This window comes from Salvelinus namaycush, chromosome 10 (assembly GCF_016432855.1).
Source record: "Salvelinus namaycush isolate Seneca chromosome 10, SaNama_1.0, whole genome shotgun sequence".
Taxonomy (NCBI): domain Eukaryota; kingdom Metazoa; phylum Chordata; class Actinopteri; order Salmoniformes; family Salmonidae; genus Salvelinus; species Salvelinus namaycush.
The window spans coordinates 10108348-10365707 of record NC_052316.1 but is presented as its reverse complement, the minus strand read 5'-3'; the positions used below and the strand labels follow the sequence as shown (position 1 = coordinate 10365707).

General features: G+C 43.0%; 2 protein-coding genes across 6 annotated transcripts; both read left to right on the top strand.

The window, feature by feature from the left end:
• The first annotated feature begins 66610 nt into the window (after positions 1 to 66610).
• Positions 66611 to 206754, top strand: LOC120055156 (ephrin-A2-like). The gene is made up of 4 exons (XM_039003079.1): positions 66611 to 66729; positions 196605 to 196897; positions 201537 to 201602; positions 206627 to 206754. Exons 1-4 carry the CDS (start codon positions 66617 to 66619, stop codon positions 206752 to 206754), a joined length of 600 nt encoding a protein of 199 aa, XP_038859007.1. The 5' UTR covers positions 66611 to 66616.
• Positions 158904 to 167000, top strand: si:dkey-38n4.2. 5 transcript variants are annotated; one of them, XM_039002163.1, is made up of 10 exons: positions 158904 to 161257; positions 162188 to 162241; positions 162639 to 162737; positions 162841 to 162984; positions 163202 to 165272; positions 165397 to 165501; positions 165590 to 165661; positions 165802 to 165891; positions 165980 to 166051; positions 166575 to 167000. In XM_039002163.1, the coding sequence occupies exons 2-10, from the start codon at positions 162200 to 162202 to the stop codon at positions 166781 to 166783; spliced, it is 2904 nt and encodes a 967-aa protein (XP_038858091.1). In that variant the 5' UTR covers positions 158904 to 161257; positions 162188 to 162199; the 3' UTR covers positions 166784 to 167000. The 5 variants fall into 5 exon arrangements, 4 of the variants coding, with proteins under 4 accessions (XP_038858091.1, XP_038858089.1, XP_038858090.1 ...); XM_039002161.1 differs by having other exon boundaries at positions 162188 to 162737; XM_039002162.1 differs by lacking the exon at positions 158904 to 161257 and having other exon boundaries at positions 162021 to 162241.
• Positions 206755 to 257360: the final 50606 nt, after the last annotated feature.

Below are 257360 nucleotides of genomic sequence, written 5' to 3'. Positions count from 1 at the left end.
GGCGTAGCAGCTTTTTTCAGTATTCTTTTCTGTTCTAGATGCTTTAGATTCATCCAGATTCTGTTGAAGCGATTGAATAACATTTCTGAGTTGTAAGAACTTAAAGAAATCGGCTTTGGAAAATCCCAATCTTTCTTGGAATTGATTGAATGACAGTTGAGATCCATCGTAGTACACAAGTTAAAAATTCATGATGCCACCAGGACTTAAAGGTGTTGTCATTAAACATTGGAAATAAGGTGGGGTTATTCCAAATAGGGTGTGCCTGGCAATATTGGTTCATTCCACCTCATGAATTTATGTACATTTAGCCAAATACGAATGGAATTGAGAATCATTGGAATGTCTGTCTTTTTTCTTCAACTCCTTGGACCCGGGGTAGTGAATATGTTTGAGATCTTAAGGTATTACATTGATTGCTTCGATACTCCTCCATGCACAAGGATAGTCAGCTGTCCGTTGTTTAAGTGAACGCAGTTGTGCAGCCCAGTAATACATCTTCATATGAGGTAGCCTAGTTTAAGACCTCCAGCTTTATAGCGTAGTGTAAAACAGACAATTATAGTGTTGACGTCTTTCCATTCCAAATAAAGAGAGCAGGCCATTTTATTTTATTTAAAAAAGTTGGATGGAATTTCAACTGTCAGGGCCTGGAATAAATACATCAACCTTGGTAATATACTAATTTTGATTATGTTGACCCTACCTAACATAGAAATAGGGAGAGATCTCCATCTCTGAACATCAGATTCATTCTTATCTATTAAATAAAAATCATTGACTTCATATGCCTCCTCCAGATTGCATGGTATCAGTACACCCAGGTATTTCATATGTGTCTGTCCATTTCCACTTAGATGTACTTTCTAAGCCTGATAAGTGCTGATTAGAAATGAGAATTCTCCCAATTCACTTTGAATCCTGATACAGCACCATATGTGTACAACAGTATTAAAATAAATAACAGAATGTTCTATTTCAGATCAAGTCAAATATAATCTGCATACAATGATATCACATGTTGATCTCCACCAATCTCTATGCTTCGGAATGAGTCATGAGTTCTAATTATTGATGCAAGGGGTCCTGTTGCTAATGAAAATAAATAACTAAACAAAGAGCATCCCTGTCTTGTCCCTCTTGATTCAGAGATCTGTCCATTTGTTCGTATAGATGCTTTTGGGGATTTGTACAATAGCTTAATCCAGGAAATAAATACCGTACCAAAACCAAACTTTTTTAAGACTGCCACCAAAAATGAACATTCCATCCTATCGAATGCTTTTTCAGAATCTATTGATACTGCCACTTGTGGCGCGGTCAAGTTCTTGGTATGATGGATAATATTGAAAAAACGGCAGAGATTGTCTGAAGATATCCTGTTCTGAGTGAATCAACTTTTGTATTACTGTTTCTATGCGAAAAGCCAATACCTTAGCAATGATTTTGTATTCCACATACAAGAGTGATACTGGGTGGAAAGATCCGCATGACAATGGATCCTTATCTTTCTTTTTAAGTAGGGTGAAAGGCTTTGGTAATTTGGATGAAAGTGTCTATAAAATTACACAGGGATTCCAAGATGTCCACTATCATCCCAGTGCAAAAGAAAGGGAAAGTAACTGAACTGAATGACTACCGACCTGTGGCACTCCAATCATCATGAAGTGCTTCGAGAGGCTAGTCAAAGACCACATCACCTCATCCCTCCCCGACATACTCAATCCTCTCCAATTTGCCTACCGCCCTGACGGATCCATGGACAAGGCAATCGCCATTGCACTGCACACTGCCCTCACCCACCTGGACAAAAGGAATGCATATGTGAGTATGCTGTTCATTGACTACAGCTCAGCCTTCAATACCACATTGCCCTCCAAGCTCACCAAAAAGGTTACGGCCTTGGGACTGAACTCCTCCCTATGCCACTGGGTCCTGGACTTCCTAACAGGCCGTGCCCAGGTGGTGAAGGTAGGCAACATTACCTCCTCCACACTGATCCTCAACACGGGGCCCCACAAGAATGTGTCCCCCTGTATACCAACGACTGCGTGGCCTCACAATTCGATCTCCGTCATCAAGTTAGCTGACGACATGACAGTAGTAGGCCTGATTACCAACAACAACGAGAAAGCCTACAGAGAGGAGGTAGGCACTCTTGACGGCATGGGGCCAGGAAACAACCTCGCCCTCAACGTCGGCAAAACAAAGGAGCTGATTGTGGACTTCAGGAGGAACCAGTCTGGGCACGCCCCCATCCTCATCAACAGGGCTGGTGTAAAGACTTCCTCGGCGTATCCCATTTCGGAGAAGCTGAAATGGTCAAACCACACGGACACCGTGGTGAAGAAGGCACGACAGTGAACCTCAGGAGGCTGAAGAAATTCGGCCTGTCCCCGAGGGCCCTCAGTGTTCTACAGGTGCACCATCGAGAGAATAATGTCGGGCTGCATCACAGCCTGATACGGCAACTCCACCGACACTAACTGCAAGGCTATACAGAAGGTGATACGCTCAGCCAAAATTGGTTGCACACTGCCTGCCCTCCAGGACACCTACAAGAAGATCATCAAGGACCTCAGCCACCCGAGCCACGGCCTGTTCTCCCGCTTCCATCACTCAGACGCAGGCAGTATAGGGGCATTATGGAAAAAAACTGTCAAGACTGGCCAATAGCTTCTAGCCCCAGACCATCAGGCTGCTGAATAGCCACCACCAGGCAGCTACCTACACCCCCCCATAAAAATGTAACAGTGTTACATTCACTTCTCTTTTTGACCTGCACTGTTGGAGCTCAGAGCTTAAGAATTTCACTGTACCTTGCAATTACATCTTCAAGACCCTGTGCATGTGACTAATAAACGAATCTAATCTAATCATTACCAAGAGATGGTTCACTTTAGGGATGGGCATTAGACATTTTTGGACTGTTTGAGTACTCAGTGTTTTTTTGGTGTTGCCACCAGCTATTTTTAGAACACAAGGCCCACACTGGAAGACAAAAAGACAAAGAATGTGCTCATTATCTATATGGTAACAGTGTGCATCGATGCATAATTTATCATAACCATTACAGATAACAAATCCTAATTGATAAATTGCCCGATATATATTCAGTCAATAGAAAAACAAGTTCCATTTTAACATTAATTTATTGAAAGCGTAATATCAACTGGATATATTATATCGTGGAGCACAATCTTTAAAAAGGCAGTAACCTCAGCAGTGGCGCTTGCTTGTAGAAGCCTATGGCTCTGCAGTGGCACAGCCTTGTTTTGTTCATTTAGCAGACCAGACACCTTTATTTTCCTAGCCCTTATTACAGTCAAGACACACCTGTTTTAGAAAAAGAAAAAAGAAAAACATGATGTACTATAACAGAATAAAATAGACAATCTGTCTTTTTGATATACAGATGTTTGATTTAGTTTACTCTTCCTGTTCTTTGGAATTTTCTAATTGGATGAAGAATTTCACATTGAACACAGCATGGGGATGAATTACGGCCACGACATCTGTTTGGTGAGTAAGCCTAGGCATGAAAATATGCTCTTTGTCTTTATCAAACTAATGTTTTTGCATATACCCTAGGCTAACCAATTCTAAATGGCCCTAGCAGTTTGCAAATTACCCTAAGCGAAGAATAGACAGGACACAGTTATTCCAAAACCGCAGTGCTCATTGTTGGAACACAAATGTACTTACTTCAGTCAACCTGTCCATTTTGAATTTGTGATGAAACTGTTGTCATTTGGCAAGGAATGTAGCTTGTGTGTCCCATCAGTTAGATACGTTTTTGTAGGCATTTATTTCTGTAGGCCTTAAGGGAGATTGTGTGTGCAATCAGCGTATAGATGGAGCGATCAGAACGCAATTGAGTGAGTGAGACATGGATGAGAAAGGGAATTTAGGGAGAACTGTGTGATGTTTGGCTTGGTTTATTTTTTGTTGTGCCCCTCAAATGCACATATACAAATGGAATACTAGAGTCAAAGCAAATTAACGTTGTCTTCAAGACAAAATTACTATCTCTGGTTAAAGATCGAGTTTTTTTCCATCCCTAGTTCACTATATCCTCCTTTGAACATTTGTGTTTTCTTTCTGTCGTGGATTGTCTGTTCTAGTATTTCTAATTATTTATGGGTCTTCTTTTATTATGTGATGAGTACGACAATAATACAACCTCTCATATATGCTTTAAGAGCTTCCCAGACAACAGTTGGGCATACTTCCTCTACATTTATTTCCAAAAACATGTCTATCTGTGTGTTAAGATATGAGGTTGACTCCTGGGCCCAGTTGCATAAAACATCTGAAGTGTTTCCCTTAAGAGTTTACCTTAAGGAATAATTTCCCCTTACCTAAGGGAATTGTTTAAGGGCGTTGCATAGAGCCCCTCAAATATTTCCTCAGGTAATAGCATACATAAGGGGTTTTACAGTAGTTTGAAGGCATATATGTTAGAAAGAGTATCTGGTTACCATGGAGACAGGCTGATTCACTGACTAAAGGTCTCCTCAAAGAGATCGCTTTCATTTTGTGAGAAAATAGGACAGGATAACCAAATTGCTTCAGAAGATAATACATCACGTTCCTTGTAGTTAATTTTTTCCTCAACTTGTTTATATCAATTTCTAGTAAGTCAAGCTAGCTAACAGAGTACCTATAGCTACTAGCCAGCTAGCTTTGTAGCTATGGATTGTGCACCTTCCATTTTTTAGCTAAGTAACGTAAACTCACTCACTTTTGTACATCGCCTTGGTCCGTACAATTGACCTTATTTTAGCGCCCCAAAAACATAATACTTCCAGATCAACTGTAATGTCAATACCATCGTAAAGCACAATTTCTCCCCTTTCCAACAGAATCAATTACATGACCACCACGCTGCCCGTTTCTGCATGATTCAAGAAGGCAATGAGCCCCGTCGGGTCTTTAAAAAAAATGTCGGGTGGGGAAGCGAAACTAATGCGTGATAGTTAGAAGGAGAGATGTTGTGTGGGAAAATTGCTTTTTTTCACTCGATCTGTCCAACTTATCACCTTATCGCCTCTAAAATGTAAATAAAACACTATAAAGAGTTAATATAATGTGTCATTACATACCTATTTGAAGGTTTGTGTCGAATTTGAATCGGGTTTTTAGGGCGGTGCTAAAGTGATCTTCAGAAGTAAACAGCGGCTTTGAGAATGATGATCACATGCAGTGATGATGCAAAAAATGACTAGGTATCCCCCTTACCCCCGTCACTGTCCATTTCTTGTTTTTAAAGGATGAGAGAAGTGCTACACCTGGTGGAGAGAGATTGTAAGACAGAAATAGTTGCTTTATGCGTGCTGTACGTTACGGCATGATACGTCACGATGTAACGGAGGGTCAGTTTTTTCAACTTTTCTCCAATACTATAGAGCCATTACCATGTCGATCAACGCTTGAATAGAAACGTAGTTCACACCCCAGATTTTGAAGTCAACACAGTTGCTACAGTCCCATTCGTTTTCTTTGTAGCCTTGTTTGAATGTTGCGGTTGCGCACATTTGTACGGAATGGGGTGAGTTTACGTTAGCTAGCTAGCTGGTTGATGTTTTCCTTTTGTAACCCTAGCAGATGAAAGCAACATTTACCTCCACAAATGCTGTTTACATTAATATCCATACTGAATGATGCTGTTAAGGGACCTCACCCTTACCTGTTTCACTTAATTTAAGGGGGAAATTCACCTTAAAAGGTTTTGTGCAACTGACTTAAAGTTAAGGAAACATTAAGAGAAAAGATAAGGGGGAAATTAACTTAAGGTGTTTTATGCAACCGGGCCTTGAGCTTTAACATGAATGACAATAGGCTATGGTCCGTAATTATTATAGGAAGGTATTGACATTCAGAAACACAGTCAATTAATGAAAGGTTTACTATAAAAAAGTCCATTGTTGAATAAGAGTTGTGGAGGTGAGAGTAATAGGAGTATTATCTTTCAGTTCGATGTTGATCTCCACAGTTCACATAGACCCATCTCTTTGATGTTGTAGTTTGTAGGGTCGAGTGGTATCCAGATGTTCATACCGTCATACCATTTCTGTACCATACCTGGGTATACAGTTTTACCACTATTTAAAAAATCATAATAATTTATATATATATATTCTTTTTTGGGGGGGGCGCACAAAACAATTTAGGCAACAGTTATAAGCAGTGGCGTAGCACGCACCCCCCGCTGTATTCCGAAATGCCCCGGTATACAGTATAAATGGTATATCACCCAAGCCTAGTGGTTTAATACCTTACACATGTTAGGAAGAGGATATAGTTTAGTTGATGACTTGTCTAGAGTTGCATCCCGCACACAATTAAAATCCCCCCCATATAACATTCTCAAATGGAACACTCAAAATTAACTTATATATAAAATACATATATATATATAATATATATATATTATATATATATATATATATATATAGTCTTGGCCAGACTTAAATGTGCTCTAGTCAACCATAAATGTCTAATTTGAAGTAAGGCGCATTATGAAGGAGAAAATAAATAAAACATATTTATACTGTGTGATTATATGTATATATATTATATACATGTATTATATATTATATATTAGTTATTTTCCAGTGTTCCATTTGAGAATGTTATATGGGGGGGATTTTAATTGTGTGCAGGATGCATCTCTAGACAAGTCATCAACTAAACTATATCCTCTTCCTAACATGTCTAAGGTTTCAAACCACTAGGCTTGGGTGGTATACCATTTATACTGTATACCGGAGTATACAGTATAAATATATATAATACGACTGATGATTCCATTGGTAAATCCAATATACGTTTGTATATATAGTGTATATGGACACCCCTTCAAATGAGTGGATTCGGCTATTTCAGCCACACCTGTTGCTGACAGGTGTATAAAATCGAGTACACAGCCATGCAATCTCCATAGACAAACATTGGCAGTAGAATGGGCCATACTGAAGAGCTCAGTGACTTTCAATGTGGCACCGTCATAGGATGCCACCTTTCCAGCAAATCTCCACGTGTCATTACAAAAAGAAACTGGAAGCGGTTTGATATTCAAGGTTTTTTACATTATGTATCTAGCATTGAATGGAATAGAATGGAATTAATCCCTGATGTTGAACTAGCCTTTTCTTACTTCCACAACATGTTCCAGGATGTATGCTTTAAAACATCTTCGAAATAGGAGTGTGGCTATGATCCGAAAATTCAAAGCAGACCACTACCTGAAATCTACTTCGGATCATTTAAATAATCCCTACAAATTTTGGTAATTAGTGAAAGGATTGGAGTGCAAAAAAGATACACAGCTTCCAAAACAATTGTTGGTCGACACACAGATTGTAACTGAGAGAACCTCCATTCTGAAAGCCTTAAATCAGCATTTTCTAGATGCAGGAACTTTATTTGAAAAGGTCAAAGGTATAATTGAGCCCCTTATGAATTTACCTGACACCCCACTCCTTCACCAGGTTCTCCTTTTAATCCTTCTCTGTTTCAGAAGTGTGTAAAGCCCTGAAAGATATTGATAGAAAAAATCCCCTGGCCCTGCTGATCTAGACCCCCGCTTCCTACACCTAGCCGCAGACATCATTGCTCCCCCTTAACATGTATTTTTAACCTTACGCTTGACGTTAAGGAAATCCCCAAGTTATGGAAATCTGCTTTTGTACTGCCTCTCCTGAAAGGTGGAGATCCTTCGCTACTTGACAACTATCGACCCATATCAAAATTGTCTGTACTGTCAAAGGTACTGGAGTCCTTAGTAGGCAGCTGAAGGCCTACCTCCAAGAAAACAACATCTTAAATGGAATACAATCAGGCTTAGGTCTGGCCACAGCACTGATTCAGCAACATTGAAGGTTTTAAATGACATCCACTGTGCTCTTGACAAGAAGTTACATTGTGTGTCTGTCTTTATTAATTTGTCAAAGGAATTTGACACTGTGGACCATGCTGTGTTAGTGCAAAAATTAAAATGTTGTGGAATTACTGGTCATGGTCTAGATTGGTTTATAAACTACCTATCAAATTGTACACAATGTCTAATGGTGGATGGTTGAAAATCTGAGTCCATGGAGTTCAGGTGTTCCGCAAGGTTCTATTTTTGGCCCACTGTTGTATATCAACAACATTGGGGATCATATTGAAACAGCGGATGTTACTTTTTATGCAGATGATACTGTTCTTTATTCAAGTGGTAGTATTTTATCTTTATCTTTTGAAAATGCCCAAAGAGCATTTAACATCATACAACAGAATCTGTATGATTTGAAGCTGGTTCTGAATTTGGGTAAAACAAAATACATGGTATTTTCAAATGCCAGGCATGTTACTAATCATGTCATTGCTACATTGGCTGGACATACTATAGAGCAAGTCAAAGTGTACAAATATTTGGGTGTGTGGGTTGATGACAAGCTGAGCTTCACTGTTCATGTGGAGAACTTGATAAGGAAGCTCAAGCTGAGAATAGGTTTTTATTACCGGCATAAGGGTTGTTTTTCTCTGGAGGCCAGGAAGGAGCTGCTACTATGTACATTACTGGCGGTTTTAGATTTTAGTGATGTTATATATATATATATATATATATATATATATATATATATATATATATACATATATATATATATATATGCAGGCCTCAACCACCACCCTGAGAGCACTTGATTCAGTGTATCATGCGTCCCTCAGGTTCATTACCATTCAAAACGTCTAATGCATTATTGTGATCTCTACTGCGCTGTTACCTGTCCGAATGCATAGTGCCAATTATAAAGTTTGGTGGAGGAGGAATAATGGTCTGGGGCTGTTTTTCTTGGTTCGGGGTAGGCCCCTTAGTTCCAGTGAAGGGAAATCTTAACGCTACAGAATACAATGACATTCTAGATGATTCTGTGCTTCCAACTTTGTGGCTACAGTTTGGGGAAGGCCCTTTCCTGTGCACAAAGCGAGGTCCATACATAAATGGTTTGTTGAGATTGGTGTGAAAAAAAACTTGACTGGCCTGCACAGAGCCCTGACCCCATCGAACACTTTTGGGATGAATTGGAACACCGACTACGAGCCAGGCCTAATCGCCCCAACATCAGTACCCGACCTCACTAATGCTCTTGTGGCTGAATGGAAGCAAGTCCTCGCAACAATGTTCCAACATCGAGTGGAAAGCCTTCCCAGAAGAGTGGAAGCTGTTATAGCAGCAAAGGGGGTACCAACTCCATACTAATTCCCATGATTTTGGAATGAGATGTTCGAAGAGCAGGTGTCCACATACTTCTGGTCATGTAGTGTATATTGCCCAAGTAGGACTAAATGAAACACTTATTATTTTTGAATTAGTCTTTTTTAATGATTTTATTATTTATACCAAAAAAATAAAATATATATATATATATATATTTGAGTTAGTATGTGTAATCTCCGACAGTGGAGGGGTCTGGGTCGCTGCGTGTTCAGCATCCGTACCCATTCCCAACCACTGTGGAGTGAGTGTCAGTACTATGTGTCCATCCTATGTGTAGTCAACTAGTATAATTTGTGTTTGAAGTAAATATAGTGATTATAATTAAGGAGTCCTGTCTAGGGCTGGTTCTACCTTCTGAGATAGATGAGACCCTTCTGAAGTATACATTCATTATTTGTCCTGGCCAGCGTGATAGGCCTACTTCTTTTTTGTTTTTTTTTAAGCCAAAGGAAATGAATAGTTTAGCTCTCTCGGGGTCATAACAAGAGGGGAAAAAATGAAAAAGTACTTGCCATCCCAGTGTTAATTGAGAATAAAATGAATCAGACTATTTAGCCAATAGGCATCATTATAGTATATTAAGGAGAGCAATTAATTCAACTATCCATATAATTGTCCAATGAAATAAATGCAAACATTTGTAGGCCTATAACTACTGGAGTAGCCTACGGTTCTGTTGTACTGCATGCAACCACACGTGGGGCGCACTGGTCTTGACCCACCGGGGAACAGAGCTGGCAGATCACTAAGAGCTGATGGTATAATGACTCTACTCTGGTCTGATTTTTCAGAGTTTCAGAGTGCCCACATTGAACACATTTTTCAATTCATATATAAATGTCCCTGTTGTAATGCCTTAATTTTGGCAAAAGTAAATTACATTATAAAAGAGGAAGGAAGGGAAAGAGAGCAACGGAAATAAAAGTACTGTGTGCTTACAATTTCAGGGTCTTAGGCAGTATGACATGAAGTGTTTGATCTCGCCCAGTTTTTTTTTGTTTTACATATGGGCCATTTAAATTATTTCCACCCACTCAGGCCTTTGTCAGCTTGGGAGCATCCAAACATAATTATCCAGATTATAGCGATCAACATGTTGTCTTGTTGACTCGTCAGTTTATTTCTTAAACAAATAGATCATGCCTATAGCCTACCAATTAATGGGTTGTCATTTAGGCTGCATAGCCAATAGTCATTAAAGCGTTATTAATTTGGACAGATCGCCTGGATGGTGCTGGGATTGTCTTTTCAATAGGTGTGTGAGTGAAGGCGTTAACAACACATACCTTTCTTGTTTGTGTCTTTTGATGTGGTGGGGTGTAATAGTCCAGTGCCTCATCTGTCGTACATCGTCTGTTGAGATGCTGTCCTGGTCTATACAGTTCATTCATTGCCATTTCCATCATGTCCAGGTTATCCAGGAATCGGGTGGCATATTTTGCTGATTTTAGTGTGATGTCTCTTTCCTTCCGTTTGACCGGTAGTTGGGCAGGGTACACCAAAGACAACGGGATTCATTTTCCCCATAGCTTTTTCTTTATTCGGTCAAATTGTCTGCCTTTCATGAAGAGGTCTCTGCTCATGTCGTCGGCCCTCACACATCAAAGGTCCAACTCCTGACTTTTTGGCTTTGATGACCAGTCGTGGGAACTTTATCTTTGTCCCTATATTTAAGGAACTTTGCGGTGATGCCCCTTAGTTTGCTGCTTGTGTCCCCTCTCGCCTGTTCGATGTGCTCGTTCAATTGTGGGAGCCCGTGTGATGCTCTCCTGGCCCAGTAGTTGTGGTATTACCCCCTCCAGGAATTCCTCCATTCCAGTTTATCCACAGCTCTCGGGGAAATTCATGAAACAAAGACTTGAATGGCGACTGAAGTCCTCCATCTCGTCTAATCTTTAATTAACCCCCTTAATGATGTCTTTTTGTTCATCCACGGTTTTCTGGAGCTTTTCTCATACGATTTTCTCCAGGGTTAACCCGGTTTCGGCCTCCACACATTTACTCGGTCATATCAGTTTAGACTGTTTTGACAAAATCCATTTCTCATTGCCACTGAATTTCTATTAGAAGTGTCTCTAAACTCGATGGAGATACACTGTCTATGGGTTTGACTGATAAAACCACAGAGGCTAAATGTCAAAAGGTATAGAGTTGGTCGGTATCCAGATTTTCATATCCTCATACCGTCCTTCGTTCATCCTGGAATTTACGGTATTACCGGCTTAGTACACAAGGGGGCACCAAAAACGTGTTTTGTACCAGAATGCTAACAATGTTAGGACAAGTAATAGTGCATTTCCATGGAGGCTGATAGCTAAATATGCAAACGAAAATAAACAAATTGCACAGACAGGCAATCTAGCTCATAAAGTTGTACATATATAGATGGGTGGAAGCTACTGAGTGTCATTTTTTGTGATTTTGACATTGATAAGTGAATGTGAAAGAGAGACATTGTGCAAATGAACAAAGGAAGAACAGTACTGGCTCTCCAGCAGCATGTGTACATGCTGTGTCTGTGTGGAGTCTGGAATGCTAGGGCAATGGGCCTGCCTGCTCTGCTCAGAGAAGATGGGAGAAGAGCAGACGGGCGAGAACAGAGAGGAGAAAAAAATGCAAGGAAATTAAAAGATAGCAGTTGCAGCTGTACAGATAAATAATCCAAAGGGCATTGACTTCTCAAACACGGCAGAAAGCTAACACAGTATGACGCCCCGTCACCTTATAAATTTCAGCCACTTACTTAGATAACTAGCAAGTTAAACTTAGAGGTCACTTTATCAAAGAATTATTTGTTTTTCACACAGGAAAAATAAATAAAACACAAGCAATATCTTGCTGCATTTTGTAAATACGGATCTAAAATGCTTATTATTGTAATTTCTGCACTTCTCCAATCGGATGAGAATTCGTGAATGGGCATTCTATCAGCAGACAGCCTATGACTGATGTGTAGTTTTCTCTGGTACTTTTCTCGCTTTTGCCAACCTACTTTTCTCCATTAAAATGCAAGATTAACTTTTTAGGGGTTCCCAAACTCTTTTGGCCCAAGACATTTTGATATTTGAAAATGTATGCGAGCCCAACCATGTGAAAATAATTATGTAATTAACAGCCAATGTTTATTTTTTTTATTTAGGGCTATGGCAGTCCATTGAAAAACATTCTAACAGTATTTCTGATTGTCTTCTCAACTCGCCATCACATACTATTAATGTGGGGCTATGACAGTCAATTGCAAATTAGTCTAATTTTATCTTGCCACTGCTGATGAGATGGGTGTGCTTGATACATGAGTTGATACATGCGTCAGAGCTTCTCAAAGTCAGGGGGCGTGGTCGACAGTGCTCACCTCATCTCTGCTGTCACATCCAACCTGGATCGATATTTGGTTTTGCAGATGAGAGCACTGAATCTAGCTTCAGACAGATATGTGCTGGCGAAGGGTACCATGATTTTTTTTATGGTGGTTTCAAGACAACTGGAAAAATACGAGGTCAAATCAGGATGTCAGTGATCTTCAGGTCGGAAAGTCGGAGCTCTAGTAAGAGGTCCGAGTTCCTGAGTTGGAATTCCGAGTTGGATGACCGTTCAAAACGATTTTTCCCAGTCGGAGCTCGTTTTTTCCCGAGTTCCCAGTTGTCTTGAATACAATGAAGTCGGAGATTTCCAGGTTCCCAGTTCAGAGTTCCCAGTTGTTTTGAATGCGGCATTAATGCTCAGAGGGAGACGGCAGGGCCCTTTTGAGTCAGGAACCATAACTCCTCCGTAGTGACCCGTGAATGTCACAAGACAGCTCGATCAGCTGTTCGATTTCACTTACCGGCATGTAAACTGAGCCAGGATCATAGTCAAACGGTTAGGGAGGTATGTCCTAAAGTGCTCTTCCAAGCGCTGGAGCAGTCATCACTCGTGTGGGACACTTACTGATGCTGTTTTCTGTTAGGAACAGGGGGCATGGTTCCCTTTTGAAAGACTCTCTCCAATAAGAATTCTTTCCTCTGAATCCACTGATTTGGTCACTCATCTGTAGAATGATTTTGTATTTCCCCTGCATGCTTGCGTTCAGTTCGTTCAGTTTCCCAAATATGTCTGTTACATAGGCAAGGAGACACATTTTCTTTTCATTACACAGTAAGTCAACCAAGACTTAAAAAAAAAATGTTTTACATCCATTGTGAATGACAACAGTTCCTCTCTCAATGTGAAAAATCTTTCCAGCACTCCCCCTCGATAACCACCAGGCCTCGCTGTGAAAGAGAACATTGTCGTGCTCTGATCCCATATCTCCACATAGTTTTGCGAACAGGCGTGCGCGCAGGGGATGTGGTTGGATGTAGTTTACAATGGAAGTTACCTGCTGCAGTATATCTCCGAGTTCTGTGCTCTCTTTTGCTGCCACTTTCCTTCTTTGTATCATACAATGAGTCCATATGGCAGAGGGAGACACTTTCATAACTAGAGTGCAGAGGTCTGCCCGCTGTCCCGCCATAGATGGAGCCCCATCTGTGCAAAAGCCCACCACGGAGTCTGTTTTTCATCAATTTAGCCATGCAGCAAACTGAACATCCCCTGTACCGTTTCATGCTCGGGAATCGTGAGACAGAACCATTTGTTCTCGTGAATAGCAAGCCCCGATATCTATAGCGGACAAAAGTAATGCAGGGCCATCTCGGGCCTCACAGCTAACGTCCATTTGGAGGGCATAAGGTGGGGAGTTTTTGAGTCGTTCAGTCAGTTTCCTCTTGATTGCTAGCAATAGCATTAATTATTCGTTTAACAGTGTTATCTGACAAAGGTATTGATGTGAGTTTCTGTCCCTCTGCCTCCACACACATTGTTTTCACCCCATTTTCATATCAGGTGACCCACATTGGGTCGTGAGCCCTATTTTGTGAACCGCTTCATTAGGAAATGTAGCTGGCTATATTCTTTCTATGATAAACATTCGAAATATGATAGCCATGCATCGTTTTTGCACTCCCGCTTTCTCCCGTTGTGCTATTTACAAACAAACACGTGACTGGCTCAACTGTTCTGGGAAACTACGGTAAGTTTCATAATGTAAAATAATGTGACAGGTGAACTGAAGAACGTGATCTGTTTGATCTCGGCCCAGCGTCGTCCGGGTTTGACCGGTGTAGGCCGTCATTGTAAATAAGAATTTGTTCTTAACTGACTTGCCTAGTTAAATAAAGGTTACATATTGACGGTATTGAAAAACCATCCCGTGGTTATTTCCAAATACCCCGGTATACGGTATACCACCCTAGCCTACCTTGTTCCCCCACACAGTACTGCCCCCTTAACTTACCATGTGCAGGAGGCCAGACTTGATTCTTGGAGGATATGGAAGTCAACCCAAATGAACAGGAGTCGTGTTCCCAAAGCTTCACATGACTGTATGGGAATCCCACTACACTGAGTCCCTGACTGTATGCTACTGCAACGGTTCAATAACTATTTTAGTCTATGGATGGCACAGTGGAATTGACACAGTCAAATAGTTCTTTATTGACTGACACAGGGCGTTCATGCACAGTTGTTAACCATCTCCACTGCTGTGGCAGTTGTCATTATACAAAATAATTGCAAATATTTTAGGTGGAAAAGTACATATTTCCTGACTCAAAACCTTTAATACTTTTGACAAAAATAACTAATTTGACCGTGCTCTTTCAATAAAACAATGAATTTGTCCAGTTTGCGGATTTGTGAATCATGCATTTACTGACAACGGAGCAGAGCGAGGCCTGCATCCAGCAACGTCACAAGTTACGTGAACCGTTTTTGCAGCTGTTTCAGCTCTGCTCTCCTTGGAGAGAGGAGGAGAAGGAAACACTGAACTAGTTTCAATGTATGGGAGTTTCTGGATTTCAGGTAAACTTCTCCTTTAAAACCACTTTCATGGAAGATTCTCCATCAAGCATGCTTTTTAGTCCAGGAGTAGACTTAATCAAGGTCTGGAAAACTGGTCCTCAAGGCGTAAATAATATGCTGGTGATAATGGAACGTTGGCGTGAAAAGTCAGGTAGCGCATGTGTATCTCAAGTCCGGATTTGGTCGTCAGCCTCTCCACTGAAACCCCAGAGCCTGAACCCTGAGAAAACCTCAAAGCCCTCTAATCTAAACGAGTGACACTGTGAGGAGGGAAGGCGCTGGTCTTTAGAGAAGAGGACTGTAGAAGTTCATCATAGGCAAGGCCGACTAGATCAAAGACTACCGCCATGTACTCCTGCCCTTCAACTACAATGAGAATAATAAGAATCAAAGAAACAAGAAAGACAGGGCGGATAATAAAAAGAAGTGATGCATCTTGCCTTGAATTCAATCCCATGTAAATGAGATGGAGAGAATGGCGAGCCTTGTTGGATGGAGGAGAAGGGTCCATATCCGCTCCCCTCTATCATCCCCCCTTTCCTCCTCACAGTGATCAGTGGCTCGTCTCTCTCTCCCTCTCTCCCCACGGCGGGCCCGGTGACACGCCAGCGAACAAAGAGGGATTGTGGGAAAAGCGCCGGCATGCCAGCTTGGTCTCACATGGTAGTCAAGCACGGAACGTTCCACTTGAGTCATTTTTGGACATATTTTTTTTGCCTAATCCCCCCCCTCCCCCCAAACACACACACACACACACACACACACACACACACACACACACACACACACACACACACACACACACACACACACACATACACAGATACGCACACACACACACACCCTTCAAGCGTCCTATTCCTCCACTCCGACCCTCCCTCCCCATCTAACAGTCCCGCCTGTCACCCCTCAGTGGCTCCCCCAAATTCCATGGTAAGGCTGACGGACAGTTCAGAGGAGAGGGGAGACACAGCCTCACTCAATAGTCCCTTTCAAGATGGTGATTAAAGATTTCTCCTTTTAGTAGCTCTTAGACGCTGCCATTTTCTTCCCTTGTTGCGAGGGGAACAAAAGCCTGTAGCCAGTATTTTTGGGGGGTTTTGGGCGCAGCCTACCTCCTCAGGACTCGAGATGAGATTGCAGGGGCTTCAGGGTGTGTTCTGCTAATACTCCTGACCTTTTTGTCTTCAGTCTCCGAAAAATGTGGGTCTGAATTCCCCCCCGACCCAAGCCTCATTCTGTAAGTCTGACCCGACTCAAAGGGAGTTAAACTCATTGTTTATTCACCCAGTGGACCTTTCACCTCCCCAACACGCCAGCATTAATCTATTTTAGAGGAATTCATAAGAGCTCCGCCATCTGGTTGACGCATGTGACAGGCTTTTGTCCGACCTTGGCTATTGAGCGTTTCTTTAGAGAGACACTTCTCATGAGAAACCCGCCTTTTGAGAATACAGTTGCAGTTTGACTGAGGGAACTTGGGCAGAGGTGAAATGTCAGCCGTGGTACTACATAGGATGACATGGATGTGAAATGTAGGCCTACCACTCGCCTTCACAACTGTAGAGATACGACTGGAACGAGAGCGCTGCTAAATATTTGTCTCTGAAGTTTAAAAAGAAATCAACGTTTTGAACTCCTAACAACAGAACAACCACATTATCATTTTAAAGTAATGAAGAAAGGAGGGCTAGCGGCGAAATTGAAATAGAAAAGCGATATGAAAACGTTGACAAAATAATGGCCTTTGAGAGAGAGAAAAAAAACGGACAAATATTGCTAGTTCTGAGCTGTGTAGATTGCTTTTTCAGACGCCAAATGATCTACGAGGTCCTTCATTTTGAGGTGGTGCATTGCACAGCCAGCCGTACATCCCCAAAACAGCAAACTAAGCTGCACCATTAGAGGAACTGAGAGAAGTAGTATTAAGTAGTGAGAGTATAGGCCTTTGGTAAGTAATGACTACAAGGGACTCATTTACCCATGCATTTACCAATAAGTCGATTTTTCTCCGGATTAGATTTGATCCTGTTGTGATTGCTACTCATTTGTCTGAGACCGCACAATGCTTGGGAATGGAGGCGAGGGGAGGGAGAAAAGGGGGTTTCTCTAAATACCATTGCATTTCATAGTCTTGGTATGAGGAGGGGGAGGCAAAAGTGGGAGAGAATGAGATTTCAGAGGTTACTCAGAGGTTTCGGTCGCTGAGATGAGTGGAAGGAGAGAAAAAAGAACAATTAGATTTTTTCCCCATTTCCGTTTAATGAGGTGTATATTGCTTCTTGGGAGAGTAATGAATTAAAAAATGTAATTCTTTTCAAAATAAATCAGTGTGTTCCCCCACCGGTTCATTTTGTATTTTTTTTCCTCCTCCCCTAGTCTTTGTATTGTATCATTTTATAATCAGTGTGTCAAGTGGCAAGACATAATAACATATAATTTCCTATTAAGCTTCATGAAAAAGCCATTTGTGTAGCGAGAGGGAATGTTAGATCAGCCACGGTTCTTTTTGTGATCCTTTCAGAGTGTCATACCAGGTATAAATAGGCCATTCAGTCTCCCTCGCCAATTTTCCACAGGCCATTGTACCAAGCAGACTTTCAATATCAGAGTGAAAATGTACACTCCCTTTAATAGTTAACAGTTTTGGGGAAAAAGTTTACTTTGAAGTGTCAGGAGTTGTCAGGGGACCCAGGTTTAATCTCTGCAGTGTCTCGAGGACTTTTCTGGTCTTGTGATTTCAGTTCAGTGTAAGTTCCTCAAAGAGTGGGTCAACCAGGCCATGGTATTCATGTTGAAAGGACCACACAATTAGTATTTCAAAATCTGTAAACCTTGAGTTGACCCGCGCTATGGATATCTTGAATCAAATCAAATGTATTTACAAAGCCCTTCTTACATCAGCTGATATCTCAAAGTGCTGTACAGAAACCCAGTCTAAAACCCCAAACAGCAAGCAATGCAGGTGTAGAAGCACGGTGGCTAGGAAAAACTCCCTAGAAAGGCCAGAACCTAGGAAGAAACCTAGAGAGGAACCAGGCTATGAGGGGTGACCAGTCCTCTTCTGGCTGTGCCGGGTGGAGATTATAACAGAACATGGCCAAGATGTTCAAATGTTCGTTAGATGACCAGCAGGGTCAAATAATAATAATCACAGTGGTTGTCGAGGGTGCAACAGGTCAGCACCTCAGGAGTAAATGTCAGTTGGCTTTTCATAGCCGATCATTCAGAGTATCTCTACCGCTCCTGCTGTCTCTAGAGAGTTGAAAACAGCAGGTCTGGGACAGGTAGCACGTCCTGTGAACAGGTCAGGGTTCCATAGCCGCAGGCAGAACATTTGAAACTGGAGCAGCAGCATAGCCAGGTGGACTGGGGACAGCAAGGAGTCATCAGGCCAGGTAGTCCTGAGGCATGGTCCTAGGGCTCAGGTCCTCCGAGAGAAAGAAAGAATGAAAGAAAGATAGAAAGAAAGAGAGAATTAGAGAGAGCATACTTAAAAGCTTGCTTCAGAGCTCGGGTATTTTCTGTATACCAGGGAGCTGGTTTCTTATGACAAATGTTTTTTGTTTTTAGGGGTGCGACTGCATCTAGGGTATTGCGCAAGGTTAAATTGAGTTCCTCAGTTAGGTGGTTAACTGATTTTTGTACTCTGACGTCCTTGGGTAGGCGGAGGGAGTCTGGAAGGGCATCTAGGAATCTTTGGTTTGTCCGAGAATTTATAGCACGACTTTTGATGATCCTTGGTTGGGGTCTGAGCAGATTATTTGTTGCGATTGCAAATGTAATAAAATGGTGGTCCGATAGTCCAGGATTATGAGGAAAAACATTAAGATCCACAGCATTTATTCCACGGGACAAAACTAGGTCCAGAGTATGACTGTGGCAGTGAGCAGGTCCGGAGATGATGGCTCCGAAAGCCTTTTGGAGTGTGTCTGTGGACTTTTCCATGTGAATATTAAAGTCAGCAAAAAATTGGAATATTATCCTACAAGGTCCGATAGGAATTCAGGGAACTCGGTGAGGAATGCTGTATATGGCCCAGGAGGCATGTAAACAGTAGCTATAAAAAGTGATTGAGTAGGCTGCATAGATTTCATGACTAGAAGCTGAAAAGACGAAAATGTCGGGGGGGTTTTTGTAAATTGAAATTTGCTATCATAAATGTTAGCAACACCTCCGCCTTTGCGGGATGCGCGGGGGATATGGTCACTAGTGTAACCAGGAGGTGAGGCCTCATTTAACACAGTAAATTCATCAGGCTTAAGCCATGTTTCAGTCAGGCCAATCACATCAAGATTATGATCAGTGATTCGTTCATTGACTGTAACTGCCTTGGAAGTGAGGGATCTAACATTAAGTAGCCCAATTTTGAGATGTGAGGTATCACAATCTCTTTCAATAATGGCAGGAATGGAGGAGGTCTTTATTCCAGTGAGATTGCTAAGGCGAACACCGCCATGTTTAGTTTTGCCCAACCTAGGTCGAGGCACAGACACGGTCTCAATGGGGATAGCTGAGCTGACTACACTGACTGTGCTAGTGGCAGACTCCACTAAGCTGGCAGGCTGGCTAACAGCCTGCTGCCTGGCCTGCACCCTATTTAATTGTGGAGCTAGGGGAGTTATAACCCTATCTATGTTCGTAGATAAGATGAGAGCACCCCTCCAGCTAGGATGGAGTCCGTCACTCCTCAACAGGCCAGGCTTGGTCCTGTTTGTGGGTGAGTCCCAGAAAGAGGGACAATTATCTACAAATTCTATCTTTTGGGAGGGGCAGAAAACAGTTTTCAACCAGTGATTGAGTTGTGATACTGCTGTAGAGCTCATCACTCCCCCTAACTGGGAGGGGGCCAGAGACAATTACTCGATGCCGACACATCTTTCTAGCTGATTTACACGCTGAAGCTATGTTGCGCTTGGTGACCTCTGACTGTTTCATCCTAACATCGTTGGTGCCGACGTGGATAACAATATCCCTATACTCTCTACACTCGCCAGTTTTAGCTTTAGCCAGCACCATCTTCAGATTAGCTTTAACGTCGGTAGAACTGCCCCCTGGTAAACAGTGTATGATCGCTGGATGATTCGTTTTAAGTCTAATACTGCGGGTAATGGAGTAGCCAATGACTAGTTTTTTTTTCAATTTGTCAGAGCTAATGGTGGGAGGCTTCGGCGTCTCAGACCCCGTAACGGGAGGAGTAGAGACCAGAGAAGGCTCGGCCTCTGACTCTGACTCACTGCTTAATGGGGAGAACCGGTCGAAAGTTTATGTCGGCTCAATGAGCGACACCGGTTGAGCATTCATACAGCATTTCCCTCCAGAAGCCATGAGAAAGTTGTCCGGCTGCGGGGACCGTGCGAGGGGATTTATACTACTATCTGTATTTACTGGTGGCACAGACGCTGTTTCATCCTTTCCTACACTGAAATTACCCTTGCCTAACGATTGCGTCTGAAGCTGGGATGCAGCACAGCTATCCTCGCCGTAAGGCGATCGTTCTCCTGTATATTATGAGTACAGCGACTGCAATTAGAAGGCATCATGTTAATGTTACTACTTAGCTTCGGCTGGTGGAGGTCCTGACGAACCACGTCCAGATAAAGCGTCCGGAGGGAAAAAGTTGAATGAAAAAAAGTAGAGCGAGGGAATAACTAAAAATATAAACGGTAATTAAAAAGTAAAACCGTAAAGTTGTCAGGTAGCAAAGTAAGGTTAGCAACAAAACGCACAGCAGAACGTAAACAAGTCTGCCTTGAATATGTCTACGAATGCATTCAGACTTTCCTATAACAAGCTTGTGCTATCCCTTCACTGGTACTAATCTGTAGACGTCTACAGTTGTAGTGAGATAAATATCTTCATCCCTTCTTTTCACTCTCGTTCCTTCACCCTCCTTTTACTGATAGCACTTAGTTGTTTGGCAGGACCTTTCATAACTGCTATTATGTCACTGCTATGACAGTGTTATGCCAGGTACAGTTGAAGTCGGAAGATTACATACACTTAGGTTGGAGTCATTAAAACTCGTTTTTCAACCACTCCACAAATTTCTTGTTAACAAACTATAGTTTTGGCAAGTTGGTTAGGACATCTACTTTGTGCATGACACAAGTAATTTTTCCAACAATTGTTTACAGACAGATTATTTCACTTATAATTCACTGTTTCACAATTCCAGTGGGTCAGAACTTTACATACACTAAGTTGACTGTGCCTTTAAACAGCTTGGAAAATTCCAGAAAATTATGTCATGGCTTTAGAAGAATTGGAGGTGTACCTGTGGATGTATTTCAAGGCCTACCTTAAAACTCAGTGCCTCTTTGCTTGACATCATGGGAAAATCAAAAGAAATCAGACAAGTCCTCAGAAAAAATTGTAGACCTGCACAAGTCTGGTTCATCCTTGGGAGCAATTTCCAAACGCACGAAGGTACCACGTTCATCTGTACAAACAACAGTAAGCAAGTATAAACACCATGGGACCACGCAGCCGCCATACCGCTCAGGAAGGAGACACGTTCTGTCTCGTAGAGATGAACGTACTTTGGTGCGAAAAGTGCAAATCAATCCCAGAACAACAGCAAAGGACCTTGTGAAGATGCTGGAGGAAACAGGTGCAAAATGATCTACATCCACAGTAAAACGAGTCCTATATCGACATAACCTGAAAGGACCTCAGCAAGGAAGAAGCCACTGCTCAAAAACCACCATAAAAAAGCCAGACTACGGTTTGCAACTGCACATAGGGACAAAGATCGTACTTTTTGGAGAAATGTCCTCTGGTCTGATGATACAAAAATAGAACTGTTTGGCCATAATGACCATTGTTATGGTTGGAGGAAAAAGGGGGAGGCTTGCAAGCCGAAGAACACCATCCCAACCGTGAAGCACGGGGGTGGCAGCATCATGTTGTGGGGGTGCTTTGCTGCAGGAGGGACTGGTGCACTTCACAAAATTGATGGCATCATGACGGAGGAAAATTATGTGGATATATTGAAGCAACATCTCAAGACATCAGTCAGGAAGTTAAAGCTTGGTCGCAAATTAGTCTTCCAAATGGACAATGACCCCAAGCATACTTCCAAAGTTGTGGCAAAATGGCTTAAGGACAACCAAGTCAAGGTATTGGAGTGGCCATCACAAAGCCCTGACCTCAATCCTATAGAAAATTTGTGGGTAGAACTGAAAAAGCGTGTGCGAGCAAGGAGGCCTACTAACCTGACTCAGTTACACCAGCTCTGTCAGGAGGAATGGGCCAAAATTCACCCAACTTATTGTGGGAAGCTTGTGGAAGGCTACCCGAAATGTTTGACCCAAGTTAAATAATTTAAAGGCTATGCTAACAAATACTAATTGAGTGTATGTAACTTATGACCCACTGGGAATGTGATGAAAGAAATAAAAGCTGAACTAAATCATTCTCTCTACTATTATGCTGACATTTCACATTCTTAAAATAAAGTGGTGATCCTAACTGACCTAAGACAGGGAATTTTTACTAAGGATTAAATGTCAGGAATTGTGAAAAACTGAGTTTAAATGTATTTGGCTAAAGTGTATGTAAACTTCCGACTTCAACTGTAGATGACAGCAATCTGTTGTAAGTCGTCGAATCATCTTCTCAAAGCAGAAACACGAATTAAGCCCTTTTAGGCAAAAACATCAAGCTCTTCCTGTTACGTTGAGGCCAAGATTGGGGTCAACTCCGAAGCGGGGTACTCCTAATCGAAAGAGAAATCTGTATTTTCCCTGCTGAAGGATTGCAGTGCACTGCAGTTCCTCTGATAAGCTGTGAGAAAAATCTCAGGAAAGAAACAGAAACAGCATTGATGTGTTCACTTCTTCAGACAGGCAATTGACACTCACATGGATGCGTGGTGGCAGGCCATTCTAGCTCACTGAATTCAGGTCGTGTGCAGAGCTAGATGCGGCCTCTCTGCAGCCAATCCTATCACACCTCTTTATACTGGTGAAACCAGAAAAAAACCTGGGCTGCGTCACAAATATCACCTTATTCCCTATATGGATAATTTTATAGAAGTGGTGCAAATTGGGGGTTTATTTTTTTTAAAATAAATTGTATTTCCTACTGGTGATTTTAGCATGTACATCTTGGTGGGGCAAAACAATTGGGGGGATCCATGCCAGCAAAGCCACTACACAACACAACAATAAACAATATGTTAATTTCACGGTGACAAACGGTACCCACAAACTGTTAGGGCCTACATAAAGCTGTCTCAACAACAGTCCCAACACCTTACCACTGCAAACTATGGCAGAAGGGGACGACAAGCGGATAAGAGACAATCCGTAATTTCTTTTAAGACATTAATGAGCGCGCTAGGACGGACGTAGTCAATATACCTATTTGTCCAGCACTTTTGAAATGTACAGCGACAGAATTCAGAACATTGTCTGCTCTTACAGTGTTCTCCCTGTACACCAAGTCAGAACCGTAGGATAAATAAAGGGGGCAAATAAGCAGACAAAGAAAGCTCTTGCAATATTTGATGATTAAATTTCTCTAAAACAGGTTAAAGGCTACATGTGCACCACCAAGTCAGAACAGTAGGTGAAATTAAGTGGAGAAAATAGACCAAATTATTAGGGTGAGGCACATGGGCTACTAACAGCTTACTACACAACATACACTTAGTATTACTTTCATATCTACAGTATACATATCTCCCTGGCATTTTACATCATTTATGCAGCAACATACAATACATTTTTAGACTCACCTTGTTGTGCTGTGCTCACTTGAACAGGAAGGTGTTGTGGCGGTCCTTCGTCGGCAGATTTTGTCATCAAACTTTATCATCAAAGTCTGGCATTCTCTAGATTTATGGTGCGTTCAAGTCAACTGGGAACTCTGAAACAAGGTCGAATGATGACGTCAGTGATCTTTAGGTCGTAGCTCTAGAAAGAAGCCTGAGTTCCCAACCTACAATTTCGAGTTCGATGACCGTTCAAAATGTATTTCCCCAGTCAGAGCTCTTTTTTTTCCTGAGTTCCCAGTTGTCTTGAACTGAAGTCAGATTTCCCAGTTATGAGTTAACAGTTGTTTTGAGTGCGGCAGAAATCATGCTGGAATGACAGCATGGCCAATGTTGAATGTTTATAATTTTAAGTTTGTAAAAGAGACCCTTAAACCGAGAATTGGGACCACACACCCACTCCACTGAATAGCAGGCTAGTGGTTGCTTTCCAATGCTTGCAGTTAGCCCTTGTTGTGTAATGTTTATGTCCAATGGCCGGTGAGCACCGATACGTTTTATCTATAATTTCTCTTAATTATTTATCTTCATATGACAGGATTAAAAAGGATTTGCCATTAGATTGTTGATTTGATTCATGATGATGACTGCTGGCTAAGATTTTGAAAGTATGATGTTGACATGATCAGTCCTATCAAAGCTACTGTAGATATAGCGTGATTTTACGTAATTTTATCTCTGGCCAATGACCTTGAGCCTTCTTGGATGGGCACTTCTAATATAACTATATGGCAGAACCCAAGGGGCTTGAATTTTCTATCTCTACCCTTAGATTTGGCAGTGACGTAGTGTCCCCATGAGTGACAGAACACTGAGCCAATCCCGGTGCAACTAGAGAACATTACCAACCCCAATGCTCCATATTTTCCGCTTGCTGCCCCACCACCACCACAGACAGCACTGAGCTAGGCCGAAACACCTGCATTTTGGAGCTGCCTTACTCAAGAAAGCAAAAAGAGACCATGTTTGTATGGAAGCTTTATTAACTCAATGATTTAGATTTTATTTTTTTTACATTGTTTGCAAAGTGATATGTGACACATATTAATGGCAAGATAACATGCAAAACAGGCCACCTGCCCTGAATGACGGGTCGCCATTGCACATATCTTACAACATACAGTTCCAGTCAAAAGTTTGGACACACCTACTCATTCCAGGGTTTTTCTTTATTTTTACTATTTTCTACATTGTAGAATAATAGTGAAGACATCAAAACTATGAAATAACACATATGGAAGTGTAAAACAAATCAAAATATATTTTATATTTGAGATTCTTCAAAGTAGCCATCCTTTGCCTTGATGACAGCTTTGCACACTCTTGGCATTCTCTCAACCAGATTCATGAGGTAGTCACCTGGAATGCATTTCAATTAACATGATTTTAACCTAAAACATGATTTTAACCTATTTTCCTGTTAACGAACAATTACGAAACTTTATAATTTATTTTAATAAATGTTCTTTGATTCATGAAATGTTCAGAGTACATTGAGGGGAGTTTTTGCTTTCAATAAATGTAAAACAAATTAAAGTGAGCAAAATGGAGTTATGAGGTTTTCATCAGACATTGACGATTTATTTCCCTTTCCTTTTTCTTATATTCCTTGATATTGTACAGGTCTGTTTTTTATCCTCTCTCTGTATTCTCTGTCTGATGTACTTTTTGACATGTTGGCACCTTATGGATGTCCCTGTCCTTCAACAACTCTACAAATAATCCTAAACATGAATAATGTATCTGTGTGTTTAATGTAGATTCTTTTTTCAAATTGTTAAAAAAAAATTTTTTTAAGAAATATAGTGGACTAACAATCAAGTGTCAATCATAGGGATAGAGGACTCTTGATGGATATAACCGGTTTTAGTATGGACATTGCGATTGAGGGCTTCCACCATTTTAAAGTAGTCAAATTGATGGGGATTCCTTTGAGTTAATGATTATAGTTAAGTACAGACAGTCAAGTTGAGTAGAGAATATTTCATTACATTACAGTAAAGTACAGTAGAGCACAGTAATGTACAGCAGAGTAGGCATTACCTTTGTTGGATGACATGAAAATAGAGCTCTTTGGCCACGCACACCAGTGGTGGGTTTGGCGTCTAAATGAGAATGCATAAGTAGAAAATAACCACATACCTACTGTAAAATATGGAGGTGGCTCTTTGACGTTATGGGGCCATTTAGCTCCCACTGGTCCTGGGGCCCTTGTTAAGGTCAACGGCATCATGTACATTACCCAGCACCAGGACATTTTAGCCAAAAACCTGGTTGCCTCTTACAGGAGGCTGAACTACATTTCTGTGACTACATTTCTTAAGAGAAAGATGTTTAAAATTAAACAAAACTACTAATTAGATCATCTTTCAATGTAATAGTAGAACAACTCAAAATATTATATTGAAATAGTGTTAAAAAAAAAATCTAAAATCATGAATTGCTTTATTATTTAGTTTAGGAGTCAGAGTGTGGCCACTTCAATAGAAATAGGTGTGTAAACAATGACTTTGTACTATATAAATGGAACAATATGTTTGTTATTGCCTTGGAATGACTTGGAATACAGTATATCATGATGTAAATACATTTCCTAAATTTGGAGACTTGCGGGGCATACTTTCATTATTCCCTCTTGTTCTCAATATATCATGCTCATTTAAACCCATTCCATCATCCTCTGATTTCTTATCGCTCAAGTTATTAGATCCTAGTATAGGCAATGTCTTTCTATATCACAAGGCAGGCTTTGAGGTAGACCCTTCTCACCCTCCTAATGAAGACGACATACTGTTTTACTGTGTTTGTACATCTTATTGGCTTGTTCAGGGAAACAGGAGCCTCAGATTAGGCTACCTGCATTACCGGTCGAACTCTGTGATAAAAATACATTTCCTAAATTTGGAGACTTGGTGGGACAGCAATTTACACCACTTCTGTAGAATCACCCAAACTTACTTTTGAGCCGAGCCCTATGTCCCCTGTTTAAAAGTAGTGCATTACATAAGGAATAGTGTGCCATTTGGAGCGCAAACCCCGGTGGGGTGAACCTCAAGGACCTCTCAGCCCTGGGAGGTAATTACCTGGCTGTCACTAAGGTGTCACTGAGGCCCCCAGGTCACATCACGATTGTAATTTCACCTCGAGCTCTTCGCCTTCGAAAACTGACGTCATGGCTACTTCACTCTGGTCCCTAGGCTGTGTTCTCTCTCCCTGTCAGTCATGTGTACGAGCACGTACACACTCTCTAAATCTCCTTGTAATTTGGTCTAACCTGCTCTGCTCAAGAGTAACTCATGTATACAGTGATATCTGTATGTCTCTTTTTCTCTATCTCTCTCACTCACTCAACTCACTCAACTCACTCAACTCACTCAACTCACTCAACTCACTCACTCACTCACTCACTCACTCACTCACTCACTCACTCACTCACTCACTCACTCACTCACTCACTCACTCACTCACTCACTCACTCACTCACTCACTCACTCACTCACTCACTCACTCACTCACTCTCTCACACACACACACACACACACACACACACACACACACACACACACACACACACACACACACACACACACACACACACACACACACACACACACACACACACACACACACACACACACCCTCTTTCTCTTGGTCTCTCTGGGCTTTTATTCCTAATTCTGGGCACGCAGCCTAAGCCTCTCTAGCAGCCGCTGAGCCCGTCTGGCAGTGGCACCCTGAGAGCAGGCTTTCGTGTGTGTGTCTTTCTATCCACTCCTACTCTCATCCATTGACTCCTACTACAGCCCACCTAATGCAGACCTCCCTGTCAACACAGATCATATACAATCGAGAGATGGATTATTTGATTGACTGATTGACATCAATAGGGAGAGTGAGAGGGGGAGATCGTGGGAGAGATCCATGGGGAGAAAGTATACGGGGCATACTTTCATTATTCCCTCTTGTTCTCAATATACCATGCTCATTTAAACCCATTCCATCATCCTCTGATTTCTTATCGCTCAAGTTATTAGATCCTAGTATAGGCAATGTCTTTCTATATCACGAGGCAGGCTTCGAGGTAGACCCTTCTCACCCTCCTAATGAAGACGACATACTGTTTTACTGTGTTTGTACATCTTATTGGCTTGTTCAGGGAAACAGGAGCCTCAGATTAGGCTACCTGCATTACCGGTCGAACTCTGTGATAAGGATAGGGAAGAGTGGGGTAAATTGAGTCAAAGGGGTAAGTTGAGCCACCCTTGTTTTTAGGAAACCATACACAAAATTAATCATTTGACCTAATATTTAGGAAGAGGTCATAATTGCATGGCGTTTGAAAGAAGAAACCACATGGAAAAAGTGGTAAGCAAGTTTGATCCAAAAAACGTATTTTCACCAAGTCAAATTAATTTATTGTGTTAGAGGTTTCATGACATTTGTGTCTTATCTCTTAACCAAAGTAGATCATTTTAAGATTGTTCTATACATTAGTTGGGGTCTCTATAAGCTTCAATTCGAGGTCCTAAACCTTGCATGAAAGTGCATCTTAGTAGCTGTGTCGGCTAATATAGTGAAAATGTTTGCCTTGGGGTAAGTTGAGCAAATGTAAGTGTTTTCTTCCCAGGTGTGATCTGGCCTATGTTAAAAGTATTTTTTTTTTAAATCACAAAGTATTTGTTAGGTGTTATGCCTGTGTTAAAAGATGCTTCAAATGATGAAAAGACACAAAAGCGATTGTGATTGTGTTGAATTGTGTTTGGGAAATAAAGATAGACATTGGTTTTAAAAAAGTAGTGGTAATATTTCATTCACTACAGAAATGTGTAGGCGGCTTAACTTACCATGTCCCGCGGCTCAACTCACAGTATTCCAAGGCTAGATCACCTTTTTTTTGTTGGACAAGCTATACTTTCAAAACTGTTTACCTGAATTCTGATTATGTCCAGGTATACACAACATCCTGACATATATGTAGATCTTTGTTGGAGAGAATACTGTATTTGTCTTGATGGAGTGATGTTGAATATAAAACATTTCTCAACTTACCCCACTCTTCCCTACGTCTGTTCTGCGTGTGTTACCTGACAGCAGTGACATCGGGATATCATGGTTGTAATTAGGAATCAACCCAGGGCACCTCTCTGCGCAGATCCTGATTGAGGATGATGGCCTCCTGAGTGCTGACAGCTAGGTGGCTCGTTTGAATACTTAATTATCCCTTTTGGCGATGGTGGAGCACCGGTGGTGTAAAGAAAGATGGAGCTGCAGTGTCTCTCATTCTCAATCTCACAATCCTTTACTCCTTATTCTATGCACACACTCACGTACACACACACGTACACACACACACACGTACACACACACACACACACACACACACACACACACACACACACACACACACACACACACACACACACACACACACACACACACACACACACACACACACACACACACACACACACACACACACACACACACACATACACGCATACACATACATGCATACATACATACATACATACTCATACAGGCAGAGCACACACATACACATTCTATACACACACACACACACACACACGATAACCATGAAACAGAAAGTGATGGGCGCTGAGATAAACATGCTGCTTAGGAACACATTTCCATGGTCTTCTGTGTCTCACTGTGACGCCAAACTGAGCCAATTCTGCCTGTTCCCCAGTACACCCCAGTACACGACAGGCAATGTTTCCCTAATGTCGCCTTTCAAACAGTGGCGTGTGGGCGCATGCAGAGATCCTCTGACTCGGACGCCGGCCCTTAAAAGCCATCGCGATTACGGCAGGAACCCACACGGAGAGGCAAGGAGGCGCGGAAGTCACCTCTACTGACATTCACTCTCCTTCACCACGGGTAGTTTGATTATGTTATCATACTGGATCGCTGTAATCCTGGGAAATTGAAAGCTTGTTTGCTGTGCGTGAGTTCACATATGTATGTGTGCATCCATATAGAGGGGGGGATGTGTGTGTGTGCCAGGTTGTATGTGTGTTCATTTTGGCTTGTGAGCGCTTTCTGTGTATGAAATTGTGTGTGTACCTATCTATGCATGTGTGCATCTGTGTGTGAAGCAACCCTTTCATTTGGCCCCTCTCCCTTCTAATTGATTTGTACACAGGCGTGATGCTTATGAAAGCAGCCTGTCCTGCTGACTTTCCATATGGCGGTGTTTTCCTGCCCACGACTTTGTCAATATCAGACACCTCTGCTCACTGCGGGCGCTCACTCTGGAAGCATCCCCATTGTCTGGGGGAAAGGCTATCCCACTGTCAGCCTGTATCTATCTGAACATACCTTACATTCTTCTCCTAAGACGCTTATGTTACACTTTACCCAAGCCGCCACAGGAAGTATACTCTCAGTTCTACCTCGCGACGGGGTGAGAAGGATGGATGTGTGTGGGTGTGCGTCCGTCCGTGGATGAGGTATTCCCTGGGTAGGCCGACACAAAGCCTTCAAGACAAAATTGTAGACTACTGTGCTCAGCAAGCCATCTCTGAAAGACCTAGTTCCATACAGGAGGAGTGGCAGTCTTTGGATCACAGGGTGGTTTGACATTTTCTTTGCATCAGGGTCACATGACGCAAACAAAGAAGTGTGGCAGTAACATGTCCCGGTGACAGATAATATGACAGTACGGTATTTGACGTGTCGCATCTCTTCATGGCTTGATCTTTTCTTACCAAAGACACCCGAGTTATGGTAGATACGTTGTCAGGCTAGCAGGTCAGTTTCTGAGTCACACAGCTGGTTGATGCTGTAAGGCGGCTGAATGATCAGTTTAAATTGGTTTGTCATCATGGTAGCTAGAAAAGTACTTCTATTGTTCTCAATGGGGAAGTTACTCCAATCCCTTTCTCCCTTCAACCGATGTCATGGCATATAACTCGCCTCCTCTTCCTCTGACCCGTGGCTGTCTGGCTGTTGACATCAGACGACTCAGGCTGAAAACGATTTAGACAAATGGCCGGTAGCAATGGTGGAGGGCACTGAATGGATTACTGCAGTCAGTAACTCCCTGACACGCCAACGTGTCCATTGACTGATGCCTCTCACAGAACTCGGAATGCGTCAGGCCTCGACGGTCCGTCTATCTATCCATCTTCCTCTACTGCTCTCCCTCAGCACCTGTCAGTTGGGGAGAGCTGAGGGCGTATTGGCCAGTGTTGCTGCTCTGACATCCTTAAGAAAGATTGGCTTGTCTGAGTTGACCGAGCTGAACGCACTGACGGGGGGAGGGGGGGGGGGGTGCTTCATCAACCAGAGCAATGTAGGAAGAAGGGGAAGCTCTGCGGCGTTCTGTGGAAAACGGTCTCCGTATCCGGGTGTCTATTATTTATTTATCTCCTCACTTTTAATGTATATACCCGGCAGATTGGTCGTGAGTTGACAGGTGATGAGGGAGAGTGAAGGCACCATCACTCAACTGCCGTGAGTGGATCTGTGAGAAAGAGTGAGACAGCACTGGCGTCTGCCTGAGGCTTCCGTATCACTGATTTGACCTCCGGTGAAATGAATGTACCCATGTATCTCAAAATAACAATATGCCTGCCATTATTGTGGCAAGTCGCTGCTATTTCGAAAACATTGAAATCATCCGTATTAGGGTGTTATTGTCTTAACAGACATATAAAGGTACTAGACATAATAGCACAAGACCCACTTGACAGGTAAACTGCTCTTGTTCAAACAAGTGGGCTCTCCAGGTGAGACAACTTATCTAAGAACTGTCTCATTGAACACTCAGCCGTACGGCATTCATATTAGGAAGTCCCTCAGTTGTCAGACAAAACTTGTCCAGTTACTGGGTCTTCCTAATATTTGCATTTTGTGGACGATCGTATCCAGAGCGACTTACAGTAGTGAGCACATACATTTTCGTACTGGAATCAAACCCACAACCCTGGCGTTGCAAGCACCATTTTCTACCAACTGAGCCACACGGGATTGGATACCATACTTCCGCCCGTCCTTGCTCTGCTCTTGTTCAGGGTTTGTTGTGTCATGTAATTAACACGGAGACATGATGAAGGAATCAGCATGACCAATTAAGAATGAACACAGCAGGCTGCACTGGGGCCAGATGAGAGAAATACAAACACTGAGCTGAGTTAGACTGTGTGGACTAGACTCAGATTGGAGTTTTTCTTATTCTATCATTGGGCTCATGAGTGGTGCGGCGGTCTAAGACACTGCATCTCAGTGCAAGAGGTGTCACTGAAGTTCCTGGTTTGAATCCAGGCGGTATCACATCCGGCTGTGGTTGGGAGTCCAATAGGGCAGTGTACAATTGGCCTTGCGTAGGCTGTCATTGTAAATAAGAATGAGTTCTTAACTGACTTGCCTAGTTAAATAAAGGTTACATATTGACGGTATTGAAAAACCATCCCCGTGGCTATTTCCAAATACCCCGGTATCAAATCAAATGTATTTATAAAGCCCTTCGTACATCAGCTGATATCTCAAAGTGCTGTACAGAAACCCAGCCTAAAACCCCAAACAGCAAGCAATGCAGGTGTAGAAGCACGGTGGCTAGGAAAAACTCCCTAGAAAGACCAAAACCTAGGAAGAAACCTAGAGAGGTATGTGGTATACCACTCTAGCCTACCTTGTTCCCCCACACAGTACTGCCACCTTAACTTACCATGTACAGGAGGCCAGACTTGATTCTTGGAGGATATGGAAGTCAACCCAAATGAAAAGGAGTCGTGTTCCCAAAGCTTCACATGACTGTATGGGAATCCCACTACACTGAGTCCCTGACTGTATGCTACTGCAACGGTTCAATAACTATAACAAAAAAAACAAAAAAATCACGAGTCAGCTCTGCTTCAAGGGTAGAAATTGATGTGATTAGTTAAGTTTGGCCAAGAAATGTGATTGGTTAAGTTTAGGAAACTAATTCAAATTTGGTTAAGGTTTGGGAAATCGAAACTCCACTGAGAAGACCTAGACAGAGTTAGTTTTTCAACCGTTTTCAATTTTGAATAGAAAGTCATCTGGCCCCATCTAATACCATGGCAAGGATGAAAATAACTACATTAACATCTGGAAAGTTAACTTGATCAATGAGCTTCTAAATGGTTAATATACACTCACAGGACATTTTTATAGGTACACCACCACGTTCACGAAAATGGATCGCTCCTACAGACAGAGTCACGTGGCCATGGCATGCTATATAAAGAAGGCAGCCAGCATCCAATTACTGTTCGTTTGAACATTATAATGGACAAAACGAGTGACCTCAGCGACTTCGAAGGTGCTATAATCGTCGGTGCCAGGCACACTGGATCCACTACCTCAGAAATGGCCGCCCTCCTGGGCTTTTCATGCACGACAGTATTTAGGGTTTACGGAGAATGGTGCGACAAACATATGTGTCCATATGTGTCCATGGACCCATCCTGCCTGGTACAGGCTGGTGGTGGAGGTGCACTGGTGTGGGGAATGTTTTCCTGGCACACGTTAGGTCCCTTGATACCAATTGAGCAACGAACGTTTCCAACACATGCCCCGAAGAATTCCTCGTGTTTTGGAGGCAAATGGGGGTTCCGACCCGGTATTAGATGGATGTACCTAATAAACTGTCCAGTAAATGTACATCGACTTGGATGTCTCTTGGCATCCATCAAACCTTTATGTGAAAAGTACCCTAAAGTATGACAGTTTTGGCCATAGAATTAGGAATTAGAATACGCAACTTAATAGGATCTCTATGGTTTTAGCACTCAAACCCATGCCTCTTTTAGTATGGTCCTGGATCTGTTTGTGCTGTCCTGTTCTAGTTCTGCTGTCTCGGTCATTGTCATGCCATTGGGACTAGGGTAGGCTTCTCTCAGTAGTAGATAGCATTCAACAAAGATCATTGGTCTTCAGAGGGCAGTGCCAGAGATAGACCAACCATAAAATTGGAAAGGTTACATTCCACAGAGCTACTCACTTTATATTTTTATTTATTTTTATTTCACCTTTATTTAACCAGGTAGGCCAGTTGAGATCAAGTTCTCATTTACAACTGCGACCTGGCCAAGATAAAGCAAAGCAGGGTGACAAAAACAACAACACAGAGTTACACATGGGATAAACAAACGTAGTCAATAACACAAGAGAAAAATCTATATACAGTGTGTGCAAATGAGGTAAGATTAAGGAGGTAAGGCAATAAATAGGCCATAGTGGCGAAATAATTACAATTTAGCATTAACACTGGAGTGATAGATGTGCAGATGATGATGTCCAAGTGGGGTGCAAAAGAGCAAAAAAATTACAATATGGGGAGGAGGTAGTTGGGTGGGCTATTTACAGGTGGGCTGTGTACAGGTACAGTGATCGGTAAGCTGCTCTGACAGCTGATGCTTATAGTTAGTGAGGGAGATACGGATATGTAGCGAGGGCCAGCCAACAAGAGTATACAGGTCGCAGTGGTGGGTAGTATATGGGGATTTAGTGACAAAACGGATGGCACTGTGATAGACTACATCCAATAAGCTAAGTAGAGTGTTGGAGGCTATTGTAGGCTTTTGTAAATTACATCGCCGAAGTCAAGGATCGGTAGGATAGTCAGTTTTACAAGGGTATGTTTGTCAGCATAAGTGAAGGAGGCTTTGTTGCGAAATAGGAAGCCGATATATTTCATTTTGGATTGGAGATGCTTAATGTGAGTCTGGAAGGAGAGTTTACAGTCTAACCAGACACTTAAGTATTTGAGGTTGTCCACGTATTCGAAGTCAGAACCATTTAGAGTAGTGATGCTAGTCGGGCGGGCGGGTGAGGGCAGCGATCGGTTGAAGAGCATGCATTTAGTTTTACAAGGATTTAAGAGCAGTTGGAGGCCACGGAAGGAGTGTGGTATGGCATTGAAGCTCGTTTGGAGGTTTGTTAACACAGTGGCCAAAGAAGGGCCAGATGTATACAGAATGGTGTCGTCTGCGTAGAGGTGGATCAGAGAATCACCAGCAGCAAGAGCGACTTCATTGATATATACAGAGAAAAGAGTCGGCCCGAGAATTGAACCCTGTTGCACCCCCATAGAGACTGCCAGAGGTCCGGACAACAGGCCCTCCGATTTCACACACTGAACTCTATCTGAGAAGTAGTTGGTGAACCAGGCGAGGCAGTCATTTGAGAAACCAAGGCTATTGAGTCTGCCGATAACAATGCAGTGATTGACAGAGTCAAAATCCTTGGCCAGGTCGATGAAGACGGCTGCACAGTACTGTCTTTTATCGATGGCATTTATGATATCGTTTAGGACCTTGAGCGTGGCAGAGGTGCACCCATGACCAGCTCGGAAACCAGATTGCATAGCGGAGAAGGTACGTTGGGATTCGAAATGGTCTGTAACAGTTTGGGTCTAGTGTGTCCCCCCCTTTGAAGAGGGGGATGACCGCGGCAGCGTTCCAATCTTTAGGGCTCTCAGATGATACGAAAGAGAGGTTGAATAGGCTAGTAATAGGGGTTGCAACAATTGAGGTGGATAATTTTAGAAAGAGAGGGTCCAGATTGTCTAGCCCAGCTGATTTGTAGGGGTCCAGATATTGCAGCTCTTTCAGAACATCAGCTATCTGGATTTGGGGGAAGGAGAAGCGGGGGGAAAGCATGGCCGGCCGTAGAAAAATGCTTATTGAAATTCTCGATTATCGTAGATTTATCGGTGGTGACAGTGTTTCCTAGCCTCAGTGCAGTGGGCAGCTGGGAGGAGGTGCTCTTATTCTCCATGGACTTTACATTGTCCCAGATCTTTTTGGGGTTTGTGCTACAGGATGCAAATTTCTGTTTGAAAAAGCTAGCCTTTGCTTTCCTAACTGACTGTATATATTGGTTCCTGATTTCCCTGAAACGTTGCATATCGCGGGGGCTATTCGATGCCAATGCAGTATGCCACAGGATGTTTTTGTGCTGGTCAAGGGCAGTCAAGTCAGGAGTGAACCGGGGCTATATCTGTTCTTAGTTCTACATTTTTTGAATGGGGCATGCTTATTTAAGATGGTGAGGAAAGCACTTTTAAAGAACAACCAGGCATCCTCTACTGACAGGATGAGGTCAATATCCTTCCAGGATACCCGGACCAGGTCGATTAGAAAGGCCTGCTCGCTGAGGTATTTTAGGAAGTGTTTGACAGTGATAAGGGTTGGTTGTTTGACTGCAAACCCATTACGGATGCAGGCAATGAGGCAGTGATCACTGAGATCCTGGTTGAAGACAGCAGAGGTGTATTTAGAGGGCAAGTTGGTCAAGATGATATTTATGAGGGTGCCCATGTTTACGGATTTCGGGTTGTACCTGGTAGGTTCCTTGATAATTTGTGTGAGATTGAGGGCATCTAGCTTAGATTGTTGGACGGCCGGGGTTTTAAGCATATCCCAGTTTAGGTCACCCAACATTACGAACTCTGAGGATAGGTGGGGAGCAATCAATTCACACATGGTGTCCAGGGCACAGCTGGGGCCGAGGGGGGTCTATAACAATTGGCAACAGTGAGAGACTTATTTCTGGAAAGGTGGATTTTAAAAAGTAGAAGCTCGAACTGTTTGGGCACAGACTTGGATAGTAAGACAGAACTCTGCAGGCTATCTCTGCAGTAGATTGTTGTAGTTGGGGATGGAGATTTCAGAATTTTTGGTGGCCTTCCTAAGCCTATTCAGACAAGGCTAGGACATCAGGGTTGGTGGAGTGTGCTAAAGCAGTAAATAAAATAATCTTAGGGAGGAGGCTTCTGATGTTAACATGCATGCAACCAAAGCTGCTACGGTTACAGAAGTCAACAAATGAGAGCGCCTGGGCAATAGGTGTAGAACTGGGGGCTACAGGGCCTGGTTAATCCTCTACATCACCAGAGGAACAGAGGAGGAGTAGGATAAGGGTACGGCTAAAGGCTATAAGAACTGGTCGTCTAGTGCGTTGGAAACAGAGAATAAAAGGAGCAGATTTCTGGACGTGGTAGAATAGATTCAGGGCGTAATGTACAGACAAGGGTATGGTATGATGTGAGTACAGTGGAGTAAAACCTAGGCATTGAGTGACGATGAGAGAGGTTGCGTCTCTGGAGGCACCAGTTAAGCCAGGTGAGGTCTCCGCATGCGTGGGGGGTGGGACAAAAGAGCTATCTATGGCATGTTGAGCAGGACTGGGAGCTCTACAGTGAAATAAAACAATAATAACTAACCGAAACAGCAGTAGACAAGGCATATTGACATTAGAGATAGTCATAAAGCAATCACGGGTGTTGGTCGGGAGAGCTAAGACAACATTAGGTAAATGGCGATGAATGGGCAGAGAGGGTCAGTTAGGTACACACAGAATCTGAGTTCGAGGCTGGCTCTCCCTGTAAGACAGATAAACAACATTAGGTACAGTGTTAATGAACAGACCAGCAGGCATCAGCTGTGTAGCCGAGTGATCATAGGGTCCGGTAGTCACTACTACGCTAGGCGAGCGGGAGACACGGCGTTCAGAAAGCTAGCGGGCCGGGGCTAGCAGATGGGTCTTCGGCGACATCGCAACGGAAAAGCCTGTTGAAACCACATCGGACGATTACTACATCGGACGATTACGTCGGCAGACCGGTCGTGATGGATTGGCGGGGCTCCGTGTCGACAATAAATGGTCCAGGCCAATTGGCAAAAGAGGTATTGTAGCCCAAGAATTAGCTGGTATACTCCGTCGGCTGGCCGGGAGATGGGCCTAGCTCGAGGCTAGCTCAAGGCTAACTGGTGCTTGCTTCGGGACAGAGGCGTTAGCCAACAGTAGCCACTCGGTTGCAGCTAGCTAGTTGCGATGATCCGGTGTAATGGTCCAGAGCTTGCGGCAGGAATCCGGTGAGGTGGTGGAGAAAAACAGTCCGATATGCTCTGGGTTGATATCGCACTGTGCAGACTGGCAGGTAATTGTCCGAGCTAAAGCTGGCTAGTGTCCGAGCTAAAGGTGAAGACCGCTAGCAGTGGCAAACAATGACTAGTAGCTAGTTTGCTGGCTAGCTTCTGATGGAGGTTCCAGTTATAAGGTATAAAAAAATAGCAGATCCGTACCACATTGGGTGAGGTGGGTTGCAGGAAAGTATGTTTAGTGCTCTACAACTTTACTTAAGCTACATTCATAAACACATCAGTTGTTTGCAATGGAAGTAAATAACTGTACTCAATGCTTTCCCTGTACATGCACACATATTTCATAACTGCAAGGATATACCAGTATGTTTCTTAATTTGTTGTTGCATTTCTAATTCGGGTGTGCTTTGCACCTCAGGGCCATAGTGAAGTGTAAACATATCCACAGTCCATTCATTCATCAATACTGCCCTGTTATTCCTAAACGAATGCATAAACTACCCAACTAGCATGATTAGATCCCAGTGACGTTGAATATGGCTCTCCCTGTAAGTCTCAAGGGGAACTACTGGAGACCTCAGCGAGGAATCTGCTCTCTCTTCATCTTCCATCTCTCTGCCTGTGGTAGGCATTGTTCTTATTCTCCACAGCTGGGCTCAGCACAGCTCCAGGCCCCATCACATCAATTACGCACTGCAATATTGAGCCTTTAGATTAAACTCAAAGGGGAAATATGTATACACGGAGAGGAATACCACGAGCGCGCAAACCAGCTCCGGCATAACGAGATGGAGGGTAGGCGAGGGGGTAAAAACATGTATTGGCATACGTTGAGGTGTTTATTTATTTTGGATTGATTGGAGCAACTAAGTGTATACACTTTAGGGAGAAGGGCTTGGAAGCTGTTGTTTCTTGTGGAAAGAGAGAGAGAAAAGAGAAAGAGAGAGCGGACCCACCTGTGGAGTTGGCATCAGCCCAGTCATGCTCCTTGTGCACAGTTGGCACTTCTGGGTTGACCACAATCTGCGCCCTTTATGGCCAGACTCAGCCTGTGACTGGGATGGAGCTGTGACTGGGATAGATAGAGCATTGTGAATTTTAAGCATGGCAATATCTACAAACCACATCTGCATATACAGATACAGTATCTACTGTATACAATTTGGAAATAGTTTCTTGAAAAGTGGCTCCCAGATTGTTGTATCATTAAAATTCAACAACTGATTCTATGCATCAGCTCAATGAACTTGAGTTACATCTACAGAGGTGTGGTCAGTGAAGGTTGTTCAAACGTTAGAAACACGGAAATTAAGATTTAACAATGTGAGCGAAATCTAGGCCCTTTTATCCAATGCTCCAATAACAGCAACACTGTTACACTCCTCTGCAAATAGCTTTAAAGGGTCCTCTATTCTACTATTAAAGTACGGCAACTCATCACCTAGTTGACCTGTTGAGTTTTCTTTACCATGTCACAGCGGCTCCTTTCTCTCAGGTCTGCTTCAAGTGATGATTTAAAGAGAATGTTAATAAATGACTATGGCTAGTAGTGGTATCTTGTGAAAAAAAACTTACATGAGTCCTTGTGTCAATTGGGAACTGTTGTCTAAATCAGTGGTTCTCAATTCTCTCCTTGGGGACCCCCAGCTGTTCTAGAGCTAGCACAATTGATTCAACTTGTCAGTTAGCACAATAATAACACCTATGGAATTTTAACAATATAATATGGCTAATCAAAATAAGTGTATGGTTCTTCAGAAAGATTGTGGAAGGTTCTTTATAGAGCGATAATTATTCCATAAAGGTTCCGTTAAGAACCATTAAAAAAGTGTCCTATATAGCACCAAAAAGTGTTTTAACGATACCGAAACCCCTTTTTGTGCTATATAGAACCTTTCTTTAATGGTTCTTTATAGAACCTTTGGAAAAGGTTCTTTATAGCACCATAAAGGTTCGATTTAGAACCTTATGAGCATGGTTCTTTATAGAACCCTTCAAAAAAGGGTTCTATATAGCACCAAAAAAATAACCCTTCTTTGGCACTATATAGAACCATTTGTTTTTAGTGTGTACCTCAGTACCCTGGAAAATGTTCCCTCCGCATCACACGCAAACCGGGTTTCAGGACATCTTTTGAGAAGTTGGAGTGATTTTTGGGGAATTGTAAAACGTCAGCAGGGAACATGTTGGCTGAGGGCACAATGTAAGGTAATGCCTGGTGGACTTTATATGCAAATGTATTTTCTTGTAACCCCCCAACCCCAAAAATATCAGCCCCTCAACCGTGCCAAGTACTTATGAACCAGTCTCTTCCCTCACATTTTGCAAAACACTAACAGTGTCTCACGTCACTCCACTCATTGTAGTGTAACTGCAGACACAAGATGGCTGTCAAAACAGCTAATACAAATTGCTGTTGTCTATCGTAAAAGAGTAGGGGAAGGGGTCGGAAATTAATATTGTTTTGATGCGTTTGTCTTGTAGGCAACAATGAGTGGATGAGCAGTCACGCTGCTTTGACAAGTGGAGAAAAGTGTTTTACTCCAAACACAGCTAATTGTGCAGGCTTATGTTGACAGATGCATAGGTCCGGGCATTTGCGTTCAACTGACAGTTCAGTGCTTTTGTCCTAAAAGGAATATTATGCAAAGGTATGGTTCAACGCTTCCCATCACAAGTGCCTTTTCCTGATGGTCAAATTCCTGACTTTCCCTCTCCACCTGCCAGTTTGCGTCCATCCTGTTGTTTATTTTACCAGAACCCCTCCTGTGTTGCGCTGATGGGTAATTGCGTTGGCATGTGAGACGTGAATAATTGCCAATTTTCCCCCGTTTTTTTCCCACCACTAACGGCTTCTCACCGCCACCTGCATTCTCCCTCATACTATGAATTAGACACGTCTTGTTTTCAATTACCCTAATTGATTACACTTGTAAGTTTTACAGTGAGTAGAAAGAGAGGTGCATTTCCATGTCCTAACCGGCGTTCTCCAAAAGTAGCAAAGATTGGTATTGCCACGATCATTTCTATCACAGAGTCCTCTACTCAAAGTTGAAGGGCTTTAGAACTACTTAAAATGGACGCCAGATCTGCTTCCACCCATCCCAGCACAATAGTGAACAGCCCAATTAAAGCTAGATAGATCCTCGAGTGACCACTCCATTAAATCCAAGATGGTGTTCTGTTTGATTCCCCCAAGGAATCAAAAATATTAACAACATTCAAAAGCAGACCTCCTAAGCCCCTTCGTTCCCTGCCCCCCTTGTCGCCTTCTCCTTTTGTAAGAGACGAAGGAGAAAAAGTCTCTATCGACTCAAGGGCTCCCTGGGCTGTAACCAATTTTTGCCCGATTCTAGTCAGTTGAAAAGGCAGATGAACTTGTGTTTCTCATGCTTGAGTTGCAGGGTTTGCGCAATTGGTGAAGCTACAGGTAGAGAAGTGTATGGGCGGATGCATGAGGGATGTCTGCCTGGGTCTGCCTGTAAATCCCAGATGAGCGGATCAGTAGCCGGCCACACAACCCAGGCATCCCAGCTCAGTGTCTCTCCATCAATACTCCTCCAGGTAACAGCATCACTGTCAACAACAGCAGTAGTAACAAGACAGACTGAACAAATATACACTCTTCCTGCTCTCGTCTCATACCATAAGGCCTTAATCTGAAGGCTTGATAGATGGGATTGATTTGGAGCAGAACGTAAGGGAAGAACATGTATACAGCCCAAAGCAGGCTGACTGGTCTCATATGGGTTCAGGCCCTGCATTGTTTCGGCACTGACAGCAAGGCAGGCCTGCAATCTTAACACCAATCTTTGGGGCCCTGACAGACTAGGCTTCTGGTTTCCTTCCCAGGTCACGGAACTGGAGCCACTTCTCACCACTGTCGACAACATTAGCCGGCTCTTTAACACAGACCAAGAGCACGAGGACTGTTTGGACCACAACTCCTTCTAGAACCAGATGTTTTGATCTGGTTTCTGAAACTGGGAAATACAGATGAGCGTATGTAGCATGGTGCTGAAGTGACGCTCTTTGTCATCGACATCAATATCTTTTATCATCTAATTTGTGGCAAAATGTTAACCAACAAGTGTTGCTACATTGGGATAGATACTCGAATGGAGGATAGGTACTTGAATGTGCGCAAGAAAGCAAAGGTAACTGAAAGAAATGACTATCGCCACCTAGCACTCACTTCTGTCATCTTGAAGTGCTTTGAGAGGCTAGTTAAGGATCATATCACCTCTACCTTACCTTACCTGCTAGACCCACTTCACCTGACACCCTAGACACACAGAATGGCACTGACAGAGATGTTTTTATATGTATTATGTCTTACATTGTTAGCCCAGAAAATCTCAAGTGTTATATATACAGCCGGGAAAAACTACTGGATATAAAAGTGACGTCAACTTACCAACATTACGACCCGGAATACGACTTTCCTGAAGTGGGTCCTTTGTTTCGGACCTCCACCTTGGACATGGGATCTTATCCCAGAGGCCAACCCAAAACAAGGCGGTCACCGCAGGAGAGGCAAACGGAGCGGCCTACTGGTCAGACTTAGAAGGCGAGCACACCATCCACCGCTTACGAGCATATTACTCGCCAGTGTCCAATCTCTATACAACAATATGGATGAAATTAGGGCACGAGTTGCCTTCCAGAGAGACATCAGAGATTGTAACATCAGAGATTGTCAGAGTTGATACAGCCACCCGGTTTCTTCACGCATCGCCCTGACAGAAACAAACAACTCTCTGGTAAGAAGAAGGGCGGAGGTGTATGCCTTATGATTAACAACTCATGGCGTAATCATAACAACATACAGGAACTCAAGTCCTTTTGTTCACCTGACCTAGAATTTCTGCTGACCGCATTATCTGCCAAGAGAATTCTCTTTGATTATAGTCACAGCCGTGTATATCCCCCCCAAGCAGATACCTCGATGGCACTGAAAGAACTTCACTGGACTCTATGTAAACTGGAAACCATATATCCTGAGGCTGCATTTATTGTAGCTAATCTGACAACAAGGCTTCCTAAATTCTATCAGCATATTAAATGTGCGACACGAGCTGGTAGCATTCTAGACCATTGCTACTCTAACTTCCACGATGCATACAAAGCCCTCCCCCACCATCCCTTCGGCAAATCTGAACATGACTCCATTTTGTTTCTCCCAGCCTATAGACAGAAACTTAAACAGGAAACGCCCGTGTTCAGGTCTATCCAAAGCTGGTCTGACCAATCGGATTCCACGCTTCAAGATTGCTTCAATCACGTGGACTGGGATATGTTCCGGGTAGCCTCAGACAACAACATTGGCGTATACGCTGACTCGGCGAGCGAGTTTATTAGCAAGTGCATCGGTGATGTTGTACCCACTGTGACTATTAAAACCTTCCCTAACCAGAAAACGTGGATTGATGGCAGCATTTGCGCAAAACTGAAAGCGCGAAACACCGTTTTTTAATCATGGCAAGGCGACTGGAAAATGACCGAGTACAAACAGTGTAGCTATTCCCTCCGCAAAGCAATCAAACAAGCAAAGCGTCATTATAGAGAAAAAGTAGAGTCGCAATTCAACGGCTCAAACACGAGATGTATGTGGCAGGGTCTACAGTCAATCACGGATTACAGAAAGGAAACCAGCCCCGTCGCGGACATCGTCTTGCTCTCAGACAAATTAAACAACTCCTTTGCTCTCTTTGAGGACAATACAGTGCCACTGACACGGCCCGCTACCAAAACCTGTGGGCTCTCCTTCACTGTGGCCAACGTGAGTAAAACATTTAAACGTGTTAACCCTCGCAAGGCTGCCGGCCCAGATGTCTTCCCTAGCCGCGTCCTCAGAGCATGCGCAGATTCAATCAATCCCTATCCCATACTGCTGTGCCCACATGCTTCAAGATGTCCACCATTGTTCCTGTTCCCAAGAAAGCTAAGCTAAAATAGGTCCACAGACAACGCAATCACCATCACACTGCACTACCCCATCTGGACAAGAGGATTACCTATGTAAGAATGCTGTTCATTGACTACAGCTCAGCATTTAACACCATAGTACCCTCCAAGCATGTCATTAAGCTCGAGACCCTGGGGCTCGACCCCACTCTGTGCAACTGGGTCCTGGAATTTCTGACAGGCCGCCCCCAGGTGGTGAGGGTAGGAAACAACATCTCCACCACGCTGATCCTCAACACTGGGGCCCCACATGGGTGCGTTCTCAGCCCTCTCCTGTTCTCCCTGTTCACCCATGACTGCGTGGCCATGCACGCCTCCAACTCAATCATCAAGTTTGCAGGCGACACTACAGTGGTAGGCTTGATTACCAACAACGACGAGACGGCCTACAGGGAGGAGGTGAGGGCCCTCAGAGTGTGGTGTCAGGAAAATAAGCTCTCACTCAATGTCAACAAAACAAAGGAGATGATTGTGGACTTCAGAAAACAGCAGAGGGAGCATTCCCCCATCCACATTGACGGGACAGAGTGGAGAAGGTGGAAAGTTTTAAGTTCCTCGGCATACACATCACGGACAAACTGAAATAGTCCACCCACACAGACAGCGTGGTGAAGAATGCGCAACAGCGCCTCTTCAACCTCAGGAGGCTGAAGAAATTTGGCTTCTCACCTAAAACACACAAACTTTTACAGATGCACAATCGAGGGTGTCTTGTTGGGCTGTATCACCGCCTGGTACGGCAACTGCTCTGCCCACAACTGCAAGGATCTCCAGAGGGTGGTGCGGTCTGCTTAACGCACCACCAGGGCAAACTACCTGCCCTCCAGGACACCTACAGCACCCGATGTCACAGGAAGGCCAAGAATATCATCAAGGACATCAACCACCCGAGCCACAACATGTTCACTCCTCTACCATCCAGAAGGCAAGGTCAGTACAGGGGCATCAAAGCTGGGACCGAGAGACTGAAAAATAACTTCTATCTCAAGGCTATCAGACTGCTAAATAGTACCATCCGGTTACTCAACCAAGCACCTTAGAGGCTGCTACCCTATATACATAGACATGGAATCACTGGCCACTTTAATAATGGAACACCAGTCACTTTAATAATGTTTACATACTGCTTTACTCATCTCATATGTATATACTGTATTCTATTCTACTGTATTTAGTCAATACCACTCCGAAATTGCTCGTCCTAATATTGATATATTTCTTAATTCCATTCTTTTACATTTAGATGTGTGTATTGTTGTGAATTGTTTGATACTACTGTACTGTCGGAGCTAGGAACACAAGCATTTCGCTACACCCGCAATAACATCTGCTAAATATGTGGATTTGACCAATACAATTTGATTTGATTTAAATGGGTTTATAAGAAGCAATTAGCTCAGGGAAACTGAAGTATGATCATGTAATGAATGGTTTCCTAATTGCAAACTCAAGACAGTTAACCTCAATATGGGATGTGCATTCTCGTGTATCTGGCTGTGTCAAATCATGGTTGGCTAGGCTGGCTTGGCTAATAGCTAATGTTAGCTGGCTGGCTAGCTTGTTGGCTAAGATAACTGCATGTACAGTGCATTCGGAAAGTATTCAGACCCCTTCCCCTTTTCCACATTTTGTTTTGTTACAGCCTTATGCTAAAATGAATTAAATAAATGTTATCCTCATCAATCTACACACAATACCCCATAATGACGAAGCAAAAAGTGTTTTTGAAATTTGAGCAAATTTACTACAAATAAAAAACGGAAATACTTTATTTTCAAAAGTATTCAGAGTCTTTGCTATGAGACTCGAAATTAGGCTCAGGTGCATCCTACTGTCACGTGTGCTCCCTCTCCGACCTCTAGGTCACCAGGCTGCTCGTTATGGCACACACCTGTCGCCATCGTTACGCGCATCAGCGCATAATGACACTCACCTGGACTCCATCACCTCCTTGATTACCTCAATCAATCAATCAAATGTATTTATAAAGCCCTTCTTACATCAGCTGATGTCACAAAGTGCTGTACAGAAACCCAGAGAGAGAGAGAGAGAGAGAGAGAGAGAGAGAGAGAGAGAGAGAGAGAGAGAGAGAGAGAGAGAGAGAGAGAGAGAGAGAGAGAGAGAGAGAGAGAGAGAGAGAGAGAGAGAGAGAGAGAGAGAGAGAGAGAGAGAGAGAGAGAGAGAGAGAGAGAGAGAGAGAGAGAGAGAGAGAGAGAGAGAGAGAGAGAGAGAGAGAGAGAGAGAGACAGGACACAGGACACAGGACACAGGATAAGACAGGAGAAATACTCCAGATATAAGAGACTGACCCTAGCCCCCCGACACATATACTACTGCAGCATAAATACTGGAGGCTGAGACAGGAGGGGTCGGGAGACTTGCCCTATTTATGTCACTCCCTTTGGTTCCTTCCCCAGGCGTTATTGTTTCCTGTCTGTGTGCTGTTCCTGTTTTGTATTATGCCTTGTTCATTTATTAAATTATTAACTCCCTGAACTTGCTTCCCGATTGATTGGACATGATTTGGAAAGGCACACACCAGTCTATATAAGGTCCCACAGTTGTTAGTGCATGTCAGAGCAAAAACCAAGCCATGAGGTCAAAGGAATTGTCCGCGGAGCTCCGAGACAGGATTGTGTCAAGGCACAGATCTGGGGAAGGGTACCAAAAAATGTCTGCAGCATTGAAGGTTCCCAAGAACACAGTGGCCTCCATCATTCTTAAATGGAAGAAGTTTTGAACCACCAAGACTCTTCCTAGAGCTGGCTGCCCGGCCAAACTGAACAATCGGGTGAGAAGGGCCTTGGTCATTGAGGTGACCAAGAACCCGATGGTCACTCTGACAGAGCTCCAGAGTTACTTTGTGGAGATGGGAAGACCTTCCAGAAGGACAACCGTCTCTGCAGCACACCACCAATCAGGCCTTTATGGTAGAGTGGCCAGACAGTAGCCACTCCTCAGTAAAAGGCACCTAAAGGACTCTCATACCATGAAAATCTAAATTCTCTGATCTGATAAAACCAAGATTGAACTCTTTGGCCTGACTGCAAAGTGTCACGTTTGGAGGAAACCTGGCACCATCCCTTTAGTGAAGCATGGGGGTGGCAGCATCATGCTGTGGGATGTTTTTCAGCGGCAGGAACTTGGAGACTAGTTAGGATCGAGGGAAAGATGAATGGAGCAAAGTACAGATAGATCCTTGATGAAAACCTGCTCCAGAGTGCTCAGGACATCAGACTGGGGCGAAGGTTCACCTTCTAAAAGGACAATAACCCTAAGCACACAGCCAAGACAATGCAGGAGAGGCTTTGGGACAAGTCTCTGAATGTCTTTGAGTACCCCAGCCAGGCTGTACAAAATGTAACTTAATTAACAAAATGTGGAAAAAGTCAAGGGGTCTGAATACTTTCCAAATGCCCTGTAGCTAACATTCTTTGATTATTTGGTAAGATGGCTTTATGTATTTCCAAAACTTTGGGTAACTTTAATGTAGCTGTAATCTAGGTGTTGATAGCAACTGGCTGACTCATTCAGTGCTAATGTAACGTTAGCAGGCAAGTAGGGCTAACGTTAGCAGGAAAGTAGGGCTAACGTTAGCAGGCTAGTAGGGCTAACGTTAGCATGCTAGTAGGGCTAACGTTAGCAGGCAAGTAGGGCTAACGTTAGCAGGATTGTTGGCTGATTTGTTGATTTGTAACAATAAATGTATAAAGTATTTTCTTGTAAATTGTAAAATTAAAATGAAACCAGTAGTCATGAGTGCAAATCAAAACGATTTGGTTTAATTTGAAGTTATTTTTGTTGGAGTTTACATTATAGGGAATAGGCTGGCTTGCCAGGTCCTCCATATTACATCACACGCCCCCAAAAAAGAATATCCGACATTCAAGCATTCTTCGGAATTCTGATGGGTTTAATGTAATAACTCCAAAAATAGAAAAGTGAGGTGTAACTTTGCATTGGGACTTTTGATGCGTATACTAATGCAAAGCCATATGTTACATGTGGTTACCTTTATGCTACCTACCCGTTAAAGCTGCAAAGAAGTCAGTCCATTAGTTTGTCTATCTTCCACAACATAAAATCTATCTTTGTGAATGCATGAAATATGTATCAGAACTCACAGAGAGCAGTTTCTGCGTCCTCCCTTTCTCTACCCCTTGTTTTCTCTTTGCTCTGACACTGATGATCAAAAACCAGGCAGAATCCCTCTGCTTTGTAAATGGGATTTTTTCCTCCAATGAGCACATTTTATTCAGTTTGTTTTGGAGCTGGGTGTGTGTTTGTGTTTATGATGGCTGTCATTACACGACAGGGGAAGAGAGATGCTGAGCACAAAGAAACTTGACATTAAAAACCAGCACACTCAGCATGGGGACAAAACCCAGGTAGCACTTTGAATCGGAATAGAGACCCCACAATTAGAGTTGCTGTCAATTGCACAGTTTTTCCCCCCACTGCCGTTAGCCCTTGAACCTCGACCGCGGAATGTAATGACATCAATGCAGAACACAGCTTTAAACAATGTTCAGAAGCAGCCCCTGGGCCAGCAGGCCAGAGAATTGGGAACCTGAACCGTTTCACAATGTTAGTCAATGGCTTCCTTGCTCTTATTCTTTCTGTTGTTACCAGTTATAGGCACAGAGACTAGATATTGCTTTCAACTAGAACGTCATTCTAGTTTCAGAACTGCATCCGAATAGCTTCCTTTCCTCATCATCTCCCTTTCATAATCACTGCATGACAGACAGTTAGCAGAGAATCTTTATCTCAGTGGGGCCATTTGCTTTGCAGCAGGCTGTCAGATACACACAGACAATATTCAGACATGAATAGAGTACAAAGAATACAAGTAGATGAGGAAGTTGTAGTTGACGTGGAGTTAATGAGGAAAGGAATGGAGCCATTTGAGACGAAGCTCTGAGGAAGGGGTTAATAATAGAGAGGTATCTGAGGAGGCAGATCTCTGCTGCTCTGTGTGTCCTAAATAGCACCTGATTCCCTAGATAGTGCACTATACTAAAGTAGTGCACTACGTTGGGAATAGGGTGCCATTTGGGACATATCCTCTGTCTCTGCCTCCTATTTGCTCCGTCTGACTCGGCAGACCATATCCTGCTTTAAGTTGAATGTGGCACCACTGAGACCAAAAGGCAGAAGATCATTTCTTTAATGGGATACTCTGACAATGGGCAATTAGGAGAATAATCCAATATGAAAGAGGGCTAGAAGAGGGAGGAGCTCATGTGAAAACCATTTGAAATGGAAGTGCTTAGTTGTAGAGGAAAGTATAAACGCTATGCGTGGATAGTGTGTGAATATGACACAAGCGCACAAGTATTTTCACACGCGGCACTCTTCCTCACACAGCACTCTCTCGCACACGTGCATACGCATGCATGCACACACAGACGCGCACGCACACACACACGCACAGACACACTAACCATGAGTTCCCTGTCATCCATTAATGACAACGCTACACATTCATCTCATCATTATTGCTACAGTGCCTGTTCTATCCTCTGATTTACATCAATAACTAGAGTGCAGATTAAATGAGAGTAACCTAATAGCCACTCGTTCATTTTCACCTAATTATATCTTATGTGCTTGCTTAGCTACTCATGCTTCATCAAAACATCATGTCCACAGGAGGAAGATTGAGGTTAATTAAGTAAAAACGTAGAGCTTTGCGGTACATTTTAGATGTGCATTGTTAGCTTTTTACAACAGCCGCCCTCCTAATTAACGTAATGAATCTTTACCATAAGCTAATTGCTAACCAGGCTATTTCATTAGCTTGCCGGTTTAACAACAGTAGTGTCATAGAGTTGTTAGCCTAGCATGATGCTAGTACAGCAACAGGGTGGAGTGGTGAAAAACGCCAGCAAGGTAAACGCTAACGCAAACAATGCTAATTGAGCTTAATAGGTGCCCAAATGTTACTCGTAAAATATAAAAAACAATTCTGTAAATGGTGTTTACATCTGTTTACACTCCAATACATTCCTGGTAAGTAACCTTTTCAGTCAGGTTGTATACTGTTGAATTTGAAGTGCAGATGCTGACGACCAGGTTTCGATACCAGTCATTTAAAGTTGATAAAACAATAAAAGGCAACATCTGAGGTAATACTGACAATGGCCATCTCCTAAAACTACAGGCAGCACTACAAACTGTTCCAGACCTTGAATTTAGTATCATTCATTCCATATGCTCCTTTTACAACGCTAGGGTTTTTGGCTTAACCTATCGCTGTACCTGAAAGAAGAGGATGAATTCTGCCCGTAAAAGACCAGTTCTCATGATGGTAAATGCTACGAAGAGGGTTTGTGTTCTATATTTCGAGGTAATTCAAGCTTTGAAAGTTGACCTGTCGCAATATCGTTGCCAAAAAGCACTCAAGATAAAGTTTACAACATCCAAGTGTAAAAATATTGATTACAGCCAGTGAAAGGAGGATCTGAGGAATACACAGTGGGAAGCCCATGAAACTCCCGATGAACTGGAGTGTTAGCAGCGACCGAATGGAAACACTCGGGAAGCAAAGTGTCCATAAAGAGGAAACGCAGACACACCTGGAGCCCAGATATGCACTGGTGCCACCATCAATAAACCATGTACCTTATTCTCTCTTTCCCTGTGCTCTTTTCTCCATCCTCTGCTCTCTGTCTTCCCCAAATCATTTACGTCATTCATATTCTTTTCTTTCTCTCCCTCTCTATCTCTATTCTCTATCTCTCTTTCTGTTGCTGTCGTCTCCTTCATGTTGATGAAACGATCCCACCTTCTGGTAAATCTCCGGATCATATTGGTGCCTAGATGGTTTCAGGAGGGCAGATATCCAGGCTGATAACTGCTATTTGCCACCGGCTCCGCCTGCAACACTGGAAAATGGAGCAAATAAGAGGCCAAAATGGGCCAAGTACTGAACTTCCCGAGCAATCACAAAACAGTCGGTGAGGTTGTCAAAGGGGGGGGGGGTGCATAGTGACGGAGAAGAACAGAGAACAGCTCAATCAATGGCGCTACAGTTTGCGCTATGCCTTTTTGCATTTGCTTGAGTGTGTAATGTGAGTGTTCCCACCACCTTTAACTTACTGTTCTACCCTGCAAGTCGATCTCATGGTCATGCCTCATATTTTGATTTGTTTATTATCCAGTGAAATGGCGTTGACGATGTGTAATTCTCACCATTGTGTTCTCAGGGATGGTGAAAGCACTCCCACTCTCTCTCTCTCTCTCTCTTCTCTCTCACTCCCTGAGCCCTCCCTCTCTTTTGTGATAGTGATCTAATGAAAACAGGTTTCCTACCATTAAAAAAATGAGAATAGCTGTGAATTATGTGTCACAAACAATCATACGAAGCACTCTGCTCTAAACCCATTATACAGTAAAGTGGCCTGATATCCATGGACATACAACTGAATCACATATGAAATGCTCCGAGTGCCAAGGTGAAGCAAGTAGCAGCAGCCTGAGGTGTTTACATTTTTTTTATGTCACCTTTATTTAACCATTTAGGCCAGTTGAGAACAAGTTCTCATTTACAACTGCGACCTGGCCAAGATAAAGCAAAGCAGTGCGACAAAAACAACAACACAGAGTTACACATGGGATAAACAAACGTACAGTCAATAACACAATAGAAAAATATATGTACAGTGTGTGCAAATGTAGTAAGGTTAGGGAGGTAAGGCAATAAATAGGCCATAGTGGTGAAAAAATTACAATTGAGCAATAACACTGGAGTGATAGATGTGCAGATGATGATGTGCAAGTAGAGATACTGGGGTGCAAAAGAGCAAAAAAATAAATAACAGTATTGGGATAAGGTAGTTGGGTGTGCTATTTACAGATGGGCTGTGTACAGGTACAGTGATCGGTAAGCTGCTCTGACAGCTGATGCTTATAGTTAGTGAGGGAGATATACTGTAAGTCTCCAGCTTCAATGACTTGCAATTCGTTCCAGTCATTGGCAGCAGAGAACTGGAAGGAAAGGCGGCCAAAGAGGTGTTGGCTTTGGGGATGACCAGTGAAATATACCTACTGGAGCGCGTGCTACGGATGGATATTGCTATGGTGACCAGTGAGCTGAGATAAGGCAGGGCTTTACCTAGCAAAGACTTATAGATGGCCTGGAGCCAGTGGGTTTGGCGACGGATATGTAGCGAGGGCCAGCCAACGAGAGCATACAGGTCGCAGTGGTGGGTAGTATATGGGGCTTTGGTGACAAAACGGATGGCACTGTGATAGACTACATCCAATTTGCTGAGTAGAGTGTTGGAGGCTATTTTGTAAATGACATCGCCAAGTCAAGGATCAGTAGGATAGTCAGTTTTACGAGGGTATGTTTGGCAGCATGGGTGAAGGAGACTTATTGCGAAATAGGAAGCCGATTATAGATTTAATTTTGGATTGGAGATGCTTAATGTGAGTCTGGAAGAAGAGTTTACAGTCTAACCAGACACCTAGGTATTTGTAGTTGTCCACATATTCTAAGTCAGAACTGTCCAGAGTAGTGATGCTAGGCGGGCGGGCGGGTGCGGGCAGCAATCGGTTGAAGAGCATGCATTTAGTTTCACTAGCATTTAAGAGCAGTTGGAGGCCACGGAAGGAGTGTTGTATGGCGTTGAAGCTCGTCTCGAGGTTTGTTAACACAGTGTCCAAGGAAGGGCCAGATGTATACATAATGGTGTGGTCTGCGTAGAAGTGGATCAGAGAATCACCAGCAGCAAGAGCAACATCATTGATATATACAGAGAAAAGAGTCGGCCCGAGAATTGAACCCTGTGGCACCCCCATAGAGACTGCCAGGTCCAGACAACAGGCCCTCCGATTTGACACACTGAATTCTATCTGAGAAGTAGTTGGTGAACCAGGCGAGGCAGTCATTTGAGAAAACAAGGCTATTGAGTCTGTCGATAAGAATGCGGTGATTGACAGAGTCGAAAGCCTTGGCCAGGTCGAGGTCTGTGAGCAGAGTTGAGAAGTTGGAAATCCTGCTCATCCCGCTCACCCGCTCTGGCGCTCCATGTCCGGTCTGCTATGTGCTCACGGGAAAAAAACTGCCTCCCAAATTCGCTTCATTCATTAAAATCACCATTTAAACCAACCCCCATCTATTTTTGTGACTACCTGGACCTACCATTTGGTTTTGACGTTTTGAAACCAAACCATATGGATTTGAATGAAAAGTATTTGAATAAACATGAGAAGGTAAGAAGCACACGTAATTTCATATTAAACAGCATATAAACATTCTAAATAGGTCAGGAGCCAGACAGGGAGCCTAAGAAGGAACTAAAATGTATTCTTTAGGCTAAATTATTTCAATTATTTCAAGGCTATAGCCTACAATGAAATACATTGTGAAACATTTGCGAGTGCGACCCAATAGGCTGGTAGGGAAATAAAGAGCTCAGCATTTAAACATTTCGAAGTATTAAATAATTTGTGCATATAGGCTGTGACTTATTTTTAGAATGAAATACAAATTAAACGAAAAATAACTTATTTGTACCTTCGAATTCGTTTTTAGAATTCATTTTTAGAAACACGAGGCTTCTGGCTTCAGGCTCATTTGATGGTGCCTGGAGAGCAGACCAACAGGTGAGAATATCCTCTCCACACAAACACCTTCTGGCCACTCTTGCCAGGCTGGGCAGAGATGCATTTTTTAAATGTATATATATATTTTTTTATATAGGTTAGGGTTAGGGTTAGGCAAAATAACCCAATCAAAACGGAAAACTCCTTGAACGTGGGAATATGCTAGGCCTATTGGGCCAAAATCGAGTATGGCCTATTGTATAGACAATAGAACAAAAATGAATGAAAAGTTTAAGAGATTTTTGTTTATAAATACTTTGCTACAATGATACACTTAGTTATCTACCCACCTCGGTCCTTTCTTTTAGGATGTGCACATAGTAAGTACAGCATCCTGCTTTTGTGATACGTGTCTTTTCCAATTCCACAATGATTCTTTGGTTGTGGACATCACATCACACAACTCCCTCTTGCTCTTGGTCCTCATCTTTATAAGTCACCTTGATTAAGCACCTGTGTGTTTTATCAGTTTCTTTTTGAAAATATTTAGGGAACTCCAGAAGCTAAAGCAAACGGCTATAGCAGCACACAAGTAGACTCCAAATGCATGCCCTGAGCTTGTGAAGTGAGCGCTGCCGTAGCGAAATTGGAGTGGGCGAGAAGGCCGAAGCTCCAGCCTTTGGTAATCTCGCTCTGACGGAGACACATCTTTTACTGGGGAGTCTACTGTGTAGTACCATCGCTCTGTAGATCTCTGGTTTTTATTTTTGAGGAGAACAGCACTGCTCCATCTACTTCATCTATTTCTGTACCAATGTGTTTAACACCATTATTGTTTTCTCTTAGGAGGCATTGGAAACATTGCATCTTGTACCCGGCTCATGTTACAGGGATGGAAAACCATTGGTTTACATTAATGGCCCTGCTTTTCCGCCCATAAGAGCTTTCTCCGTCCATTTCATCCATCAGCTTGTGTTGCTTGCTCCCATAATTCCCTGTGCTGGAAACGAGAGAGCCTACTGCCTTCCATTTGGGCTCTTTGTTGTTTTTTTCCTTGCCTGCTACGGAGTGCAGCGTTTGTTTGTTTGTTTGTTTTTTATTTTTTATTTTTATTTTTTATTTGTTTGTTTGCCTGTTCAATTCTGGCAAGTGAACCGTACGGTCACCCAATCAAACTCTCCAGCAGACCAGACCCTACGAATTGTGCAAACGTCCCTCGTGGGTGTCCTCTCGGTATCCTGGCCACCGCTGCGGACAGGGTGGTTTTTACAAACAAACCATTCCAATCACACAGAGGGAAAAAGTTTGCAGTTCGGCAGAGTCTGCTTTGCAGCACTCCTTGGCTTCGACTTCAGTCCCAGGATAATCAAGACCAGAGAGGAGGAGGATGAAGGTGGAAAGTGAATCAAGCTCCACCAGCCATCATTATTTAGGGCAGTCAATGTCAATTCGGGAAAAAACAGATTGAGGCATAATTGGCAGGCCAATTTTCCATTCAACTCCAAATGAACCCCTTCTTTTACGGCGCCTCGCTTCTTACAGTTACACTCTTTTCTCAAACAACTTTCTAATTTCCCTTGTTGTTTTGCAGCAGAGCGAGAGCAATAAAGGGCGGGCGGCACAACTGGATTACAGGAAACAACCCCGAAAAGCACCGCGGACGACTTTCATCATCTGACAAACCTTGAAACATCACAGAAAACACTACCAAAAGAAAAACGTGTTTTGCGTCTTTCCCCACTACAGCATTCTTAAATAGGAAGAGAAACAAAGCAGACGAAACGCGATAAACAAAACAAACAAAGAAGAGCGTCAACATGTGATTGGGTTGACTGAAGACACCACTCGTTCCTCAGTGAAGTGAAACCTCTAGCTAGCTATTGTCCATCTGCTATAGTGACCGAGTGAGCACACAGCTCAGGCCTGTGATTCAGAGAGACCTAATCTAATTATGTCACTATAGTGGCATTGGATGGAGCCCCCACTCCTATGAGGGGGATAATGCAATATGGGAGGAGAGCCCCTGGAATGAGGCCGTAATTACATTGGCCTGTCCATGATGCACACAGACACACGACCCACTCCCTGGAACTCAACTGTGCTGGAATGGGCAGAGTTAACCCTTCCCTGGCCCTACTGCTGGCCCCAAGTTGTGTCCGATTGGTATGCTTTTCTATGGCTGTATGGATACAGTTTAGTTTTTTGTACTGTTATGTTCCCCAGCCAGCAAGAAAACCAAATAATGTCACTCAAACAGAAGGGGGAACTAACAAATAAATAGTCACTGACAACCAAAACGAAACAGGTGGGTTTTAGGAGGGGTTCTGAAAGACACTCATGGGGGTGTTTACTGAAAGTTGACTAGCCACAACAGCTGGAACCTAAACGACACCCAACATGAGCGCCCACTAAATTTGCCCAAGAAGAGGCAAACAAAAGAAAATCCCACACCAAACTTAAAGACAGGAAAGTAAACTGAAAAGGTAGAGCAAAATGAAATCAGACAAAGGAATGTTTTTCTAGAAATCAAATAGGGCACACCAACTAAAGCTGTTGAGCCTCCACATCTCTCAAGACAACTGGGACACTGGGCCAGCTACTCTTAAATAGCACCTGGGCCAGGTGAAACACCTTCCCACTAACAAAGATGGCAACCAGCACAGGTGTAACACATACTGACTATCGAGGTGACACCAATTGGTGCACCCTACGTGCTAACAAGCTATACGTGCTAAAGTCCAACCTCAAAACATAAATGGAAAAACCAAAGCCTGTAACAGTACTCTCACACACACACACACACACATTATGTATATTCAATAATATACGGGACACTAATCCGGACGCTTATAAGAAATCCCGATTATGCTCTCAGACGAACCATCAAACATGCAAAGCGTCAATACAGGACTAAGATTGAATCCTACTACTCCGGCTCTGACACTCGTCTGATGTGGCAGGGCTTGCAAACTATTATGGACTACAAAGGGAAACCCAGCCGCAAGCTGCCCAGTGACCCGAACCTACCAGACGAGCTAAATGCTTTGAGGCAAGCAGCACTAAAGCATGCATGAGAGCACAAGCTGTTCCGAACAACTGTGTGATCACGCTCTCCGTAGCCGATGTGAGCAAGACCTTTAAACAGGTCAACATTCACAATGCCGCGGGGCCAGACAGATTACCAGGACGTGTACTGCGAGCATGCAAAGACAAACTGGCAAGTGTCTTCACTGACATTTTCAACCTCTCCCTGACCGAGTCTGTAATACCTACATATTTCAAGCAGACCACCATGGTCCCTGTGCTCAAGAAAGCAAAGGTAACCTGCCTAAATGACTACCGCCCCGTAGCACTCACGTCGGTAGCCATGAAGTGCTTTAAAAGGCATGACTCACATCAACACCATCATCCCGGAAACCCTAGACCCACTCCAATTCGCATACCGCACCAACAGATCCACAGATGATGCAATCTCAATCGCACTCCACATTGTCCTTTCCCACCTGGAATAAAGGAACACCTATTTGAGAATGCTGTTCATTGACTACGGCTCAGCGTTCAACACCATAGTGCCCAGAATGCTCATCACTAAACTAAGGACCCTGGGACTCAACACCTCCCTCTGCAACTGGATCCTGGACTTCCTGACGGGCCGCCCCCAGGTGGTAAGGGTTGGGAACAACACATCTGCCATGCTGAGGCACTGGGGCCCCTCACGGTGCGTGCTTAGTCCCCTCCTGTACTCCCTGTTCACCCACGACTGTGTGGCCAAGCACGACTCCAACACCATCATTAAGTTTGCTGACGACACAACAGTGGTAGGCCTTATCACCGACAACGATGAGACACCCTATATGGAGGAGGTCAGAGACCTGCCAGTGTTGTGCCGGAACAACAACCTCTCTCTCAATGTGAGCAAGACAAATGAGCTGATTATGGACTACAGGAAAAGGACGGCGGAACAGGCCCTCATTAACATTGACAGGACTGTAGTGGAGCGGGTTGAGAGTTTCAAGATCCTTGGTGTCCACATCACCAACAAACTATCATGGTCCAAACACACCAAGACAGTTGTGTGTTCAGGAGACTGAAAAGATTTGGCATGGGTCCCTAGATCCTCAAAGTTCTCTAGCTGAACCAGAACATCGTGACTGTTTGCATCACTGCCTGGTATGGCAACTGCTTGGCACGTAAAGTATCAGTCAAAAGTTTGGACACACCTACTCATTCAAGGGTTTTTCTTTATTTTTACTATTTTCTACATTGTATATAATGTTGTATATTTTCTAAATAATGTTTACTATTTTCTACATTGTATATAATTTTCTACATTGTATATAATAGTGAAGACATCAAAACTATGAAATAACACATATGGAGTCATGTAGTAACCAAAAGAGTGTTAAACAATCAAAATATATTTTATATTTTATATTCTTCAAAGTAGCCATCAGTTGTCTTGATGACAGCTTTGCACACTCTTGGCATTCTCTCAACCAGCTTCATGTGGAATGCTTTTCCCAACAGTCTTGAAGGAGTTGCCACATATGCTGAGCACTTGTTGGCTGCTTTTCCTTAACCTTGCAGTCCAATTCATCCCAAACCATCTCAATTGGGTTGAGGTTGGGTGATTGTGGAGTCCAGGTAATCTGATGCACCACTCCATTACTCTCCTTCTTGGTAAAATAGCTCTTACACAGCCTGAAGGTGTGTTGGGTCATTGTTTTGTTGAAAAACAAATGACAGTCCCACTAAGCACAAACGAGACCGGATGCCGTATCGCTGCAGAATGCTGTGGTAGCCATTCTAGTTAACCTGTTTGGGCTGCAGGGGCAGTATTGAGTAGCCAGATAAAAGGTGCCCATTTCAAACGGCCTCGTACTCAATTCTTGCTCGTACAATATGCATATTATTATTACTATTGGATAGAAAACACTCTCTAGTTTCTAAAACCGTTTGAATTATATCTGTGAGTAAAACAGAACTCATTTGGCACAAACTTCCTGACCAGGAAGTGGAAAGTCTGAAAACTATGCTCTCTTCTAGGTCCTGCCTATAAATGGGCATGATACGTATTAGTACACATGCACGTCATACACCTTCCCCTGGATGTCAAGAGGCGGTGAGAGAAGAAATGGGGTGTTTATCTTGGTCTGAAGTGGAATAAAAGCTCTTGGAATGACGTGTCACCCATTTCCTGTTTTCAGGAAGGCGCGAGGAGGGACCTGGATTTGCCTTATGAAAAGCTTTCGTTATAGGCGACTACTATCTCCGGCTTTGATTTTATTTGATACATGTGACCATATCATCGTAAAGTATGTTTTTTCAATATAGTTTAATCAGATTATTGAAATATTTTCGGGAGTTTTGCCGTGTTCCGTTCTCTTCCGTTTGTTGACATGGAGAGATTCGTGCCACTTGGCTAGTGTGCTTGCTAAATCGAGAGGGAAAGAGGCCGTTCTAAATCCAAACAACGATTGTTCTTGACAAAGGACCCCTTGTACAACATTCTGATGGAAGATCAGCAAAAGTAGGAAAAATTTTATGATGCTATTTCATATATCTGTCGTACATGTGAACTAGTCGTCGGCGCCCAGCTTTTGGGTACTCTCTAGCTATACCGAAGCTGTATGTCGTAATGAAGTTATTTTTAGAATTCTAACACGGCGATTTCATTAAGAACTAATGGATCTATCATTTCCTATACAACATGTATTTTTTTAGTTATGTTTATGAATAGCTATTTGGTCAGAATATGTGTGTCAGAAAAAGTGTCAGAAAAATATCCGGACGTTGTGGGAAAAAGTAGCTACGTTAGCACAATGTATAACCACTGATTTCAGGTCTAAATATGCACATTTTCGAACAAAACATAAGTGTATGTATAACCTGATGTTATAGGACTGTCATCTGATGAAGCATATCAAGGTTAGTCAAAAATTATATATCTTTTGCTTGTTTGTTACGATCGCTAACTTTTGCTACTGGGAAATGGCTTGTGTTTCTGGCTATTGTGGTAAGCTAATATAACGCTATATTGTGTTTTCGCTGTAAAACACTTAATAAATCGGAAATATTGGCTGGAATCACAAGATGCCTGTCTTTCATTTGCTGTACACTATGTATTTTTCAGAAATGTTTTATGATGAGTAATTAGGTATTTGACGTTGGTGTCTGTAATTATTATGGCTGCTTTCGGTGCAATTTCTGATTGTAGCTGCAATGTAAACTATGATTTATACCTGAAATATGCAAATTTTTCGAACAAAACATAGATTTATTGAATAACATGTTATAAGACTGTCATCTGATGAAGTTGTTTGTTGGTTAGTTTGGTTGGTTCTTGGTTAGTTTGGTTGGTTTTGTGCATGCTACCTGTGCTGTGAAAAATGTCTGTCCTTTTTTGTATTTGGTGGTGAGCTAACATAAATATACGTGCTGTTTTCGCTGTAAAACATTTTAAAAATCGGACATGTTGGCTGGATTCACAAGATGTGTACCTTTCATTTGCTGTATTGGACTTGTTAATGTGTGAAAGTTAAATATTTCTAAAAAATATATTTTGAATTTCGCGCCCTGCACTTGAAGTGGCTGTTGTCATATTGATCCCGACTTAGGGCTTGCAGCCAGAAGAAGTTTTAAGTTTGCCTTGAATTGTAACTAAATCACTGACAGTGTCACCAGCAAAGCACCCCCACACCATCACACCTCCTCCATGCTTCACGGTGGGAACCACACATGCAGAGATCATCCTTTCACCTACTCTGCGTCTCACAAAGACACGGCGGTAAGAACCAAAAATCTCAAATTTGGACTCATCAGACCAAAGGACAGATTTCCACAGGTTTACTGTCAATTGCTCATGTTTCTTGGCCCAAGTCTCTTGTTCTTATTGGTGTCCTTTAGTAGTGGTTTCTTTGCAGCAATTCAACCATGAAGGCCTGATTCATGCATTCTCCTCTGAACAGTTGAAGTTGAGATCTGTCTGTTACTTGAACTCTGTGAAGCATTTATTTGGGCTGCAATCTGAGGTGCAGTTAACTCTAATGAACATATCCTCTGCAGCAGAGGTAACTCTGGGGCTTCCTTTCGGCGGTCCTCATGAGAGCCAGTTTCATCATAGTGCTTGATGGTTTTTGTGACTGCACTTGAAGAAATATTCAAAGTTCTTGACTTTTTCCGGATTGACTGACCTTCATGTCTTAAAGTAATGATGGACTGTTGTTTCTCTTTGCTTATTTGAGCTGTTCTTGCCATAAAAAGGACTTGGTCTTTTACCAAATAGGGGTATCTTCTGTATACCACCCCTACCTTGTCACAACACAATGGATTGGCTCAAATGCATTAAGAAGGAAATAAATTCCACAAATTCACTTTTAACAAGGCACACCTGTTAATTGAAATGCATTCCAGGTGACTACCTCATGAAGCTGACTGAGAGAATGCCAAGAGTGTGCAAAGCTGTCATCAAGGCAAAGTGTGGCTACTTTGAAGAATCTCAAATCTAAAATATATTTTGATTTCTTTAACACTTTTTTGGTTACTACATGATTCCATATGTGTTATTTCATAGGTTTGATGTCTTCACTATTATTCTACAATGTAGAAAATAGTAAAAATAAAATAAAAACCCTTGACAGTTGGTGTGTCCAAACTTTTGACTAGTACTGTATATTTTTTGTTGTTGCTGATTTTGTTTTGAAATACGGATGTATTGAGTGACGGCACGTAGTTGTGTCTCACTTATGTGTATATGGTTTTCTTTATGTTTTGAGATACACAGAGGAGGAACAAATCTCAATCAACCCATTTGAAACGGGCCTAAATTATGTTTGGATATATGCTGAGTTATTTATTTTACATGATTTTCTATGAAAGTATGGATGGAAAAAAATATACTGTCAAATGAAAATGGTACATCCCTTATGTCAGATTCAATACAATCTGGAATAAATCAAAAGAGAAACATTGTGGTTCGCTGACATAAGAAAAATATATTAAAACAGTCGAATCTTAAAATTTCTGAGAGCTTCTCATAAATTCTTTACAATCTAATCAGCATGCAGAGCCTTTGTGGTAGTTTGATTATGCCTCCGTAACACCTATGATTTTATTTCTAAAACTGTTTTAAGATCTTACCATTTCTGAGAACATTTCAGAAAATTCCACAGTATAATCTGCAAACAGAGCATCTGAGTGTAATATCCATGATGCTCAGCAGGGGGCGAACAACATCAGAAAGACATTGGGGAACAGACGAGGGGGACCAGCAGGTAAACTAACCGCACAGTATAATGGAGTAATTCTTCACCATCTGCAAGCTGTAGACATCAGTGAAAGCCAACACTGCGAGAACTGAAGATGCTTTATGAGTTGATGAAATAATTACAAGCCCAGTATTCCATATTTAAACTGCCGTAAATGCTTTAATTAGGTGAAGTGAACGTTAAATGAACGTTCAACAGATGGAATTGATTAGTACGACTTGTCGTATGTGACCTGTGTAAGGAATAAAATACATAAGTACACTGTGAGACTGTTCTCTAGCTCAAAGTCGAGCATGTTGATGAGTAAAAGCACTGTAATTATTGACTCAACTGTGATTTGGAGCTAATCCATTGGGCCGGTTACTCTGTCTCAGACAGAGTGACACTTGTGCGTGCTTGCTAGGACACATTAGGCCTATATAAAAATGTAAGGGCTTTGGCCTGTGCAATATGATATTATCCTTTTTAAGTCACGGTCTTCGTTGTCAGCGCCATTTTTCTCCAATTGAATTTTCAGCAGTTTCAGCGACTTAATACATTTGAACGTTTCACACGTACTTCTGCGCATAAAAAAATAGGTTAGGGGGATGAAAGTTAGAAAATATCATTGATTTAAAGAGGTCATTATCGCTCATAGCATAAGCTCAGTCTGGCTCCAGTGGAATGTTTTTCCAATGTTGCGGTGCCAACATGCATGTGAGATTTATATCGGGGCTTTTGCCCCTGACTTCACGACCTTAACACATAGCAACAGGGAGAGAGCTTAGCTTGCATTGTGTTGGAATGTTCGGACGCAGGAGGCATGGTCTGTGTCACTGACACTCACTAGAACCAGGATCGGTGCCCCACAGTTTCTTTGGATACACACACAGTGAGCTTTACAATAGCACTATGGAGGACCCAGCACCACAAAACAAGCAGGCCTCTCTGCTGTTGGACTCTTTACATGTCAGAGTCAAAGCCGATGCCTTGCCGTGAGACAAAGTCCAGGTGTCTTGATGATATCACGGTTTCGCCTTTCATCAGAGAATTGCTCTGAAATAATGTAGAGACCAACAATACCGCTGGGTATACTGCCCTGCAAACAAACTCTCACCAACTTTGACAAGTCTCGTGTTCCTCACGTAGCCCTTTGCAACTTGCTTCGGTTCTCAAAACAGATTGTATGTCAGTATAATGCTCTCTCTCTCTCTCTCTCTCTCTGTCTCTCTCTCTCTCTCTCTCTCTCTCTCTCTCTCTCTCTCTCTCTCTCTCTCTCTCTCTCTCTGTCTCTCTCTCTCTCTCTCTCTGTCTCTCTCTCTCTCTCTCTCTCTCTCTCTCTCTCTCTCTCTCTCTCTCTCTCTCTCTCTCTCTCTCTCTCTGTGTCTCAGTTGAAACTAAGTGCTCTACCATATGCTGACCAATTCAACAATGACTTTGTTACAGGCTTTATTAAAAATATATGTTCACTTGTATCCCTCCAGTATTGTTTTACACACTCAGCGGTTGCTGGCGTGTGCTGCTGATCGTTTAGAAAATGTAAAAAAACAGATGTGGCCTCTTGTCTCTTTCTCCTACCCACATCTCTCTTTAGGGCAATATACATTTCAAACTGACTGCTTTTGTGAAGGAGGCCTATTAAGCTCAAAGCTTTCTCTTTCCTTTTGTCTTAATATGTCAAATGGATACTTAGACACACGGAACGGGACAATATATTTGATGAACACAGCCATGATGATATGGTGCGGTAGTGTCATCAGTGCTCGAAACATTCACACGATGAGACTTTCAGTTGTATGAATTTACATGCTCACTGAGCTAAGATGGACAAAAACAGCAAGGCCCAGTGATTGTTCAGACAGGCAGACTGATTTCCCAAAGTGGGCCACAGAGACCTCTACTGGTTAGAAGGAGTGGAGATTTGGGGAGACACTTCCTCTAAATTCGCTAATGTGGTCAGCAACCTACTTCTACGTTTGTTGATATGTGTAACCCAACACACAATTTGGCCTTTGCTTGAAACCCTTGGCAGAACCTTCCGGTTCAGAACCTTCCGGTTCTGCTAGACTAGTCTAGCGCTACCTGCCTCTCCCGATAAGTGGCATTATGGGACCCGTGGTTCTTGATTTGTCCACTCTGAGCTTGTGCAGTTCGCCGTTTTCACAAATAGGCCCCGGGCCAATGGAGGGTGAAGGTCTCCGACAATAATTTACCCAGCCGCAGGCCTTTGCATCTCCTGTAACCCCAGAAGTGATGTAATTAGTGTCGTAAAGCCTTCAGGGGGGCAGGGCCGTGGAGAAATATGACTTCTAGCCCAGACGCCTGCCTTCCCCCTGCTTCTGTTGTAATCTGTCTGTGGCGAGTGGTATACTTGCCTGTTCTGTCGGTGTGTCACAATAAAAATGCTCCCCCTTTAAAACCATACAGCTGTAGTCATCATTCCATTATTGATTCATTCTAAACACATAGTCTATCGAGGTGGAGGAAAACAACTCCCATCAAAGTAAAACATGTTCAGGGAGACTGATGTGCACCATATCTATGGGTGCATCTCAAAAGTCTATAGTGGCTTCCTCTCCTCAGCTCGTCTTATTTATATGCACTTGTTTAAGGACAGGAGACAGTGTCCCTGTGTGCCCTTTAAAACGGAGTACATTTTCATCAGTGTATTTGGAAGCACTTTATTTTACGGTTCAGAAATTACAAGGTAATTACCAAGGAATTGCATGATCACATTTTAATTACACAGTAACAACCTATGAATTAGAAAAGGTTTCCTGAAGAAAACCTAGTCATCAGTGCTCCACACTCCAAAGTCAACCATACAGTAAAGCAGGACCCAGAAGCTGGCTTCCAGTCTGGGGATGCACTACCTCCATTATATATCCGCAGTGGTTTACTCAGGGAATCGTCCTTCCTTTAGATAGCACATGATTCCTGTGAACATGCTAATGTGCTTTTGGTGCTGTGTAACAGCCTGACACTTCCCTTTGCTCTCTGTGGCAAAACGACCTGCCCGAACTACAATTATTTCACATAGCCTCTGCCACAAGTTGTTGAGCACCCAGCGGCCTATGCATTTATGCATGGGAACCTCTGAAACTTTAACACCGGTGTGCCATTAATCTATGTGACATTTTTAAAAGGAGGAATTAAAGTTTCATTTGTATTTTTCTTCCCTCCTCCCTCTCTTTCTCCCTGGTTATAACCCTGTCCACCAGCCGCCTACCCAGTCGGTGAAATATTTATCAGGGCTGAATCACACACGTTGGGCGGAACGCTCGCTCTCCTCTTTGCCCTCGGCATATCGGAGCAACGCTCACTGATTCCACGAGAGGAACAGAGGCCCAGAGAGAGAGAGAGGGGGGGGGGGGGGGGGGGGGGGGAGCTTGAGATTCATAGGAATCACAAACAGTGACAAGTGAGACACCCCTAATCCACTGCAGAGCACAGCTGTGATATGTATGTGCACGCACTCACACACACACATTAATGATGAACTTAACATTTTGCTAATGACTAATCAACATTACCATAACAAGTGGATGACTAACTCCTATAAAAAGCTTTCATTAGCCTAAGAGACACTTATGCAGGATGAACAAATGTATACAAATAGTTGGACCATACAATAAAAATTAGACCTTGGACATCATTTCATATTTTTGTAGGCTATAGTTATAAGCTACTGTATGTATAACAGGATAACAGTATCCAAAACTGTTCTGAAGCTTTCTGAAATTGTAAGGGCCCCAGAAGTTTTGGGGCTCCTAGCTGGCCGGTCTCCCAGCCCCGCCCCGCTGTGTGGGGGAGAAGTGAATTGAGAGAGCGCGGCTTTGCCAGAGGGAGCGAGCCATGTGCTGAAGGAGGAAGAGAGAGAGAACCACCGTGACTCAAAAAAGGGGAAAAATCGATCATGTCAGCTCCACTGATCTGTACACCACACGTAGGAACGAGGGAAGAGCGACAAGAGAATTTGGCCTTTTCACAACAGCAACCCCAAACAACGCAGGAATAGCAGCAGCAACTTTGCAACTGACGCGGTGTCTCCGTGTCTGCACTTCATGCTTTGGTAGTGGCGTTGCGAGGATGACGCGATAAGCACGCATCAAGAAAGCAACTTCTCCTATTGATAACTTTTGCCAGTGAAGGAAGCTGAGGACAGTAGCCAACGACGACATTTGATAATTGCTTTTGTTCCAGCCTCAGATTGTGACTGACCGATGAGCAGAGCAGGACACATCTTGTGAGCCAATGGTTTTTCACGGGCTTGGATTTCTATCGCGCTGCTGCAACATTGTGATATTTTGAGTTTCTTCTGAAGGAACAAGAAGTGGTTGCTTGACTGAAACATTGTTTCTCACAAAACCTGAAACGTTGAGTTGAATGGACATCGTTATGCGCGCAAATGTGGAATAAAAAGCATCTTGATTTGGATGACCGTAAATTGAAGGACGGTAGCAGAATGGATGGGTGAGAGTTATATTTACGACGACTAAAGTTTTAGAAAGTATGCCATGCCGGAAAGGGATGGATTTAAAGGACAAACGACTGTAGGCCTATACTTGGCGTCAATGAATATTCAACAATATATGACGAGTGTCGCGCAATGTGTTCAAATAAGGCATTTATCAATTACAGTCATTGAAGAAAATGGATTTTAATAGTTATTGGAAGAGCTTGCCGTGCAAAAGGAGAGCAACGAGCTGAGTCAAACTGTGAATTAACAGAATTGATGAACCTTCATGGAACATAATCTAATTTAACTTCATAGACACCGCTGCATCTGCTTGGACTTCTCACTAATGTTCTCACGAATGGGAATGTATACATTGTACATCTTCAACTGAAGGCGAACAACTGCAGCTGAGAGCACCTGGAATTTGAATGTGGACTGGAACCAACCTCGTGCAAGTTGAAGAGCACCATGTCCATTTAAACAGCAACCAGAAACACATGATTGTACTTGTATCAGTATAAATTACAGACAACAACGCGACGAATTATATAGACTCTGCCCATAATGGACAAGAACTATTTAGCTTTTCAAATGGAGTTGACATTTATGGTTGTTGCCCTCTTATCTTGGGTCGCGGTATGGGCTGACGATAGCAAGATTATATCAGACAGATATGCAGTCTACTGGAACAGCACGAACCCCAGGTAAGGAATTGTAGGAGTCGTCTTTCAGTGATGCCAACTTACATTGTTGGATAGATAATGTGTGAACCCCAATAAAATACCTGGACATTTAGACTAAGCTAAAGGAAAATGCTTCACAAATAGCCCAGCGCATTCAAAAGCCCATCAACCATGCTCACCTTTAAGAAGTTTTCCCCTCAACTTCAATTCTTTGAATAGATGACGTTAAAGTTCCTTCTTTAACTACAAAGAATTTGAGTTAGGGAGATGTACTTGACCAGCACGTTCTAGTTATGTATCCCATGTTTTGCTTCCATTGTAAGACCTACTTATTACATCACTTATAACTTATTTTTGTTTTTACCCCATTATCACATCTCTCCCAGCTGAGTGTAAAGCAAGTCCCTTAAACCAGGATTTCACTTGATTATGACATCTTGCCAAGGCTTTCAGATTTCATGTTCACAAACTTATCACATTGAATTCAAAGTGCGTTGTGTCTGTAGTTTTTCATTGTGAAGTTGCATTTGAAAGTGTGATAAAATACTGTAGGCCAAAGCAAAATGTGATTTTCCCATCCCCTTTAAAATAAGATTGAGTAAAAATCTCCACTAAGACACGCAAAACTCGGTTTAGAGGCTGACTACATGGTTATACACAAAACTACAAAAAATGTCAAGTCATTTTATTGACATGCAGCAAGGTTTTGGTCTCCCATATAGAATATTCCGTACTTGTTTCATTTGAGCCCCTCAGTTCACTCCAGTTCACTATTGATATTTTGGCCTGGAGCTGTTGGAATGATTTTGAACATGAACTAGTTCTTTCCAGTTCGTTAATTACTGAAGGAAGGTAAAGATAAATAATACAATGAAGACATTAAGTAAGACATTCCATCAGTATTGAACTCTTGAGAAATTATTTGTGCTTGACCCTTGCAATATTCTAAGCATTGGAATTGTGCCAGCACACCCTCGAAAGATTGAATCAAACTTAATTTCTTGTCAAGTTCAGAGAGCAATTTGCTGTAAAAAAAAAAAACAACAACGAGGTTTTGTGGTAAGTTTCCCCACAATTTATAAAGATTATGTTTGTGTAACATAAGCAAATTTCTCAAATCTCTGTAGAAACCAATGTGTTTTGTTTATGGCAGGGCACAGATATAAAAAGGAAAGAAAATGAAATATGCTTATGTATTTGGTGCATATTGAATTCATTAGTTATTCTTCTTCCTAGAGTGATGAGAAAAATAATATTCTATACATAATGGATTACAATGCAACACAAACCATGGCTGCTTCAATACTTATTTGTTGTACTGGAAATAACTGGTCTTGGCTATGCACAAATTACATCATGAGTGTTTTGAAGCCCAAGTGGAGCCTTTTGGATATCAGTGAATTTGCTACCTAGTCACATGACAGTGATATTTGATGCTTCCTTTCTACACAAAATCATGTGAGAACTATATGAGTCTCACACTGTATGTCTCTATAAAGGAGTTTAAAGCATTGATAGGAGTGACTTTGGCACTAGGCATAATAGGGCTTGGATCTTGAGTAGGTTGTATAATGTAGTTTAGTTTTTTAAAGTCAGTTGTTAAGTGGTGTCTTTTCCAATAGCAATCATAGAATGCAGTAAGCTTATAAAAACTTTCCTCGTTCGTCTAAACATTTAAAATAAAAAATGTGATTGCAAAGGCATTATGCATGTCATATGAATGTAATATGCTTTCTTTTATGACTTTGGCAAACATTTTGTTGGTTGAAAACAAAATAACCAATTAGAAAAATTGTTTACGCCGACATTTTGGATACTTTTGAATTAGCCTATACCGTCCTTCAATTGGTTGTTAAAACAGTTTGTATGTAATATCCTTTAAGTGTTGGTCTTGTTGGTGTTTCCAACAATCAGTGATGTGGTTTATACTGTGGGATATTAGTGAGGCTAGAAAACCGGATGCATAGTAAGGATTAAAAGGAGAAATGGCTAGTGAGGCTTTGTTGGTTACGAGTGAGGGGCCTTAGTGAGGGAGCAGAAACACTGGCCTACTTTGCTCTACATCTCTAAACAATTGTTAGCCAAAGATATATACAATTTGCATCACTAATTCAATACAAATAGCATAATGAAGCATTAGGTGTATTAATTGGTGTTTCGGTGGTTCTATTACTTTGAAATTATTTGATATTGACCTAAGTAAGAAATGTCAAAGTATAATATGATCTATACAAAAGTGTAACATGCATTCAACAAAAATGATCCGGACCACTGTTGATGCATATTGCAGTGTCCATTACAGAATTGCTAGTTTGAATAGTCAAGTCTTACCTAAAGCACGGATTTATAAGGAGGTCGCTATATGTAACGCCTATTGATCAGTCCTTAAACCTTTAAAATCGCTTTAGTTTTTTTGTATCGGGGTGACTTGTCTGGTGTTCATTATTGGTGTATTTTAAGCTCCATTGGAAAAGCATTTTCAGTTCTTTCAACATCCTTTTTATTGCCCGAGTTTCATATGCAAAACTCTTGAATTTTGGTAGATGCTCAATAAAAATTTTATAAAAATGGTGCACAAAAAGTGGATCAAATGCGCCCCAAGACAATGTGGGATTATGAAAGGAATTTAGGTTTGTCATCAGTTGAATGGCCATTCCACTGCTAATGACATCACCTTGTGTTTTCGTATGTGTTTTACGTATCTGGTTTTCGGCATGTTGCTATGTAACTTACGAGCAAATTGAATGGCTATTATCTATGCCACACGGAAAGCTATTAGAACGATTTACTCTAAGAAATACTATGATTTGATACTGTGGTCTTCCATTTTGACTACTAATTTTAACGCCATGCTTTGCCATTCCATGATATCTGCTTTCCTCATAACGTCCCCTCCGTTCTGACCTAGTTTCGCTGAGGTTATTGGGGAGTATTGTGGGGAAATAATAGTGGTAGCTGGTCTGTGAGGACACTAGATTATATTGTACTCAATGATTATATTTTTTAGGAAGCTTTGAAGTCAACGATGAAGGGAATACTTTTCAAATCATGAAAATAAGCTTCAGAGGGTATAACCTTGGAGTTTTTGGATAGTAAAACATTTCTGTGCAATGGTGTCTTGGGGTTCCTGTAGGTGGCGTTACATCGTTTTTGCTCTGCTCAGCAACGTGGTCCGCCATTTTCTCATTCATGGTAGGAAGACCTTCATTTTTGGTGTGTCGAGAGCCAAGACAAAGAAATGACATGGACGATGATTAAAGATGGTAACCAACAGTTTAAATGGGTCAAATGGTTTTTATGCGGAATTGAATCTGGTTTGAACTACAGTCAAAGATCGATTGGTGTTGACAGATAGAACTATCTTGAAAATGTAATTTAATAAGGAAATTAGGAACTTTAACCGCTTTTTACAACAGTACATATGAGTAATAATGAGTTCCGAGCTTTAACCTCATACTTTTGAAAGTGGAGAAGCATCACTTGGCTCCATGCCAAAACTAATGTAGAAGTGGAGAGTAACGGGAAATAATCGCATGTTTTCTTTCCCAATGATCTGCTCGCATTCACAAATGGCCCGTTCTGGAAAAAAAGTCCTTTAAATTCAAGACTAGAACCACTGCATTGAAAGACCAAGTCAGTCCCTCCAGGTTTCCCACGTATTATGGGAAGGCTTGCAAATTTGACCAATCACCACACTAATTAAACACTAAAATCATCGCAATATTATCAGATAATATTAACCCATCACCACAGTACAAAAAGAGCGCTCGCAATTTCAAACATTCACTGCACATTTACAGCATAATATGGTTCAATCAAGCCACACAAACTTTTTCCCTCGTCAGCGCATTTTCGCGACAAATTGGACAGAATCATTGCGTATTGCCATGCAAAATGTCAGAATTGCCGCAGCAAAATAAAGCATTTTCCCCTCAAATATCACAAACAAATCTCAGCGAAATCGTGGAGGAACTGCCATGTATCTTATCTTAGAGCAGTTTACAGAAATGTTAATATGTACATTTGTATTTATTATTGCTGTAGAATTTATGTTTTCGCTGTTTAGAAAGGTGAAGTTGCGAAAATACATGTTTCTCATGGTTCACACAGTTTGGATATAGTAGGGGTTGGCTGTCCTCAAAGTGTTTCTTTAGAACTCCCAGTTATCCCGTGTTTGTACTGTTTGTACATATACTGCAATAGGTTGTGCATTACTACTCAGGTGTAGCCGATTTTTCCTATTTGTTCCTGTAGATGTGAAATTCTTGCTTACTGTTTTAAGGCCTTCAGATATAAGGATATGGCATTGAATTTCAAAGTGCAGTGTATTTTGTTTCTCTAATGGGGTGCTGTATTGAAGCCGGACTGTCCTCCCTCACGCAGGGAGCAGAAAACTGTCGTAAATCTTTTGCTAGTTTACCTATCTACTCATTTGGCATTAATTAAGTTTTTCAATTTAAATTGGACAGGCCTTTATGGGCCACTTTCCCTGTGTGTGTACAATTCAGCGTCACCCATATTTGCCCCGTAATTAATTCAAGGTGTCACGAGAGTGGCGACTTGCAATGCCATCTCCACTTGAATTCTAACTTTTCTGGGATCACATAATGCACTAATTACTGTACTGCTCAAACTCATATCCCACTTTAATGGGAGATCTGTTTCCTGAAGGTAAAAAATAGAAGCCTCTTACTCACAAGCACTTGATGAGATGAGCATGGACGGGAAATTGAACAGGCTTGAGTTCTCGAGACAAGCTTGAGACTATGGTCTACCCCATTGGGATAGTTGTTGTGGAAACACTGAAGTTTTCTCTCAGTAATATAATGCAATTAAAAAATCTGTCATGGAGAGGATATGGTAAAAGTATATACGTAAACGGTTTGTCTTGATAAAATTAGCCTTTTCTTTTCCGGACTGGGAAATCGGCATTTTCCATGGCTGAGCACAAGGCTCAGCATATTTGTTAGTTAGGGAATTCAATTTAAATTTAAAGATTGCCTGCTATGTTCACTTGTACAAAACACAGCCTCCTTTTAGCCAGCCCTAATGTGGAGCCATGTGGACTGCCGTCTCATTTATACAAGATGGAAGGCCAACTCTATTCCTAACTATTCCATTGAAGTTCCCTTGTTTTCATCATAGGTCATGAACTAGTTTGGCTCTCAATTTTCAAATTCCTCCTCTAAGGCATTTTCGGAGCAGACTAGTGAAAGAACATCTGAAAAAAAAGTTGACTGAAGAAAATCTACTTTTTTTCGTAAGAAAATATGAGACTATATTCCAATCTTAATGAAAATGCAACAAAAAAAAGTTTCACTTCCAAATCAGCGAATTGGCCTGGAATGGAATAATTATTTTAACACGGAATTGGCCATTAATGGCCTGACACAATTGAACATTAAATGGCTCTAACATCTCATTAAAGATTAAAGTTGGTGCATAATATCTACAAAAGCAATTGGTATGAAAGATGAATTTGCTAATCAGTAATCTAAGTTCAAAGCTTCATGAAATAAAATGACCCGGAGAGTGTGTAAGCCCAAAGCCTGCTTCATTTGGTAGGACACTGCATTTCATTTCCAATGATAATCAAGATTATGCTAATGTTGGTTATGATGAATCGCCTGCTTTAAAACATCCCCATTCTTCAGTTGTTGTATATGACAAGCAGTGATAGTTTTGAAAAATCTATAAACAATCTTCTGACCTAAGTGTAGTGCTTTGGACTTTGGCTATTTATATTTTCTTCCCGAAATTGCATTAGATGTGTCAGCGATTACCCATTTTGACTCTAGACAAGAGTGTATTGCTTTTCGCTTCTATTCTCTCTCTGAGATATGGTGAACAAATGTAGAGTTTCGGGTGACTCGGGTGTCCCGTTTGTTCAATCAGTCTGTCACCAACCTCCCTTCCATTGTACCCCCACCTGTATAGAGACACTGAGAATGGCTGTACTGGTCACATCTGTGGCAGACAGTGAACTAGGTGGCGAGTTTGTCGGCCTTGTTCCGCATGGCTCACGGCAGCCCGTCTTGCCGCCGGGATCTCAAATATTGATGAATGACGAGTAATGGCTGCCGTCTCATTTATTAACCATAGCTTATTTTATTTGGAATCAAAAGGTAAATAAAGACCCTTTTGCCGTTGTTTATTGGATGTTTCTTGTTCTTCCCGACAGTGCTTATCAGCACTTCATCAAGCCTTATGTACTCCCCATGCATTTTAATGCCTGACCCACATTCTCTTTCCACATAGGCAGTCTCGTGTATCAAGAGAGCTAGAAACTTTGAACTTCGCTAGGTGTTCTCAAAACTAACTGTATCCTCCACGAGAATGTTCCAAAAGGAGGGCAACAGTGAAAATCTTTGTGTTACTGTTAATCAGGGCTGTGAATAAAGCCCCCCTAACCACATACTGCATTGGTTACACTTGAAATGTGCCGACTGGTGAGGCGTTCCCTCCACCTCTCTCAGCCCAGGATAGGCCTATGGCCTTTAGCGTTCCACATCTTTGTTGCCATAACAAATCAGTTGTCGGTTTTATTTCTTTTAGCAGATTTAAAGGCATATTGGTGTTACCCTTCGAAAGCCTCCCGGGATGAAAGAGTCCAGCACCTCGCCTATTCTCCTGTCCTTGCTTGTGTACTGGGCCTTATGAAACTGATCCTGCATTATTTTGAATGTTGTTGGTATATTGCTATCATGTCTTCTAATGCTCTCCTCCCATTTATATGTAGACCTTTTAATGTGATTTACGCGTGAGGGATATAAATGTAATTCTGTTCTTGTATTACTTTACCGCCAAACACAATAAAGCCGGACAGCAGTTAATTGCTTAAACATCCTAATCGCTTCTTGCTTGTAAAAACATTGCCCAACGTTTGATGAATGTAATATCGTGTTGTCGAATTCGGACGGCCCGCTCGTAAAAGTAACGCTGGTGTTTTCCTAATTGATCCGCGGTAATAGTTTACGTTTATTGATGCACATTGGGCGTAAAGCTCTGCCTCTCTCTTCATTACCCCTTCATCAGGTTGTGATTTGGCTTTTATCCTCTGCAGAACATTATTTGAGTTAATATAATGGAGAGTGGAGTTGCTCCTTCAGAACTGTGAAAGGCATTTTCGATCGTTTTCGGTAAATGTCCTTCTCTCGCCCATTTGTGTAGTGTTATGAAGTGGTGGATTACTTGTGGTGGATGGAGCACCCTTTCAAAATAGGAAGCCACTTTTGTGTCCTCTTGGTTCCTGCACAGCACCATATTCAATCACGAAAAACCATGTTACGTTAATGGCAAACTTTCACGGTTGAATGTGTAGGAAAGCGGCTCTCAGTAATAAGAGGGCAGGGGAGCACATTAAAATGCAGGCGGTCAAGGAGACAGGAAGACTCCAGCAGTACCAGCATATTGCTTGTAAATCTTTTACGACTTCCCTCAAAGAGCTTTTTCTTCACCATCCATTTCTTTGACTGGACAAATTTAATATATTGGTCATGGAATTGGAAAGGATGTTGCTACATCTGTAGGGCCATATATATACAAGTAAATAATCAAACACTCGACTGAATCAGTGAAGTCATAGGGATTACCTCTACTGTTTTGCTAAAGCAGAATACTAGCCTCATTGTCCTTTCCTCGGACAAAGATTAACTGGCTTCAACCCATGAGTCTTTTACTATGCTACCTACATTGCACACTTGGATGTGTTTTGATACGCGGGCGTGTTTTGATTAAACTAACATGCCACAATGGAAACAAATCAACATTCCTTCCGAGTGAAAAAAATAGTGCACTTCTGACTGTAGAAAAAATTAAGAAGGATTTAACCTGTCTCAGAGAAAGGATTTGTTGTTGTTCTGGTATGTTACTCTTATTTCTGTGAAAAGGTACGCAGGAATTTATTAGCACAGATGTGTGCTTTGAATTGAAGTGCTAGTTCTGATTGATGCATAGATTAGAACACTCTAATCATGTTTATATCACCACATAGAAGGATATGCTTTACTAATTAAACAACATTTTCTGTGTATAATTGTCCAATCCTCTCCCCCCAAAGGTAGTCTTGTAAACTTGACCCAAATGGCGGCCAGAAAGTAAAAGAATGAAGTTAGGCTTATGTATATTTAGGCTTCAGATATTTGCATAGTTTGTACATGGGTAATAGTTCCATATCATTTTATTGATTGGTTGGAAATTGGTCAAAAATATTTGTATATATTTGATATTCTTAGCAATGGATGATATTGAACTAGCATTTTTTTCTGATAAAATTATGATAATATCTTAACGCTGTCTTTGTTGTAAATCTTTTTGAAAACGCTTTGAATTATTATTGAAAATTTTACTATTCCATTTCTATATTGATCTCCATTATATAAATGCTCGATTTCTGGGTAACATACAGAGGATAATGTAGTTAATAATATAGAGCTTATTTTGATTTATATTGAAATTTACAAACAATATTTATTTCACTGTTTTGATATTGATTATTGAGTTCAGAATGCCTTCCCACCATAATGTTTTGACAAGGAGTATCCTACATGTTGCGTTAATTGTCATGATTTGAAATATATGTAGCATGTATCGGCAAAAAAATGTATCGTATCTGCTTTTTTCGTACATAAGAAAACAAAACAACATACCTCAATTTTATACTATACGCCTTACACTTCATACATTAGTACCACGACATAATCATATGCATACATGGCCTACAATAAATAGTCAGCACCATGAGGACAACTTGCCGTTAGCATTGGTGGCTATCCCACAGAATTCACTGGCGGTAAGTCATGAAGTAGTGAGTGAACAGGAAATGGGTCATGCAGTTCTTCAGTTGATTCTGAAATAATGAATTAGCGAGTTGTTTATGAATGTATACAGTAGTTTATTTTGCACTTTATAATGTAAGCGAAAATTCTTAGGAGACAATGTTCTTTTTTCTTGGGCATTATCCTTACCGTCAACAAAAAAAATATATTTAACAGTTAATTCCATTTGAGAAAAATGTTATTGAGAAAAAATAAATGTTGACCGCAACACCCCAAAAGATTTATTAAATATATGGGTCCACCCATCATTAACACGACATCATTAACATAATTAACACTACAATCTTAAAAGTAAAGTTTTACATCTTGACCATTCTACAACTAGGTGTAATCATATTTCTGAACTTTATATTTAACTAGTTAATGGGAAAACCCATACCAGGAGATCTGAAAACCATTTACCTCAGGATAGAGTTAGTTGCCTGATGTGTGAATTGTGGAAATTCAACTCCAGACACAATGAGGTTGAATACAAGAGCCTCGTCTCCTCTCATTCAGTGAATGTCATTTAGATCAGGTTTCTTAAAATGTTATGATGGCGATATTATGCACGTTTTGTTAAAGTAAACTCTAAAAGAATTGTAGGTTTTGAAATTGAATACGTACTGTAAATGAACATGAATATGTAAGCTTACAACCACAGCAATACTTTGGCTACAGCAAAACAAATGTTTTTTGTTTTTGTTTTGGATGCTTGGATGATGTTTTAGCCTAGATTTAACAGACATGTGCGGTGTGACCTGACGGTCTTGGTAAGTCTCTGCAGAACGGCCATTGTGCCTTGTAGGCCCTCACCTGTTTCTTCTTAGCGTGGCGTGACTGTGTGACGGAGTAAACGAGCGATGGCTTTGGCACACATGGTTCTGTCTTCAAGTGAGAGGGCGGGGATTTGCTATACCACAGTGCACAGTAAGCTTTGACCTTCAAACAACTGGAGATTTGGAGAGAGAGAAAGGAGAAAGAAAAGCTTGTGAAAAAGTGGAGCATTGCTCCCATGTCATCTGGGAGATTTCTTTCCTGAACATGTCAAGCCTGTCATTCACATGGACCGAAAAAAGGGCTTTTATCTGGGGTCTTGGGGTTCGGTGGGTAGGTGGGGGGGAGGAGTTATGTACAGACAGTACAAACAGAAGTAGCCAACACTTAACCTGCTTAGGTGTACTGCACATTGTCGCCAATATTGAATAGAGTGTTCTCAGATGCTGTATAGTGTATAGTCTATTTCCATGAGTTCATAAACTACTAATGGTGTATGAGGCCTTATGATGATAATATGTAATTCTCTTAGACCATTTTTAAAATTAATGACAAGTAAAAATGAATGAAAAGCCTTCCATTTTGCTCTACAATCTCGTGATTAGTAGCCTCATGAAGGAACTGGTCATATATAATGTTTTGGCTTCATATTATGGATGCCACAATGCCAGAACAGCATAGATGTTCCAAGACGTACCTTCTGAGATAGAGTGCCTTCAGAAAGTATTCCAAAATTGGTTGTTGATCATTGCTAGACACACATTTTCAGGTCTTGCCATAGATTTTCAAGTAGATTTAAGTCTAAACTGTAACTCGGCCATGCAGGAACATCCACTGTCTCCTTGGTAAGCAACTCCAGTGTAGATTTGGCCTTGTGTTTTAGGTTATTGTCCTGCTGAAAGGTGAATTAATCTCCCTGTGTCCGGTGGAAAGCAGACTGAACTAGGGTTTCCTCTAGGATTTTGCCTGTGCTTAGCTCCATTCCGTTTCTTTTTTATCCTGAAAAACTTCCACACACCTTAACGATTGCAAGCATACCCATAACATGATGCAGCCACCACTATGCTCGAAAGTATGGTGAATGGTACTCAGTAATGAATTATATTGGATTTGCCCCAAACATTGAATTGCATTGCCACATTTTTTGCAGTATTACTGTAGTGCCTTGTTGCAAACAGGATGCATGTTTTGGAATATATACCCGTATATGTAATATACCTGTTTTTTTGTAGTGACTGGGTGTATTGATACACCATTCAAAGTGTAATTAGTTACTTCACCATTCTCAAAGGGATATTCAATTTCTGTTTTTTTTGGACCCATCAACCAATAGGTGCCCTTCTATGTGAGTCATCGGAAAACCCTCCCAGGTATTTGTGGTTGAATCTGTGTTTGAATTTCACTGCTCGACTGAGGGACCTTACAGATAATGTGTGGGGGTACAGAGATGAGGTAGTCCTTAAAAAATCATGCTAAACTCTATTATTGCACACAGAGTGAATCCATGCAACTTATTATGTGGCTAGTTAAGGACATTTTTAATCCTGAACATATTTAGGCTCGCCATAACAAAAGGGTTAAATACTTATTGACTCAAGACATTTCAGCTTTTCATTTGTAATTAATTTGTAAAAATTTTGAAAAACATAATTCCATTTTGACATGATTGCTTTTTTTGTGTAGGTCAGTGACAAAAAACTAAATGTAATCCATTTCAAATTCAGGCTGTAACACAGCAAAATGTGGAATAAGTCGAGGGGTATGAGTACTTTCTGAAGGCACTGTATATTGTTGTCAGAGAAACCCTCTGCTGTACCAGTGTCTTGTTAACTTTTGGATATCTCATTCCCTCGTCATAAATTGGGATTTGACAACATTTCAAAATAATTTCTTGCATCGCAAACTTTTTAACAATCTCTCTCAATCTCTACAAAATGTGAAATGGAATTACACTCCCAAGTTTCCAATATTTTTTTGTTAGGACACTAACGTTTTATGAATAAGTACATCATCCAGTGAGGATGCTTGTGATCCGGAGGAGTGAGAAATGAGAGACGAGAGCTTAAAGCTGCACAAAAGGATAGTTTTTCACCCGGCTTGGTATTATGGCCTTTTACAATGCTATTGGGACAGTGATGTGCTCCGAATGTGAACTGACGTCAGCTATGGCACAGAACTTTTATATCAACCGAGGTGATTTGATTTCAACAACTGCACGTGACGTACTGGAGCTTTTTGTGTGAGCTCTTTTTACCCTTCCAGTCGCAATGGTAGGAATGGGCTGGCATGGATCCTTTAATATTACCTGCACAAAGGCAATCACATAGCAGGTTGCAAAAAACTTGAAATGTTCAGAGTTTCTTGTGACACTGAAGTCCTGAATCACAGAGAAACTAATGGAGGTGACCTCCTGACTGAGCTGTGTTGGCAGGCATGCCTCTTCAGAGATAGAGAAAGAAAGAGCGAGAGAGAGAGAAGGGGGGATGGAAGACTGTTTGAAGACGGGGACAGTGGCAGTAACAGGAGAGGGAACATGACTGGTGTGACAATGGAAACCCGAGCCAGGGCCACCACCGCTCATGTTCCTAAATCTCTCTATGACTAGGGGCAAGGAGCTCCAAAAGTGGGTTACCAAAAGCGGCGAGGGAATCGGTGCACTTTTAAGGTTTAGACATGCTTGTTTGGGTTTCAGTTTCTCAATTCAGGAATAGTCGAGCTTGAAAATGAACCAATTGTTTAGAAATGTGCACAAATAAAAGACGTGAACACAAAGTGTAGTAACATAGACATTATTAGGAACACTAAAATGCTGGAGCACTGCTGCTTATGACTGCATACGACTACAATTGCCTTCTATTGTTTCTTCTTGGTTAAATGATTCAGCACAATTGACAGTTTCAGCATTACGCATGGCATTGTACTGTGTATGCGATACTAGTTCTGAGCACATTGAGAAAGATTTAAAAACCCGTTCTGAAAACCTCATACGCACAAAGATGACTAGAATTGAATGAAACTCCCTTCCCAATTAATCTCCTATTTGCCCTTTTGGCCTACACTCCACGAAAACACCTCACTTTAACATGTCTAAGCATCTGGCACATCTCTAGTCCCTCAGAAACATATAGAACACTCCAGTATCTTCTCTGTATGCCTGTACAGTAGGGAAACATGAATACCTGACAATACCGGGGTGAGATTCTAGGTGGTGTGTGAAACGCAGCCGGCGGTAATCCAGGTGGCGGCGGGATCTCTTGACGCTCGGCCCTCGCTCCCGTGCGATGCTAAAGTGCAGTCTCACCTCGGGGCGGCGGCGAAGCCAGCTGAACATCAGGATATGGGGAGATTACAGAGCCTGTGGAGTGAGTTTAAACAGGATTAGCCATTCCAGCTCAGGTGCTACGCTAATAGGATTAGGGAGTCCCTTTTCTTGTTCATCCCAGCGTTAAGACGAATTACGGGCCCCCAAAACAAAGGTGTTTATTCGGACGGCGCAAGGACGCACAAGGGATAGACAACGCTCTTATGGGGGGGGGGGGGCCCTCTTTTTTTGAATGGATCCCCCACACATGTTCTGAAGGGAGTGACCCCCATATTGACTGTCACCCAACACTTTGGGGGTCCCCTTAGTTGGCGATGGAACTTTAATTAGTCAATGCATTTTTCAGGGCATAGAAGCCACTTTGCTGGAGGAAGTGTTTTGAGCGATGATTGTATTGTTGCTGTCGGCTCCGATAGCCCTTTAAAGATTAGTGCTGCTTAAAAGACAAGCCCACTTACAGGATGGAGGAACACAGTTGTTTAATGGAAATGCAAGCATCTATTCTAAAGGATGGCCTTCAGAACTACGAATCAGATTTTCTTATTTATTGGAGAATAGAAGCACAAAGCCTTTTCATTTAGATGTATTATCCTTTGATTTCAATGACAGTCTAGTTTATTATATAATTTAGTTTCAGCTGTCATAATAGTCTATTTAGCCAATCTGTCTTTACATTTGGTTAAACGACCTTGTAGATATGGAGTGTATAGCATTGAGACTTACAATGCTCCCTTAGAGCTTAGTGGTCACCATGACTTCAAGTAGTCTGTATCTCTACACATTTGAGTTTCTCCAATCATGATAACTGTTATCGGTCCAATTCCACCGGAGTGATCCCGTATCAATTTCCCCATCACTTTAGATATAATCTTGCTAGGGGGCGGTTCTTGTGATGGGCTGTGAAAAGAGGAGCTGATATCTCCTTTGTGCCAATTTTGTGGGGGCCAACAGGAGAAATCGTAAAGGATCTCCACCTAATCCTGGGGTTTAGCCTTCAAAAGACACTCTTTTCTGGAAGGCTTTGAGGTTCTTCACACAACTCTCTGCTCCGCAGCCCTTTCTAATAGGAGGGGTTAAAGTTTGCCGAAGTGGGGAGGGCTTGTTCGTTTAGGGCGGGAAGAGAGGCACTTCTGGGCTGGCGTAGCTGGTTATCTTCTTGAAGATCCTGAGGGGGAATGCCGTTGGAGGATAGCAGGTGAAGCGGCTCTGAGTTTTCAGAGGCCTGCTTTTCACCAGTTAGACAGGACTCCCAGGGTCCCCCTGCTAGCTGGAGGGAGATCCGTGTGATGAAGCTAGGCCTACATCTGTCCCTCAAAGCCTGGCTCTCCTGCTTCTCTCTCCTCCTGTAGAGATTCGGACAGCCATGTGTTCAAGGAAGAATGCACTGTTCATTTAAAGCACTTAGCACCTACGCTCAATGAGGAACCATTAGGTCTGCTCTTCAATACCCGCCTTCCATTTCGCTCCGCCTCATTGGCAGCCTACACAGTGTGATTTTGTTCAGGAATTGATGTAAACTCAGAAGGCTGAGTTGCCCACGACCACCTTAATCTCACCGCATACGGAGCGTACATCATGGTTCTCCAACGAAGATTGCTACATAAGGAGGTTGATTACCCCAAAACCCTCAAAAGAAATACGCAACCGTATGCAAGTAGTCCTCTGTCTCAAGACTGCTTTGACAATTCGCACCCTAAAAGCAGCAGTGTCTTGGCTTAGGTCTCAGGGAGGGCCATGACGACAAGCCTCGACCCTGAAATACTACCTCGGCACCACCTTTCAAGACTGATGGTCCATGTGTTTTAGCTTTGGGCTTCCTAGACAAGCTTTATCACTCCCTGCTTCTTAGCTTAAGGGGGTTAAGGTTCCCTGTCAGTCCAACAGTCAACACAAAGCAGAACCCCCATCTGATAGCAATCTGTCAGGGCACAGAGATGAATTCTCTAGGGTTGGGCTTTTACTTTATTGTCTGATTAGAAAGTGCATTGATAAGTAGTATGCCATCAAATAACTTCAATTTAGTATCATTTGTATATTAGGCAATCATGCAGCTGAAAGCAGGGTAGGTTATTGATTATTATGAAAGCAAGGCCCCGGCCGTGCTGATGCTCCGTTCAGACCACAGCTGTCAATAGAAGCTCAGAGATGCTCATTCAGCAAACCTGTCAATGGCATATGCGACGGTAATATTGACGATCATGGCCTTGAGTAGTCTGTCTGGTGGAATTGTTCAGTGAGTGTCATTTGTGGCAAATGTGGGCTTTTTTCTCAGTTAACAATCAATCTGCAGGCTGCAGTACATTCTGGCCTTAGCTATTCAGCCTGTCGACATCTGTGGCAGCATATTTAAAAAATTTAAAGCAGAGGAGGAGTCTTGATTTTTTTATTTGGTTTTGAAATGTATGTTTGGAAACACTTTCTAAGAGCTTCCATTTAAAACATTTTGATAAATACTTAGTTACGTTTATAAATGTTGGAATACAAAATATATTAATGAAGCATAAACTACTTATAAAAAGTATATTAATGGCATAGTTATGGAAGGTTTTAGAAAGCGTTACCACATTTCTTGCCCCTCCTAAAGTGAGGAACCAACATTAAAAGAAACGTGGTGTGGTGCACCCAAGCTTGGTTCCTTAACCTCAACCAATTGACGGGTCACCCTTTAAGTTGATTGTGACTCTTTTGAACCGAGGAACCCGCCTCATGGGCTGTGACCCGCTCTCATTGCGCTCTCCCCAGATACTTCATTATGACAGAGATCCTTCAGAAATATTCAAGGCATCTGATGGGGGTCAGGACGTGGCACCCTTTCTTCCCCGTGTCGTCCAGATGCTTGGGGTTCATTGAGGATGCCAGCGACCAAGAGGGCACTTCCTCATTACCTCCAGAGCCGGCCTCATTAACCCTCCATGCAGCTGGAAGCACCACAAGCAGCGCCAAACTCCAACCCCCTTCGCCTGAATCGCCCTCCAATTATCCAGATAGATTTTACCCTCGCAGGTAGTGCAGAAATGACGACCTATACTGTGTCGTGCTGTATCGGCACTGTAACACCGACCCCATGCATAGATTTATATCGGACGATGGCTGTTTCTTATACACATGTAATATAAGACGCAAGGCTGGTTCTCACCACCTGTTGCCATTTCAAACTGACTAATTCTTTTTTAGACAAATTTTGTCAGATATACATACAAACTCTGAAATGGCCATGCAGTGTTGGATTGATATTAATCTTAAATCTACGTAGGCTTGATTTGAGGGTTTTATTTGGTAAAAGTATTTTTTCCCCCTTCATTTTTATGAGCTGTTGATTGACGTCAATGTTTTTCTTGCTAAGACCTGTGATTGAAACATACAAACTGTATATAGTCCCTTCAGATTACACTTCTTGACCCTGCAGTCTCTACATTTTGTCCTTCAGGGCCTATTTGTATCTGTCTGAATACTCCATGTATCGTAAATCACCATTAAATCCTGCAGTTGCTTATTAAGTCTGTCATTCAGACAAATGTTTGACCTTATATTTCTCATGTCATGAGGGGGGGAGAAAAAAGCGATGTTTAGTCTCGACAAGCGGAAACGGTTACTTAAAACTACTTGGATGCTTTCCAGATGGTGAATCCTGCCGTCTGAAACTCAGAACGTCAACATATAGTCCTTTGTCTCCATTTGGTGGATCAAGACAATGCATTTCCTTTGCCTCCCCAAAATGATTTTAATTCTCTAACAAGTCACGGTATTGTGCACAAAAAGGCTCAAACCCCCTTACACACAAACATCCGCCATCTTACACACCAACACACTAGTAAATATGTATATTTTTGTACACTACAGTATGTAACTTTGTAAAACAAAACGGTTAAGTCAATGAAATTGTTTTACTCATGCAACGACGAACTCCACTAGATATCTGTGGACAGATGTATACACATTACCGAGTGTAGTATAGAACATGTACTAATTCGATATCATTAAAACAAGCAGAATCTTTTCGGAGCTTTGCATTGTTGTGGAGCCTAACGCTTTTTAGCATTGTGTCCTTAACCTCTGTCTCAGAAAGGAAAACCATTTAGAAAAATAAAGCCGGGAGATATTCTATGATCCTAGTTTGTTCACTCATTTCCCTCTCAATCCATCGCTGTCCCAGAATAACCCCTTGTATAAATCTATTCCTGTTTTTGTGCCAGTCATTCAAACTGCCTTGTTACCATGACATTGTGACAATCACTCCTCCGGCAATAGAGGATCTGAAGGGCTTATATGCTACACTACACTCTGCTACTGTAACTGCCTTCTCTGCCGGCAGCTGTGGTCACATCGTTAGAAAAAGCACTCGCCATTTCGCCTGTGTGCACCTTTTTAAAATAGTCTTCATGACTCTTTTTTCCCCCCAAAAGATAATCTGTGGTCTCAATAACTGCTTGCTCAAGCGTAGTCCAAATAACTTGTGTTTTTGAATTGCCACTCGGTGTAGGCCGTGAGCATTAGTAGTGCCTGGGAGAGAAGGCATTTCATGGGTCATTACCGCTGTTCATAACCACACCTAGTGAAAAGGACTTTGCAAGATGTGGCCTTCACGGGACCCTGTGACATACTGTCTGATGGCCTGGGCCAGTTGGAGCCCTCCAGGGGGGGCAATGCACTGGTCTTAAAAACAAAATGCTTACGTGGCGGAATATGGGAAGCTTATGGCGGAACTTCCGACGCCAGAGTAGTACGTGACGATCGGGGGTTGTCAGGGAGTGTGTGTGTGTGTGTGTATGGGGGGGTATTGTGTGTGCATTCTTTTGTGTGTGTGTGCGTGTGTGTGTGTGTGTGCGTGTATCAGCATGTGTGTGTGTGTGTGTGTGTGTGTGCGTGTAAGAGTAACAGACTAACAGTGTGGTTAATGATGCAAGGGGGAAGTCTAAGCCCCTTTCCCCCAAGTCTCTTTCTCACTTCTGAGATCCAAGGTAAATAAGCACGAGGAGGGCTGGATCAGCGTGAAGAAGGGGGCTAAAGCTCTTCCTGACTGGGTCCCTCCATCCTTCACTGCTCACAGAGTGCAGTCTGAGGTTCATGACTCCCTCCCAGACTCACAGGGTCTACTGTAGGGCCTGTGTGAACGAGTGTGTGAAGACCTCCAGGGAGCTCGGGACCTATCCCAGCTTTCCCTCTGAAGACCGGCCGGAAAGGGGAAAGAGAGAGAGAGAGAGAAAGAGCGGCAGTATTCCGAAATTTTAGAGGACTGTTTTAATCTGTCGGTGGAACGGGACAATTAGGGTATCCTCGGAAGCACTGGGCCAGTGAACCCTTTATGGCAGAGGCTGCTCCGTACACACTGGGATTAAACCGGCCGAGAGGGACTTCGCTGGAAGGGTCTTTTCTGCCACATTAGCTTTAACAAAGAGGATTACTGTGGTCTAGGAAAACCTCCTGGTCCCCAAACACACACACACACACACACACACACACACACACACACACACACACACACACACACACACACACACACACACACACACACACACACACACACACACCCACCCCAACCCTATCTTCTCCTCCGTCCCTTGCCTGCGTTCGGCGGTTGCAATTAACTGGAGTTTCCTATTGAAAGTTAAAGGAAATGGTCAGACTCTATGAGAAAGCCCCTGTCCCATCACTACTGTAATTTGCGAGAGAAGGACTTTGGTGTGTGTGTGTGTGTGTGTGTGTGTGTGTGTGTGTGTGTGTGTGTGTGTGTGTGTGTGTGTGTGTGTGTGTGTGTGTGTGTGTGTGTGTGTGTGTGTGTGTGTGGTGGGAGGGTTAAAGGTCCAATGCAGCCATTTTAATCTCAATATCAAATAATTTCTGGGTAACAATAAAGTACCTTACTGTGATTGTTTTTCAATTTCAATTTAAAAAAATTACTTCTTAGCAAAGAGCTATTTCTCAAGCAAGAATTTTGCTAGGACTGTCTGCCCAGCAATCCGGGAACATTCCCAGAACGTTAGCTAAGATTCCCATTAAGTTCTTGTTAGGGGTTTTAAGAGAATGTTTTTGACCACAAAATATTTTTCCACAAAATGTTTTAAATTAAATATCGTTGGAATGTTCTCCTAAATGTTGTGCACAACATTTGTAACAACAACCATAGAATATTCCCCAAAAGTTCTCATTAGGTTTCCAGGTAATGTAATAACACAATGTACTAGCTGGTTCTGTGAAAGTTCCCAAAACATTCGTTAGGTTGCGGGAAATGTTCGCATTACACAAAAACTGTCCAGTCGTGGTGATGATTGTGGAATGTTTGTATTAAAAATTCACCTGACGTTGCAAGAATGTTCCAGGAACACATTTAATCTGTTCTTTAAAGGTTCCCCAGAATGTTTCATTAGGTTATGCGAACAGTCTTCTGGGAACATTGTGGGGACATGACAAAAGATATGTTCCCAAAACACAAAAACTGTCCAGTTGTGCAGATGATCCAGCAATGTTTCTTTTAGGGAGCAAAAAACATTCAGCTGATGTTACAAGAACATTCCCAGAACATTTGGTCTGTTCTTTATAGGTTCCCAGAATGTTTCATTAGCTTGTGATAACATCGTGGGGACATGACAAGAGATATGTTCCCAGAACATAAAAACTGTCAAGTTGTGCTGACATTCAGATAATGTTTGTATCAGGGTGCACAAAACATTCCTTTGATGTTACAAGAATGTTGATACAACAGCCTTTCGGAGTTCTTGAAATGTTCCCAGAACATGTAATAAGGTTGTGGGAACAGTGCAGGTACATTACAAGAGATAGGTTCCCAAAACACAAAATATGCTCAGTTGTGATGACATTCATACAATGTTTAAGTTAGGTTGCACAGGATATTCCCTTAATGTTGTAAGAATGAAATAAGTCAGTTTTTATGACGTTCATAGCATACTTGTTTTAGGTTTAACTTAATATTCCATTGGTGTTCACGCAATACACATTTTATATTCTCTTAGAGGTCCTTAGAACATGTTATATTTAAGTTGTAGCTAATATTACCACAACATTACATTGTCTTATTTAACTAGGCAAGTCAGTTAAGAACAAATTCTTATTTTCAATGACAGCCTAGGGACAGTGTGTTAACTGTCATGTTCAGAACGACAGATTTTTACCTCGTCAGCTCAGGGATTCGATCTTGCAACCTTTCGGTTACAAATCCAACGTTCTAACCGCTAGGCTACCTGCCACCCCAATGAATAATAATGCATAATAACTCAGGTTAGTAAACATCCCTATTATGTTTCCAGATTTAATGGCAATTCTCATTTGAGGACTGTATTGTACGTGATATAGCGACACATGGCATTTTCATTTAATTCATAGGACATTTGAACAGCATTTAATCATACAAACACAACCATATTTACAACCGCATTTCTGACTGGATTTATAAATGTGGATAAAATAAAGACATCTTTTACTGGAGTACATCTGAGCCTCAATTTCCTTCCCCCCCAAAACAAACATGGTTAAAGATTATGTGGGATTGAACCTGCGGTCTTCAGCAAGATCATTAACCCTCTGCGCCACCAGAGAATGACACAGAACACAATTTTAGAGTTATTAAAATGTTATATAAAACGGTATTTTATGATTTTCTTTCTTCATCACGAGTTAAAAATCTTTTTAGTTGGACAGAGCTTCGTTTAAATAACTTGTGTTCTTGTGTAATTGTGTAAAACAATTTGACCCTTTTTTCAATTTCAAAATCACATTTCATAAGACTTTCAACACATGATGAAGAAAGAAAATCATAAAATTCAGTGATACAAGTACTCAGCATATGTGTCCTGATTGACCATATTTGACTGAAAACCCACAGGGTTGCAGCTATCTGGGCTGCAGGTAGCCTAGTGGTTAGTGTTGGGCCAGTAACCAAAAGGTAGCTAGATCGAATCCCCGAGCTGACAAGGTAAAAATCTGTCGTTCTGCTCCTGAACAAGACAGTTAACCCATTGTTCCTAAACTGTCATTGTAAATATGAATTTGTTATTTTAAAAATAATCCCTTGGTGCAGATGCGTATTGATCTTTCTGAAGATTGCAGGTTCAATCCCACATATTATTTAACCATGTTTCTTTAAAAAAAATATACTCTGCTAAAAGAGAGGATGTATTTATTTCATCCAGATGTATAAATCCTGTCAGAAATGCAGAATTTAGACAACCTGTACATTTATTTTTTATTTTTTATATATTTTGTACAAATTGACTGTTTAACTTTAAAAAACACCCACTATAATTCCTACTCTGAGATGCTTGATATGGTCCCTCCCGTCTTATTTTTCATGATCTGAAAAGCAAAAGTGATTGTAGATCAACATTCATAGTCTTGGATATGGGCCCAGACGCAGCATATAAAGAGGATGGGGGAAGTGATGGTGAATAACCCAGTTACCAGCGTTTCCCTGGGTTAGTTATGTCTAAGCATGGAATTCTCGATTGACCATACTGCCATGGCTATATACCAAAAAGTGCTTCCCTGGTGGCGCAAAGGATAAAAGTCTTTCCTTTGTAACCAAACATTGTGGGTTCAATCTCTGTATGTGCAGATTGTCAACATATGAAGTGTAAAATATATGGCTCTGTCTGTATGATAAAAGGCTGTTCAAATGTCCTGTGAATGAAATTAAAATACTGTGTGTCTTTATCACCTACAATACAGTCTTCAAATGCAAATTGGCATTAATTCTTGAGAGAAACATAATGGGGATGTATTCCAATATGCTTTAAGGAGCTACAAATTTGCATGCTGAGAATGTTGTGGTAATATTAGGTCAAACTTACAAATACCATTTTTGAAATGTTTTGAGGACCTCCAAGACAAGGTAAAATATATAACGCGTAAACATCAATGGAATATTTTGTTAAACCTAAAACAAATATGCTACCGGCGTCATAAATACATACTTATTTCATTCTAACAACAAGGGAATGTCCTGTGCAACCTAACTTAAGCATTGTATGAATGTCATATATATGAGCATATTTTGTGTTTTGGGAACCTATCTCGGGTAATGTACCCGCACTGTTCCCACAACCTAATTACACGTTCTGGGAACCTTTAAAGAACTGAGAAAGGCTGTTGTATCAACATTCTTGCAACATCAAAGATATGTTTTGTGCACCCTGATACAAACATTATCTGAATGTCAGCACAACTGGACAGTTTTAGTTTAGTTTTGAGAACCTATCTCTTGTCATATGCCCACAATGTTCCCACAACCTAAATACATGTTTTTGTAACTTAAAAAATAAATAAAACATGTGTTCAGATCAGGCAAATGGTTTTTGCAAACTAATAGAAACATTGTAATAATAAACACAACTGGACAGTTTTTGTGTTTTGGGAACATATCTTTTGTCATGCCCTCACAATGTTCCCACCAGATTGTTCTCCCACAAGCTAATAACACATTTGTGGAACCTTTAAAGAACAGATTAAATGTGTTCTAGGAATGTTCTTGCAAAATTAGGCGAAAAACGACGGGATAGTTTTTGTGAACATTTCCCACGACCTAACAAATGTTCTGGAAACGTTCACAAAGCAATTTTGGTTTGCTGGGTGTAACATCTGCTGTTATTGGCAGAGAGGTTTGAAACTCTCTTTCTTATTGGTCTATTAACTTATTTACCACCTGGTGATGTCGCCAGGCAGGCAAAAATTCCATCCCACCAAAACAGGCTAAAATTTCAGACAGTTTTTTCAAACAGCTCTTACAGTAAAAGGGCATTATCATCATTTTCACAATTTTACAATATTATTCCAACCTCATAGTGTGGAAATATATATAAAACACAGGAAATCATATTTTTGACTGCACTGAGCCTTTAAGTGCAGGTATTTTTTTCTTGAGGAAACTGAGGCTTAAGGCTTGTCAGTTGAACCAGGTCGCTTGGCTGGTCAGCTTGAACATAATTTGGAGTTAGGTAGTGGGTTGGAGTAGGATGGAGGGTTCAGGGCGGTGATGGCGGTGGGGTGGGTGTAGGCTCTCCAGTGAAGCTCTCCATATGAAACACCCCCTCTCCGATAGTATCTTCTACTAGATTTCCTTTGAATGACTCTGTTGTTTCATATCTGACTCTGAAACTATCTAGAGATACTGCTTAGGTCTATCAAAATTGGATGGACAATAAACATCGACCAAAAAAACAGCATGCAGGTTTTTTTTGCGGTACAGCCATGGGCTGTGTTTGAGTTTGACGACAGTTTATTTGAGGTCCTTGAAAAGTCGTTCCTCTGTGCTCTCACTCCTCTCCGTCTGTGAAAGAAGGGGGCCATGTTGGATCGCCCCTCTGGAGTGTGGGAGGGGAGGGTAACAGCGGCACAGAGCAGATACTGCGCTTAATCTCTGAGCCTCTGGAGGACCCCCCCGCCCTTCTCCATGCCCGCTGATAGGGCACAGGCCCACCCCCGTCCTCTTAGTGTTTGTTTGTGCATGTGTGTTTGGAGGATGGGGTACTACATTTATAGCCCCCTCACACACAAACAGTCAGAGGGCAGGAGAGAGGCCGATGGGATTACCCCCCAACAGGCCTGCGTCCTAGCCCAAGGTCAGGGCCCATTCGGGGCCACGACACAGCTGGCCGGCCCCCTCTCGTCTTGTCGTTCCTCTCGCTTGGGCGAGCACAGCCCCAACAACAGTCGTCTTAAGTTAGGAGTGAGGAGGCCATGCTTCAGCCACAGCTTCCCCTAGCCACACAGACTGTCATTACTTGTCAGTGTCATCGGTGAAGGGAACTGACTACGGTGGATGTATGTGTGGATGGACAAATAGATGGATGGATGCATGTTCTAGGCTTGCCCGCGTCACGCTTTTGACCGCTGTGTGCACTTGGCAAACAAAAAAGTCATGTTTTAATGATGGGGTTATTAAGATGAAGTAGAGTATCTGGGAAACGGGTGACCTCCTGCAGCTCCTGGCTGCTTTCATATATGGGGCTAAAGTAAGAGATTTTCCCTTGTAATGAAAAACAAACAAAATTATGATTTTTTTTATTGCTTTTCCTAGGCCCTGGTTATTTGATATGCATTTATTTGATTCTACTGAGTACTGTGTGTAGTAGTGTGCTTAAGAAAAGGAAAACATTTAATGTTTTGCACCATTCATTATTGATGAGCTGAAATTAGTGTGTTCCTTTTCATAAATCATTGAAAAAACGTAAGAATAACAGTGGTTCATAACTTGCCTTATCCATAGGGGAGCGAGGCCTACGTGTCGGTATGTGCTACTCTCTGGACATCATTGGAATAAATGAGCAAATGAGACCCCTGTAGTATTTTCCCAGTAGATCCTTAAAGGCTCGTTAGGTCATCAGAACGAGCTTAAAGTGTAATCTTTCCTTTGTGGCGCCCCCTCTCTCCAACCTCCCCACATTAAGTCAATTACTCCCTGCACCTTAGCCACATTTGCGTGATTGATGAGTATCGATTGCCGCAAACACATGTGCACCGTACAGTATATCATCCGAACAGTAGGACATTCATCACGCGCTGTGGGGGTGGGGGAGTTGATGGGGAAGGGAAAAAAGTGTAACGCGATATCAACGCCTTGAGCACCACCAACCAACCTCCAACATTGCTCGCAGGCAGCCCAAGCCAGAAATCAGTCGGGAGTCGGCCTGTGTGCGAATTCTCCATCTTGATAACCCGAAGCGGGGACAGAATTCCTCGACATTAGTCAGGTAACAGCAGCGACGCTCAGTCGGTGCTGCAGCCCGCTCTTGTTGTTTCTTGTGTTTCTGCCCAGCGATCGGTGGCTCCCATGGGGAGTCTTTATTAGGAACATTTTCACAGAATAAAACCTTAACAGATTGCTTATTGATCTCTAGTGGAGCCGAGCGGGGGGAAAAAAAGGAAAGGCTGAGGCCTTTCTCCATCCCCTCTGCTGCAAGAACCAGGCTGCTCACGCCACATTCCATCTCCGACAGCCCTGCAACATCCCCAGCCTGATACCCCTTCATCCCATAGCGCGTAGCCACTGAAGTGGCACTCATATATCACTGCCCCAACTGGGGGGGATTTCTCCAAAGGTGTGTCTGTGTGTATGTGTGTGTGTGTGTGTGTGTGTGTGCGCGTGCATGCGTGGTATTGGATATTCTAGCCATGTTATCTAGTCTCACTCGTGTTAGTTAACACGTAACCATTGGTGGTCCCCAAGCAGAAAATATGATTAAATTCTTATCGTTTAATGTCTGACGACTCCTCACATAATGGTCGAATAAAAACCTCAATGATTCTATCTATCCTGGTATTTTGTGAACAAGTTGGCATTTAAAACATTGGGCTTCAGCTCTTACCAGATGCCAGTTCAGAGTCAATCATTTGCACATCACATTGAACGAATATTTCCAGAAAAATGTAACATTGAATTTCAAATATTGTGGATGAAGAATGTTATAGAGGTTGGCGTAGGGCTGTGGTCGGTCACTAAATTTCGTCAGCCAGTGATTGTCAAGCAAATAACTGTCGGTCTCACGGTAATTGACCGTTAATTAACAAACACATTTAGCATCTCTTGGCTTCTACACATAAATCCATGTAATATAGCCTACACCTTCACAATAAATCCATTATTTATTTTAGACAGGTCTAAAGAAGCATGGTATGAAGAAAATGTAGTCTATTTCAGAAGAAAAGAATAGCATACTCTGAGTTGTCCTTATGTTAGGTCCTGATCTGACTTTGCCATATGGCTGTGAGCTACACTAGTTAATTTAAGCAGACAATATTTGCTTATAATTCCATGGCATTATTTGATATTATTTTACAGTATGAAGAATTCAATTGAATAAAGCTGAATAAAATATTAATATTTTCTCAAAATGATTTTAGGGAGTGTGCACTATTCTGTGTTGAGCGGTTAACACAGAAACAGGTACTCCTATATGCTTAATTTAGAGTTATTAATGTAACTTTAGTTGTTCTACAAACGTTGAGCTATATGTTTTGATTTTTAATACATTGTAAGGCTTTACAGGCTGTACACACTCCAATAGTCTCTCATTCACAATTTGACAAGCACTTGACAATGCCTTGTATTTCATGGTGGCATCCCCTTTGTGGCCGTAATTCACCCTAAAAAAAAATCCATGTCCCTTCTCCCTAAGTGTCCTGCGCAATCCGAAGCGCCTCTCACTCACATGGCTCTCTGTCACGTGACCGGGTCTTTCTCACAGGCTACAAGTGAAGACAGACACATCGGGGATGCAACTGCGGGCGTCCTTATCCAATTCTGAGGCGCATATTGAAGATATTGGAAGAACTGTCTACATTTACTTTCCGTCAGCCGACAAGATGAGTAGGCCTAATGAACAGCAAAAGCACTAGCCTTTATATAGCAATATACTATCCCCCATAGTACAAATTCAACCTATTCTATTCTGTGCGAGAAATAAATATTCCAAACATAGTCTGGGACAGTTGTGGGATGAGAGATCCCAAATTAATACAACCACTAGCATCAAAAAAAACTTTTTTGATGCAATGTGGCTGACGCAACAGATCAGAACGTTTAGTTTAAAATGTTGATAAACTATTAGGCTATTTCTTCACATTATAAGAGCAGCAATGCACACATGGTAGTAGGCTATAAGCGCAAATGTTCCATTAGCGGAAACCACCATTTATCAAAAGTGACCTCAAATGCAATTATCCACGTAATGCTTTTATTATAAAGGTGCATCTTTATGGTGAAAATGATCTTCCCCAAACTTGAAACTTGCTCGTGGCTTATATGTGCCAGTTAGGCTCTACACCCCTTGTAAAGCGAATTAATGTGCTTCATTTTAAGAAGTTATTTGGCCACTTTAGTTGTGATACAAACCTTATCAAAACATATAGGCCTATGGGCTCGGCTACATGAGGTGTGTGACTACGTTTAGAAAAAGTCGCAAAAAAAAGCATCGTTTCTTATGCTGGGCATCATTCACAAGTGATATATAATTCACAAGTGATAGGCTAATATTGTCACCCATCAGGCTATTCTTGATTTAATCTTGTCTTTACATATACTAAATAATATATTTTGGACATTTGATTTAGAATGGACCATTATCACGCACCTGTATTGAAACAGGGGCAGCGGGAAAAAATACATGTCATCTATGCACTTAAATAGCAAATGGAGGATGCTTTGCCCGTGGTTCATTTTCATGCCAGCCAGGTAGGCTATACTCCTGTTGTAAATATAAGCAATGTGCTTAATATTAGGAAAGTTGAGAACTAAATATAGTAGGCCTAGCATATAGAAAGATTATGGGATCCTCCTCTTAGCAGCCATCACTCTGTTTTCTCCCACAATTGCATAGCCTATAGAAATGTTGCGCAACATGAGCTTATGGGCTCACATGAAGTGTTTGATTAGATTTTCGAATACATTTGCATTGATGTCAGAGTGATTAGAGGGACAATAGGGTGCTGAGTACCAGGCAGTTAGCAAGTTTGGTAGGCTACTAATGACCAGCAGCAGCATCAGAGCTCGGAGAAGCCTAATTACCGTGACTAAACGGTCACGTGGAATTTGACTGCCTTCATGACTCGTGCGCGCCGGTGTGGCGGTAATACGGTCACCGCAACAGCCCCAGGTTCGCGCACCGTAATCTGACTTGTTCAATCAGGAAAATGTTGACCAACTAAACTCTGCAGTCCTAAGATTTAATATTAAAAAAATGACTAGTACATTTTGCCCCTGGCATCCAGTTGACCTCATTAAATGCACATTTGGTTCCGAATACAGTGTTTTGAAATTCTTAAAAATGGTTCCCTCAAAATATCTAATTCTCTGTTCTCCAACTAAACACAATATCTAGTTGATATAATCTGTTTCTGGTTCATTTTACCATCAGTTTCTCACTTTATACACACAGCATTTTCCTAGGCTCAGATACTCTTTTGTCGAGCTACATGCAACCTCTGACTAGGGTTCTGTTTCTAGCACTGAGCTTTGTAGATGAATTACTTTGATAACATCATTATTTACTTGAGTTGCATCCTGAGGCAATATTCTATTTTTTTATTCGGTTTGACAGGAGACAATAACTCATACAGGAGCTGTTGTTTATTCCAGGTTTTGTTTCGTCTTTTTTTCTGTAGGAGTTTATTGGGCTGTTGTATTTCTCTCAATCTTACATTTGGTGGCAGTGGTAGGATCTCTCTCTCTCTCTCTTTGCTGATGCACCTTGTTAATAAGATTCCTCTCTAGTGGAACGGTTAATTCATTACTCTTTTCCTTAGGGATGGGAGATTTATTTACCGCCCAGAGAAATCTATTGTTTATTGATAGTTTGATATGTGATGGATTGTTTCATTTCCTCTCTATGTTATTGATAAGAGACCAGTGCTGTGTGTTTATTCTACACATAGGTACCATTTGCATCAGCAACGCAAAGCTTTTGTGTTTGTAGGATCACAGTACTGTGAGGTCCTCCCTACCCACGTCTCATTTGAACTGGGGGATTATTTGACATGGAATAGTGCGTTGTGTGAATGTGGGACAGTGCATGGAAATCCCAAAAGAATTCCAGAAACCAGTTTTAAGTGTTGTATATAGAAATGAAGGGCATTAAAGTCTCGAGGAAAACACATTATAGCCTATAGAGGTTACATGGTTTTATTTTCTCAGGTTTTCATCTAAAAAACGTCAGAAATTATGTTTTTTTTTTGGAAGGACCAATGCATGATTTGATCATTTACGACATCTGTACTACGGGTATGTTTGGATTTGCACACTGAGTTGAAATTTGACCTACTTTTTTGTCATCACGAGGCATGAATCATTTCTTAGTCAGGAAATTCACACATAGTAAAGGGACTTCTCTTATGCCAGAAAAGCACTAAATACAATAAACAGATTTGCACAATGACAATTCCCACAGAAATAATGACTTCAGATGGAACAGGAGGATTCCATATGAATTCCCACTGGTGGCCAACAAATGGCAAGGAAAAACCATCTCCCGTATTACTCATCTAGGTGGTAAATGCCCAACTTGCATCCCTCTATTTAGAAAATAATTTCACACAAAGGAAATTCGTTTCCGGTCTCCACACTGTATCAATTTATTTTACCTTTGCTTCCGTTCCTACCTAGTTCCTCTTTTCTTGTCTTTTCCATGAGTGTGGGGAGCAGAGGATTGTAGTAAAGGCAGCGCAATAACTGGAGAGTTAATGGGATTATGCAAATGAAGGCGCTCTTAAAGGGCCCATTTGAAGTGGTTAATGGAGATTATGGAAATGGTCCTCTGGCTAAGACGCTCGGCAGTGGAAATGAAAGGCAATGGGAGAGTGTGGGCTAGGAGAATGAAAATATATAAATAAGTAAATAACAAAAAAAAAATATATGGATATGATGGACCGGCTCGACTGCAGTGGGGACTGCAATGGGAGATGGGATGGGGGCCATGATCCTGTCAGGTGGGAGGGAAAAGCTGCAGAGAGGACTGTGTGGGGAAGGGGGATGGGGGAGGAGTTTTCTGTGGGTGGGGGAGTTTAGGGAGGGACTTTGCTGTCTTCGTGTGCTGCTCCCTGTCCATCTTTTCTCCTCTTGGCTTCTCCCTCAAGCTCTTTTGATTAGCGTCATATTGTGTTGGGTTCTCTGTAACTGGTATTGTTTAAGGTTCATGTAGGCCAAACCGATCTATGACATGCTGGTGGATAGCTCGTGTGTAATGCCTGTGGTTTGGGATTAGAAAATGCTTTGGTGACTGTACCGGAGAAAATGTTGGATGGTACATCTGTTGCTGCCCTTGAAAACATACTTAAGTGAGTCATATAATGATGTACAGGACGAACAAACGGAAAATTTCAACACAGTGTTTAAATTGGTCCTACCAAAATAATGTTGAGGGTGATCTACAGTGCCTTTCGAAGTATCCATACCCCTTTACTTTTCCCACATGTTGTTACAGCCTGAATGTAAAATGGATTCAATTTAGATTTTGGGTCACTGATCTACACACAATAACCCATAATGTCAAAGTGGAATTTTGTTTGTAGAACATTTTAGAAATTCTTAACAAATGAAAAGCTGAAATGTCTTGATTCAATAAGTATTCATCCTGTTGTTATGGCAAGCCTAAATAAGTTGCATGGACTCATTCCGTGTTCAATAAAAGGGGTTAACATGATTTTTTAATAACTACCCCATCTCTGTACCCAACACGTACAATTATCTGTAAGGACCCTCAGTCGAGCAGTGAATTTTAAACACAGATTCAACCACAAAGACCAGGGAGTTTTTCCAATGCCTCGTAAAGAAGGGCACCGATTGGTAGATGTGTAAAAAAATAAAAATAAATAAAAAAAGAAGCAGAAGCTGAATATCCCTGTGAGCATGGTGAAATTATTAATTAGGCTTTGGATGGTGTATTAATACACCCAGTCACTACAAAGATACAGGCATCCTTCCTAACTCAGTTGCCAGAGAGAAAGGAAACTGCTCAGGGATTTCACCATGAAGCCAATGGTGATTTTAAAACAGTTAGAGTTTAATGGTTGTCATATGAGGACTGAGGATGGATCAACAACATTGAATTTACTCCACACTACTAACCTAAATGACAGAGTGAAAATAAAGAAAGCAGAATAGAATGTTCCAAAACATGTTTCCTGTTTGCAAAGCTCTTAGAGACTTACCCAAAAAGACTCGCAGCTGTAATCACTACCAAAGGTCCTTCTATTGACTTAGGGTTGTGAGAATACTTCTGTATTTCGTTTTCAGTAAATTTGCAAGCATTTCTAAAAACATGTTTTCACTTTGTCAATATGGGGTATTGTGTGTAGATGGGTGAGAAAAGAAAACTATTGAATCCATTTTGAATTCAGGCTGTAACACAACAACATGTGCAATAAGTCAAGGTGTGTGAATAGTTTCTGAAGGCACTGTATGTCTATTTAATTGCCTTCATTTGGGCCATACTTCAACTGGTCAAAATAGAAATCTCACAAGCAAGTTTTGCAAATATTTACCTATTGGCTTGAAGGAGCCAGCTATTGTGTGGTCCTGGTGGAACATTCAGTAACAAGGCAAAAGCTGCCATCCTTTATCTTATACTCTTGGCTGCGTTGGGCTTAATCACGAAACATGTAACCACTTAATAACGATTTGATGATATTCAACCTTTCCAAAAGTGTTAGGTGGTGGAAAGCAATCCTACGAACGTGCTAAAAGTAGAAGCAATCGTTTGCTATTCAGTCAGTTACACACAACTCTGAGTGATTTGAAATAACATCCGACTGGTCTTAGGCGCTGATTGCCCGTACTACATTTCCAAAGTAAGCACGCCGTCTAATGAGGTTTACATTTGGGAAAGTTAACATTGCAGAGCCAGCGCTGGCCCGTCCTAGTTTGCCACAAACATTGTGTCATAAGTTCAGGACGAGACGGAGAGTTCATTGTGAATGGGAGCCCAGCCTTACCTTTATGGGCTGGTTGATTGCCTTTTGGACTGAGCGAGCACAAACCATTTAACATGCTGCGGCCGTAGTATAAAAAAAAGAAGCCTTGGCACGTTTAATTACAGAGACTAAGCAGGGCCTCAGCCACATGACCTGGCAGTGGTAGAAAGACGAGATCTTTGGACAAACACGAACTGGAAAGTATCATTTTTGATGAGAGGACCCCTTTAGTTGAAATCCGCTAGCTAAGATTTCATTTTTCCGTCAACAGCCTGATCTTTCCATTGATCCTATGAAGGGTTCAGTGGAAGCGAACGACAGGGATCTGGCTATGGTAGAATTATACACCTTGATGAAATGTGAAAGGCATTGTGTTGACCTGCTAATGCAAGGGTCATTTACGGGAGTACTTAAACCTCACAGGGAACTACATTCTTAAACAGACGGCTTGCTGGTCCTAAGAATATTCTAGGACTTGTACAGGAATATGTAACTTCAGAAAATGTCATCACGTTGAGTGTAGATGTAGTGACATTATTTGATAGTTGTTTTTGGTGGCGTGTTTTTTTAACCCCCCTCCCAGATAAAGTGGGTACAGTTGGGATGGGACAGTTGTTCAGATATTTATTCCTATCATTTCTCATTCTGAGATCTTACTTACCCAATGCCTTCTAGAAATAAATTGAGTGTGTCTAGAAGTCCATCCAAGAGGTAGGCCAGGTGTCATTCTAAGTACATGTATGCAGTCCACAACTTAAAATGCAGACATAAACACAGATGAAACTGTCTGGTTCGGCGGCGGCAGATACGTAAATGCTAATGACGGATGATCTTACACATACTTTATGGCCGCGGTATAAGCTATAATATTGTCGGAGAGGGAACGTAAACATTCCCCGACCTTGCTTTACTGCCACCCGCTTGTCCTTTCCTGAGAGGCCGGTGCTGAGGGGAAAATGATTTTATGTTGGGTGCTAACAAAAGGTCAACGCTTCAGCGTGAAGGAGATTGGTCAGTGAGAGGGGTTACATGAAACATTACACTGTTTAATGCTCTACTGGCCAAAGACAGAGACGTAATGAATGCCATCATGGCCCTACAACTGCGGGTTGGAATCGATATGAAATCCGATCGGAGGGCGGAGAAAACCTTATAGCTTCACAATCATTTGTTTAATAAGCCTCCTGTGATTTGTATCATTTACAATGTAACATTAAACCAGGAAATATTAAACTGTAGTCCGCCCCCCCCGCCCCCGCCCGCCCGGATTTGTAACAATGTTATAAAGCAGGAGAGAAACTCATTATAAACTATTATCTGTGTTTACTATGATGTCGGTTGAAACAGATTCATTATTCAGACGGATACATTATTAAAGCACATGCTGGTGTTGTACTGCTGTGATGGAGTATGTGGGTTGATATGCAGTCAACGGGACTTTTGTACACACTGAGCAATGGCAAGTGTAACCCGTTCAGTTAGGTACAAGAAAGTAAAAAAAAAATGTTTTGCAATTTCAAATAGCATCAAAGCATTCTCTTGAAAATCTTGATATAGCTGTAATTTCTAACACAATGGGAAGATCCCCTCAATAGTTACTCAGGGGTATCTTAGACTAAGGTCCAGTGTCTTGCCGTTTGTATTGAAGTTGTTAGTTGTTGAATTAAGAGCAGAGCCTTCAGTTGGTCTACTGGCAACCACAATCCCAGCCGTGCGAGCTGTCCTGACAACCAGTAATAATTCATGATGACTTAGCTGCAGCACCGGTAGGCCCCGTCATCCTGCTTTGGATCGGCCTGCATTTTAAAGTGTGCGTGCGCCCGTGTGTGTGCGTGCTTACTTTATATTAATATGTGTACGATGTGTGTATGTGTGTGTGCAGAACGTCTTCACTGTATGTGAGCTTGTCTTTTTGGCAACGGCCCTCTTTTACTTTCACCCACTCTTTGTCACTCCAGCCCTTCTGCCTGCTAAGTGAACACTAATCTGTTTGAAGGGAGTATCAACTGGTCGGCCAGAAGAATAGGGCTGCTCAAGACTCTGAGGGCTGTGTTGGAAATTTAAAACAGCCACAGACACCTTGTTCTGTCAGCTTCACTTCAAAGTCAACGCCTGTGTAAACACACACACACACACACACACACACACACACACACACACACACACACACACACACACACACACACACACACACACACACACACACACACACACACACACACACACACACACACACACACACACACACACACACACACACACACACAGAGAGAGCATGAGGGAGACTGCAGAGGTGAATACAATTGACTTGGTGGATTTTCGAACAGCGGCTCTGCAAATAAAATTCACTTTTCTCGCCTCAAGTCTCAAACCAGGCTGTGGACCTGAACGACAGAACAGAATAGAGCTGCCTACACTTGCGTGTGTGTGTTTTTCAACACCTGTAGCTCTGAAAGATTGGCAGCGAAGAGGATTTTTTCCTTCTGAATAGCGAAGCATCCGTCCAATGGTAACTGCCTCTCCTGCCAATCCTGTGACTGACTGGTGATTGTGGTTTTTAAATAAATAAAAGACTCTGGCGAATACCTCCTCGGTTCCACTGAGTTTTCTCTCTCTGGCCAAGCAAATAGAAGCAGCCAGCAGGGCTGTCAGAGTTATAGCTTCTATGGCTCTTTTCTCTTTGGGTAGGAGACTTCTCTGTTCATCCCAGTTCCCTAGTGGATAGCAAGGGAGAAGTGCCCAAACCCAAAGTGACCTTCAAAATACCCCAGCTCACTTCACCTTGGTTTGAATGGAATGGGCAATGGGAAGTGGAGAATGTTGTAGGGGTTAGGGGTCGATTTGGGATGTTCAGTGTTCATTTGTTTTATTTCTATACTGTATGATGTGTGCTTAACACACTTTGTCCCAATGCATGTACTATATATGCATCGGGACAAAGTTTTCAATGTCAAATGAAGGCATGTAAATATTCGCGGAAGATTTTGTGTTGTGCGTTCTATGATGGCAGGTTCAATTAATTTGAAATACGTGTCCGAAAAATGTCAACATAACTCCCAACGCTCGATCACTCTTTCAGCCGTAAATGAAACAGGTTGTCTGAGCTCCAAGATTAACCAGAGGAGGTATAGACAGTTCGACGTATATATTTTCGACAGTTCTCCAAGATGGCGGCTTTGTTTTCCCAACCTCTCCTTGCACCCAGAGTCCCTGTGCGTCTGGGCCTTTGACCTGGGCTTTCCTGGAGAGACAGGCTTCATGAGAAAAGCAGGCGAGCCGATGACAGAGATGAACTTTTCCCTCAGATTGATGGGGGCCTCTTCTTTCTTGCCTCTCTTCTCTTCATCCTGCCTCTCCCTTTCTGTTCCCCCCCCCTCCCCCCAATCTGCTGAGATACAGACTGAAAAGCGCTCCGTTTAGAAACCCCCCCCAACCCCTCCTCTCCGTCTTCGTGTTAACAAGTGCTCCCAGGTGGGTGTTGCCATAGTGATTTCCCCCTGGCTGCCGTGGCGATGGGCTTAGGGGCGGAACGGGGAGCAGGTTTTGCTGAAGACAACTGATGCCCCTTCCTTGCCCTACGGTTTCGTCCCTTTCTCTTCGCTTTCTCCCCCCCCCCCCCTTTCCTTCTGTCTAATTAGTCTGCTTACAGTAGCAGAACACACCGTTTCGTATCCAAGTGGCTTGACTTGTAAATGATGAGGTCTGTGACATGCTGATCAATGGGCCTTGCTTTAATTTGGCATTTACCTGCAGTACCTTCCTCCGGGCATTCTGGTGTCTGTTGTTATTGTCGTTACGTTGTGATCAGTGACTCCAATACCCAGCTTTCTACCTGGCAGCACAGTTTTATTGTCATGACAAATATATGTGTCGGCTGGTTTGTTCACTAACAACATTATGGAAAATGATCGAAACCAGTGCAACTTTTTTCAAGCTGAATTTGTTTTTGGTTCAAGTGGCTAACAGCATATACACAAATTGAAACCACAGTCAGAAATTGGCTAGATACCTTATCGATGAAAAACAACTCTGAATATTTTGGTACCCGTGTGTGTGTATTTCAGTCTCTGGTGCTTAGACAGTAGCTCAGCTAAATCAAAGTCATCCCCATGCGTGCTAGTGCTCTGTGGTTAGATAATCGGCTAACACCAATCTGCTGTGAAAGTGGTTCTTCCTGTGGTCTCTGAACCAAAGCTACTCTCTCTCTCTCTCTCTCTCTCTCTCTCTCTCTCTCTCTCTCTCTCTCTCTCTCTCTCTCTCTCTCTCTCTCTCTCTCTCTCTCTCTCTCTCTCTCTCTCTCTCTCTCTCTCTCTCTCTCTCTCGCTCTCTCTCTCTCTCGCTCTCTCTCTTCTTAGCCAATTCAGAGGTGGTGAGAGAAAGGGGATAGAGATTGAGAGGTATTATCACTGTATCATTTTGTATGAAGGTATCATGTGTACAATGCAGAAGAATGCACATGCCACAAATGTTGATTCAAGGTTTCACATTGAAACACGTTTGGCATGTTTTGCTTTGGGAGCTGGCAGGTCTGTACTTTTCCTCCTGCAGTGGAGCAGAGGAGATGACCGACGCTCACGCGGCTGCTCGCAAAGTGCTTTCCGGTGCATTGTGGGTAGTTGGCGTCATGGGCGTCCCCGCTGTACCCTCTCTGTCGCTAAAAGTTGAAATGACGTTCTCCCGATGAGGGTTTAATGGCCCTGTGTGTTTTCCTCGCCCAGCGCCCTCCCAGTCCTCCCTGCGACCCCTCTGTCATCCCTCCTCCGTCATCCCAGGCTTCCAGACTGGAATGGAGAAGTGGAGGGGCGGTGTCGGTGGGCCTGCTGGCCAAGGGAAATAGCTTTTTATTCAATGCATAGATAAGCAGGCCCCCCGTCTGTCCCTCCCCACCTAGCCCTCTGTTAGCATACTCTGCCCCTCCCAACCCAAACCCTGCACACGACTACAAGAAGATCTACACACACACACACACACACACACACACACACACACACACACACACACACACACACACACACACACACACACACACACACACACACACACACACACACACACACCGTATCCCATGTTTGGACTGAGCATTGTCCTTGTCCTCCCAGGATGCTTTGAGTTGCGTCTGTATCTACCTCCCTGCGCATCAACGAATCATACGACTCATTTTTATTCATCTGTTCTCTTCCTTTGCTTGAAAAGGAGAAACTGAGCAGAAAAAAAAGTTGAAATCTTATTCCCCCACACACCCTACCCAAATGTCTCATCTCCCTGTTTCATGTTCGTTATTTTTCTCTGTCCCGACACTGATGAAAGTCTATTCCTTTTACGGGGGAGGGGTTTGCAGTTCTAAGTTGTGGATTGTTGTTGTTGATTCGAGTTCGGCTTCAATCGAATCTTCCTGACATTCCTTTCACACTCTTTAAATGATTTCCCTTTGAATCAGGTAGGGTCACACATAGGCTAATTTAAAAATGTGGGCTTAAGTTACCATATGCCCAATTTTAATTATGTAGCCTATTAGCGGCATCTAAACTGCTCACTCTGCTAGGAAGCATGGAACATCTGCTGAAGTATCCAGGTGCATGATAATTAAAACAATGTACAGTTCTTGGGCTTTTAACTCTGCCGTGCACAGTCATGGAAATGTACATTGGGAGTGTGTACACATACACCTAGAAATACTATATTTGCCAAGCTAATTGGCAATCTCAACAGAAATGAACTGTAGTGTCACATTAATCTAAACCACTCACATCAGAGGTGGAAGACTCAGTTACAGTACCTTAAAGGTTGACTCCTCAACATGACATCATCCTAGACAGCGGGGTGACTTCCTGCTTATTGACGTCAACAACAACATAATTTAACATTTAAAAACAAATTTAAATACCACATATACTTTTTCATATTTGACATCACCCCATTCATGTAACACCTCTCTCCTTCCCAAACTATCTCTCTCATCTCTCTCTCTTTCTCCCCCCACCCTCTCTCCCCCTCTAGCTCCACCTCTAGGCTGTCCTCCCCACCCCTTCTCTCTGTGTTTACGTGGTACAATGTGAGCCTCTCAGCCTGCACGCTTTAATTCAGAGAGACAGGGCTCCATGAATAATGCATGGTCTCCTTGGCCGGCCTGCATTCTGCATATGCTTCCAGGGTTAGTAACGGTCCGGAGAGAGGAGAAGAGAGGAGAGGAGAGGAGAGGAGAGGAGAGGAGAGGAGAGGAGAGGAGAGGAGAGGAGAGGAGAGGGGGATTGGTAGCCAGGCTACAAAGGCGAAAGCTAACCAAAAAGATGGGGTGGAGGGAGCAAAGCTGGCTATTTAGCATTGTAAATAAACATCTCTGGATAGTTGTTCTCTCTCTCTCTCGCTTTCTCTCACTTTCTACAGTACAGTGGCAAGAAAAAGTATGTAAACCTTTTGGAATTACCTGGATTTCTGCATAAATTGGTCAGGAAATTTGATCTGATCTTCATCTAAGTCACAACAACAGACAAACACAGTCTGCTTAAACTAATAATACACAAAGTATTGTATTTTTCTTGTCTATATTGAATACATAATTTAAACATTCACAGTGTAGGTTGGAAAAAGTATGTGAACCCCTAGGCTAATGACTTCTCCAAAAGCTTATTGGAGTCAGGAGTCAGCTAACCTGGAGTACAATCATTGAGACGAGATCGGAGATGTTGGTTAGAGCTGCCTTGCACTATAAAAAACACTCACAAAATTTGAGTTTGCTATTCACAATAGCATTGCCTGATGTGAACCATGCCTCGAACAAAAGAGATCTCAGAAGACCTAAGATTAAGAATTGTTGACTTGCATAAAGCTGGAAAGGGTTACAAAAGTATCTCTAAAAGCCTTGATGTTCATCAGTCCACGGTAAGACAAATTGTCTATACATTGAGAAAGTTCAGCACTGTTGCTACTCTCCCTAGGAGTGGCCGTCCTGCAAAGATGACTGGAAGAGCAGTGCAGAATGCTCAATGAGGTTAAGAAGAATCCTAGAGTGTCAGCTGAAGACTTACAGAAATCTCTGGAACATGCTAACATCTCTGTTGATGAGTCTACGATACTTAAAACACTAAACAAGAATGGTGTTCATGGGAGGACACCACGGAAGAAGCCACTGCTGTCCAAAAAAAACATTGCTGCACATCTCAAGTTCGCAAAAGAGCACCTGGATTTCCCCAGCGCTACTGGCAAAATATTCTGTGGACAGATTAAACTAAAGTTGTGTTGTTTGGAAGGAACACTATGTGTGGAAAAAAAAGGCACAGCACAAAACCTCATCCCAACTGTAAATTATGGTGGAGGGAGCATCATGGTTTGGGGCTGCTTTGCTGCCTCAGGGCCTGGACAGCTTGCTATCTTCGACGGAAAAATTAATTCCCAAGTTTATCAAGACATTTTGCTGGAGAATGTAAGGCTATCTGTCCACCAATTGAAGCTCAACAGAAGTTGGGTGATGCAACAGGACAACGACCCAAAACACAGAAGTAAATCAACAACAGAATGGCTTCAACAGAAGAAAATACACCTTCTGGAGTGGCCCAGTCAGAGTCCTGACCTCAACCCGATTGAGATGCTGTGGCATAACCTCAAGAGCAGTTCACACCAGACATCCCAAGAATATTGCTGAACAGAAACAGTTTTGTAAAGAGGAATGGTCCAAAATTCCTACTGACCATTGTGCAGGTCTGATCCGCAACTACAGAAAACATTTGGTTGAGGTTATTGCTGCCAAAAGAGGGCCAACCAGTTATTAAATCCAAGGTTTCACATACTTTTCCACCCTGCTCTGTGAATGTTTACACGGTGTGTTTCATAAAGAAACGTATAATTGTTTGTGCGTTATTTGTTGAAGCAGACTGTGTTTGTCTGTTGTTGTGACTGAGATGAAGATCAGATCAAATTTTATGGCCAATTTATGCAGAAGTCCAGGGAATTCCAAAGGGTTCACATACGTTCTCTTGCCACTGTAGAGCTTTCTGCTCTCTGTCTTACTCGTTCTATCTTCACTCTGTTTCAAGATGACTGGATTGAGTTAGCAGACAAATTAGCCTCAGATTATCCTGAACTTGATTTTGTGCATCCACAAAACCCGCGTGGTCTATTTCCGATTTGATGTTTGATTTGATATTATTCACGACGTCTATGCCTCAGAATGTTGATAAACTCTCTTTTTAGATGTTGGATACGTAGGAATCGAGCTGATATGGAAGCTATGTAGGGTTCAACTGAACAGCAGCATCCGTTCATCATGTGCAAGTCTAGATTTTCAGATATTAAGTCTAGGATTTCTGATATTAAGTCTGGATTTTCTGATATTACATTGCATATCATCAATATGGTGCTTTCCTTGCAATTCAGAGGTCTAACAATTATGCATGCTTATTCTCAGGTGACCCAAAGCAGGAACTAAATGTGAAGATGCATTTATTTAAGGGACCTATAGATATACAGTACTTATAAGCAAGATGTTGAGATTGTCCTGTAGATGATTACTTTCTAAGTCTTTAGAGCATTCTCCCTACCTACTAAAATCAAGTTGAACAAGTTTTAGATGCAGGAAACATTTGTAAACAAAGGAAATTGTGACCTGGTTTCTAAGGTAATTGTTTGAGAAAATGTTGGCTAGCACTTTAAGTGAGCAATTGGAATGCCAAGAAATCTCTGTTGTTCTTTTTCTAAACACGAAATTGGTTTCTGAAGCATTGAGGTAATTGTATTTAACGCTGATACCTCATACTAACACACAAAGGGAACTTTCCATAGTATTGTAGTTATAGTTTCTGTACGTTATCATAGCTATCATTGTGTTGACAGCATGTAGCAATTGAATGAGGTCTTCATTGAACAGAACAATTATTCAGCTCACGACTCGTGACCAATGTTTCACTCGAGAACAGTCGGGGCATTTTCAGACTACAGCCATTGTTTTGGATCTTGCGCGTACGGTTTCATTTCAAGAGACGTGTGAATACTGTAGTTAATTTGATAAATGGAAACAGAGCAAACCCAGAGAGAATGCGTGCCCTTGGGGAACTCCTGAATTTCAAAGCAGAGCAGACTTTTCATTGGTGTTTGAATGTAACATGTTCAAATCGCAATGCTTTTTGTTGTTGGCGAAAGCAGATCATTGAAATGAGTCCAAAATAGAGGTTGGGACTGCATTGATTTGGTCTCACTCTTCTATTAGATAAAAGGTCATTACTTATCCGAATTACCGGATGGCATTTTCCTTGAAATCACACTGGGCTGGTTGGAGAGGAGAGGAGAGGCAGTGATTTGTTGTCTAAAAATAGACAAGGGGATTGTTGAGTTCACCTAGCCTGAGAGCTGAGCTGAAACCGCTGTAGATTTGGTAGGGGAGTATATCCTACAAGATAGAAACTGTACTCCCCACAGAATGAATAATAGACAATTCAGTGACGTTGTTTCATTAAAGAACATAGCCTAAGCTCCCTTTTCTATAGTTGGTGCAGGACTAGTATAAGCATCGTGTTAGCTTACACTACATGTGTATTTGGCTAACGCTGTTATCACCGGGTATATCGTTGGGAGCACCGTGATGTCCGTCCTTGTCAAGACTCACGAGGCCTTCTTTTTATCAGTGGAACCTAGAATAGCTCTGTAGTTTATCGTAGGAAGGATTTGATTAAAACATTTGTTTGTGTTTTACTCCGGTTATTTTGTTGTTGTTCTGTGTGGGATCATCAGAGTTTTCAACAATACAGAATTCTTCCAACCAAAAAAAAGAAGACATTTTGTAAAAAAAAAAAATGTACTTGGCACCAGTGGCACAACCAATGAATCCTTAAAGTTCAGTACATTCAACACTTCAATCGTTCCGGATCATGTGCTGGGTAGTTGTGGTCAATGACCTTAGGGCCCTGTGGCTACAGTACTAGTTTAACCCAGATAACCCCCTCTCACTACTAGACCAGTGACCCTCTGTGATTAGCAGTACATTACCTCCCTCCCTGGAGGAGCATTTAAATACCAAAGCTCTAATTGTGCCCATTTGCAAACCATGCCCTCCAGTAAAAAAATACAGAACCGTTGTTTTGGAATACAGACCCAACTTCCTGCAATTACAATTACAGTGTCTGGGCTGATAGTGCCAAGAAAATGGAGGAAAAATTTTGCCAAATGTGATGTAGCTTTTTTCTTCTTCTTCTTCATCAATGTTTTAAAAATGACTCACTGCAATGACTTCAAGGGCACTGCAAATAGAGTCCCCGGGTGGCTCGATTCTGCTCCCCTCCCCGCCTCGCTGTTTCATTTCCTGACCTGACCGCAGCTGGGCGGGTTAGCTCGTGGCATGGCCAGGACCGCGGGAGCGTAGGAGAGAGCATAACGTGAAGGTGTGTGTCTGTGTGTGTGTGTGTGTGTGTGTCCCTCAGTGCCCCGGTGCCTGGTGCTCAGGTGGTGGCCCCACGGAGCCAGTATGGTGACAGTAATTGCCCAGTCAAACACACTCTCAGAGGCGCAGCTTTTACCTCCGTGTCCCTGTAGCCCTAGGACGCTACTTTTTCCTTTATGACGGACACTCAAAACCACGGACGAGCATGCAGGCTAGCCACACAAACTGTACTCATTAACTACCCTCCTAACACCCCTCCCTCCCCCTCATCTCCAAGGGAATCCTCCCTCGCGAGGTTGTGCCTACTGCTTCGTTAATTAGCTCCATATTCATCCGTGTGCCTCCTCCCCTTTCCTTTTCCCTTGATTAAACAGAGTGTTTAAGTAATGGTTTTGATGACCGCTTGATTACCATTGGGTCAACACAACCACCCGGTACATGTGTCTAATTTGTGTTCTCCTGCGGTGCTGTTTTCACCAGCTGGCACTACATTTGTTCCCATGACAAACAAGTCGTTACGGTACTGTTGTATCCCCGCCAATGGGAACTTGCAGCATACACTGAGTGTACAAAACATTAAGGACACCGGCTCTTTCCATGACTTAGACTGACCAGGTGAATCCAGGTGAACGCTACGATCCCTTATTGATGCCACTTGTTAAATCCACTTCAATCAGTGTAGTTGAAAGGGAAGAGACGGGTTAAAGAAGGATTTTTAAGCATTGAGTCAAATGAGACATGGATTGTGTATGTGTGCCATTCAGAGGGTGAATGGGCAAGACAAAAGATTTAAGTGCCTTTGAACGGGGTATTGGTAGTAGGTGCGCCAGTTTGTGTAGGCGCGCCAGTTTGTGTCAAGAACTGCAATGCTGCTGGGTTTTTCACGCTCAACAGTTTCCCGTGTGTATCAAGAATGGTCCACCAACCAAAGGACATCCAGCCAACTTGACACAACTGTTGGAAGCACTGGAGTCAACATGGGCCAGCATCCCCGTGGAACGCTTTCGACACCTTGTAGAGTCCATGCCCGATGAATTGAGGCTGTTCTGAGAGAAAAAGGGGAAGGTGTTCCTCATGTTTGCCTGCTTTTCTCTTATCATAGTCGTAAACGTAAGCATTATCTCAGCACAGTGCCTCAATATACCGAAATGTAGAGGTGGCAGACAATTGTTGATTATTTGGCAATTAGCTGTTGTGCTTGTATACAGATATTGCCATGAGTCAATAATTACAGGGCTACAAAGATTTCTCTCGCCACTGTTGCTTGAAAAGGTTTGAACAATATCACTGAGCAAATGTGCCAGTTGGTGTATTTTGCACTGATGCTACTTGTTGAGGGTCATGAACCCTGAATTCTATGAATCCAAGTGGTCGGGTTGAGGCAGGTCCATGTTTTAGTGATGAGGTCATGGCAACTATTGAAGGCTATTATTTATAGAGCCGTCCATTGATTCCTCCATCAGGTTTTCTTCAAGGGGTTTCTGCCGCACTGAATGGCTGGCTGCAGACACACTGTAAGCGCCGGAGGCCTTGCCTAACAAGACGTCAATGGACAAACCCAATCTGTCAGGGCCCCAGCCTGTGGTTCTAACAAAACAAAATCAATCGTCCGCCATCGTCACACCCATCAGCGCTGAAAAGATGTATCGACAGCCCAGCTCCAAGCCGAGGAAAGTGCTCAGGTCAGCATGTTGAAAAGTACCAAAATGTGGTCTTGAGGGTGTGTGTGTGTGTGTGTGTGCGTGTGTGTGCGTGCGTGTGTTAACACCGGTGGACCAGGAGTTATTTATTTCCAGGCGCTGAGCGCTTGTCGGGGGAGGGGGGGGGGGGGGTTCGGCGCAGATGGGATAACAAGAGGCTATCTGAGGAAAAACACTCTTGATGAATGTCCTGCCTCGGTCTGACTTTAGTAAGCGCCCCATTGGTACATCAGGTACAGCCATGTGCGTGCCATACATCATAGGTGACTTGTCTCTCCATACTTTATGTGGAGTGTCGAACCACAGTCCCTCTTCCTACTCACCCTTCCAGGCAGATTTACAGGAGCCCTAACAAAAGTAATAAGGAGTGCCATGTCAAAACCAATGCTGCCGGCAGAAAAAACACCCTCTAATCCTCTAGAAAAAGCCTAAATATGAGGATGTGTGTGAGGTCTATAGGGATTACTAGGCTTTAATTTCCTCCCATAATCCCTTAAAGTGAATTCACTGATGACATTAGGAACCTTGCCTCACAATGGGAAGTGAGTGAAAGGAGGAAGGACATTGGTCAGAGCACAGACTAGTATCTACAGTCATGGAGGTAGGTGTGTTACCGAGTGTGTCCAAGAAGAACACAGGGGGATTTATGAAGTAGGTACGGGCACTGTTTAGGAGGGAAGGTGGGGAACGGCGAAAAAAAATAAAAAGTATATTGATTTCAGAATCTCAATTACCGAGCTGTGCCATTACTTCGCTCGCTCTCTCTCTCTCGGTGCTTTTGATAGCACATCATCCTAAGGGCTCTTCATTACCAATGGACACGTGTTAGGAGGGTGGGCTCTTATTAATTCACAAGCACGTGTCTCAGGCATCAGCACAGGGACCCCAACCCCCACCCCCCTCTCTCTCTGCTTATTGCTTTCCCTCATTGGGCCTGCTGTGTTAAGTTGCATGATTTATACAACAGAGTCTCCTGCAAACAGTCTTCCTTTCGGCCCTGCCGGCCATGACAGTGGGGGATTGGGTGTGTGCGATAATGAACTCGTGGCGATTAGAGACCACAAACTGTCTTCATCAAGACGTCCTCAGCAAGTTCGGGGCTTTGAACTGCAACTTTCATAGACTCGACCACTACCCTGTCGGTTCTTCTTCCCTGTCCCCTTGTAAATGTGCCTTGGACGTTGTTTAGCGTTGTTTAGCATTAGCGTCACGGCTTAATGCTAATGCTAATGCCACAACCAAACAAAGAAAGATAATGTAATTTCCCAGTTCTGCTTAACATAGACTATGGGGGCCAAGTCTGGCCAAGACAATCCAGTTTGTCCCTCACACATGGCACGGGGGCTGTGGTACCTGTCTGTTTTCGAGAGCTGTGTTCCCTTTCAGCGGCTGAGAGCCACTGAGGTTGCTATGCTAACGCTAAACCTGAGGAGTTGTTCTTGGATTCTGTGAGAGTGCTGCGGATGTCTCTTTAGATTAAGTCAGCCTGCTGTTGGTTTTTTTTTCCTCAGGAAGAGAATGGCAAGAAAAATTGCCGCCTTTAACCCCCGAGCCGATTTTCCAGCCCTGCTAAAGTGCTCTAATAAAAGGGGCCTCCTCTGTCTCGCACACAGCTCTCCACACTCTTTATGGCTCCTAGCAGATATAGATGACTAGCTGCAAGTGGCCCTGTTCTAACCGCACTTCCCAGCTCTATTTCACCTCGTCCCAAAAATATCTTTACCAGCTTTTCTCACTATTTTGCACGGCAATAAACTTCTGGTGCTCTTATTTTGTTTTCAGATTCGGCTGTATGAGCGCAAAATATGTTTTTTCCCCGCTGTGTCCATTCATGTTTTTGCACAATGACAGTAAGCAGGAAGAGTAGTGTGCGTTTGCGGGTGTGTGGGTAGTGGGTACATTTAATAGCCTGCTGACGCATTAAAAAAATTGTACAAATGAGAGATTCACGTGTCCCTGGGTGCTTGTTCAGGCTCCCTCATGTTTCCCTCTCCGCTCGATCTCATCAAAGACTAAATCCTGCTCCCATTTCTTGTGGACTTCCCTCCCACACACACACGGCCTCTATTACACTGGTGTTGTTATTTTCCCCAGCAACTCGCTTTTTCATCTGGGCCTGATAGTATCCTAGTAAATCATAACATGAGGAAAAGTCCAGTCATCTGATAGGGCCTGACACACTCCCTTGTCTTTTTGTAATGTATGCACCGGTTCAACTCCCTCATCCTATGGCACGGTACTACCAGCTATGACATACGACTTGACTTGGGTCCCTCCACAGTTCCTGTTGGAATGCACCGGTTGTAAATGCGTCGGTACTCTGCACATTTTCCAAAACGCATTTGAAAACTCCAAATGGCCGAAAAGAAGTTGACCGGTTCCATTTGATACCCACCTCAAAGCGTGTTTGAGATGCTTCCAATGTGCCACTGTAGTGGATGTAAAAAATGATCAAGGAGATGCTCATTTAGATTTTTGTTTGTGGAATCTACCGCTGTGACAAAGACAGGGATTTCTCAGACGTTGAAAGTGTCTTAAAAAATTTACCCCACCGAGAGGGTCAAGAGTGTGTAAGCTGTTTTGACTGTTGGTTATAATGACTATATGAGGAAAAAAATCCCTTCCATCTGCCACTTTTTAATCCCTTGCTTGATAGATCTCATTGCTTTAGCAGGCAAAGTAGAGCGGGCTAGATAGCTAGATAGCCTGTGTGGAACAAATTACGCCTGGGCCTGTTACAGGCTGCTGATTCGCCGGGATCCGACAGTGAAAAGCAGCCTAATGAGGTTCTCCAATCAATAAGACCCCCTAACGACGATGAGAAACCCGTGATGAGCCTGAATTGTGGCAACTCCTTCAGCGTTTCCCCTTCCTGTCTCCCACTCACCTGCTTCAACACCCACTCTCCACACAGGAGGCTGGGGCATGCCTGCACATGGCAGGAGGCACATTTCCACACGTTGGAATCAATAGGCTCCACTAAAGAGTTTATTTGCAAGTATTGACAAGCGAGTTGATGAAGCCGGGATTGGGATGTCTAAGGCTGTTATTGTGTGGGTGTAGTAGAAAAGCCTTGTTTGAACTTTTCTCGGCATTTTACTCGGAGAGACTGTGGTTCTCTTCTTGTTTCCGCCACCCCAAAGATACTGACCTAGAGACTAGAGAAGACATTGAGGATGTACACAAAGGCAAAAGGAAATATTCACGTGTGAGGAATGAAGAAGGATGCGTGCGGATTTCTCTGGTAAAGTGCAATCAAAATGTCCCTTCTTTCTCCCCGATGAAGCTCGACGTTAATCTGAAATGCAAATGCTTTTCAGCCTCTGTGTTGGACTGTGAAGGGTAAATTGTCCCGGGCCGAAGACAGAGCGGGAATCTCGAAATTGGACCTCTAATAAAGTACGCCACTACTCAGCTCCCAGCGAAATGCTGACGTTGACCTTTTAGTTGTTCATATCATATTTATTAACACACGGTCATCTCCATCGGTTAAGGTCCCCCAACGTGATTCGTTGTTTTTAAAGCTTCCAGTGATTGATAGAGTTTTAAGATGATGCAATATTGTAGCTTTCTCTAGCAATGGGAAAATGGGCCTCCAAAAAAACCCCACTATGTGTGTTATGTGGACATAATATATCCTATGTCATGTGCAATGTTCCCTCAATTGTTTTGGGCCACTGAGCAAATTTCAGGTCTGCTGAGTGCAAACTTGAATGTTGTGAAAATTCTGTGCAATTTCCAGCGCGCGTTTACTGCGAAAACTGACGATCTACTCGAACACTGAACATTGATGCTCTAAGTTACAGTTTTAACAGTGACCAAGTAGGCTACTGTGGGTATTTGATCATAGTGTAGTACTACCAGAGGGGCATAGCATCAAAAACAATGGAGAAAAATGCATCCCCATAACATTTTAACACGGAAATAGCTGTTCTATCATTCAGCCTACAGTAGCAGAAAATGTGTGGTGTTCAATGTAGGCATTCAATGAGACTTTAGAAGAATAAAATGCAGGGCTTGACATTAACCTGTTTATCCAGACAAAGAGGTGACTGAAAATGTTGTCCACTACAAAATAAAATGCATTATTATTCCCATACCACTATTACAGAGAATCAGACAAATGATGATACCCTCTGCCTATTGGCTACTTAGCTTATTCAAGACCTCTCAAAATACAACACTGCCCCTTTAAGACAGAGAAAAAGCTCTTTACCTGACTCGCGTTGGTCATGAGCAAGACATTTTCTTTTTCGCTTCTCAATGAAGGACTGTGTTTCTTGGAACTTTAAGTAGTAGAGTGGGAGAACGTATGAATGAATCTCGCAGACATTCTGCCGCTGACTGAGTACACTCTGGGGCCAGAGAAAACAGCACGGGGCGCAACAGGCAAGGCAACGTTATGTTTCACAGGTGTGGAGTAAGGCCATGGATGAACACCAAGATAAGCACATTTCTACCGAGGGGCTATAAAGTAAGTGCAGTCATGTGGAAATCAAACACCACAGAGATACATCGCTTGGCGAGAGCTAAAGTACTGACCGCCCCCAATAAATACTAAATACCTAGACTTTAATGGGTCACCTGTTATAACACAGTGGTTGACAACGAAAGGAAAATTGAGCAACTGCAAGAAATACAGTCATATTTCCACCTTTTTAATGTCAGTCGTAAATTAGCCATTCAATGAGCCTTCTTTCTCCAATGGACACGTGCAAAGGGCCAGGGAAGGAACCAGAATGCATTGCAGTGGGCCGCACTGTTGGGGTGGCATCCTCAGGGTCCCATGGAGGGGACTGTGGGGCATGTTCCTGTCAATGGGGAGGTCAACCCCTCACACAGCCAACTGCCACTCAGGAGCGGGCCAAGGTTGCCCAGAGCGACGGGACAAAGCCGGCAGTGATGAGGTCATTGGAGGTTGGAGGGAGAGCAGCAAGGCCTCAGTGGCGTTTTTTTCTCCCCATTTTATATGAAAGGCTGAAAGAGGGACGCGAGGGGGGTCAGGATTATGGGGAGCTCGTCCTTTGGAAACCTTTTCATCCCCCCCCCCCAATCTGATTAGCCTTTAAGCTGCGTATGGAAAGAAAGGATGAGGAGAGAGAGAGAGTGGATGGAGGAGGTTTATACCCTAGTCCGTTCGCTTTTGTACCCAGCTGAGTAGAGACCTCAATATATCACGGCAAATTAGGCTTTTACATGTATTTTTACGGCGGAGAGGGCTGCAACGATGAGAATGTCCATGTTTCTGTTTACCCGTATTGACCCACATCTCAGCTCTTCAAAAGGACAGGAGTCCTTAGAGAGAGGAAGAGGGAGAAAGGGAGAGGGGGAGAGAGGGGGGAGGAGAAAAGAATGAGGAAAGGAAGAAGAAAACTGAGTCTGGGCATAGAACCCGCCGTCCCCCCCATGTCTGAGCCTCTCTCACCCTCCCTCTTTCTCACTCCTTGCCAGCTCGCACTCTCACAATCAAGGACTGGTCTAGCAGCAGATTAGTAGTAGTCCTAGCCTAACCTCAGCTGCAGTGAGAACATGTCACCGCCTCTCCCTTTCGACTGTGGGTAAATTGGGCACCGGTCCTGGACTACATGAATTCATGATATGGCCATTTGGTCTCCAATCTGCTCCCACTGTGGAAAATCGGGGTCTAGGAGGCTCGGGGTCCTTTTGTCCCTCTCCCTTTCCCCTCGCAGCCTGCAATAGGGAATGCATTTCAATCACATGGCACTCGATACTGCTGATGCCCATGCAGGAAAAAAGAAAATCAGGGCGCTAGCAAGAGAGAAAATAAAATGACGTGTGAAATTTTGCACCCATGACAGACAAATGTTGCTTGACAGCTGTGACTCAAGCCCTTTGCAGATTGATATTTTACAGGAGTATCCATGAAAGGCGTGGCCCCGTAAGTGATTCCATATAGCTGGGTTACACGAGATGACACTCAACTGGTGGAGATCCCTGCTGTTTCTAGTAATAATATCTCATCTGCAATGCACATACCAGAGAGGCTCTCTCTCCCTCCCTTTGGATAGATCATTCTAGCATACAGCGTGGAGGACAACATGTAAACCTTGAGTTATGCAAGTTGTGCAGGCATGGTCAGTTCCTGTATCCCGCTTGCTTTCACATGTTTGATATGCGCCCTTGATTTACCATCCTCATCAAACATCATGTTATATGGATTTATTTATTGTTATTAACCAGTACATCTTGGCTGGCTAGATGTAACGCTAATTTAATCACCCTGATTTATTGAGAAAGCTGTTCGTGCAATACTTCCTGGAAAAGCTGAGGGGATTGTAGTCAGCGAGTGTGCTTATAGTTTCCATGATAATCCACATGGAAAATAGGCTCAATTTGGGCTGAACCAGACGTGTTTATAGCTCCGGCCTGTCACTCATTCCCAGACTGGAAGCAACAAGGAATCATCTGCGTTCAATAAGTTCCCCGCTCTGCACCCAAAGTGTGGAAACGGCACTGTCACATCAGGCACATTTTCAAGTCATCTCTAAACTGTTGATCTGCTTGGAGGAGTACTCGGCAGATGTAGGTTATGCTGTTTTTCTTTGCCACTTTTTGGTTAAGATGGTCCTCCTGAGTTGTAGGTGAATGTTTGGGGAACTGAAAAACCTCTGTCTCTCAGCTGGCTGATCAGTCTTACCGTTTCAGGAGGACTTGGTAAACATCCCCAGAGCTTTGTCGTTGTTAACCTAGAACCCACATTCCTGTTCTCTTTGGTCCTCTTTCATTCTTCAATGAAGAGCAAAAACAAACTCCCGCTTTTTCCCCCCCTCCTCTTCTTTTTGGTGAGCAACCTCTCCCGCTCGGAGAGAGCCGTACTTCAAGCGCTCAGGCTTCTCCTGGAGAACAATGTGGGACTCTGAAAACTGGAGAGGTTCTGTCTGGGGAGATCCTTCCCCTTTGTTTCGCTGGAGACGAGCTCTGTGACCAATTAGTGTTTCATTGGCCAGAAGAAAGACTGAGTAGGACTCTCTCGCTCTCCCTCGGTCATACGTGGCCTTTTTAAGGACTTTCACGACATGTAACATTCCACCCTCTCCCTCATTGAACTTACTCACTACGAAAAGAAAAAAGGTTTTCTCCAGAAAACTCATTACACAGGGAATAGCCTGCGTTGTAGGGTACCGGAAAGGCCTTCTAAAAATGTAAGGTTCGGTGGCCGGCCGGACGAGGTGACTACTTTACTTAGCACCTCCTAGTTGGACATTATAGTAAAGATATGTAAAATCTCGAACAGAGAGCATCATCAACAAGATAAAGGTTGTAAAATGCAGTTCTGGCTATGTTCAAACATTGATTTCAATTCCAAACCATTTATTGTTCTTTACCATAAACACAGACAAAGAAGCCTTTAGGGAAGTATCACGTAAAAGTGCCCTCCAATATCCCTGTCACTCTTACACACACACACTTTGTTAGATCTTTGCTCAGCTAATTGGAGAGATGCTATTTGATCCACTGCAGCACTCTGAACGAGTTCCCCGTGTAGCCACTTAGGATGGTCCCCAATCTCGATGATTGACATGTCCTTATGTCCGGGAGCACAGCGAGACCTCTCAGAAACACTTACACTCGTCCAATTATCGATCAGTTCAAAGTAAACAGGGGAGTGATTGAGGAGGAATAGAGGGAGCGGCGGAGAAGGAAGACAAAAAGGACTGGCAGGGACTATATGGGTCAAATCAACCGCTGTGAAAAAGTGAGGGGGAGGAAACTTCCAATTGTCAATTATTGAGAATTCAAACTATTTGGACAAAGTTTAGAGCTTTATCAAGTTTTGATTGCCTGATAATAGACCGACAACTTTTTGAAAGCTTAAATGTATTTTCTAAAAGTAACCTTTGCTGAGGTAATTGCCTTGAAATGTCGGTGTTTGTTACTGTATGTCGACTTGGTGTTAATTCCTTTTATTTTCTCTTTCTTTTTCCGGTCCATCTCCCCCAAACCTGCGTTAAAAAGGTGAGTGATTTTTCTGATATTTCCTTTGTGATTTCTTTTGTCCAACATTTCTCTCAGAAGTACTTAAGGTTTATTGAAACACAATTCCCGAATTGGTATACCCATTCCACGATGTATCAAATGTCTTCCTATTTCATATTTTAGCTGAGTCGTTGAAATAGCACCAGACTTGGGGGGGGGAAACATTGACTCGTGTTGATAACATATTTGAATGTCCGTCTTCTCAACTCAAGTCTACCGTGTTCGGACAGGAATGGGTTGTTCAATTGTTGAAATAAAGGCCTGACTCTTACCCTAGTTTGAGGCATGATGGGTAAATCTTAGGTGGCTTCCATTTCCAACCCCCCCACCCCCCATGACTTTAGCCTCGGCAGCACTCGAACAGCGTGCGGTGGGCAGGCCGAGAGTAACGGATTGGACAGCAGCAACTATAGTGTGACAGTAAAGAGAGGAGTGGACTTGAAGGGGTTTAGGCTGGCTTTGATACAATGGAGAGAAGAGGGCAGCCATATACTCCCCCACATAATCCATCCCAACCGCAAACAGTATCGTTTACTTAAACAGACTCCGCTGCACATTCAGACTCATTACTAGTCAACGTCTTTCTTTGAAGAACAGCTGTGGAATGCCACTGGCGCAAAGCAACCTCACTTCTAACCCATGTGATTGTAATTTTGATGTTGCAGTGTGGATAGGCATGTGTTTATGCATTGGCATGAATGTGAAAATGTGTGTTTTTGTTAGTTTACATATCTATTTTTTTTTTTTAAATCATCCTACAGTTTGCATTGGCCTGACATCTGACAATCAGAACGTCAGCATTTGATTATTCCACTTCCTCGTGACAAGTGTGCGTGCTGCGTGCTGCGCGTGCGTGTGTATGTATGTGTGTGTTGGATAAATAATACTTGAATTTATAGTGTTTGGCTCAAAGGCAGAATCGAACCCTGTAAACAATTGGGTTTGATATCCTCACAAGAGAAATATCCACAACAACCGACGACTCTGCCCATGCCAATGCTGGATGGAGATGTCTTTATTTATAATATTATGTAGATAAATGAGTCAACCACAGTATTTTCCCTGTCTTCATCTCTGAGTATCTATGAGGTTCCAGCGTTTAATGATACCTTAGAAAACAGTCAACGTTTTTTTAAACTGGGGGGGAAAAACAACATATAAAAACAAGGTTTCGATGGATAAATATGGCGGCCTAAAATAATCTCCATCCAAATGCTCTTTGCTCAGAATAGTCCTGGTAAAATACACAATTCATCTCTATTGGGGGTAACTAGTGTCAGAATTAAATTGACTTCAATAAAGTCCCCTATCAGCAACGCATGAATAGAAAGCTCTCCCGTGATAACATAATGGAATGAGAGTCAGGTGTAGAATAGCTTAAAGCTGTGCGGTAGGCTTCATTCTTTATTCACTGTGTCATTTGTGTTAGATAATTGCCATTTCCCAATGGCATGAGAACAGGCCCTTATATTAATGCCAACCCTGGAAAAAGACTAGTCTCCAAAGTAGAACCCAATGATTCAATTAATGTTGATTCAGTCAAAAGGTCTGACTGGGAATTGGTGCCTGCTACCTCATAAATCTTATTTCACCCTAAAAAAATCTGAAGTAGCTCTGTTCTCTCTGCGATACGGAGCGTATCCATAATGTACAAAGTCCTACGATATCTCGCTGATGCCCCTTTTTTAATTCTTCAATGAGGCCCCTCCACACATTGAATTATCTTCGAGAAATCTGTTCCCGGGGAGTAACTGCGATGATGTGTCCCCCATTTTTTTGTTGTAAGATGTGACGCAAATGCCATATGAGGTGTAAGAGTTCAGGTTAGCACGTCACTCACCAGGTCCGTTGGGCTTGGCACCCCAGTTCATTACCCATCTACAGTAACAATGGGGAGGGGGGCTACCTCAGAGATATGGTGAAGCTCTTCGTCTTTCACAAGGCCTGTTGAATGGAGGAGGGGGATCCGGTGTGTTCTCAGAGAGTTCAGGACAGGGACATGGTGAGAATGAAGAGGGCTGGAGTCAATAGGTGGTCTGCTTTACCAAAGAGACCCCACCTTTAACCGAGCCCCACTGCCTCTCAACAGGTAATTACCCTTGTCGGGTTTCTCTCATCTTCCTGGGGCGTTGGCCCCCCATTACTGATTACTGAAGCCCCCCCATTGGCTCACTCGTCATTCTGACACATGTCTAAGGCTCTGGAGAGGCCACCCCGCAGCTAAAGCCCTGCTTCAAACTGATCAGAAGTCAGTCATGACCTTTTGACCAATTTGCCACCTCCCTGACCCCACCACCCCAACCCCAACACCGGTTCCAGGGGCTCTGGGTCGGCGTCTCGTCAAGGATCAGCAGGCAACTTTGCCCCGATTGTCCGGTGTGGAGCGGGGGGGTCATCTCTGGAAGGGCCTGAGGTCCAGTTGCCAAGGAGCCTGGCTACTCATCTGGAACGGCCAGAGCCCCTTCAACAGATGCCTCGTCCCATTCCCACGTCTCCGGAGTTAAGAGCCCCCCCTCCACCCGGCGTATTATCTGGCCATTGTTAACCTATCATTATGAATTCCCAGCTGTTTGGGAATATTCTCTCCTTCCTCCTTCCCTCCTCTATCTCTCAGTCCCCTCTTCTGTTCTACCAAGTGAACCCTTTCTTCCTCCCTCACCATCATCCGACTAACAGCGGAATCACAGGGGCGCCAAGGGACCCATTAAGTTGGGGCTGGTTGCAAATGCACTCTGAGCAGGCATCTTGATGACCACTAAGCAGAGGGCAAGTGGATACCTGAGACACTACTTCAGTGGCAAGGCCCCATGTGTGGCTGGGTGAGGAAGCCTCATTACGGGGCCTGAGAGCTTCGCTGTTGTTTTTGCTGCTCCATGTCATTATGGCTAAGAGCTTTCGCATTGATTGATTGGTCAACAGAGAATGAAACTCCCGCAGGTAGGGAGCGATGGTCACAGTCTCAAGTCTAGTTGATGCTGCATCTGTCGTAGTGGCATGTTGACATTGATGTTCAGTCGGTGGGAGAGGGGGTTTGTGATAATCGTATGATTAAGAAATATATTATAATAATCATTTTTCAATCGCATTCAGTCAAAAAGGTTAAAGAATGAAAATAATAATTTTATCGCTCAAGGAATTGACAATATTGAGGCCTTAGTTACAGTGCAGTATGCCTATTGTTCTGGAAGTTGTTAAAAAAGCAACATCCCGAAAACCCCCCAAAACTCAAATTGCTCATATCACATCCCAATTCACATCGTTGAACTGTGCTTTGGCTTGTTTTGATGTACATTACAGGAACATCTGTTCAGTCTGTTTTGCGAGTCTCTCTTGACACTGCTCTGTCCCAGTCGCACAGTACAGTGCATTAGAAAAGAATGGATCATTTGGTCCATAAAGGCTTAGGTAAAGACATGTCTGTGGGCCAAAGAGCAGGTTGTTAACAAGACACACTGGAGCTAAGCTACCCGAATGGGAAGGGATTGTCAGGAAGCAGTGAGCTGCCTCACTGCCCCGGGAAGAGGCTAGAGAGAATGCAGCGGCAGTGGCTAAGGTCCAACAGAGGAGCATCTTCTACAGAGACTGAGGTTCCATCGTCCCAATCTTTTTACACGGTCTCTCGGCGGGATTTGCATGAAATATTAATGAGCGATTGGATTAGCGTGACTCCCAGTGGGCTGTGGCGTGTAATCCTGGTCGTGTCGGGGCGCTGATAAGGGCTCGGTCCCTGATCCGTCGTGGCCACTGAGACCAGGGGAGCGTGCGACTTGTTGAAGGCAGGCTGGGACGTCTGCTGAGGACCCTCCTCTTCGCTCCATGGCCAGGTCTCGTCTGGGCTTGCCCTGTCTGAACCAGCAGAAAGGCCAGGGGGACTGGACTGGTGCTGCTGAGACTGTATTGCAGGAATGAATAAATTCGCCCTAAAGTAAACAAACAATTATTTTCCATCTATATGAGACTTTCTCCCTGGCTGAAAATCAAAACAGTTCCATGATGTTCTTCTCGGCTAATGACTCCATTTTCATGAGAAAATTACAAACGGAGAGTTAAAACAGTCGATTAGCTTGGCGTTCACTGCTAGCCATCTGAAGGTTTTAGTGGCAAATTCACTCTTTGCAAACCAACACAAAACGCCCCCGTTATCAACTCTGTTCCTGCAATATTTCCCTAAAAAGGAACACGTTCAGAAAATTTCCGCTCCTCTGACAAATGAGATTTGACCGTATTCCATTCGATCGAGTCAAATGACTGTATTTCTTCTTGGCTTGCCTGTCTAGGCTATAGCTGTCGGGTTTTCTTCATTTGCACATGGTGTAGTGCAAAGAAAAGGGCACTGAGAACTGTGTTTGACTCCCCAGGGCCTGGCACCATCATTCTCGTACAGTATGCAAATGCTCCTTGGGAAAATCCTTGGCTTGCTCACAGGGAAGTGTTATTGTTGTCCAACCTCTTTGATTTGCCTTCCATATCCATCGTTGACAGGCCGCCACCTCAGGGGTTACGTGAACAAAGCAGGGGTGTGACCAAGCGGAAAAAATCCCCAACGCCTGCTGCTTCCCGTTTTTTTGACCCTTTTTTTCTTTGAAATCATTGTAGTTAAGTTTGAGGGCACTGGTCACTACACACTCACACACACACACACACACACACACTCACACAAAATAAATAATAACCAAAGCAAACTGCAAATTGCTCTTTTTGAATGTAGTGAATGTAGTAAATTGAAACCTTTTCCACTATTTATTCTCGTGTAGGTTAAGCTATTTATGGAGAAATATAGAACCTGTTGGGAGTGTCGTACCATGCCAAAAAATCTTTTACTGTAAAATGTTTTGAATTATGTGGCTTAATTTGATTATATTTTGGCGGCTTCAAGTGTTTAGGTACTCTCACTAATGCATGGTTTCATATAAGGTCATAAGAACAAGGCAACCTGGTAACACAAAAAACGGAAAGCATTGCAACGTGAGTGGGATTCCTCAATGCTGTTAAACACTTCCATACCACAAGATTGAAATGTAATAAAGTTCACGGCATGTGTTCAACCATATGGAACAGTGTATTTCACCCTCTTGAGTTACCATCTTTGAAATCCCAACCGGGTTGAATAACTTACATTACGTGTGGGTGGGTGGGTGGGTGGTTGGACTGTTGGATGGATGCCTGTCTATATGGGTGCCTGTCTGTCTGTCTGTCTGTCTGTCTGTCTGTCTGTCTGTCTGTCTGTCTGTCTGTCTGTCTGTCTGTCTGTCTGTCTGTCTGTCTGTCTGTCTGTCTGTCTGTCTGATAGGTATCCTGTGATGAGACCACAGTGTGTGTAGATAGAACGGAGTTAAAGCTTTAGGAAGGCCCTGAGAAGTGGGCCCACTTGGAATGAATTTCGACAACCCGTATTTACGTCTGATAAGATCTCCCCAGACAGGAAAGTGCAGGCAATATAACTATTTTGAATCAATGAAGATAGCATTTGATTTAGCAAGTAGTAAAAGAAAGTGTGGAATAACACAAGCTCATAAAATGAAAACATTGGCTCATATAGGAGGACGCAGGAGGCAGATCGTACAACAATATAACATACCGTTCACATTAAAAAAAGATCGTCTCTGACCTGAAGTTAAAAAATGCCTAATATACCTCCTCGCGTGAGAATGGGAATTTAAGAACATGATCTACACTGGGTCAGCTGAGTGCCATCCATGGTTAGCGTAGCCATGCATTCCAACACAGTGATTGGCTGAGGGAAAAAGTTAATAGCATCACATGCTTTGAAATGGAGTTCTCCTAAGACGGTGGACAATCTTCAAGACCAGCAGTAAAACTATCCAGGCCGATTATCAGATTACCCAGTATTGCTAAGGAAACGTTGGTGAAACCTAAGCACCTCATAAATGTTGGTTTATGGTTGGGGTCTACCTTTCTATCCTGGTTTCTCATTTGCAAAAAGAATCTCGCAAAATAAAGTAGAAAAAGGTTTGAGTGGGGCTCGGTAGCTCGCACTCGCTTTCCTTTACAAGTTTAGATATGCCAAAATAAGAAACACCCTTCGACAGTTTGCGTACCTTGTATGTCATACGCTGTGGAGGTGTTACGCGCATTGAGTTTCAGTCTCTGAAGTGCTACAAATCAATGCCATTGACCCATGACTTTTACTACCCACTGGGCTGAAAGCATACAAGGCCTTTGAGCGAGTGCCGCTCTCTGAGCACGCACCTGAGAATTGGTGAGAAACCTCACACTTTTGTGCCAGGTTCATTGTCTACAGTTTGGGTTTTATTACTTTGACTGCGATTAAAGGGTGGATTCTATTTTGTTTCCAGTCAGCGCTTTAGTTACTCCGCAAAACCAAAACCAAGTGTTCTTATGTACGATTAGGTTAAAATAGTCATGGCTCAAGCCTTATTATCTCCGAGCTTCCTCTCTGGCCCTTGTACTTGAGACTTTCCTCAACTAATGGGTTAGATGGGGGAAACTTCTGAGGTCTCCAGTTCTCTCCACTCTTCTCAGCATGACGGGTGGTGAAAGTGTCTGGCCCACGGGCTGTGTCTTTGACTTCATCTATCCAGACCAGCTGAGAGAGAGAGAGAGCCGCAAAGAGGGGCCATGTGGAACCTTTTTAAGTAATTAAATGTCATGACCAATAATGGAAGCGGGATTCAACTGCCCCCTTTTTATGGCCAAGTTCCTCAGACTTTTTTAGTTTTCTACTGAAACACTTGTCTTTGTCACACATGTAGCGGTGTGGCGGTGAGGAATGCACGTCCGCCCGCAGTCCGGACAGAATGAAGCTAATGTTAATGTGTTCTTTTCATACGAGGATTGATTCTCGGACTCTTTTGAAATGACATATGCCGCTTGGCTGTGAAATGTGGCATTGGGGGTAAGCTAGCTTGCGTTGAGGGCCTCTTACTCTCTCCGCCATCAGTTTATATTCCCGGCCTTTACAAGGGTGGAGTGGAGGGATCTTAAAGGATTTATGGCCGGTCCTCTCTTTTCATACCTCCTGGCTTATTCACTACCGAAGATGAAAAATAGGACCGAGTGTGAAGTGGATAGTTCCACTTGTTGGCCGGTCATTTATTTACGCAAACATGTGGTGGGGTGGGGTGGGGGGGGTGGGGGGGTGTTGTCCTTTGGGTGAATAGAACCCACAAGTGAACCCTGGGAAAAAGCCCTTAAGATGCTGCAGAGAGGGGGGGGGGGTCTCAGTTCAGTGACTGGTTGGCTGGGTCTCCCCTCACCACCACCACCACGCTCCACACTGGTAGCCTGAAAGGCGTTTGTCCTCCGGATAAACTTTGCAGCCCTCCTTTCCTTCTCTCTGACCCTCCCTCTGTGGGAGAGAGGGCCCTAACCAGTCGCACTCGGGCTGCCGGGCTCGCCAATCGATTGGTCATGGGCGCGCCACGGGTTAAACAGCACTGCCAGGCTCCTTCTGTGCCCACCCTCCATGGCAGATGTCTGGGAATCAGGAACTCAGGCAGAAATGGGGCACAGGGAGTAGTCACGGGCAATTATCTAAGAGTGTTTTCCACAAAGCAAGGGTATTTATCTGCATTAGTTAGCGGAAGGGGCAAAGGGTCATGGGCTGAGAGTGATGAAGAGGGAAGAAGAGGACTGTGACACCTGACTGTCAGTATGCGACCCAAGAGACAAGAGGAAGTGTTGGTTTCCCATTGGCTGACAGTAGGAGTTCCCCAGTGACCTCATCAGATGTCTCTTAGTTTTACTTCACCCGGTGTCTGGGTGTAATCCAGACAGCGCAACTTTACGGCTGTGGTTTGGATTGCACAACACAAAACTCTGTCTGTGAATAACATTTCCAATAGATTATTTTGGGAACAGAAACAGAATGGTGGTGGTGAAGGCTCTTAAAGTTGCATGCCCCAGGAGTGTGTAAACGCACCGCCTGACTCCGTCTGCACCCAGAGTAGGAGGTGAGGTGAAGTCACGGGGGGACAGAGGACACGAATGGTGACCTAGTAAATCTCCTCCATTTTAAATGAGAACATTGCCTCGTTCTATTTGCGGGTCTTTCAGACAGTCGTTCAGTGCGAAACGTCCGTACGAAACCGCCGACAGGCTTGGCTCACTACCTCCTGTCGTGTACACAGGTTTCATGTTCCACGCTCATCATGAGAGAGAGAGGGAGAACATGAGCTCAGATTTGTTCTGCTTAATGCTGTATGTGTTCATTGCCACTCGGACAATGGGAATCAAGCTGTCAAGGTTTCAGGCAGTTTTCAGGCAGTTTTGCAGCTGTTCCCACAAGTGAACCTCTGAGTAAAAAAACAATTATTATTGAGAAAAAACGACATGTATATAATTCCACCATGCTCACAGACATATGCATCTTTCATAGGCCGGTTAATTAGGAGCTGATTGGATCCGACAGGGGAAAGTGTACATCAGTCGGTATGCTCACACTTTGTTACCATACAACAGTGGCTTTGACTGAAACCAGTAATTGGGAAAACCTGGCTGCGGTTACCATGTTGAAACTCCAACGACCCCTGCTCTCCTACTTCTACCCCCACCGTCAGCCCACAACCCACAACCCATACACCGTTACACTCCCCCAGACTTCCAATCCGGGGTCCGTGTAATTTCCATCAATTTAGCGTCCGGTTTCACAGGACTTATGAAACCTGATCTGGGGTGAAATAGTATCTTGACAAGAGGTACAGCTGAGAGGTGGTTAGGGTATAAATCACACACACATACACACACACACTCACACCTGGGCCTGTGTTACCCACCACAGTTAGCACCACGCCAACACATTTGTCAACTGTTGAAGAATTTACGGTGTATTCAATGGGTTATTGAAATACTTACAGCTCCAGATATTCTATGGTAATGAATCTAACCCCAGAATGGAATTGATCCCCGGGGGGGGGGGGGGGGGAGTTTCTCACGGCTTCCGTGCAGCCTTTGACATGCGCCATCAGTCAGGCTGAAGGAGGACCAAAACAACCCAAGCTGTAGCTAACCCTGCCTGGCTGCTGTAGAAGGGGTGATGACAGCACATTAATTTCTGGATTTTTCCGGCCTCCGGAGCGGTTGCCATGACACCTGTTTGGGCATCTACAGTGACGGTGACCTCTGGTTTCACCCCTCCACCACCCTCTCAGCCCCCTTCTAAGCCAATGGGGCCACCCCTTCCCCTCTCCTCCCAGCAGGTGAGAGTTCATCATTAGCAGGGGGATAATTAATTGTCAGGCACAACAAAAGGCAGGCCCTGGCCCCTCTCAGGACCCCTTTCGGACGCCTCGTCCTCTGGAACCTTGTAAATCACCAACACTAGCAGGGTCAGGCCGGCGGTACATTTTTCCTGTAGCGTGATTCATGCGGACTGAAGCGTGATTCATGCTACCCAAAGGGATCTTTCAGCAGCCCTTAATACGTGTTCGAAATTCTCCCAGGCTGCAAGTCCATGTCGCCGGGAGTCCACCATGATCTGATAAGATGTGATTGTTTTGGATATGAAAGGCCTGTGTGTCACAGCAGCCATGGACGCATCGCCTGACATTGGATGCAGAGAATGTAAAGGATAGGGTCTGAGGGATCACACGGAAATGAGCCTGCTTTCTAACCAAGCCGGCCCTGCTTCTCTAGTCCTGTACACAGCAAGGAATCTCTGTGAAGTCGACTGTCCTGCAGTGAGTGTGGTCCGGGCAAGACACAATCCTATAGATGTAAGAGCTACCCTCGTGTTACAGTAACAGTATCTGTCTGTCAGAGCTCTCTTTCTCCTTGACTCTCTCGTGATCCTCTGTCACTATCTTTCTACGCCTCGTCCTCTCTCCCTCAAACACACACACACACACACACACACACACACACACACACACACACACACACACACACACACACACACACACACACACACACACACACACACACACACACACACACACACACACACACACACACCTGGGCCTGTGTTATCCACTAACGTTAGCACCACGCTAACACATTTGTAGGCCAGGGGTCTTCAACCTTTTCTTGTTAAGGGAACCCCCTCTCAGGCAAACAGGTGACCCAGGGAGCCCCATCATACGTTAGCAAAAAGAGATTTCTTCACATCTCGGAAGAGGAAATGTAAACTCTAACGTAGTGTACTAGCTAGAAAAGTAACTGCGAACACATCGCTAAGAGCAGCTGTTTAGCTGGTTAAACAAAGGTTAGCCATTAGCTAGGGTGTGCAACATCCTACATTGTCCAAAAATACAAAAATAGTGGTAGAAAATTGCATTATATTTTAAGACAGTACACATATTTGTCCTGATTTATTTTTATTTTTATTTTTTTGCTTCTCGCCATTAAAGCTAGTTAAGGAGGAAAATGATGCCTTTGCAGCCTAAATGGACGAGGCTTTATTTACGAGCCGGTCCACGGGGGACACGAGCATATTACCGGGAATGCACATCAATCCTAGACGATAGTGCAGATCTAGCGCCCACTAGGCTAATTAGCCAAAAAGTATGTCCAAGTCAAGAAAGCTTACCAGCAGCAATAGCCTATTCCTATTCAAAACTGCCTGAAAACGGAGCTTTTTCAAAGCCTACAGTTGAAGTTGGAAGTTTACGTACACTTAGGTTGGAGTCATTAAAACCAATTTTTCAACCACTCCATACATTTTTTGTTCACAAACTATAGTTTTGGCAAGTCATTTAGGACATCTACTTTGTGCATTACACAAGTAATTTTTCCAACAATTGTTTACAGACAGATTATTTCAATTATAATTCACTGTATCACAATTCCAGTGGGTCAGAAGTTTACATATACTAAGTTGACTGTGCCTTTAAACAAGTTGGAAAATTCCAGAAAATTATGTCATGGCTTTAGAAGCTTCTGATAGGCTAATTGACATAATTTGAGTCAACCTCCCGGGTGGCGCAGTGGTCTAGGGTACTGCATCGCAGTGCTAGCTGCGCCACCAGAGTCTCTGGGTTCGCGCCCAGGCTGGGCTGGGTTCGCGCCCAGGCTCTGTCGCAGCCGGCCGCAACCGGGAGGTCCGTGGGGCGACGCACAATTGGCATAGCGTCGTCCGGGTTAGGGAGGGTTTGGCCGGTAGGGATATCCTTGTCTCAGTATGTAAAATGTAATAAAAATGTATGCACTCTACTGTAAGTCGCTCTGGATAAGAGCGTCTGCTAAATGACTAAAATGTAAAATGTAAATTGGAGGTGTACCTGTGGATGTATTTCAAGGCCTACCTTCAAACTTAGTGCCTCTTTGCTTGACATCGTGGGAAAATCAAAAGAAATCAGCCAAGACTGTAAGATTGTAGACCTCCACAAGTCTGGTTCATCCTTGGGAGCAATTTCCAAACGCTTGAAGGTACCACATTCATCTGTACAAACAACAGTATGCAAGTATAAACACCAGGGGACCAGGCAGCTGTCATACCGCTCAGGAAGGAGACGCGTTCTGTCTCCTAGAGATGAACATACTTTGGTGTGAAAAGTGCAAATCAATCCCAAAACAACAGCAAAGGACCTTGTGAAGATGCTGGAGGAAACGGGTACAAAAGTATCTATATCCACAGTAAAACGAATCCTATATCGACATAACCTGAAAGGCCGCTTTGCAAGGAAGAAGCCACTGCTTCAAAACCGCCATAAAAAAGCCAGACTATGGTTTGCAACTGCGCATGGGAACAAAGATTGTACTTTTTGGAGAAATGTCCTCTGGTCTGATGAAACAAAAATAGAACTGTTTGGCCATAATGACCATCGTTATGTTTGGAGGAAAAAGGGGATGCTTGCAAGCCAAAGAACACCATCCCAACCGTGAAGCACGGGGGTGGCAGCATCATGTTGTGGGGGTGCTTTGCTGCAGGAGGGACTGATGCACTTCACAAAATAGATGGCATCATGAGGAAGGAAAAGGATGTGGATATATTGAAGCAACATCTCAAGACATCAGTCAGGAAGTTAAAGCTTGGTCGCAAATGGGTCTTCCAAATGGACAATGACCCCAAGCATTCTTCCAAAGTTGTGGCAAAATGGCTTATGGACAACAAAGTCAAGGTATTGGAGTGGCCATCACAAAGCCCTGACCTCAATCCTATAGAAAATTTGTTGGCAGAACTGAAAAGCGTGTGCGAGCAAGGAGGCCTACTAACCTGACTCAGTTACACCAGCTCTGTCAGGAGGAATGGGCCAAAATTCACCCAACTTATTGTGGGAAGCTTTTTGAAGGCTACCAGAAATGTTTGACACAAGTTAAACAATTTAAAGGCAATGCTACCAAATACTAATTGAGTGTATGTAAACTTCTGACCCACTGGGAATGTGATGAAAGAAATAAAAGCTGAAATAAATCATTCTCTCTACTATTATTCTGACATTTCACATTCTTAAAATAAAATGGTGATCCTAACGGACATAAGACAGGGAAGTTTTTTACTCTGATTTAATGTCAAGAATTGTGAAAAACTGAGTTTAAATGTATTTGGCTAAGGTGTATGTAAACTTCCGACTTCAACTGTACGTCAGATACTCCAGTAATTGGATCCAATGAGAGTAACTTGCTTAATATTAGGAATTGAGAAATAAAATTGACATCGTTAGGAAGAAAATATTATCCTATTTTCTACTGTAGGTATGTAATTCAACATTTATTTATTCTATTGTTGCTAATGATATTCATAAAAACATTGAACGAAGCAAAATACATATTCCTATTTTCACGCACCCTCTGCAGTGGACCCCTGGTTGAATACTCCTGCATTAGACAACGTCGGGCAGGGCAGATGGCAGCAAGCAGTGTGTCACCAGGCACTCGAGAAGCCGCTGTTGACAAGAGCCCAGGGAGTGAGGAGCCCTCCACGGGCAGATGGGCTTTTTTCCCCCTGTCTGTCCGAGTGTGTGACTGTGTGTGTGTGTGTGTGTGTTAGACACCAGCCTGGGCTTCTATATGGAGAGAGAGGTAGTTTCATGGAAAGGAAAGGCCCTTCTTGCCAGGCCTCCACAGGCCTTCACTGGTCTGGAATTAATGGGAGGAAATGTGGGGGAGCCCGTGACAGAAGGGTGGGCAGGCAGCAGCACCATACCACCCACAGGCTTATTAACTAGCCTCATTACCTTTACCAGTACCCACCAGATATGCACACACACACATCTGAACACATGTGGAGCTACCATGAGAGCTGAACTTCAATCCGACTGTCTCGAAACGATCCCCATACCTACATAATATAATATACATTCCATTTGCCATACATTACTCGCCTCTGGAGAGTGTTACTTGAATCAGTACAATTACACTTCTCCTGCATTAACAGATGGCTGGTTTGATCCCTCTGAAACATGTTGGAGTGTCTTATATAAAGAGCCAAACTAATTAACCAACAACACAAACTCATTGGAAACATATCAGCCGTATTTGATGTTCCCTGCTGTTACCGTCTCATCAGTCCTTAGAGTGAATTACAGTTTATTTGGTACACCTATCTAGTACCCCCCTTTGCCTCCAGAACATCCTGAATTCTCTGTGGCATGAAAACATTTTGCAGTTGGTATCAAGGGACCTAAAGTGTGCCAGGCAAACATTCCCAACACCATTATACCACCGTCACCAGCCTGTACCGTTGACACCAGACAGGATGGGGCAATACGGCAAATCCTGACTCATCAGCATGATGCAACAGGAACCGGAATTCGACGGACCAGGCAATGTTTTTTCCATCGTCAATTGTACAGTGTTGGTGATTGCATGCCCACTGGAGCAGCTTCTTCTTGTTTTTAGCTGATAGGAGTGAAACCCGGTGCAATAGCCCATCCATGACAAGGGCAGGCGAGTTGTGTGTTCCGAGATGCCGTTCTGCACACCCCTGTTGTACTGCGCCGTTATTTGCCTGTTTGTGGCCCACCTGTTAGCTCTATATACATGTATACATATGAATGGACAAAGCTATCCATCACACTCACATGCCGACAACATACAGTACACATACTGGAGTGTACAGTGAAAACACACACAGACATCTATAGTATCATGCAAATACAGACACAAAACACAGATATGAACAAATATGCATTACCACACACACACACACACACACACACAAACACCAGCTCAAAGAAGAAACAGAGCATGATATCTACGTGAATGGTGTCACACCATTCACGTAGATATCATGCTCTGTTTCTTCTTTGAGCTGGTGTTTGTGTGTGTGTGTGTGTGTGTGTGTGTGTGTGTGGTAATGCATATTTGTTCATATCTGTGTTTTGTGTCTGTATTTGCATGATACTATAGATGTCTGTGTGTGTTTTCACTGTACACTCCAGTATGTGTACTGTATGTTGTCGGCATGTGAGTGTGTGTATGTGTGTGTGAGAGAGAGGGAGAAAGAAAGAAGACCCCTTCCGTTGTGTGATGTGTTGAATGAGGTTGTATTGATGTTGTATTGAGGAGCCCTGGAGAGGAGAGGAGCGCTGTATTGGGGGGGGGGGGGTGGATCTCAATTTCCTGCCTCCACTTTTATCTTGTCATCTCCTCAACTCACCCAGAAACACATGGGGTCGTTCCATGTCATGTCAGCAAGCCATGATACCCACCATCTCAGATTGTTCTGAAATCGTTTCTGTAGTTAGAAACAGACAGGATAAGCATTCAGGGCAACGTTATTTTGTTGAAAGATAATTTTGAGCTCTGAGAAATCAAGCTCAATCGACTGCACCCAAATTGGTAATTTTAATTCATAGGATTAATATAATAGTCAATAATTATAGTACCTAACATCTGATTTGGACCATACTTTTTTCTAAGAATGAGTAAGACATGATGAATCCAAAGAAATGGTCAAAAGACACCCACATCCCACCCCAACAACAAGTATATAGTATCAGTTCTCTATGTCTGACAAGTAGTATGGAGCTGCGACTTGGAGTATTGTTTCTTCATACTGTGTAATGTACTGTCAGTGAATTTGGTGATGGTTTTCCCCCTCTTCAGAGAAATTAGTAATTGAAGTTGTTTGGGTTTATGTCCCATCCTACATCTTGATATTACCAGGCACTGTGTGCATATGTGGGTGTATGTGTGTGTTTGTTTGTGTCTGTACAGTATGTGTGTGTGTGTATGGTATGCATCTGTGTGTGCATGTCTGTATGTACCTTGTAGACATGTGTGTGTGTCTATTTAGTGTGTGTGTGTGTGTGTGTGTGTGTGCGTGCGTGCGTGCGTGCGTGCGTGCGTGCGTGCGTGCGTGCGTGCGTGCGTGCGTGCGTGGTTGTCTATGTACAGTACATTATAGACGTGTGTGTGTGTCTGTGTACATTGATTCCTCTGGACATGTCCTCCTGATTTTTTTAGCGTTTACCTTTAGGTGATTTACTAGCCTGTCCTAGTGATTGCTGTGTAGATGCTGCATACGCTGACTCATTCAGAGCCCAGAAGACTAATGTGAGGGGTAGACAGAACAGGCCAAACTGGTCATCAGGGTGGGAGCGCCTGGGCCAAAGAGGGCAATTTAAACACAATTTAGCCGTTTCTTTTTTCATTATTTGAAATAATGCATAATGATTCACTGAGTGGGCTGCAAATGTTTTCGCTTCATTTGTACTAGACAATTACGGCCGCAGGAGTGCCGTTGTCAAATCCGCCCTCAGATTCACTGACTCTTAAGTGCCCTTGAACCGGGAACTTTCTTGTTCTACTTTTCGGAGGCGTAGTTTAGCCGAAAAAATGCCTGAGCTAGTTTGACTCTTGGCACAAGTCTATGGACTGCTCTGTATGCTGCATCTGAAAGTGAGAGTTCCCTCCAAAACCGTAGACCTTTTCTTAAGCCGAGATGTCCACTTCCCATAATCTGGTCTGTTGATCAAATGACATGCCTCAATCCCAAATGAATGGGAAATATAGGCAATATCTGAAATGAAATTGAAATAAGCATTTTGTAAAAAAAAATACACTTTAAAGAAATGTGAGAAGTACTTTAAGGCAGATTTTTAAAGCTCTGGATGCGATATATTCAGCTTCTTCCACTCGTATCAGTTTGCCTCTCAGCCTTACAGGACGGGCCCTGTTGTTGTGTATGGCTTCTCCTGGGTGTAGCTGCAGCGCCCTACAATTCCCACCAAACACTTGCTTCCTGTTTATGTGTGAAATATGCAGATTGCTTTAGCAATCTGGGCCTGGAAGTGTGCTTGGTCCAGGTTGCACGGCAACAACAACACACAGACTATGTAACAGTCTGTAGCAGTCTGTCGTGCAAATGTCCCCATTTCAGATATACAGCTTTTAATAAAGATAAGCACCCAGAATGATTTGTTTTCTGTTACTTCTGGCATTGTGTGTGGAAATGCGTGTCAAGAACACAGCTTACATGCAGTATAAGTGTTCCAAGGGTCTAATTGAAGAATAATGTCTAAATACGGCAATATTTTTCGTTGATACTCTTGAACACTCGCTGATAAACAGGAAGTGTTGTTTTAGATAATTTCTATTTGTTTTACAAGCTGTAAGGTCGAAGAGTGTCAAACATGTCAATGAATGTTATTACATGAGTTTTCTTGCCATAGAAATGAATACACTTTAAACTATTGGACAGAGAAAAGGCACAGTATTAGAACCTCTGAGAAGACATCTTAGGTGAGTCAACAAATAGGTCAATAGCTAGTGAGATGCATACAGCTCACTTCGTAAATACGTGATCTGCCAGGTCTTAGATACTCATGTAGCAAATACAACCGCATGTGAAAACGCCTGTCTTACACGATTAGATCTGTTCAAGAGAGGCGTGTCGAAAAGCACGAAACAGTATGTAGAGCACATTTCCCCCGTCAGAATAAGTGGCGTAGTCGGCAGGGCAAACACACTCTATTTATACCCAGTTTGTTGTGCCTCACGCTGCATCTGATCACTGAGAAATTACTCTGTGATGTTGCACCCGCTATTGATTTTAATGGGGATGCGTGGTATTTTCATAGCCATCTCATAAGCTATGCAGATTGAATTGATTTGGTTTATTTACTTTCATTTAGAGAGGGCCCCTCCCCCCTGAGGGCACCCAACCCGGGAGGAACTAGAGACAACAATAATTATTCTAATGGATACATTTCTGTTATTTTAACTCGGGAAACTTGCTCTGATGCTAGATCCCCATCCACACAATGTATTTGGGCTGGAGAGATGGAGGGAGGGTAAGGAGGAGGGCTGTGGAGGTAGGGGGTTGTTGGTGGCTGGGGACAACGAGATTGCAGCATTTGTGAAACATGTTTCTCTTCATGAAGCTCATGGGAGTGTGATGCTGGTTGCCGTGTGTGTGTGTGTGTGACTGTGTGTGTGACTGTGTTTATGGCGTCTTACAGAATGGATCGTTCTGTGGTGGCGGTGTAGGTTTACGAAGGGCAAGAAGGGTGGCTATCCAAGGGAAAGGAGGATGAAGGTAAAGACCGATAGAAAGAGAGGAAGAGAGATGAACTGAGCTGATCTGAGCCAAGGTGAGTCAGGCTGCGGCTGTGTTGTGCTCGCAGGGCCCACCCCTGGGTTGCGGCTTGTCTCCTGCGGTGTCGAAAGGGGACTTTAGGGGACAGAGACAGGTACCATGTGTAACGGTAATTGGCCACGGGTGACTAGTTGTGTCACCTCAGACGAGGGTTTTGGAGCTGGAGTGGGGAAGAATTAAAGTGGAACACAGTGTGTGACACAGAAATAAAGGGGCCTCTTCGTCTAAAATACAAAAAGGACATTTCACGCTTGACCCTCTCTGCTTTTCCACCTGTGAACAACTTAATGTTGCATGAACATCTGTCGTGGTGCTACAACGCGACAATAAACAAAACATAAAAAAATATATATGTTTCCGTTATTATTATTTTTTTTTACATAACTCTTCAAACCCAATTGTCAAGTACATTTTCTGGCACCGACCGGAGTGGTGGAATTGTCTTTAATTAGATGCAAATTGAAATATTGCAGAGTATTGGATATAACCTAATTTCGCTCATCACATATTGCGGGCACGGCTGCCAGAATCGGAGCTCAGTCAGTGTGTTTGTTGTGCTCGTTTTTTTTTTAGCACTTTCCTGCCTTCTCCCTTGGCCTTGGCCCCTCTCCAGTAGGAGACGTCTAAGGCCCCACGTCTTTCTTCATCACTGACTCCTATTGGTTAATACACTGCTCCCCGCTGCTTTACTGGTGTTTGTTTTCAAAGTCGCATTTGGCTTTTAACACCGAGGCTCTTTAGATATGCTTAAGAATGGCACCAGCTCCAGGAATATTAAAGACTTATTTTTTGAAGACCGCCTTTTCATGTCAAAACAGAGCCGCCTCTGACATTCCGCGGGGAATCTTGAATGAACTATGCATTAAAAAGCAGCGTGGTTGCTATTAGGATATTGAATTGAAAATTACATGCCCACTCCCCCACCCTTCTCTGCTTGTCTCATATCTGGCACTGTACACGCCTCCCTCTGCCCAATGTTACCATGGAACCCAAGAGCCTTGGACCGCAGCTAAGCAGCTAAATCCTACCCTATCAACGAAGCCATCAGTGACTCTCGCGCTCATACATTTGGAGATACATAAAGCTTTCGGCCTCGTTTTGGGGCCGCTCAACTTTGTGCCACAGTGCCAAACCATTTGAGAAACAAAGGAGTTCGGAGTAGGGACACTTTTGCTCCCCCTCCTCCAAAATAGTTTTCCTTGAGTGTTGTTCAAGAAATTACTTTGATTGCGCTCATTGGGGACATTGTTGAACAATGTTTTCTTTTTGCAGATTTCTGTCCTAAATAGACTTAAGAGATGCGTTCTTTAATGCTGGTGTGTCTAATCCAAAATCAGTTTGTTTATCTTGCGGGCGAAGACAGGAGCTGCTGCATTGATGATGAAAGCGTGTGATCATTACCGGTTTAGATTTGCATACATTTCCCTATGAAGACCTATTTTCAGATGTGGCTATGCGAGGCTATGCTTGTTTGAGCCATGCCACTTGGCCTGTGTGGCAGCGAGGCAGTTTGTAGCCGGTCTGTAGCCTGCAGGCAGGGTTAACAGGGGGAGACGGCACTAATCTACTCTGACTGGAACTCATGGCTGGTCACCAGGGCCTGTGGAGTTCCTGGAGAGAAGGAGCTCTGGACTGGGCACGCTGGCCACAGACAGGATATCCTAAAGACAAGCCTCAGGCTCCGGGGTGGATCCCCTCCGCTTGCCCTCCACTCCCGCTCCTCTTGCCTCCCGCACTGGTATACAGTACACACGAGCGTACACGCAGTCATGCACACATAAGAACATACACACAAACAGACAAGTGCACGCAAACAGATACACTCGACCCCCCCCACACACACACACACACACAAGCACTACCCGAACCCCTACGATTGACAGTCACCCCTCTCCCCCTATCCCGCTACCCCACCCCTCTAGGCCTCTCCACTCCCATCTCCCCCTCCGCAGTGATCGATGCAGACATCGAGTGTGCCGTGCTGTCAATCAAATGCTCCCGCAAGGTGCTCCCTGTCACCCACTCCACTCCAGTCTCTACCCTGCTGATGTTGATCTCAACCGATGATGCCCGCTCACCAACTGCGCCACGGCGGGCATGGTGGTTTTCTATATGTCACTTACCCTGTCTTAACAGTCACGCATGCAAACGTACACACACACACATACACACACACACATGCAGCCTGGTACACATGCTTTTATGTGTTTTGTTAGCAAAAGGTTTTTCACAAATATACAAGCACACAAAATCCAGCGACTGCATAATATTCCTGCATAATATCCCAGGCCATCTTGATTATAAATGAAATGTATCAAAGTAAAACACGTCTTTTTTTTTCTTTTTTAAAGGCTCATTTTCAAGATCTTATGGATGGCTGCAGAGAAACTACGATTTGCTCTGTTGCATTAACTAAAAATACATTGCTTTCAACTTTTTTTTACGGAGGGGCACTTCAATAATAGATGACTCGCAGTCAAGCAGAGCATGGGGAGGAGGAAATGTTTCTTATTGGACATTTTTACATTCAGCCCTGACGCTCTCCGAAGAGAGAGATGAATGTATCAAGTGCAGGGATTCAGTCAATAATTCAACTCCCAGAGAAAAAGAAGAACTCGTGCATTTGGCAAACAGAGGTAGAGAGAAGTAAAGAAAAAAGAAAGGGAACAGTCGGAGCTGAGAAACGAGTGTCCGATTGCTCCCTCCCTTTAGCTGGGATAATGAGGTGTCAACAGTGTAAACAGGTATGACGGACAGAGATGGACTCCGACAGCTGGTGAGGGGCATGATGGGAAGTGCGGCCATGCTCTGAAAGTCAGTCGTATGACAGCTCTCCATCTCGCTACCCTCACCTCTTTCACCCCCCCTCCCTCAATCGTCCTGGGCCATCAAACCATGTCCCCCCGATAGTGGGACATGGACCCTGGGTCGGTCACTCAGGCCTCTTAGGCTCCTCTGTCAGAGAGCGTGGCAGGGCTGTCAGATAGCAGGCAGCTCTCCATCTATACCTGCCCTCCCTTCTCTCTCTCGTTCTCTCTCTCTCTCTCCCTGAGCCCCCATGACACTGACAACTACACCTGTTCGCTCTGATAGCGATGGCCACTTCAGGCCTGTCACACGCACTGTCCGTCCCCCCCTGCCCCCCTGGATAGGTGGGCCACTCTTGGCTACCCACGACCGCGGGCGTCCACTGATGCTCTGTCGACTCTCCCTGAGCTCTCGTTCTCGCTGCCCCGTCAATCCGTCTCGACTGGCGGGACCTGTCTGCCACTCAGGAGCCTGGCTGTGTGCCCTCCTCCCGGGGCGGCCAACCAACCATCTCCCTACCTCCCTTCCCCCGCCCGCCCCTCCCTCCCTCCATCTCCCATTTCTCTTTGCCCAGGACCTGTCAGTAGTCTGTGTCCCCCTGTCTCCAGATCACCTCCAGTCAGCACAACCTTCTTCCTCCTCGTCTCCACCTAGCACTCCTCTGCACATGAGCGCACACCGTCGACCCACTCGGCCGCCACATGGGGACCAGCATGCACTGCACCGCTCAGGACCCCAGCTGGCTGCAGCTCCATAGCAGACCATAGAGCTTAGCAGAGTGTTGATGCCCCTCTGTCCTCGCTCACCCCTGCAATTGATTTCTCTGGCTTGGTCAGGGCCACTCCTGGGCACTATTGCAGGTCTGGCAGTGTTAGTGAGGTTCTAGCTGATTGAGGCATGGTTGTTCCTCAGGGAGGGAGTGGGGTTCAAGGCCCCAGGGAAAGCCCCCCCCCCCCCCAGAGCGACCGTCTTGTTTATGTTTAGTACAGGGACAGGGAAATATGATCCTGTGGACAGACACAGTAAACCTGTAGTGCCCAGCTAATGCGAAACACAAACTCACCGCTTGTGACGTGAAGACTTCAAACAGAGTTGTGCCTGGTTTTCACTGGTTTCCTAGGTCAAGTAGTATGAATGCATCCCGGGCCAGCTTACTGAAGCTACTTGGGGATGACTGGTGTCAACACATCCTCTTACATCTGGTCTGGCTTTACTCTTGCCCATTGCAGTTAACAGCAGGAATAAGCACAGGTCAGAACACTTATTCAAGGTCATCTTTGCTCATGTTAAAGACCTCATTATGAAACTCCCCAGTTCATATATGAAATAATCCCAACTCCCCAAAAATACGTTTTTTTTCCAACTTCAACCAAAACGAAGCCTTTTTTGTTTCAGGGAAGGCCACAGGAAAAAAATCGGACATAAAGGGAGGGGAAGAAACAATCCGATTTCTCTCTTATCGTCAAGTTTAACCTACACAACACTTAACGTGCCACTTTTCCCGAGCGCCGCCTGGCCCGGCGACTTGGTTCACTTTGATATGGAGATGAGCGGGGTGTTTTTTTTGTAATTCTTTGACAGCGTGAGTGTTACTTTACATAACACAGAACGGCAGAGGCCCGCGAGAGACGGCGTGCCAGCGCTGCCAGGAGACGACTGATAGATCTCCTCGTCTGATCCTCGCTTAGCCACAGGCACTGAGGAGTAGAGTGGATGGAGCCGCAGCCAGCACTGGAATACATTACCCACTGCTAGCCTTCATTCAAAAGAACCAGAGAGAGAGAGAAATGTGTGGGGGGGGGGGGAGTAAGCAAGAAGGAAAGTGTGAGTTAGGGTGAAAGAGAGAGATGATGAGCGAGTGGGGAAGTGAGTAGGAGAGAGAGAGCAAGCAAGGAGGAAAGTGTGCGGTAGGGGAAAGAGAGTGAGAGTGAAGGAGGGAAGGACAAGATTTTCACATACCAACCGTTAACCCACCTCCAGAGAACGAGTCTGACGCAAGCACTGTCGACGCGCTACCCCATTACCTCACAGGCGAGCCAGTGTTTTTATACACGTTATGGTTACTCTCGCTGCTAATAATCTGATATTAAAATGTACATACCCCATTCAAATGTAGCCTCTGAACAAGCATTGGGATACTGGCGTCTTGACATAATTCTGTAACCCTCTCACGTAACAAGGTTAGATTGCCTTTGGGTCTCTTATGTAGAGTTAAGACTCTAAACCCCCAAGGTGCTTGTATTGATTGAATACATAGAGTCTTGCTCTCATGTGAAAATTTGATAGAGAGGCGTGTCGGAGACTTCTGAGGACATGCCGGCATGAGGTTCTGCGTCGTGGGGATCTTCATGTCGAATCATAGTGTAAATAGCAGAGCAGCTAAATGAAACCTAGAAGTCCCACACAAAGTGATCATGCACAAAGTGATCATGCACAAAGTGATCATGCACAAAGTGATAATGGACAAAGCGATAATGGACAAAGTGATCATGCACAAAGTGGTCATGCACAGAGTGATAATGGACAAAGTGATCATGCACAATGTGATCATGCACATAGTGATAATGGACAAAGTGATACTGGACAGAGTGATAATGCGCAAAGTGATAATGGACAATGGCTTTGAATACTCCCACTTCCACCCACAATATAATGACAAACAGGATGAGTTTGGTTGTCGTGACAGTCTTGGATTGCAAATCTGTCGTAGAAATCCTTGGCAGCCTTCCAGAAGAACGAAAGGAGAGAGAAATTGAGAGAGAGAAAGAGAGAAGGGGGAGTAGCACAGGCGTGTGTCCCGTGACTGAAATGAGAGGTGAAGGGAATCTCAGTCATCTCCCATCAGCCCATGTCTCCTGCCAGTGCTGCTCTGACGGATCTAACCGATAGGCGTGAAAGACAGGAATACTGATACAATACTTCCCGTAAACACTGCTTAACTCTTCATTAAATCAATTTCAATTAAACCTCAATGAAATAGGAAATAATCCCTTCTTATTAGACAAACAGCAACTTTTTTTATATATATATATATATATATTTTTTTTTTTTTTGGGGCAACAGCAACTTGCCAAACCCCAAAACCAACTAAGTGAACACTTAATTAGCATTTTAGATATTGACAATTTGAGTCTTTCTCTCTGATGTACTTGTTACCGGGTAGAACGAGCAAACGTTCTTCCCCTTCACCCGTGAAGCGTGATGGGAACATGGCCATGAAAAATAAAATGATGGCTAAATTCCCTGTCAGGTTGCGGTAATGTGATTTGAAGAGGATGTTGTAATTCTGAGTCAGTCGAGAAGGGACTGGATATGTCCCAATCGGCCATGCCAGCGCCGTCCTGGGAGTTAATTGAAGTGATAAACTGCCCACCATCTGCCACTGGAGAGCTTTTTCCCTCAGCAAAGCTCTCTGTACGCTGGGCGCATTGATCCCTGCTAATTCCACGGGAGATATTATTAGAGCCCGCTGGGCTTCCTGGACAGCACTAATAGCTAACGGAGGGAAAGGGAGCTGTAGTGCAGCTTCATCCTCATCACACTCTCTTCCTCCTTCCCCCGCGGACTCTGGAACAAGGCTCTCCGGTGTCCGTCAGCCCTCAATGTCTTTGGGCCCGGCAACAAATGAGCTTCGACATCTCGCCTTCCCAGGCAGCTCCGAGCGGTTTGACCCAAACCAACCCGTCTGTTCCTGGCTGTACATTACATTGTTCATCTTCTCTCTCGGGTGTTACTATATTTGTGTTGCTATAGGCTATAAAGCTCACGTCAGAAGGACAGTGAAGCTATCAATTCCCTTCAAAATGCATTTCCCTTCAAAATGCAATTCTCCCAGCTGCATTTCTGTAGGGTTGAAAGTTTGTGTCAGTGGTATTGTAGCAACCACAAGTTGGATCGAGGTGTCATAAAAAGGTAATGTCATAAAAAAAATACAAATAATGAATGTGGATATATACTATGCCACTTCAGCATGATTTGGTGGCACAGTCGATGCCACTCAGGGCTACGGGCCAGAAGGTTGACGGTTCGCCGACTGCCACGGACGAGCTCACTTGTTACAGTACATTACACTACGATCAGAGAGCTAGCTGCAGATGATCAGCTAAGGGGGAATCATATTGATGCTATATAATTATATCAAATATATGCAATGAATTTTCCGCCAACAGGTTTCTGTGCCAATGCGCCACATAAACAAAGCACACCGACTTTGGGCGCTTCAACATCATGGCTTTCGTTTTCAACACCACAATCAAATAGGCTATGCCAATCTCAACAAACAGAAAATACATCCCTCCCTACCTTTTACCCAGTTTCGAAGGCTTTTCTTGACAATCTCCGAATGTCATTAAACTTTTGGGTGTTTTGCAACAGATGCCGGGCACATGTACCCGGAGCCAGAGAAATCATCCAGAAAAGCGTCTTGTTTTGTGGCTCTCAGTTAAATCATTGTCATTTACGCCAGCGATAAACATACCAAAAGCCTGGGACGCATTACAGAACCGGGAGGAATTCAGATTCGGGAGGAGCCTTTGCTGCATCCTGAGCTGGAGCTGTTTATTTGTCCGGAGTGCCACGGTTCCCCTTCGCCCCCTCCGTCTCCCCCCTGTTTGATTACGCCCCTAAAGGGGCCATTTCTCATTTTGTGTCTCTTGCTCCGAGGTTTTGGCCAGTCGCCCTGCCTCATGTTTCTACTGGAGTGAAAAGACGCCTCCATTTTAGTGCCAGGAGTCTTTGGTGCCAGGCCTGCCCACTTTAGCATGGCTTTGTCTGTCCCTTAACTGTGAAGACCGGTCTACCAACACTGCTTAGGAACACAAAAAGCATAAACTCCTCTTGGCACCATTTGGTACCTGGTACCAGATTGTTACAGATTGTGTTGGACTTGGATCCTTTGGAGTAAGTTCCAGAAGGGACATTGGAAAAATTGGCTCTGTTTTACAGCAGCTATTGTTGCTATCTACTGTACATTGCTATGCAAATGAACAGATTCAGTACTTTTACTGTATTCAGTCTGTTGTAATTAATTACCATTTCAGGAGTGCCATAGTTTCTCCCTAGGACACTGTTTGTGGGGACAATGACGAGTTCAACATGACACGGGGTGAAGAGTACTGTCTGTAACCACACTGTTCAGCTTTGATGTCTCAGGTCTCTAATGTTCAGTGTAGCCTGGTAACTGTCTACTCTGCTTTGACACAGCTGATTCTACATGAAAGGCTGTACCTGGCACTATCTAGAGAAAAGGGTACAGTCCTCTCTTTGTTCATTGTCCAATGGGGATTCTGGGCACCCCTAACATCAGGTCAGATTCATCTGCGAGGTCCATCACGATGGTGAGACAATTAGGGACATGTCGTAACTTTGGAGCTGGGGGTCCGGGGCCCCTCGGGCCTCTGGAGGGACCTAGAGCCAGGAGCGGGTTGAGACACCCTAGGCTTATTGATGGCTCAGTGGGGAGTCTGGAGATGTGATCACTTTTCGAGTTGAGTCAGGTAATTGTGGCTCCAGCTGCTCCAAGGGGGTGACGTGGTCATTAGCCTTGGGGGAGATGGGGACTGGGGATGGGGGGCCAGGCTCTAAGAGGGTCCGGGAAAGCCTCTTCATTCAGACCAACCTTTCAGCCTCATCAGAGCTGCTGGCTCATTAGAGCAGCCACTGAGACCAATCAATAGAGCCATTAACCAAGTGCAGCAAACAAATGGATTTAACTGGCCGTGATTGGTCAGCACTGCTTCGCTTATAGAAACTCGAAGCTCACCCTCTCTCTCTGTCGCTTTCTCTCCATCTCGATTTTCTCACTCCCCCCTCTTTCACGTTCTCTATCTTCCACCGTGGCGCTCTCTCTTCCATCGTATAAAGGAAGAAAAAGGTATTGCAAATGTTCAACCTTTTAAGCCTGTCTATAGCCAGCCCCTTGGTGTAATAGAAATGGGAGAAAATGGGCCTCCCTTTGTGCCTGAGGGACTTGTGTAGCTCCTCAGTCATACTGACAATAAGCCCACCTGGCACTCCCAGCTTCCTTTAACCTGCCTTGTCAGAGAAGCCACAGAGCACTCACCTGCAGGCCTTTGATTCGCTACCGGTCTCCCTTTTCTTTTATGTTAATTAGCTTTTTCCACATTAAGCACTGTTACACGCTATATACAATTATTGTGGATAGTTCGTTTAAAACGTTTACATGTTTTGCAAGGAGAATGATTTCCCTTATAATCCTGTTTACAGGGACATATCTGAAATCGGGCTACCTGATGGGACTATGAAAAAGCAGGAAATGAGCACATTGACCATGTTATTTTTGTGAAGCCTATTTGATTGAGTTCGGACATATAAAGTTGTAAGATGCGTCCGTTCAGTTTTTCCCGAACTCACTTCTTCACTCGCGCACAAGAGGGAGGCTCGCTCGGCTGGTGCTGGCAGGTGCGCAGATCAAATACACCGCTGGAACACCGACTGGAACACCGACTAGAACACCGACTGGAACACCGACTGGAACACAGACTGGAACACCGACTGGAACACAGACTGGAACACCGACTGGAACACCGACTAGAACACCGACTGGAACACAGACTAGAACACCGACTGGAACACCGACTAGAACACCGACTAGAACACAGACTGGAACACCGACTGGAACACCGACTGGAACACAGACTGGAACACCGACTGGAACACCGACTGGAACACCGACTAGAACACCGACTGGAACACAGACTGGAACACCGACTGGAACACAGACTGAAACGCCGACTGGAACACCGACTGGAACACAGACTGGAACACCGACTGGAACACCGACTGGAACACCGACTGGAACACCGACTGGAACACAGACTGGAACACCGACTGGAACACAGACTGAAACGCCGACTAGAACACCGACTGGAACACAGACTGGAACACCGACTGGAACACAGACTGGAACACCGACTGGAACACAGACTGGAACACCGACTGGAACACAGACTGAAACGCCGACTGGAACACAGACTGAAACGCCGACTGGAACACCGACTGGAACACCGACTAGAACACCGACTGGAACACAGACTGGAACACCGACTGGAACACAGACTGAAACGCCGACTAGAACACCGACTGGAACACAGACTGGAACACCGACTGGAACACCGACTGGAACACTGACTGGAACACTGACTGGAACACTGACTGGAGCACCGACTGGAACACCGACTGGAACACCGACTAAGCTGTTAACATGCCCTAATAATTCGAAAGGTGTTTTAATTGGCGTACGCATACTTCGATTTTGACCTTACACCGATTAAAGTAAGCAGAGCAAGGTGTTTACAGGACTATTTCCATACTCGGCCTACTGCCATAATCAGTTGAATATCGAATTATGTAAACGTGCTCATTAACATGAGCGAGGGGGGGGGGGTGCTGACAAAGGGGAAAAAAGCCACATTTTTCTAAAAACGCAGTGCTTGCAAACCTTACTAACACACTTCAAAAGGAAGTATAAAAAATTCATCTGCGAGCAACAGTTTGGGTAAATTAAATAATTGAGTTGTCGTGCTATTCCCCAAGATTCTGTTAAGAGGCATATAGCTGAGTGAGAACCAAAAATCACTGGCTTTCATCCCCTCCCCTCCTCCTCGTACACATTGTCTTTTCTCGCGTGAGCATGTTTGCATTTTGTGCTTCCTTTGCCAGTGATCTGATCAGTGGGTTTGATATCATATGATTGATGGGGGGGGGGGGGGCTATTTGATGCTAATCCCTAGGGCTGAGTTCCCATACCACCGCACTTCTCTCTGCACACTTCCCTCAGATAGATCAGTGATCAACTGGGGCCAGGAGGGAAGCCAGGATGCATTTTCCAAACAGTTGAACAGGGCTTACATCTGTCTTGAAAGGGGAGGAGCTTGCGATACTAGAGAGAGAGAGAGAGCGCTGGTCCACCAAGACTCCAACTGGACTTTTGATTGACAGCTCTCTCCCAAACACTGAAGTCAATAGAGGCAGTGAAGAGGAGACCCCGCAGCACAAGGGGGCCATTGAGCCCACCAGTGATTGATGTTAATTGATGGAGTGGAAGCCGGGGCGGAGGAGCGTGGTGGAGATGTGTTTGGGGCCTGAACCCGCCACACCCCTTTACCCAACGTGGTGCAACATGTACACAATAGACCTATTGGGTGCAATGCCTGAACCCTGGAATTGTTGCCTGACTTTTAACAAAGGAGGCAGGGGCCGAGATGGTGGTAGTGTGATATAAATGGGTGTTTGACAGAATGCAGAGTGTAGCAGTCCAAGTCGTTACAGCCAAGCCCTAGAATTCCCCCTCCTCTCCCATAGTTTTTTTTTTGGGGGGGGGGGGGGGGGGGTTGTCGAATTCCCAGCTAGGGCCTACAAGCGACACCACACATTCCTGTCCTTTCATGGAACCGATTGAAAGAGAAACTTCACTTTTCCAAACACATGCCCCAAAGGAGAAATCTCTACCAGATATCTGAGCCAGAAGTATATGTGTTTTAGTATTCGAGCTGCGATTCATAGTGGAAGGAGGAGCTGCCATTTGGAAGCAAGTAAGGACAAATTTCCGTATATGATATATTTGCACGTTGCACCCATCAGACTATGACAATTGTATTACCATGGAACGAATATCATCATTGGTCCTGTGGCGGTTGCTGCTACCAGTCCCACCATCACCTCTGTACTACTACTACTAAAACAATGTACCATATTCAACAATAGCAGGATAATGAGGAGCACAATTGATATTTACATATTCATTCCTCATATCAAGACATTTTCGTTCACCACGTGCTTGATCATTATGTGCATCATTTTCTGCTCTCTTTCTCCCTTGAAGATTCAACATCCAACCTGTTGGTATTTCCCGCTCTCTCTTGCCGTCATCATTTCAAAGACATTTTCCACTGGGGCTTGTAGTGCAGACCTAGCTGCCGTTTCGTTCCAGTCAAGTATACGCATTACAAGGTTGAGTCTAGGTTGATACCGTCCTCTGTAGTGTCAACTAGGGAAACTGATGGAAGCATGGAAGCCGGTCTATAAGGGGAAAGAGGAAAATGAAGGCGAGAAAAAAAAAAACGAGAGGCTGCCGTAGCCTCTGAAATATTTAACCCAAACTAATTGGAGAGCACGTCCCATTTCAGGATTCCTCCACCTCAGGGAAAAAACCCCAGACCAGATCAAAGGCTCCTGCGCTTTTCCCTCAGGAGACTGATATAAAGAGGGAGAAGGAGAGAGAGGGAGGAGGAGAAAGGGAGAAATAGAGAGTGAGAGAGAGAGAGAGAGAGAGAGAGAGAGAGAGGGAGGAAGAGGCAGGGGGAGAGAGAGGGAGGAAGAGGGAGAGAGAGGGGGGGAGAAAGAGAGAGGGAGAGAAAAAGAGAGAGAGGGAGGAAGGGGGAGAGAGAGAGGGAGGTGGAGAGAAAGAGAGAGAGTTAGCGAGACAGGGAAAGAGACAGGTGCAGGGAGAAGTAGGGAGAGACAGCAGTAGAGGAAAGGGGGGCGGAATAGAAAGATGGGGTGATGATGACAGAGGTGGCCGAGAACGTGTCATGCTGTTGGAGTATGTGTGTGTGTTTAAGGTAGAGAGAGAGAGAGAGAGAGAGGGGAGGGGGAACAGAGATGAAAGGAGAGGATGTAACCTATATGGGATGGCATGGGATTCTGGGAAGCGTAGAGAGGATTGGCATTATGAGCGAGCACATGTGGCAGGGTGTGTGTCTGTGTGTGTGTGTGTATCCCCTCTGTCTCCTCGTTAGTCAACCCACTCTGTATGGGACGTACACAGCTGGCTGTCCTTTTACACACAGCCCAGTCCAGGGGTCAGAGGCCACAGTCATGCCTGACCTGGAACCTCCTTCTTCAACTAAAGATGGGGAGAGTATAGAGGGTGAAGGTTATGGTGTAGCTTCTCTCAGACCAGCTGTCCTGTGCTGCAGAGCTTTTCTCGAGGCCCTATTTTTCTCCCCCAAAAACCCCCTACTGTATCTGTGGATGGATAGCCCACCCCTGTGGATGGATAGCCCACCCCTGTGGATGGATACGCCACCCCTGCGTACTTTGCCTCATACATACTCTACCTATCATTCTCCGGCCCGTAGTTTCTCTCTCTCTCTCTCTCTCCCTCTCTATCTCTCTCTCTCTCTCTCTCTCTCTCTCTACCTTAAACACACACACTCTCTTTCTCTCTGTCGCACTAGTGAGTGACATCTCCAGCTCATTTCATAATCTGGCCCGGGCCACCCTCCCCTCGCTCTCCAACTCCACTCCAGTCAATTAAAAATCAATACAATACTCATCTCTAATCTCCCTCCTGTGGTCCTTTGATCCATGCCTCATTAGAAGCAGACTGGATCTACCTTTGCTGCCAGACGGCACACACACACACACACACACACACACACACACACACACACACACACACACACACACACACACACACACACACACACACACACACACACACACACACACACACACACACACACTTGCACACACACACACACACCGCATATGCACACCGAATACATACACACACACATACAGTGCGTATATGCACACAAGCAAGCACATACACGCAGGCACACACATATACATAAACGCACAGACACACATACAAACCCCTCCCATCCCTCTCTCTGCTCTCTCTTACACAGTTCTGCATCATCATTCTTAAGAGGGCCATTCATGAATTCATTTCATCTTATCTTCTGAAAAATAATAATTGGAAGACATTTTGGTAACACTCCACCTGTCTATGACACAGTTTTCAACAAACCATCAGTGTATATTGCATTATAAATGTATGTATAGTCATTTTTTTTATTTATAAAGCTATAGACTTTGTGTTGTACAGCAAATATAACTATGACAATGGGTACGTTTACATGCACACAATAAAACGATTATTATGGATATTCATATTAATATGATAGTTTGATTAAAACGTTTACACGTTTTGCAACAAGAACGAATTCCCTTATAATCCTGTTTACGTGGACACATCTGAAATCAGGCTACCCACGATGTTATTTCTGGGATGCCTATTTGATTCTTCAAATTATTCTCCTAATAATTCAAAGTATTTCATACGAAATATCTTTGACTTAGCAACCTCTATGACTTACCAAAAGTGGGTTAAGAACCACACACACACACACATACACACACCTCAGCCCCCCAAATGCTCTACTTTAAACCAGTCTTATCCACTGCATGACTTTTACCCACAATTCCTTCATAGCTTCTATCAGCACTCAGCAATAAAGAGGATGATGGGGTTAAAGGCCCATGCAAGGGCAGGTGTCTGTGTGTGTGTGTGTGTGTGTGTGTGTGTGTGTGTGTGTGTGTGTGTGTGTGTGTGTGTGTGTGTGTGTGTGTGTGTGTGTGTGTGTGTGTGTGTGTGTGTGTGTGTGTGTGTGTGTGTGTGTGTGTGTGTGTGTGTGTGTGTTCTCGTTTTTGAGATCGTATTAGGACCTCAACTTATATAAACACCTTCCATATTAGGACCTTTGACCAAGTTAGGTCCAAAACCATGGTCTCAACTAGGGAAACCATTGGAATAGCCTGCAAATAGCATGCTAATATGCCTGGTTTGAAAATCACACAAAACTGTCAGGGTCCTAAGAAGGGGGTATTTTTGTAAGCCACCTGGTGGTAACATACCATACTGCAGCGTATCAAAACAAATCAAATCAAATGTTCTTGTCACACACACACACACACACAGTCTTGTATTTGTAACCATTTTAGGACACATTGTAGTAATATCTAACAAGTAATCTAGCAATTCAACACCAACCGTTCCAGAACTACCTAATACACACAAATCAAGTAAAGGGATGGAATAGAATATATACATATAAATATATGGATGAGTAATGACCGAGCGGCATAGGCAAGATGCCATATATGGTATAACATACCGTATATAAAGACACATGGTTAGCAGATGTTATTGTGGCGAATGCTGTAAATCAGTCAGTTCTTAACGTAAAGACTTGAAACTCAGGATTCTGTAAAAGCCTACCCCAATGAGGATATGTGTTTATTTTCAGCTTCCTGTGACAACCGGAAGTGCCTTGAATTGGGGTCATAGGGGCTGTTTCAAAGGGTTAAAAAGGTCACATCTTTCTAAAATGTCATGTGTGTGATTAGGCAACCCTCATGAACCGGTACATATTATAAAAACAGATTTTTATCCGGTTTTTTTGGCTCTTTTTGGAGGACTTACAAGTTCCACCTAGGTAGTGCTATGTATCCATGTATAGTCTGAATTTAATATATTTCCAGATTATGGTTGGGGGCCATATACAGAGCCACATATGTGAAGAGCAGCTGTCTCTGACGTTTTTGGGGAACGATATTGACATCCAGAAAGGTCTTAGCACAAGGCCCAAAACGAAGCCTGACCTAAATGTGAGGTGCTTTTGGGTGACAGCGGCAGAACCGTTGAGGCTAGAAGCACAATTCAATCACAGGAACCTTCCCAAGGTCCTCCCGATCTGTGCAAGCCTAACCTTGACAGTGTGGAATTAACCCTTAACAGTGAAAACAGGGTGTTTTCTTCTAACAGTTTACATTGACATCTCTCCCCATAGGAATACATTGCCTGCTGCCCTAAATTCAACCTGATGCCTATGTGGGTTATGATTGCCATCTCAAGCTGTCTTCAATGACAATCCATCAGGCCACTATGAGGATTACCTGTGTTGAGTTTAAGCTTCCTAGAGCAACCGGAAGTGGTTAAATTACCCTAAAAGTGGTTTTGATATACCCAACCTGCAGTTTGTATAAACACTGAGTTCAACCCTCTGTAAATCAGTCAGTTCTTAACGTAAAGACTTGAAACTCAGGATTCTGTAAAAGCCTACCCCAATGAGGATATGTGTTTATTTTCAGCTTCCTGTGACAACCGGAAGTGCCTTGAATTGGGGTCATAGGGGCTGTTTCAAAGGGTTAAAAAGGTCACATCTTTCTAAAATGTCATGTGTGTGATTAGGCAACCCTCATGAACCGGTACATATTATAAAAACAGATTTTTATCCGTTTTTTTTTGGCTCTTTTTGGAGGACTTACAAGTTCCACCTAGGTAGTGCTATGTATCCATGTATAGTCTGAATTTAATATATTTCCAGATTATGGTTGGGGGCCATATACAGAGCCACATATGTGAAGAGCAGCTGTCTCTGACGTTTTTGGGGAACGATATTGACATCCAGAAAGGTCTTAGCACAAGGCCCAAAACGAAGCCTGACCTAAATGTGAGGTGCTTTTGGGTGACAGCGGCAGAACCGTTGAGGCTAGAAGCACAATTCAATCACAGGAACCTTCCCAAGGTCCTCCCGATCTGTGCAAGCCTAACCTTGACAGTGTGGAATTAACCCTTAACAGTGAAAACAGGGTGTTTTCTTCTAACAGTTTACATTGACATCTCTCCCCATAGGAATACATTGCCTGCTGCCCTAAATTCAACCTGATGCCTATGTGGGTTATGATTGCCATCTCAAGCTGTCTTCAATGACAATCCATCAGGCCACTATGAGGATTACCTGTGTTGAGTTTAAGCTTCCTAGAGCAACCGGAAGTGGTTAAATTACCCTAAAAGTGGTTTTGATATACCCAACCTGCAGTTTGTATAAACACTGAGTTCAACCCTCTGTAAATCAGTCAGTTCTTAACGTAAAGACTTGAAACTCAGGATTCTGTAAAAGCCTACCCCAATGAGGATATGTGTTTATTTTCAGCTTCCTGTGACAACCGGAAGTGCCTTGAATTGGGGTCATAGGGGCTGTTTCAAAGGGTTAAAAAGGTCACATCTTTCTAAAATGTCATGTGTGTGATTAGGCAACCCTCATGAACCGGTACATATTATAAAAACAGATTTTTATCCGGTTTTTTTGGCTCTTTTTGGAGGACTTACAAGTTCCACCTAGGTAGTGCTATGTATCCATGTATAGTCTGAATTTAATATATTTCCAGATTATGGTTGGGGGCCATATACAGAGCCACATATGTGAAGAGCAGCTGTCTCTGACGTTTTTGGGGAACGATATTGACATCCAGAAAGGTCTTAGCACAAGGCCCAAAACGAAGCCTGACCTAAATGTGAGGTGCTTTTGGGTGACAGCGGCAGAACCGTTGAGGCTAGAAGCACAATTCAATCACAGGAACCTTCCCAAGGTCCTCCCGATCTGTGCAAGCCTAACCTTGACAGTGTGGAATTAACCCTTAACAGTGAAAACAGGGTGTTTTCTTCTAACAGTTTACATTGACATCTCTCCCCATAGGAATACATTGCCTGCTGCCCTAAATTCAACCTGATGCCTATGTGGGTTATGATTGCCATCTCAAGCTGTCTTCAATGACAATCCATCAGGCCACTATGAGGATTACCTGTGTTGAGTTTAAGCTTCCTAGAGCAACCGGAAGTGGTTAAATTACCCTAAAAGTGGTTTTGATATACCCAACCTGCAGTTTGTATAAACACTGAGTTCAACCCTCTGTAAATCAGTCAGTTCTTAACGTAAAGACTTGAAACTCAGGATTCTGTAAAAGCCTACCCCAATGAGGATATGTGTTTATTTTCAGCTTCCTGTGACAACCGGAAGTGCCTTGAATTGGGGTCATAGGGGCTGTTTCAAAGGGTTAAAAAGGTCACATCTTTCTAAAATGTCATGTGTGTGATTAGGCAACCCTCATGAACCGGTACATATTATAAAAACAGATTTTTATCCGGTTTTTTTGGCTCTTTTTGGAGGACTTACAAGTTCCACCTAGGTAGTGCTATGTATCCATGTATAGTCTGAATTTAATATATTTCCAGATTATGGTTGGGGGCCATATACAGAGCCACATATGTGAAGAGCAGCTGTCTCTGACGTTTTTGGGGAACGATATTGACATCCAGAAAGGTCTTAGCACAAGGCCCAAAACGAAGCCTGACCTAAATGTGAGGTGCTTTTGGGTGACAGCGGCAGAACCGTTGAGGCTAGAAGCACAATTCAATCACAGGAACCTTCCCAAGGTCCTCCCGATCTGTGCAAGCCTAACCTTGACAGTGTGGAATTAACCCTTAACAGTGAAAACAGGGTGTTTTCTTCTAACAGTTTACATTGACATCTCTCCCCATAGGAATACATTGCCTGCTGCCCTAAATTCAACCTGATGCCTATGTGGGTTATGATTGCCATCTCAAGCTGTCTTCAATGACAATCCATCAGGCCACTATGAGGATTACCTGTGTTGAGTTTAAGCTTCCTAGAGCAACCGGAAGTGGTTAAATTACCCTAAAAGTGGTTTTGATATACCCAACCTGCAGTTTGTATAAACACTGAGTTCAACCCTCTGTAAATCAGTCAGTTCTTAACGTAAAGACTTGAAACTCAGGATTCTGTAAAAGCCTACCCCAATGAGGATATGTGTTTATTTTCAGCTTCCTGTGACAACCGGAAGTGCCTTGAATTGGGGTCATAGGGGCTGTTTCAAAGGGTTAAAAAGGTCACATCTTTCTAAAATGTCATGTGTGTGATTAGGCAACCCTCATGAACCGGTACATATTATAAAAACAGATTTTTATCCGGTTTTTTTTGGCTCTTTTTGGAGGACTTACAAGTTCCACCTAGGTAGTGCTATGTATCCATGTATAGTCTGAATTTAATATATTTCCAGATTATGGTTGGGGGCCATATACAGAGCCACATATGTGAAGAGCAGCTGTCTCTGACGTTTTTGGGGAACGATATTGACATCCAGAAAGGTCTTAGCACAAGGCCCAAAACGAAGCCTGACCTAAATGTGAGGTGCTTTTGGGTGACAGCGGCAGAACCGTTGAGGCTAGAAGCACAATTCAATCACAGGAACCTTCCCAAGGTCCTCCCGATCTGTGCAAGCCTAACCTTGACAGTGTGGAATTAACCCTTAACAGTGAAAACAGGGTGTTTTCTTCTAACAGTTTACATTGACATCTCTCCCCATAGGAATACATTGCCTGCTGCCCTAAATTCAACCTGATGCCTATGTGGGTTATGATTGCCATCTCAAGCTGTCTTCAATGACAATCCATCAGGCCACTATGAGGATTACCTGTGTTGAGTTTAAGCTTCCTAGAGCAACTGGAAGTGGTTAAATTACCCTAAAAGTGGTTTTGATATACCCAACCTGCAGTTTGTATAAACACTGAGTTCAACCCTCTGTAAATCAGTCAGTTCTTAACGTAAAGACTTGAAACTCAGGATTCTGTAAAAGCCTACCCCAATGAGGATATGTGTTTATTTTCAGCTTCCTGTGACAACCGGAAGTGCCTTGAATTGGGGTCATAGGGGCTGTTTCAAAGGGTTAAAAAGGTCACATCTTTCTAAAATGTCATGTGTGTGATTAGGCAACCCTCATGAACTGGTACATATTATAAAAACAGATTTTTATCCGGTTTTTTTGGCCCTTTTTGGAACGTTTACAAATTCTATCTAACTAAGGGTATTCGTACATTTCTAGTCTTCAAAGCTATTGAGGGGATTTGTCTAGGGGGTCATAGCTTAAACATGTCTATGGCAATGAGGGGAGATGCGTATGTGAGTCTCGAGCTAATCAGACCATTGATATAAGAAGCCTTGCCCCTGGACACTTGTAACTTAACTGGGTGGCACAACGTGGCACTCCCGACATCATACTTGAATACTGAGCCAATAGCAGCATCTATATATTAGAAATGGCCTTAGGCCCCATAAAGTTCATAAACGAGATGGGCGTGGCCACCCTACCTTCATACTTGAGGCTTTAGCCAACCGCAAAATATATATACAGTACCAGTCAAATGTTTGGACACACATACTCATTCAAGGGATTCTATATTTTTACTATTTTCTACATTGTAGAATAATATTGTAGACATCAAAACTATGAAATAACACATATGGAATCACATAGTAACCAAAAAAGTGTTAAACAAATAAAAATATATTTGAGATTTGACATTATTTTAAGTAAACACCCTTTGCCTTGATGACAGCTTCGCACACTCTTGGCACTCTCTTCGCACACTCTTGACAGCTTCATAAGGTAGTCACCTGGAATGCATTTCAATTAACAGGTGTGCCTTGTTAAAAGTACATTTGTGGAATTTCTTTCTTTCTTAATGCGTTTGAGCCAATCAGTTGTGTTGTGACAAGGTAGGGGTGGTATACAGAAGATAGCTCTATTTGGTAAAATACCAAGTCCCTATTATGGCAAGAACAGCGCAAGTAAGCAAAGACAAACGACAGTCCATCATTACTTAAAGACATGAAGGTCAGTCAATGAGGAAAATGTCAATAACTTTTTAAAAGTTTCTTCAAGTGCAGTCACAAAAACCATCAAGCGCTATAATTAAACTGGCTCTCATGAGGACCGCCACAGGAAAGGAAGAACCAGAGTTACCTCTGCTGCAGAGGATGAGTTCATTAGAGTTACCAGCCTCAGATTGCAGCCCAAATAAATGCTTCCCAGAGTTCAAGTAACATCAACTGTTCAGAGGAGAATGCGTGAATCAGGCCTTCATGGCCGAATTGCTGCAAAGAAACCACTACTAAAGGACACCAAAAATAAGAAGAGACTTGTTTGGCCCAAGAAACTCTAGCAATGGACATTAGACCGGTGGAAATCTGTCCTTTGGTCTGATGAGTCCAAATTTGAAATGTTTGGGTCCAACTGTGTCTTTGTGAGACGCAGAGCAGGTAAACGGATTATCTATGCATGTGTGGTTCCCACCGTGAAGCATGGAGAAGGAGGTGTGGTGGTGCTTTGCTGGTGACACTGTCAGAGATTTATTTAGAATTCAAGGCACACTTAACCAGCATGGCTACCACAGCATTCTGCAGCGATACACCGTCTGCGCTTAGTGGGGATATCATTTATTTTTCAAAAGGACAATGACCCAAAACTCACCTCCAGGCTGTGTAAGGGCTATTTGACCAAGGAGAGTGATGGAGTGCTGCATCAGATGACCTGGCCTCCACAATCAGCCGACCTCAACCCAATTGAGATGGTTTGGGATGAGTTGGACCGTAGAGTGAAGGAAAAGCAACCAACAAGTACTCAGCATATGTGAGAACTCCTTCAAGACTGCTGGAAAAGCATTCCAGGTGAAGCTGGGTGAGAGAATGCCAAGAGTGTGCAAAGCTGTCATCAAGGCAAAGGGTTTAAAGAATCTCAAATATAAAATATATTTTGAGTTGTTTAACACTTTTTTGGTTACAACATGATTCCATATGTATTATTCTCAGTTTTGATGTTTTCACTATTATTCTACAATGTAGAAAATAGTAAAAATAAAGAAAAACCCTTAAATGAGTTTGTGTGTCCAAACTTTTGACTGGTACTGTATATTAGAGTTGGCTTTAGGCACTTAAAGTCACAGATCTAGGATCAGTTGACCTCCACTCAATGTTAACATGAGCCACTAATATCTTACTTCAGTATTGTCTATAGCAGTTTCTTCATTAAGACTTATATTTGGCCTTAATATACACTGCTCAAAAAAATATAGGGAACACTTAAACAACACAATGTAACTCCAAGTCAATCACACTTCTGTGAAATCAAACTGTCCACTTAGGAAGCAACACTGATTGACAATAAATTTCACATGCTGTTGTGCAAATGGAATAGACAACATGTGGAAATTATAGGCAATTAGCAAGACACCCCCAATAAAGGAGTGGTTCTGCTGGTGGTGACCACAGACCACTTCTCAGTTCCTATGCTTCCTGGGTGATGTTTTGTTCACTTTTGAATGCTGGCGGTGCTTTCACTCTAGTGGTAGCATGAGACGGAGTCTACAACCCACACAAGTGGCTCAGGTAGTGCAGCTCATCCAGGATGGCACATCAATGCGAGCTGTGGCAAGGAGGTTTGCTGTGTCTGTCAGCGTAGTGTCCAGAGCATGGAGGCGCTACCAGGAGACAGGCCAGTACATCAGGAGACGTGGAGGAGGCCGTAGGAGGGCAACAACCCAGCAGCAGGACCGCTACCTCCGCCTTTGTGCAAGGAGGAGTAGGAGGAGCACTGCCAGAGCCCTGCAAAATGACCTCCAGCAGGCCACAAATGTGCATGTGTCTGCTCAAACGGTCAGAAACAGACTCCATGAGGGTGGTATGAGGGCCCGACGTCCACAGGTGGGGGTTGTGCTTAGAGCCCAACACCGTGCAGGACGTTTGGCATTTGCCAGAGAACACCAAGATTGGCAAATTTGCCACTGGCGCCCAGTGCTCTTCACAGATGAAAGCAGGTTCACACTGAGCACATGTGACAGACGTGACAGAGTCTGGAGACGCCGTGGAGAACGTTCTGCTGCCTGCAACATCCTCCAGCATGACCGGTTTGGCGGTGGGTCAGTCATGGTGTGGGGTGGCATTTCTTTGGGGGGCCGCACAGCCCTCAATGTGCTCGCCAGAGGTAGCCTGACTGCCATTAGGTACCGAGATGAGATCCTCAGACCCCTTGTGAGAACATATGCTGGTGCTGTTGGCCCTGGGTTCCTCCTAATGCAAGACAATGCTAGACCTCATGTGGCTGGAGTGTGTCAGCAGTTCCTGCAAGAGGAAGGCATTGATGCTATGGACTGGCCCGCCCGTTCCCCAGACCTGAATCCAATTGAGCACATCTGGGACATCATGTCTCGCTCCATCCACCAACGCCACACTGCACCACAGACTGTCCAGGAGTTGGCGGATGCTTTAGTCCAGGTCTGGGAGGAGATCCCTCAGGAGACCATCCGCCACCTCATCAGGAGCATGCCCAGGCGTTGTAGGAAGGTCATACAGGCACGTGGAGGCCACACACACTACTGAGCTTCATTTTGACTTGTTTTAAGGACATTACATCAAAGTTGGATCAGCCTGTATTGTGGTTTTCCACTTTAATTTTGAGTGTGACTCCAAATCCAGACCTCCATGGGTTGATAAATTTGATTTCCATTGACCATTTTTGTGTGATTTTGTTGTCATCACATTTAACTATGTAAAGAAAAAGGTATTTAAGAATATTTCATTCATTCAGATCTAGGATGTGTTATTTTAGTGTTCCCTTTATTTTTTTGAGCAGTGTATATGACTTTGTGGTTGTGGGTGGATGTCAACTGCTGGCTGGAATTCTCACTCAACTGTACCACTAATATGAACCTGTTCTACAGACTCTTGTAGACTACTATGCACTGAAAAACAGTTAATATGTTACAAATCAAAGCTTAACATTGAAATATGTGATTTCAAATGATTAAGTTAAATTCAGATAGGCATGTTATGTGCTCTCTAACACAAACATAAAATGTGTTGTTGCTGTAGACCTTTTAACAGATCTAGTTGACCTCCACAGAATGTGCACATTAGCCACTAATATCTGACTTCAGTACTGTCTATAGCTGTTTGTTCATTAATACTTATATGTGGCCTTAATATACAGCATATGACCTGGTAAAGGAGAGGGGGATGGGAGCAGAGAAGGGGATGGGAGGCTGCTCAATGATTGGCTGTAGTGTAGGGCGTGTCATACAATGTATCAAAATTTCAACTGCTGGCTGGAATTCTCACTCAACTGTACCACTAATATGAACCTGTTCTACAGACTCTTGTAGACTACTATGCACTGAAAAACAGTTAATATGTTACAAATCAAAGCTTAACATTGAAATATGTGATTTCAAATGATTAAGTTAAATTCAGATAGGCATGTTATGTGCTCTCTAACACAAACATAAAATGTGTTGTTGTTGTAGACCTTTTAACAGATCTAGTTGACCTCCACAGAATGTGCACATTAGCCACTAATATCTGACTTCAGTATAGTTTATAGAGGTGTATATGTCTGTCTGTGTCTTTCAGTTTCTATTTAGACTACATCAAATATGAAGAAGCTGTGCAGCCACACCATGTTCAACATGTTACCTAATTAGCTAGCTAGCTGACAATCTGGTTTACCTGTAGCATATAAACATTTGTTGGCACAGAAAGAAAGGGGATACGAAAAATGATTGATCAAATTCCTCCTGACACTATCTGACTGGGTTAATAACTTAATATTAAGTTAATATGGACCCATTGTCTTAGACTTGAACTCTTGGACCAAACAGTGGGACTCTGATTTCAGCCATAGGGACTTGTGACTCGACTCCTGACTCCAACATTGGTGACTTTGACTCAACTCAGAGTAGCCATAGGGTCTTGTGAATTGACTCGGACTTATGCTTTTGTGACTCAACTACAACACTGCTGCCATTACATGGCTACTACTACTGCTTCAACTACCAATTCTAGCAAGTTGTACCCCAGGTTGGGTACACTTTTCTGCTGCTCCCTCAAAAGCATTAAGCAGACATTTTGATTATACCTCCCTCCCCATAACTCTCTGTTGGGGTGAGGCTTTCTACAAATATACGCAGCAAGAGGATTACAACAGCTAACACAGGAAGCTGAAATCCTGGGGTCTGCCTTATGTTCCCTCAGTTCTACCCCAGTTTGAAAATGTGCTTTTCATCCATGACCAGGCCATGTTTCGGCCATTTTGCCGCACTAGGCAAGTCTGCAATAGACCTTCTCCTACCCGGAAAAGAAATAGGCCTATAGTGTACAATGTTGGCCTATAATGTCATTTTATAACTAGGCCTAACATTTGATAGCCTACCATTTGTAAAACATGCAGTTGCGTTGGCTTTATTAACCCAGTCCTGATTCCTGACAAAGGCTTATAGGGACTTGTCCTTTAAGATATGAACATCAGCTACTCATCAGCTACCCAATGTTATTATGAGTTTTCTTGAGGCTTTTTGCAAAGAGATCAATGCTGATGTAAAGGCCTACGTCTTCACAGCAGTACAAACCTGAAATCACGTATTATCATTACATTTTATTCCACATTGTGAAACCAGGGATCTAGTGGAAGATAAATGCAAATATGATTAAAAAAAGGCCTGTTATAAGAGAGAAAGAGAGATTGTGGGAGTAGCTGAGTGCCTATAGTGAGAGATGGCTGTTAATATCAGTAGGCTGTTTGAGTGGTCTGTGGGCAGGTAATTAATCTGATTGCTGATGGGTTAGGTTGCTAGATCAAATCTTAACCTGCCATAAGCTACTTTTGTGTCAGCAAGTCTCCCCAGTGAAAAATGTACATATCCACCACTCCATCTTTCATGTACAGACCATTCAAGTAGCTGCACTTACCACCTCACTGATACTGATTGTGTAAGCTACAAACCCAAATTGTCTAAGGAAATGTGGCTAACAGTAATAACATTGCAGACATATTCAGAAATCTGGGCTGATGGAATCATTGTTATGCATATCTACTGGCCATAATTTCCGCTTGAGGTCCTGCCCCTCCCCCACTGCAAAGTGCACAACAGTACCAAACTATCAAAGGTTTTATAGGTCAACACAGTCCCCCCCCTCCCCCGTCCTGTATATTATTTATATATACTTGTGTTCCCATATGTACTTCCTGTATTTATGTGTTGTTAATAAAAATATTATAATAATAAAAGATACACAGTTCCCCCTCCCCCATGTTGCAGCATAAATCTCTGCTCAAGGTTGCCATGTACACTATTTGTGGTTTATTGATGTACTTTTAAAACTTTGTGGCAGGTGAAAGGTTTTGGTCGCTAGGTGGAAGTTGTTATACTACTTCTATATTGCAACGTTACCAACATGGCATTTAAAAAAAATCATTAATTTCGCCGTATTCTGCTAAAATTGTGCTAGTGAAGGTGGGTTTTGAAGGCTGGTTTTGAGCAGACTCCTAGAAATTTGAAATTGACCTGGCAAACCTGTCCCTGCCTGAGCGTGATCACCACTGAAGTAGCTGTGCAGCACGTGTTTTAAGGAAGAGGAGGATGGTTGCAGATGTTTGCATTCATGCAAGAAGGTAAGCTATTAACTAAACTGTTAACCAATATTCTAGCTAAAATTGTATTTGGTGTATTGACAAGCAATGCATGTTCTCGTTGTCTTTATTTTTAATGAATTAATGTCAGTCATGTATGTCTTTCGGTGGAATCCAACATGCATTGACGATGTCTGAAAGCCGCATTGTGTCAGATATACTGCGTCATGACATTGAAATTGGCAGGTTTATCCAAACAATTCATTAATGTGCAATTGTTACTTTGCATGTTTCTACCTTATAGTTATTTGTGGCTTGCTAACGGTTAGTGTGCTAGCTAACTGTTAGCGTGCTAGCTAACGGTTAGCATGCTACCCATGCTAGTTAAAAAAAGAAATATGCTAGCTATGGTTGCAAGCTAGCTAATAAGTTTAGCATAATTGGTAAACGTGTCTATGATTTAGAATACATGATTGTGGTTAACACAATGTTACATGCATTGGAAAATAATATTGCTATAGTGTAACAAGCTAGCAAGAAAAGCCAGTTCCTTTTCATCTGTTTTGTCAAGTCATAAGCCTGTATGTGTGTTAAAATATTTAAACCCCCTCATTAAATTAATGTATTGAAGTTGCGCCCGTTTTTTATAGCCCTTTCTTACCCAAATACCGTTTTTTACATTGAAATAATTCAGATGAAAATAAGAAATATGTTAAACTAATTAAGAAATAAGTGACCAGATTTTTTTTATTGAAAACCATGGACATTAGTTTGGGTGGGGGGAGGGGCGTGGTGGGGTTCCTAGTTCTTTTTTTTTTTGCACATAAAAGAGTGAAACACCACAACAAGTATAAGGGTTGTGGAAAGTGTCCATTTTGGTAGGACTGTGACAATTCACTGTCTTGAAAAAATATATACATATACTGGCAGATTCTTTAACCAAATCCCTATTTCTTACACACATTTTTTAAGATCGAAAACATAATGGAAGATAAGAGTCCAGGAACCTACAAAGTAACCAATGCGGTATGTTTTCTGATTTGCCTAGTATTTAGAGTACGCTTGCCTTGCTTTAGCCAAACCACTCATACTGATTCTCTTTTAGTCCATCCATAAAAGCAGATTCAGCTTTAGTTGCATGCAGGAACTTGCATAATGTGCTTCTGTTATGCTTATACTTGCTTTTTTACCTTGAAAGTAGTTTTAAAAAAACAGAAATTGTAATAGATGTTTGTTGGACCTCTATTAGTCAATGATAACAGCCCCTCTATTAGTCAATGATAACAGTCATTGGTGTCCCCCAGCCCCTCTATTAGTCAATGATAACAGTCATTGGTGTCCCCCAGCCCATCCCCTGTTGTGTGCCGAGCAATCTTGTCATTCTATTAAGTCTCAACGTTTCTTTTTGTCTTCCTTTACAAAGGCACTGCAGAGGCTAAGAAGGCGCATGGAAAATCTAAAGAAGCATAGTTCAACTTGTGAGGCCAGATTTGAAAAGGAAAAGATAAATCCCGAAGCGCAGGTTTGTCAGTTGTTTAGAATGAGGATACTGGGGATGGTTGAATCGTTATCATATCCTATTGCCTAATTTGCACATGACTAATATCATTTTATTGTATCCTTAGATGTCAGACACCGAGGCTGCCAGTACCTCTGAGGCTGCCAGTACCTCTGAGGCTGCCAGTACCTCTGAGGCTGCCAGTACTTCTGGGTCGATAGTCAATGTGTTGGATGATGCACCACCGTTGATCAGAACAGACAGTATATACGTAAGTTAAAGTGTCATTCAACACCAGCACATACTGTAAGTTCTTGTGAATCAGCTTTGTAAATCAAAGATGGGCAAGTCTGCACTTTCATCCCATATTCATAGTATTATAACATAAACAAGTAGAGGAGCACAGTCGTAACTAATCAAAATGTGCCGGTGTCCAAATACTTTGTAATCTGTCTAGTTATCCAATATAATTTTTTTCTTCAATACAGTTGACCAAAGCTATGCTTGGATACAAGACTGATGACTCAATAACCAGCATTGACAACAGTGAAGGTGATTATGTCCCAGGGCCATCAGAATCATCAGAGGAAGACAATTCTGATGATTTTTCAGAACCAAAGACAAGGGTGGACAGCAGTAAACACGTTGATTTAGTCTCAGAGGGAGACAGTTCAGATAAAATAGCAGGAGTCAAGAGAAGGAATCACTACAAGAAGACTAGCAAGAGATGCAGAAGTTCCTCAGAAGAAAACAGCTCAAATGAAGAAACAGAACTCAAGAGAAAGAATCAATATGCAAATACTTATAAGAGATGTACTAGTTCCCCAATGTCAAACACTAGCAGTGAATCATTGCTTGTAATGAATGTCTCAGAATTAGATGGATCCAAAAAGTACCACCAAAAAAAGCACTTCTGTCTGTTTTGCGAGCAACCGCAATCCAAAATTGCCCGTCATTTACAACGTAAACATGGGGATGAAATAGAAGTAGCTACTGCACTTCGGTTTGCAAAGAGATCAAAAGCTAGGAGACTTCAGCTGAATCTTCTTCGCAAGAAGGGGAATCGGGCACACAACATTCAGGCACTTAAAGAAGGAAAGGGGGTTTTGGTACCATGTAAACAAACAAGTAATGACAAGACCAATCACCAGGACTATCAGCATTGTTTTGCCTGCCATGGGCTCTTTAAACGCAAATCTATGTGGAGGCATGTGGCAAGGTGCACACTAGCACAACACGTTCGAAAGGAGATGCCTGGCAAAACCAGAATACAGGCGCTCTGTGCTAATGCTCAACCGGTTGCTAAAGGAGTGAGTGAAAAGGTATGGAAACTTGTGAGTAACATGGCTCAAGATGATGTAGCCCATGCAGTAAAACAAGACAGATACATCTTGGCATTGGGTGAAAAAATGTACAACAAGAAAGGGGAGAACCCCTCACAACACCAGCACATTCGTCAAACTTTGCGAGAACTAGGGAGACTTGTGATTAAAGGTAGAAAGGTGACACCACTGAAAAAGATGAAGGATTATATCAACCCAAAACACTTCCAACACATCATAAAAGCTGTCAAAGAAGTGACTGGCTATGATGAAAAGACAAACAAATTCGAAAAAGCAACCCTGGCGACAAAGCTTGGGCAAAGCATCCAGAAAATTGCAGACATCATGGAGGGTGAAGCTCTTATTACCCAGAATGAAGAAAAGTTGAAGCTTGTCCGAGACTTCCAAGGCATCTACCGTCTTCGCTGGAATGAAATGATCTCTTCTGCTGCATATCGTACACTTGAACAGAAGAAATGGAACGCACCGCAGCTTATTCCATTAGCAGATGACGTTAAAAAAATACACATGTACTTAGATGAAAAGCAGAAACAATACTACAACCAACTGTGCGATGAGAAAACCTCAGGAAAATGGAGCAATCTAGCAAAAGTGATACTGGCTCAGATGATTATCTTCAACAGGAAAAGAGAGGGAGAGGTGTCAAAGATGTCTGTGGCAACATTTCACTCCAGGGACAAATCCCCACTTAACAAAGATGTTGCAGTGGCGCTAACAGAGGTTGAGAGACTACTCTGTGCGCATTTTGAACGCATTGAAACCTGTGGGAAGCGTGGCAGGAAGGTGCCTGTAATCCTTACTCCAGTGATGGTGGAATCTTTAGAGCTGCTTATCAAAGAGCGGTGCTCATGTGGAGTGAGCGAAGGAAATATCTACTTATTTGCCAGGCCAGGATATGATACACATTTTCGGGGGAATGACTGCATCCGCGCCTATGCCAAACAATGTGGTGCCAAGTTACCTGAAGCATTGTCATCAACTAAACTACGAAAACAGGTTGCCACCCTCTCCAGAGTGTTAAATCTCAATGATACAGAACAGGACCAGTTTGCTGACTTCTTGGGTCACGACATTCGGATTCATCGAAAGTTCTACCGTCTTCCAGAGGGAACGCTTCAGTTGGCCAAAATAAGTAAAATACTGATGGCATGTGAACAGGGCAGATTGGCAGAGTTCAAGGGGAAAAGTCTGGATCAAATAACCATCAGTCCCAGTGGTAAGTTTACCCCCAGTGTTTAGTTTAATGGCAAAAAGTTTACACTGACAATAAAAACAAAGGTTTTGTTTTGCGCAGATTTAGCTTGCCTCAATTTAGCATTCTTCTTTTGGCCATCTTTTAGAAAAAAGCATGGCTGAAAATAATGAGGCTGCAGACTCTTGTTCATCAGAGAACGACTCTGAGAGAGAGGAGTCATCTGAAAAATCCTATGAAGAAAATCTGACCGGTATGCCTATACCTTACATAGATATGGACGTATTCTTAATTACAATGTCCTTTTCGAAAAATACATGTTTTCCACTGATGTTTTCCAGGAGAGATGTCAGCGATTCGGGCCAAACAGCCAATGACTAAGGGAAAGCTGGGACAAAAGAGAGGCTCACATGGTTAGACTGTTTCCTGCTGTCTTCAGTCAGTGCATTTTCACTCTGGCAAAAAATGCTGACTCTAATTTCTTGTGCACTGATTTAACTTGCTGCAATTTGCTTTTGTTTTTATTGTCTTTTACAAACTGTTATGTCTGAAGAAATTGATGCTGCAGCCACTGATTGTGCATCAGAGAACGACTCTGAGAGAGAGGAGTCGTCTGAAAAATCCTATGAAGAAAATCTGACCGGTATGCCTATACCTTACATAGATATGGACGTATTCTTAATTACAATGTCCTTTTCGAAAAATACATGTTTTCCACTGATGTTTTCCAGGAGAGATGTCAGCGATTCGGGCCAAACAGCCAATCACCAAGGGAAAGCTGGGACAAAAGAGAGGCTCACATGGTTAGACTGTTTCCTGCTGTCTTCAGTCAGTGCATTTTCATTCTGTAGTGTCAACGTATAGTACAGTGCTGGTCCAGATCAATCCTGTCTTCATCAGTTGGTGTATTTCCAACCATGCCAGTACAGAACGGATTAGTTTGGATTGGACACAAGTCAAGACGTTAGATCTGAACTAGTGTGTCAGGATAGATGATAACACAGAAGGATTACCACACTTTACATTGTTTTTCCTGGGGGAGGGAACTTAATTTAATAAGTATTGCTTTTATTAGAAGGTTTACATTGCAAACAATTTGATGGGCTTAGATTCCATACAGATTGAGTCTGCCTTGATGTCAGCATTGCACATTCTTCTCTCACATCCTTATCTATGTAGTTATTTAGTTGGGATTGTTAGTTTAACCTCAACACACTTTGCAGAAACAGCTGCAACCTTGTAGAGTTAATACAGAGATGAACACATACTGTATTGTACTCAACCTTTATTTAATGTAGTCATTCATAATGTCATCTCTTTCCAAAGGTGCCAAAGGAACAAAAAGGTTTTGGTCGACAATAGAGGTGGATGCAGTTGAAGATTCCTTGATGAATTTTATCCGAATGGGAAAAACGCCTGGAAAACAAGACTGTGAGAAATGCATTGCTGCTTCTGGCCAAGCGCTAGTAAACAGGGACTGGAGAGCAGTAAAGTTCTATGTACACAACAGAATAGTTGCAGATCAGAGAAAATAAGTGTATAAGATGCTTCTATCTTGGTGTACCTCTGAGGATTTAATGGGACTTACTTGACTTAAGCTCATAGGCAGTTAATGAATGTCCTCCATCTCACTCTGTTTGGGGGAAGTTTTCCCAGGTGGGTTGTTCACTTTTGGAGTGATTAAGGTCTCAAGAATACAAAGCCTGCTGACTTTGAATGTTACAGAAAAATAAAAAACATTTTTCTAAACTATTAATCTGTTACTTGGATATAATGACTCTATTACTGAAATGGTTGTTCCAGTTTAAATACTTTACAGAAGAACTACACTACAGTAGAACTACACTACAGTAGAACTACACTACAGCCGTTGAGTTGCCATCCGTGTTGCATCATTGTGGCATTCTACATGCAATATTTTCAGTCATAAAATAGAATGAATGCATCAAATATCGATGTAATAAATGTATCACTAGTCACTTAAACAATGCCACTTTATATAATGTTTACATACCCTGCATTACTCATCTCATATGTATATACTGTTAAACCAGCTATAATGGTACCCTACATTACTCACCTCATATGTATATACTGTTAAACCAGCTATAATGTTACCATACCCTACATTACTCATCTCATATGTATATACTGTCCTCTATACCATCTACTGCATCTTGCCTATGCCGTTCGGCCATCGCTCATTCATATATTTATATGTACATATTCTTATTCATTCCTTTACACTTGTGTGTAAAAGGTAGTTGTGAAATTGTTACATTACTTGTTAGATATTACTGCACGGTCGGAACTAGAAGCACAAGCAATGCGCTACACTCGCATTAACGTCTGCTAACCATGTGTATTTGACCGATTTGATTTGATTTGATTTGCAATGTGCGGTCTCAAGTAGGTGGTAAAATTACAAGTGATCTTTTTTCAAGATGTCGGCAACTTTCGGTGATTTCCTCATATTAGATTTTTTTTCTAGCTCATGAGTGTAATTTCTGTGATTCTATGATGTCTGGAAAGCAGGGTCCTAAAAAGGTATGTAAATGTGAGGAGTCCTAAATTGGTTAGAAATGCAAGACTGTGTGTGTGTGTGTGTGTGTGTGTGTGTGTGTGTGTGCGCGCGCGCGCGTGCGTGCGTTCTGTGAGCCCAGCATTCCAATGTGTGTTGCTAAATGTGCAGTGCAACCCGGAGGACAAGCGTCGCCGGTAGTCCAGGGAGCAGGTGTGTCTAGCCCAGGTCTGAACTGATTCCATCTGACAGATGATGGGGGGAATAAAAAGGAGGAGAGGAGACGTGTCTAGAATCCCTGACTACACGGAGGCCATGTTTGATCTCTTCATATTTTTTGGGACTATTTCTTGGGAAGGGGAGGATAAAATTAGGTTAGCGGCTCTGCCCTATTTCCCTAGACGATATGCCTATTTCCAGATCTATTTGAGGGTTAGGGTTCAGCCGGAGAGGGGAGAGAGAAAAAAAGCACCCTTGTTTTAGAAATGAGCATGGCTTCCTGTGTGTGGTGGGGTGTTGCTCGTCGCTCTACGGTTGTGTGTGTGAAAGAGAGGGATAGAGAGCGTGTGTGTGGTGGGTGTGAGCAGGAGGGAGCGTTGCCCAAGCAGCCAGGAACAGCTCTCTGATTGGGCGCCTCTCCATACTCCACCAGTTCTTGCAGCGCTGACTGGTTTACCGCACCAGAGGAGCCGGTGTTTTATCACCGGGCACATTTGGCGGCGCCATAGAGCTTCCTTGTTTCCTCACATCAGGAAGAGCAAGCAGGAGGAGACAGAGAAGGGATAATTTACATTAGTCTGGTGTAATATGTAGCCTAGTGTAATATGTAGTTTAATATGTAGTCTAGTGTAATATGTAGTGTAATATGTAGCCTAGTGTAATATGTAGTCTAGTGTAATATGTAGCCTTGTGTAATATGTAGTTTAATATGTAGCGTAATATGTAGTCTAGTGTAATATGTAGTCTAGTGTAATATGTAGCCTTGTGTAATATGTAGCCTAGTGTAATATGTAGCCTAGTGTAATATGTAGTGTAATATGTAGTCTAGTGTAATATGTAGTCTAGTGTAATATGTAGCCTAGTGTAATATGTAGTTTAATATGTAGTGTAATATGTAGTCTAGTGTAATATGTAGCCTAGTGTAATATATAGCCTAGTTTAATATGTAGTGTAATATGTAGTCTAGTGTAATATGTAGTGTAATATGTAGCCTAGTGTAATATGTAGTGTAATATGTAGTGTAATATGTAGTCTAGTGTAATATGTTGTCTAGTGTAATATGTAGCCTAGTGTAATATGTAGTGTAATATGTAGTCTAGTGTAATATGTAGCCTAGTGTAATATGTAGTTTAATATGCAGTGTAATATGTAGTCTAGTGTAATATGTAGCCTAGTGTAATATATAGCCTAGTTTAATATGTAGTGTAATATGTAGTCTAGTGTAATATGTAGTGTAATATGTAGCCTAGTGTAATATGTATTGTAATATGTAGCCTAGTGTAATATGTAGCCTAGTGTAATATATAGCCTAGTGTAATATGTACTCTAGTGTAATATGTAGCCTAGTTTAATAGGTAGTGTAATATGTAGCCTAGTGTAATTTGTAGCCTAGTGTAATATGTAGCCTAGTGTAATATGTAGTGTAATATGTAGCCTAGTTTAATATGTAGTGTAATATGTAGTCTAGTGTAATACGTAGTGTAATATGTAGCCTAGTGTAATATGTAGTGTAATATGTAGCCTAGTGTAATATGTAGTGTAATATGTAGTGTAATATGTAGCCTAGTGTAATATGTAGTGTAATTTGTACTCTAGTGTAATATGTAGCCCAGTGTAATATGTAGTGTAATATATAGGCTAGTATAATATGTAGCCTAGTGTAATATGTAGTGTAATATGTAGCCTAGTGTAATATGTAGCCTAGTGTAATATGTAGTGTAATATGTAGTGTAATATGTAGTCTAGTGTAATATGTAGCCTAGTGTAATATGTAGTGTAATATGTAGGCTAGTGTAATATGTAGTGTAATATGTAGCCTAGTGTAATATGTAGTGTAATATGTAGTGTAATATGTAGCCTAGTGTAATATGTAGTGTAATTTGTACTCTAGTGTAATATGTAGCCCAGTGTAATATGTAGTGTAATATATAGGCTAGTATAATATGTAGCCTAGTGTAATATGTAGTGTAATATGTAGCCTAGTGTAATATGTAGCCTAGTGTAATATGTAGTGTAATATGTAGTGTAATATGTAGTCTAGTGTAATATGTAGCCTAGTGTAATATGTAGTGTAATATGTAGGCTAGTGTAATATGTAGTGTAATATGTAGCCTAGTGTATTATGTAGCCTAGTGTAATATTTAGTCTAGTGTAATATGTAGCCTAGTGTAATATGTAGTGTAGTATGTAGTGTAATATGTAGCTTAGTGTAATATGTAGTGTAAAATGTAGCCTAGTGTATTATGTAGCCTAGTGTAATATGTAGTGTAATATGTAGTTTAGTGTAATATGTAGCCTAGTGTAATATGTAGCCTAGTGTAATAGGTACTCTAGTGTAATATGTAGCCTAGTTTAAATATAGTGTAATATGTAGCCTAGTGTAATATGTAGTGTAATATGTAGTCTAGTGTAATATTTAGTCTAGTGTAATATGTAGCCTAGTGTAAAATGTAGTGTAATATATAGTCTAGTGTAATATTTAGTCTAGTGTAATATGTAGCCTAGTGTAATATGTAGTGTAATATGTAGTGCAATATGTTGTCTAGTGTAATATGTAGCCTAGTGTAATATGTAGTGTAATATGTAGCCTAGTGTAATATGTAGTGTAATATGTAGTCTAGTGTAATATTTGGTCTAGTGTAATATGTAGCCTAGTGTAATATGTAGTGTAGTATGTAGTGTAATATGTAGCCTAGTGTAATATGTAGTGTAAAATGTAGCCTAGTGTATTATGTAGCCTAGTGTAATATGTAGTGTAATATGTAGTTTAGTGTAATATGTAGCCTAGTGTAATATGTAGCCTAGTGTAATAGGTACTCTATTGTCATATGTAGCCTAGTTTAAATGTAGTGTAATATGTAGCCTAGTGTAATATGTAGTGTAATATGTAGTGTAATATGTAGTCTAGTGTAATATTTAGTCTAGTGTAATATGTAGCCTAGTGTAAAATGTAGTGTAATATGTAGTGTAATATGTTGTCTAGTGTAATATGTAGTGTAATATGTAGTGTAATATGTAGTCTAGTGTAATATGTAGCCTAGTGTAATATGTAGTGTAATATGTAGGCTAGTGTAATATGTAGTGTAATATGTAGCCTAGTGTATTATGTAGCCTAGTGTAATATTTAGTCTAGTGTAATATGTAGCCTAGTGTAATATGTAGTGTAGTATGTAGTGTAATATGTAGCTTAGTGTAATATGTAGTGTAAAATGTAGCCTAGTGTATTATGTAGCCTAGTGTAATATGTAGTGTAATATGTAGTTTAGTGTAATATGTAGCCTAGTGTAATATGTAGCCTAGTGTAATAGGTACTCTAGTGTAATATGTAGCCTAGTTTAAATATAGTGTAATATGTAGCCTAGTGTAATATGTAGTGTAATATGTAGTCTAGTGTAATATTTAGTCTAGTGTAATATGTAGCCTAGTGTAAAATGTAGTGTAATATATAGTCTAGTGTAATATTTAGTCTAGTGTAATATGTAGCCTAGTGTAATATGTAGTGTAATATGTAGTGCAATATGTTGTCTAGTGTAATATGTAGCCTAGTGTAATATGTAGTGTAATATGTAGCCTAGTGTAATATGTAGTGTAATATGTAGTCTAGTGTAATATTTGGTCTAGTGTAATATGTAGCCTAGTGTAATATGTAGTGTAGTATGTAGTGTAATATGTAGCCTAGTGTAATATGTAGTGTAAAATGTAGCCTAGTGTATTATGTAGCCTAGTGTAATATGTAGTGTAATATGTAGTTTAGTGTAATATGTAGCCTAGTGTAATATGTAGCCTAGTGTAATAGGTACTCTATTGTCATATGTAGCCTAGTTTAAATGTAGTGTAATATGTAGCCTAGTGTAATATGTAGTGTAATATGTAGTGTAATATGTAGTCTAGTGTAATATTTAGTCTAGTGTAATATGTAGCCTAGTGTAAAATGTAGTGTAATATGTAGTGTAATATGTTGTCTAGTGTAATATGTAGTGTAAAATTTAGCCTAGTGTAATATGTAGCCTAGTGTAGTATGTAGTGTAATATGTAGTCTAGTGTAATATGTAGTGTAATATGTAGTCTAGTGTAATATGTAGCCTAGTGTAATATCTAGTCTAGTGTAATATGTAGTGTAATATGTAGTCTAGTGTAATATGTACTCTAGTGTAATATGTAGTCTAGTGTAATATGTAGTGTAATATGTAGTCTAGTGTAATATGTAGTCTAGTGTAATATGTAGTCTAGTGTAATATGTAGCCTAGTTTAATATGTAGCCTGGTTTAATATGTACTCTAGTGTAATATGTAGTCTAGTGTAATATGTAGCCTAGTTTAATATGTAGTGTAATATGTAGTCTAGTATAATAGGTACTCTATTGTCATATGTAGCCTAGTTTAAATGTAGTGTAATATGTAGCCTAGTGTAATATGTAGTGTAATATGTAGTGTAATATGTAGTGTAATATGTAGTCTAGTGTAATATTTAGTCTAGTGTAATATGTAGCCTAGTGTCAAATGTAGTGTAATATGTAGTGTAATATGTTGTCTAGTGTAATATGTAGTGTAATATGTAGTCTAGTGTAATATGTAGTGTAATATGTAGTGTAATATGTAGTCTAGTGTAATATGTAGCCTAGTGTAATATCTAGTCTAGTGTAATATGTAGTCTAGTGTAGTATGTAGTGTAATATGTAGTCTAGTGTAATATGTAGCCTAGTGTAATATCTAGTCTAGTGTAATATGTAGTGTAATATGTAGTCTAGTGTAATATGTACTCTAGTGTAATATGTAGCCTAGTTTAATATGTAGCCCAGTTTAATATGTACCCTAGTGTAATATCTAGTCTAGTTTAATATGTAGTGTAATATGTAGTCTAGTATAATAGGTACTCTATTGTCATATGTAGCCTAGTTTAAATGTTGTGTAATATGTAGCCTAGTGTAATATGTAGGGTAATATGTAGTCTAGTGTAATATTTAGTCTAGTGTAATATGTAGCCTAGTGTAAAATGTAGTGTAATATGTAGTGTAATATGTAGTGTAGTGTAATATGTAGTGTAGTGTAATGTGTAGTGTAATATGTAGTGTAATATGTAGTGTAAAATTTAGCCTAGTGTAATATGTAGCCTAGTGTAATATGTAGTGTAATATGTAGTCTAGTGTAATATGTAGCCTAGTGTAATATCTAGTCTAGTGTAATATGTAGCCTAGTGTAATATGTAGTCTAGTGTAATATGTAGCCTAGTGTAATATGTAGCCTAGTTTAATATGTAGTCTAGTGTAATATGTAGTCTAGTGTAATATGTACTCTAGTGTAATATGTAGCCTAGTTTAATATGTAGCCTAGTTTAATATGTACTCTAGTGTAATATGTAGTCTAGTGTAATATGTAGCCTAGTTTAATATGTAGTGTAATATGTAGTCTAGTGTAATACGTAGTGTAATATGTAGTCTAGTGTAAAACGTAGTGTAATATGTAGTGTAATATGTAGCCTGGTGTAATATGTAGCCTAGTGTAATATGTAGCCTAGTGTAATATGTAGTGTAATATGTAGCCTAGTGTAATATGTAGCCTAGTTTAATATGTAGCCTTGTGTAATATGTAGTCTAGTGTAATATGTAGCCTAGTGTAATATGTAGCCTAGTGTAATATGTAGCCTAGTTTAATATATTCTAGTGTAATATGTAGTGTAATATGTAGTCTAGTGTAATACGTAGTGTAATACGTAGTGTAATACGTAGTGTAATATGTAGCCTAGTGTAATATGTAGTGTAATATGTAGTGTAATATGTAGCCCAGTGTAATATGTAGCCTAGTGTAATATGTAGTGTAGTATGTAGTGTAATATGTATTCTAGTGTAATATGTAGTCTAGTGGAATATGTAGTGTAATATATAGTCTAGTGTAATATGTAGTCTCATATGTAGTGTAATATGTATCCTAGTGTAATATGTACTCTAGTGTTATATGTAGTTTAGTGTAATTTGTAGTGTAATATGTAGCCTAGTGTAATACGTAGGCTAGTTTAATATGTAGTGTAATATGTAGACTAGTGTAATATGTAGTGTAATATGTAGTCTAGTGTAATATGTAGTGTATTATGAAGTGTAATATGTAGCCTAGTGTAATATGTAGTGTAATATGTAGTCTAGTGTAATATGTAGGCTAGTGTAATATGTAGTGTAATATGTAGTCTAGTGTAATATGTAGGCTAGTGTAATATGTAGTGTAATATGTAGCCTAGTGTAATATGTAGTGTAATATGAAGTGTAATATGTAGCCTAGTGTAATATGTAGTGTAATATGTAGTCTAGTGTAATATGTAGGCTATTGTAATATGTAGTCTAGTGTAATATGTAGTGTAATATGTAGTCTAGTGTAATACGTAGTGTAATACGTAGTCTAGTGTAATATGTAGTGTAATATGTAGTGTAATATGTAGCCCAGTGTAATATGTAGCCTAGTGTAATATGTAGTGTAGTATGTAGTGTAATATGTATTCTAGTGTAATATGTAGTCTAGTGGAATATGTAGTGTAATATATAGTCTAGTGTAATATGTAGTCTCATATGTAGTGTAATATGTATCCTAGTGTAATATGTACTCTAGTGTTATATGTAGTTTAGTGTAATTTGTAGTGTAATATGTAGCCTAGTGTAATACGTAGGCTAGTTTAATATGTAGTGTAATATGTAGACTAGTGTAATATGTAGTGTAATATGTAGTCTAGTGTAATATGTAGTGTATTATGAAGTGTAATATGTAGCCTAGTGTAATATGTAGTGTAATATGTAGTCTAGTGTAATATGTAGGCTAGTGTAATATGTAGTGTAATATGTAGTCTAGTGTAATATGTAGGCTAGTGTAATATGTAGTGTAATATGTAGCCTAGTGTAATATGTAGTGTAATATGAAGTGTAATATGTAGCCTAGTGTAATATGTAGTGTAATATGTAGTCTAGTGTAATATGTAGGCTATTGTAATATGTAGTCTAGTGTAATATGTAGTCTAATATGTAGGGTAGTGTAATTTGTAGGATAGTGTAATATGTAGTCTAGTGTAATATGTAGTCTAATATGTAGGGTAGTGTAATTTGTAGGATAGTGTAATATGTAGCCTAGTGTAATACATAGCCTAGTGTAATATGTAGTGTAATATGTAGCCTCATGTAATATGTAGTCTAGTGTAGTATGTAGTCTAATATGTAGGGTAGTGTAATTTGTAGGGTAGTGTAATTTGTAGGGTAGTGTAATATGTAGTGTAATATGTAGTATAGTTTAATATATAGTATCCAGTCAATCCCTGATAAGTGTAATGGCTTGGGATTTGTTTTGAGTATATGCACTGGAGCTACCCAAAACACTGAGAGAGAATGTGTTTCAGTTTGGACCAGTGAAGTGCAGCGTACTGAACAGTGTGTGCACTTATACGATGTGCACACTGTCTTTTTTGTCGTAATTCTTTTCAGATGTGCAGCAGAAGGAATAGACTGTACTGTACATGTCTTCCTCATTTGCACAATTTGTTCTCTTCCTTCGTCTTCCCCCCCTATGCACTGTTATTTGTGTCTGCTCTAAAACGGTCCATCTCCGGGGGCAGATTGAGAGATATGTTCTTGGAAGGGTGCTGTGGCCAGAAGGCATTCAGGCCGGTGTGAAGACAGCGCTCCACGCCATGGCCAATTAACCTGCCAGTTGGCCTAATGGGCTACCGGGAGTCCGGGGCTAGAAGGCGGATTTCTAGGAATCTTCCTTGAAGTGTTATCTCTGTAGAGTGGAGTGTGAATGATATAGATTTAATCCTATTCTAGAATTAACCCTGAATGCAGTTATGGCGATCGGACTTGCAAGATGGTACTTACCCTTACAATGTTGTATTATATTTTAAACCATCTGGTCCTCTCAGACATCCCCAAGGCTTTAGGGGTTGATTTGGGACTTGGCCAATCCGAACGATTCTCCCACCTAAGGTATATATGGGCAGTGTTGTGTTCGAGACCACCTAAAGTGAGACCGAGTCAAGACCAAGACCGGGAGGGGGACAAGGGGTCCGAGACCGAGTCAAAACCGAGAACAGAAGAAATGCGAGTCCAATTCAAGACCAGGATTGTACATTCTGGTCAAATCGCCATCATAGTAAGAGTTCAAAATGTTTCGATTGGGAAATGCTTAGCCTAATGATTGTGTTTTTTTAATATTCTTATGATTGGGACCTACTGGCTTAGAGTTAGAGTGAATGGGCTATTTATCCTTTAACATCATGCTGTGTGTGACTGCTCGGCCCTATCCAGTGGTGTAATGGCACCTGGAGAAGTTGGTTACAGCTATACCTATAGATTTTCACTCTCAAAATCACATTTATTTAAAAAAAAATGAGACCAAAAAAATGTAATGTAAGTCCACAACAATGCTTTAACTAACATCAGGAGACCATTTTCTGAGGTCTGGGGAAAATCTAACAAATATATTTTGGGAATGTGTAGTGTCCCTTTAATTCAAATGAGCAAAACAAATGCCATCCCCATTGATTCTAATCAGCGTGCTATCAGATATTTAAAGACTGTTATCATTCTGTCAGGTAGACTTTTCATTTAATTGTGACGTTTTTGTTTTTAGAAAAGCCTTTAGAAATGTGTGAACAGTGCGTGATGACTGAATTGCACATTGCAAATAGCTTACTAAACAAGACTTCGGACCAAACTTTATCAATACCTGGTTTGCATACATACACCCATTGTTGCCTTAGTTAACCTTTACTGGTAGTTATCATATGTTGAAATGTTTTTCCGACCTACCCTACCGGCTACCGATGTCGTTTCGCGAGCTGCTCCATGCAACAACCAGTTGAGACCTGTGCGCTCTTGCTGCCTGCAGAGGATATTCTGCTGAAACTAGGCTGTGTGTGTGGCGCGCATGTGAATATATTTTCCATGTGCCTTGCTGAAGTGAAGGCTACTTTGTGCATGATTTCTCTATTGTACTACATACTTGATAAGTCCTATAACTCCGCTACGCTACTTTGATGTGGATCAGTGGGGATTTAGAAGTGAGTAGAAGCAAAGCCCACTGAAAAAAAACTGGTTATATGGCCTGCGAATAGCGTCCACTACACCACTGGCCCATTGTGTTTGACAAAAAGCGAACTCTCCTACATGAGTGCGCTGGTATTACGGTTGCTGTCCTTTCAGCATCACGAGCCTGTCACACACTGAAGGCCCAGGTCCAATAGGTTCGCCACTGTACTAACCTGTCACACACTGAAGGCCTAGGTCCAATAGGTTCACCACTGTACTAACCTGTCACACACTGAAGGCCTAGGTCCAATAGGTTTGCCACTGTACTAACCTGTCACACACTGAAGGCCTAGGTCCTATAGGTTCACCACTGTACTAACCTGTCACACACTGAAGGCCTAGGTCCAATAGGTTCACCACTGTACTAACCTGTCACACACTGAAGGCCTAGGTCCAATAGGTTCACCACTGTACTAACCTGTCACACACTGAAGGCCTAGGTCCTATAGGTTCACCACTGTACTAACCTGTCACACACTGAAGGCCTAGGTCCTATATGTTCGCCACTGTACTAACCTGTCACACACTGAAGGCCTAGGTCCTATAGGTTCGCCACTGTACTAACCTGTCACACACTGAAGGCCTAGGTCCTATAGGTTCACCACTGTACTAACCTGTCACACACTGAAGGCCTAGGTCCTATAGGTTCACCACTGTACTAACCTGTCACACACTGAAGGCCTAGGTCCAATAGGTTCGCCACTGTACTAACCTGTCTATAATAAAAAATAAAGACTGTTACTATTTCCCCCGGTCTCCCCTTACTAATAGTGGGCGCACAACTTTCCAACAATTTCCCCCACTCTTCTCTACCAACGAATCAAGGAAATTCGGACAAAGTTTGAGGATATTTTATCAATGAAAGTAAAGGACAGTAATCTTACGAGTAAAGTTGGAAGGCCAGGTTTCAATAGGCGATAAGATATTTATGTTTCAAGAAAGGAGTATATATATTTTTACTCTGCTGGTCTCGAGACCTCGACCGAAATTGGTATCTCTTAGGTGTCCGAAAGGTGAACGCTCGGTGCATGTGGAAGTACAATGCTTCTGGGTAGAAGCTGTGATTCATTTGATCTTTCGCTAAATCGATTGATCCACACTAGACAGCATGTTACGGTACAGTACAGTCTGCAAAAAGCCTATGAAGTTCTGCCGAAGCAGTTAGAACTTTTCCCTAGTAACACGTTGGACAGTGATTTGCCAGAGAGTGTTACGAAAGACAGCGTGGCAGCGGCGGTGTTTTAACGAGCTGTGTGGCACAGGCAGCTCGGGTAGGGAGCCTGGGTAATGAGCGCTAGCCCTGGCACACGCGCCACCATGAGAGCGTCTGTCTCTTGTGGGTACCCATGCCTGCCTGTGTGTCATTGAGCTCCGCTGCCAAACCCTGCTGCCTTTGGAGCCTATCTGAGCAGCTTCGGATCTGAGTGCACTGCCACTTGCCATCGTCTTTCCCTTCCTCTCCTTAGAAGATGTTTTGTTTTTTTGGGGGTAGGGTCAAAAGACGAGAAAGCGAAACATGCCCAAAATATCAATAAATAAATAAATAAATAGAAGAGAAAAGGCGGCACCAAGTGGTAGCTGGCGTTCTAGGAAATTTAATTCAGAATTCTTCGCTTGTGCCTTGACACTTCCGCCGCGCGGTACATTTCCTCGGCCCGGGCTCCTCTTGCTCCTTCCAGCCAGGCAGTTCCCACCTGCACCATGAGGCCTTGTTGCTCTGTGATAGATTGAGCTGTCCACAGCAGGCAAACTAGCCGAGCGCCACACGCAGAGAGCGAGCATGTTGCAGCGGCTGTCTGGATTCAGCACGGAGAGACACTTCATTAGATCCAATCAGCAGGGCCCAGGAAATGAGAGAGGAGGAGAGGCAGAATGGATGGAGGACAATGTTTGCACCCACTACTATACGTCGCTCTGGATAAGATACTAAATACTATTTTTGAAGGGTAAAATGTAAGTAAGTCGACTGACGTGTATATGTGAACAGTGATTCTATTGGTTTGTGATTTACGACATCCCTCAGCCTCAAACACTCAATGTTTGGCTCAGTGTTTGTGGGAATAACACAAGGTAAACCTAATAGAAAACAAATGTTTGTACGTACCCCTAAGGCTTTATGACGCTCAACAGAAACCATTTCCCCTTGTTTCTATATGCCCATGAATCTCTCATCTCTCTCCTTTAAAAAAACAAAAAAACATCTCTGACGCCACTCCAAATGTGACATTTGGGAGACAACTGCGAGCAGCTTGCGCGTCTGAGCTCAGAATTCCAGTCCTCCGGCGATGAGAATGCTGACAGATGGAGTGCTTGGATGCTGTCAGGACAATTAGAGCCTACTTCATCTAGCTGCCGATATTGACCACGGCCAGTCATAACCTTTATGACCACTTGGTATTGAGAAGGAAGCGTAGTCATGAGTGCCGATGGCATTGGTGTGCTCGGATGTCTGGCGATGGACATTGTGCACGCATGCACAAACGTGCACACACAAGTACACACACCATCCCTTTATGCTTTTGGGTGCTTTGGACCTGAGTGGTATTGGAGAGAGGAGCAAGCTGTAATTATCACAGAGACTGGATGGGGCTGCGGAGTCACCGTACGATCCTCCTCTCTTCTCCCCTTTGCCCGATCCCTGTACTTGGCTGTGGAATGGAGGTCAGAGGCAGAGAGCTGTTGCCGGTCCCCAAGCGGAGCATGAATGGCCTCATTGAGAGGCTTGTTATGGGCCAGCGTGAGTGGTTTTAGCCCTTGTCATTAATTTGTAGTTGAGGCGGCTGGGGACTGGAGGCCAGTGGGGGTGGCAGGGGCTCCAGGGGTTTTCAGAGGCAGTTAACAAGACCACAGCAGGAAGATGGAGCACCTCAGCCAGTGTCCATGACCCCAGAGTGCTGCTCCGCTGTGCCCTTGTCCTCCTCCTTGATTAACACAGTGGCTAAATGATGCCCCCCCCCCCCCCCCCCCGGTTTACACACACACACCAGAATTTTTATTTGTAAAAATGTTGTGGCCACTGTTAAATGCATATAGAGAAAACACTGAACACAAAGACTTACACGCCCCCATCCCTCCATCCCCTCAGTCTGCATGTGAATTGATCAGCCAATCCCAGCTGTCTGTGAGTGGCCCAGACTGTGAGGGGTTTTGGGGGTGGTGATCCAACATTGATCCACTCACCAGGACCCGTCATCTCCAGCTTCTCCAAGCTCCCCCCCCCCCCTCCCAACCAGGGTTTAATCTCGATCACTGGTAGCAAGTAGCAAGTAGCAAGTACTCCACCCACCTCTTTATTCCAGGTTCCCTCCGCTTCTCACGCTCTCTCCCGTCTTATCTCTTTCTCTCGCTTTCTCTACGCCAGTTCTCTTCCATCCCATATCTGTACAGTAGCATTAGTCAATAAAGCAGTATAGGCATGTGTAAAACAATATCAATGAAGGGACTCTGTTAATCACCAAGCCAAGCAGCACAAATGATCAACCAATCCCTGACCATGCTCCTTATACATATAGACATGGGTTCATATAGACATGAACAGATGTTGATACAGTACATTACCAACGTGTGTCACTGTAATATGTTCCCTTTTTCCAACCCATGTCTTGGGTTTCACAGTGTTCATTGTTGCTTCCTTTGGGTACCCCTCCCAGACAAGTTCGCCAAGAGTTCACTAGGGGTCACAGTGGTAATCCGAGACAAAGAGACCAAGATGCCCGTTGAAGATAACATTTCAACGGGTATGTGGTTTAGAGCACTGAGTTTCTGCAGTGTGTGTGTGTGTGTGTGTGTGTGTGTGTGTGTGTGTGTGTGTGTGTGTGTGTGTGTGTGTGTGTGTGTGTGTGTGTGTGTGTTTGTGTGTGTGTGTGTGCGGTGGGGGGTAGACTTACTCTCCTGGCATCTCTTGGGTTACATCACTTTTAGCACTCAAGTGAAATACCTTATTACTAGGGTTGGGAGTTGCCAGGGACCTCACGATACAATATTATCACGATACTTAGGTGCCGATACGATATGTATTGCGATTCTCACGATTCTCATGATTCTACTGGATATGTGTTGTAATTCAATACTGTAATTTTACTGCGATTCGATGTTCCAAACATATTGCTCACCACGTCTGCTGCGGAGGGACAAGAGAGAGCCATGAAAAAATGTGATTTGATCAGCCATGGGGGAAAAAGGTGCTGAAAACAAATTGGCTCCCTAGTTAAAAAGAAGATGGGGAACAAGCTATGAAGTAAAAATACTGGAGTTTTGGTGCAGGTCCAGACAAAATAATATTGCGATATTCTCAAAACACTACAACATATCATCAAAAATAATATCCCGATATGTAACGGGATAATATATTCCCCCCCCCCCCCCCCATCACTACTCATTACCACGTGTGCCTTAAGCCGTGCACGAGACGGGGAGAGTGTGCACGAAAGGACTGGACAGTAAACCATATTTTACTCTACCTGTATTGATGCACAGACTGGTTTGGATTTTTACTTTACCTTACATAACCGTATGTCAATGTTTGGTTTGTTGAATGTAATAACTGAGTGATGGCAATCGTCCGTTCTTACCACCAGTAAGAGACTGCTAACAGTTGATAATTGCTCATTTATTAGCAAGAGCTTCGGTTTCGCACATGTACTTTTTTGCCATTAATAGTGCTGTGTGCCAAAATCACCCTAGAAATTGGCACATTGCCCCTTGTGGCGAAGGTAAGAACTGCCATTCAATCCATTGAAAATATATAGTCAGTAACCATGTTTCCAGTAAGCCTGTTTGGGCTCCCGAGTGGCGCAGCAGTCCAAGGCACTGCATCTCAGTGCAAGAGGCATCACTACAGTCCCTGGTTCGAATCCAGGCTGTATCACATCCGGCTGTGATTGGGAGTCCCATAGGTCGGCGCACAATTGGCCCAGCGTTGTCCGGATTTGGCCGTCATTGTAAATAAGAATTTGTTCTTAACTGACTTGCCTAGTTAGATAAAATAAAATTCAGAAAGAATACCAACCACAGTTTTTATGGGAGCAAAATCATACTATATTCAACAAAATCACGACAACTGTAATGGAAACAGGACATTTCGGTACAATTTTAAAAATGGCGACAAAGTACTTTGTTCGTTCGTCATAGTGGGATCTTTTTGTGTCGGTAAAATTAATTATACGATCAATGGTTTAATGCACAAATATTGATATAATAACCATCATATCGAAGTCAATTTGGAGTCACACAATGATATGGTGTGGTCCTCCCACTACCACTCAGGAAACCATGCAGTTTACTGCAGATTAAATAAATTATGATGAACTTCACAGGGTGGTGAAAGTGCAGTGATGGGCATGATGCTGCTTTCCAATAAACATCGAGGGTCTTATTCTGGTGACACGATGATCGATAATTGACTGTTGTTTGACAAATTCTCGCTCTTATCCATAATCTCATCATGTAGACTAGCCTACCCGCATGTGCCAAGACCAGAGTAGGCACATTTGCTATTTAACACAACAGTTGTTGTGACAAAACTATTGGTAGGGTTGAAAATGCGATGGAAACACACTGAACGTTAAAAAAAATGTATCTCAATATTCTGTGCACAAATTGGTTTACATTTGTGAACATTTCTCCTTTGCCAAGAGAATCCATCCACCTGACAGGTGTGTCATATCAAGAAGCTTATTAAACAGCATGATCATTACACAGGTGCGCCTTGTGCTGAGGACAATAATAGGCCACTCTAAAATGTGCAGTTTTGTCACGCAACACAATGCCACAGATGTCTCAAGTTTTGAGGGAGCGTGCAATATGCATGCTGACTGCAGGAAAGTCCATCAGAGCTGTTGCCAGATAATTTAATGTTCATTTCTCTACTATAAGCCTCCTCCAACGTCATTTTAGAGAATTTGCCAGTACTTCCAACCAGCCTCACAATCGCAGACCACGTGTAACCACGCCAGCCCAGGACCTCCACATCCGGCTTCTTTGACTGCGGGATCGTCTGCCATCAGCCAACCGGACAGCTAATGAAACTGAAGTATTTCTGTCTGTAATAAAGCCTCTTTGTGGGGAAAAACTAATTCTGATTAGCTTGGCTAGGCTAGGCTAGGCTCCACATGGCTGCGCCCCTGCCCAGTCATGTGAAATCCATAGATTAGGGCCTAATTCATTTATTTAAATTGACTGATTTCCTTATATGAACCGTAACTCAGTAAAATTGTTGAAAGTGTTGCATGTTGCGTTTATATTTTTTGTTCAGTTTATATTTAATCAATACCTTGGAAGAGTCAACTGGAGATTGAACCGTAAATCATTGTAACGCATGTGCGGCGCTCAGAGCCTGCTTGGCTACCTGTTTGCTCTCTGTCTCTATTATGTGAGTAAAACCCAGTAAAAATGTGTCCAAGAGCCTCAAAACTCAACATTCTGAGGTTCAGAGCGACTCAGACAACATCCATCTTTATGTATGATCAGTCTCCCTCAGGGGAAGTCAACAAATAAATACCTTCTTCCTTCCTGTCAAGTGTTTTGTTGTGTTTCTATGTGATACTGTATATAGGCCTGCTGTAGTATATGTCGGTCGTACTAGCTGTCAGGACTGGACGGATCCGTAGTCTTTTTCAACTTGTTCCTCTCAGGTTTTGGTAACCTAGTGTATTTCAGGTCCCTTCCATAGTATTTGAGGGGTTCATGGAACATGTTAAGTTTAAAAGAGAAGAATGTTTGTGTTAACTCTACGTTTCTTTGGATAAAAGCATTTGCCAACCGACTATTTATTGTTACAGAAGAGGAGAGGAAGCCCCTTTCTCTCATTCTCTCTCTCTCTCCTTCCCCCTCCCTCCCTCCTTCCCATCCTCCGTCCCCTTGTTTCCTCTTCCCCTGCTCAGTCAGAGCTGCATTACCCCTGTCCCTCTCTTCGCCTGTCTAAAGCAGGAGTTACTCTTTGGTCCCGGCTCACCATTGATTCTCCCTGGCCTCTCGACGCCATGTTGGCAAAGCAAAACATGTTTTACCTTCCGCCCGTATAGGGGCTTGACAGGACTGCTCGTCTGGCACCCAGGGTTTGGACTATTTGGACCAATCAACTCCCTTGGAGGTTATCAGTTCCCATCTGCCCCATTGAACATTGCTCTGCTTAAATCTTCTTCTTTTTTCTCGATAAGTCAAAATACTCATAGCGGCTAATTGAGTCCCGTTAAGCCAACGGTGATCAAACAAACAGGTGCCACTCGCCGTGAACGGTGCGTTCACTTTTTTTTTGTGGGGGGGGGGGGGGGGGGGGTGATTATTCTGCCCCACAACTGAAGGACTGCATGTGAAATTGTTTCCAGAATAAATTGAACTAGTTCTGAGAGACTCCTGTGTTGTAGTGTGGTTGAAAAAGCTGGCTATCGTTTCTGTTCCCCGTAATGTTTTCCACTACTTTCCTGTGTAGTGTTTCTTTTCTCCTCTGCCAATGTTGCTTGTCCCTCCTCCCCCCTTCGTCTGTCAGGCAAGCGAGTTCCTCTTTGATCCAAGCACACCTCTCAGATTAACAGGCTACCTAACCCGGCATTGAGAGCCTAAACACAAAACATTGTGTGGAGGGTCCTGTCTCAATAAAAAATGCACCACCTCTTGCCCTGGCCAATCGCTGAGACAGCTCAACATGGGAAATCTGAATAGGCCTGAAAGAAAGGCACACTCTCACGTCCAGCAACGGAAACCAGAGTCCTTTGAAAACCAACATAATAGTCAATGCGTTTTCTTTGAGAGCTCTGTCATCCTGTCACTGAGCGGGGATAGTTCCAGCGAGATACCTGACAAGGGGTTTGTGTATGTGTGCATGTGTGAGTGAGAGTTTGTGTCTGGGTGTACGTGCAATGCCCTCTTGTGTGTCCGCGTTTGAGTTTGCGTTTACCTGCATGTGTGTGTTTGTGCGTCTCTGTGTGTAAGAACCTGGGAAAGCAGGCAGTGGGAGAGAGCAGCTTGAGTTACCCGGTAGCCCTAACTGTCAGCCCAGGGGGCCGGGCCGCCCCGGCATGCACTGTCTGCTGCCCCTGTGGGCAACTTGGAGACTCACTGAGACCCACCGCTCCGACAGCCACAATAGGATCCTGTTTCCTGGCCCCCACCTGCCGATACAGGCACAGATAACTTTGTCTCCCTGCTTGTATCTTTTATCTCACATCTGGGAGCCTTGCCTGGAAGCAGTGTGGTAACAACACTGGCTCCATTGTCCCTGGCCTTGTCACGACAAGGCTCCGGTTTCGGGCATGTCCGTGAAACACCGAGAGCCCCAGCCGTCTGGGGTGCGAATCATCGCCGGGCGGGGGGGGGGGGGGGCGTGATTGCATAACATGATAGGATGGCAGGACAGGGCTGGGGTGGGGGGGGGGCGGAGCAGAGGAGAACAGGGCCTCATGGGTAATGTATCATGGGCGAATGGGGATAGGTGTCAGGTTAGGGGCGGAGAGCAGCACAAAGCCAGATGATAGGAAGTCTTATCCGCTGTGTGAACTTTGGCGACCGGGACCAGTTGGCACGTCGCAACATGGTGTGTACCAATGAAATCTGGATGCCAGGTAACTGAGCTTTGCCCATATACCCCAACAATGGGTACCACCATACCCACATGGAAACCCACATGGTGCCTGGGAGATTAGATTTAAGTAAGAGATAAGATGCTTGAAATTCCTGGATTACTGTCAATACTAATATCAGTACTTGGTACTATTCACTGCATGTAATGTGTAGAGTATCTCACATGATAGCATTCTTTGTCTCTCATGCACTGAATGCCCCTATCAGTAGCATTATACCCAGTACTAACAGAGCAAAACGCCTAAGCATTCACATATTTAACACCAATCAAGTATTGATGGCGCTCCAATTGATAACAATGGCAATTCATCTAAAGGCAATGATCTTAGGTGGAGAGTGCGGGAGAAAAATCTCTGCTCGTGTATGGACCTGCGTGGCAAATTGACAAATGACACAGATACATTCCCACTTAGAGGAAATATCTCCAGTCGTACTGGAGATTGAACCGTAAATCATTGTAAAGCGGGCGAGGCGCTCAGTGCCTGCTTGGCTACCCGTTTGCTCCCTGTTTCAGACAACGTCTATCTTTATGTATGATGAGTCTCCCTCACGGGGAAGTCGACAAAATACCTTCTTCCTTCCTTTCAGGTGTTTTCATGTGTTTACGTGTGATATATATGCCTGCTGGAGGTATATGTCGGTCGGACTAGGTGTTTGTTGTGGTGATGTGTCGTCTTCAGGACTGCATAGATGTAGGGTCTTTTTTTCAACTTGCTCCTCTCAGATTTTGGCATTCAATGTCTGCCTGGTGTGTGTGTGTTTGAGAGAAATTATTCAAATATGAACTAAGATGGCCTTTATTCAAGAATGCATGTAAAATAGTCAATGTAAAAGACCTCAAGTATCGGTGCGTGGAAAGGTTAGTGATATGCGTGTTTTGAAATGTAAAGATTTCCCCATATAAAATATAACAACAAAGTACAGAGTAAAGGGTCTGAATACTTATGTAAATGTGATATTTCTGTTTTTTGTTTTTAACAAATTTGCAAAAATGTCTAAAAACCCGTTTTTGCTTTGTCATTACGGGGTATTGTGTGTAGATTGATGAGGGGAAAAAATACAATTGTATCCATTTTAGAATAAGGCTGTAACGTAATAGCAAAATGTGGAAAAAAGTCAAGTGGTCTGAATACTTTCCAAATGCACTGTATGAGGAAACAAACTTGTGACGTCGTTGCCTTGTTGGAACTGAGGCTTGTAAAAGCAATCGTGAGCGTAGTGCCTGAGCAAATGGACCCGCTGCCCTTACGAGTAGGGGGTTATAAAAGTTTTGACTAATGATGTGATAGCACGGCAACATTGAACCCGGAGAGGCAACTTTGCAAATTGAGTAGGGAGTCCAGGGAGGAGAGTGAGCTTCTGGGCTGTTAGCGTCACCCAATCCCTCACCACTGGACTGTGCTAGTTCACTAACTCTATTAGCCTGCACTTTGCTAATGGTGTTAAAAAAGACAGAGGGCAGGACGAGGAGAGGGTGGGGGCATGATACACTTAACTCCAAAGTGGATGGCATCATTATCATTTTGATTTAGCTTTGATGCTTCTTCTCTTCTCCCCCCCTCAGCCCCCTCCCTCCCTGCCCCTTAGCCAGTATGGCACAAGGAGCCCGGAGAAACTTGATAGGGATAAATTAGGAAAACAGACCGTGTTTGTTTCTCGTTTTCTCCTTTTACAGGATTTCGCTGTAAGCGCTGTGTGCGTCCTGATACGTGCGTCGTGTGTGCATACAAGTGAGTGTATCTGCGTACATAGTAATTGTGGGCCTCTCTAGTTTTCTCCTTCTTGAGTTTGTTTTGATGTTTTCTCCTAAGCCAGGTGTGCTCCGCCCCGCGATCTGTTTCGCCAGCATGATGTCCCCGTCTTACTGCGAGACGACATTGGCGTCCTGCAGATCTCACTACCGACAAAATCTCACTAGCGACAAACCCCCTAGAGGACAGGATGGCAACGTCGTCTTGCATGGAGGCCGTATTTACCTTCTCCGCTCCCTCTATGATAGGTGACTTCATGTGTTTAAACTGCCATAAAATCCCCCACTTTGTCGAACATGAAAGTGAGCGCATGCACATGGTGGGGTTAAATTGGTTTTGAGCCCTGCGTTTGTTTTTTGTTCTCCATCCTAAAGTCATACGTGAGAATGTTTTCAGAGCACAGGGAACATGTTTTGATTTTGGGATTTTTTGATTAATCAAGACTATTTCGTCAGTCAAATTGTGACGGACTCCAATGAACCAACCGTTTTGGTCCAAACTCAGAACTCAATCCGATAGCCAGAACTAGTTATGTCGATTGCAGTGTAAGGGCCTCCTACTTTAATTTGTTTGCCCTTTCTAGTACATTCCAAAATAGTTGTTGACATTGACAAATTATATCAGCACATGTCTCGGAGATAGCACAATAGAAACATCTTGACGTGAAGTCTGTCAAGTACGCTAGCTAGTATGCAAACTCGGCCCTATCCAAGGCTGAATGATGTCAAAAATCTGCTCTGTTGTCTTTCTTTTTCCTTTTTTTTTTTAATAGCTTAAAGCCTCATAAATCATGTCCTTGCTGAATGCAGCGGAGTCCTTCCCTGAGACTCACACCAACTGTGATACTTCATCTTGACTTAAGCCTTTGACAGGTACCTGATGTCTTGTCCTAAACAAATAACTCCATGTTAGCTCGATTTACTTTTTCCTTTGCCCCGTTAATCCGCACGTCTGCGTTGAAGATGTATACGAAGCCCTGCACTTGGTTCATGTACAATAGAATTTCCTCTGTCGAAAAAAGTAAAGCAGTGTTCTGGGCAGTTTGTGTCGTTTTTTGGCGTTGTGTGGTTCTCATGCTGTAGCTGCAGTCATCGACTCTTCTGATTCGTTGGTACAGTGACAGAGGTCCAGTTACTCCTGAGGTCAAGGGTTATAGAAACCCCCCGTCCCTAAACTCACCAACTCAGGAATATCCAATAACTCTGGCGGCTTGTAAAAGGTCCCGCTACTCTATCCCTGTTGTCATCGTAAATAGATAACAGATTGGGATCCATAAATCGTGTAACTACAAAGGAAGGTGCAAACATAGGAGCAGGTGCTATGCAGAAGAACCCAGCAGCCATACTGTACATCTGCAGGTAGTAAATGCTGGGCTTAGGCCCGCAGTAAGTGCCAGATTTGACGACGCAAACTTAAGATATAGTAGCGTAATACACTTCTTTTTTGGGGGGGTTTTTAGAAGTTCTTTTGCGATGCCTGACAAGAAGTCCCGGACTGAATCTGTGGATATCTTTTTTTCCCTGTGTATTCAATCAATAGAAGTAAAAGGAGTCATGCTTTGGAACAGGATTTGCTATGCTTCGAATGAATTTCACAGGTATATCTACCTTCAAAATATTTCTGTTGTGCTTTAAGGAAATTCTGTCCCTGCGGCTTCCGTCTGGTCTTACTGGTGGAGGAATGCAAAAACACAGGAACGCACACACTCTTTACGAGCTGTGTTCTAAAAAAAACGAACTCTTGCACGCATAACAAGCCATTCCGCCATCACAAACACTGTTATAAACACCACTAGAGCCATTGTCTCTGCTACGCAGAGGTAAACTCATTGACCACTGCAGCAGTGGGGTGAGCTATTTTCCAAACAGCCCACAACAGAGGAACCGGTGGACAGAGCGAGTGTCCGTGGTGAATTAGTGGGAGTGTAATTTATCATGCCTCTGCCAATACCTATCCCCTTTGATCTGCGCCCCATCTGCGAGGGATGCGCCTGGCGTTTGGGAAGAGCGCTCACTTTCTCTTCCAATTATTCCCAAGCGGAGGGGGGTTGATGGAACTCTGTGGGCTAAAGAAGAGTGGTCCCCCACAGTCTTGAAAGGCATGGATTGCATTTGCCATTTAAATGCTACTTAGCCTTAAATCACCTGTGTTTGGCCCGAGGTGATATACTGGCAGGCGAGGGGGATGCTGCAGTGTGTGTGTGTGTGTGTGTCAGCCGCCTCCCTCCCAAGGTGTGTGTGTGCTCAAGCATCCCCAATTAGTCTTCAACCGCCCCCCCACCATTCCCCCCACTCACCACTCCTCCCCCCCTCTTGTGCAAATCACTCCTGGGTTTTCGATTGCACAAACTGTCACAGATGTGCTCTAGTTTTTTTGTTGTGTTCAGCGTTGTTGTTGCTGCCTCTGCTGTGTGCTGTTGCTGTGTGCTGTTGCTGTGTGCTGTTGCGAGCGGGATGGTGGAGGGATGTGGGGGGGGGGGGGGGGAGGTTGGGGAAAAGATAAATAGTTTCCCATCAGATGAAGTGTAATTATTCCTCCCTTGTCTGGAGGAGTGTGAAATAGAAAAGAGGGAGCCTAGTTTCTCTCAGCAGATGCCAGCAGGTATGCAGAAGGAGTGTCTTCGCCGTCTCATTTACTAGCTAAGACTCATTGCTTCCACAATTATCACCGCGGTCGAGGTGGGAGCTCGCTGTGCGGGCAGCACAGGGGAGAGAGGGAAGGGAAATTGAAGGAGGACGAGTACTAAGAAACCTCCCTTGGTGGCAATGTGTTTTATTTCTTTTTTTAATCAAGAAAACAAGGTGTTTTTTTGCATTCTTCCACTTCAGAGCAGTAAAAGCCTTCACTTGAAGTTGATGCCCCTAATGCAGGTTGAAGAATGCCATGACAGGTGTCATTACATGTATAATAACACGTCGTGACGACTAAAACAACCGTCGCGTAAAGCAACTGTCGCCACACTGTTATGAGGCGCACAGCTGAAAACGGTAACATGTGGCGTTGGCGTCAGCCATGTTGTCGTGAGCTGTCATAGCTGTCGTCATGTGATTTGATTGGTGTAATTTCGTGGTAACTTTAGGGATGCGTCCCACTTACCTAAAGTGGCTTCGGGGTAATCTTCTGCTCCATGAGCCTTATTGATTATTTTACGATAGCGGTGGTGCTTCAACTGGGCCGGTGAGTGAACGTTCTACTGCTTGAGCCCCGGCACCTCTCAGAGACGATTAGTTCTAAAACATGATGACTACCGGGACCTAAAAAGAATGGGCACCCACCCCTGCACCTATTTCAGTCCACTTCAAGCACCGGTTAGCATTACTATAGCTTTGACCATTATGCCTTAGCATAATAGCCTAGCCAGTATTTTTGGAGCCTCTCAATTGTCTGTAAATTGGAGTCACAACCTATTCTCCATCATCATAGATTCCTCAAGTGCCTCATTGTAAATTCCCTTTCATGTTATTATTATTCACACTTTGACAGTCGGCTTTTACAGTAGATTTTTACAGTAGACTTTTACAGTGGACTTTTGCAGTATCGCAGCTCTGCACTGGTTCTCCGCTGAAAACGAGGTGTCACAGTGTGAGTCGGCGCTCTTTTGGAACAGACAAAGACATGGAAATGCAATTAGCTTACGAGGCAGAGGGGGAGGCGCTGAGAATAGCACTCCCTCCTCTCCCTCGTCTCCTCTCCCAGGCCTTACGCAGCAGAGCATCATGGGGGAAAGAGAGAAAAAAAGAGCACCATGTTAAGAGTGGATTCAAACACCGGCTCATGGTTAATTCAAGCCATGCTGAAGGTAGAGCATGGTGCAGATAATTATAGCCCACACACAGAGGCACACACACACACACACATATGCAAGCGTACACACACACACCTCGATGCTTGTCCAGCTAAAATCTAACATCACAGAGAAAGAGAGCGAGAGAAAGAGATAGAGAGAAATAAAGGTACTTTGAACAGAGACCTCGATCGCTTTCATCTCCCACTGCACACACACATCGTGTCTGCCCGAGGGGCCTTCACCTCCCCAAAAATCTTCTCCCTCTTATGTTTGTTTTTGTTTTGCCGCGGCGCTTTTTCCTCGGCGTTGGCCGAAAATCAACTAGAGGTTAAGTTTGTGTAAACGCCTCGATAGGAAAATTGCTGTACGCCGAGTTGAAATAACAACAGAAATTACAGAGAGATGAAGGTAGAGGGAGGGAGAGAGAGTAGAGAGCGGAGGGCTGTCTGTGCGTCTGCCTGACACAAAGAACAATAAACACGTTCCACATGGCGAGAGGTGGGCTCCAGATGCAGGCCGGACCGGAGGACTAAAACGCGGAAATGGCTTCCAGACAGGCCTCAGTGAGAGCACAAAGGGCCATTCTCAACCACCGCCTAGCGCAGCACCCACTCCTCTCCTGTCTCTCCTGTCTCTCTCCCTACCCACCACCCCCCCAGCATCAACCGTCCAGCTCATTCAATTGTAAACACAGGGAAACTTCAGTTACATGACTTGTCCCGCGGAAACTCTCCACCAAAATCGCTGATTCTAACGTGCTTGCATTGGACTCGCGCCAGAAAACAAGTGAGGATACTATAAAGCTAGATCCTAGATTGGAAGTTGCTGTGGCCAGGCCAGCTAGGCCTTAGACCAAGACTCCAAAGTAATCAGATTACGTGCAGATGAAAAATGGGTTTGAAGTGTTTGTAGTTTTGTATTTATTATGGATCCCCATTAGCGGTTGCCAAGGCAGCAGCTACTCTTCCTGGGGTCCAGGAAGAATGTCAAGTTATTAAGTCCATTTGTTTGTATTAAGTCAACTTGCCCAGGTCATCGTTAATTGCAGAGTAAATTCCCCTGTTTGCTTTGGGTGTGTGTCAATAATGAAATGGCGGCCGTCTAGGATACCAGTCCTGGCAACCCCCAGACTACGTGTCCCGATAGCCAAAATCTACGCAATGTAAACTAACAGGGTCTGGGTTTTTCTGTTGATCCTTGAATTCCAAGACAAATGCTACAAACGAATCAACGCTAGGGCTCAATTCATAAGCAAGCGTCAGGCTTAAGATTCCATACATATTGGTGCAGGCATTAAAGAGGCATGAAATGTGGCTGTAGGCGGGTACTCTGGGCTGAAACTGAAGAGTAATGTCCCCGCTACACACACACACACACACACACACACACACACACACACACACACACACACACACACACACAGCTGGAGTTATCTGTCGGCGGGTCGAGCAGGTGGCACGGAGAACACGTTTTTTCTTTTAGCCGGGTGAGGTGAACTGGCCTGCAGAGAGAAAGAGAGAGAGAGGGAAAGGAATACTGGAAGGGGAAAGATCTGTTCTGTACTGTACCCTCTCTCTCTTTCTCTCTCATTCTCTCCACTCCGTTCACCTCATTGGTCCAGTTGACCAGGAAGGTCTGATATGATTGGTCACATCTTCCATGTGTGATGCTGCTGTAAGCTTGAAAGAATTTGGTCACAAAGTTGTCATAACATGTTCAGCTTTAAAGTCAGCAGCTTACAGTATCTTCTAAGATGGTTTGAAATTCACAATTGCACATTTTTTTAATGTCATCTGTGTCTTTAATCCCTTTCAAGCATGAACTATAATCGCTAAACAATGAAAGTATGGCGCCCCAATTTGCATACCAGTGAAAGTTTCTTTTGAACTACATTTGATTGAAGTATAGACAGCAGCATCCTCTTTTTGCACCCCATGAAGACTTAGGAACTACAACTTAGCGTTCCAAATGACCCATTATGTCCCGTCAGATGTGCTCAGTTGGTTTTGACATCTTCCCTTTGCTGATGGCTTCTTCCTGCATGCAGGGCTTCAAAAGCAGACAACGTTATGGACAAACATTTAGCCCATGAAGTCATAAAGTGGGGCCGAGTTAAACCACATTGCCGGGGCCTTGCCAAGCCTGACAAGACAGTAAATCAGAGAAGAAGTGGTCTTCAAAAAAACCAGTCAGAAACTCCGACCGGTTTTAAAGTTCGGCCCTCCTAAATCACCCAGCTATAAACACTTTTTAATGCACTTATAAACATCGGGCCTGATTAATTAAGCTCCCGCAGGGGGTTGTGGGTGGACAGACAGATTGTGAAGACTATGAAACTCTCTGGGAGCTTTCAAAGTCCAGGAACTTTCAAAGTCCCCTCTGTTTTTTTTCGGAGTTTGAAAGCTAAATTGATCAATCACCACCATGTGTTTCTGGTCTCCGAGGAATGGTCCGGGCGGTTTACAAAATGTCCGCCATGCATGTGGCTTGCTTGCCCACGTTGGATTTGAGGGTAGTGAGAATGTGGCAAGAATGCTTTTGGTGTGTGAAAGGGAAGAGGCTGTGCCAGGCGCTAGCGCATGTTTAGAGGCTGTCATAGCCAACCATCAGGGAGGAATCTGTCCCCCCCCCCCCCCCCCAGACCCACCAATCACCACATGTAGGTGACAGTTGGAGAGGGGCGGGCCAAGACTGCCATGATTGATTGCAAGACCACAAATAGCTTGCATGCATTAGCTCTCCCTTACATCCATACAAAAACACACACACACACACACACACACACACACACACACACACACACACACACACACACACACACACACACACACACACACACACACACACACACACACCCCTGGCTGCCTTGCTATTGATATTTGGATCTGTCCTGATGTTCTTCCCTTAACGAGGTCATTTCCAACAACACGTCACGGAGCTCAATCAAAGACTGAGCACTGCAGCATCGCTACATCAAACCCTTCCCTCGATTTGCCTCCACTGGCCCTTAATGACGGGCAATGCTGCTGGAACGACGGGAAGTGAGGGAGAGGAAGAGAAGGGAGAAGGCAGGGGGGTGGTATTGATCTATCGAGACATAATGCACTATTTGGATCCTGAAAGCGAGATGGCGATGGCCGCATGCACTCAGGGAAAATAGAAAGAAAATATGCAGAGACGATAGGCGGTATCCATTTAAGACCCCCCCTCCCCAATACATGTTTTATGGAAAGAGAATTACATCTAATAGACCACAGGTTTACATCCGCAGCGTGGCCTTAGGAGGATTATTACATTCCCTGCGTAGTTACCGCGTAGTTACACGTGAGGATACCGCCGCCTGATTGGCCGAGGGGAGTAATACAGAAGTGCAACCCGTGCACTTTTCGATATCCCCCTAAAAAAAAGGTAATGCAGTGAGATGAAGGAAGAGAAGTAGTAGGTGGAGCGCCCCGCCCTGTCCCCCTGTTTCCTCGGCCGCTCACACACACACACTAACATAAGCTCTGGCAGTCCATAATAGAAGATGGACCCCGTCAAGACTGGATGAAGGCTTATGTCTCTCAATGCTCTCACCGCTCGGAGATCACATCAGATGTGAGGGCTGCGCCGACTTAATTCTTATTTAGATTCACAATTTTTCTGTGGCAGACGGGGAGGGGGGGGGGGGGAGTAGGAGAGGGAAAGATGGGTGAATAGAGGAGCCAAGAAGTTAGGAAATGAGGAGAGGAGAGGCTGTTGTGGAGAAGTGGGAGGGTGACGTGTGTTCACAAAATGCACGCCTGTTTCATCGGGGGTGTTGATATGATGACCGGAGAACAAAGTGGCATGCAGGAAAGAGAGGCCAGGCAAGCTCACACAGAGAGAAGGGAAGGGGGTTGATCTCTGGTCTGGTGCGATAAGCGGTGGGGGCGGGGGGCAGCAGGTGGCCAGGGGGGGGGGGGTGACTGGAGAAGATCCGTACACTGCAGCTAGATGTGGACCCGGGCCCTTCTGACACTTATTCCAACCCCCCCAGATTAGCTGTCATCTGATGCCAGGTCTGCCTGAACCCACCACTCCCCCTTCATAACCTCGCACCCCCATCCTGGCTCCCTCTGCCCCTTGCTTTTCTACGCTGAGCCAATGAGCTACAGTCTATCTGGCGGGCTTCCACCAACATGGCTGGTGTTTGTGCAATGGTTTATCGCAACAAGACGCAAAATGGCCTTCCCACCAGAGCCCTGTGAAGGATTACGGGCCTCTTTGAGGATCTCACTCATGGCGCGACTGATAAGGACAGTCGAGGGAGAAGTGACGCGCCGTCCAAGGGGGACTGTTTGGGGGTGACCTTATTCGGGGGTCAGTCTGTGAATTTGGGGTCAGTGTGTCAAACCTCTCATATTGGCTTCAGAGTTATGTGTGGCTAATTACGAAACACAACGGCCCGTAATTATGTAGTGCACACACCAAGACCAGATTTCACACTTAAAGAAACAGTTCCTATGTGTAAACCATCTGTAGAACCATCTCATGGATTGAATTTGTGATTATCTATGATTTGTTCATGGCGATTTAGAAAAGGCATTAGGTTATGGTCTCAGCATTAACTGCGTTAGGTCTAGGGGCAGGTGTGTCAACAGAGGCAGGAGGTATCAAAGCATTTTAGACCTCCTCAGTCAGGAAGCCCGTCAAATCACATTCCCATTATGCTCTTCAGAGTGGAAGAGATCAAATCCAGTTCCACTGGGGGGGGGACACGACTTGTCACTTAAGCTGCAGCTGGAAAACGGCCAGGGAAAATCCAAGTGGAGGGTGGATATTTGGAATGGGATTGAGCCAGACAGAGGACTGTGACATGGAGAAAGTGGAGATGGAACCACACAATCATCTTCTGGGCCGTGATTTGAGCCCTTGCGTTTCAGTTAATAGCTATGGCAGGGATGGCTATATAGCCCCCTGTAAACTCGCACACGGCGCCACTCTCTGGAATTTCGCTATTAAAGGGTCAGATCTGTGGCACCGTGCAGGTGCTCAATTTGTATCGAAATTGCCCAGAGCGGCAAACTCATTTAGCCAGAGCTGGGCGAGAGACAGGGCCCTGTGAAAGAGCTTAATGAAGCCGGCCTCACTCTGTAAACCCCTGTCAATCTCCAGACCCTCTTCTCCTCCTGCTCCCGTTCTCCTTCTCTTCCTCGTCCTCCTCGCCTAGCGCCTTCATCCATATAGAATAGTAGCATCATGTTGAGTTATCTTCAGCTGTCTGTATCCGCTGCACAAGTTGGATCCAAATGATGGCCATTGCTGTTCGTTGTGGAGATGTTTTGGGTTCCAGGTTTATTGTAGATCCAAGTCTGTTTTGAGTTGCTTCGGATAAAAGGTGTCTGCGAAATGCCATTCTATTTCTTATCTGTCGTCGTAATTTCTCCTCAGACACACCATACTTGTCCTGTCTCATCCGCAGGTTTCTCCATGGGGAGTACACCGTGGAGGTGGCCATCAACGACTACCTGGACATCTACTGCCCCCACTACGAGGACCCGCTCCCCCAGGAGCGCATGGAGCGTTACATCCTCTTCATGGTCAACTACGACGGCTACACCACCTGCGACCACCGCATGAAGGGCTTCAAGCGCTGGGAGTGCAACCGGCCACAGAGCCCCAACGGACCGCTCAAGTTCTCCGAGAAGTTCCAGCTCTTCACCCCCTTCTCACTAGGCTTCGAGTTCCGGCCGGGTCACGAGTATTACTATATCTGTAAGTGGAAAAGTTGTCACATGGACGAATGTCACACACACACACACATACACACACACTGCTGCCTTACAGATACATGTTATGCCTCCTATTTGAGGTTTCAGGTAGAAATGATTGCCCGGCACTGACACACCTTCTTTGGCTGATCAAGGACTTGATGATCAGTTGATTAGGAGAGTCTGGTCTGTAAGTGCTTGACTGGAACAAAAATGTGCACCCCTGTGTACTGGTCCTTAGCACCAGGATTATGAAGAACCTTGCTTCTTAGCCGATGGGTCACATGGCCTAGTAACACGGATCTAATTGGCTATTAGCTATTGGCTGCATTCAAGTCAGGACCAGTCAGGCTTCTGGTGAAGGAGTAACTTCAGCCAATAGAAATCTTAATCAGACCCCAATATTGTGACACCCTTTTATTCACCCCCCCACACACTGGTTATGTCCCCAAGTAAGTAATGACTTTGGACCCCCCCCCACTGACTACACAAAACAGACACAGTTGTGACCCATCAAGAATATTCAGCGCTGTCAACCCATCGCTCTTTAGTTGATAGATATCAGGGAATGTCATGTGGGTTGTACATGTTCGTTTTTTGGTCGTTTGAAGGATGATTTTATCCAATTTGGTGGGAAGCGGGGGAGGAAGCCACAATAGCGGTAGGGGTTTAATTAATAGGCTTTGCGTTGTGGTGTAATTTTTCTGCCATGGATGGGTGCCAGGGCTAGGAACCATACAGGAACGGGCTGTTCAAACCCACATGTCCTTGTATTTACTAGATAATTGTTAACTGGTATTTATTTGAAGTAATTCAATATAATCGTGAACCAGTTGGTTCCAATTTATGGTCCCTTGCGCTAATTGATTGAATGAAAACAAAAAGATAGTTATTGAGGCATAAGCGATGTCATTATGCTGTTACAATGTAAATTCCAGGTAAACCACGGACCGTGAACTAAAGCCATAGCCTGTAACTAAACAGGCGTACTGTTACCAATCACAACATTCAGCGGCCAAACCAGAGGGGAGCCCCGGACAAATCATTTATCTCTGGCTTTCGGTTGACTTGTCCGTCTGCGTGTTTTTTGCCTGACCTGCCATCCTTTTGTGTGGCACCCTGGCGCATCCCATCTCCTTCCACCCCTTGATGAAAATGTCAATTTGTCAAATGGCAAGCGAGCTATTAGCTGGGTGCTTAGCTTCACAGGGTGAGATCGGTGCAAGACCAGTTAGCGGTGCCCTCATGCGGAACGCCTCAAATTATGCTGATTGGTCAAATCATATTTAGCCGAGGGAACTTGATGGGGGTAATTGTGTCCTTCTGGCTCCGGACCGTGGTCATTACCATTTTTTGGACGTGAGGCGTTGAAAGCCATTAGTGGTGCGGTGGGTTGAAAGCGGCCAGGGTGGCGTGCTCTCCAGACAGGCCTGACACCTTGCCTACCGGACGCTCCACGCCCACTTCAATTTCAAGGTCGCGGTGCACACGCCGCTTCCCATTTCCCCTCCATCGGAGCAGTTCCCCCCCCCCCCCCCCCCCCCCCCTCCGTGGTCCATTCCCGGTGCGGTGTGTCCATGAGCATGACAGGACAGGCGTGGGTTTGCCAGGGTGCATCTGTCCCTGTTTTGCTAATGGCCCTGTGAAAGGTGTCCTTTGGTCTGATGGAAAGGCCCCCTGCTGGGCACAGGCAGGGAAAAGGCTCAGAGCGGCATGCCGGATGCATTAATGAGGCAATTTCTGTTCCTTTTTTGTTTTTTCTCTCCAATCCCCTCTGTCTGTGCCCCCGTCTCTCCTTCTCGTTCATCTTTTCCCTTGGTTTTTCCAAAATAGGAAAAACTTTAGAACATAAAAAATATAGTGAGTTTCAGGGGTGGGTGTAACATGAGGACTTTTCATGTTATATTAATAAAACTCATTAACTGGGTTGCTCTGATTCTCTCTGTGTGTGCCCTTGTGTTGCTAGGGGGATGCCACTTAGCCCACAGGAGAAAAGGTGACATGACACCGCCTTGCGATGCTAAATCCTGTGGCGGACCGAACCGCTAGAAAGACAGGCACACGACAGACAGCAATTCTGAGATTCGGCACACAGCACATGACTCATGTGTGATGTGAAGGGAGATGAGGAGAGATCAGGATCATTTTAAAGCACAGTGCTACTCAGCAGCTCATCATTTCTAGCTGTTCACTGCCATCTGTTGTTGGTAATGCCCAACTTAAATCACAAAGACAAGAAATTCCGCGTTATAAGACTATAATTATTTTTATTTGACTCTATGATATGATACACCCAAACTGTACAATATGGTATTGTATATTTTTTACTTTATGTATTTAAAATATTTAAAAAATCATGTTTTTAGACAGCTTTTCATGATGACATTTCTAAGAAGTGGCAGTGTGAGTACAGTACTGTAGCCTGCCAGTTGTGACAGTATTATAAATCCATAACTCGCAGGGACCAGTTGTGACAGTATTTCGACAGCACCCCTGTGTGACAAGATCAGGGCCGGGGACCACATATAGGGCGGCTCTATACCTCAACCCAGCCCCCCTGGCCCGTCACTCACTGCAATGTGTATGGATGCCGCCCCTCCAACATATGGTATATATTTCAATGCTTATTATCCTCTGGGTGATGGAAAGGTATTTAGGCTGAGGGAAAAGAGTGGAAGGGGGGCTGGGGGGGTGCTGCAATGTCTAAACATCCCCCCTCCTAACCAGTGGGGCGTCCCTCGACTTATTATACTCTGCGGGATGTTGTCACTCCTGGAATGGAGGAGTGGAGGGAAGACAGAGGACTGGCAATAAAAAGAAAAGTCAGTTCAAAGTTAGCATTCAGTGTCTGACGATTCTTCCCCGTCCTGAGCTGTTTTTAATGTACTCCGCCCCGTAGCTCCTAGCCAGGCCCCGCATTGTGTGGCCCTTTGTCCCCAACAGCAGCCGAGGCTGGGAAGCAGTTTGCCCCGCCATTCAGCACTCCTTTTTTTCTCCCCTCCCTTAGAAAATGATTTGGCTACTACCAATATTGTAGCTGTCATGGCCCCTGGAGTGTTAGGGCAAAGGGGGATGCTTGAGAAGTCGGGTGTGGGTAGTTACCGGGGTAAAAGGGGGCTTAGTTTGGTTATCTGTGAACAAAGGGGCACGTCCATCACCCCTAATGTGACCTCCTTACCCCCAACTCCCAGGCGTGATGGGTTAGTGGTGGCACAGAGCCCTATCAGGCAGTGGTTTTTGAGACTTCTATGCTTCTGCATCTCCACACACACACACACACACACGCACACACACACACACACACACACATACAGAGTTGTGACTGCTCAGTCACTGCCACCACCAATAACAATGCCCCCCGCCCCATGTGCACTCGTGCAAATACCAAATACACACACTCAAACGCAAACCTAAAGAAAACACACACACACCCCAACTAGAAACACACACATAGACACACGTTTAAATGGAAGTCTCAAGTTAGGTTGGGAGAATAATGTTTAGAGAGAGGAATAAGTGACAGATGCCTTTGCATTTATGCACTATATGTGTTTTGTGGATGTGTGCTATGTCAGTGTGTTGTTTGTGTGTTCGTTTTGTGTGTCTTTAGTTGGCTTCATGTTATTCTGTCTAGACTATAATCTATGTGCCGCATTCCGGGCATTTACCCCACCAAATACGGAGCCATTTTAAAAGACCAATTACCAAAAATGCTGTTGCAGGAGAGTGGCCATTTTGGTGCCTGATATTTGTTTTTAATGGCAACAAAATCGGTGTTCTTTTTTTTTGGATTCCCGAGAGACAAAATGAAACATAATTTGCCATGGTTAAATTAGAAAAGTACTGCTTTAAATTTTGGTCACAAAAGACTACTCTTTTGACAGAAAAAAAATGCTTTTTCAAGGTTAATTTAGAATGCAGCACTATGCCCAAAATCTCTTTCTGCTTCTCTCACTGGTTCTTTCCAGTGATGCTATTAGCATATCAGAGGTTGCATGGAGTTGTTGTTTTCCCTCACTGAGCCATATGTTGTGTGAGTACACTGAGACACTTGGACCGTGGAGTAGTGGAGTTTTGTCCTTTAGCACTCCCATTCACAGTAACAGCCTGCTAAGGGATTAGCGAGCCACGCTAACGTCTCTGCACACACAGCACCTGGTCACTGAGGCCTTCCAAGTTCCAACTCTGGTGGCAATGTCAGAGGGACAGGGTCACACAAGAAGACGGGTCAAAAGCTCCTCAGGTGTGACAAACTTGACCTCTGGCCCCCAAATTCTTCTACCAAGATGGCCGCCTTTTTTCACAGACTATCATCCACAATTGCACCCTGGCCCTCAGCTGGGTTGCTTTTAAAATAGGGTGGATGCATTTTTTTTGCGGGGAGACTGAAAGTTGACTGAAATGAGTGCCTGATGGATTACCTCTGTGAAATCTCGGTCCATTGAGGGTGGGACATTTCAGTTATAGCTCTCTAATGGAACATACTTACCGTCTTTCCCAGCCAGTATAATTTGAGCTATTTTCTCTGAGATCTGACAAGAAAAATGCTGCTGAATGTGTTATTCATTAACAAACATATGCTTGTGTGTATTTCTCGTTCTCTCTTTCTTTCTCTTTCTCTCGCTCTCGCTCTCTCGTTCCAGCGTCTCCACACCCTAACCTTGTCGGGAAACCCTGCTTGAAGTTGAAAGTCTATGTCAAGCCCACAAGTGAGTATTTTTTTCTCTATCCAGTCTTCAGGGAATGTCGTGTGAAATTGCTTACACTCAATTTTGGTAACACTAGCCTTCCTTCAGATTCAAAACCTTATATTTCTAACTTTGCCAATAACTTTGCCATGTTAAGAATGGGTCTAGTCAGCAAAAGAGACAGTAACATATTATATGAGGTTGTAGAGCTCTCCATCACACCCATCGTGCATTAAATTGTTCTATAGTCATCCACAAGTATTAATGTCTACAAATAAATAGAAATGTGTTAACTTATCACACAGATGGTTCAAAGTTTTACCAAACAGGCAAGGCAACAGTTTTAGTTCAGTTTTCATACGACACTCTCCGAGCACTCTCCGAGGACTCAACTATGAAATGTGCACCAGTTCAATCAGCCAAAAAGAGGAGCTCCTCTGACGCGACTTTCGCTTTTGGACATGCACCTTGCTGTTTACAGTCCCTGGTGACGTTAGTTAATATCCGGCGAGCAGCTAGCTACGGCACGTTGTTTCCATCCGGAATATTAACGAGGCGACCGCCCATTTTATAATCCTCCTCCACATTTACTGGATTGTTGACCAGAATGTGGTGTATTTAGTTTTAGGTGTTTCTTTTCAATCAAATCAAATCCAATTTTATTAGTCACATGCGCCGAATACAACAGGTGTAGACCTCACAATGAAATGCTTACTTACAAGCCCTTAACCAACAATGCAGTTTTAAGAAAAATCTTTAAAGTCTTTACTAAATAAACAGAAGTAAACATTAAAAACTAAATAAAAAAATAACAGATAATTAAAGAGCAACAGTAAAATAACAGTAACGAGGCTATATACGGGGGGTACCGGTACAGAGTCAATGTGCGAAGGCACAGGTTAGTCGAGGTAATATGTACATGTAGGTAGAGGTAAAGTGACTATGCATAGATTATAAAAAGAGAGTAGCAGCAGTGTAAAAAGTCAGGATGCTCTCGATGGTGCAGCTGTAGAACTTTTTGAGGATCTGAGGACCCATGCCAAATCTTTTCAGTCTCCTGAGGGGGAATAGGCATTGTCGTTCCCTCTTCACAACTATCTTGGTGTGTTTGGACCATGACAGTTCATTGGTGATGTGGACACCAAGGAACTTGAAGCTCTCAACCTACTCACTACAGCCCCATCGATGAGAATGGGGGCGTGCTCGGCCCTCCTCTTCCTGTAGTCCACGATCATATCCTTTGTCTTGATCACGTTGAGGGAAAGGTTGTTATCCTGGCACCACACTGCCAGGTCTCTGACCTCCTCCCTATAGGCTGTCTCACTGTTGTCGGTGATCAGTTCTACCACTGTTGTGTTGTCAGAAAACTTAATGACTTAATGTGTTGAAGTCATGCTTGGCCATGCAGTCATGGGTGAACAGGGAGTATAGGAGGGGACTGAGTACGCACCCCTGATGGGCCCCTGTGTTGAGGATCAGAGTGGCAGATGATGGTCTACTTGAAACATGTTGGTATTACAGACTTGGTCAGGGACAGGTTGAAAATGTCAGTAAAGACACTTGCCAGCTAGTCAGCGCATGCTCGGAGTACATGTCCTGGTAATCTGTCTGGCCCTGCGGCCTTGTAAATGTTGACCTGTTTAAAGGTCTTACTCACATCGGCCACGGAGAGCATGATTGCACAGTCGTCCGGGAACAGCTGGTGCTTTCATGCATGCTTCAGTGTTGCTTGCCTCGAAGCGCGCACAGAAGTCATTTAGCTCGTCTGGTAGGCCCGTGTCACTGGGCAGCTGGCGGCTACGTTAGGTTATAAAATGTGTAAACTGTCATGCAATTTTTTTCTCAGCAGTCCCACAAATCTCTCATTCTAAGCCCATATTAACCCAGGAAAGGTAGACAAACAGAACCTAAAGTAGCAGACGTAAAAGATACATCAGAGCGCGACATTCTGGTCCTGACAGGAGAAAAAAACTGTTGGGGGAGGTTCTCTTCTGCACTCTTCGGCCAATCCAGTAAATGTGGAGGAGGAGTTAAGATGGTGTCGCCTTGTTTACGCTCAAAAGAGGAAGTCGCGTCACAGGCTCTCTTCCATTTCCCCTGAAAACCGGATAAATCCGGTTGTTAGCGACCCCGCTGAGGGTGGTCAGAGCCTAACCTGCAAAGCCCTCTGCTTCTTGATTGATGAGGGTAAATCTTTGTTCCGTCTCTGTCTTTGCTCAGCACACTATCATCCAGACCCCTGTTCAGAACTGCTTAGGATCCCAGTTAAGCCACTAGGACTCGGAAACACACACACACACACACACACACACACACACACACACACACACACACACACACACACACACACACACACACACACACACACACACACACACACACACACACACACACACACACACACACACTGCAGTCAGAGGTACATGCTGCTGCCCTCTGGGCACAGTCTGGTGGAAATAATTCATCTGACAAGGTCAAGATAACAATCCAAACGCTGACATCCGACTAGTCATCATTCACCAACGCTTGATGCTGTGGTGTCCCATAGGGATCTGTTTTCGGGACAGTTTTACAAGTCACAGCAGCAGCAGGCACCGGAGCTGGTATTAGCCATTTAAAAAATGGGGTTTAAAGTCGACTTAACCTCAGACCAGCTTCATGTGTGAGGTGACGTTCTCCACTGCTCGTTTAAACGCCAACTTCATGTAGTAGAGCTCCGCAGGTTGCACTGTAGCGTTATACACATCAAATGTTCCTATGTTGCAAAACCCTACGGGTCATTATGGAGGAATTACGAAGCACCCACAAGGTACAGTATTTTTCCGTGCTCATACACTGTTGTAGACCTATGCCTTTCCATAAGCATTGTTGTGGAGATTTGAATGGAGAGGTTTTTTCCCCCCAACTGTTTGTTTATCAAGATGCTTTTAAAAGGCATCAGAGACAGAGACATGGCCAGTTAGAACCCAAAGAAAGAGCGGTCCGCGAGCAGACGTACGTTCTTTCGACTCACAGAAGGCGTTCATTCGTTTCAAGCTGTTTGTACAAAGCCTATGGAGAATGAAAGGTATTAAACTCCCTTCACAGCTCAGACTACTGTGTCAATATTTGGAACGGTGTTATTTGCAGTAATATCCCTGAGCTCTAGTTTGGTGATTTTCATTTGGAGTTTAACCCGACTGGTTGTGCTATTCCATTATCTCTGTATAATTGTGAATACACATGTTAGAGATGATCAATTTCACAGGGCAGTTAAAACAATTATATGTAAATTGAAAGTCATACAGTTAGTCTATTACAGAGTGTTTCAATTGTCAGTTTCCTCTGGTGCTATGGCATATTAGCATGACAGCATTTTTGCCTACTTTTTCCTCCCTGTGCAGTATAGTATAATTAAGATATATTGTTTTTAACATGGAATTAAATTGTATATGGTAAGTAAAAGTCATAGTTAATATTAATGCTATAGGCAAAATCCAGTTACCTCAACATTTATAATAGTACACCTTTATAATTTATAATAGTACAAAAACGACAAAGAATACTGTAGTTTATAACCAAACAATGGCTGATGATTGATTGCTATTTTGCTTTGTTTTTACCGGCGTGTTTCACAGTAAAATTAACTGATTTATATCTCTTAGTCGTTTTTGAAATGACTGTTCAATCACCCGTCAGGTCACAGCCGTTAGACATCAACAAATGTCCACGTAACCCTAGACAGTTAGCAATCCCACAAGTCCATTTACAGTATATTCTCCACGGGCGTAACCAGAAATTAATTGGTGGTTGGGCCTGCATAAATTTGGACGGGCCAATGATTGGATGGGCCTGGCAGGGCCTGGCTCCCCAGTGGGGGGCCTTTGTCCACCCAGGCCCACCCATATCTATGCCCCTGATCTACACTAACAGTATCCCTGAAAGCCATTTGATGCTATGACTGAGGATTGCTCACGCAAGCTCCGGCTCTTTCTTAAAACAAAAGCTTGTACCACTCTCGCTATTTGAATATCTAGAGGAGAAACACATTTATTTGATACTATGGTTAAATCAGGATTTACGGGTGGATTTGGGTGTGGATTCGCTCGGAAGTTGGGAATTGCATTTCCATAGGCCCGAACGGATCCTGTGTGGATTGGAGATTGTGAAATATATATGTGCATATTTACAATTGCAGTATGGCGGAGAATGCGGGGACCTGTCTGTTTAAGGCCTTTATTATCCAAAACAACCTGGCCTAGCCTCACGCCAGCCTCGGCCCAAACCATTACCATAATTCCTCTCCCTAAGTCTGGTATGTGGCTGTTTATTTTCCATCTGCTCTGAGAGGGTAAAATCCCTAATCTTGTTTGGGAGATGGGGGTTAACCTTGGTTTTTCCCAGAAACCCCCCTTTTTAATGTATTTTGGCGGAATGGAAACAGCCTACTCTTTAATATTTAGTCAGGGAATCCAAAATCAGAAAGCTATTAAAGTCATGTTAAATAGACCTGCTCAAGCGAGAGAGAGACAAGGTGTTGTAGCTCACGTTTAATACGCCTGTACGTAGTACATTTGAGGACACCGTCAGCCTCACGCCTCAACTCTCCTTGAGTCAACCTTCCATTGTCAAGCCTCGACCTCAGATGTCCTAAAATGTGCACCATATGCCAAAGCAGTGTTTAGGCCCCACGCGTTGTTTGATTGGCTGTATCTCCGTCAGTGTGACTCGTGTCTTCAAGACGAGTCTCCCGACGGAGACCTGTCAACAACATGTAGAGCGTCTCACTCTGCTCCTGCATGCCAACTGTGGAGATGACAGTCAACGTGAGAGGTGTAAACAACATTACAGTTGTATGTATGACTATTGACAGAGCATATCTGGGTCACAGGGAAGAAAATAACCAAAAGGCATCAATGTATGCTTTTCCCAGCGATTTGACACAGCCCAGAGACAGCCAGATTGAAACTGCACAAGGATTTAACTGTATTAGAATGGAACCTGTTTGAATCATAACCTCTCTCTCTCTCTCTCCCCCCCACCCTCTTTTTCTCTTTCTCTATCAGATGACTCGGTGTATGAGTCCCCGGAGCCCTTCCTGACAGACGACAGCACCGGTGGCTGTTGCATGGCCGCCCCTTGCCTCTCCCTTATGCTAGCAATGCTGCTCACGCTACTCCTTTCCTGCTCATAGCATCCTGGGCCCGCAGGCCGTACCCCCATTAAACAGCCCCCCACCAGAATCCCTCCACCCCCAGCCCCAATCGACTTCCCCTCAAATCTGCCGCCTCTGACCCCCTATAAAAGGGAGAAAGTGACACGACTCCTCCCCATCTCCCGTCCTCTCCTTCTACCATACCGGTCCACTCTCCTCCACCCCTCGACAGGCACGACCTGGACACCGTAAACTCATACTGCCCCTCCCCCACCCACCCAGAACCCTCCTCCCTCCAACTCCTCAGCGGAACCCCTGCTTCATGACCACTGGCCTCTGACCCTCAGCACACAGCTCAAGTCCAGTGGGCGATTAAAGGGAGTATTCCTGGGACCAGGAAGGAGTCCCTTAAAGACCTTACAAAAACAGCCTCCCAGCTACCGAGGAGCGCTGGGATGTGCAGGAAGTGGAGGGGGTGGGTTTGAAACGAACTAAGAGGAGGACGAACTCCTCTCCCACCCGTCTTGATTGCCGGTGGATCGACAGTGACCGTTGTCGTCGACAGCGACGTCTTCTCCACTTAAGGACCCTCTCGTGTTCATCTTCGGACTGTTTGCGTTTCTCTATGAGTCTTTGTGCTTTGATAGTGCCCAATAGTGTCCCACCTGTACATGTTCATTCTGTTACAGTGTATTATATCGTAGTATCTTTCTTTGTCACGTCGACTCCTGCAGTGATAGATCATCGCTGAACCGTCTCTCTCTCTCTATCGCTCTTCTTCTCTTCTTTTCTCTCTTCTCGTGTGTCTCTGACCAGTCTCTAATATCCTGGCAATTTCTAGCAGTAGCAATCCAGAGTAGATAAGGACCTTTTCTGTAAATCTGCCAAAGACACTTGTTGAAATTTTATACGGGGGGTGGGGGGTGACAGGGGTGTGGGACGGCGGCGTTGTGGCTATCCAACGAGGTCGTAAGCAGCCATAGAGCTCTGTGTAGACCCTCTGAATCATGCCATGGGGGTCCTATCATGGACAGTAGGTTGACGTTTGTCATGAGTCTTGTCCTGGTGGCAAAACTGAGCGATTTCCCCTTAGATAGGCCAGCTGCAAAGTCTAAATTGGCTATATTGTACAAATTCATGAAAACTAAAATGCAGTTTAAAGTTAGGGATTAGTGTTAGCAGTGTGGGTAAGGTTAGAGTTAGGTTTAAAATCTGATGTTATGACTTTGTGGCTGTGCCAGCTAGTGTCCACTCTGCAGAGCTGCCTCAAGAACAAGATTCATGCCGAAAAGCGCTAACCTGCTTACGGACAGGGCAGTGTAGATTTTTTTTAAAGAATGTTCCTTAAGAAAACAAACAAATGAACCGTATCAAGAATTGCCTTTTTTCCACTGGTGCTGAATTCAAAACGAGTCTCCGTCTCAAGCTGCGGTGCTGAGTAGAAGGGGGACATCCTGTAGTGGTGAAGTGTTTTGTGAATTTCAGGTTTTGCTTTTCGTTTCCCCATCCTTCCCTCCTCTCATTCTCCCACGTGTTCTTCTCTAGCATTCTCTCTAGCCCCCTTCTCTCTGTCTCTCTCATGCTCTGAATGTAAGTTTTCACCGCGTGACGTTTTTTTTGCCGTGTGACACATGCCCATTGCTATGTCAGGTCCCCTTGTCTCAGTCCCAGTACTACGGCTGTGGGCCGCTGGGACTTTCCGGAGATTGAGATAATGGACAATGTGACCCCCCATGCACTGTGCAACCTAAGGGACCCGGGCCTCCATGGACAGCAATGGGGAGATGGATGACCCCCAAAATACTAGGAGGTTGGAGTCTCAGTAGCACTTTCACTCACAAAATGGACTCTTCTGTTTCGCGAAGAAGAAAGAAAGAAGAAAGAAAGAAAAAGATGGGGACCGATGTGTATGTATGAGGATCATGTTGTGGCTTTGTGATAGAACGCTCCTCTCCACGATCATGACGTTACACAGAGAGCTGGCCTACAACATCCGCAGGAACTCAGAAATAAACCACATTTTAAAAAAAGTTCGCTAAATACAACTTTTATATTTTACTTTATTCCATGTTATTTTTTACTTTACTTTTCAAAAAAGCAGCAGAAATTATTCATATGTGATATGAAATTATAATGTAGACCCTTGAATTACTAGATCGATGATGGCACAGTCTCTGCAGTCAAACACGTCTAGAGAAGTCAGCCGTTTGCTATTGTTGTTGTTGTTTTCCTGCTTGTATCACTATGCATTCTGGTACTTGTAGTCCTGTAATCATTATTTTTAAAGGTGAAGAACATGGTGTGGTTATCAGATCAATTCCTTTTTAGTTGGTTTAAATGTGGATGAAACCTAATTGATTTCATATGAAATGTTCTTGTTTTGGCATAGGAAAGCTATGGGGGAAAATGGAAAAAACACAAATAAAGCTTTTTTGTCTGTAGCGGAAATAGCTCTGGTTTACAGTGTGACATGTCTATACTGTAGGCTACAGAGTGAATACATCATCAAAGTATTCATAACTGCTGTTTCAATCAAACATGAGCTCTCAGCCACTGTTTCGAGTGTCTTTACCTAAAGTAAATTGCAGTCTAATGTTGATAAGCTGTTTTGTAGTTTAAAAGAATGTCTGCATATATTCTTTGAAAAGATTTCTTGTTTTTTGTACATTTTGTTAATGGATGCTTGTCAAAAAAAAAAATTAAAACAGTTCATGCATTCAAGAAATTGAACTTGTTAGAGAGCTGGGGTGGTTTAACATGGCCAAATCTAAGGATCGTCCCTCAAGATTTTCCAAAAGGTAATCAATTTGATGGATTTGCCACTTCTGACAATTCTCTTCCCTGTGATGCATGCCTAGCATAAAACCTATTTTAATCAAAGAACAGACTTTCAGACCTGTGCTGATTGACTTCTAGTGAGTGTTCAGAGGGAAGATCATTTCAGAAATGTATCAATCAGTGTTTGATAATTTCACAACAAATAAAGCTTCCACTAAAAGTGGCCTCTTTGATTTTGGCTTTAAAACCACGAGCTTATCGCTCGATTCTGTCCGTGTCGCTACATCACCACTTCACCAAAGAGCTGCTCTGACTGGTGTCAGATTGACTCATCTCGCTTAAAAAAAAGCTACAGAGAACTTTTCTATATCTCATGAAATCAGATGTCCCAGAGGATTTTGCAAAAGGCCTAGGGGGGATTAGAGAATGCTCAATACTTGATACCAGTTTCCTCAAATGATACAAGTTTCTACAGTTTTGATACAGGTTCCCTCAAATTATAACAACTATTGTGTGCTATAATATAATACAAGAAAATAGTAAATGAAATTCGAGCAGAGACACAATACTTAATTATGCCTAAAACCTAAAATACCCAGCACTGGTCCCTCCCTCCATGTTGATCTGAACCATTTCTGTTCTTTCAGAAGAGATGGGGGGGGGGGGGCTGGAATGGTGGTTGTTAGAAAAGATGGTGGAGTCGTGTTCAGGAAATGGGGTTTGATAGCAGTGAATGCTGCAGGTACCTCATGCTGAGGCAAAAACAGGTAACCTGGGGAGACTGATAAAGAGGAGATGGGATAATTGAGGGTGCATTGGGATGGGTTTCTCTCTACCATTTCTCTTGTTTTCTATTTTTCCCCCACACCATCCCCTGTTGGAGATTCAGCTGGGTGTCTCTCGCTGCTATTTGTTTGCTGAAGCATACTGTGCTTTGTACTTTCAATACATCGCAGGCAGTCATATCTGCATTGACCATCTCCAATGGAGATGGCATTACCCCTTATGCAGCCACATCTGACCACCTGTAGACGTTGTGAATACATCTCATCTGGGGTTCGGTGAGAATATGATTTCCTATAATGACCGTTACATGAGGCCTAGATTTTTCTCTCTCCCCGAGACACGCACGTCTATGACTCACGCAAATGTTTGAGTTACGAACACAAAGTTCAAGTTTGGATTCAGCCCCATGGGCCTGTAGCTTTCAGATGGAACTCCTGTAATCACAACTGTAATCACAGTTGGACGATATTAACCCAGTTTTTAAGGCCTAATGGAGCAATCTCAATGGCCCTCTGCTGTCTCTGGTTATTGCAGTAATGGTAATGGGCTAGCACAACTGTGGATTTTTTTGATTTCACGGGCCTCTCATCTGTTCTCCATTATAGATATCCTTCTCATGTTTTCAGTCTGCGCATCTAGCACAGGTACAGTACATTGCTAACATTACTAATGTCTATTTATGACTTACTAATCTGGTTTATTCGTGACTTCGTTAACCATGAGAAGGATATGAATTGGCAAACCCTGGAGAAAGTGGTAAAGAAAAGACCAAAGATACCCCCCCTTGGCCAATTACCAGATGAAGTAGCGTTGCCACTCTTTAGCAACAGGACTCTGAAGTTCCATGGGGAACTCTTAATAGAAAAACAGACTGATTAGTTATCCTCTGCTCCTGGACTCATCTTCTCTCTCTGGTCCTCTATTGATCCTCATCTTTGTTTTCTTTTGGTTCAAGTGTCTCTCCTACATTCCCGTCTTGCAAACAGCGGGCCCATGTGATGCCGCCACAAAGCACTGCTTGACCTTTCCACAATCAAACGGCCAATAGCTGAGGGCCTATCAAGCCCCCAGTGTGAGTTACTTCGACAGCTCTGCTTTGCCAAGAGATTGCACCCCAGGCGTCGCTTAACAAGATAATGCACGGCCGCTATCATAGCTCACTCAGAGCCAAATCGTGACTCGCAATCTTAAGCTGCGAAACACCCCGCCCCAGAGTTCTCCTCGACGAAGTGTTGTACTTAGTCATGGTGAATTCTGGCCAGCCGTACATAGAGCAGGAGACAAAGTACTGCAGTTTCGGTTCCTGTTGTACAGTATAGTTTTTACCCATTTCTGGCCTCCAAAATAACATCACAGAACTCCAACAATGTCTGTGAGTCATTATTATAGAAGAGACATGTCTGTAGTGATCTGTAGAAAGTATATTGTTTCAAATCGTATTCAGACTAATTTCCTGTGATCGAGGTCACGGCACCAACGTAACCATCCCATTATTGAACAACGCTGGCTGGGTCTCCAGGTCTGAGGTAAGGTTACGCATCAACATATTAGAGCCTTCCTTAGTGATCTACCTCACATCTATGACGATAACTTATCATGTTTTCTCATTCAAAGTATACTTTGTCTATGTGCTAATGAGAAACATGACATGGCAATAATGATACTAAGAAAAGCTTCAACTGCTTACATCAAATGCAAGACTGTGCGATATTGCATGGTGCTTACACACGATCTGTTGAAACCTTGTTTAACACTACTGTAGAAAAAGATTGATAACAAGTGTGTTTTCCTTTGAACTTTCCTCCCCTAGCCTTGCTAAAAACAAGCCCTGGGGCGGCAGGTAGCCTAGTGGTTAGAGCGTTGGGCCAGTAACCGAAAGGTTACTGTATAAAATCCCTGAGCTGACAAGGTAAAACATCTGTTGTTCTGCCCCTGAACAAGGCACTGTTCACTGGTAGGCCATCATTGTAAATAAGAATTTGTTCTTAACTGGCTTGCCTAGTTAAATACAGGTTCAAATAAAAAACACAACCCTCGCTTCACAGGCCAGTTCTCTCCCACCTTTCTTTAACTTCAGCACACGTACTCCAGCGGTAAGTAGTTACAATACATTCTGTTTGCAATGTTAATTTCCTTCATTTAACACATATTTTAGCATAATTAACAGGAACGAGACAATCTGCTGCTAATTGATTCTGCGTTCGGCCAGATGATTCTCATTCACTGGAGCCTTTTTCCACTCTCTCAAATACAAGAGGGTGAAGGACTGGCTTTCTTTATTAATGAGCACCATCTGTGTTGAGGCTGAGAGAGGAAGAATGAGGGAAGAGAGCGCGAGAGAGAGAGAGAGGAGGGAAGGAGAGAGGAGGGAGGAAGGAACAATGTTGTGTAGGTAAAGCCAAAGAGGCGCAAAGGTCTGGTGCAAAAATAAAGATTTAAGACTATCATAAAATGGCAGGATGTAAGACAGTTTCAGAATAGAACGCTATTGAAGTCCGTGTATCCGGATTATAAAGCCAACAGTAAGTTACTACTTCCCCTAGGCTTGGAGAGAAACTTCGAACTCTGAACATTCACCCATCCTGATTGTCTCTTTTTCATAGATTCCCCCATTTATTTCAGCGTCTTTCATGCAAACTGAACCAGTTCATAAGTGCAAGCAGATGTCTCCTCTCTGTTCGGAGAAGGAGGGTGCTTCAGGCACAGGAAACTCCATCCTTGGCATTGAGCGCAAACCGTGCGAAACAGGTTCTCCATTTTATTTTATGTAGGCAACAGGACAGGCATTTGAGACCAGCGCCAGATATACTGTACTCAACGCGTGACAGACACCCCAAAATGATGATAGGCTACTCAATGTACAGTACCTCAGGTGTTTTCCCCCACCCACTGTGCAAACTGTTGTTTTCTGAACGGTCCTCATGACACATTAATCATCTGCATTATTCACACTGTGAGTCAATGTTTCAGGAGAATAGTCATTTTATCATTGTTAATGAAACAAGAGCAGCTCATTACTCTGTGTGAGGTAAATCTATGTCACGCTGCGCCTCAGGTTAGAGAGAATTATAATCGATGAGTCAGGGCGCAGGGGGTTAATATACAATGAATGCAGGTTAGATCTAATTTATTTATCCATTTGTTTATGTGCTGCCCTCCATCTTAAAACCTTAAATGAGATGCATGCACTCAGGCACATTCGATACCTCCATATTCACCGTTCACCCCCTCCAAGTGTGCACACTTCCACATGTAGCAGAATAATAATGTTAATGTTGTGATCCATAGCCTCAACCAGACCTGTTGATCTGTCCATAGCCTCAACCAAACCTGTTGATCTGTCCATAGCCTCAACCAGACATGTTGATCTGTCCATAGCCTCAACCAAACCTATTGATCTGTCCATAGCCTCAACCAGACCTGTTGATCTGTCCATAGCCTCAACCAAACCTTTGATTTGTCCATAGCCTCAACCAGACCTGTTGATCTGTCCATAGCCTCAACCAAACCTGTTGATCTGTCCATAGCCTCAACCAGACCTGTTGATCTGTCCATAGCCTCAACCAAACCTTTGATTTGTCCATAGCCTCAACCAGACCTGTTGATCTGTCCATAGCCTCAACCAGACCTGTTGATCTGTCCATAGCCTCAACCAAACCTTTGATTTGTCCATAGCCTCAACCAGACCTGTTGATCTGTCCATAGCCTCAACCAAACCTTTGATTTGTCCATAGCCTCAACCAGACCTGTTGATCTGTCCATAGCCTCAACCAGACCTGTTGATCTGTCCATAGCCTCAACCAGACCTGTTGATCTGTCCATAGCCTCAACCAGACCTGTTGATCTGTCCATAGCCTCAACCAGACCTGTTGATCTGTCCATAGCCTCAACCAGACGTGTTGATCTGTCCATAGCCTCAACCAGACCTGTTGATCTGTCCATAGCCTCAACCAGACCTGTTGATCTGTCCATAGCCTCAACCAAACCTGCTTCGTATTGATATACAGTAATAAACATTGCATTTGTAGATTCAATTAAGCCAAGCACATTTTCAGAGTAAAGGAATGTGATTTTGCCAGAACCTGAAATACAGGTTTTGATTGAATAGCTTCCTCAAGTTTATCGCCCTGTCCTTGTTTGCTGGGTTCTGAGAGGTAATTTACATGAATTAGCGTAATAAGATAAAGATTTTATCTTCTTCTTTGTGCTACTTTGTGCATGCTAGAAGACATGCAGGGTCTTGATGCGCCGTGTGAGACGTGGAGTGCAACAGTTTGTGTAGAAAATGAACAGCGGTGGTCTGTTTTCATACAAGGATCAGATTAGATTTAACAAGAGCTAACTGTGAAATGGATAAAACAGGCTTGGACAAACTATAGTCAGGATCAACAGTCACCATCAAATTGAAAAGGAGTGAAGACCTCATTGAAGATGGTAAAAGACGAGCAAGCCGTCTCATTTACATTTAAATAGATGCACACAGTTGAGACGCAGGGAGGGTAAAATAAATATTTGCATTTGTGGTCGATTTGATTAAAATACTTTGGTGAAGCAGAAGAGGGTCCACAGTTTTTTTTGCGCTCTGACAACAGCATCTGAACTGCAAATCACGACTTGAAAGCCAAATTGAGTTTTTTTTTTGTCTTTCGAAAGCATGTTCAGTCGTTAGATATAAACTCACCGTATCAGACAATTACACATAAATTAATGTAAATTAATTTAATGTCAAGCCTCATCTAACCTGTCAAGTATGTCAGCAACACCTAGCTAACTACGGCTTAGCATTAGCATATTTCAGTACAAAACAGTGTGATAGGACCCCTGATAGCATACAAACACCCAAATCACATTGCTGAATATAGTTTTAAATTAGTTTGGTTATTAAACAAAATTGTTTAACACTATTGTTTGAGTAATTGGGATTCATTGAGTGAACTATCAACTGCTGCAACTTATTTTGATACTTGTTACTTATTTAGTTCATTTCTATCATTCTACTTTTAACATGCCAATTAGCAGATGCTTTTATCTAAAGCAACTTACAGTCATGCATGCATACATTTGATGTATAGGTAGCTCCAGCGGGAATCAAACCCACAACTCTTGGCATTGAAAGTGCCATGTTCTACTGACTGAGCCACACAGGACCATCTTGTGTTTATAGTGCCATATTCACAGGACTAAAGTCCAGCTTATGAAAGGTAAAAAAGGTGACCTTCCATTACTGATGTCTCTTCTGGCAAACAGCAAACGACTCTCAATAGTCCAAGCCAGAGCAGCCATTGGTCACACAAAAGGTCCTCTAGAATATTTGAAATAACAGACCCTCTCTCAATAATCCAGTTCACGTTTCCATTCCATTTTCCATTCCAACTGTTCTTTCATGACGTTGAAAAAGGCCAAGTTGCCCCCCGTTGTCAGACGCACAAAGTCACAGGACGTACGATGATATCATTTCCTGCCACAAAGCCAACCTCCAGAATGACGGGTGGCCCACCATTACAGGAATGATGACTTTGGGTGATTTACATTCTGGTTGCAGTAATTGCCCAAGGTCATGGATAATGACATGTTTATATGTGATATTCATGTATCAATTTGGTGAATGGATTCAGTTTTATTGAAATCGGAAATACCCTGTAGATAATGAGGTGGGTTTGATCTAATGTTATGGCTCATTGCTTTTTATTGATAAACTCTAAGTAATTATGTCCAATCTTGGTTCAGGCTATTTGCCCTTTCATGAAATAATGAAAATAATGGGGAAATATGATATTTCTGTAAGATTGACCACTGAGCAGTGTTCATTCTGAAGTTCATATAATGTTACATATAAAGTGACATATAAAATGTTTATATAAAGAAATGCTGCTTTTGGGACGGGCAGCAGGAATTTTTCACTGGAGAAGCTATGGGGTAGCTTGGTCATTGCATAGGGGTGCTTGCAATCTTTGGAACATATGCACGTGAACACACATGGACACGTGCACAAACGTGGTCACGCCCGTGAGGTGAGAGAGAATGACGTCGACCTCGACCACCAAATACTGTCAAATGTACTAAATGTGTCATTGAAAATCATGCAAGGAATTGCAAGACACCAAGCAATAGAAATGTTAACTCCCAAACAACAGCCCTCCATTAGTCCAATGACAATAGCCAAATTAGCTTGTGTTCAGTATTTTCCAGCTAGAAGCCTAATGTTATAGCTATAGGAAACAAAACGGTTATCGGCAAATCTTTAGCTAGTAGCTAATGTTAGCTAGCTGTCGAATTGCTTGCCAAGTTTGAACGTTTACAAGAAAAATAGGCACTTGACTTCAATACATCCTCAAAAACGTTAATAATCTTACTGTAGAAGATCCTCCTTTCAAATTATTTCAGGTGAAAATTCCATATGAAGGGATAAATTCCATAGCCTACTAGCTATTATTGTAGAAGGTCTGGCTTGCTAGCTACTAGCTAATATTTATAACAAGTCACGTGCAACCATTTTGAAACGATAGGGCTCGAGTCAGTACACATTGCCTGTAAAAACAGATCAAAGATTAGATACTGTACCCACACATCCTGATTCCTGATTTAAACCTATTTTGCTAGCGATTTAAAATATCTGACTCTGGATCAGGGGATAGCTACAGACAACTTTTACATAGTCCAAAGATATGTCAGTCAGCACGACTTTTCAACCACTCAAATTCAAGAGATTCTGAGCCAATGAGGAGGCACAGTGTTATGTAAGCTGGACCAGCTCCCTGAGGAGTCGGAGCTCAAATCAAATCAAAGTTTATTGGTCGCGTACACAGTTTGAGGTGTTAAAGCGAAATACTTATGTTACTAGCTCCTAACAATGCAGTAAAATGTCAAACAATTAAAATGTAAAAAACATATTTTTAAGACAAAAAATCAAGGACAGCGGGACAAATCTGATTAACAACTCAAATAGCACTGTAGCAGTAATAAATTCAATCTATATGTATGTACATCGGGAGAATTTACATAAGATCAGATAAGAATGATATGTACAGCAGTCGATATTTTAGAGTAAGCTACATTATACAGTGCATTTAGAAAGTATTCAGACCACTTCCCTTTTTCCACATTGTGTTATGTTACATCCTTATTCTAAAATGAATTAAATAAAAAATTGTCTTCATCAATCTACACACAATACCCCATAATGACAAAGTCAAAACAGGGGTTGTAGAATTTTTGCAAAAAAATAAAATAAATAAAAATACAGAAATACCTTATTTACATAAGTATTCAGACCCTTTTCTATGAGACTCAAAATTTAGTTCAGGTGCATCCTGTTTCCATTGATCATCCTTGAGATGTTTTTACAACTTGATTGGAGTCCACCTGTGGTAAATTCAATTGATTGGACATGATTTGGAAAGGAACACACCTGTCTATATAAGGTCCAACAGTTGACAGTGAATGTCAGCGTAAAAACCAAGCCAGGAGGTCGAAGGTATTGTATTGTCCGTAGAGCTCCGAGACAGCATTGTGTCGAGGTACAGATCTGATCTGGTACCAAAAAATGTCTGCAGCACTGAAGGTCCTCAAGAACACAGTGGCCTCCATCATTCTTAAATGGAAGAAGTTTGGAACCACCAACACTCATCCTAGAGTTGGCCGTGCGGCCAAACTGAGCAGTCGGGGGAGAAGGGCCTTGGTCAGGGAGGTGACCAAGAACCCGATGGTCACTCTGACAGAGCTCCAGAGGTCGTCTGTGGAGATGGGAGAACCTTCCAGAAGGACAACCGTCTCTGCAGCACTCCACCAATCAGGCCTTTATGGTAAAGTGGCCAGACGGAAGCAACTCCTCAGTAAAAGGCACAGCCTGCTTGGAGTTTGCCAAAAGGCACCTAAATACTCTCAGACCCTGAGAAACAAGATTCTCTGGTCCGATGAAACCAAGATTGAACTCTTTGGCCTGAAAGCCAATCGTCATATCTGGAGGAAACCTGGCGCCATCCCTACGGTGAAGCGTGGTGTTAGCAGCATCATGCTGTGGGGATGTTTTTCAGCGGCAGGAACTGGGACACTAGCTAGGATCGAGGGAAAGATGAACGGAGCAAAGTACGGAGAGATCCTTGATGAAAACCTGCTCCAGAGAACTCAGGACCTCAGACTGGGGCGAAGGTTCACCTTCTAACAGGACAATGACACTAAGCACACAGTCAAGACAACGCAGGAGTAGCTTCAGGACAAGTCTCTGAATGTCCTTGAGTGGCCCAGCCAGAGCCCGGATTTGAACCCGATCGAACATCTCTGGAGAGACCTTAAAATAGCTGTGCAGCGACACTCCCCATCCAATCTAACAGAGCTTGAGAGGATCTGCAGAGAAGAATGGGAGACACTCCCCAAATACAGGTGTGCCAAGCTTGTAGCATCATACCCAAGAAGACTCAAGGCTGTAATTGCTGCCAAAGGTTCTTCAAAAAGTACAGAGAAAGGGTCTGAAAACTTATGTAAAAATGTTAGTTCAGTTTATGTTTAATACATTTGAAAAAAAAATCTAAAAAACAGTTTTTGCTTTGTCATTATGAAGTATTGTGTGGATTAATGAGGGGGAAAAAACAATTTAATCCATTTTAGAATAAGGCTGTAATGTAACAAAATGTGAAAAAAGTGAAGGGGTCTGAATATTTTCCTAATATACTGGACAAAACACACATCACGACAAGAGAGACACCACAACAGTACATAAAGAGAGACCTAAGACAACAACATAGCATGGCAGCAACACATGACAACACAGCATGGTAGCAACACAACATGACAACAACACAGTAGCAACACAACATGGCAGCAGCCGAACATGGTACAAACATTATTGGGCACAGACAACAGCACAAAGGGCAAGAAGGTAGAGACAACAATACATCACGCAGAGTAGAAGTAGGGTGAAGCGTATTTTGTAATAGTGAATAAAAACAGTGTTGACAGTGCTGAATATAAACGTAGACATGAACTTACTCATAAAACAGCATGGTCATGGTTTTAAAAGTTATAAAATCTCACGTAGGCTAGTATCAAACTTTGCTGTGGCCGGGGTCATGGAAGCTATAGGCATAGTGATTTGAGCTATGCGATTGGCCAGCGGCAGTAGGTGCACTGGATTTAGCCACAGATTTCCCGCTCTGCCGGATAGGTGGAGCTTGTCTTTTCAAACAAATGAAATAGTTCAAAAAGGAGCGCAAGCCTTTATCGATGGCCTACAGAAATGTTTGGTGATCGACTAGGAATGCCTTGAAGATCGACCAGTCGATTGCGATCGACCGGTTGGTGACCACTGTTATAGACTCAAATTGTTAAAAACAAGTCTATTGACATATTCAAACATTATTCATGTATTTCTTGGAGGTGCTAATGGGGGTGCTACAGTATGCCTATTCATGACACCGCTTCAGCACCGCCTAGCACATCCATCACTGTTTTGGGAAGAGATAGTCTCCTACACTACTAAAGCAATCGATGAGTTGGTATTTACAGGCAGTAAGGTTCGATAAACTGGGCCTCTTTCTTACATTAGTAGTAAGTAATGCAGTTTTATGAGCGGTAGTACACCTCTGAATTTATTCACTGTGTTTAGTGTATCTTTGCATAGATTATGCATCGAACATGAAGTCCAACTCTTTGTCAAACACCGACCAGGTCAATCAACACTGACATTATGGTACTGAACGGATAGACTTCAGTTTGAAGCACATGTTTCCAGCTGTTAGTCTTATTTTCTCTCTGGGGACAAATTCGGATGCAGGTCAATGAGTTTAATAAGGAAAAGGTCAGATCAACATTGCTTTGTTCGGCCTCTAAATCCTATATTGTCCTCCTGGACTGTTCTGGCAGTAGCTCACATTATGACTGTTGACTTTGGGGTTTGGCGGATTCAAACACAGAAAGAGCCTCGTGGGTCATTGACTGGTCATGAGGGTGGTAGCGACTAAGCCACACCTGGGTTCATATACTATTTGAAATCTTTCTAATACTTTGAGTGATTGCTCTACTCAGCCTATAATGCCAGATTGGCAGAGTTTGCACTATTCAACTATACTATTGTTACCATTGTGCCAGGCAAGCTCAATCAAGCCCAAATAAAGTAATTTCTAATACTAGTTAAACCCAGGTCTAGACCTCTATGGACAGGAAGTCTCCCCGAGGGGTTTGTTGCTCCTTTCCTACCCGTTAAATCATTTTGCCCTTCAAATGAAATCATAGAGACTTGCAGTAAAGTGAAAAATGAAGAGACCCAATGAACCCTCTGCCCTTGTTGCTCGGTGCACACTAACATAGTTTGTCACAGGCCGCTTCAGCGCAGCGCAGCGGAGTCTTTGTAAGGCAATGTTTGGGTTTGAGGAAGAAGACAGACTCTGTCAGCCAATGAAGTTAGAACGCTAATGGACATGTGGTGTATGTTGGGATGCTATAAACTATGGCTAATTGCTAATGCGTAACGTTGATATATTAATGTCCACTATGCAATCTCCGGCCATCTGATTCTCCTCAGCGAATTTACAGTGCGGACGGGTCTTCGAGCTCCTTGCCGCATTGGTAAGGTATTGCGCAAATCATCCACAACAGCTGGCAAAGATGGAGATGGTCCATTAGCAAGGCCCACATACGATCTCTGCCGTTAAAATCCACTTACCCGAAATTACAGTCACTTTGGGGTTTTTCCGGGTTGTTGTTGTGCTGAGTGAAAACGCTCAACTGAGATTTTGATCCCTCACAAACACAGATAAACAGCGAGAGGAGGGGAGGGGGGGGGGGGGGGGGGGGGGGGGGGGCGAGTATTTGTAGGAATATATTCACTGCCTCGATCAGCACGCTATCAGATACACAATGACCCATTCCCCCCCACCCGCTGTACACACTTTTTCCTCCAGCAACAAACGCCACAATGAGGAGGAAATGGAATTAATAATTCATAGGCGACTGGAGAGAGACTGGCTTTTCGGAATCAAGTGTTTTGTAATTTGTCTCCTGTAATCCAGATGACCCGGTAATTGAGTGTTTGAAGTGGTGGCAAAAAAAAATGCTGCAACCAAAGGGAGAGTGGCCTGAGGGTGTTATATGGGAATGCCATGTTCTTGACATGATGATGGCGTCAACTTTTTTCCCCCTCTTTCTTCTTCGACACACTAAAAGGAGCCCAATTGAAGTGAAGTGAAGACATCAAAACGATGAAATAACACATATGGAATCATGTAGTAATCAAAAAAGTGTTAAACAAATCTAAATATGTGTTATATTTTAGATTATTCAAAGTAGCCACCCTTTGCCTTGATGACAGCTTTGTACACTCTTGGCATTCTCTCAACCAGTTTCACCTGGAATGCTTTTCCAACAGTCCTGAAGGAGTTCCCACATATGCTGAGCACTTGCTGGCTGCTTTTCCTTCACTCTGCAGTCCAACTCATCCCAAACCATCTCAATTGGGTTGAGGTCGGGTGATTGTGGAGGCCAGGTCATCTGATGCACCACTCCGTCACTCTCGTTCTTGGTAAAATAGCCCTTACACAGCCTGGAGGTGTGTTGGGTCATTGTCCTGTTGAAAAACAACTGATCGCTCCAGAATGCTGTGGTAGCCATGCTCGTTTAGTTTGCCTTAAATTCTACATAAATCACTGACAGTGTCACAAGCAAAGTACCCCCACACCATCACACCTCCTCCTCCATGCTTCACGGTGAGAACCACACACATACCCTGCGTCTCACAAAGACACGGCAGTTGGAACTAAAAATCTGTCCTTTGGTCTGGACTCATCAGACCAAAGGACATATTTCCACCGGTCTAATATCCATTGCTCATGTTTCTTGGATCAAGCAAGTCTCTTCTTATTATTGGTGTCCTTTAGTAGTGGTTTCTTTGCAGCAATTAGAGCATGAAGGCCTCATTCACAGTCTCCTCTGAACAGTTGATGTTGAGATGTGTCTGTTACTTGAACTCTGTGAAGCATTTATTTGGGCTGCAATTTCTGAGGCTGGTAACTCTAATGAACTTGGACTCTAATGAACTCTGGGTCTTCCTTTCCTGTGGCGGTCCTCATGAGAGCCAGTTTCATCATAGCGCTTGATGGTTTTTGCTACTGCACTTGAAGAAACTTTTAAAGTTCTTGAAATGTTCTGGATTGACTGACCTTCATGTCTTAAAGTAATGATGGACTGTCATTTCTCTTTGCTTATTTGAGCTGTTCTTGCCATAATATGGACTTGGTCTTTTACCAAATAAGGCTATCTTCTGTATACCACCCCTACCTTGACACAACACAACTGATTGGATCAAACGCATTAAGAAGGAAAGAAATTCCACAAATGAACTTTTAACAAGGCACACCTGTTAATTGAAATCCATTCCAGGTGACTACCTCATGAAGCTGGTTGAGAGAATGCCAAGAGTGTGCAAAGCTGTCATCAAGGCAAAGGGTGACTACTTAAAATATATTTAGATTTGTTTAACACTGTTTTGGTTACTACATGATTCCATATGTGTTATAATATCATAGTTTTGAAGTCTTCACTAATATTCTACAATGTAGAAAATAGTAAAAATAAAGCAAAACCCTTGAATGAGTAGGCGTGTCCCCCCCCCCCCCCCCCCCCCCGCTCACTGAAGACAACAACAACAGAAAAAAACGTTGGAGTAATTTAAGCCCATCATGTTGGCCAACTGATGAAAGCTTGAGATAAAATCCTCCCCAATTTTCCTCACTCGGCAGCTCAGGCTGATAAAGCCATTGAACAGACAGTGAACTGACAGTGAACAGACGTGGTTATGGGCAGATAGCTGACCTTTGTGAAAGACAAACAATAGCACAGGCTGAGATTGGAATAAGTGGCCAGGTCTGCTTGGGAGGTAGAGGGATAGGAAGAAGGAGGGAGTGAAGGAGACTTTGACTAGGAGTCTCCATTAAATGAATTTAATAAGAGGTGTAGGATGAAAGGATTGATGTATCAGAGGACCAAGGATTTCCATGATACATGGAGTAAACTCTTAAGAGACAATGCAAAGTAATAGTCCAATGCCCTCTTATGTTAATTGTATCACCTTATTTATCTTGGATAGTAATTTCATGATGCTATTTCTCCCTAGAATTGAGTGCCGAATTTAGCCCATATTGAACTTATTTCAGTGCCGATTATCTTTGGCGTTATTCCGTTTTAATGTTTCCTCTGATCTGGGATAACCGAGACGATTCTAACAGTACCTGGATCTCAGAGCCTTTGAGTCATTCCCACTGGGATTGTCCCTAGCCAACAGGTTCTAGATCAGATCTTAGACATCAACTGACTGTCCTCTTCCACCTTTAATGTAACTTTAGGAAGTGGGGCACATTGGCTGTATTCAGAGTAGGGGTGCGATAAGATATACGACCAGTCTTTTGCCTAGTGCGGTCCAAGTATTCCCAGCCCCTGCCCATGTCAGGTGGAGACCCTGCGCCGGGTAGTAATGACTCACAGATGTGCGAGGCGATTGCCCAACCAAAGGCAAGATACGACTATAAAGGCGAGACAATTAATCTTAAGACCTGTCTTCCCTCATTACCATTCCAGTTCTACAGGGACAGATGAAAAGACCAATTACACTTTGAAGTTGTGATTAAACACTGACGGGAGTTTGGGGGGGATGCTTTTTTTCCCTCCATTCTTTATTTCTTGTCTTCCAGTGAAAAGTAAATAGTCGTAATTTAACATTAGGGCTGTGAAGCATGTGCATGTGCTCCGAGAGGTCGGCATTTTATGTCTTTAACTCAGTTTAGCCTATTCACCCACGTTTCCTATGTATGTTGGAGTTTTTTAATGCTGGAAATTTGAATGCTTCACATGACGTTGCTCCATGTTCAGACAATGTAATTGCCTTGGGCTTACAGTAGTGAATAGCAGTGAAATAGCCTTTATATAACATCCTTCAAATAATAACCTATACTTCTTGAAACTCCCAATGTTTGTCTGATATTTTTGACCATTTATTCAAGAGAACTCCAGTTATCACATAGGGTGCAGTTTTTATTCAAAAAATCTATTGAAAATGTTTTTTAGTACAGGACTAGGCTTAATCTGGGTCCAGAAAACTGGCCTTCTGTGTCCTCAGTTATTGTTGAGCATGTAGACTAGTGGAATTGCCCTCCCAAATGTAGATGTCTGTCAGGCTGTCTGTACCGTCAATGCGAGTCAGCTGTCAATTGCCAAGTGTTGATGCATCGATCAGTTTGTTCTCTACCTTTAGACTGATCTGAGATCAGGCTTCTGAGAGGGACGTTGATATTCTTAGCCGGCCTATTGATCCGTGGGAGTCCAGAATGGAGCAAAGTTCAAACCTCAAGGACAGAGAAAGTGAGTACAGTATCTCTTAATGCAGATGGTTATTGGCAGCTCAGCCCTGCTATCTGCAGACAAGCCGTGGCATTCGCACACACGCATGCACGCACACACTCAATTAAATGTTCATCTACAAAATATAGAATATTGGGCAACCTCTCACAGACAACCAATCAACAGACACCAACCCATATACCAACCACGCGTCAAGGACAAAACTCCACCGAAAGTCTTCCTTAATTCAATGTGCTCTGGAGCACGAGAAGTCCCATAATACTGAAAGCACATAGCAACGGTTGCAATTCTGCCAGAAATGGAAGAAAATGCCACCGATCGATGGATAGATGGAAAGATAGATAGATCAAAAAGTCTTGGGATGCCTTGTCTAACCCACTTCTAAGGCGGCGTGCCTCTGAAGACAAGGTCGTTTAACCTTGACGTTTAACACTTAATATCCAATTTGTGTCCGCCGGGGAGCGCATCAGCGGGGTGTCATAATCCCTTGTAGCGGGGAGATAAATGGAGTGCCAGGGGTGGCGCTTCGCCCCCGCAGTAAGGTTCAGGGGTGGAGGATTGAAATGAAATTCAAATGGCTGTTTTGCTTTGGAGATCTACCTCAGCTGCCACCTTTCAAACAGCCCAGGCGTGATGATTGAAGTCAACAAGACGTCATGGGGTTTGGGGATTTCAACCCCCTCCCCTCTCCCCCTTAAAAAAAGACAAGGTGTCAATCACCCCTTAATTGTATCTGTTTGGAAGGGTGGAAGGAGTTTGGATGAGGTGAGTAGAATTCTTATTCTGGATGTATGATAGGTAGGTAGGTAGGGCCTGGATGATGCCTCTCCTACACTGGGTCATGTACACAGTTCTGACACCTGACTCCAGGCTCCGTGTTTCGGGTCTCATTAGCTGCCCCTGACATGCCTGCTCCCAGGGAACATGTCACATTACCACTGTGGAGACACCCACCACCACCCTAGCTGCACAAATGATAGATGGAAAACTGGAAAGCCTGGCTCCCCAAATGCCACACTGTAGTGCTCTCCTCACTTGACACCGTTTTGCCTTGCCATTTCGCTCGATTTGTTAAATATCGGCACACCTCATGGCCCACCTGAAAGTGGATTTGCACTCCTGTTGTTTATATTGCTATATGTTTTAAGGCTTTCCCAATCTGTTAGAAATTGACAGAGCATATAAGATTTGTTTACTCTCAAATTTTAGGCCTACTGGCATGAATAGGCATACCGGGAAAGGTCAAAGTTGTGCAAGTCCTGTCATGATTCGATATTCCTGAATCAATATAATCATTGTGTTACACAAAACCAGAGAGAGAGCTTGATAATGCTGCCTCTGGGAAACTAAGAGAAACTAACGGACAGAGTGAAAGGCCTTGAGAAGAAAAAGTATCAGAAGGTGGAAGGAAGAGGTGTGCTTCCAGGGTAGAGAACGGAGGGTCTTTACCAGGGAGAAATATGCAGCCTTGAATAAGGAGGGAAATACTAACAGACAGACATGTTGGTTGGATGCCAATTTGAGCGGGTTTTAGACTATAGCAAAATTGGCATATGGTGGATTTGTGGTTATGACTCAATGGAGGGCATGAGTGAGTCTTCTGTTCTCACCCTTGTTCATTCTGATGGCCTCTTAGATGATTTTTACCCATATATTGTAAAGCAATAGACAGGTGTAAAATGACAGGATTTGATTGAGCTTCGATACGGAGAAGGGCCAAGTTGTTTGACCTAACAGGGACATGGTGTAAACTGCTCAGTGTGTCACATTTTACACATACACACACACGCACGCTCACACGTGCACACATACACACACACTCAGAGCTGGTCTAGCAGTGGGAGTGAAGATGTGAGCACACGCATGGTCAGGCACGTTTGTTGTTGAGGGTTTTTCTCCCACTTTTTTGGGGGCATTCCAGTGGTTGTTCAGATGAGGGGGAAGCCAGGATTGTAGATCAGGATCTACAATTCTCTACATTTTAACACTGAGGAGAAAGGGCTCTGCAGCCATGATGCGCTTCTTCGCTACAGGACTTGGGTCAGTGCCATTTCAATTTAGTCAATTCAGGGAATTCATTTCTGTCAATTTATGAACAAAAAATTGCTCATGGATTTTTGAACAATTCTGTAATTGAACCGAGAAATTCACAGATCATCTTCATGTATTTTATGTCCACAGAATGCAAAAGAAAAGCTCACATCAGCTCACATCACACATTTGCATTTTTATTTTGGGAGGAAACTGAATAATAATATTGAAGGTGTGTCCGGACAAGCCAATCAGAGGTTGCAGAGAGTGAACGTAATCTACCCAGCAAACCAGGAACATTCCCAGAGCATTACCTAAGATTCCCATCAAGTTCTAGCTAGGGTTTTATCTAACATTAGGATGATACAACCCTAACTATTACTTACATTAGGATCTAACATTAGGAATATTCTTTTATAACAAAATGTTTTTTTAGTTTTTTAGTTTTAAATAAACTGTCCTTGGAATGTTCTCCTAACATGCTGACCAGACCGGACACGTCACGTCACGTCACGAGTGTCGCAAAATAAATTTAGAAATCCATGTTATTCAATTATTGCACCCACACTGCTCGCGCGCGCCAACGAGCGTCTGCGATGCCAAGGGCTAAAATAGAACTCTTATTTCTGACGCAGATCGCACTGAAAGTCCTGCCTCTCCCATCTCCTCATTGGTTTATAGAAGCAGGTACCGACGTGCCATTTCCTCCTTGGTTATACCCACGTGGGTGATTGAAAGACGAAATGTTTTGCTGGTTGTCGTGGTAAAAGTGTAGATGCCAATCACCATATAAGTTCAAAGATGAAAAAGCCTGGAAGGACGAGAGATGACTATAAACGATTCGTTTGGCCGTTTTATGTGTGGATTAATTGTCAGAGTAGAAGACCTTGTGCATTTCAGGTAAAAATAACAACTCAATGTTTATATCCCAGGACAAATTAGCTAGCAACAGCAAGCTAGCTAAATAGGACAAATTAGCTAGCAAGTGCAAGCTAACTAGCTAAATTGCCATACATGTTTAATGCTTTTCGACCTGTCCCCAAATTAATGTCATTGGTTCAGAGTTTGTTTTGATATTTTAACCTGCGTGTCATGATCGCGTTTGGTGTAGGGGGACAAAATAAATGTATGCACAATAGCGCACGCGCGCAGCCAGTTTTGGTTCCGTGTAACGTTCCCAAAATAATTTGCATTACGTTTCCAGGTGATGTAATAACACAATGTACAAATAATGTTTTTGTAACAAAATATGAGAGCAATGGAAATGGTTCTGAGAAAACATTACGGAACGTTCTGCTAATGTTGATGGAGATGTTATTAAAAACACCAATAGCAACAAGCAGGGCATATTCCCACAATGCTCTCATAAAGTGTGACCTTATGACATGATTGTTCCAGTAACGTTCCCTAAACATTCTTCCGCAATAACGTCTGGATTCAATTCAATTGGATTTGTCACCTGAGACATCTACCCAGGTGTAGGATCTTAATTTGACCAGTTTCTCACAGAAGGAAAATAATCCTGCAGCAACAGGAAATGTGAATTACTATGTGGGTTCTAATTAATGGACATTTTTGTATGGGTTGATACATTTTTCGTAAGGGCAAATCAAGACTGTAATGTTTACGTGGAAATTACAAACCTTTGAAAAAAATGTAAGCCTTGACCACTACAAGTTTTAAAAACATTAGCATAGACATGACAGACTTACACGCATACATACATTACTACATTTACATATACTGTACCTTAAGAGAGATGTTGTTTTATTTGTTTTTATTTAAACAAAATGTATCTGTTTGCTTGAGAAATTTGAGATGGAAGGGAGCTCCATGTGATCATTGCTCGATATAATATTGTGCTTTGCTTTGAATTCGTTCTGTATTTGGAAACTGTGAAGAGACCCCTGGTGGCATGTCTGGTGGGGTGTCTGGTGGGGGTAAGTATGTCTGTCAGAGCTATATGTAAGTTGATTATACAGCCAACTTGGAATATTCAACACAATAATATTTCTTACAAAAACAAGAATTGATGCAGTCAATCTCTCTCTCCTCTACTTTGAACCAAGAGAGAATAAATTATTAGGTTAGGTTGAGCCGGCTGCAGACAGTGATCAGCAAGGAGGACATCAGATTTTCAACATTTTGATGCTATATTTATAATTATATAAAATGTATGCAATAAATTGTCCACCAACAGGTTTCTGTGCCAATGCACCACACAACCAATAAACAATGCATAACTACATACCGATTACCGATTTACAGCACTTATCAGCATTGTTTGCATTTCAACACCACAATCAAGTAGAGTATGTCAATCTCGAAAATACCTCCCTCCTTACTCAGTATCAAAAATATCTCCCTCCCTACTCAGTATCAAAAATACCTCCCTCCCTACTCAGTATCAAAAATACCTCCCTCCCTACTCAGTATCAAAAATATCTCCCTCCCTACTCAGTATCAAAAATACCTCCCTCCCTACTCAGTATCCGAATGTCAATAAACTTTTTGGTAAATTTAATCTGGAGTGCCTGAGTGTTTTCTGGGCGTACGTAAAGTCAGAGCGTTGTCATATTGTCCATTCGTAAATTCAGAGCGCTTCGCTCTCGGAGCGTTCAGAGCGCACACTGGACGCTCTGGCCGAGGAGTAGGGTTGATCTGAGAGTTCTGACCTCACAACGGCAGTCAAACACTAAGCTAACTGGCTAACGTTGGCTAGCTTGCTAGCTACTTCCAGACACAAATGAGAGAACAGCTCACTCTGACCATTTTACTCACCCTAGCAGAGCTGGTTAGGCTGTTTTTATGTTATCCAGAGCGTTGCTGACTGCAACTGTGCTGCTGGCAACAATTTAATTATGCTTTTTTTGGCAACATTTACTAATACCTGTCACGTTCTGACCATAGTTCTTTTGTATTTTCTTTGTTTTAGTGTGGTCAGGGCGTGAGTTGGGTGGGTAATCTATGTTTTCTATTTCTGTGTTGGTTTTCTGTGTTTGGCCTGATATGGTTCTCAATCAGAGGCAGCTGTCAATCGTTGTCCCTGATTGGGAACCATATTTAGGTAGCCTGGGTTGGGTTTTGTGGGTGGTTGTCTTCAGTCTTTGTGTGTCTGCACCAGATAGAACTGTTTCGGTTTTCACTTTGTTGTTTTTTGTATTATGAGTTGTTCACTTCATTAAATAAGATGAACAATTACCACGCTGCGCATTGGTCCTCTGATCCTTCAAACTTCTCCTCCTCAGACGAGGAGGAAGACGACATCCGTTACAAATACCGGCCATATTCAACGGGTGTTGAGCATTCGTAAATGTGTCAGTTATTCTGTGCTCTGGCACACTCAGACGAGAGTGCTCTGAAATCGGAGTAGATAGCCAGAGCGAATTTACCAGCTACGTCGATCGACAGTTGTCGCAGTGACATCATGAACATTCTATTGAAATGGTCACTTGCATAGTGTAGCTAACCAACCGGGTTCAATGTTAGCTAGCTAACATTAGGCAATAACTAGCAATGCAAATGGCTCTGAGATACAAATAATATTACTACACAGATCATACATGTAACGTCAGCTAGCGAGCAGGAATCAAACGGCAGGATTTTCTCTAGCTCCTTAGCTATCATACTCTAATTCCACTGATTTCAGAACTCGGTCCTCCAGAAAGTAGAGAGAGCAACACTGCTAGTTAACCTATTGCAGATCTGGACAAACCACTATTGACACTACGGATAGAGGGCAGGATAGGCAGTTAGACTGGTAAACTATACTGACCTGTGGTATAGTAAAAGTTAGCACATGGAAAAGCATAGTGTGTAAGGGAAGTACCAAAACACCTTGATATAGGGGAGGAGCATGCAAGCTGATGATGTAGCCTGGCTAGGATGGAAGACATTGTATAGTAGAACCTGCAAAATGGTGAATGTAAATCAGGGAAAAAACACAAAACCCTCTCCTGTTCCCAATAAAAAAAACACACTACCCTCCCCAAAGCGAGAAAAAAAATCCCAGCCCCCCCACCCCAGTAAATGTTGAACTGTCCCTTAGCCCTCTGTGTATGTTGAAGGGCAAGACACGCTGCTTTGTTCTGGGCCAGATGCAGCTTTTCTAGGTCCTTCTTTGCAGCACTTGACCGGGCCATAATCAAGATTAGATCAAACTAGAGATTACAGGACTTGTTTGATCGATTGTGGTGTTAAAAAGGCTGAGCATCTCTTTGTAATCGTTGTAATCATCAGCACAACTGGACAGTTTTTGTGTTTTGGCAACATAAAGTGCTTTCATAAAGTATTCATACCCCTTGACTTATTCCACATTTTGTTGTGTTGTAACCTGAATTCAAAATGGATGAACTAGATGTTGTTTCTCACCCATCTACACACAATACCCAATAATGACAAAGGGAAAACATGTTTTTAGAAATTTTACCAATTTTAGTGAACATGAAATACAGAAATATCGAATTGACATAATAAACACAATTAGACAGTTTTAGTGTTATGAGAACATTTTCTCCAACTTAACGAATGTTCTGGGAATGTAAACACCTGGGTGGTCTGGGAATGTAAACACCTGGGTGGTCTGGGAATGTAAACACCTGGGTGGTCTGGGAATGTAAACACCTGGGTGGTCTGGGAATGTAAACACTGTCACTTTCCTGACCTTATTTCCTTTGTTTAGTCTTGTTTAGTTGGTCAGGACGTGAGCTGGGTGGGCATTCTATGTTATGTGTTTCTATGTTGGGTTGTCAACTAGCCTGATATGGTTCTCAATCAGGGGCAGGTGTTTTACGTTTCCTCTGATTGAGAACCATATTAAGGTAGGCTGTTCTCACTGTTTGTTTGTGGGTGATTGTTGCTGTCTGTTCACCACACGGTACTGTTTCGTTTCGTTTGTTCCTGTTCGTGCGTTCATGTTTTATGTTCTCATGTTCAGGTCTGTTCACGTCGTTTTGTAGTTTATCAAGTGTTTTTCGTCGTCGTTGATATTATTAAAAGTATGTATTCAAACCACGTTGCATTTTGGTCCGATCCGTGCTCATCCTCAGACGAGGAGGAAGACGAGCGTTACAAACACCTGGGTCGTTACACCAATTCGGGGCCTTTTGAGATTTCACCAAATTTTTACATTCTGTCATAAAGAGCACATGTTCAACTTAATCAAGTGGTTAAATAAAAAAAGTACAATATTAACTACCTATTAAGTGCCAGATAAAGTAACAGGGTTGATAATTTCATCTTAAATCAGCCATAAATCACCTTGTGATAGGGGGAATGGAAGCTTGTGTGCAACAGGGAGTGGCAATTGAATGCAAGCTTAACAAAATGTTGTAATTGTTAAAACATTTGTAGCCTGTCGGAAAGTCTATTGACTGCAGATCCACTACACTACTTCAGAGGTAGATTTCTCACTGTCTGGGTTGGAGGCAGTGCACATCAGTGGAGGCTGGTGGGAGGAGCTATAGGAGGATGGGCTCATTGTAATGGCTTGAATGGGATACATGGAACGGAGTCAAACATGTGCTTTCCATACGTGCAATGTGAGACTGTTCCATTTATTCCATTCCAGCCATTACAATGAGCCCGTCCTCCTATAGCTACCCCCACCAGCCTCCACTGGTGCACATCCACGTGATATTTCCCTCGATTGGAAGAGAGATTTACCTGGGTGCCACTGTATGTCTCATTCCCTATCATCCACCTGTAGTTGAGGTTGGTAACATCTAAAGTGTTGCACACCATCCACCAAGAACATGATTGGTCATTTCTGTCTGAATCTGTACATTGGCTATAACCTGCAGAGTAATGATATTACAGGGAGGGAGTTCGTCGTCCATCTTGTTGATACATCCTTAAGAGTCTGTTGATGCACCTTGCGTCAATCTAAGTAACATACTTTTTTTTATCCCATCAAAATCTATCAGTTTAAGCTAGAGATATCTGAAATGACTGAGCTGTCTTATTTACGATCATCTTTGAGGAGGTAGGGTTTCAGACGTTTTCGGAAGATGGGCAGGGACTCTGCTGTCCTAGTTTCAGGGGGAAGCTGGTTCCACAATTGGGTGCCAGTAAAAAGAAGAGTTTTGACTGGGCTGAGTGGGAGCTGACCTCCCATAGTGGGACGGCCAAGAGACCAGAAGCGGCTGAACGGAGTACACGGGTTGGGATGCAGAGTTTGAGCATGAGGAATGGGAGGTCTCCAGAGATGGTCTGGAGAAGGGAGGGGATGGAGTCGAGGGGGCAGGTTGTCGGGCAGTCGTAGGATTTCATCTGGAGTGAGAGGAGAGAAAGAGGTCAAGGCGTAGGGTACTTCTGTATGAGTGGGACCAATGAACTCAATAGGTTGAGTGAATGAGTAGCGGATGTCGTCAACCTTCTTTTCAAAGTGGTTGACAAAGTCGTCCGCAGAGAGGGGGGGGGGGTTGGAGGATTAAGGAGGGAGGAGAAGGTTGCGAAGAGTTTCCCAGAGTTGGAGGCAGAGGCTTGAAATGTAGAGTGATAGAAAGCTGCTTTTTGGTTTCTATGCCTTTAGTTTTCCATGTGGGCCAATTTATCTGTGAATTCTGAAAAGCTATCCAAGGATTGTTCCATAGGGGGTGTTTTTAGGGAGTGATATTGGTTCCTGTAGAATCCGTTGAACTTTCTTCCAAATTGCTAGTGTTCTTAACTATGAAGTTGTTAATGTTCTTAGCTTTATTCTTTGGAAATAGACACGTGAAAATATTCTGGGGACGAGCATGTGGATCTTCAATATGTACCCATTGTTCCTCTTTAAAGCATTTAACTATATGTAGCAAGTAAAAGCCTTGGGTGGTGAGTTGATACAATTCCAAGTCTGGAAGATTAAAACCACCCTCAGACTTAGGAAGATGTAAAACTATTCGTTTTATTTGCCCATATAAAGTCTGTTATGACTGCTAATACTTTTTTAAAGAATGACTTCGGTGGGGTAATTGGTATTACTGAAAACAAATATAAAAACTTTGGGAGCCAATGCCATTCTAAGAGGTTTATTCTACCTGTAAGAGTTATGGGAAGATTGTTCCATTTAATTAGATCTGCTTTCATGTTGTTGAGTAATCTTTATATATTTGTTGTTGCCGTTACATAGAAACCGTAAATTACTTGGTAATAGGAAATAAAATTATTTCCATGACAGAATTAAAAAACAATTTTGGACTGACCAATGTAGACATTTTCAAATGCATGCTACTTAAAAGTTTCATATCACGAAATAGAGAACAGAAATCTTTTGGACATCAGGGAAATGTTAAGGGAATCCGATTTGAGTCAGAGAAGGATACTCATATGATAAGTAAGATTTAAAAAACCTTGCAGAGAACCTATCCAACTGACAAAAAAAACACAATTGGTACCAAGTTTCACGCCCTGATCTATTTTACCTGTCCTTGTGATTGTCTCTACCCCCTCCAGGTGTCTCTTATTTTCCCTGGTGTATTTATCCCTGTGTTTCCCGTCTCTCTGTGCCAGTTCGTCTTGTCTGTTTCAAGTCAACCAGCGTGTTGTTCCCATGCTCCTGCTTTGCTATTCTCTCTTTTGCTAGTCCTCCCGGTTTTGACCCTTGCCTGTTTTCTGGACTCTGATCTGGTTTTGACCTTTTGCCTGTCCACGACTATTCTCTTGCCTACCCCTTTTGGTACTAATAAATATCAAACACTCAAACCATCTTCCTCCCGTGTCTGCATCTGGGTCTGGCCCTGAGCCCTTATACCAAGAATTAAAAATAACTGATACTGGCGCAAGATGGAGGGAGTGTTGGAACATAACTAACAAATTACAGTCAACGAAATTGCTTAATCCGGTATAAATTAATGTTTAGAATGTATTATACAAGAGACAAAATTCACAAATTCTACACCACAACAGCAGAGGACAACAACAGAGTCATGTCTTAATTGTAAAACTAACAATGACTCAATAATTCATGCCTTCTGGGAGTGCTATAAAGTCCAAAGTTATGGCCAGAGTTAGAAAGTTGTCTATCAGAAGTTTTACAATGTAAGTTTACTTTTAATCCGTCTAGCTGCGTATTTCAAGACATGGCATATGAGGTTGCAGTGAGATACCCAGGTGTCAGGAGGTTGAAGTCGCACAGTACGATGAGTGGTGAGCCATCACCAGGAAATGAGCTTATCAAGGTGTCAAGCTCATTGAGGAACTCTCCAAGGGCACCTGGTGGATGATAAATGACAATGTTACGCTTGAGTGGACAAGTGACAGTGACAGCATGGAATTCAAATGAGGAGATGGAAAGGTGAGAAAGGGGGAAAATATTTCCACTTAGGATAAATGAGTAGCCCTGTGCCACGACCGCGATGACCAGATGTTCTTGGACTATGAGAAAACAAGTAGTCAGATGAAGAGAGAGCAGCTGAAGTAGCAGCGTTCTCTGGTTTAAAACCTCTTTGGGCTGCAGGGGCAGTATTGAGTAGCCTGGATAAAAGGTGCCCATTTCAAACGGCCTCGTACTCAATTCTTGCTCGTACAATATGCATATTATTATTACTATTGGATAGAAAACACTCTCTAGTTTCTAAAACCGTTTGAATTATATCTGTGAGTAAAACAGAACTCATTTTGCAGCAAACTTCCTGACAGGAAGTGGAAAATCTGAAATCGATGCTCTGTTCTAGGGCCTGCCTATAAATGTGCTTGATATTTATTAGTATACATGCACTTCATACGCCTTCCACTAGATGTCAACAGGCAGTGAGAGAAGAAATGGAGTGTATAACATGATCTGAGGTCGAATAAAAGCTCTTGGCATGACGTGACCCCAATTTCCTGTTTTCTGGAACGCGCGAGAAGGGACCTGGTATTGCCTTCTGTAAAGCTGTCGTTATAGACGACTAATATCTCCGGCTTTGATTTTATTTGATACATGTGACAATATCATCGTAAAGTATGTTTTTTCAATATAGTTTTATTAGATTATTGACATTTTTTCGGGACGTTAGGCGTGTTGCTTTGTCTGCGTTTGTTCAGGAAGGAGAGCTTCGCGCCACTTTGCTAGCTTTCCGTGCTAATTGACTGGAGAAGAGGACATTCTAAATCCAAACAACGATTGTTCTGGACAAAGGACCCCTTGTACAACATTCTGATGGAAGATCATCAAAAGTAAGACCCATTTTATGATGCTATTTCATATATCTGTCGAACATGTGAACTAGTAGTTTGCGCCCAGATTTTGGGCACGCTCTCGCCATAACGTAAACTGCATGTCGTAATGAAGTTATTTTTAGAATTCTAACACGGCGATTGCATTAAGAACTAGTGTATCTATCATTTCCTATACAACATGTATTTTTTAGTAATGTTTATGAATAGTTATTTGGTCAGAATATGTGAGTGTCAGAAAAATATCCGGACGTTGTGGGAAAAAGTAGCTACGTTAGCACAATGTATAACCACTGATTTCAGCTCTAAATATGCACATTTTCGAACAAAACATAAGTGTATGTATAACCTGATGTTATAGGACTGTCATCTGATGAAGCTTATCAAGGTTAGTCAAAAATTATATATCTTTTGCTGGTTTGTTACGATCGCTAACTTTTGCTGCTGGTAAATGGCTTGTGTTTCTGGCTATTGTGGTAAGCTAATATAATGCTATATTGTGTTTTCGCTGTAAAACACTTAAGAAATCGGAAATATTGGCTGGAATTACAAGATGCCTGTCTTTCATTTGCTGTACACCATGTATTTTTCAGAAATGTTTTATGATGAGTATTTAGGTATTTGACGTTGGTGTCTGTAATTACTCTGGCTGCTTCGGTGCTATTTCTGACGGTAGCTGTGATGGTAGCTGCAATGTAAAACTGATTTATAGCTCAAATATGCACATTTTTCGAACAAAACATAGATTTATTGAATAACATGTTATAAGACTGTCATCTGATGAAGTTGTTTCTTGGTTAGTTTGGTTGGTTCTTGGTTAGTTAGGTTGGTTTTGTGCATGCTACCTGTGCTGTGAAAAATGTCTGTCCTTTTTTGTATTTGGTGGTGAGCTAACATAAATATACGTGGTGTTTTCGCTGTAAAACATTTTAAAAATCGGACATGTTGGCTGGATTCACAAGATGTTTATCTTTCATTTGCTGTATTCGACTTGTTAATGTGTGAAAGTTAAATATTTCAAAAAAATATATTTTGAATTTCACGCCCTGCACTTGAGCTGGCTGTTGTCATAAGTGTACCAACATCGGGCTTGCAGCCCAAAGAAGTTTTAAGCCACAGTTTTCGTTTCGGCGTCAACACCGCCGCTTGACTGCTGCTGAAATACTAGGAGAGACTGAAGTACTAACACTAATTGCTGATTGCCTAGCAGATGTGTACATGCCTCTCAGCACTGATTGATTCCAATGGACTTGACCGAAACTTACAGAGGGAGGTGGGTGGCGCTACCGCCATGCATCCCTCCTTGTTCTATTATATTTTCTCCTACCTCTACCGCCAGAGCCTTATCGAGTAGATGGTGCGAGATTTCCAATGGGACAGTAATATGTGTGTGCTCGTGCGTATGTGTGTCGAGACTGTGAATTTAATCCTTCAAGTACTTCCCCCGTCCCCCTGCTGTCTATCATATCGTGGTTTGTGCGAGATCGGAATCTATGTTAAACGGCTTCATGTGTGTTTCTCAGCAAACTCTGTAGTTTAGGCTTATTGTGTGACTTGATCAAGTGGTGTCACTTCCTATTACTAGTGACCTCAGTGTCTTATTCTGTCTCCCATGAAGTTCTGATTTATAGTGCTTGTCTTTCAAATTATGTAGTCTTTAAATTGTTTGTTTGTTTGTAATCTCTTGTGGACAAACTAACTAACATAGTTGGTACTGTAATGTCTGTCAACAGTCTGTGGGTTGCGACGAATACGAGCAACAATTGTTCATGTGAGGACAGACGTTGGGAGACGAGAAGCAAGTACAGGGAGTGAATATTTAATAAATAACCGACATGCAACAAAACAAGGACAGCGTCTGGACAGGGGGAACAAAAACCACATTAATGCAGACACGGGGAAGAAACTGAGGAAGTGACAGATATAGGGGAGGCAATCAATAAGGTAATAGAGTCCAGGTGAGTCCCATGAAGCGCTGATGTGCATAACAATGGTGACAGGTGTGCGTAATGATGGCCGCCTGGCGCCCTCGAGAGGGGGAACGCTAAGCAGGTGTGACAGTTCCGTTGTGTTGGTTTTTCGTCACTGGTTAATTGGACAAAACGCATTTTAGCAGGTGTGTGCAGCTTTCGAATTTCGGAAGGGGAGGGGACATTTGGTCCATAGACTTGACCGAAACTTGCAGAGCAGGTAGGTGGTGCTACCGCCCTGCTTCAGCTCCTTGTTCTAATATCTTTTCTCACACTTCTACCCACAAAACCTTATCGACTCACTGGGCACACACTGGTTGAATCAACATTTTTTCCAAGTCGTTTCAATGAAATCACATTGTGTCCAGTGGGAAGATTTCCTTTCTGGGTTGCTGGGATTTGTTTGATTGTTTTAGGCAGAATATGTTTAACACATGTTGTGAATTGGTGCAACTATCTTGACCAAAATAGTTGGTTATTGTTTCATTTGTAGGCCACACGGTATCGCCTTTTCGAGGCACATTTAATTCAAAGTAAAAACAGCAAAAAAGTAGTCAGTGAATAGCAGACTGACCGAACCGGAGTTAAACCGTTGACAGAAAGGCTCTGCTAAAACAAACCATAATTTATCTCTAGTCAAAACAGACACAGCCAACCAATTTTGAGCCACAATGTAATTCTAATGTATGTCATGGAGACCTTTCAAAAGGAATTTCATTCCCCATGCAGCCCCACGTTACACCAGTCTGCCGCTACAGACACATCCTTGAACTCCAGTCAAGATGTTTGAGCACACAGTGTCCCTCGGGTCACTCTTTGCTTTCTCTGTGTCCCGTCGCTCCCACCACAAGGCCACACGCTGCATTCCTCAAACTCCCCAACCTCACTGCCAGTCACCACGTCAACCCCTGGAGGATTTTGTTTGGTTGCCACCCCCTTCGGCTCCTACCTTATTTCTCCCCTTTTTTCTCTCGTTCGCTAGTTGCTTCCCTTCTTTCTTTATTTCTCTCTCGCTTTTACTCTCTTTCTCTCTCTCTATTCTACTTCTCTCTCTTTCAATTCTACTTCTCTCTCTCTATTCTACTTCTACCTCTCTCTATTCTACTTCTACCTCTCTCTCTCTCTATTCTACTTCTACCTCTCTCTCTCTCTATTCTACTTCTACCTCTCTCTCTATTCCTCTCTCTCTCTCTCTTCCTCTCTCTCTCTCTCTCTCAGACTGACTGGGTTTAAGGTAATATTCTTTATTTTTATTAGGTCCCTGACTTAGCCCGCACTTTGATCGCCCCACACGGCGTAAAGCATTCTTGCAGTGGCCAGGTGTTGAGTGAAGCCCTTTCCTCTGTGCCCTAATGCAGAGAGGAGCCCTGACGCCCCCCCCCAGCCACTGCCACACAGTCTGCTTTTGTTGAGGCTGGACACCAACCCACCTCAGCGCTCGGGGGCCCACTTGGGGGCCTCAGCGCACACCAAGACCAGGAAGATTGATGTGTGATTGGAACGTTTGGCTGAGACGCATGGCATACTGCAACACGTAAGTGGCCGTTGGGCGGCAATTCTGCTAAATCAAATTTTTGAGAGGTAAGCGACTTCCAGTCTGTGATGGATTGAGGCCTGGCTGTCATCAGATTTGGATCATTGGGATGGGCTTCAGATGAATTCATAAAAGGTTATGATTTTGGTCTGGATTCAACGTCTGTTGCCGCTATAAATGGCTTGTATTTATGGATTTTCCTTTGGCTTTGTCCCACATATGCATACTGTATATGTGGAGTGTAACACATGTGATGTGCCCAGTGTCCCAGAGTAATTCTTTGATGAATTCTTTTTTCTACCATCCCTTATATTTTTTTCACAGAGAAGATGAGAGTTTCGCATACACTGGTGGTTTTATTATCTCTGCAACAACATGCGCTCACACATTTTCAAATGAAAGCCGACCAGATTTTCTGACTTTAATATTCTTCTATGACTTCACAGGCCTTTGCAGAAGGAAAACGTGTTGGCTTCTCTAAGGATTAAGGTTCTTCCGTGCTATCGCTTCCTGTCCATGCCTGCGACAGCACGTGTGTGTTTGTGCATGCTGCTGCGACGTGTGGGTCTCGAAAAGCTGGACTCCGTACACGTGGTCACCACCCTCACAGATAACTTTGACCCCATTTGACCCAATTGTTTTAATTAGTACCACCTGAGGCTAATTTCCATCCAAATGGCGACAAATTTTCATGCGAATATTCTAAAATCCCCATGAAGACAATATGCACATTTCCCACCAGAGATGTTTCCATCAAATTGACTTGTTGCAGAGAACTGTGCGTGATGATGTAGTGCACATACAAAATAACTTGTGCAGTTAAAAGGGTTTCCATCGCATTTTCAACTCTAATTATGGTTTTGTAAGAAGAACTCTTGCTTTATATAGCGAATCTCTGGTCTTGGCACATGCGCTCTAGCCAACAGCTCGCAGATAGATTGCGGGTATAGGCTACCTACATGTTTATTGGAAAGGAGCATCAAGCTCATCAGCGTGCAATTTAACCACCCTGTGAAATTCATCATAACTTATTTCATCTAGCCTAATACACTGCATGCTTTCCCTAGTCGTAGTGGGATGACCACATAATATCATTGCGTGTTTCCAAGTTTACTTCAATATGATGGCTATTATATTAATATTTCAATGTTTCCACCGCCATTTCTCGCGTCATATATTTTACAGATATAATATCCCACCTTGTCTAGCGTATTTTGTTTTGTTTTGGAAAGTTTACCAACAAATGTGTTGTTTCCATCAGGCCTGTCTTGAAATGTTTTATCCGGCATGTACTTTACTTGCATAAAAAGATTGGATGGAAACTTGGTTATAAAGCACTTCAATTAATTAACTGTCCATTAAAACCTCATCAAGAGAGAGCACCAGCTGCAAGAAGGGAGAAAGCTCCTACAGTATAACTCTCAGGGAACATGTCACATGCAATCATACTAAAGCACATTTGTAATTTAGAAATGAACCCGGTACTTTTGTAATATCTCTGGAGACAGTCTTTTAGTTTTAAATTATTGAGTTACTGGCGAGGCTCAGGAAAGTGGAGCGGGGCAGGCGATGAAATGAATGCCGGGCTCCGGTCCCATGTGAGATGTCTCGTGGCGGCGAACCGAGACCACCGTGAGACCAGCTAGGGCTCGTCGCCCGCCACAGAGTGTCCTTGCCAGCCTGCTGACTCCATTAGACGGTGGCTAGCGAGCAGGGAGAAAGAAGAGAGACCCCGGTCTGTTTTTACTGCAGCCTGCACCACAGGGGACCCAAACGGTCCGTGTTTTTTACTGTTGCACCTTGGCTTTGGTTACTGGCTCCTTTTTTTGGATGGTTTCTCTCTAGATGTTATCTTTTGATCCTGCTTTTTTCTCTTCTTTTTAAATTTTTTTCTTCTTCTTCCAGCTGCAAAAGTGTTTATATTACTGCATACGGAGGCCTATCCCGTGGGTGTTGTAATACCGCTGAATTACAAAGGGAGGGAGAGAGGGGATTAAATAGCCACGGAGAAATAAAACGCTGAGAAAAAACATGAAGGTAGATATGTGATCATATAGAGTGGGAGGTGTTAAGTTTTCCTCTGGGTGTGTCTAGTAGAGAAGTTCTCCCACTATATTGGGTTCTTTATCAACCCCGTCCCTGCAACGACTATTTTTGGTCTTTCGCTTAAAAAAAGGAACAAAAAGGAACAAGATAAAAGTCTTGTTTCCCCCATGTGTGCAAAACCACCCATGACCAAGTCAAATCATTTATATTGGATAATTATGTAACTTTGGAAAGTATTGGAAATATTGGAGGTCATTTCAATGGACTGGTGAAGTACCATAAATGTAGTTGTAGTTGTTAGTAGTACCACTTCATGCAGTTTGCATTTCACCTTGAAGTTAAAGCCTGCCATGCTGGCCTGTAGGATGATTACCGCCATCCAAAACACAGGCCAATTTATAGATGATGAATGTGACTTATGCTGTGCAATGAACCCCATGTTTTAGTCCAACACTGATTCAATCTGTCTGGAATTACACAGGCAGCTCCTGTGGTGTGGTAGTAGATTGGGAACTAGGGGGTTTGGGATATTCACTTCCACAAAAACCACCACATACTAGGCTATAAAATCCCTACTAGGTCCTATTTTTCTGTTCACTTCAAATCACCTCCTCTCAAAACTGTACGTACATAAAATGGTTTACTGACGAGTGCAATCATCAATATGCAATGTCAGAAATCATATTTGCGCCTGATGTACATTTAAACACGCATGCATGCAAAACACAGACACACACACACACACACACACACACAGTAAAAATTATATATTATCCTGATTATTTGAGTTTATGGAAATCCCAGTTCACAAATCATGTCATCTGAAGGTATTCCTCTGTGATTTTTAATATAAAACTCTGCATGCCGCTGGCGAATTATCTGCCTCCGTAGGTGCCCTCCAAATATGACTGAAGCAGGTTGTGCAAGTGAATAACGGATTGGCTCACACTGAGTGAATATATGATCCCCAGGCAGAGTCAGGGAAGACATCCTATTAAACAGACAGTGGAATGTGTGTTTTCTCTTCGGCTTGGACCTCCTTATCTTCTTCTTCCTCCTCTTCCTCTTCTTCCCCCTCCTCCGCCTGTTCTTGGTTTTAGTTTGCTCTTTGACTGACAGGTGCCTGGCCCTTGTGTTTGGGGTTTATTCCGGCCACCAATCATCCCTCCATCTTGCCCCAGGTCCCCGACCTTGTCTCCCAGACCTACTGTATACGTTTATGGTTCGAAAAACAAGGAAATCCCCATTAGACCTAGCGTTTTATTAGTTTTGCATTTTTGGGAATGTGTTTTTCTTGAGGTAAATGTTCCTGGAGAATTTATGAGACAGAAATGATCGGGGGCTGTATTCTTGTCAATTGATGAAAGTTAGGGTCATAACTGATCATTTAAAGTAGCATATCCCTTGACTGTCTGCTCTGATTGGTTTCTCTTTCCTTTGAGTAAATTCACATTTTTAAAGACTGTGATTTATCAAACAACAATAATCCTAATGATTTGAAGATAAGGGCTTCTTTTTGACTTTCCTTTACTTTGGCTGAAAGTCAAATAGATCACACCCAAGCGCCAATCATTTATCACTCTCTTTAATCTAGATTTATTTGAAGACCATGATAGGAAGATTACTTACTAATAGTATAGTTTTGTTCTCTGTCTGCCTCAAACGTTGTTTTTGTGGTCACAAGTGACCTTTTGGTTCTACTTAGCCTTATTGGATTAAACTTTAAGATATCAATTACCTCAGAAATCTTTTAAGATCTAAGTCATGGCTGCTCAATCCTCAGCCTCTTTTCTGTGAAATATAGGCAGGATGAAGGCAAGAATAAGCGAGAGATTCAACAATGCAACCTTATCCCTAATTAACAGAACCAAAAAGGGGCAGACAGTGTTGGGATGGGACCAGTATGGGAGGCGCACCGAGGGAAAGTGGGGGGCTCAGAAGATCGTGGAGCAGTAGAGCTGGGATTCATTTGAAAACCGCTGCCTTTCCCCCCGACGGCCCAACTGCGTACTTAGCATGCCAAGGAGAAAAAGAGAGAAGCCTAGGGCCAAGCACAATATCAATATTCAGCCTGGATCCCCATAGGCACGTAGGAAAGCTGGGAACCCGTGGTGCAATGGTAACTACCTGTTGAGTGCTATGGACTCCCATGGGGGATGTGTGTGTGTGTGTTTGAGACTTTTCCCTGTTGTCAGTGTTTTTTAACTACTTCCCAGCACATGCAACCTATAACCTATGAACACTGGCTGCAGCTGAACAACTTGTCTCATTAGCTAGGTTTCCATCCGGATTGTGACAGATTGTCATGCGAATATTATTTAAAATCTGCATAACAAAATATGTGCATTTCCCTACCAGAGATCTGTTTCCATCAGATTGACTTTGTTGCGGATAAATGTCTGTGTGTGATGCTATACTGCACATAGGAAACCCTTTTGCTCTTAAGTTATGTACTAAATAAAAAGAAATATGAGTTTAATGTGTTTCCATAACATTTTCACGCATGCTCTCTAGACAACATTATGCTGGATGGGTTAGGTAATATGATGGGATGGATAAGAGCAAGATCATGTGTATTTGTTAATTGGCAGCTAAGCACTGATCATCATGTTACTAGCCTACAAATGAACACCCTTGATATTTATTGGAAAGGAGCATCAAGCTCATCACCGCGCACTTTCACCACCCTGTAGCCTAAACTGTGCATGCTTTTTCAAGACATAGTGGGAGGACCACACAACATAGCCTCAGAACATAGCATCGCGTGACTGCAAATGTACTTATCAACAATTGCGCAATAAATCATTTTCACCGCAATTCGTCACATAGTTAATTTTCCCGACACGAAAAGATCCCACCATGTGAAATGAATAAATTGTCGGTCAACATTTATAAAATTGTACCGACACTTCCTGTTTCCATCATTGTCATGATTTTATTTTATACGGCATGACTGTACTCGCATAACAATTGTGTATGGAAATGCTGTTATTGTTGCGACATCAATTACCTGTATACATGAAGTCTACACACATTTAAGTAACCATTTTTTGTTGTTGTCTCATTCGTATTCAAATTTCAAAACCATTTATGAAAGCAAAGCAGTCCGCTCGTCTTTGATTTTGTGGCGATTCAAATTGAAATACCGTATCTCAGTAGCAGTTTCACAAGGCAATTGGAATAGGCACGATTCGAAACCGAAAACCAATCAACCAATCATTTTCAATGGTGCCCAGGTGGGGTAGTGTCATTACAACCAAATTATATAAAAACAAAAACAAAATACATTTTCAAATATACTTTTTTGCACCCTAAATTAGCTTACTCTGGATAATTTGCGCTTTTGAAAAGGGATGGAAGGGGTGGTTGTTTTGGAAAAATCGCATCCACTCACAGCCAATTAGCCAGCAGCCGCTGGCAATCAGCGCTCCACTCATACCCAATATTAACTTCCTCAGGCTCCCAAGAACAATGTGAGTGAGCCCTGGAAGCCAAAGCTAAATCAGCGCAAAACCCACCCTTTCAGCGCAGGGGAGAACTTTTGACTGGAGATGAAAAAGTTACAGATTGTGCCTTTTTAAGCTAACATAATCAATTATTTGATGTCCTTACGTCAGATAGCATGCCTTTGTCTGAACTACTTTGTCGGTCAAGGGACTAGCACTGTGTAAGAGTGACACCACCTGTCGCAAAACAATGGAGAGAACAGAGGCACTGAAGGCTCTGCTTACCCACCTCAACATGTCTGGCCCACTCCTCCACCTGTCTCCACAATGCAACGGTCTCATCCAAAGCTAGAAATGTAGCTAGAAATGTAGCTAGAAGTGTAGCTAGAAATGGCCCATTAACCCTGATACAGGGTCAGATTTGTTATTTCTTCATTTCCATTAGAGTTAGAATGGGAGAATAGGGTAATCTGATCCTAGATCTGTGGCTAGGGGCAGCTTCTTCCTCCATCTCCATACAGTGCCTAGGGGCCAGCCTTAGGACGTGCTCCCCTGCGGTCATTGATCCTATTGAGAGGAGGCAGTGGGCTGTGTCATTATGGGAATGCATTGGGCCTCTCCTCCTCATCTCCTCTTCTTTTCATGTCTTCACACCCAGTGAGTGTTCAATCGACTATCTTTTTCTGCCGCATTACCCCTTCTGAAGGAAGAGAGGGCCCTGATGGAGGGAAGAGGGAAGAAGAAGGAGGGTCTGTGGAGATGGAGATGGCTCCCTAGCTTAGCTAGCTCTCTCTCTCCATTTTCTATGCATCTTGCTAGATGCTTCCTTTTTTTCTATTTCTCCCCCCCTCTTCTCTCCCCCTCTTCTCTCCCCCTCCTCTCTCTCCCCCTCCTTTCTCTCCCCCTCCTCTCTCCCCCCTCTTCTCCCCCCTCTTCTCCCTCCCTCTCCTCTCTCCCCCTCTTCTCCCCCCCTCTCCTCTCTCCCCCTCTTCTCCCCCCTCTTCTCTCTCCCTCTCCTCTCTCCCCCTGCTCTCTTCTCTCTCCCCCTCCTCTCTCCCCCTCCTCTCTCCCCCTCTTCTCCCCCCCTCTTCTCTCCCCCCCTCTTCTCTCTCCCCCTCTTCTGTTGTGGGGCTTCTTGATGGTCAGACCTAGAGGTATTATATTGATAGACTAAGCAATATGGTAAAATATATTGTTAGGAAGGAACATAACAACACATCAAACTAATGCATACTGTATTCATGTAATACTAATGCATGATGTACTATATTCATGTATTTTACATTAGCATTTTATAGACTGAAGCATTTACAAATGTAAATGACTCCTCTGTGTTTTTTCAATGGGTTGTCATGATTATCTGTCTGACAAAACGTCTGTTATTTTAATGTTCTGCTTCATGCAAAATGGATATCAACAAAAAAGTAATTTACAAAATGTGCAACAGGAGCATGGAAGTGCCAATCATTGCCAAAATGTAATGAGTGACTGCCCCTAAAAACCAAGTCATCCTTTTGAAAATGTGTGCCCCTTTTACCAAGCTCCATGTGTAAATCGCCCCTCCGACCATTTCACTTCCCTTCATTGAATTGAGCTCCGTTGTTTCATCGTGGAGTCTACATCAGTGGAGGCTGCTGAGGGGAGGACGGCTCATAATAATGTCTGGAATGGTGCGAATGGAATTGCATCAAACACATGGACACCATGTGTTTGTATTTGATACCATTCCACTGATTCTGCTCCAGCCATTACCACGAGCCAGTCCTCCCCAATTAAGGTGCCACCAACCTTCTGCATCTATAAAGCATATAATTAGGGGTTTCCACTAGTTACCACAGCCACAAAGTCAAAATTGGCTGAGTAGTAAAAATGTATGAAAACAGAAAATAGCTTTTTGGTTGTAATTTTAGGCAGAAAGTTATCAGTGTAGTTAGGGTTAAGGTTAGTTTTAAATCACATTTTAAGAAGAGAAATTGTAGAAATAGGAGGCCTTCTGACTTTGTGGCCGTGGTAATTAGTGACTACCTAGAAATATCTTGAACCGAGTAGGTTAATTACCCAGCCAAGGTGTTGAGTCATTTTGCTTGTGAAGAGCCTTATCAAAAAGCTTTGTCCTTTCTTTATTACAAAATGCACCTTTCAACTTGTCTGTCTACATTTTATCACCCTGTAACTGGTCCTCCCAGTCAACACCACCTCATAAGATGAGGAAGTACATTGTTCATGAGGATTGCCTGCTGTAGTTGTTCAAGAGAAGTTTGCAGCTGAACATGCAACATAGAGAAGACCAGCAAGGGGACCCTCAACATCACGCAGACATGTCCTCGCTATGAGCATTCCTATAAATGGAACAGGGAGGACACTTGAATCAGGTTGGTGACATTTGACCTGGTCAAAGGTCAAAACAGTAGAGTTTTTCCCAATCCACCTTCATAGCATTGCCTGGTAGATGCATTTACCATTCTATTTCACTTCACATATCATGTAATCTGAAGAGAATTAAAAAGGTGAATGCAGCGATCACGTTGGTTCCACCATGCTAATCATAACCACCATTGATAATGTAATCAGTACTCTGTGTGTGTGTTTGTGTGTGACCAACCAGTATCTTTGAAGAGGAGTCAGGAGCTGATCTACGCTGCCATGTCTGTCAATGGGGCGCTGGCAAATACCTTACCTCGAGTCTCTCCTCTTGCCTGCTCACCAACGGTTGTCGATGGGGAGACCAGAATTAGGTAGCTTTAGCCTGACCTGTTCAAACTTTGTTTGTCAGATATAACCTATCCTAACTGCCATTGCTAATAGAACAAGGACCGTGTATGGGTATGTGTGTATGTGTTATCAGATGCATCTATGGAGCCAGCATTTGGAGACTTGAAAGATGATGTGATGGAGTCCTGACCAACACACAGGCTTGATACTGACGTCTCTGAATGGAGAGAGACCTGGCACTCAAAACATCCACAATGTGCGACTGAAGGTGATTACTAATAATGCAGTACAGCAGAAATGTCCATTATTTGCAACACCCTTTTTATTGTGTGTCATTAATGAACTCTGCCTCATCTCTGCCTAATTCTACAAATGGAGAGGACTGTAGATGCTTTTGCCAGATGCCAGCCTTGTTCGTTTGATGGGGAGACCATAATAGGAACGGTTTTATCTGACCGGTTCAAACTTCAACATAGTACCTGTTTGTGTGTAAAATATTACCTATCCTAACTGCCATTGGTAATAGAACAATGACTATAAGCGTATGTGTCCATAGAAACATGTATGGAGACTTGTAAGATGATGTGATGAAGTCCAGACTGACAGACAGGCTTGATACTGATGTCTCTGAATGGAGAGAGACCTGGCACTCGGCATTCACATTTTACTAGACACAGCTTTTACTTCTATTGTCTTTTTTAAATTATTGAATTGGATGGTATCAGTCATTATGAGACGGGAAAAACACTGTGTATTCTGCACCAAGATCAGGGAACTCCTGTTGTATACGGGACATTACACTGGAAGGTATGACCACTCGGACATGTTTGCCAAGGTAGCCCCATTAACACCGGACAAAATGTCGTTAGGCACAATATCTGTATCGGCTGGGAATGACAATGAAAGGTGAAAGGTGCACATTTTTATATTAGCTGAACACTGCTTCTACGGGATTATGTAAAGGTTGTTGGAAAGTTGTTATCAAAACACTTAATTTAGAATATCTACATACATTCTGCAATTGCATTCTTCTCATATTACTCTGTAGGCCAGTGGTTCCCAACCTTTTCGGTTACTGTACTACCAACAGAATTTTGCTCTTCCCGGAGTACCCTTGAAGTACCCCTCATATGCATTTTACCTAGTCTCATGAGTCTTCTCAAGTACCACCTATGGATAGACCGAGTAGCTCCAGGGGTCCTAGTACCCCTGGTTGGGAACCACTGCTGTAGGCTACTGACCTATTCAAAGCTCCCTCTGTCATCTCACCATACATCTGCCAGTAGTTATTGAACTCAAACTACAGGAGATTTGTTTGTTGTGATTGAGTGGGGAAAAACAGATGCAGGAAAAGTTATGATAGATTGGTGTGTCTTGGTGGTGGCAAGGACACACCCAAGAAACACCCACATCAAACCACAACCCCAAGCCAACTCACGTTTGGCTTCTGTCATGGCCGGCAGAATTTCTTGAGGAGCAAGCCAAAAAAGGAGGCCAAATCAGCAGGTGCAGTTCCCATTTAAAGAAAGCTTTCAGTGCAAAGTTCCCTTTCAGTCGTCACTCTCGGTACAACACAGCTATGGGGAGACTCATGTCACAAGTAGAGGTATATCAGACCTTTTTTGATGTACTCAAAGATCCATTATTAGCATGTTTTAATTACTACTATAAAAATGGTAGACTTTCAGGTACTCAACAAGTAGGTCTGATTTCAGTACTACTGAAACAGGACCCAGGTGGTAAGTATAAAGATCCAGTCCATTTAAAAAACTGGAGGCCTCTTACACTTCAATGTTGTGACGCAAAAATGCTGGCGAAATGCATAGCACATAGAATAAAAAAGGTTTTACTAGATATTGTTCATCCTGATCTGACAGGTATTTTACATGGACAATACTGTATATTAGAGATTATATACGACAATTACTTGAAACAATTGAACATTATGAAACATCAAAGATACCAGGCCTGGTCTTCATAGCAGATTTTGAAAAGGTGTTTGATAAAGTACGACTAGAATTCATATATAAATGCCTGGAGTACTTTAATTTTGGTGAATCTCTTATACAATGGGTTAAAGTTATGTAAAATATGTGTAAAATAGTAAGTAATGTTTACTTCTCAGAAAGTATTGAACTTTTAAGAGGAGCAAAACAGGACTGTCCGTTGTCTCCATATTTATTTATTATGGCCATCGAAATGCTAGCTATTAAAATTACATCCAGGGGATAAAAACAAAAAGTGTCAGTGTATGCTGATTACTCAAGGTTTTCCTTAAGTCCGCAATCTGGATCCCCGCACAGTCTCATTGAAGATCTTGATCACTTTTCTTGCCTCTCTGGACTAATACCTAATTATGACAAGAGTACCATATTACATATTGGATCATTAAAAGACAAATTGTTTACACTACCTTGTAGGTTACTAATGAAATAGGCTGATGGTGAAGTAGACATATTTGGTATTCATATCTCAAAAAATATAAATAAACTTACCACAATCAATTTCAATAGAAAGTTAGCAAAAATAGACAAGATTCTGCAACCATGGAGAGGTAAATACTTGTCTATTTATGGAAAAATTACATTGATTAAATCTTTGGTCCTATCACAGTTGACTTATTTACTAATGGCGCTGCCTACTCCAGACAACTCGTTTTTTAAATCATATGAGCAAAACATATTTCACTTTATATGGAATGCTAAACCAGACAAAATGAAACGTGTCTATTTATATAATGAATATGAGTTTGGGGGGGACTAAAATTCTTACATATTAAAGCATTAATCCTCTCACTAAAAGCTTCACTCATACATAAATTATACTTAAACCCAAATGGTTCTCCAGTAGATTATTAAGAAAGGTTCATCAATTGTTCAAAAAGTGCCTTTTTGCCTTTTATAAAAATGACATTTTATTATATTTATGAATGATATTATGAATAGAAACGTTGGAGTTATGTCACATATGCAGCTATCAATACAAACTAACAACCAACTGATTGCAGCATTACCACAAAAATAGAAGAGGCAAGTGGAAGAGGGAGAAGGTAGGGAACTTTTTTGTATGCCATGTATTAAAGATACAGAATTGCTAAAAGAATTGACATAAAATAGAAAAATCTATCGGTTTCAGTTGAGGACAAACATTTTGACAGCTGTTCCATACAAGTTGCAAAAAAAATGGGAAGAGATTTTTGATGTACCTATTCCATGGCACATGGTTAATGAACTGATACAAAAAACAGCACGCGATTCAACACTTAATAAAAAAAAATAAAAAAAATCTTCCCACCAACATATTGCTATATATATGGAGCATACAATTAAAAAAAATTCTACTGTCGATCATTTATTCTGGTATTGCCCCTATGTAGCTTTTCTGGTCACAGGTTCAGGAATGGTTCAAAAATCACAACCTGCACTTAAAATGAATGTTACAAATAGCAGTGTTGGGCAATTTGGAAAGCCATAGTCAATCAATAATATAATAATACTCGTAGGAAAGGTTTTAGTCTTTAGCTCACAATCTGTGGATACTATACGATTAGAAAGATTCAAAATGTATGGAAAACATCACAGCACAATTGAAAAATATTTGGCACATGGAAACCAAACTAGGGTGATCAACGGGGATAGGTGGGATGGGCTGAGAGTGGTTGAAGGGTGGGATTAATGTTCAGTAATGTATTATTGTTATGTGATTGCTGTATACAAAAGTGCCATGTATGTAAATTGTATGTACAGTATATGTAGCTGAAAAGCTGTACATACAAAAAAAGGGGGGAGGTTCATACAAATGTAAATATATATACAGTACCAGTCAAAAGTTTGGACACACCTATTCATTGAAGGTTTTTTTTTATTTCTACATTGTAGAATAATAGAGAATACATCAAAACTATGAAATAACACATATGGAATCATGTAGTAATCAAAAAAGTGTTAAAGAAATCAAAATATATGTTATATTTTTAATTCTTCAATGTAGCCACGCCTTGATGACAGCTTTGCACACTCTTGGCATTCTCTCAACCAGCTTCACCTGGAATGATTTTACAACAGTCTTGAAGGAGTTCCCACATATGCTGTGCACATGTTGGCTTCTTTCCTTCACTCTGCAGTCCAACACATACCAAACCATCTCAATTGGGTTGAGGTCAGGTGATTGTGGAGGCCAGGTCACCTGATGCAGCACTCCGTCACACTTCTTGGTCAAATATCCCTGGCGTTTTGTTTTGGGTTATTCTCATGATGGAAAAACAAATGATAGTCCCACTAAGCGCAAACCAGATGTGGTAGTGTATTGCTGCAGAATGCTGTGGTAGCCATGCAGGTTAAGTGTGCCTTGAATTCTACATAAATCACAGACAGTGTCACCAGCAAAGCACCCCCACACCATCACACCTCTTCCTCCATGCTTCACGGTGGGAACCACACATGCAGAGATCATCTGTTCACCTACTCTGCATCTCACAAAGACATGGCGGTTGGAACCAAAAATCTCAAATTTGGACTCATCAGACCAAAGGACAGATTTCCACCGGTCTAATGTCCATTGCTCGTGTTTCTTGGCCCAAGCAAGTCTCTTCTTCTTATTGGTGTCCTTTAGTAGTGGTGTCTTTGCAGCAATTCGATCATGAAGGTCTGATTCACACAGTCTCCTTTGAACAGTTGATGTTGAGATGTGTCTGTTACTTGAACTTTTAAATAAAGGTTAAATAAAAAATGTAAATAAACTCTGTGAAGCATTTATTTGGGCTGCCATCTGAGGTGCAGTTAACTCTAATGAACTTATGCTCTGCAGCAGAGGTAATTCTGGGTCTTCCTGTCCTTTGGCAGTCCTCATGAGAACCAGTTTCATCATAGTGCTGGATGGTTTTTGCAACTGCACTTGAAGAAACATTCAACGTTCCTGAAATGTTCCGGATTGACGGACCTTCATGTCTTAAAGTAATTTCTCTTTGCTTATTTGAGCTGTTCTTGCCATAACATGAACTTGGTCTTTTACCAAATAGGGCTATCTTCTGTATACTGGCCTAGCTTAGATTTAAAGCCTGTGGCTATCATCAGCTAACATGCATAACTTCTGGCTAAGGAAGGAACCTCCAATGAGGAAGCACTTACAGTGCATTCGGAAAGCATTCAGACCCCTTGACTTTTTCCACATTTTCTTACGTTACAGCCTTATTCTAAAATGGATAAAATACATTTATTTCCTCATCAATACCCCATTTTTATTTGATTTATTTTACTAGGCAAGTCAGTTAAGAACAAATTTTTTATTTCAATGACAGCCTAGGAACAGTGGGTTAACTGCCTTGTTCAGGGGCAGAACGACAGATTTTTAGCTTGTCAGCTCGGGGATTCGATCTCGCAACCTTTCGGTCACTAGTCCAACTCTCTAACCACTAGGCTACCTGCCGCCCCTTGACAAATGCCATAATGACAAAGTGAAAACAAGTTTTTCGTAATTTTTGCAAATGTATTGAAATTAAACAACAGAAATTCAGACCCTTTGTTATGAGACTCGAAATTGAGCTTGAGTGCATCCTGTTTCCATTGATCATCCTTGAGCTGTTTCTACAACTTGATTGGAGTCCACCTGTGGAAAATTCTATTGATTGGACATGATTTGTAAAGGCACACACCTGTCTATATAAGGTCCCACAGTTGACAGTGCATGTCAGAGCAAAAACCAAGCTATGAGGTCAAAGGAATTGTCTGTAGAGCTTCAAGACAGGATTGTGTCAAGGCACAGATCTGGGGAACTGTACTAAAAAATGTCTGCAGCATTGAAGGTCTCCAAGAACACAGTGGCCTCCATCATTCTTAAATGGAAGAAGTTTGGTACCACCAAGACTCTTCCTAGAGCTGGCCACCTGGCCAAAGGCCAAACTGAGCAATCGAGGGAGAAAGTCCTTGGTCAGGCAGGTGACCACGAATCTGATGGCCACTATGACAGAACTCCAGAGTTCCTCTGTGGAGATGGAAGAACCTTCCAGAAGGACAACCATCTATGCAGCACTCCACCAATCAGTCCTTTATGGTAGAGTGGCCAGACGGAAGCCACTACGCAGTAAAAGGCCAATGAGAGCCTGTGTGAAGTTTGCCAAAAGACACCTAAAGGACTCTCAGACCATGAGAAACAAGATTCTCTGGTCTGATGAAACCAAGATTTTACTCTTTGGCCTGAATGCCAAGCTTCACGTCTGTAGGAAACCTGGCACCATCCCTACGGTGAAGCGTGGTGGTAGCAGCATCATGCTGTGGGGATGTTTTTCAACGGCAGGGACCGGGAGACCAGTCAGGATCGAGGGAAATAAGAATGGAGCGATCCTTGAAGGAAACCTACTCCAGAGCGCTCAAGTCCTCAAACTGGGGTTAAAGTTCACCTTCCAACAGGACAACGACCCTAAACTCAGAGCCAAGACAACACAGGAGTTGCTTCGGGACTCTGAATATCCTTGAGTGGCCCAGCCAGAGCCCGGACTTGAACCCGATCGAACATCTCTGGAGAGACCTGGAAATAGCTGTGCAGCGACACTCACCATCCAACCTGAAAGTGCTTGAGAGAGGATCTGCAGAGAAGAATGTGAGAAACTCCCCAAATACAGGTGTGCCAAGCTAGTAGCGTCATACCCAAGAAGACTTGAGGCTGTAATCACTGCCAATGGTGCTTCTCCAAAGTACTGAGTAAAGGGTCTGAATACTTATGTAAATGTGATATTTACGTTTTTTCTATACAGTTACAAATATTTCTAAAAACGTATTTTTGCTTTGTCATTATGGTGTAATGTGTGTAGATTAATAAGGGGGGAAAAAACAATTTATCAATATCAATTTTAGAATATGGCTGTAACGTAACAAAATGTGGAAAAAGTCAAAGGGTCTGAATATTTCCCAATACACTGTAGCTTGGGTAACACCCAGAATTAGAGACGGTCTCTCTCCCGCTTTATTTGAAGTGCATCTTATGAAGGCTCCATAAAGCATTCATGTAGGCTTCATATAGGTTTCACAAATCATCTATGACCATATTGCGTGCTCTATAAAATATAAATAAATATGAACAAATAAATTGATGATTATGTCACACAGTCATTCCTCATTATGAATCTTTATAGAGCATGATATTCGGTTATAGATGATTTGTGAAGCATCCATGTAGTGCTTATGAAACCTATATGAAGGCTTTATGAAGCATTAGATGGACTTCAATTAAAGCGGGACCGGACGTCTTGAGCTAGACTCACTCCTGTATCGCGCTTTTCTATCCCCACAGATATCCGCCGGGTTCTGCTTAGCGACATTTCGGCTCGGTCACACAGTGCATTTTCGCCAGTGCCTACGCCTACTGAGGATGATGGCTTCTGTGATAGAAGTCGTTCCCCTGGGGCTATTGTTGATGCAACCTTTACAGCGCAGTAGGCTAGCCACTTACCTGGACACATCTCGCAGCCTTGATTGGTCACTTCGGGTGACCCAGTCATGCCTACGGGCCCTGGTCCAGTGGTGGGAGCCTCTAAATTGTCAGGGGCCTCCCATGGGCTGAGTTCTATCCTGCAAGGTGATCACGACAGGCGCATCCCCCCTCGGGTGGAGTGCTCTGTACAAAGGCAAATCGATTTGGGGGTTATAGACAGTGGTGCGGATTACTTGGAGCTCTTAGCGGTGTATCTAGCGCTCAGACGCTTGTTCCTGCTTTTATCGCGCCAGATTGTGCTGGTCAGAACCGACAGTATGTCAGTGGTGGTGTACATTAACGATGGACTGGTCTCTCTCCCTCCTAATGCTGGGGACTAGTGTGCACACACTCTCGCTTCGGGCTACACATGTCCCTGTTGCATCAACTCGGGTGCAGATATTCTATGCAGGTGGGGCCCTCTCTCTCAGGAGTGGAAGTTACACCTTTGGGTGGTCTCCCAGATATGGGAAATGTTCGGCAGGGCCGACATAGATCTTGGCTCATTGCGAGAAAACATGCATTGTTTTTCTCAAGGAGGGACCCGAGTGCTCCATTGGGAACGGACGCACAGGCGCACCAGTGGCCTCGAACCCTCCTTTATGCATTTCTCCCTATGGAACTGATTCAGCCCATGTTGGGGAGGGCAAGCCTCTCCGTTGGCCAAAGCAACCTTGGCTTGCGGAGAACGCACACCTATTGGGCGGGGTAGACATGCTTCGTAGACAACAGGTGTAGACTAACAGTGAAAGGCTTACTTACGGGTCCTTTTCCAACAATGCTGAGTTAAATATAATATACCATTTTTAAAAAACATTGAAATAGTGACAGTGAATAACGATACAAAATAACAAGTAAAAATAACATGGCTATATTTAGGGAGTAGAAAATAACATGACTGAATACAGGGAATACCAGTACCGAGTTGATGTGCAGGGGTACGAGGTAATTGAGGTAGCTATGTACTGTACAACTCCCACTGCAAAGGGATTGGTTATTCCAGGCGCACGGGCAGGTTTGGCACCCGCGGCCAGAGATTTGATGTCTGTGGGCATGGCCCCCCAATCTCACGGCTAGAGGTTTACTTCCGAAGGTGATTGCTACTAATTGTCCGCAAGGAACTTTTTTCTTGGCTCACACTTCTCTTATGTGAAAATCTGTTCTTTGCACACTGATTCAGTGCTGTACACAGGATGTATTTCCACCCATGTCCACAAGAGCCTCCCACTTATGACACAGACTATGAACACTCTGATGATGGTGATGCTATGTACCACAGCTCTAGCATTGTCCAGTCCCAGCCTGCCGGCCTGGCAGTTATCCGAGCTCAGGATAAGAACCAGATGCAGACAGCTAGAGTCACAGATGTTTATCGGCCCAAACAGGGGGCAGGCAAAAGACAGGTCAAAGGCAGGCAGAGGTCCGTAATCCAGGGCAGAGTCAATAAGGTACAGAACAGCAGGCAGGCTCGGGGTCAGGACAGGCAGAGGTTCGTAAACGGGTTAGAGTCAGGCAGATACAAGAACGGCAGGCAGGCTCGGGGTCAGGGCAGACAGAATGGTTAGAACCGGGGAAACTAGGAAACAGAACTTGAGAAAGCAGGGAGATGGGAAAACATGCTGGTAAGACCTGACAAGACAAGATGAACTGGCAGCAGACAAACAGAGAACAAAGGTATAAATACACTGGGAATAATGAGGAAGATTGGTGACACCTGGAGGGGGGTGGAGACAAACACAAAGACAGGTGAAACAAATCAGGGTGTGACAGGCAGTGACGGTCGACCAGAAAATATCCTTGTCTGAAATCTTTGAGAGGGAAAGAAGGCATCTCAACATGGAACATGCTCCTACAGTACTGCCATGGTGTCCACATCCAAGTTTGATGAATTCAGTTCTTCAAAGTCGGAGACATCCACACATGTGGTTCAAGACTTGCACTTGGAGCACACCAAATGACAGAACCCCTGCCATGGCAAGCATATGCACTCGCTTAGCTAAAGTTCATTGTGCAGATGAGAATGGTTTTGGCCATTTCCCCCATATGGACAAATCATTTGCTGCGCTTATTCTGCCTGCTTCTCTCTGTTACAGTTCAGACCAAGAGCTGCCTAACAAACGATGCAGAGCATCTGATCGCGGCTTACGCAGGACACATGACAGAACTGCTTTAGCCGCTAGTCTTAGCAATTCAGCAGCGATACAGGCTTTCTATCAGAAGGAGCTGCATGAACGCCACGCCGCAAACTATGATATTGAGACCATGAAAGAACTGTCTACAGTTACAGACCTGCTTATCCAATACCTTCTGGGCCATGCTCAGATGATTGAGAAATATTTAACAACACTGTGTGTTGCATAGTGCCACTTATGGTTAGCGCAGTCCAAGGTCCCTAGT

Excerpts from the sequence above, each read along its gene's own strand:
- si:dkey-38n4.2 (XM_039002161.1), top strand. The coding sequence starts at position 162,468 with ATGATAACAGCCCCTCTATTAGTCAATGATAACAGTCATTGGTGTCCC. Across the intron at positions 162,985-163,201 it reads TCAGAACAGACAGTATATAC|TTGACCAAAGCTATGCTTGG; the intron begins GTAAGTTAAAGT and ends TCTTCAATACAG. Across the intron at positions 165,502-165,589 it reads CTATGAAGAAAATCTGACCG|GAGAGATGTCAGCGATTCGG; the intron begins GTATGCCTATAC and ends GATGTTTTCCAG.
- LOC120055156 (XM_039003079.1), top strand. The coding sequence starts at position 66,617 with ATGGAGTTGACATTTATGGTTGTTGCCCTCTTATCTTGGGTCGCGGTA. Across the intron at positions 66,730-196,604 it reads TGGAACAGCACGAACCCCAG|GTTTCTCCATGGGGAGTACA; the intron begins GTAAGGAATTGT and ends TCTCATCCGCAG. Across the intron at positions 196,898-201,536 it reads TCACGAGTATTACTATATCT|CGTCTCCACACCCTAACCTT; the intron begins GTAAGTGGAAAA and ends CTCTCGTTCCAG.